Source organism: Poeciliopsis prolifica, unplaced genomic scaffold, assembly GCF_027474105.1.
Source record: "Poeciliopsis prolifica strain line A6 unplaced genomic scaffold, Auburn_PproV2 SCAFFOLD037, whole genome shotgun sequence".
Lineage (NCBI taxonomy): Eukaryota > Metazoa > Chordata > Actinopteri > Cyprinodontiformes > Poeciliidae > Poeciliopsis > Poeciliopsis prolifica.
In genome coordinates, this window is record NW_026562412.1 from 3,287,701 (window position 1) to 3,512,457 (window position 224,757).

Here is a 224,757-nt window from a genome sequence, read left to right on the forward strand (position 1 = left end):
CTGTCTCTGTGTTGCTGGCGACCTGTCCAGGGTGAACTCCGCCTCTCGCTGGAGCAAGATACCTCCCAGATCTCCCATTTTTGGTTTGAAGGTTTCCTAAATAAATCTGTTAGCATTCGTAGCGGGAGCTGAACTCCAGTATTACGCCAAGCCCTATAGCCAATGCAAAATATTAAGTTTAGGAGATAGAGAGATAGAGAGATTTAGGAGCGTGAGGACAGGACAGGCGAGAAAGAGGAGGATTTCCCCTATGTGGGAACATTTTGATTTGATAAGCCCTAACAAGGTACGGTGAACTGAACATTTGCAGATGCATTAGGTTTGCTTATGAGGAACTGTATTCTTCACTGTTTCTTATTTTCTTTAAAGGTAGGTAGCAGACTTTGGCAAAGATTGGACACTAGTGTCCTGGAGGCAAAGAGGAGGCAAAATGTGTCAGCAGATGCCACCTTAGAGGTGTTACCAAGTATTTTTAGGCTAGTTTAACATGCAAGTATATCAGTACACCTTTAATACAATGAAATATGATTTTTTGTGTGTGTGTGGATGTGGCCATTCATGCTGCTAAATGATGCAATCACAATAAAACTTGTGGTTTACGACACCAGCGCAGAAGAAGAGCGGCGACGTCAAACAGCAACGCATTATTTGCAGAAGTAATAATTACAGGAGCCGTTTACGGATCAGTTTCAAAGTTATTCAGCAATAGGAATCAACAATATTGTCACAAAGATCATAAACTAATAAAAATAAAGCTGTTAGTACACTTGTACTAACAGCAACAGCCTTCTGTAGAGAAGTCTGTTTGGATGCGCAGACAGAACCAGAAGTGGAGAGACTGTGATGTGAAACGCTTCAGTGACGCAGATTTGTCACTTAATTTAATAGTAATAATTTTCAGCCATTGTTTACGTTCACATTTATCATGTCTGGTTTCTTCCTGTGCAGAATTATGATCCAAATATGATAAAATGCAGCATGACCGTTCAGACTGCAGATGATATAAAATCTCCCATTAAGTATGGAGATATGGAAGTGCCAAAAATCTGATTTTTTTTTTTAGCAGTTGAAAAGATTGGAATCAGGCCGTTCAGACTGAAATGACAAAGTTAGATACGAGTTAAAAAGGGGGGAAAACAGATTTTGGTCTCATTAGGCTGCTGTATGAATAAAAATTTCATCCACCACTACGCTGAAAAGACAAAAGTAATCGGTTTTGCTCCAAAAAGAAAGGTTATAGAACGTTCAATTATCTTCAATAAAGATAAAAATAAGAGAATGAAAGAAACAACCACAGTGTTGTTTCTTTCATTCTCAGATCTAATGAATAAATGGTTTCCTTTTCAAATGGTACAAAGAATCATTCAGACTCATCCCGAAAGTGTTGACTCCTCTCAATAAAGACTAAAACAAAAAACAATACTATTTAGCTTTCCAACAATGTTTCTGGTCAGAAAGTCTCCATCAAGCATTGACACCCAACAAAACTCAATCAATTCAAATCCTAAGCAATTATACGGCCACAAATCATAAAAAGCACAAAAACAACACGTGGAGTTTAGCATCTCTGCTAACTTTATCACTTCAAGCTAACCGCACGAGGAAGCTGGAGGCCAGCCTGCTGACTGACCCACAGAAACTGGAACATTAAGCCAAAAAACTCAGTCATGCAGCATGTTTTAACGCTGCTGTTTTGTGGTTAAGATTCAGACTCTAAATCGAGATCTATTTCAGCTTTTCCACTATGAATGGCATATTTTCTTTTATTTTTTTGTAGAAATAGCTAACATCTCTGCAGACCACACACATGCTGGACACAAACTGTTCCAATGTTTACCTTTGCGTTGGAGCTATCGAGTGAAAACCAGCAGTTGGAGACAGTTTCTTCCCCCAGGCTGTCCCTCTGATCAACATTATGAACATTAACTGCCTAATGTCCCTCGACTGGGAAACAAATAAAAACACACAAAAAAAATCTACCTTCTGTTTTTTTCTTTATTACTAAACATGCAAGCACACTGGTATCCTTTAATTTAGAAACCAGGCACAAAGTGAAACTGAAAAGTGCCATTTAGGACGGAAATAGTTTAGAAATTAAGCAAAACTGCCCGAGATGCATGTTATAAACCACTAAATATTAAAAACACTGCAAAAACTCAAAATACATGCATGAGTAACTGTCAGGGAGCAAAACTGACTTACTTTATTGGGAAAAGTGTTGCTTATTTACATTTTCTCATGTTTTCTTTATGTGACTGGAGGCTGCTAGTCTGTTTTTTCTTTTTGAGTTTGTTTCAGAAAGTTGCACAGTTCGTTCACGATACGACAACAGGCTGTACAATTAGTTAAAAACCCAATAAAGTTTAGAAAAAAAGTCTATTAAATAATATGACAATTAAATTCTCATTTTATCACATAAAATTGTCGTTTTATATGATAAAATGTTTAATCCTATTGTTCTGTTACTTAATTTACTAAATACAATTTAGTGAATTAAAATCAAAATGCAGCCATAATTTTACTCAAGTCAGAGGAGCGATACTTCTTAATAACATTACAGAAGTAAAAGCAGCAACTCTGAAAATTAGAGCAGGATTAGAATAATATCTAAACCTCAGGAAAACTTTGGGGATAATCCCTCACATTTTAATTATAAAGTGGGATTAAGACCTTCTGTCTCTGTGAAATTACTAACCTGGCTGTGTTCGTTCCTCTTAGCGTTGCCATTCCAGGCATGTTCTCCTAATCTGCACAATTACTGCTTATGGGTTTCACTATATCTGGATTCCTCCATGCAGCTCTCACTTCTCACTTATTCTGAAACAGATAATTGGTCCCTCTGCGACCAAAACCCAGTCATCTTCTCTCTATATATGCACAGAACGGCTCCGCGTGGCCATGGAAACCCCGGCTACGTTTGGGCGCACATCCATACATGCATCAGTAAAACCATAAATCCCTCAATCCGAATCCCTCTGAGTGCAAATGCGGCTCGTTTCAGAGCTCATCTTTGAGTTGGTTCCTATTTTTTAAATGAAACATTTCTCTGTTCACCTCGGGTCCAGCAGGTTCTCTGAAATTACGCTAATAAAACAGGAAACCAAGTATAACAGCTATATGTTAAATAAAATGACCCTAAACAAACTGAACTCCCAATAGCAGTTAGCTAACAGTTAGCTAACTGTTAGCTAACTGTTAGCTAACTGTACTATTAGTAGCTAACAGTTAACTAACAGTTAGCTAACGGTTAACGGTTAACAGTTAGCTAACTAACTGTTAGCTAACTGTTGACTAACCGTTCGCTAACAGTTAACTAACAGTTAACTAACAGTTAGCTAACGATTAACAGTTAGCTAACTAAGTGTTAGCTAACTGTTAACTAACCGTTCGCTAACAGTTAACTAACAGTTAACTAACAGTTAGCTAACGGTTAACCGTTAGCTAACTAACTGTTAGCTAACTGTTAACTAACCGTTCGCTAACAGTTAACTAACAGTTAACTAACAGTTAGCTAACGGTTAACAGTTAGCTAACTAACTGTTAGCTAACTGTTAACTAACCGTTCGCTAACAGTTAACTAACAGTTAACTAACAGTTAGCTAACGGTTAACAGTTAGCTAACTAACCGTTAGCTAACGGTTAGTAAACTAACCGTTCGCTAACAGTTAACTAACAGTTAGTTAACTAGCTAACTGTTAGTTAACTAACTGTACTATTAGTAGCTAACAGTTAACTAACAGTTAGCTAACTGTTAACTAACCGTTAGCTAACGGTTAGTTAACTGTACTATTAGTAGCTAACAGTTAACTAACAGTTAGCTAACTGTTAACTAACCGTTAGCTAACTGTTAGTTAACTGTACTATTAGTAGCTAACAGTTAGCAGATGTAAAATAGCTAAAATGCACAACATCAACAATAACAACAGTAAAAGGTGTAAACAAAAATAGCAGTTACTCATGAAATGCTGCATATGAATAAATATAAATATAAATATGAGAAAAGGATCCTGATACGCGGTTACCAACGGCAACAGACAAAAGGGGGAGGAGCTATAGGTTGCTGGTTGCTATGGTGACACCATTTAATATGTTAATTAAAGTCTGAAGAAGCAACTTCTTAATTAAACATAAATGAGTTAAAAGTTACAAACTTCATGTTGATAATATTAGAATAAAACCTGGTTGCATCAACAGCCGAGTGTTTGATGGCCTGTAGGAAAAAAGCTGAAACATGTTAGTGGTTTGACTTTAATTAAAGATAATATTCCTTAATTATTGGATCATTAATTCATTTTTTTACACCATCAAATCGCAGCTTCCACCCGGCGCTGCGTTACATTTACAAAACAAAAAAAAAGATCATTTAAAACGCCGTTGTTTGTTTTTTGGCACGATTGTTCGTTCGTCAGCGAGAAACAATGAGCTCCAGTCTGATCTTTTGTCATGATGAATATTGACTTTATTGTGCAGCTGCAGAAAAGATTGGAGGTGTGAGTCCATAAAGAGAGGCACCTTGAGCAGCAGCTACAGGAAGCTCTGCTCTGGCATACAGATGTCTCCACAAACACAACAGAAATATCAACGCTCTGTCAGGGGAAATCACTGATTTATTTTCTAGATTTATGCACTTTTTGGACTTCCTTCATCATTTAGTGCACTGCAAAAACACAACATATCACCAAGTAATTTGAGTTCAGTTTCTAGAGCAAATACCTGATTTAGTATTGATGCAAAGGTGCATAAAAAAAGTTTTTTTTGGCAGATTATTTCACTTGCAAGATATTTTTCCCATGTTATAAATGAAATAATCTGTATTTTTCATCAACATTAAGAAATTATTTCCTAAAACAAGCTCCTATACCTTTGCTTAAAAGCTAGACATGAGTTAGTTTTGTCTTATTTCAAATATTTACACGAGAAACTAAACCAAAAACACTGGGTTAGATTTTGAGTTTTTGCAGCGTTGAAATAGTTTATGCAAATCTCGACAGTTCTGGATAATTAAAGGTCAAAACTGAAATGGTTTAGCAATTAAAACAGCATCAGTAGTAAAATGAAATTAGTAAAACAAACCAAAAAATAAAATATAAAATGAAATCCTATATGTTGCAGAAAAGTTACTTGTAAGTTAGTTTTGTGTTATTTAAGATTTTTACCCAAGAAACTAGACTAAAAATATTCAATTAGATTTTGGGGTTTTTTTTGCAGTGCAACATCAGAAAATGACTAGCTGGATATTTTTGCTTCGTTTAATCTGGCGTCAGTGTAAAATAAACACTACCAGCTTCTGATAATTATAACATTATTATGCAAAAATGTTATAAAATACTGTTTGCATTAACATTTAAAGAGCAACGTTGACATATCTTTGCACATTTTTAAATAAATGTGTCTTACCAGAATACTTTATCGTTTTTTTTCTCTATCTATTAAAATATTCCTGCCTGTGACAGAACGCTGCTTTTCTTCCTCTTCACTCGGCCACTGGCAGAATATTTATAATTAAAGCCTGTTTTATAAGACTTTTTAGCTTCATTGAAGCACAAATTAAATCTTTGCTGCTAAAAGCACGAAGCAAGCTGAAAGAAATTACCATTATAGTTCAGAAATGGAGGAAATTTATGGCAAATTCTCCATCTGAAAGACAAACGTTAGATCTTGTTCAACCGCATTTTGCACAATTTGTTGCTACGATTTAGATTTATGTAACTAAAGTGGCTCTCAGACCAAAAATCAAAATAAAGAATCAGTAATTAATTATTGGACTGTGGAGTTCCTTTGTTTCTAATGGAAACTGTTGATGAGCGATGCACCGAAAGATAATTTTAGTAATGGATTATTCTGAGGATCAAGCTTATTTTGTACAAAATTAGAAGGTCTTTCTTTAAAATAAACATTTTTTTCCACCTAAAACGCAACAATGTAGCATTCTTTGATTTAATGTTTGGTCATATGTAGCAAGGGATGCATCTGCAGATAAAAAATAAATAAATTTATATAAATAACTTAGATTAATCGTGATTAAACTGATCAATCGTTTCAATTGGAGGTCCAGCTCCTCAAATTCAAATTTAAAAATGATTTATTGATCCAAAAAGGGAATAAATAAATATTAATAATAAATAAAAAACAGTTTTTGTCTTTGCACACTATGATAAATGAGACAACCATTTAATGTGTTGCAACAATAAAATCAGTTTTCTCATCTAGAAGCTAAAGAGAATATTAGCCTTGGAAAATTGTTGTGAACTTTTAGGAAAGAAAATAAATCACCTTTCAACTCAACCTTTTAGTTTGTGATAAAAAAAAAAAGTTAAATTACAGATAAAATCAAACGTTTTTCAGCTAAAACCAAACATGTTGTGGAAATGTATGAGAGCTTGAATTCTCCAGAGAATCTCATGGTCATCATTTCCACTCCTGCCTTTCCTGTTTGTTTTCTGTGAAAATGCGGCGCGTTATTAACTCGGCGATATTCATGACTCCTGCCCAGGCATATAAACTGATCATTAGCGACGGCGCTAAACGCTCAGGACAGCTCCATTTTCCCATTTAAATCTCCATTTCCCTGCAGGCACCACAGAAACCGCTGGGCTCTTCTCATCTCGCCTCCGTTTCCTTCAGGTTTCATTCGGTTTTGTTGTTGACACAAAACAATCACTAAACGTGATGATAATTAATGCTGCTTAAGAAGCAAAGCAGGGATATTATGCTGGAAAAATAATAATAATAAGAAGAATATTCATTCATTTATCCCAATAGCGTCTGAAAGATATAAACTCCCCAAAAAAGAGATTTTACATAAATACAAATGGGATAAAACATAACATTTTTCAAAAAGATATGGCTAAAAGGTTTTGGGAAATTTTTCATATCTTAAAGTTTTTCCCCAAAAAATGTTAAACTAAAATGAAAATGTCAGTTTAGACCAATTATTAATTTACTCTGTAGATAAAAACATAAATATAAAGCATAAATTTGTTGAAAAAAGGGCAACATGTGAAATTCTTAGAATTTATACAAGGTGAAATCGTACAATGGAAAAAAAAGTAAATTTAAAAGAGTCAGAAATTATTTCTGCAATTTTCAAGAAAAGACAAGAAAAATTTCTGAGGATCAAAAATCTAAAATTTGCGAGAAAATGAAAACATTTTGAGTTTGATCTCAGAATTTTCAAAAGTTGAAAATGTTCAAATTTTGTCAATTTTCTGAGTTGCGAAAGTATAAAATTTTCAACAGTTGAGCTAAAAAATGTCCATGCTTTTTCTAGAATTTTCTTTTAGATGATCAAATTTTCTTTGTTTTTTTTTCTCATAATTATTTTTTAACTCTTGAGTCTCAGAAATGAGATTAATCTGAAAGTTTTAGTTTTTTTCTAGAAAATTTTTACACTTTTGGATCTTGTTTTTTTTTCTGTTTTTTGTAAAGATTTCTGAGATCAATCCTGATTTTTTATTTTTTTTTACTTTTGAAGCTAAAACTTACCAAGTATTTCCTAGGAAGTTTCCTAGATGAATTCCAAGATTTCTCCTGTTTTTGGCAGAAAATGATTCTCCATTTTTTCCCTATCTTTATGAATGTCCATTCCTAAAATGTTGTTGTATCACCATGGCTCTGAGAATAATCAGTAAAACCACAAAATGCTAAAATAAAAATAAAAAAGTATGGAGAAAATGTGAATTCATGCATCCAATGCTAAAAAAAATAATAATCTTGACTATGTATAGATTTCCTCATTTAGAAACAGTAATAATTTTCTTATTCATATGATAAAGCAAAAGACAGCAGTAGTGTCTAATTATCATTAGAATAAGAGGGAAAACTATGAAACTATTTCCTTTAACATATTTGCTTTTTGACTCTGCAATGTAAAGGTCCCACATATTTTATGTGCAGAAAATAAAATGAAAAATCAAAAAAATCCTCACATAATATATTAGGAGATGCAACATCCTTCAGCTTAACATCTGTAATCCATTTTCAGCTTTCTAGCTGAGCTGAAACATTTTTATTCGTCATAAATTTAGTTTGGACACAAACCATCTCTGCTTCAAAAATGACATTTCAAAATCGGTTCATCGCATGTTTGACGTTTTAATGCCTAAATTATTCAAACGTCTGAACGAAAAGGCTTTGAAAAGCATAAAAACAGATGGAGTTATGCATGATGGAATAAAATGATGTCAGTTTGTCATTTAGAGAAGGAAACAATGAAAATGTGTTGTTTCCGGGTTCGCCACATGAGGGCGCTGTTACACAAACATACATAAACACGTAATTGCGTCAATAAATCAGAGAAAACCTGCGCCGTTTCAATGACGCAGCGCTGATACATACAAAGCTTTCACAAAGCACAAGCATTCATTTCGGTTCGAGCCGCCTGGAGCCTTTCAGCCGCTTAAATAAACACATTTTTTCCTTTTCTTGCCGCTGAAGTGAGAAATGCGGCTCACATCAGGTTCCATCTCCGGATCTGACATTTCCTCTTTGTATGGCTCTGACATTTGAAAAATAAATAAATAATAAAACATGATACTGATTGCTCAAGCACACAGATAAGACGGAGGAGCTGATCCAGATCGCAGGCCGCTGTTTCCATGGCATCGTCAGTGTTGACAACACAGAGGGGAGTTTGTTGTTGTTGTTGTTGTTGTTGTTGTTGTTGTTTTACGGCTCTTTATTCTGAATTTTCATAAGAGAAAGACATTTAAATGAAACAATCTTGTCTTTTTAGCTTTTATTTTTAAATCAGAGAAAATCATGTTATTCTCAGCCGGGTTGTTTAAATGCCATTTTTATTAATTTATTCAAATCTTGAACAACATTCTGAAAATTTTATCTAGGAACAAATGAGACATCAGATTTGTTTTCTGCTGAACACTGTAGAAAATCTATCACAAACAGTTTTTAAGTATTTAAAAAGAAATTGATTTTAATATTGATCCAGATTTCCAACTAAATACAGCAAATAATTTTTAAAGTTACTTTTTACGTATGGCTTTCTGCTCCCTACCGATGGCAGGGATAAACAGTTTTCCTGTAACGGTAAGCTATTTCTCTGGTGTCAGCATGTTGAGCAGTGAGTACATGAGAGTGATTGACAGCGCTAAGTCCCGCCTCCTGGCTCTGATTGGTTGCTTTTGGCCCATTTCTTCCGATGGCAATAGTATTTCAGAGAGGAAGTGGATAAGATGGATCTTTTCACAGATTATCTCATATTATTCTGTCACAACATGGTGATAAATTTAACATATGTAAAAAATAAATATTTTTATAAAAGTTACAAACTGCAGCTTTAAACTCGTCAAACAAATATTTCTGAACAATATGGGAGAAAATATCAAAAATAATAATATCGAATAAAATACAAAACACTTTTTTTCTCTCTTTCTTGGAAGTTTTTTATTGAAAGAAAGAAAAATTTTATTTTGTTATTTTTCATAACTTATAATCATTTCCATCTGTAGAATACCAAAATGTCCACTCACCTTTACATTTTGCTCTGTGTGATTGTGTAATATTTTCATATTAAATGATAATTTGATCAGTTATTTTACTTTTTTACCAAATACTTATTTAGCGTAATTTATTGGTTGGCGACTTTATACATACTTTATACCTGAGTACAACTTTTAAAAACACATAATTGGGGAAATGATGGGATTTATTTTTGTCTTTTAAAGTAAAACCTCCTTGGACAAACTGGAGCTTAAGTTGTGGCTCGTATAATTGGTGGTAAGATTGATGACAGAGTAACAGTTCATCTGCATGTGGTTAACAGAAGAGTCGCCCTCGGCTCTAAAGCTGTAATTAACGGTTCCACTGGTTGAATCTAAAATATGATTAGTGTGAAACAACGGCTCCTGAGAGGCAGCAGCACTTTCTCCAAGGGTTCATTTTGTCCTCTCTAATCTCGCTCTCCATCATCTGATTTCACCTTTTAGGATTTTATTCAGCAGATTTACTCAGGGATACTTTTTGAAATATGCTATAAACTTTCAGAAAAGGCTTGGCTGAATCCTCTGCTTCAGCTCAGACCTGAGAAATAAAGTTTTGTGCCCAATAAATCAAGCAATAAAATACAGACATACAAAATAAATACGTAGATTTGTAGCTCACTTTCACATTTAGTCAGGTTGGTTTAGTTTTTTCCTCTTAGTTCATAAAATCATAATTTGGAAACTGGTTGTAATCTAAATATCTAGATCCAAACTAAATATTAATTTTCCAAGATTGCTAAGTAAATATTAAGTTTGAAGATAAATATTTAACAGTTTGGTAATTATTTTTGTAAGTATGCTAATTTGTTTTTCTTCTATGAAAGGCTAAATAACCCAAGTTATTGTAGAAAATTAAAACAGACTAATATTATTTTGAGGCTGTTTGAGAAACTTTAAAATCATATATTTAGTCTTGAACTGTTTCACATTTTCTGTGCATATGTTTCCTTGAAAATGAAAAACTCAAGACATTGTTGCATATGAATAAACCCATGAAAAGCTATTTGATCTTGTGCATAATTAGTTGTATTTTTAAGTTCCCAGCAACTTTCTTTTTCCTGTGAGCTTCAGATCACAGCTGGCATCTGGACACACAAACATCTGCTTGAGGTTCTCCTTTGCATCCAATCAACAGGGCACAGATGCTGCTCGTCAACCGCATCACTCTCACAGAAGGTTTCTCTTCAAATGTACATTTTCTGCTTCGTGATAAGCTTGTTAAACCTCATTGTTCCAAAGCGTTTCTGGCAGAACGACTGGCAATAAAAACGACCATGTGGGACCAATCGATGCTTGGCTACTTTGATTCCTTTCTGCAAACAAACCAGATTTCACGTGGTTTGCTTTCGTCAATATTCCTGACCTGAATACCGTGCTGTACTTCCACACCACCCATGTCAATACACAGATTCATTACAGACGGTGAACAGCTGCTAATCTATAATGCTATTTTCAGAAAGAAGAGTGCAGAACTGAATGAGAGAGGCAATGAGCTGTTTAACTATCAGATGCTGACCTCTTTGTGATTTCATTGCGCGCCGTGTTGAGGCAGCAAAAGTGTGTCACCCTGCAACAGCTTGGGCGCACAGTCGGACGCCAGGGCAACTGGGGCGGACAATTAAAGTTGGGCAAAGCCAGAGGACAGGAAACCATTGGTCGGGGTCTGGCATGGTTAAATTGCTTGTGTCTATTTCAGACGATGGTCTCAGGCTTGAGTCTGTGCAGAAAGGATCACAAAAGGTTTTTCAAAGTAAGAGAAGGAAGGTGATAAACATGGCCACCTTGAGGCGACAACCGAGATCCAGAACAGGTTCGACTCGACAGGATCGGGGATCGTGCTCTTCAACTGCGTCTTGTCCAGTCTTCTCTGGAGCCTACAGCGACCAGGAGGACGAGTGTCCACTGCGCCGTCTGTCCTCCCCGGTCCTAAAGGGCTCTCTCTCCAGTCTTCGTAGCGCATCTAGTCCAAGTTCAAAAGGCTCCTTCTCTAGCCTTCAAGGATCCGTTCAATGTCTACAAGGGTCTTTGCCAAGTCTTCAAGGATCATTGCCTAGCCTCCAAAGCTCGCTACCCAACCTTAGGAAATCGATTTCTCAGCTAAAGAGGCGGTCGCTGGGCAGTCTGGAGAACTCCAGCCCCAGTGAGTGGACTGCAAGTCTCCAAAGTTGCAATAGTAGTTCAAGTGACGAAGATGGCAGCTGGGATACTAACAGCTGGAGCTCAGGGGCCACCTGCCTCTTACGGACACCCATCAGTCAAGAAAGCAGCCAAGTTTCCAGGGAATCAGATGGTAAAAGTTGCCCTGCTGACCAGACGTCCTTTAGCGCCAAATCTGAGGATGAAATAATTTACCAGAACATTGTTTTTTCACGTAAAGCCGAAAGCAAACCAGAGTCCACTACGGCAAGGGTTGTGCAACAAAAAGACACCTCTTCATGCCCAAATAAGAACGCCTCGACAGTTTCGCCACCTAGGCAAGATGAAAAGGCAGCGGACAGGCGTAAATTCTCCCAGTTTTTGAACGAAGTGACCTGCAGGGTGTTGAAAACTAACGGCGAGTCTCCTCAACAACTGCCCACGCCTCTTCATCCTGACAAACTTCTGCCAACGCCAGCAGTAACTCGGCTGCCCCTTTATCCCGACCCAATGAATCCTCCGCCACCATCTACATTGGCCACAAACTTGTGGTACAGTCCTACCAGCTGTAATCTTCACACCATCAGGGAATACGACTCCAAAGACCTGAAAAACTCCATCCACCAGTGGAGCAAGACACTTCCTAGCTGCAAAATCTTGGAGCCTGAGGAAGTGCTAAGGAAATTAAAGAGTGAAGGTCTCTCCAAACCAGAGCACCACGTAAAGATATGTACCAAGATCCAGACGCAGCCGACCACTGGGAGGTTTTATCTGGAGACAGACATTGACAGAGTGAGGCGGCTGGATGAGCTTGTCGCTAATGGCACCCTGGGGAGAGAAAAGAGCCCAAACAGTTTAGAGAAAGGAAAGGAGAGGGGAAACCGGATTCCATGGGAGAGAAACGGAGGATTGGGATCAGAGAAAGACAGGAAGGAAAGAGAGAAGAGAAAAGATTACTCCTGGGAGCGGGATCGAGGAGGAGAGAAAGGCAGACAAAGTGATAAAGAGAGAGAAAAACCTTCCTGGGAGCAAAACCAAAAGGCGGAAAAAGGCAGAGAAAAGGACAAGAAAGCGGGATTTCCAAGTTATGAGCAGCGATCGTGTCGGCCATGTCCGGTTTTCAGCTGGCCAGAAGGATTTCCTAGAGTCTCCTACAGGTCTGCGTCACTGCCCAGGCCTGTGAATATCTCTGTGAGTACGTCCGGATAACCGATCGATTGGTTTAAGATATCAGCGACTTCTGCCTGAAGTCGACACGTTTTAGTCAAGTTCAATCAAGTTTATTGGCACAGCACACATTGGCAAAAAGGTAATTCGAAATGTTTTACACCATGAAAATGTCAGAGGTGGGCTGAATACCCCAAATTGTACTCAAGAATAGCAATACTTCAAAATAAAATTACTCAGAACAAGTAAAACGTACAGAATAGTAAACATAATCCTAAAGGTAAAGTTACAAAGTAAGTAATTGAGTAGATTTAACCTCCAACTCTGGTCACCATTACAATTAGTCCAAATCATCAATACACATCAGATGCATTGATCAATATTACTAAGTTTTTTGGTCTGGATTTAAAGGAGCTCAGTGTTTCAGCTGTTTTGCAGTAGAGTTGGGGGCGTGGCTAGCAGCAATTTATTTGGATTTAAAGTGACAGAGGCCCTAAAAACGCTCATTCTGAAAGAAGCTCAGGAGTAAAATCTAATCACTTTGAGCAAAAACAATTAAATTAACATGTTTATTATCACTTATAGACCTTCAAACCATCAGGGAATACGACTCCAAAGGCCTGAAAGTGTTCAAGAAAGCTGAACACAAAATTTAGGGTCTGTTTTTAGTTTGTAATTAGGGTAAAATTATTAAAATGATTAACTCATACAGGAAAATATAAAATACAACGCAAAGTATTTGTATTTTTATAAACAACAGACTTTTATTGAAAGCCAACTTTGCTTTTCATTAAAATTAGCTTGTATTCTTTATTAAACTTGTCTAAATACAGCAAACATTTTGAAACAAAATGACCCAAAACATGTTCTTATTACTGAAAATAAATTTATTCCATTGAGCCCAAAAGAAACTCAAAATTATTTTTTTTTCAATCCAGCAAACATGCAGAATTAGGGCAGTAAAAAGTAGTTAATTTCTGCCAAACATTTCCAAAATTTCGAGAGTAATCTAAAAAGTTTTACATAAAAAAAAAAAAAAAAAAAAGGGAAATTTGGTGGGAAAGAAAACCAACTAATTTTTAGAACAATATCAGAAATGTTCTAAAAAAAAAAATACAAAATTCGAATGTAGAAAATTCCTGAAATTAATAAAATTTCAGAGTTTTTGGTGGAAATTTACTCCCATCTACAATTACCGTAATACACCGTCGTAAAAATCCCTTTCAAATTTTGGATCTAAAATAAATATTCTTCTTTATTAGATTCATTTAAGGTTGATTTTTTTTGGGAGTCAGCTACTTTGGCCCTTCTTGCAAACATTTGGACACCCCTGTTAAAAGCAAATAAAACATTCAGAGGTGATGAATGAGTTTTCTTCCACAGCTCGTTGCCTCCATTTTTCCAGGCTTGCCCCTGCAGAGGGAGGCTGGATGGAGGGATGGATGGAGGGGGGATGGAGGGTGGATGGAGGGGGGATGGAGGGGGGATTACTCTGCTGTCTCATTCAGTGGCTGTATGAGTCATCCTGCTGTATCATTCACTATGTTTGTAACACCCACACAGCAGCTCGGCTACACACGCTCTCCCCGCTCCCATAAACTGTATGTTCCCGCTGCGTACCTGTGACATTTATTAATACACCTTCCTGATTCCTCCACATTAAACCCCAGAGGCTGGCTGGACCCGTGCCTGCACACAAACACCTGCAACATTCTCCAAAAACACACAGAAGTGTGGTTTTATCATTCATATGTTGATTCTGCTCCAGAAATACCAAATATTTTAGCCTATACGCATCTTTGAGTCTTTCTTTTATGCATAATGGCCACAAACAAAACTTGCGTTCCTGTTTTTCTTGCTTTTATGAAATGTTGTATTCATGCAGGGTGTCACTTATAAGTCTTTACAATAGATGGCTGATAAATATCTGATTCATTCATTTACAAACACTTCATAAATCATCAATGACTGTTTATTATGCATTAATTAAGGAGACAAAATCTATCGGCTTCTTGAGCCAAATCTACCGCTATGCTAAACATTTAGCATTTCAAATATTGTGACTATAATATGTCACAATATGCATATAAAATATGCTAATTTAGCATATAATCTCCTTCCTTCTCATCTTTATTTAATGCAGTGCTTCTCAAATAGTGGGCGGGCCCCCTTTGGGGGGCGCGGTGCGATACCTGGGGGGGCGCGTGTGATCCTGGGGAACAGGCTTTTTTTTTGGCCGTACTAGTATAAAGTGTAATTGCGCACAGTAGGCGGCAGTGGCGCTCTCATTGTTACTTCTGTCACGTTTGCGACAGTGCAACATTTTACGACTTACAAGACAACAGGTTTGCCTTGGTTAGCAGTGTTACGTCAACAAAAAGCTCCGACTGCGTTCAGTCTATGGCGTCCGTTATTCAACAACCCCCAACATGAAAAAGTTTTTCACAGGGATGAAAAGAAAAGCGGAGAGAGACAAAGATAATGAGACAACAGAAAGTCAACCGAAAGCTAAGAAGAGGAAATACGACGAATCTTATTTAGCGCTTGGCTTCACTGTGACTACAGTTGGAGAAGAGGAAAGACCGGTGTGTTTGCTGTGTCTAAAAATGCTCGCAGCGGACAGCATGAAGCCAAATAAATTAGCGCGTCACTTAAATACGTTACATCCCAATCACGCCGATAAGCCGCTAGAGTTTTTTCAGCGAAAACGTGCTGAATATTGCCAACAGTCATCCCGCTTTGTGAAGGCTACTTCAGTAAACCATCGAGCGCTGCTAGCATCATATAAGGTGGCGTACCAAATTGCGCAGTGCAAAAAGCCCACACCATAGCAGAGGAGCTGATACTGCCTGCAGCAGTAGACATGGATTTATTTATTTTTAATTTCAGGCATTGATGCACTTAAAATCTTTTCTGTTGCAGACTTAAAACACGATTTAATAAAGTTATTCTTTGTAAGTTTGACCATATGTCTTTCTTTTTTTCTTTAATGTTAATGAAAAAATGTTATGCAGAGATGGATAGTCACGGTGGGGAGTGGGGGGCGCGAATAGTTTTCTTCTTGCTAGGGGGGGCATAACGGAAAATAATTGAGAAGCACTGATTTAATGTATGATAAACAGTTATTAGTAGGGATGGATGGTATATCGGTACTAACATCGGTATCGGCCGATATTTCTCATATTTTAAAATATCGGTTTGGTAAATAAAACCGGATTATTTTTATCTTCTTGCCTTCAGTTATGTATCAAAATTGGTGAAATATGTAAAATATTGGTAAATATTGGTAATTGGCTATAACAGCAATATTAAAATGGTATATCGGCCCAAATTTTCAGATCAGTTCATCTTCAGTTATTAATGATTTATAAAGCATTCATAGGTTAATTAATTACAGTTCTTTATTTATTAGCTATAGGGTTTTAGATACAACCTTGGATCAGTGTTGTTTACCGTTTCACTTATTTTCCTTTAATTATTTTTTTTTTCTGCGTTTCTGATAAGTAAATAAACCGTAATCGATCACCTTTGGGTACTTTCTCTGCATCTGCAGTACAGCATAAACATATCGTTTCTTCTGCTCTGTTCCCTCCCTCTTCTGTAAAATAATGGATATATTTGTTTGGTGAGGCGCAGAGACCCTTTAAACAGCAGATAAGAGGTGCAGCAGCAGATAAATCTGCCTGATAAATGCACGCAATCATTTCATCCCGTTTTCTCCTCCTCCTCCTCCCAGGAATCTGATGGAGAGATGCGGCACGACAAGAGGTAAGCCACTTCCACTTCTACCTCCGCCCTCCTCCCTCCATCACTCCCACAACTCCTCCTCCTCCATTCAATTCGCGGCTCTGCCCCTCTCTCCGTTTTCTCCTCTCCCTCTCCGCCGAGTCTCCAGTCAGAATTGGAGGAGTCCTTTTTTTTTCTGAATGCAATAAGCTCCGAGGAGGGATCCACAGACACATGATTTTTGTGATCTTATCTTTCCAAAAATGAGGCGAAAAGCTGCTAAGCGGTAAGGCTGAGATCCGGACATGACTGAGTGTAGTTGCTGTGTCACATAATGATGGTTTGGAGCGCGGTTCTTCTGCTGTCCATGTGTTGCATAGTCACAGAGCGCCTGCAGAGACGCAAGCGGTGCTACGATGACGGGAGGATGGGGAGTAAATTGAATTTAACTGCTTGTCAGTCACTGCAGCAAAAACAGCTGACAGTTAGTTTCACTTGCAGCAAATTTGCGCTTATTTATTCAATTATTCAATTATTTATCATCTGTTGTCATTGGGATTTTATTAGCGAGTGAATGATGAGGCGCCAAGTGTATCTCACAGCCCTCAATTAGCTGCTGTATTGACGGGGAAGGTGATATCAGAGGGCCAATTACAGCTGAACAAGCAGATCATGAGGAAGAAAAAAACTACAAAAGTTCCTCTCATTATGACCAACTCCTCACCTGCTGCAGACTAAATAAATATTTAGTTCAAAACTGTGGCATTTGGGTGTGAATGAGAGCTAAATATCTAGTTTTCAAAGCTTGTAAGTTTGTAAGAGAAATATATAACTTGGTAAAATATTTAGTCTGCATCTAAATATTTAGAATGTGAAACTTGCTAACTAAATATTTAGTTTGAAATTGTGGCATTTGTGATTAGTTTGGAGATAAATATCTAGTTTTTAAACTGAAAACAGCTTGTAAGTTTGTAAACTAAAAAATTAGTTTAAATTGTGAGAAAAATATTTACCTTGGTAAATAAATGTTTAGTTTAAAATTGTGGTAGTTATCTATGGATAAGAACTAAATATTTAGTAACTAGATATTTAGTTTGTAAGAGAAATATTTAACTTGATAACTAAATATTTGGTTTCCGTCTAAATATTTAGATTGTAAACAAAATCTTAAGCTTGCTAATTAAATATCTAGTTTGAAACTGTGGCTAAATGTTTAGTTTGGTAAGGAGATATTTAATTTTTAAGCAAAATATTTAGTTTGTAGGTGAAATTTTAGCTTGCTAATTAAATATTGTTTGAAATTGTGGTAGTTTATATTAATTCATGTTTTTTTGTGATATTTTCTTTCAAACTTCAAAAACGTAAAAAGTTACTAAATATTGTTGTCTAGTTTCTAGTGCAATTATCTTAGTTCACTTGAAATAAAGCAAAACTAAATTACTCAGCAAGATACAGTAGCTTGTTTAAGTCAATAATTATTAAATACCAATTAAAAACAGACTAGCTATGTTGATTTTTTTCCTCTTGTAAAATGGAAAATGTTTTCTATGTATTGTTTTCAAACTGTCCTCCATTTTTAAAATCTCTGATTTGGTGTTTTTAGTTCATTATTGGTCAATAAATGGCAAACAGCTGATCAATTTTAAGGAAGTATTAACATAAAACAATCTCCATTATGTTGATGAAAAGTTAGTTATAACTTAGTTTTGTGTTATTTAAAGTGTACTGAGAAATTGAGACGACTTTGCTTGTTATTTACAAATATGTTGTTTTTATAACCTATTACAAACTCAAATTCTAAAATATATAAAAAAAAAATACTTCACTAATACCAAAGGGAAATTAAATATAAATTATTAGTCAGTTATTGTGGAAAGATTCCTCGCAGCAGTTTGTAGTACAGCGAATCTGAAGAAGCCTCTGACTGAAGACACTCCGTTTTCCTAAAGTTTTCCCGTCACATATAATAGAATGTAAAACAGTTTAAATGGTTTTAAAACTTCTGTAAGACAGTAAACAGGTAAAGGAGCTTATTGAGACATTAAATCTCCATAAAATGTTTTACCTGCTTTATTAAAACACCTGTAAGACGTCACAAACCCAGGGTTTGAGGAACCTGCCTCAGTGTCTCTGTTTATCCGTCTGCAGGCTTTCGCTAAGCCAGGCACGTAGCCCACAGCAGCAGATGCTCTGTGAAGTCTCCCTTCAGGTTCGCCTGGAGCAGTTTACCACCTCCTTGCTCTTTCATTCTCCTGCCTAATTATTTCCAAGACAGGAAGATCAGAGATTTACTTCTGTTGCATCCGAAACGGGTTTCTGAACGACCCGCGTTGGAGAAAACTCCACAGATTTTGGATGTTTTTGTTTCTTCAGCGTGTGAGAGAAAGTGCACCGGTGTTTGAATTTTTTAAAATTATTTTTATTTTGACTTGTCGTTCAGTCGTCAGTCCAGCAGCTGTTCTTGATTATCACTATTGTAAAAGTTACACTGTAAAAATATTAATAATAATTTGGTCTGTTTAGCCTGTCAAAGAAGAAATGTGTCCATTTTCAAATGTAATTGTTTGAGCTCAAAACTAACTAACCAGATTTACGTCTGAAATTTAATTTCATACTAAATATTTAGTTTTAAAATCAAACATTTAGTTTGGAAATTGAACATTTAGTTTGGAGATTAAATATTTAATAAAGAAGTTAATTAGTTCCCAAATAAATATTTAATTTGGAGCTGATATTTAGTTTTCCAACTAAATATTTAGTACCAAAATACTTATTTTCCAACCTAAATATTTTATTCAGACCTAAATATTTAGTTTGTATCTAAATATTTAGCTTTAAGGTAAATTTTATACATATTAAATATTCAGTTTGAAATGAAATATTTACTATCCAAGCTGAGCATTTAATTTCCAAACTAAATATGTAGCTTAATCTGTTATAAACCAGCTAAATCTTAGTCCTGTTTCACTAAATATCACTTCCTGTAAGCTGCCTGCTGAGGTCAAAGGGTCGGGGATTAACTGGAAGGACGCTTCGGGTCAGTTTAGAAACAATCAGAACCAAAACAGTTAAGAACCTTACAATCCTAAAACAACGTGTTGAAAAAATAAGATTAGTGAATTTAGAGTTTTTTTTAAAGCTGCCATGTTTTTATCCATCAAGCAAACTTACTGTAAACTAGAACCACGACCCGGCTCTTTGAACCTCTCCTTCAGGTAATTCAAAAACAGAAACTGATTTGCTCACACTTTGAATTTAAAGCGGAAACATCCAGGAAGAGTCGTTTGTCTCTTCTTTTTCCTGCAGGTTATGAAAAGGCTGAAAAGCTGCTACTGTCTGCAGCAAATGAACAAAATAAAAAATATATGTTTCATTAGTGCTTTCTCTGATTAAACATTTAAAAAAGAGGCTGTTTTTAGGAAAAATTCATCAAGTTTGTTTTGTTGTTCAGATCTTAACTTGACCTGATGAATAAGCATGGTTAGAAATGTTTATTTTGATTTAATTGTGACTTTTGATTGTCTAATTCTGTTAGTTTTAATTGGTTGTTTAGTGGGTTTAAATATGATTTTGTTTCAGCTCTATTTTATTAGTCATAGTGGTTGTTTTAGTTTTACATACTTTGGTTAATTTTTAGGTGGATAATTCAAAGAGGTCAACGTATTGTGATTATCTATTGATCAACAGAAGATACTATTTTTTAAAAATGCATTGAATGATTGTTTAATTGGCTGCTGATTAGTTTAATTAGCTGACTGCTTATAAGGGGGGAAATAATTTAATGAAAGGCTAATAAATAAATCAATGAACACAAAACAAATGTTATTATATCCATAATTTCTGTATGTTTTAGTCAGCTTTATAAAAGCATGACAGTTAGTCTCAGTCTTTCCTTAATTTCATTTTATAAATGTCAGTTTTGTCAATTTTTTTATTTACATTTTCTACATTAAGCTTGTGAATAAATTAGTTCAGTCAGTTTTATTTTGAAGTTTTCGAGGGAAGCTTTAACTTCCTGTCTCAGAAAAGTTTTTCCGAGTATTCTTGGTCTAGTTTCTAGTGCTGATATCTTTGTACACTTGAAATAAGACAAAACTAACAAGTGACTTTTCAGCAAGATATAGGAGCTTCTTTTAAGTCAATATCTAAACATCTATTATGACTTATTGACTTAAAACAAGCTTTTGTTTTTCGCTGAAAAGTTTCAGGTATTTGCACTAAACCAAAAACACTTGGTGAAAGTTTGTGTCTTTGCTGTCTGGTTTCTGAATGACAAAACCACAACAAAGCAAGTCTCTTCCAATATATACAGTGAAAAATAGCAGCTGACCAAACGTGCTGGAGCTCCACTTGGGTTGTTAGGTAACAGTGCAGAGCCCATGTTACAATAAAAATAAAAATCAAACTTTTTCATCAATATTTTTAAGTTATTTCCTTAAAACAAGCTCCTAATTCTTCCTCATAGTTTCTTTATGTACAATCGGTTTAATCACATGGATCTGTTCCTCATGCATGTGGAGAAACATTCATAAAACGTTGTGCTCATACAGTCGGTCGTCTTACTTTGAATTCTCTCTCCACCTTTTTCTGCCAAATACAACAGTGCTAATTATCACCTAATGACTCAAAGAAAATGGAAAAAAAATATCAAAATAATCAAAGAGTTGATAAATTTACTTCTTTGAGCAAAAACCTGCATGAAAAACATCAGAACAAGACAAAGATAAATGCGTAAAGTCAGGAGTTGTCCTGCTGTGACTCCCGCTGTGGCTTCCAGCTGCGCTCTGACCTACTCTAAAACGGCATTAAATAATCTTGCAACAGACGTCAAAAACAACCAAAAACTACTTTTCCACATGTTTGCATGTGTTTGTATGCAGGAGCTAAGATCATTATCAAGTCCAGCTAATTGATACCGATGTTTTATCTTATATGGATGTAAAAGCCACAATTATTTACTGTTATTTGTGCAACTTTTTAAATATTTTGTTTTACCCTCTTTTAGACCCGACTGGCCGGAGCGGAGCAGGGATTATGCAAACCTCTTGATGCTTGTTTAAAAGACATATTTCATAATTTTTACAACTCCAGCCGTGTTCAAGATAATTATATACGATTCCATTTCTAAAATTAGGAATTTTTAAAAACATTTTTATATTTAATATAAATATCTCCATAGAACCACAAAATTTGTGAATTTGATTGCAACAAATTACAAAAACCATTGAAAAATCCAACCTGGATATTCAGAAACTAAAGGCTTTAGTTGTTACAAATAATCGAAATTGAAAAATTCCTAATAAATATTTCAAAATGTGTCATTTTGATTCCAAAAATAAATAAATAAACCACAACACATTTAAAAAGCCCTGGAGGATAATCCATCATCTATATAAAGGGCTCTCCAGAAATGATTTTAAAATCAACTGGAAGGCTTAATTTGAACCTTTTAACATTTTTAGATTCCAAGAAGTTGTGATATTTGAACATAAAGTTTTCCTCTTTGTAGTTTATGAGCCTGAGTTTTTGATCAGCTCTCCTTCCAAAGTCTTGATATTGCACATCAGTTGCAGTAGTTCCCTCAAGGCAGCAAATCTGGTTGATTAATCACCGTTGTTGCTCCAGAGATTTAATCCCTAGCCGTGTTTTTCTGACATGAACGGGAGACAAACGTGTTTCTGGAGGGAAGATGCGTTTTGGTGAGGCGGCTGCAGCTCAGGAGGAAGAGCGGCTTTTCGATCGCTTCCATCCCAAGAGTCCCAAATCTAAATGCCGAAACATTGGTGGGTAAAAAAAACAAACCGTGCGTTGCCTCAGGTGCAAACATCGCTGCTGTGCATGTGCAGTAATTAAAAGGAAACTTTTTTAAAGGTGCTGGGGACAAGGGTGGGCATTTATCATATAGTTCGTCATTTGCCGTGATCAATTTCTTATCAAAATAAGAATTTAGATTTATTATTTCCACAATAAATTCAAATTAAGGCTGTTTAAAAGCTTCCAAAACTGTCTGTATTGTCAATATTTATAGTTTTAGCATTTTCTCCAGTGTGTCTTCAATAAAAACATGAACAATCATCAATAAATTTGAAAATACAAACACTTCATTATGTGGCTGGTGTCCTAAAGAGCATCCAACTTCAACATGTTTTTACTCAAGTAAAAGTAAAAAGTCTCCTGATTGACAGGTTGAATTAATCATTTAATTTTTAAAAATTCACCATAAGAAGGACCAAAATATAAAATTAAGTAATACAAGACCAAAATGAAAATAAATCACATGAGTAACAAAACTGGGCAAAATTATTTTCTTTCGATAAAAATGTAGAAAACTTTAAGAGAAACTGCAGGTGTTTCTTTGTCTGGTGACATTTTGGTTAAAATGTTTGTTTTTCATTCAGTTGGTAAAAATCCAGAAGTTTTACTCAAATAAGATTAGAAATATTTTATAATATAATTATTCTACTAAAAGTAAAATGTACAGCGAAGCAAAAATACTCCTAAATCACTCCCAGTTTACCACAATTCCTACAGCAAACGCACAGATATTATAGCGTAACATGGTAAGCTAGCAGAGTTAGCAATGGCGTCATTTAGCACAGCGTTAGCTTATGCTAACTGACGAATCATGTTCTTGCCGAGCAACAATACCAAACATAGAACATGTAGGGGGCGTTTTCATGATCAAAATGTAGTTTTCTTTAATTACAACCACATAAATGATTGCAGCCAACAAACAGGCAGCTCCAGTTATCCTTCTTGCAGTAATAAGATGCTTAACTATTTACTACAGAAGCTGATGTATGAGTAGAGAGGAGATGGCACTGTGGTCATTAAAGTTTAATGCCCTTACTTGGCCTCTGTGAGCGGCGTACGTTGCAGGAAGCAACTCCCATACTGTAGCTTGTTCCCAGTAAATCAACATGAAAACATACGTTGGCTGTCAGAGATCTTTATGTGTTTTCTCTGGCTCCTCTTCCAGAATTAAGCAGCAGGTGAGGCCATTATTGAGAAAAACAGAGCAAAAGCAAAGGATGTCATTTTAATCGTGTCATTTTAATTGTATCATTTCAACGATGTTGTGTTTTACAGCCTTACAGCCATTTATTGTAGCCCCTGAAGAGTACGCTGTCAAATAACCGAGACAAGTTGGAAGGCATTTCAGATTAATGGGTTTACTCATACTTTCATCTGCACTACAAATTTGTCTGAAATCCTGTGAGGAATGCTGACGAAAGGAAATAGTGATTGATTTTCAAATCTTTTGCTGTCAAAATTTGTTCCATTTGCCAAAACAACACCTCAAACACAATAATCTGTTTGTCTCTTAGAGAGTTGTGTCATTGAAGGTGATCTATTATACTTCTCAGAACAGGTTAGGACGCGTCTATGGACCATAAAAACATTTTCATTACATTTATTGCACAACACCATTCTTGGATGATGAGGCCACGGCAACCCCAACTTAATGTTTACACGCCCTCTTGACTAATAAAAGAAAAGACTCCTCCAATGGGCAAACAGATGCGCAATTATACACTTTAAAAAGCAGAAGTAGAGCCTCCTGCACAACCTACAAGAATGCAGCAAATGGTTTCGGATGATAAGTCAATAACAAACCATTGTACAGCGCATGCGATGGTAAAACCAGCTGACCAAATGTGCTGAAACTCAGCTTCAGTTGCTAGGTGACGGGCGGAACTCAGCTCCGGTTGCTAGGTAACAGGCGGAACTCAGCTCCGGTTGCTAGGTAACAGATGGAACTCAGCTCCGGTTGCTAGGTGACAGGTGGAACTCAGCTCCGGTTGCTAGGTGACAGGTGGAACTCAGCTCCGGTTGCTAGGTAACAGGCGGAACTCAGCTCCGGTTGCTAGGTAACAGGCGGAACTCAGCTCCGGTTGCTAGGTAACAGGCGGAACTCAGCTCCGGTTGCTAGGTGACAGGTGGAACTCAGCTCCGGTTGCTAGGTAACAGGCGGAACTCAGCTCCGGTTGCTAGGTAACAGGCGGAACTCAGCTCCGGTTGCTAGGACAGCCTGGGCTTCATTTGAGTTTCTACATTCTGAAGATTTTTTAACCTTGTTATTTTCCAGAGAGTAAACAACGTTAAGTTATGGTCATAAAACTATCTAGGTGCTCGTTTTTGTATTTTCTTAAATGCTTGGGCTATTTTTAGAAGCAGCAGAAACCCAAATGGACAAACAAAAACATTCAAACTGTGAATTTTGCATAATAGGTCCCCTTTAAGGCCCTCACTGTACCCAGCAGGACAGGAGTAATTGTTTGCATGTGAGCACACAACAATTCAGGAACTACTCCTGTCCCTTTTTTGTGCTTCTTTCCTGCTACTAGTAGATAAGAAAACAACCATAGCAACAATATTAACCACGCTTCCAGAAACAGCCATTGTTCCTTAAGCCAATGCTGAGAGGCAATTAAAAACAGTAAGAGTAGTCCTGGCATTAGAAGTGGCAGCCAGCAACAAAGCATTTATTATGGCCTATTGTTGAACTGCTAGCCTGTCTGCTCTGATAAAACATGCGAAAACATGCATAAAACAATTTCTCGGTCTGTTTTGAAGCTGTACCTCTTTGGCTCTTGAGAACACCGCTTAAATATTAAAAGCCATGGAATGTGTCAAAATGTTCTTGTGAGTGTCCCTTTCCAATCGTCTGCGTTGAGACAGAAAAGAGCATCTAAAAGACGGAGATGTCATCAGCGTATATCTGTTGCATGATGCCTGAGAGAGTGCAGTGATAGAAATGATAAAAAAGAGACAGTGAAATAATGACTTCTGGTTTGATTTTCTAATAAGGATGGCAGATTTATGCATGAATGTTTTATTTAAACATATCAAACGAGATGTTGGCATTTTTGTGTAATAAACTAGAGCCGTACGCTGCAAAAAACTAAATCTTACCAAGTAATTTTGGTGTAGTTTCGAGCGTAAATATCTTAGCACACTTAAAATAAGGCAAAACTAACTTACAAGTGACTTTTCACAAGTTTTAATTTGTTAAAGTTTCACCAACTTTTAACAAATTAAATAAAAGCTGAAGTAACATTTTCTATTATAAGAAAATTACAATACATTTTTAATAATCTTATTTTTCTGATTAAAAATAAGACGTTTCCATCTGCACCTGAGATGGATCGGACGCATTTTTATCATGCTTGAACTGCAGTTGGGGGTCTGCAGAAAAATCACTCCGAGGGCCACAAACGGCCCCTGCGCCGCTCTTTGGACACCCCTGCAATAAAGGGAGACTAAAAACAATAATGAAAGCAGTTCTGGTGTTTTTTCCTTTCGTCTGGTGTCTTCAGCTTTACTTATTACACTTTATAAGCACAACCCTTTGGTAAGCCAACCGTATGCGTCTCACTTTGCAGTAATTAAACTGTCGTTTTCATGACGAACACAGTTTGAGAAATTCTCCTTTAAAATCTTGAATAAATCTGTGTTAGCTACAAGTGTTAGAAATTATTTTAAGCCGCTAAAGCTATGAAATCACGAGTTAGCCTCTCGATGGTTAGATAACCTTCCCTACAACCATCTTCACAGCAGCTTTGAGAAAACATAATTTTAGTTTATCAAACCCTGTTAAATTATAGAAGACATGCGGCCTTCAGTTGGTTCTGAACTGCATTCATTTTTGACAGCCATTGTGGAGCAGAGCTGCTCGCAATCCTCTTAACTAAAGTGGATTTTGTCCATTCGAAAGAGCAGAGTTATTGTTCATTTGGACATTTCATCACAGGGCATTGCTCGGAAATGTGTGTGTTTTTGCACCGATCGCTGCAAGTCTCAGCAAATCTGATTTAATAAAGAGAGATGTGCAGCTCATAATTGCAAGTGACAGGTTATTAAGTTGTTACAGCGTGGGAGATACAAGTTCAAGCCCCAGGAGATTAGCTGTAGTGTGTAAAATAAATGAATGCAACTGCTCAGACTCTTCCAGCACATGTTGATTTTGAACTTTTTTAGATAGAAGTATCTCCAAAATTGCTTAAAAATTAAAGATCTGCCGACACAAAGACATAAGAATTAAGAGCTAGCCTTATGCCAAGTGGTTTTTCACTTCACTCAAGATTCGCCGCTTAGCTTTTAGATATTCTCATGTTTTTTTAGCTCATGTAAATTTAGTTTACTGACCAAATAAATCTGCTCTCCACTGAGTTTGTCTTGTGCATCAACCTCTACTGCTGCTGTGAAAGAGAGCTGCAAGCGATCCACTGAAGAAAGACGATTATTATCAATTTTAAGGAATTTTTTCTTCTTTGTCTTACGTTGCACCACTCAAAAATGCATGTTTGCACTTAACGAGCCTTAATCTGGCCTTAATGAAGAGAAATGTTCACCTCACGCATCAAAATGGCGAGTTATTACGTTTTTACAGTGGAGGAGATCCAAGTTCAAATACCAGCACTGGTTCTGCAAAGCACAAAATAAGCTAATACTATCAGCCAGATGATGACACAGCAACATTATGACCATGAATGTATTTAAAACAAAAATTATTTTTTGGAATTTGGTGAAATTTTGCTTTATTTTCTTTTTCTTTTGGACAGTTATGATGCGTAACCATCTCAACAAAGTGTTTGTCGTTGTTTTTTAACTTTAAACAGCTGAATTAGCATCTCAAAGTCTTAAATAACTCCTGAACTATGACCTCACATTAAGAGCAAGGCTTCATAGGTTCAAAGAGCAGAGAAAGAAGCATGAAGTTCAAACCACCAAGTATCAAATCCTCTACTCCAGCATCTCTCTAAGAACACAAACAGATTTAAAACGTAGCGTCAAAAACAAACGAGGTGGATCAGCAGTGTTTGGCAAAGGCTGCTGGTATCATCCAGGACATGTTACTGTGGAATATCATCATCCCTGGTGCCTGAAAATTTAGCAGTTAGCATGTCGTGTTAGCATCTTCAGTCAGAGGCTTCTTGAGGTTTGTTGCGAGATTGACTGCTACCAGACATCAACATCCACATTGACTCTTTGAATAAACAGTTAAAATAACATTTATCTCCCTTCTGGATGGCATCATTCAATTGAATTGAAGACAAATGCCAAAAACCATCCATCATATTGCAAAAGCCAGAGTCCCCAAAAATTTAGAACTATAATATATTTTCATGTTGGAGCAAGTAAATACTAAAGCAAGAGTAAAAAAAGTATTTAGTAAAAAGTCTAAATGATCAAATTATCAGTCATCTAATATTTAAAAATTACACCAGACGGACCAAAATATAAAGTTAAGAGGAAATTTCGGTATCTTAAAGGAGCAAAATGACAATAAAAACTGCAGCTGTGTGTCTGTCTGGTGAAATTTTGGTTAAAATATGTTTGTTTTTCATTCAGTGAGTAGAAAAACCAGAAAATTACTCCTGTAAAGGTAATTGAGTAAATGTAACCAGTTGCTACATCATCTTATTACACTATATGTTAATTTATTTGCTTAGCATTTAGATTTTCTTTCTATGCGTTTTCAGTTTTTCTCGTTTCTTTTAAAATACCAAAGATGTATATCTTTAAAAATGACGTAAGCAATTCTCTTAACTAAAACAGATGCTCTACATTTGGAGAAGCAATTTCTTTTCTGCCTCTGCTAACATCATGTCATCTTGCAAATGCATGTTTGCACTGATAGCAACAAGTCTCCAGAAATCTGGCTAGATGGAGAGAGGCGTGCTCCTCACGCTCACAAGTGACAGGTTATTAGGTTCCTACGATCCAAGTTCAGGCAGAGGAAGCAGAAACCCACATGCATTAATCATAACTGATTTATTGAGAAATAACCTCAGAGGGCAGCTGGTCAATTTCTCTGTGCCCCACAGCGTACTGTGGTTTGCTGCTGCTGCATTAACATCCTCACAGGAAGACAAATTGTTTACCAATTCATTTTAAAAGTGAACATAAGACAAAAATGTTATATTTAGTTTTCATATCTTTTAAACAGGTGATGAAAGATGTTAGAAAATAAGTTAAAATCTTTAATAGAAAGTGCAAATTTCAACATCATCTATTTTTTCTTTATTTGCTGAATTTATGCAATTGATCCTCCAGCTCCAATCCGTCATACTCTGCAGACTCATGTTCTGAATGCAGATAAAATCAGTTTTTCTCTGCAAAGAATAAAATGTGCTGCTGAGTCTGTGAGACTTCAAAGCTGTTTTTCTCTGCTCTCTTGCCAGGGTCATCACAGATAGCCGGCAACTATCTGGCTCCCCAGGCAAGACTTAAAGCTTTGACTATTGGTATGCGGTTAGAATTCAAACCTCGGTTCAGCATTCAGTCGAGCAGCAACAACAGCAGCAGAAGTAACAGCCGCACACACATGCAAGCTGAGGCAGAGCGAAAACTATGAAAAAGATATATATTGGCAAAACAGCCCTGAAAAGCCAGAGAAATGGATGCAAACATCCAAAACGAAGGTAAGAAAAATCGGCTTTGACCGTCGTTTAAACTTCAAACATTGTTCTCATTGTTCATCTCCACATCTTCTATTATCCACCATCTGCTTCCAGTTAAACAAACCATTAATCTGATCATGGTGCTTTCTCTAACTGAAAAAGTGAGAAATCCAATGAAGTTAGGGTCATATACAGCGGCGCCCCTAAAGGGGGGGATAAGGGGAACCATGACCACAACTGTGAAAAAAAACTGCTATTTTGCTGATTCTGCTTTGTTGTGTTTTCAACTGATTGTTTTGATCTTGTGAAGGTCTGACATAAACCTAAACCAAACAGGCAAAGATAGCATGTGAAGCTAACATGTGATGCTAACATGTGAAGCCAACAGGCAGAGCTAACAGCTATTTTGCTGATTCTGCGTTGTTGTGTTTTCAACTGATTGTGTTGTTTTGCAAACATTTGAAATAAACCTAAACCTAACATGTTAAGCTAACAGGCAAGGCTAGCAGGTGAAGCTAGCTAACAGGTGAATATAAATATTTCGCTGATTCTACTTTGTTGTCTTTCCATTTGTTTTTTGTTTTTTGAAGGTCTGAAATAAACTTCAGCCAATATGAAGAAGTTTAATAATAAGCTAATATGTTTCTTTCAGACCTTTTCTTGCAAAGCTAAGTGCTTTGCAACAAATAGTTGATTTTGCTTAGCTGTTTTTCTATATGATTATTTGTTCTTGTGAAGGTCTAAAATAAACCAAAACCTAATATATATATATTACCATTGACCAGGTTTTACCAGTAAAACCTGGTCAATGGGACGTGACCAGGAAAACATGCCAAACAAAATAATTAAATCATCTTAAAAAACATAAAGCCAACATGTGAAACTAACAGGCAAAGCTAACATGTGATGCTAACAGGTGAAGCTAACAGTTATTTTGCTGACTCTGAATTGTTGTCGTTCCATCTGATTGTTTTATTCTTACAAAGGTCTGACATAAACCTAAAGTTAGCAGGCGAGGCTAACGTGTGAAGCTAACACTTGAAGTTAACAGGTGATGCTAACTGTTGTTTTGCTGATTCTGCATCGTTTTCTTTCCATCTGGCAGTTTTGTTGAAAGTCTGAAATAAAGTTGAAGCACTTTGAATTGCCTTTATGCTGAAAATGTGCTACATAAATAAAATTACCTCACCTTACCGAACAGGTGAAGCTAATGTGAAGCTAACCGAAGCTCTTAGTTGGCTGTGCAGAAACTTTGAGATGTTGTGACTCAAATATCCATCAGTTCAGCTAAAAGTGAAAAATGATGCAACACTGGGTCTTCAGTTAGTGTGTTTCTATTGTAAATTCTTAAATTTTTCTTCCGTTTTACCATCTAGCTAAAAGTAGAAGCACAGAAAGCTTCTGTTCTACACGTTTAGACATCTTTATGACTCACCAATATTGTGTCTGTGGCAAAAATCCGGTCCTCTACATTCTGAGATTGGATTAGGCCGATGTGTAATGAAATTCACTGCTACACCAATGGGAGATTGGGAGATGTTTGTCCTGGTCATGCTGCCTCACTCTGAGTGGAACATTTTTAGTATTCTTCCTCCATCCATCTCCTCCTTCACATCTCTCTAAACCCAAACTGAGTTACATTTCATCTATACTTCACTCCCTCTGCCGTTTTCTCTCTGTTGTGACGATGAGATTCTCCTAACCGGCCCCTAACATCTGTTCAGCTCTTTCCACGACCACAAGGACGACCTCCGCAAGCGTCTGTCGTACACCACACACAAACTAGAGATGGTGGAGACAGAGTTTGACTCCACCCGGCAGTACCTGGAGACGGAGCTGCGGCGCGCCCAGGAGGAGCTGGAGAAATTCACAGAGAAGCTGCGCAGGTGAGTGTATGATAACTAAATCATGTCAAATTACTGCTTGGTAGCACAAACAACATGCTTCTGTTTTAGGCCCTATTTACTGATGAAAATGTGTTTGTTCTCTACATTTACATGAAACCACCGAATGTTTTCTCTGACACAGTTTGAGAACGGGTTCCACAGTGCAATGGTTCTGAAACGTATCAGTGTTTGTTGTCTTGTAAGCAGAATAAATAGATCTTTTCTGTCAGGCAATCCCTAGCTCATGCGTAGTATGATGTACAACATAGCTGCTTCCAACAAACCACAGAAGAAGAAACTACTGACTGCTGGTATGGCCTCACATTCCTGCCAAAATCTGAATGCTTGTTTTTTATTTAGATATTTGTTAAAACTATTTATGTCATAGTTTGCTATGAGATAAAAAAAAAATCTGTGAAAAAAATCTAATTCCTGCAAGTTCTCCCTGAGATACTGAAGAAATGTACTGACTACAAAACAACCAATCAGAGCCAGGAGGAGGGTTTTAGTACTGTCAATCATCCTCGTGTACTCCCTTAACTTAGAGTTACAGGAAAACCGTTTACCACCTGTTGTCAGTGGCTATACTAACTAGTCTGAGAAGTCATAACATGCTACACTAGCTGCAGAAAAGAGAAAGGAAAGAGATTATGAGTGGTGATTGACAGCGCTAAGACCCGCCTCTTGGCTCTGATTGGTTGTTTATAGTTAGCACTGGGAAAAGACAATTTAGACAAATATGTAAAACTTTTCTGTTTAGTTTAAACAGAAAATATGCTCAATATTAATAATAATACACATCTTCAAACAAGTCGTTGTCAATGTTCTTAAGTCTTATTTTAATCATAACATATTTATTTTTACCATTGTTTTACCAGTAAAACCTGGTCAATGGGACGTGACCAGGAAAACATGCCAAACAAAATAATTAAATCATCATAAAAAACATAAATGCAATAATTTGAAAAGAGGTTTTAAAAACACCAGTTATGATTTTGATTTAAACTATTTCTAGGAAGAGTTTTAAATCAGTTTCAATGACTTTTGCTAATTATTCCATAACCAAGGAGCAAGAAAAAGCTTTTATATTTTTTATTTCACTCCTGACTGGAGACATGTTTCCCAAGGCAGCCTCTTAAATAAATCATGATTTTTGCCACAAGAGCAAAGCAAAATGTTCAGCTTGAAATCAGAATAAAAATAAAATCTGAGAGGAGACCGTTACACCTTTACAGGACATGATGTAGCATAATGTAGCTTATTAAATTAGATTAAAGTTATTAATACTCCTCTCAATCTTATGATCTCTAATCACTCTGCAGGATTAAATCTTGACCTTTGCATTAAGCAAATTAGCACTAAAAATGTACTTTAGTTAATGATTTTATCAAAAATCTGGTAAATCAGTTTAATTTTATTATTAATCACATTAAGAGCTGGAGCGCAGCGAAGCATTTTCTGTCTCTTTAGAAATTTCTTTTGTGTTTGCCCTGGGTGTTATTACAATCAAGGACTTAAACATGTAATAATTACACAAAAGATTTGACTGATTACTGTTTTTAAAGTTTTCACAAAATAAGCTTCTTCATACAGGAGAAGTTTTGACAGATTATTTGTTAAAATTCTTTGATTTCTAATTTGAAGTATTAGAAAAAGCAGCTAAATTAGGTGACAGGTAAAACTTTAGAGTTAATAGATGATAAAAAATGAAAAGGTATTTTTCCACCAATGTGTTAGGAAGCAATTTAAATTTTTTGTCCAGGTTGTGGAATTTTAATGCCTTTAAAAGATTTATGTGACGTTGAAAAGAGTGCCAATTACGCAAAATTCACATTTTTTATTTTTTTGTACTTTCATCTTAGTGATGAGTTAACAGAAAATGAGTTGTTTCAAAAACTTCCAGAATAAGCAGGTATTCCTAAAACAGACAGGCAGAACTGAACAGACTAAAATCTTGTTATCCAAGATTAATTTTGTACAAAAAAAGTAAAAACAACGTTTTGTCTCGCCCATAGATCTGTCCTAACCTGTTCAAGGAAGCCTAATAGATCACCTGTAAGCTTTGAGTTCATTTCCCAGCTTGGTAAATAAACTTTGGAGCAACAAGATTAAAAGCACCAGGATAGTGAAACAGTTTAATGTTTTCTGCAGCCAGTGAAAATCAAAAACCTGCTCTCTCAACAAACGTTCCCATTTTGGCAAAAACAAGGGAGAACGCAGATAAAAACTGTATGAAAAATGTTCAGTCCCTATTTATTATTGACTTTTAAACTCTAGAACAGTTCTAGTTAGCTGATCTCTTGTGCCGCCCTCAGCATTAACTCTGAAGATGACAGATTTTATTTCTCCTGGCTTTACTTTGTTATGTCCAATTATAATCTTTATTCTGCCTCTAACACTCCTGAGTTTTATGGCTTGTTTTGTTTATGGTCTCCTGCGCCCACACTCTCCAGAACTGCCCGCTTAATGGAGCCATAAACGGCAGTTTATATAAAACACATGAGTTAATATTATAATATGTGCTGAATAAAAAGGCGAGGTAGTAAAAGAAATGCTTCATCTGTAACTATTGTTTAATAGGAATATTGAAGCCAAGCCAGGGAGAAAAAAGGCAGCACACAAGCAGAAAACAAAACCTTTTACTTACTTAAATGTGGTTGTAACTGGGCAGAAAGAATCTCCTGTAGCTGTCTGTGTTACAGCAGATCAATAAAAGCCTCTGATTTGTAGCAATCAAGTCTCAAAAAGCCAAAATTTGGGTTGAATATCTTGAACTTTTGCACAATAATCTCCAGAGGTTTAAAACAGTTTCTATTATATTAAAGTGATGCATGGATGACATTAAAAAGCTTTAAAAACAACAACTATATCACATAGAAGCTGTGTTTCCATTGACCATATAGTTGTGCAATTTGGAATTTAGAAAATAAATATTCTTAATGGAAACACGCAAATTTAGAAAAAAAATGTTTTTGCGCTTTATGAACTCAAAATTAGTTCATGTCGCAAAACGGAAACAGATTTTTTGCATCACATTGATCATGTGATCAACGACCGGATGTTACTACTGGCAGAAACACCAAAAAAGACGACAGGACGCAGCTGGAGGATTATGGCGCAGCTCGTTTTTTAATGTAGAAGTCCAGAAATTTGATGACCACATTTTTACTCACTGGTTCTGATTTGTCATCAGCAGTTTAGAAACTAAAAATATATATTTTTTCCTATCTGTGAATGCACCATACCTATCAAGTGGCACTAACGACGCTTCTTTTTCCAGCGGAAGAAAACTCAATGTTAGATATTTTCTGTATCAGAGGAAGAACAGCATAGACAGGGACATATATATCTTTCTTTTGTTGAGAGAAAATGTTGAAATTTGAGATTCCAAATCACCCAAAAAAATCTCACAGATAATTATTATTTTATACAAATCTTTTTATGAATGTTTTAGTTCAGATTTTTCTTTTTCTTTATCGATTTCTCTGTTTTCTTTGGGGTTTTTCAGGATCCAAAGTAGTTACTCGTCTCTTCAGAGGATCAACCAGGATTTAGAGGACAAGATGTGCAGGACGGTAGGAAAACCTGATATTTTATAACGTAGATCTCAACTTATTTAACTTTAGAAAACATTTCTGTCCAAAGGTGCAATCAAAATCTATTGATTATATATTTAATAGATTGGTTTTGACACAGTTTTCATATCTGAAATGTTCATCTTCAAAAATAATATACATTATTTTGATATCATGTGCTGAATTTTATTCAAATGGAATATAAATTTAAATTTGTAAACATAAGTTCATTGGAAATTCATGTGTTTTCTTGAGAAAATACCTCAATATTACGCCATTTTGAATGTGTGTTGTGTTGTTTTTCTGGTATTTTCAGTGAAAAAAGTTTTTTTAGAATAATTTTGAAAGGCACATCAAACATATCCGTCTATGTTGGGCTGGAATTACTTCAGTCAAAAACATTAAATTGTCCAGTTACCAGGAAACCAGGAAAGTGTTCAGGTTACAGTTGCCTTGGCTGCTTTTCTTTCCTGATGTTTTATGATTATTACGCTCACAGATTTAGCATATCTGCAGCTACATCACCACATTTTGTCTCTAAACTGTCTGAAAATCCCAGTAAATCATCAGTTTATAATGACTCACATTTAGAGGCCCAACTCTGCCAAGTGATTGGCTGATTAGTCATTGTGTAGAAATTTGGGGCAATAAATACAAAACTACAAAAAAGAGCAACAGGTTGGTAGAAGTTGCTATCTGCTGGTCTAATTGAACATAATTGGGAATTAGAACATTTTTATCAAATTTTCAGGTGTTTTGGTTCGATTGGGGATCAAAATTGCAACATTTGTTACATTTCCAGCTGCTGCAGTTCACCGTAAGTCAAACCAACCAAACCAATTGAAAAAGCTGTTCTCCTCCTCGACTGTGGGGGCGCTGCACCAAAAACTACTGAAGGAAATGACACAAAAACCTCTGACGAAAACATGATCACAACTTCCTTCTTTACAAAATATGAAGAAAAATTTTGTAATTTCTAATTTTAGTGGTTGTAGGATTTCTCTTTTGGCTTTGGTAAAATAAAATAAAAAAATCTTACTACACTTGAAATGAGACAAAACCAACTTAGTAACTTTTCAGCAATATACAGGAGCTTATTTTGAGAAAAATTCCTTAATATTAACAAAAGTTATGTCTTATTTCAGATATGCTAAGGTATTTGCAGTAGAAACTAGACCAGAATTAACTTGGCCAGAGTTTGTTTTTGCAGCTAACAGTAGACTATATGTTCATCATCTCTGGGAGGAAAACTGGAGAAAATCCATGTCTGCATATGGAGAAAATGTGAAATAAAAGCCCCAACTAAGATTTGCTTAAACTGCCAGCTTTTGTTGCTGAATCCATTGAAGTGGGCAGAGTACCCAAAACTTGGACTCAAGTCAGAGCAGAACTACTTCAGCTTAGTTTTACTCAAGTAAAAGTAAAAAATAGGCAAGAAAGTACTCAATTATGAGTTAAAAAGTATTTGGTAAAACTTCTACTGCAGTGCTGAGTAACAGGTCTCATCATTAATCATTTAATATTTAAAAATTACATTATTATTATCAGATGGACCAAAGTAGAAAGTTAAGTGGAAGTTTTGGTATTCTAAGTGTGAGAGAGACCAAATTTATTAGTTTATTTATTAGTTTATTCTTTAGGTACCGAATGCGACAGGCTGAGATTTTGTGTTAAGGTAAATGCTTCAAAAAGACACATATGCTTCATAAAGCTTCATAAAGACACATCCGGATGTCATCTGTGCCTGATCCCAGCAACATATGGACGGAAATGACAATAATTCATATAAATGTTATAGAAATAACAATAACATTTTTCAAATCAACAAAAACTGCAGGTGAATATTTGATTAAAACATGTTTGTTTTTCATTCAGTGGGTAGAAAATCCATAAATTTTACTTTAGTAAAAAAGTAAAGACATTTTTTACTTTTATTGTTACTCAGGTAATTGAATAAATGTAACCAGTTATTAGCCCCGTATCTCCCATAACTGTTACTCTTCTTTAATTCAATAAGAAACCTCCCAGTCATATTTCTATGAAGGTGCAACTTCACATTAAAAAAAAATCAATCTCCCAGTTTTCAGATTTGCTCAGTAAAGAAAAAGAATCTTATATTTGTCTAGCCCTGTATAATATGCTGTTGTTCTCACACTTTAATCAATGACCCTATTAAATCTTTTCATCTGCGACTCTTTAGAAAAACCTAAAATGCCAACCAGGATTTAAAAACCTGCTAAGGTAGAAATAAAAACCTAATGAGGATAAATACAAACACTTCCTATTCTGATGCCATACAGAAATTACAATAAATGATATACTCTCACAATAAATTAACACCTTTTCTGGATAACAACTGCTCTCCGCTGCATCTAAGAGATTAGAAAATCAATTCAGCTCACCTGTCCAGCCGCAGAAACACACTCACCTCTCTCACAGCAATTACACGATCAGAGGTGAAATCGATGTGTGGAGTAATTGGTCTCAGCTGCTGCGCAACCTCGTCAGGAAACTGTGAGAGTTAACCGTTCAGCTCTCTGATCAGAGCAGGTGAGGTATTTTCAGCCGTTTTCCTCGCAGTTTTAAGCTTTGGACTCCCTGCATGTTATTGTTTACAACTGGAAGTTTCGCGCATGCGTACAATGCTGCAGGGCAACGTCCATTATAACCGCGCAGGCGCAGTAGAACGAGTAGCTAAATAAAACCTGGAGATGTAGGAAGTAGTAATTTAGTCCACTGCGCCACAGCATTAGGAAAGATAACCTAGAAAATCACTATAGAACAACTAAAATCCACTATTTTCTCGCTTTCTGTGTCGGCTAAGCTACATACATACTCGTTGTCATAGCATCAAATAACGCCATTTTATGTATCGAGACTCAACACCAAAAAAATAAAATCCCTCAAACATTTCCCACACAAATAACAGATCATTCAGTCCGTTGCAGTTATATGTTTTTAGGCCCGGTGTTTATTTTTGCGAATATCAAAAAGTGATCACTGTGTTAGCTTAGCTGCTAGCGGAAGCTAAACTATTAGCTTAGCTTCCGCTGCTAGCAGCTAAGCTAATACAGGCTCTTTATTAGCCAGTTTAAACATCTGCTCTACTGATGATCGGTCAGAGTTCATAGGTCGCCTGTTTTCATTTTTTAACTGAACTGAAACACTGAATTTCTCATCATATTTACATGTTACGGTCTTCGTAGACAAGCTAGCATAACCGCTACCTGCCTCACCCTCGCATGTCTTTTCTTAATTAAAAGTTTTTCCTGATGTTGCTATCTAGTTTTCATAGAGTAGCAAATTACTGCGTCCCCTTTTCTTTTATATATCAGGCATACTTTTAAAATTTAGCGTGTAATATTGATATCCGAACAGAAAAAAACGATGGTACATGAAGCAAGCAGTCACTTGTACAAAAATTAAATCTGTTAGAAAAAAAAGAGAGGAAAAAAATACTTTAATAAGAAAGTGAAAACTGATTTCCACAAAAATAATTACATCAAGGCATAAATTTATGCAATCAATCTACCAGATTGAGGTCTGGGCTTAAACTAGGCCACTCCAGAACCTCCACATTGCTGTTTTCAAGCCATTTTGTTCCAACTATTTCTCAAAGTGCAGCTGTGTGATATTTCTTGCTTTGTTTTATATGAATAGACTGAAATCTTACATAATTTTCCTTTAATTTTTTTTATCACAACACTCCTCATGGATCAGTGTGTTCTGGTGATGTGAAGATGATTTTGACTTTTCAAACAGATTATGTGCTGAGCTGAAGTCCTTCATACCAGGAGACAGTAGCCTGTGAAATTTATTTCTATTTTTTACAGTCAGGCCTCACTGGGTTTGTCATTTCTTTTGATGTCATATCATGCAATGACATTTTAAGGTTAGGAACATGAGCCTTTTTTAGAAAACAGCATCAGAAACCAAATCAAATCTGACATTTAATCAAAAGATCTGATGGGTCAGAACTGCAGAGGTCAATTGAAAATAATAGCAAAGAATGTATTTTAATCATAAAGAGCAAAGTGAGAAATGAGAAGAAGTGACAAAATGTCTGCAGGAATGACTTTGAGAAAATCATCCCTGCTTTGATTGGGATGTGAGGAAAATGCATAAATTAGCATTTCTACAAATAATCACCAAGCTTAAAAAATCTAGTTTTACTAATGCTCGGTGATTTGTTGTTGTAACATTTAGAAATTTGGAACCTCTCTTTTCAGACACTGAATATTTATGAATAAATTTACATTCCGGTTCCGCTTTTATCTGCTGTGTCCAAAATATATTCAGCTTTCACTTAAGAAAATGTAAAAATAAACAGAACACAGACTGTATAAACAAGGAAATATGAAAAGCAAAACTTTAATGTTGAATTTTGCACAAACAATTTATAATTAAAACAATGTTGGAGCTGAAAATATTTTTTTTCTCCTATTCATTGCAATCTGTCGCAGTGTTGGTCAAAATGTGTGCAAATCATGGTGAGTGAGCAAAATCTATTCAAAAACTAACATTGTGAAACCCATAACTTGGTGACAGAATAATACATAAACTTCACAAAAAAGCAGCACAAAAATGACTGAAACTCTTTTAAAACAACAAAAAATCTGATACTCAATTTTTATTCTACATTTAAAATACTAAATTATATTTATTTTGAATTTATTGTGAAGTATTTATAAAATATATAACTTGAACCATTTTTTTGATTACTAGTTCATTTAATTTGACCCAAAATGATTTTTTTGTTTTATTTTATTTTTATTGCACTCAGACACAAACCTTTTGCACTGGAAACAGATTTAAAGTTTGAAAGTAACAAAGTATTCTGCTGCTGCATGCATGTTTGCAATTTCCTTTAAAGCCAACTTAAAATTACACTTTTCTTATGAGTTCGGAGGAAATTGAAGCCTGTTTAGATTGTAATTGCGATAAAAAGTTATAAAACATGGCTGCAGAACAATAGGTTATAATCACAATCAGAACTTCAGATGTAGAAGTCTGCATCCATGAAGATTAAAATTACACCTCTGCAGGGTTTGGAGAGATGTCAGAATAAAGTTGCTGTAAAAGAATCATCAGTCTGATTTACTGCTAAACATGGCAGATTTTTAAGCTGGCAACCAGAGATATTTTTCCTCTTTCTGCTTTAAATGCTTGGCAGGTTTTTTCAGCAAACGTTTGGCTGATGAGGAGCAAAGGGGAGCAATCCTCCCAGCGTCAGCAAACTTACTTACATAAACAGCGCAGGGAGTCAAACGATCCCACTGGGAAGGTTTGGAAGTGTTTGGGATGAGCCTAATTAAATTTAAGGGCATAAGTGGGCAGCTAAAGATACAAAATATGTTGGGAAAATGGTAAAAGCTTTAACATTTGCTAAAAAGAAATGTTACAACCATTTTGATTAAGAAAAACAAAACCAAAGCAACATAAAATAGGAGTAGAAAATGAAAATATGTCTACTAACTTGACTATTCACAATAAAAGAAAATGCGAAACATTTTTTTTTTTGTTGTCGTTGAGTATAGCTGTTTTTCTGCTGACAATATAAAATTGCGCAATTTCACTGCAATAACAATTATTTTTATTAAATCACATAGATGTAGCAATCCAGATGCAAAGATCATCAATACTCCGGTCTAAAAAACTAAACAGATTCTACAAAAAGAAACATAATGTGGAAAAGAAAAAACTGAAAATCTGACCAAAGAATTTAAATTGTAACATTTTGAGTCACTGTGCCGTTTCCTAGCAACCCCAGCTGAGCCTGGAGTGTTACCTAGCAACCCACGCGGTGCTCCAGCACCTTTGGTCAGCTGACATCTTTCACTGTTTTGCTTTGTTGTTGACTTACTATTCAAAAGCCACCATCAAAAAACATATTTTTGTTCTGTTGCAAATATTTTGGCACACATGAGGCAAAACAAAACTAACATACAAATAACTTTTCAGCTTGTATTTAGTGAATAATTCCTTAAAACTGCTGAAAAAGTACTTGCTCCTTTGGCAGATTATTTCACTTATAACAAGACATTTTTCCTATATTATAAATTAAAGTGTAATAAGATAGTTGCACTAGAAACCAGACTAATAGTAAGATTTCCTGTTTTGCAGTGCATTTTTTTGGAAGCTGAGTCTAAATCTAACGTTTTTTCAGTAAAATCCAACGCTACATAAATGTAATTTTACACGTTTTCTCCCTCCTCCTCCATCTTGTCCGTTGACTTGAGCTTTTGTTCTCCTCGCTGCTGTTTGCAAATCTGGTTTCTCCAGGCCACTCCAGGGTATTGTTGGTGTTTTGATTTGAAAATCCTCTTTAACAAGGTCAGATTTCTGCTTTGTTCCTTTTTCCTCTAAAATAAGAGCATGTTTAAAATGGAGTAGCGAGTTGTGCTCTCCTCTCTGAACTGGCTTGCTCTGTAATTGCCCCTCTTGGGACTCAGGCTTCATTTATTGCCCAGTGAGGAGGCAGAATCTGCTGCAGAATAAGTGAAACAATTGAAGGTATCTTAGAAAACAAACTTCTTCTTTTGTTTTTCGTCCTGTTACATCCACAAATCTGTCCAAACCGCCACTAAAACAAAGTTCTTCAAGTTGGTTACATAAAGATTTTAATCCACTACGTTTCAATGTAATTGCAAGAAGTTACAATCAAAAGAATGAAGCCAGGCTTTGATTCATTAAAGCGCCATGTGGTGATTAAACAAATCCCTTTTCACCCACTGGGTCAATTGCTTGTCCAGATTTGCATATTCGTTTTCATAGATTGCTTCGTCTTTCATGTTTGAAGCCAGCTGATAAGGATGTTTTGGTGATCACATGTTTCAGGAAGAAATATTTAAACAAACCCCCACCCATCACACAGTACAGTACAAGATAATATTCATAATTTTTGTTCCTTCCTGGAGTCAGTATGCTGTTTCTCTGGGATTATGCACAGTAGGATCTTCAACAAGATATATTCAAATATATACTTAAAGGTGCAGTATCATGTATTTTTAATGCACATAATTCCATTTTGTAGCACATTTAAGTAAATATTTTACCTTCAAATATACCTGTAATTGGGCCGCTGTCTCTTTAAGAAACTCCTGCTCTTTCTGAAACTCCGCCTTCAGGAAGTCATCACAACATGGCTCCTCTATCAACCCTCTATTATGTGGTTCTGTGAGGCTGTTTTATTTTCCAAACATTTAAAAACAAAAATTTATGAACTCTACCAGAAAACTAAAAATTATTCATCGTTTGGGGATTTTGCAGGACAGAGATCTAAAAAAAAATAACCAAACCAACAAAGAAATGGCTCAACAAACATAAAACCATCTTCCACAGAAATCTCAGTCCCCACACCAACATGCAATAGAAAACCTTTACAGTAATTTGTTTTTTGTTTATTTCTGCCACAAACCTTTTTGGCATTTCAAGCATTCCATACAGAAAAGCTGGTTTCCTACATGTGCAAGTGCAAATTTTCTCCACAAAAAAAAAAAAAAAATCTAATCACAAATCCTAACTTGATTGGCTTTATTAAATAAAGATTGGATTCATGGTTAAGTGGGCGGCCCACATTGATGTAATAATAACCTGCGTTTGTCTGACCTTCAAGTTTGACCTTCAGCTGCTGGGATTATTTCTGTCTCTCTTCAAATCACCTTTGCTGTGATTGGAAGACAAGAGATAATAAGTCAGGATGCAGAATTTTCTCGGAAATTTTTTAGAAAATTTCAAGAAAACTTCTGAGATTACGCTCAAAATTTCAGTTTTTTTTTGAGGGGGACGATATTTACCACTTATTACTACTTTAATTTTGCATGTTTGCTGTTTTGTGATGTCTAGTTTTAAGTTTCTTTTGGCTTCAATTGAATAAATTTATCTTCAGTAATTAGAACAGGATTTGGGTTGTTTCTTTCAAAAAGCTTCCTGACAAGTTTAATGAAGAATAAAAGCTGATTGGATGCTGCAAAATTGACGTTTCAGTAAAAGTTTCTTCATTTTACCTTTTGTTAAAACATGAATACTTTGTGCTGTACTTTACTTTTTCCTGTACAAAAAAAATGATAAAATTTTTACCCTGATTACAAAACAAAAGTCTCCATCTGCATCTAATTGGGCCAAAATTAGTTTCATGTCTGAATTGCAGGTGGCCGCTCTTTGGGCACCTCGGATTTAATCCGTCTTAATCCTCTGAATCACAGTTTAGCTCAATGAAACGGCTGCAGATGAAGCTGTGGCGCGCTGCACAAAGAAACGCTCGGCAGCAAACCGCCACTATTAGCAGCTAAACAGAGATAAACAGAGATTTCCCTCAGCAGCAGGAAAAAGCAGAGTAAATATTGAACCTTCAGCAGCTGGAGACATCAGGATGCTAATGCTAATGTTTATTGACTTAGTACTAAATAAGCTACCAGATGCTAGCAGGTTGTTTACAACTAGAAACACTAAAGGTCGGTAGAAAAACATTGTACTAAAGTAGAAGTAAAACGTTGCCAAGAAATTATTAAAGAAAGAATAAAAAGTATTTATGAAAAATCTATTCCAGTAACTGATCAATTTATCAATCATCTAATATTTGAAAATTGCATAATCAGATGGACCAAAATATAAACTTAAGTGGAAATTTGGGTATTTTAAGGACCAAAATGGGAATATGTAAAATAAATAACAATGAAATGTTTCTAAATCAATAAAAAAAACTTGTTAAACTTTTAACAAAAACTGCAGGTGTTTGTCTGATGTTTGTTTTTCATTCAGTGGGTAGAAAATCCAGAGTTTTATTCAAAGAACAGTGGAAATACTTTATAATTATTCAAGTAAAAGTAAGAAGTACAAAACTGATCTACAAGTAGGTTTTCAGCTAGAAATAGGAGCTTAATTTAAGTAAATAACAAAATAATTTAAGTAAATAAAAAAAGTAAATAATAATAATAATAATCTGCAAGACATTTTAATGTATGAGAAAAAACTGGCAGATTATTTCACTTATAACTAAACCCTTCTCCTCAATTTTTATTTCATTTTTTAATTATTTTATCTACTTGAAACAAGCTCCTATATCTTTCTAAAAAGTTTCTTGTAAGTTAAGTTTTGTCTTTTAGTTTATTTATAGCATATTATTAAACACTTAATCAAACCAAATTGAACTGGGAATGAAGCTGTTAATATGTAAATAAGGATTTTTATAATAAAATGTACCAAAACATTAAAAATTTAGAAAAAAATGCTTTATTTCAGTGTTTCAATGAGTTTCAGGTGCAAAATAAAGAGCAAATAATTGCCACGATCAGTTTTTGGAGATTGCTGCAGTTAATCTTAAATGCTCTCCAACTGTAACGGCTGAAAACCCAGGAAGTGTTTCATTTGTCGTTTTGTCTTCCTGGTTTTATTTTCGCCTGCTCCCGCTGCGTCCTGTTCTTGTTCTCCCAGAGTAATTGATATGATACGAGCTCTGCCAAATGTAATCTTCTTTTAATTAAGTCGTGCTGGAAACGTCACTTCTAGACACTTTCTTGTTCTCATTTTTCTTTTGCTTCTTATCATTTTCAACATGATTAGGCATCAATGTTTTCATTATCTCAACTCTTTCCTTTAATTTTTAGCAACTTTCACCTATAATCTAGTGCAGGGTTGTCCAAAGTGCAGCCTGAGGGCCATTCGTGGCCCTCTGACTGGTTTTGTATGGCCCCCAACTGCAAATCAAAAATGATACAAATTTGGCCTGTTAATGCAGATGAAGATTTTTAATTTGTAATCAGGGTAAAAATTCTTACTAGCATAATTTTTTTTTAAAGAAAAATGAAAAGTACAACAAAAACTATTTCTGTTTTTTGGCATTTACTCCTTTTTTTTGTCAACATTCACCCTAAAACAGAGCCGTAAAAATCGCAATAAGTGTTTAATTTGTTATTTTCTGTCCCTTTCTTGCATCACATATGCTAGAAAGGGACATATGGTAATCTTTCAATGAAGACGTGCTGAAAATGTCACTTTAATTGACGTCACACTTTAGTTTTTCTTGCCCTCTTATCGTTTTCAACATGACTTCGCCGTCATTGTTTTTATTATCTCAACTCTTTCCTTTAAATCTTCCCAACTTCCATCTACAATCTACTGACTCATTCTTGTTTTTTTTCTGCTTTTGTCCCCAATTTCTCCTCTGCTGTGCTTCGTCTGTCCTTTCCCTGCAGTCTCAGCACCATGAGGAGGAAAAGCGAGCGCTCAGCCGGGAAATCATTGTTCTCAACAATCACCTCATGGAGGCAAAGATCACCATCAACAAACTCAGAGAGGACAACGTGAGTAAGCGCCTTCCAGGAACTGATTTCCACAGATGTGAGTTTTCTGAATGAAACATTTCCCACATTAAAAAAGCAATTTTTAGGGGGGGACAAATCTGCATTTTCTTTGCTTGGTCAGTAATTTTTTTGAAAGCAGAAATGACAACTCTTCAAAAATCTGCTTTCTCCCTCTAACTATTGATGCTTCCAGTCGTCGCCGCTGTATTTCTGCAGCATCCTGGATATTTGCGCTTCAAGGTGCCACAGCAGATAGAGGAATTAACTCTAAGCCACTGGGTGTTTTATAGTGATTATACAGAAATCAATGAGCTTCCTGAGGGTGGGGAGAAGTCGGAGTCTGATTCTCAGCTCAAGGGCACATGGCAATCTAGTGCCTTGCTTTCTTTGAAGTGATTTTACTGGCTTTCTGTGTGCAGCCTCTAAGTTCGGTTGGGTCTTTTTTCCTTCCTCTTTCTCCTCGATGGCCCTTATTAGCACTTCTGAGGTACATAGCACTTTGCCAATTTCCCTCGATCCATCTGAGCCAGCAGTTTGGCAGACATTTCCTCCAGAGAGAGAGCACAGAGAGGGAGTCGTGCAATGCTTTGACTCCTCGTAGATTGCTTCTGGTTTATTTTTTTGTCAAACTCGATGCTTTAAATGGGACCTTTTATGTAAAATTCACATTTTGGATGTTTTTATTCTTCCATTTGGGTCTTAACAGCTTCTAAAAAACATACTAAGTGTTTAATAAAATCACCCGATTAGCTAATGGCTTTTTGGTGTCTGGAAAACGAGCGGTTTCACAAACTTCCTGATAGATAGGTCATGCTTTGTCGCTACCTAGCAACCGAACCGGAGCTTCAGCACGATTGGTCAGCTGGTTTTTAACACTTCAAAAACACAAAATCTGACAAAGCGTTTTTGGTCTACTTTCAAGTGCGAATGTTTGAAATAAGACTAAACTAACTCATATTTCAAGAATATATAGGAGCTTATTTTGAGCAACTAATTCTTAATATTGATGAAAAAGTTGTAGTTTCACTGGCAGATGATTTCAAATTGTTTTGCTATAAGTGAAATAATCTGCCAATGGAATAACAAGGCAGTTTTGCGAAATAAACCGATTTCAGTTCTCCTGAAAAACCTCCGTATCCTAGTGGAAGAATAAAATTTAGGAGTTTTACCAAGATCCTATATCGTGTTGAAAAGTTACTTGTGAGTTAGTTTTGTTTTATTTTCAATATTTGCACAAGAAATTATAATAAACTTACTTTGTGAGACTTTTGCAGTGCATGCGCTGGTTAATATTGTTGCTGTGGTTGTTTTCTTATCTTCTAGCAGCAGGAAAGCAGCACAAAAATGACAGGAATGGATTTTTATATCCTCAAAAGCAAACCAAAGTCCCTTTAAAAGGGAACTATTTTGCAAAATTCACATTTAATTTTTTTTTTCAAATCCATTAGGTCTCTGCTGCTTCTTAAAGCAACCCAGGTGCTTAAAAAAAACCCAACCAAAATTTTTAAAATGTCACAAATCAGCAGGCAATGGCCGTTACCTAGCAACTCCAGCTAAGCTAAAACCTGTTGCCTGTTTTGTCAGCTGGCTTCACCGCCGTGCAATGGCTGCTGGAAAAGACAAGTGTTTTTTAAACTCTACAGTTTAAAAACCCTTTTCAGACACTGAGGGGAAAAGCTTGTATTGTTCAAAACTCCCTTATTTAGTTGGCACAAAGTAGTTTATTAAAAAAAACAAACAAACCCTGTGCCTATGTGTGTTAAAATACTCGCCACCCACAAGCCACTTGCTACATTCTTGTTGATTTTGCAGGAGGCTGCACTTCTGCTTTTCAAAGATGCATGTTTGTGAAATTGTGCATCTGTTTGCATGAGTGTAAACATTGAGTTGGTGAATCAGTAAATTTAAACTATTATTCCAACTATCATTGACATTAAATGATTTTAATGCTGATAATCCAACAAATGACACAGATTACTGGAAGAAAACAGTTATAATCCAAGATAATTCATCTATTTATTGAAAGAATCAACATGTAAAACCGAACTGTGTGAGGATTGTGAAGAAAAAAAATCCTGCCTTACATTAATTAAGCAATGCAAAATGCAACTGTTGGTTCATGCAAATATTTGTTTAAAAATGTAAAGTTTGCTTTTGAATAGTGGCTGGTTGGTAAACATCGTCTGAAACTGAAGCTCTCGGGAGGCGACAGTGTTACAAGAACTGACCGTTTTAAAACAAACAGGACCGAAAAAAGCCGTGAAAACACACACGCATGAACAAAGCCAGAGGAAAACACTAAACCTTCATTATCGTTTGGGAAATATTAATTAAAAACCAAAAACAAAATCAAGATTTCATGAGACGGAGCGCAGAAGGAGGAATAGTTTTCTCTTGCTCTCTGTTCTGGAGGGCGCTGATAAGTGGAAGTGCTGCTTTAAATGCTTTAACAAGATTAGCAAAGTCTGCTCTGCATAGATAGGAGACGTTCATATTAAAAACTGGTGATCGTTTCAACAGCCTGCAAACCGCTAATGGCAGACGAGCTGAGAAATATGACAACATAACAATAAATCCTCCATTTTCAGCTGGATTTTATTTCATTTTTCAGAAATGAAAGAACTAGTTTGGCTTTAATGCACATAATAAATATTTAAATGTTTTAAAATCTGGTTGATTCCAGCAGCTTAATGCTGGTCAGTTTTATCCTTTACCAAGGATAAAACTTGGTAAAGTTTTATCCTTGGTAAAGGATAAAACTTTACCAAACCTAATTAAATGTGTTTGAGTCACTTTTCTGCTCCCTGCTGTTGATTTGAAGTGAGATGATCCCTCAGCATGATGCTGCCACCACTGCACTGCAAAAACACTAAATCCTACCAATTATTTTTGGTCTAGTTTCTAATGCAAATATCTCAGTACACTTAAAATAAAACAAAACTAACTTACAAGTAACTTTTCAGCAAGATATTGGAGCTTGATTTTCTTTTCCATTGTGCTAGTTCCTTGGTAGAATATTTTCTTATATTAAGACATTTTCCCCATGTTATAAATTAAATAATCTGCCCATAGAATCAGAAATCTTTCATCAATATTAAGGAATTATTTACTTTAAGTCAGTTTGTCTTATTGCAAGTGTAATAAAATATATGCACTATAAACTCAGTCATAAATATTTAGTAAGATTTTGTATTTTTGCAGTGTACTTTGTTCCAGCAACAAACTAAAAATAATTATTTGGATTTTAAAATGCAGAGTAGCAACAAAGTGCCATATTATTTGGACAGTTTGAAAATGACAGCAGCTGAGAAACAGCAGCAGTGAACAGGTTGGTATTATATATTTCCTCTGCAACACCAAGAAATGAACCATTCTTTGTTCATATGTTCCATGTTTGATAACATTTAGTTTGTATTACTTAATGTTATTTATTTATGTTTTTGTAGCTGAAAATGCCAGTAAGTAAAACAGATTTAGAAAAATAACATTATGGTTTTGAAGATTGGAAACAACGGAAAAAAGTCTTAAATTTCTGACTTTCTTCTGAAGATTAAAGTCAGAATTATTTTATTTCCTTTCTTATAAAAATCAGACTAAAATGTGGCAAAATGTGTCTTATTATTGAGCAAAACATCTTCATAAGTTCGTTGCAGAAGAAAATACGATGGAGGAATGTAAACTTCTGATTTGCACTGATGAAGAAGTTATTTTGTAGATTTCTAACCATTCAATGCTTGAGGCTGTCTAGGCCAATTTGAATGCGTGTGCTTATATTCAAATTTCCATCAGAAAGGGTTTTCCCAGTAGTTCCAGAGATCTTTCGTCTCTTACAGGACCTGTACAGGAAAGACTGCAACCTGGCCGCCCAGCTGCTGCAATGCTCCAAGTCTCACTACAGAGCTCACAAGTCATCTGAGGTGAGCAAATATGCATCCAAACAAGGCAGTAGGACTTGAAAAACCTGTAAAACATACAAAATGTTCTCCATGTCGATTAGCAGCTTCTAATTAGTGCTTGAATCAGTCTGGAGAGAGCTGCGGTGCCAGATTGAAACCTTGATGAGTGGATTTCACAAAGAGACGGAGCAACGGCGCTCTTGGCCTCTTCAGTCAGACTGATGGAGGTCTGCTGTCTGACGAGGCGTCTGCATAATGAATCGGCAAATAAAGGGCTGTTTACAGGCAGCAGCTGATGACCAGGACATTAAAACAGAAGCAAAGAGGAAGGTTGACAACTGTCTGCCTTTGCATGCAACATGATTTGACTGATTATGCAACATAAAATATATTAAATGAGATTATTTCACTTATTTCATGTTGAAAGTGAAATAATCAGTTTTTGTTCATATAAAGAAATGTTTTTCTAAAACATAAGATCCTATATCTTGCTGAAAAGTTACTTGTTCAGTAACTGCTTTGGAAAAATTTACTTTAAGGGGTATTTTAATGGAAGACATCCACAATAAATAAAACAACAGAATGAACAAAATTATGAAGTCTCTGTAAAGAAAGAGCGAGTTGAGACCAAAACTCCAGACTGAAGAGTTTTATAAGCCAGTTTTTGGTAGAGAGGAAAAGGATAAATCGTGCAAATGAAAATTATTGAGCTTGTTTTAATTTATCATGCAATTAACTGATTTATTTTTTATTGCAACAGACTTAACAAACAGAAATGTGGAGTGAAAGAGAAACTTCACACTGTTTTCATTGTTTTAAAGCTACAGATCTGACAAAGTGAGTCAGGCGTTTGTCCTTAGACTCCCTGGATCAAAACCTTTCGGCTGCAATTAAAGCTGCAAACTTTTGGAGTTTGTCTCATCTGTAGACTGAAATGTTTGCCTAATTTTCTTTAGAAAAATCTCTCAATCTGGATGGAAATGATCTGTAAACATCAAACTTTCCAGATCCTAAAATCCAATGACCCACTTTTTACCTCTGTGTCTGATCTCTGGTTTTTGACATGGAAAGATCCAGATTTTCGGTGGAACTAATGACGAATCAGTTTTCTTTAAAAATAACTAAATGGATCAATCAGTTTATGGCTTCCTGTTCCATTCCGGTTGGAATAACACTGCAATACTTTGTGATTGTTAATTAAGATGTGATTTAGATCGGACACAATGCTGATTTAACTCCCTTGCAGAGCAAACTCCACATTATCATACGCTGCTCGTTCAAAGGCTCACCTACTTTCCATCTCTGCTCCCTGTGGGAGAGTCAATAGCTACTAAAAATAGCTCCAACTTTAAAAATGCAGCTTATTTCATGCAAGCACAAGCATCTATTTCTTAACAAAGCCAAAAAAGACAGTTTTTTTAAAGCCCAGCTGGAGACTTAGACCACCAGTTTAATTTAAATATGACTTGGTCCCTGAGGAACTGATATCAGAGGTTTTTTTGATGGTAGACAGAAGAAAGAGACACTGAGAAAATACAAAGGGAGGGGAAGTGAGGGTGTCTCGGCTGAGAAGGCAACGAAGCTACAGAGAAAAGATGAAAGGATAAAAAAGAGGGGAAGAAGAAAGAGGTTGGTGTGGCAGCAAAAGTTTCTGATCAATTTATTGGCTACAAAGAACCAGTAGGTTTTTTCTAATGAGCACAAACTGAGAGAGAAAACGAAAGTTTGAAGAAACAATTTAAAAAGATTTGGCCTGTTAGGCTGAACTACTTTTTAATTGAAACATTGTTCGACGTGATTCCATTAACACAAATTGGAGTTACAAAAATAAATTTGCTAAATGAAAACAAAAAGTCAAGTGGAAAACGGCAAGAAGTTGTAGGAGGACGATTATAAGATAAATCTTATTGCCAGAACCAACTGTGCAGGGAGGGGCGGGGCAATGGGCGAGGAACCCGTAATAACCGCTTGTTCTGGTTTTATTCTCTTCCTTATATGTATATTTTTTTTACATATTTGTTGAAACTGTCACTATATGGTGACAGTTTGGTATGAGACAAATAATCTGTGAAAAATTCAAGTTGCTTTACCTCCACCCTGTACTCCCAGTGCTGACTAGAAATGAGCAATCAGAGCCCAGAGGCAGGTCTTAGCGATGTCAATCACAATCTTGTACGGCGCTGCCCACATTTCCCCATCAACTGAGCCTGTTGTGAATGCTCATGCTAGTTAGCGTAGCCACAGATGACAGGATATGAATGTTTTCCTGTAAGAGTAAGTTGTTTCTCCACTATAGCACATGTAGCAGCATGAACATGAGGGTGAGTGACAGCACAGAGACACTCCTCCTGGTTCTGATTGGTTGTTTTTGGGCGGGAACGGTGCATTTCTTTAAATGGCAGTAATAGCACATGGAGACGGTGGAGATCGATCTTTTCAGATTATCTGACTCAAACTATCATGACATGGTGACGTTTGAACAAATACGTAAAACAACATATTCTTTATAAAACTTACAGCAGTTTTAATGGAAACACTGCAATTGTGAATTTGTGTTTTTTTTCAAATATCAGTGGAACATCAACAAAGTTTTTTTCATATTTGTAATGGGAACGCAGCTAATAATACAACAAATACAAGAAAAAAGTGAAGATACAAGTTTGTGGAAAAGAAGACAAACCTCAGGAGTTACAACTATATCGAAACACTGATGTGAATCTAAATTTGAAACCCAAATTTCTTTGGCTTCTCTTCCTTAGCTGCCGCTAGACTTCCAGGAACGCATCAGCTCTTACATGGAGAAACATAGCCGGAGTAGAGGAGCCACCATAGCAATGTGTCACCCTAACTACCCTGAAGAAGTGCCCACAGCCATAATTGCCAAGGTCCTGGAAAAGCCTGAACCTGGAAGAGATTCCCCTGTAACATGCCCCACAAGCGCCCACGTTCAGGATGGAGACTTTCTAATTGGAACAGGAAGCAGCGATCACCTGAACCGCCGCCTTTCGTACAAGACATCGGACCTGTACTGCAGCGACACGGCCCTGTATTGTCCTGAGCGATGGCAAGACACAGAACGCAGGCAAAGCGTTGACCTCCATGGCACCGCCCTGCTTCAGCTGCACGCCCAGACCTCCTTAGAGAGTAACCCAGACGATGATCCTTTCCAGTCCGACAGCTTCTCCCACCATGACCCGCCAACGTCTTTCCACCACCATGATGAGTTTGGCACTGGCAGCTTCCCGGCCTCGAGTTCATACTCCAGCTTCAGCCTCGCATCGGATGAGAAGGGAGCAGTTAGCGGTGGCTGTGGGCGCACTGCCAGCAGCACCTTATCCTCGTCCCACCAGGGCCTGTACATAGACTGGCGAGATGGTGGCAGTGGGGACTATGAACGCAAGAGCTTGTCTTCGTATGACAAAGAAGTTCCCGGGTTCTCCAAGTCGCACAGCATTCAGCATATGGTGACCACTAGGAGTCCCCAGAAGGGTACGTCACCATCGTACACAAGGACAGCTTCGTGCTTCAGTGAACCATACCACTCGAGCTCCCCTCGCCTCGCCTCATCCCACAGCATGGGGTCTACAACTGGACTGGGCCAGGCTCAAGGTGGAGCTTTGGAGAGCCAAAATGACGTACCTGAGGACGACTTGAGTGTCCGCTGGAAACAGCTCAGCGTGGAAGACATCCACACTTTCTCGTCTTATCGCAACATTGCAGGGCGGATCTCGCCTTACAGCTTCTCTGAGCGACAGTTTGCAATTGGCCCTTCCAGTAAACTCAAAGAGTCTCTCTACAGCAGCTTCCAAGAAGGAGACAATGTCTTCCACAGCCACGTGCTTGACCAGTGTTTTTCTATGGGTTCACCCAGCCACAATCCGAAACCCAAGGAGCATCGCAAGTCAGAGAAAACATCTCTGCTGTACCGAGCCAAGAATGACAGTCAAGACTCCGAGGGAAGTCTGTTCCTCTCAGGAAGCTCTAAAGACAAGAAAAGCAGTGGGGCTGCAACAACTGCGAACAGTGCAAAGAAGGACTACGTGAACCTGAGCGTGGACAGCTCGGCTGAGTCCTTACACCACAGCTCCCTGGAAGCCTCGAGTCTTCAGCACTACCCAGCGCCAAGGCCAACGATCCGTCCTCGCCCAAGTTCCAGTTCCGCTCTCAGTGTAGGCCCCGCGCTCCCAAAGAAAACTTCTCCAAGGTACCAAAAGTTTGGGAGCACAGGATTGACAAGGAAAGACAGCTTGACCAAGGCACAGCTCTATGGTACGCTCTTGAACTGAGTGTGGAAGAGAAGCTTCAGTTTATGCATGCCAATGACGAAGAGTCCATACTGTACTGCACTGTATGTCTCCCCTAAAGCAAACACATTCATGTGATAAGGTGTTAAGCTGTTGTCCCTTTTTGTATCTTAGCCAAGGCACGCTTCATGCAGTCTGTAACATGTTTTCTATTGTGCATCTTGATACACTGTAGCAACCAGATATACCAGCTGTAAAGAAAGTTTTATTCGTAATTTCTTTTCCAGGAATGGCCACCAGTATGCTGCTAGATCAGTGAGAAGCTAAACACCAACTCCCGTTTAGAGGGCATATATCACCAACGATATCATCAAAAACTCTCATTCAAAACACTAAAACTGGCACAAATTAGAGAGGAACTGTAACTTCTGCTTCCTTGATGTGCAGAGGCATGTGTCTGCATGCTATAATTGTACAAGCCTCACTTTTCTCCACATAATTAATGTTTGGCTGGGGAGAGGTTACCTACTGCAGAAGTAATGCTTTCATACCTACAATGTTGAGGTCTTTGAGTTTTTAAGATAATGCGGCACTTATGGAAGTTAAAATACTTGTAAACAACCAAACAGCAGCTTCAGATTTTCTCCTCCCTCTTTCATTTGGCTCAGATATGAAGAAAAGTACAAACACAAAGAAAGTGATCTGCAGACATCAGCAAATATTTTGAAATGAAGAATGACAGAAAATTGATGTAAAAAGAAAGTATTTTCTTACTTGAGTAACATTATGCTCACAAACGACACGCAGAGTTGTTTGTGAGCATAATGTGTCAGAGACAGTGATCTGTTTGGTCATTGGTTGTATTCCAACAGAGGAGTCTGTTTTAAAGGCTGAGAAGCAGTACGTTGATTTATTTATGTTTCATACTTAATGCCTTTTATGATGTTTTACGGAGTGTCTTATTTACTCATGTTAGCAAGAGATCTATGGTGTGTTGTACACTGTGCTGACTGTAAGCTGTTAAAAATATTTATTTTGTCATAACCAAATAATGCATGTTTAATTAAACAAAAAGAAAAGCTGAAGTAGTTTGCACAGGCAAATTATCAGAAAGTAAAATACTTGTACTTTCTGATAACTTTCTGATTTATTTGGCATTTAATTTTTATACATAACAAAACATTTATTCTCCTTCAAGCTACATTTAAAACTTGAATACTGAGATAGTGAATTAATTGTTTTATGTGTGAGTAAATAGATGATAGGATAAAAATAAAGTTAAAAATACACTAGTGAAACAATTTATCGATTCATTAGAAATAAAGTGCAGTAGAAACAAGAAATGTAGGTACACTGAAGAAAAAAAATTATATCTTTTTAATCACAATGTGACATTAAGTCAGGCTAAAGCGTTCCTGTTTCGTGTCAGAAATATTAGTGATTTCTAAAGTAATAGATTTTTCTTCAAATTTAGCAGCTTACTCATGTTTCCTAGAATAGTGGAAAGTACACTTCTGTTAATTTGCTAAGAGCAGAGCTGATTTTTTGTTCAGCTCTTTAGCATGTTAGCTAACGTTGAAGACATTTAGAGCGATTAGCTTTCCCTACTTGGACTTAATTGAATTTATAAAGTGCTAATTTGTTGCAACACATGATGTGTTATGAACACATGATTGAGTTTAGCGTTTTAGCATTAGCTTCTGATATATATTTGTTTGGCTAGCAGCTTTAGCATTTGTGAAACTTGTAGAAATACCACTGATTTTACTTAATAAAAACACTTTTTCTTAGAATTTTCTCCCAATTCAGAAGGTTACTTACATTTCCTGGGACGATGATAATCACACTTCTGTTAATTTGCTAAGAGCAGAGCTAATTTTTGATTTAGCTCTGTAGCATTTTCGCTAACTTTCGAGGCATTTACCACACATAGCTTCCCCTACATGGATTTGATTGAGATTCTAAAGTGGAATTTGTTGTAAAACATGTTACAAAAAATAACATGCATTGAGTTTAGCACTTTAGCATGAATGCTGAATACTTTTAGCATTCATGGAACTTGTTTTTATAATTAGCGCTTTAGAGTAGCGCGCCTAATTTTTTCATTATCAGTACATCTGTCCTGGAATTTAGGAACAAATAAATGATTTTTGATTTTCTGTTAAGACCTAAAACAGGGAAAGTTTAGTCTGATTTGAAGCCAGAAAGTGAGAATAAAATGGTTTTGTTATGCAGTGTGTATTAATTTTTTCTGTCAGCTGCAAACAAAACAAATAATAGCACAGTAGGAGTATAAATATAAGCTGCAGGAGTCTGATTTTATACGCCTGGAGTTTTTCATATTTTTATATCAAAATTAAATGTGGAATTTGTTGGCTGACCGGCACAGTAGTTAAACCAGGACACTTTGCCTTAACCTCTTTCACTAGACAAGCAGAATGGTTTCCTATACAGACTCCAATATGCTGTGTACATACTGTATAACTGAGCTTCTGTCTCTGTATGTAAACATCTTTCCTGCATTTCTACTTCCTGTCTGCAAGAACACAAGGTGGATTTTTCAAGGATCCCACCCGTTTCAAACAGAAGACGTGTTTATCTGAAATGCTTCTTTTGTAACATCCAACGCTGTAGCCCACTGTAAGCCAAAGTAAAAGTGCAGCTACATTAACGTTTCAGCCGATTCCTGTACTGATAGTTTTGCCCAGATTTTTCCTGAAAAACCAGTAAAAAGATGAACTGAGAAAGAACTGGTTAAGTCTTCAACCGTAGAGTCACTGTGTTGCTTTAAACCAGCATGCCCAGTTAGGCTAAACACTGTGAGAAAAAAACAAAAAAGAAAACAGATGCAGTATAAACATAAACAGAAAGGCATGTTGTCCTGTTGGTAGGTGCAAAAAAACAAGTAAAATAAATAAGAAGAAGCTAAATATAATATGGTTCATTTAAAAAGACGGATTCTTTTGCTGTTCAGTTTCATATTAAAGTTTGCAAAATGACCAGGGTGCAACATCAGTTTTCTTCCTCCGTTGATGTGAGGACCGCCGACGGACGCGCTGCTACTAGCAGGCACTCAGCTTCGCCCTTCATGTGATGGACGGATTTTATTTTGGATGCCTCTACCTCCTTAATTCACAGAGATCTGAGAACTGATTCAAACCATCAGAGGTGTTTTAAAGATTTTGTACGACACTGAAACACAGAAATCCTTCCAAACTAGAGTAATATATAAATAGCAAGATGGTGAAAAATATGAATGACTGCAAAGCGGGGATGATATTTTTGTTGTTGACACAATGTACAAAAGCAGATATTACATATATATAATAACTGTTACACTTATATGACTATTTTTATCTCGTTTTAGTTGATGTTATATTTATTGAGCATTTTGACCCTGAATGATGATAAGACTGAAGCGGTTCTGTTCTATCCGACCTCCAGCTCGGTTCTGGGCCCGTCGTCTAAATGTCAACACGTCTGTTTGTCTGATGCATGGTTATATATTTTTTCTGTATGTTTATTTACTTAATAAAGATGAGTGTTTGGAAAAAGGTCATTATTTCACATAATTTATTCTTTAATGTAGATTTCCTTTACAAGAAAAAGTTAATTTCCCCCCAAAAAAACATTAAATGAAGTTTACAGTGTGAAAGGAGAATGTCAGATGAAAATAATAAGATTAATGAGGAAAACATTTCTCTTTATATTTTATTTTACAAAAAACACAGAAAATGCATGAGGTTCAGTTCGACCAATGGTCTGCATCCATTTTACAACATACAAATTATTTTAGGAGGTAGTAATCCACAGTAACTTAAATACGCCAACAATCTTTCTGTATGATGGCGTATTCGTGCCATCATGGCCAGAAAAAGATAAAAAAAAGGAGTAAATTTATGCCAAAAAGCTGAAAATTTTTTTACATGACATCAAAAAGTTTCTAGAAAAACTTGGACATATTTAAATTTCAAAAGCCAAATATGTCCAAATAAACCAAATTATTTTGAAACACTTTTTAAAATCTTTTTAGCATTTTTTTTTACTTTTTAAACTTAGAAATTATTTTTTTCTAAATAATTTCTTAGATTAATCTCAAAATCTCAGGGTTTTTTCTCACATATTTTTGACTTTCGGAGCTCAGAAATGTCCATGTTTTTTTTTCTGGAAAATGTAGTAGATTAATATGAAACTTAATCTAATGCATCTCAGTTTTTTTTTTTTGTTTTAGCAGATTTTCATGTTTTCAAACTCAGAAATTTCCCAGTTTCATTCTGATATTAATCCTAAAATTTCTGAGGTTTGTTTCTCTCAAATTTTTGACTTTTGGAGCTCAGAAATGTCCTTGTTTTTTCCAGAAAATTTCTTAGATTAATCTTACAATTTCTGAGGTTTTTGACGTAAATTTACTCCTCCTTCTATCGGCCTAAATACGACGCTGTGTTTTTTTGTCTTTGCACACATTTTAGAGGGAATCTGTGGGTATTTTTCCAGTTCAGTGCCAGATCTTGATTTCACCTGCCCAGTCACAAGTGGCCGCCGTCGCAGGAAGCACAGGATGCGGTGAAACGCAGATGCATGGCTGACTGTGCGCCTGGATGGCGTGCAAAGCGCGAGTGCTTTGATATTCGTAGAAGTGGGCCGAACCGGTGGAGCTCCCCGAGGCCAAGATGGCTCCATCCAGGGAAAAGCCACAGCGGACGGCATAACCCTCCACCTACAACCACATTCATGTTGCAAAGCATCAAACTTCCATCCAAAGCTGGTTTTAAAATCAGCAAGTTAGAAAAATTATCTTTTTTTAAAAATTATCACAAATATCTTGAGGTAGATTAAATCAGCTTTAAAGTCTGAGCTTCTTTCTGTGATTTGAAGCTTTAGAAGATGGAAATATTTACAATTTAAATAGATCCAACCTACTTATTATATTTCAGCGTTACTGCTTGTTTTAAACTTTTGTGTTTTAACAATGAAAAATATGAAAAGTTTAGCAAGCATTTGTTCTGAAGGACGGAGTATTACGCTAAAATAAAAATGATAAAAATAAAAAAAGTACAAGAAAAAAGTCATAAAATTAGAAGAAGAAAGACAATATTTCAAGAATAAAGTCACAATATTACTTATTCTCATTGTATTATGGCTTTCTTCTTGAAATATTTTGATTATTCTCAAAATATTACTTTATTCTTATAATAATTTTTTTTATAAAGCTAGTATGGCCCTGGATTTTATTTAATGAAAACACAGTAAACGAGGATCGACATGCCACACTTTTCAGAATGCCGCTAGCCTCACAGTCATGCGTTACTTTATGCAGAGCTGTCACCAGGAATCCAACCTGAGGTATTTCCTGACCTTATGTCCATCGAATCGTCGCTTCTTGTTCATTTTGAAGGGCGTCTGTGAGGAGAACAGCGCCACGTAGTTCCCGTTGGTTTGGGCCACAAACGTCTCCTCCACCGGGTGGAGAGCCAAGCTTGGACACGTGTATCGCTCCTGTTGGGAAACATGAGTTCCTCCAGCAGAAATTCAACCCCGAAAACAAACAACTGAAATCCATTTACTCTACAATTCGAAACAATTTGTTCAGATTCAGTAAGTTTAAGCCTGAAACTGCCAGATGAGGCCAAATGTCATTTCATTTTTAGTTCTGCTTACGTGGTAGATCTGGTTAGAGATGTTGGCTGTGCTGCGGTAATCCCAGGCGATCAGCGTCCGGTCGGCGGAGTCCCGGCTGACGCAGTCAGAGCTCGTTATGAAATCCATCCCACTGCGAAGAAACAGGATGTCCAGGGTCTGCTGGACGGCCGCTTTGTAGGTTTTAACCACCTTCAGGTGAAAACACGTGATTAAAATCATGACTAACTAAAAGTATTACTGAAAAATCTTCAGGTATAAAAGCTTAGAGGTGATATTTAAATCAAATCTTTCTGGTGTTTTATTATTGCATAGGTGGGCGGAGTACCAAAAACTGAACTCAGTTAGTAAAGGTAGCAACACTTCAACTTATTTTGACTCCAGTAAAAGTATAAAGGAGCTGTCCAAGAAATTATTCAACGGGAGTAAAAACATATTCGGCAAAATGTTCGGGGTAACTGACCAAATTATCAATCATTTAATATTTAAAAATTATGTCATCAGATGACTCAAAATAAAAAGTTAAGTGGAACTTTTGGTATTTTATGGACCAAAATGACAATAATTTGCATAAGTAACATAAAATAACAATAAAATGTTTCCAAATCAGTTAATTTAAATTAAAAACTTATAAAACTTTAACAAAAACTGCAGCTATGTGTCTGTTTATGGTGAGTTATTGGTGTTTTTGGTTTATGGTGAGTAAATGTAACTAGTAATTTTATAAATATTTAAAATGGTAAATGTTCTAAATGTTCATTAGAATTTAAAGTTTAAATAATATGGGCAAAATGTCTTGTTATAAGTGAAACTATTTGCCAATGAAATGATCGTTTTGTCTTATTTCAAGTGTTCTAAGATGTACTGGAGACTAGATTAACCATTTTTTGTAAGATTTTGTATTTGTGCGGTGTAACATGACCACACACTTCTTCAGTCAGAGCACCAAGTGTTGATCACACAAAGATAGAGTCAAATCTGAGGCCATCTGTCAGACAGCTGAGGCAAAAATTGGGACAAAAGTCACAAACAAAACACTTTGGAGAGACTTAAACTTTTCTGCGTGGTACAACACATATTTAGAACTAATTTAAAAGGGAAATCAGTTCTTCTGGGTGAAAGTTTAGAGATGTTTGTGTCAAATAGATACATGGTAATACAATCATACATCTTCGAAAAACAAAATTGGAGCCTCCCGCACAACCAATAAGAATTCAGTAAGAGGTTTCTGGATGGAAAGTTAACAACAAAACACTTTTGTCTTTTCCAGTAGCCATTGTACACTGACCATCGTCCTCATGAGACTGTTGAGAAAATAGACTATCTTCAGTCAGAGGCTTCTTCAGATTCGCTGCAATATAGACGGCTACAAGAGATCACAATCTTCAATAACTATTCGAAGAATCTGAATTAATGAGCTACAACAACATTTAACTTCCCTTTATCCTTGAGTTTGAATTTGAATACAGCGGTAAAACCAGCTGACCAACAGTGCTGGAGCTCAGCGTGGGTTGCTAGGTAACGGGACGGTGACTTAACATTTTGGAGGTTTTCAAAACAGCTCATTTTCCAGACACTCAGAAAACATGAACTTATTGCCAAGCGATGTGTTTGAGGAAAAATTTCCAAGAGTTGGAAAGAATGAGCAGAAACCCAAAAGAATATCCAAAATGTGAATTTTGCATAATAGGTCCACAAATTTGATCCAAATCAGTTAAACAAAAACAGCAGGGGGGCCTTTTCCTTACTGTGGAAGAATCCTTAATGATTCTGGTTTAACAGATCTTATCTGTCGGAGGCGGCTGCTCTCACTCTACCTGCGCCAGGCTCCTCTTTTGCTCCAGTCAGAGAGGCTTGACGTAACGCAGGAGGACCTCTGGAGTCCAGCCGCCTTCAGACTAAAGGTTGCCTGGCTGAGCCTCTGGGCGGACTGGATTTGATCCGTCGGGGAAGCTTTACTCCACAGAACAGCAGCTGAAGCCTGAAAGCGAGCCGCACCCCGGGCTCTGCAGCTTTACCGTTTTCAGAGAGGACTGCGCCACGCTCTGTTTGCAGCTCATATTGACGCCCGCTGGCAGCAGCATTTCCGCTGGGTTGAACCTAAAATCCCTGCTAAGGGCCGAGTCGGGCTGCTCAAGGAAGAAATTACATGCAAACATGTAGATTCAGAGGAAGTGAGCAGGATTATCATATAAAATAACCCATTAGATTTAATAGAAATGTCAGGTTGCAGCTTCACATGAACAATTTATGGGGATTAAAACGGTTAGTTATACACAGAGTAGCACGACTTCAACGAGGGATGCACCGATACGATAATCTGGACTGATATCTATATTAATATTTCTGTTATGGTTGAAAACTTATATTTACCAATATTATATTTACTATCGTTTCAACACATATGGAAAAGCCCAACTACAAACAAACAAAAATAAATATTAGTTGTTCATTTTAGCCCAGTTTTATTTTTTCAAACCAATGTTATGTTAAAAAATGACTCGTATCGGCTGATACCGATGTTGATTGTTACGATATATCGTACATTAATAACTCACATTTACTTCAGTAACTTTTTTGAAAACATTTGCTTTTAGGAGTATTTTCTCTATGCTGTACTTTGTACTTTTAATTGATTAATTATATTATGAAGTATTTCTACTCTTACTGGAGTAAAATTTATGGATTTTCTATCCACTCAATGAAAAATAAAAATATTTTAACCAGAAATTCACCAGCAGTTGTTGTTAAAGTTTAATACATTTTATGATGAAAGAAACTGATTTGGGGGAAAAAAAACATTCTGCCTGATTTTGTTATTTTATATTCTAGGAATTATCATTTTCATAATTAAAATACCAAAATTCTTATTTAACTTCACATTTTGGTTTGTCTGATGATTTTTAGATATTAAATGGCTGATAATTTGATCAGTTACTTAGTTAAGTAGACTTTTTACAAAGTACTTTTCTACTCTTAACCAGTTCAGTAAAAAATAATTATTTCTTTTATTTTATCTTTTCAAAATTACACTGATCTACAGTACATACAAATCCAACACTACTTTTCTAAAGTGAGACATATTCCAGGCAACAACAAATATGTTATCTTCTGAAATCCAAATAAAATGTGTGCGCTGGTACGATTGTGATAAGAATATGGAAAATTTAAGCGTTGTGAAAACTTTTGCTATGCCTGACGAAGACAAAGGGAGATGAAGGTTTGACCTTGCAGCAGCGGGAGTCCCAGGCTTTCACCGCCGGGCTGTGACCTCCACACAGGAAGACGTCCGAGCTGCCGGGGTGAAGAACCACACACGTCACCTTAAACTGGTTGTCCACTTTCACTGTCAGCTGCCCTGCAAACAATAAAAACCACATTTAAAACCAATTTCTACAACTCAAAATCATAAAATTGAACAAATTAATAGGTAACATAATAGATTTAAAGAGTGGAAACAGTTTGACCCTGATATATATTTATGGCAAGGAAATGCAAGATATGACTGACAAGTTTCGTTTTGAGTTGCAGATTTTAAAAAAAGGTGACCACTGGCAATGTGTTATTTTATTAATTGGTGCTTAAAACTTATTCATTTAGACCAATAAAGTACAGCCGGTGTTTCCATAAGAGGTAGAATATTTAAAAATATGTGTAATGTAATTCTAAAAATGATATTAAGTGGGTTTTCTGAAACAAATGCACTATTTTCTGAATGGTACATTTGAATTGGGATCGAGAGTGTGGAACTCGCTAGAGCTGGATACTAACTACTACTTTTAATCAATTAAGTAAGTATTTTCAAAGTATTTTTATTATGCCGTGAGTAAAATTTCTGGATTGTCTGCCCATCGAATGAAAAACAAACACATTTAACCAAAATATTCACCAGACAAAGACACAATAATTACTTAATGTTGATGAAAAAGCGATAAGTAAGCTCCTATATCTTCCTGAAACATTACTGTTGAGTTAATTTTCTGAAATTTCAAGTGTAACATGATATTTGCATTAGAAACTAGACAAAGATTGATAAGATTTTGTGTTTTTGCAGTGAAGGCAAACGATGTTGGTGTTTTCTCTGTCCAAGTTGATGAAGAAGTTTATTATTTTGAAGAGAAAACCACATGAAAGAAAAAACCTGTTTTGGCTGGAGGCTGTTTTATCTATGTTGACTTAGAAATGTCATGTATAAAATTAAAACAGGAGCACAGAGGAGCTTAAGGATAATTAGTTGTGACAGGGTGGACCAAAAGTGAGTTTTTGTGGAAAACATGAGGCCAGAGTATGAGAATGAACTCAAAATGTTGCTAAGGGCTCAGCGGCTCTTCATTAATTCATCGAACAAGCGAAATAGACCCATTTTAAGCCCTCAACACTCACACACAAAAACACTTTATTATGAAATTCTCCCCACCAAGAGTCTCTCAGTTCATTGTGAACTAGTTTGGTCCAAAATGGGACTCAGCGGATCTGAACCAAAGTTTTAACAGGCTCTTTCATCAGCTCCACACGTCACGCTTAATTGGCTTTCCCGCAGCAAAGATCCCTAACAAAGATTTGAAACTCATGTTTGGAGCGTTTACCTCGTAATAAATGGGGCATCCTCATGTTTTAATTAGGCTAAATTAATTAGCTGTCTCAGGATGACGGATAAGCTAACGCGGCGATCCATTTGGGATAGTCTGTATGTTCAGCTGACATGGCTTTATATGTCCTGACATATGGAGTGACTGCAAGGCCCTCAGGGCAGAGTCACATTAATCCACTGAAGCTCTCGTTGTCAAGCTGTGGCCCCATGGGGACGTTTAATTGCCGGGACATGAGCTCGACGTGTGGCGTGTAAAGTTAGCATACCAAAGGATTATGTAGTCCAGTGGACTCGGTTCGATTGGGGGCCAAAGTTGCAACATTTGTTACATTTTCAGCTGCAGTTTGCTTTCACACTGCAATCTGTCAAACGATCCAAACTAATTGAAAAAGCTGTTCCCCTCCTCGCCTGTGGGGGCGCTTGAGAAAACAAAACAAAAATCTCTGAAGAGGACCAGCGCAACTTTCTTTTTCAGAAAAAGTAAACAAATTCGGATCAAAGGATTTCTCCATTGATGTACATTATTGGTTGGGACATTTCCCATTAGCCGCTAAAGCTAGCGATAATCCTGCAGGCGACCATTACTGTAAGTCTCTGAGTCATGAACCAGATTGTTCTAATGTGGAATGAGCAGGAAACTGTCACAAAAATGGCTGTAGCGTCATTTCTGACTCACTTTCTATAAAATCTGGTTTAAATTAAAGCTCAGAAAATGGTTGATGTTTTAACAGGTGAAACATGTATTTTCTCTGGATATAAATCTACAAATAATTTGGTTTCTGTCAAGACGCAAGAACGCACTAAGCAAATTTCACTTTTATATCGGTCAATAATTGCATTTTACATATTTCCAGCTGTTAAAATTAATTGTTAAAATTTAACAAACCGTGTCTCCTATCCTTTATGAAAGATTTCATCCCAGTTGATGATAACTAATCTAGTTTTTGTCTTTAATGAAGGTTTAAAAATTACACAGTGCCAAAGCAAAGAGAAAATAAACTTATAAAGAGGATAAAAACAACTTTAAACCCTTTATAACCTGCTTTTTCTCGCTCTCTGTGTCGGCTGTACTCTACAAGCGGACCTGTTGCCATGGCTACCCACTACACCTACAATTACCTGCAGAGCAAAAACACATTTTTCTTGATGACAAAATGCCCCAGAAGTTACTGCAATAAACGACAATATTGTTGTTTTGAGACCATTTCTAAGTAATCAAATGGTAATGGCATCATCATTTATCAATACATTTTACATTCTAAAACATTTTAAATATCCAAAATAAATAAACCAAACAACAGAAACAACTAATAAAAGGAATCAGGAAGTCCGTAAACAAAATTGCCCTTCAAAATAAGAGTTAGTGGAGACCAAAGCACCAAACTGAAGACTTTTGTCATCCAGTTTTCGGTAGAAAAAGAGACAGAAAAGAGAAAAAAACGATAAATCATGCAGATGGAAATGATTATGTTTGTTTTACTTTATCATACAATTAATTGATTTATTGCTTATTTTGACTGGCTTGTTTTATTTTAAACCTAGAAATGTTCTTCATGTGACTTATAGCGTTTCTCTTCACTGTTCAAAATGGGAAAGACTCGCCGAATCATGGCTACAACAAAACTTGCCCACATCTGCGTCCAGAGCAATAATTGATAAGAGAACCATAGCAATCATTTAATATAAAGATTATCTCAATGCTTGCAGCAAACATGCCAATAATTGTGGCGGGAAAGACTCCAAAAGACACGAAGCATCTAAAACACACGAAGGGATTTTAAGGATGTTGCTCATTTTCCGTGTTTTCGATTACGATGAAGTTTGAAGTGTCAGCGACTTCATTTCAGCCCTTTCACATTAAAATGCCATGAAGGAACCGGGCTGCGTTCCCAACTCCCACATTAATATGCAACGAAATTGAATTCCCTTCATCTGGCGCTGCCATAGGAACGCGGCCTTATTGCCCTTTCCAGGAAGCACTCGCTTCTCTCGCTCCTGGAAACAATAGACTTATAATTAATTTCTAATATGAATGAATAATAGTAGTAGTGGGAGGAATGAAAAAATGCTATAAGAGAAAAAGGCTTTCATAGGATTCTGCATGAGAGGTTTTTGGACGTGTGGCATTCCTTTAGCTGTTCCTTTTGAAGCCGCTTTGACAGCGGCGATCAAATAAGCATTTGTCTGTTTATGGTTGTGAATAGTGACGTCCCAGTGTAAGGTCATGGTCGCTGCCCCCGTGGTGATGTATCCATTATTGATTCCCTTCCTGGAGCTGCCTGCGTGTTTAATGGGCTGGCCGAGCTATTATCCGTAGGCTTTATTGACAGAATCGACAGACGCTGGGAGAGAGGAAGTGCAGCCATGTGCTGACCCTAAAGATGCAGACATTATGGTGGCTTTATTTTTTATTTTTTGTTTCCTCTGTAAGCTTGAAAAATAAATCACAGTTTGTAAAAGTTTGATCTCTGATTGATTTGGAGAGAAGTGGACTGTTTATTTTTTTAGCTGCTGAACTGATGTTACCCACCATCATCATGTCCTCTGTTGTTAGAATAAATACAGTGAACTTGAGTGATGTAAACCTACTGAACAAAGAAAGATTACACATTAAAACTCAAGAAATATCTACAAAAATTAAAAACTGCATGGATTTTCTGCCGTTCTCCTGAACAAAACATTTCACCAGTTCTCATTCATTCTTTTATTCCTACAGATTAAACAGTGAGAGAAATAAAGGAGGCATAAAATGGATGAATACTCACATGTTCTTAATGCAGAAAGTGCCGACCTTTGTCGGCCTTTGTGTGGAGCCCAGCACACGTTTAATCGTGTGCTGGGCTCCACACGATTAAACGAAAGAGACTTAAAGGCACTTAAAACGAATGGAGGGCACAAATTGGAGCCAATTGATTTCTTGTACGGTTCTGCAGCTTTAGCAGAGCTGCATTTTAAGAGAAGTACGCCACATTTCTTTCACTGCACTTAAAAAAGCCTTTAACATTTGACAATGTACCCCAACTTCAAATGATTTTCTCAGATTTTCTTTCAGCATGGGCTTCAGAGCCAGAGTGAGAGAAGCTGTTCTGCAACTCAAGAGAATGATATTCACGTCCCATGCAAATTACAAGACAAACTGTTGAGAAGCAACACAAGGACTGCAGGAGGTACAGCTGCCAATGTGCTTTGTTGTCCCAAAACGCCAGCAGTGTGGTTGGAAAGTGTTTAATAAAAGCCGCCAAGAAACAGGATTTTTGTTAAGTCAAAACAAACTGGAGAAATATACACAGGGCTGTGAAAACATGGCTTTACTCACTGACAGGTTTTTCTTTCTTTTTCCTGTTTATGTCGAAGCTAATTGTTTCACGACACAAAACACAAAATGCTAAAATCTGACGGTGTCGTGACATGGTGGACTTATTTTATGATGTAGTTAAGTTTGTTGCATGTAGAGTTGCAGCCGCTCGCTTCTGAGTTTCTCATTTGTAGTTTCTGTTTTGTTTTGGTCAGTATGTTTGGAGTTTCAGTCTCCTTCCTGCTGATATTCCAACACAAAAATAATGCAACACAAAGCAGTTTTCAAATGGTAATTTAAACATTTTGCTCATAATGTAGTTTGTGAAGTGCAGCTGGAAAGCTGCAATACTTGGTCACAATGTTAGGACATCCTATTGGTTGGCATTTGCAAAGCAGCCAATCCAAGAGCACCATTCATTTATTTTCTTTACTGACGACTGGCTCCAGTGTTGGTACCAAATGCATATGAAGGTATATTTTGTGTTTAATAGGCAGCTATAAACAATTTTAGAGGCTGTGTCAAACGTTTTTATTTTAGCTATTACAAAGTGTTTATGATGACATAATCTGTGCATCCCCAGATTGGGATTATACCACTTTAGAAGAAGAAAGTAAACTCTCTCTTATTATTCTGGTATTTAGAAAATATTTATATACCAGTGGTGAGCTCATGTCTCCTCATCAGCTAAAAGCTGAGAGTTATTTTTCGGTGTTGTTGTTAAGGGATTTTGCTAACTTTGAAGACATTTATGACACTTTGCATCCACAAAATTACAGATAAGTCCTAAAGCATTAGTTTACTTGGCTGTTTTGCAAACGTTCAGTTGAATAAAGTTCAACATCTGTGTTGAAGTTTTGGTTATCGACCATTAAAAAGTCTTCCAGCAGTTAGGCGGTTATATTCATGCTCTTATTTTGAAGACTATTTACAATGCAGCAGTTCCATTTCCTGTCTTCATGTTCCAAAAACTTTATTTAAAACAAAAAATACAGAGGAACAAAACATGAATACACTATCTAAGGGAATCGTGGATCATTTTGACATAATTATAATGTCAAAGTTAAATTGGTGCTCGGGGGTTGTAGTCTTTATAATCAATACCTGTTGACATTTTTCAAAGCCTAATAAAGACCCAAAAATAAATCCAGTGTTTCATTTAAAGCGAGAAGTGGTGCGACTCACCTGTCTCCACATCAGTGATCACAGCCGTGTTGTCGAATGAGCCGGTGAGGAGCTGTCGCCCACAGGGGGTCCAGCAGGCGTCACGCACGGCTCCCGAGTGGCAGGTGTAAAGCCTGAGGCATCGTCCACTTTCTGCTCCATCCCACACCTGTCAGACATGGACACGGGCCAAAGTCACAAATAAACCCACACTCCTCCAGCAAAATCCACTGGAGGAGTGTTTCTACTTTCTACTTTAAAAATGATGGAAAACGTCACGTTATCTGCGCTTGAGAAAAAACATTCACCTTTCAAAAATCAGCAGGCACTTATTAAAGAAAAGAAAATCCAATTTCTTTAGCTAATTTGATTTTCAAAGCAGAACTCATCAAAGGGAGATATATCCTCCAAACTTTGAATGAACTGTAACAAACATGGTTCACATAGACGTGAAGCAGAATTAAAACAGCACATTTGATATTTAATTTGTGCTTTGTTGCAAACTTCAGTAAAAAATGAGCCGGTAACCAGTCCTCAATCCAACATTTTATATCATAAATATGCATAACACAGCTACTAACATCAAGGTATGCCACAGCTAAATTTACATTTTTGACAGGAGGTTTCACTTGGTGGTTGCCTGCACCAGGAGCGCCAAGTTTCCATTTTTGGCCATATATCAATATCAGAAATGTTCTTAAAGGGCAGATTGTCCTTGAATGTACTGATAAAACCCATTTAGAAACAGTAAAAATATTAATAAAGAGCTGTCTGTGAATTAAATAAGTACTTTTTTTTACATTAATGGGATTGTTTTGTGATTTTTTTTTTTTTTTTTTTGCAAAATGACAGATTTTGTGAAGCTAATCTACAAATATTTTCCAGGTATTTCACAATATCTAATTTTTGTTACTTTCCTTATTGATCACGGACTATAATTTGACATGAAGTAAGACTGAAGCAGCATTTTAGTAGAAGTAAGAAATACTGCCACCTGCAGGTGGAAGTTAGCATCACTTGAACCCAATGTTTTTGCAAATTTTCTGCAAAAATTGTCAAACTCACAGTTAGTGTGTTTTGCTTTTGGGTGAATACAAACCAAAAATCTAAAAATCTGGATCAACTGATTGACGTCATTTGGCATCTGGAGACGAGGGGCCGCATAAAAAGCTGTAGCGGCCAGATTTGGCCCCTGGGCCTTGAGTTTGACACACGTAATCTGCCATGTATCCGACATGAACCTACTTTTTTGGTTTAAAATTAAAAAAGTTTCTTTTAATATTTACAATGAACTAAATTTTGTATTTATAATATTCTAAATTTACAGGATGAAATGTATGAATGTGTACAATGAAACTGTTCATTATTACTGAGTTACATAATGAAATAAACATTTTGATGATATTCAAACATATTTCTTACAGAAATCAGATCTAAATGTAATTTTGCTAATTATCAAACCAAATTAATTTACTCAGGGAAATGAATAAGTATAATCTTTATACCTGAGGTTTCTTATTTAGGTTTTAAAAAAGAAACACTTTCCTAATTAATTTCCTAATTAATCCCATTAAATTCTTTTGAGTGGTTGTAAAATCAGGTGTAATGGATTCCTGTTGTTTCTCTGAAAACAGGAGAGAAAAGCAAGCAGCTGCTTTCTGTAGTTATAGCAGTAAAACCTGAAGCTTTGCTGCTTCGAAAGATGAAAATAACACACATCAATAAGGCTGCGTTCACACTGCAGCCCAAACTGACCCAATTCCGATTTTTTGTCAAATCAGATTTTTGGGGCATTTCCAAATGTGCGACTTGTATGCGAACATCTCCCATATGCGCAGTAGGGGGCGCAATAACGTCACACACAGAGAGCATGCTCAGTGAGGAAGTAAACATGAATGCTAACGATGGAGCATCGCTAACAATTTTGGGGGACATTAACAACTAAATCCTCATTACGCCATTATTGCGGTTTTTCTTCACTATCGCGCGTATCAGGGACGTTTGTCGAGTATAGATGACGTTCAGGTCAGATGATGCGACCAGATTTATATCAAATAGATCAGATATGTATCAGATTTCCAAGTGGTCTGGGTCCGATTGCAAAAATAATCCAACTTTTGTTGTTCAGACTGTCATGAGGAGATAAGATACAGTTTGCATTACCACTAAAGTAAATAACTGAATAAGAAATCGGGGTCACTTGGGGCTGCAGTGTGAACGCAGCATCAATACAGGAGGTGTTAATCATTTGCTGTCACTTTTGAAATGGGTCATCTGGTGAACATGTGTTTTGAAATCCAACGGGTGGTCCAGTCCGGAGGTGAGGCTCTGAGTTAATGACGGGAATATTTTTTACCAGCCAGCAGAGAAACTTTGAACATCCGCCTGAGATGGCTGATCACTCTCTGCCTCGCTCCGCGCTTCATTATTTAGCAGCATATGAAACACTGGGAGAAGAGCTGCACCACTGCTGCTCCCACAGGAGACAGGAGAGACGGGTGGATCAGGGAGACGGACATTTTAATCCAGCAAGTGAAACAAGCAGAATCCCAGAAAGTAACAGAGATGGGAGGAGAGTTGTACTTTTAAATCCAGCGTGTTAGATCTGGGAGTGATCCGACTATTAGGGAAGCTGCTGTTCATTCAGCGGTTCTCTCTCTCTGTGTGTGTGTGTGTGTGTGTGTGTGTGTGTGGGTGTGTGTGTGTGTGTGTGTGATGTTTGGCTTAGAGAAACACTGCCATCTCTAGGCAGCAGGTGAAGCTGAGAAGATATAGAGCATGTTTTTCATATGGGGGAATCTGAACGTTTCTGTCAGATGAGATAAGAAAGTAAAATTATATCCAAGTCAAGTAGATAAAGTTACGATGCAGAATTAGTGATTCCTAAGAAAATAAAAATAATTAAATTACAAGAAAGAAGTCGTACGAGAATAAAGTATTACTGGAATAAACTCAAGAGAATTACAACTTTACTCTCAAAATTATGAGCATTTTCATCTTGTTTTGACTTTTTTCTCATGTTGTTTCGTTTTTATTCTCATGACTACTTTATTCTCATTGTATTATGACATTTTTCTTGTATTCTTTCAATTTTATGTGTGTAATTTTATGACTATATTCTTATATTATTTCAACTTTATTCTCATATCATGATTTTATCACGTTATGACATTTTTCCGATTATTATTTAACTTCATTCTCATAATATTATTCTCAAATTATTACAGCTTTTTATTCTCATAATGTTATGACCTTCTAATATTCTGATTTTATTCTTGTAAAATCAGAATATTTATTTTTATTATATTATATATATATTTTTTTAGTATTGCCTAATACTCCAGTGTGTAAAGTAGTTACACATTGAATTAGTTTTACGTCAGACTATGCATGATCTGGGACTCCCTGACAGAAAAGATCCATTTATTCTGTTTACAAGACAACGGACACTTGAACGTTTCAGAACCCGTTCTCAAACGGTGCCAGAGAAAACATTCGGTGGTTTCATGTAAATGTGGAGTATAAACACAACAAAACTCTTCCAATTTCACCAGAAATTGTAGTTGTATAAACAGGGTCTAAGAGAGAGCGGGAGGAGAAGTTTTGAGTACAAGCGTTACAAGTTTTGAGAAGAAAGACATGAAGTCCTGCTTTCAAAATGAAAACAAAAGTATTAAAAATTTTGAGAACAAAAGGCATAAAATCTTATTTTCAGACTGAAAATGTGTGCTCTTGGATTATGGCAGGAAAATTCCTCCATACGCAAAAGGCTCCCGAGCCGAACACTGGACACCAAAATAGCATAACAAAAGTTTGCGGTGAAAATTTGATCAATAACCAAAAACAATCAGAGACTCATCCGGTTTGTTTAATTGGCTCCTTGGGGCTTCCTTCCTTAACGACCCCCTGATAATTAAAACTAAATTGGTAATGCAGTTATCAGCCTACACCTGCAGTAGCCATGGCAACAACAGATGAGAATAAAAAATAAAACTGACAGAGAGGAGGGAGGAAGCATGAAGGATGTCAGCAGCACAGAGAGGACAGTGAAGATTTTATTGATTACATCCCGGCGCTCTATTCTCTTCCCGAAGAATGGAAAACAAAGGCTGGAGTCGGAGCGGTAATAGAGAGAGCGCATCCCGGATGTCAATGAGGGAACAATAATGCGTGACATGATGGCATAAATCAGCAGAATAAACACTCCTGCATAAGAAGTTTGAATTTATCATGATTACCTGCAATTTTCAGCCTTATTGTGGAGAGCTGCTAAATAACTGTCAACCCTGAAAACATTCTTCAGCCCTGAATGCTGAATTAGTGTTTTAAAAGGAAATTTAAATGAGCCTATTCTGTAAAAATTACTAAAAATAAAAACACTTGCTAATGAATGACTACAGAAATGTTTTGATTCAATCAAATCAGCTCCCAAGATGTGACTTTTGTTGGTATTCTTTGAACTTTATTGTGTTTAAGGCTTCTTTATTATTATTACTCTTTATTCTTGCACTTATTAAAAAAAATTAAGGATCATCACAAAATATTTTATGTTTTTACTCTTTAAACCAAACTCTTTGTCACATGAGCCCAACACATATGATTTTTAAAAACTAAACATCACACGAAAAAAATGATGGTTTTTCAACTCTCTTCATTTTAGAAGTGAATGTATTTCACAAAATTGTCATGGAAGAACTTTTTCTCACATGACATCACCAACAGGATGTTACTACTGGTGGAAACGACAAAGAAGATGACAGGAAGTGGCTGGAGGAAGATGGAGCCGGATGTTTTCAATGACTAGCAGCATAAATAAGCTAATTCACATAAAATGTTAATTGAGTTTCTTTTTTATTGGAAACACTGAAATAGCAAAATTGTGTTTTTGGGAACATTTTTTAGAAATAATGTTTTGCGATCATCTGCAATGGAGACGCCAATTTTGGTTAGATTTTGTGTTTTTGCAGATAACACTGCAAAAACACAAAATCTAACCAAGTAATTTTGATGTAGTTTCTAGTGCAATTATATTAGTACACTTAAAGTAAGGTGAAACTAACTTACAAGTAACTTTTCAGCAAAATAAAGGAGCTTGTTTTCAGTCAATAATTCCTTAATATTGGTGATTATTCACATATAATTTCACTAATAAAAAGCTTTTTCCTCATGATAGGGATGCACTGATATGCACATTTGGACCTTTTATTGATATTCAACGTTAACATTGCTGTTGTTACAGATATTTACCAATATTATATATATTTCACTACCATTTCAACACATTTAGCGAAAAAAATACCTGAAAACAAACAGCAACAAGCTAACAATAAATATTGGTTGTTCATATGGGCCCAGTTTTATACTAATATGTGTGAACATCCTCAATATTTCAGCAAAAAACAGGAACCACAAGAGATTTCTGGAAAAAATAAGCATGCTAACCTCCTATTTTAGTCTTCATTCAGTACATTCATAATGCAATAGAGAAGAGCAGCTAATTATTGCACAGAAACGAGTGTTTCCCTCCATCCATCCTCTGCCAGTCTCCACCATCTGCTGCAAGCGGCTCCCTCTCCAGGTGCCAGGCTCGGTGCTAGTGCCATATCTCCTCCACTTGTATGATTATGCAAATTGAATCATTCATATTTAAATTATTAATTAGTCGGAGTTCTCAGAGGATGTTAGCGCGGCGCGTGATTTCACAGACACTGGCAGAGAAATGTTTGGGCGCTGGCAGGCAGATAGATGCATTGCTTGACCTTTACAATTGTGCGAAGAGGGATTGTTTTCCAGGTGTGAAATAATGAAAAGGAGAGGGGGGGAGACGGAGAGACAAAGAAGAAACGAAAAGGGGGAGAGAGGCAGGAAAATCTCGTGGGTTCTGACACACATTCAGCTGACAGTGACGGAGATAATTCTGAAACGACGGGTTGTTGGGGTGAATGGATGCAGCAGAGCAGGTATCGGGTTTCAGGCTGAGCATGCTCTGATAGGTGAGTCTTTTAACCAAGTAAATAATAACCGACATTACTCTGACAAGAAAGGACTTCAGGATGCACTTATTAAATATTTTAGTCTAATTTCTAATGTAAACATGTCTCTACACTTAAAATAAGACAAGTAACTTTTCAACAAGGAATTGTTTGCACAGCCATTGTTTGAAAATGGCTGTGCAAACAAGCTTTTACATGATGGATGTAAAAGCTTGTTTTACATCAATAATTTCTTGATGTTAATAAAAAATACTAGTTCTATTGGTAGATTATTTTACATAAAACATTTTGTGTTTCCTGCCTCCCAGCAGTCAATGCGGAGCCTATTCTTTTATTATGTCTGTGGGTTGAGCGTTTAAAGCCGCTTCTCAGCCTACATTTCCCAGAATGCAGTGTGGTTCTGGATCAGAGTTCAGTGAATATTCTTTAATACAGTGGACCAACCCTGGTCCTCAGGAACCGCTGTCCTGCATGTTTTTGATGAGTCTGGACTCCAACACAACTGAATCATATGACTGCATTTCCTTCTTTGCATTCCTGCAATTTCAGCAAAAGCTGATTAATCACCTGTTCATTTAACCCAGGTGTGCAGCAGCTGGGAAACACCTAAAATATACAGGACAATGGGCCCTGAGGACCAGGGTTGGGGACTACAGCTTTAATATATTGAATATTGAATATTCTATATATTGTTATATATATAGCAATATATTATAGTCGACATAATCATGGTTAAATCTGCTGACTCACTGATTTTAAGCCACAAACAAAACAAAATAAACATTATAAAAGAAGCAAAACAAATTATTGTAAAATTGAGTGGAAAGAAAAACTGCAGTAGAACCCAGGATAACAGCAGCCTTGAGAAGATTGTGAGTTGTGGACAGATTCTAATCTGTTACTCAATATATGTTACTCAAGTTCAGAGATGAAAGTAATGTGTGTATTTCAAGAAAAGGATGAGAGACACAAGAACCAACTACCCAGAAGAGCAGAAGGTCCTTTTTAAGGTGACTCAGTGTAATTCCTTATAATAAAAAACAAATTAGGATAGATCTGTGGGCTATGCAAAACATTTTTATTTTATTTTTTGCACAAAAACATAAATAATGAGATTGTAGTTCTACCTCTTTTCAGCTAGTTTAGTGCCTCTGTCACTTTAAATCCAAATAAGCTGCTGCTGGCCACGCCCCCAACTCATCATTTAAACTCACAAGTGAAAATGGCTGTGCAAACATACAACCGTAGATCTTTGAAAAGCAGAAATGGAGCCTCCTGCACAACCAACAAGAATGCAGCAACTGGTTTCTGGTTGGTAAGTCAACAACTAAACACTTTCTGTCTTTTCCAGCAGCCACTCTGCAGCGCATGCAGCAGAAAAACCAGCTGACCAAATGTGCAGGAGGTCTGCCTGGGTTGCTAGGTAACACACTCTGACTGGGTTGCTAGGGGTTACTTAGCAGCTGGGGTTGCTAAGTAACGGTGCAGTGGACTGTGACCAAACCTTCAGGAGGTTTTTGAAATTTTTCAGACACCAAAAAACATTAATTTATTGCCAAAACACAGCAGGCTGTTTGTTTTAATAGCCTGGACTTGCATTAACAATCCTGTAATATTAAAGTTTTGTAATAAACTGAATTTTGGGTTTTCTTTACCTGTAAGTCATGGTTAAAATAAATATATAATTCTGTGTTTAATAAATGGTTTTTATTTCCAATTTTTCTCAACTAAGACTAATGATACTTAATAATAAAATTACTGAGTTAAAGTAACAATTCTAGCATTATAAAAGTTAATTTGTCACTCCCCAAAAAATGGAAATAAATACAAAGTGTGGAAAATAAAAATGTTGCTCAGGCTGAAGCAGGCCTACAAAATGCATCATAATTTAAATTCCAGTAAATAACATTCAGCTTTGAAGGCTGTTTAAATAACAGAGGCCCGTCCGGTGGGTTCTGGTTAAAGGTTTGGTTTTTCATGGCCATCCATCCTAAATGTCATCAATTCAGCAGTATGTGGGGGCTGGTATTACCTTAAAGGTCTTGTCCATGGAGGCGGACAGCAGCAGGTGGCTAATGTGAGGCACGGGGCACCACTGCGCCGTGTTGACTGCCCCCTGGTGGCCTTCCAGGCTCATCAAAAGCTTCCTGGGCGTCCCGGATGATTTGAGTTTTTCACTAAGGTAAGGCTTCACTTTCGGTGAAACATCTGAGAGAACTGGACCTTTTCTGGTTGGATTCTCTAAACTTTGTTGTGGGTGATTCTCAGGGCGTTTTGTTTCCTCTGATTGTCTCTGTCTCTTTGGGATGTACGGTCTGACACCAGGGAGGGAAGATGGCCGCCTTTTAGCGGGATTTGAACCATCACTTTTTGAGAAAGTGAGACAAGCAGATCTGTCTTTAAAATGTTTCCCTTCGTTTCCACTACGGTATTCCCTGTCCCAGTGCTGCATCTTTGGGTTAACATACAACAAAGAAGAGCTACTTTGTCCTAAAACTGTTTCTGAAGCTGCAGGTCTGGGCTTTAAACGAACACTATTAAATCCGGACGGGTCTGATCGTTCTTCCTCCTTCTGATCGCAGGACTCATCCTCATCCTCTGAATCATCATAGGCCACCAATGAAGACATCTTCACCTGACACTGAAAATAAGGAAACAAATAGAAGTGTCATTAATTCACCTATGGTCCAAATGCGGCATCTAGTGGCCAATTCAATACATACAATTACAGCAACAAACAGATAAAATCAGAAAAAGAAACAAGAAAATGTTTAATTTATTAATTTAAACATACAGAGGTTTTAGTATTTTGAGGTATTTTTTAATTATAACATATATACTAAAGTGGACGGCTTTGTTGCCAACGAATAAAGATAAAAAATAAATAAAATAAATGACCTTCAATGCAGCAGCATAATCTCACACTAAAGTCAAAATTTTTTATTTCATAAATTTATTCAGCAGGCGTGTCATAATAACAAATTTAACTGGACAATATATTGCCCCAGAAGTTACTGGGATAATATTGTTGTTTTGAGACAATGTTCAAGTAACATAATGCTAGTGGCATAATAATGCAAGAACACATTATTAAATATCAATAAACTTTAAATTCCATTGAAAATTTAACCCTCTAACCAGAAGACATTTAAAATTTTCAAAATAAACAAACAAAACGACAAATAAAATGAATTATGAAGTGTTTGTAAACAAAACTATCCTTAAAATAAAAGAGTAGATGTAACCAAAGCGCCAGACTAAGGAGTTTTGTCATCCAGTTTTGGGTAGAAAGAAATCACGCATATGAAAATTATTGTGTTTGTTTTAAATTATCATGCAATTCATTGAATTATTGTTTACAGCAGCAGGCCTGGGAATAATCAGCTTTAGCAAAAACCAATTTTGACCCAATTTTTGGTGCAGTTAAAAATCTCTACAACAATAAATGTAACTGAGGAATTTACTTTAAATATGCCTGATTTTTCTACATCAAAGGTTTGGTTTTTCATGGCCATCCATCCTAAATGTCATCAATTCAGCAGTAAGTGGGGGCTGTTATAAACCTTTCACAATGAATCCAGTACTTACTGTTTCTAAATTTTATTAGATTTCCTTAAAATATTACATGATGCAACAGTTCAAGTATAACAATACAAGAATTTCACAAAACTTACAGATAATATTTATATTAAATTTATATTTGTTGACACCCCACCTAACTATGATGCTCCAAAATAAAATAAAGTTCAGCCACTTTACGGTTGTTTTTCCACTTCAGTATACATTTGAAAAGCTGGAGTCAGATTTAAAGGGACATGGGTGAAGCTCAGAACGGATGCACGCCACACTTCTCAGATTTTTATTTTTATTTTTATTGTAAGATAAATGTTTAAAAACCCGTTTCATTTCATGTTGCAGTTGATGATCAAATATTTTCTCACTGCTAATAACAACCAAACCAGTTTTTTTGCTGTATGTGTGGTCATTTTCCCCCAGACATGTTTGCTAATAATCAATGAAAATATCACATTTGCTTGTAGGTGCATATTTCTGTTGGTTTGTGCCATAAATCCCAATAAAATTAAATTAATTTAAGTTGGCAGCTGAAAGGTGACATATACATACATTTAGTATAAATAGATTTGGAACTGTGTGTATGTTATATACAACAGCAATGTCTGTCTCAACGCTTTTCATGTTTATTAGCCAGCAGCTAGCAGATATAGCTAACGTTCATGGTTGTCCTTTCTGGTTTATGAGCTAAAGATTACAAAATAAAAACAGATTAATAATTAATGACTTCATTGTTGTACCTGAACTTTGGAGAAGTCCTTGATTTCTCTCCGTAGTGTTTACGTTAGTTTGTTTTGTTCCACATCCCGCAAAATAATGTCAGTGAGAGCATTTCAGAATAAAAGCATCGCTTAATTTTGTTCCAATAGGGAAAGCGCTGTTATACGTTTAAAAGCTTTTATTTTGAAACCAGTGGATAGGAACCAGATACAGGCACTTCCTGCTCATTAAAGTCATAATTTCTGAAATATCTTCAGTATTTTTTGTTATGAACGAAATGGCGTGGATCTTTTATGTTCTCCTGATAACATTTATAGGAATTAGACTGAATTTCTTGACTGCGCGGATCCGTGATGATCGGAACCTTTCGAACACGGCGTGTTTGAACGGGGAAGAAATAGATCCGGACACCGGGCTCTTTACAGGCTGATGCAAGTTGAATGAGGGAGCTGTCAGCTTAACGGTATGATAGAAAAACAGAGACAATAACCGGATATTTCTCTTATACGTCTTTAAGCTAAATAGTTTTTTTTTTAAATTATTGAACACACCACCTGTTTTTTCTGTTTTAATAGCGAATATTAGCAACTGTTAGCCAGATTTACCAACCTAGCTCTGATAAATGCTCACATATGGGAGAGCCTTCTGTGCTACGGAAGGAGGAAATATAGAGACGTCAGAGCTTTAAATTTGTTTTATTTTCCCGTTTAAAGACTGGTGGTTCTATTTGTTTAATTTTTTTTTTACACCATATCAGTGTGAAGAAGATGACAGACTGCCAAGGAGACGAGGGAGGAGCCAGGACTCCCATGGAGCTTTATGAGAAACTCACCGAACAAGGGGAAAAAGTGAGATCCCTGAAGTCAGCCAAAGCTGATAAAGTAAGGCACATTTCCAACAAAAAGAAAAGGATACAACTGATTATATTTCTACTTTGGGAAGTTAATCAACAACCTTAAATAATTATTTCCAAAAAGGGGATCAAGTCTGTCTCATCATTTAATATATGGACATGGTGTTTATATAGTGTTTCTATATAAAACATATTTGGGAGTGAATCATCAGTCTGGTCCATGATTTATGCAACTTTCATGTTTAAAGCTGGATTTATCCACCTTAAATTTATGGTGCACTAATATCTTTGTACTATAAACATGAACTGAAAAGAACTGAAAATTTAACTCTGTAAAAATGTAAAATTTGGACATGAACTGTAGGATAACTAGATTATTTTTTATCAGTAACAGAAGTTTTAAAAGTGAATCAGATTTTAAATGATCTCTTGCCTTGTTTCTAGACATGGAAGGAAACAGGCCATTTAAAAAATGTTTTTTTATAATTACCATCTTATCTTTAAGACATGAACAAATGTCCATCCTTTCATCATAATATAAAAAATAATAAAATTTTATACACGTTTCTAATCTGAAGACAGTAAAAGTTAAGGGGAAAAAAGTTTTATTTTTATTTTTTTCCTGATAGATCATATTGTTGTTGTTTTTTACCCCTGTTTTATTTATTTTTCTGCAGGCTGAGGTTGATGCTGCTGTCCAGCTGCTACTGAAGCTGAAAATGGACTACAAACAGATGACTGGTCAGGACTACAAAGCAGGATGTCCACCGTCAGTAAACGATGCTGCGCCCAACAACGGCCCGGCAGCAGAAGGCGCCGGTGAGGACGACACAGTGGATCCATGGACCGTTTCAACCACCAACGCTAAGGGAGTCGATTATGACAAATTAATAGGTGAGAGTCCAGTTAGCTTTAAGTCTAAAGGAAGGGATAATCCATAATGACGTATTGATAAACATTGCTTTCTCTTATTTTAAAATTTTTTTAGTGAGGTTTGGGAGCAGTAAAATCGACCAGGAGCTGGTGGATAGAGTAGAGAAAGTTTGTGGACAGAAGCCCCATCGCTTTCTACGAAGACGAGTTTTCTTCTCACACAGGTGTTTGCTCTTCCAATTAATAAATTACATATTAATCATAGTACACTTAAGATAAAACAAAACTAACTTCTGAGTAACTTTTCAGGAATATATAGAAGCTTGTTTTAAGTCAGTGAGTCCTTAATATTGATGAAAAAACACTTGTTCCATTGGCACATTATTTCACTTATAACTGGGGAAAAATGTTTTGTTTTAAGTATCATATTCTGTCAATGGAACTAAAAAATTTTCAGCAATTTTAAGGAATTATTGACTTAAAACAAGCTCCGAAATTGTGTTTAAAAGTTAACACGATTCAGTGTACTGACAATAAGACAATAAGATATTTGCGCAATAAAGTAGACCAAAAATACTTGGTCTGGTTTTTTGTATATTCACCAACTTTCACTGCAGATGCAGCTGGTAGAAGAAATGTATCACAATAAATGATAAACGATATAATAAACACAATTTTTGTGTCCCCTTTTGTCTTGTAACCAACTGAAACAGGACTATTTCTTTTTCTTGGTCTTCATGTTGTTTTCTGATGTTCCTAACATTTTTTTACTGTAAAAAAAGATTTATTACGATAAAATCAGACACAATTAGACTTTATTGCTGCGGATTTTATGCAGTGAAACCAATCAAGGAAGGTTCAACACAAATGCACGACACACTTTTTATGTTTTGTGTTTTGCAAATCATTTAATTTCCCTCTTTGTACTACTTTGTGTTGATAAAATAAAATCACAATGAAATATTATTGGATACAGAGGAATGAACGTAATTTTTCTCCCTTTTTTTGCAGAGATATGCATCAGGTGCTGGATGCATACGAGAAGCACAAGTCGTTCTACCTGTACACTGGCAGGGGGCCGTCCTCAGAGGCCATGCATGTTGGTCACCTCATCCCTTTTATCTTCACTAAGTGAGTTTGTTTCCCTGCATAAATACGTCACTACTACACCATAGATATAAACCAAAAGGTGCAATTCTGACTATCAAAATGAAGCAAATTGCACTGAACTCCTGTCTCCAGATGGCTCCAGGACGTGTTCGACATCCCGCTGGTGATCCAGCTGACGGATGATGAGAAGTACCTGTGGAAGGACCTGACTGTTGAAGAATGCCACCGCTTTGCCATAGAAAATGCCAAGGACATAATCGCCTGTGGCTTTGACATCAACAAGACCTTTATCTTCTCTGACCTCGACTACATGGGGTAAAACAAAACTGGAGACTAAAGAGAGAACACTGTCAGATTAGAGTGTTTTATAGTGTTGTTGGTTTTTTACCTCAGTTCCTCCCCTGAGTTCTACCGAAATGTGGTGAAGATCCAGAAGCATGTGACGTTTAACCAGGTTAAAGGCATCTTTGGCTTCACGGACAGTGACTGCATCGGTAAGCGGCTGAAAACAGTGAAACGAGTGACTGCACAGATTTAAAGTCTTAAATAGACACATCTAAAATTAAGGCCTTAAAATTTCTTGAATTAATTCAAAAGAAGGTAAATTGGCTTCAAATACTTTGATTACGGGTTTTAAATAAGTCTTAAATGCAGTTGTGACCCAAACAGAAGTACAAAAAGTAAATTTTGCATAATAAGTCTCCTTTGAGGTCCAATCATTCATTTAGGATTTAGTTACTCTGTAGTTCAGTCTGTTTAGATTAACATAAGAACATATTTCAGTTTCCACATAAGGAAATCTGTTAAGAGTTTCACATTTTCCAAGTGTACGTTTGAACAGTTATTGTGTTTTGTTCTCCAACCAGGAAAGATCAGCTTCCCAGCCATCCAGGCTGCGCCATCCTTCAGTAACTCCTTCCCTCATGTTTTCGGAAGCAGAAAAGACATACAGTGCCTCATCCCCTGTGCCATTGATCAGGTCAGAAACACAAGATGGAGGAAGGAATGCAAAGGTATGTTTATTGTACAAAATAATTAGTTTTTTGTCTGTCACACAGGACCCCTACTTCAGGATGACCCGCGATGTTGCACCGAGGATCGGATACCCGAAACCAGCCCTGCTGCACTCCACCTTCTTCCCTGCCCTGCAGGGGGCGCAAACGAAGATGAGCGCCAGCGACGCTAACTCCTCCATATTCCTCACTGACACGCCGAAGCAGATCAAGAACAAGGTCATTTAGGCCGTTTTCATCTGATCGTCTGGTATCAGTGGAACATTTGTTACATTTTTAGCTGCTGCGGTTTGATTTCACACTGCATCAAACGAACCAAACTAATTGAAAAATCTGCATCCCCTCCTGGCCTGTGGGGGCGCTGTATCAAGAAGCACTGAAGAAGACACTGAGCGCAACTTCCTTTCTTTCAAAATCTAAACAAAAATGGAGTGGTGTCAGATTTTAGTGGTTGTAGGATTTCTTTTTTGTTTTAGGTAAAAGACATCAAAAAATTTCTCCTGCTAGCGCTAAGCTAGCATGTTTGTTTTGGTTGTATTTACCCAGAATTCCCTGCGTTTTAGTCCACTTCCTGCTTTTGGAGCGTTCTCCTATGTGCTTGCATTTAAACCGCACCAGAGTTCACTGTGACAATGATACAAATTTATTAAACTTTTTATTTTAAGTCAGGGTAAAAATATTACTGACATAATTTTCTCGCAATGGAAAATGTTAAGTACAACCCAAAGTACTAACATTTTTACAGCAAAACTTTTAGAATAAGTAGAACCACGTTAATCCAGACTTGTACGGTTTTGCTGCACCCATATCAGCTTTTATTTCATTTATTAAACTTTTCTAATTATAGTAATAATTTTGAAAGAAAGTGACTCAATCTGAGCCTAAAATAACTGGGTCAGCGATTGGAAAAATAGACAAAAATCTGCCTACTTTATTTGCTTAATCTTAGTTTGTTTTCTTTATTTTCTTGGCCTGCTAGAAGTAGAACCACTTCACTTTTTTCAGAGTTTGATTGCACATTCTCACTTCCCTGAACGAATCAGACTTTCTAAACTGGAGTTTGATTAAAGCAGACTAAACAGGGCTGGTGTGAATGTGTGCTTAATCAGATTAGATTTACGTTGCAAACTTCGCTCACCTCTGATTATTCCCTACAGATTAACAAGCATGCGTTTTCCGGAGGGAAAGACACGGTGGAGGAACACAGGAAGTACGGCGGGAACGCAGACGTAGACGTCTCCTTCATGTATTTGACTTTCTTCCTTGAGGATGATGAGCAGTTGGAGAAAATCAGACAGGTGAGGAAGAAAACAAACTTGTTCTTTCTTTGTTCCTTTGGATTATTCTTCCAGATAATCCCTCTGACCGCCGTCTCTCCCCAGGACTACACGAGCGGCGCTCTGCTAACAGGCGAACTGAAGAAGATATTGATTGAGACTCTGCAGCCCATGATTGCACAGCATCAAGAGAGACGCAAACAAGTCACAGATGAATTAGTGAAGCAGTTCATGACACCCAGGCCTTTAAATTTTAACTTGTAGCTCACAGATCTGTGTTTGTTGTGCTCTGCTTTTCTTTTTTCCATTTCAAGTCGTCTGTGACGGGAAGAACAGGAAAAACTGCTCAGGCTGCAGTAAATGCACATGTTGTTGTTCGGGAGTGAAAGTGAAAGGCATGTTTCCTGAATCTGCTTAAACACAAACAAAAATCATCCGCTTCAGAAGTCTTCTGTGGAAATTTAACTTCTCACATCAGTGAACGCAACCCTGTAAACGGGACGACTTTATCACACTAACACTTTGTTATTGTTCGCTATGTTCTAAAAACAAAACCACGTTATTGTGATAACATTTTGGGATTTTAATGATCCATTTTTTTATGCATTTTCAGAGTTAAACATCGTGCAGCAATAATTGAAACTAGAAAATTCCTGAATAAATTTAACCGGGTCCTGCCAAAGTGCCCATTGGTTTGAACCCAGCGTTCTGATGCTAAAAAGTTGTATCAATACAAAGCTTGGCCAAATGCTAGTCAACAGCCTGTGGAGAGTCACAAGCATGTTTACTAACATGGACTTGCACCACTCAGTATGTTAAATTTAGTCTGTAAGCTAAAATTAGCCAAAATGCTAATGTAAGCCTAAATGCTGTCAGAAACATATGGGGTATCTTTAGAATATTGTCTTACATTCAGTAAGTCATTTAGGATACTGAATGACTTGCTACATTCAGTATCCTAAACATTACTAATAAGTAACAAAAATAGCTAAATGCTAAAAGCTGCGCAAGGCAGAGCCCTAACCTGAGAGAAAAGATAATGCTGGCTAGTCTTAATGCACCGCCTGTGGCAGTGCACTTGCCAGAGTGGGATCTTCAGGCTTTTATTTTGAAATGTTCAGTAAGCTTCATTTTAAATGTCCACTGTCACTAACAGTGATAGAGTTAATAATAAAATGCCCCAAACAGCAATAACTTGATGTAAAAATTGTCAAGGCTTTAATTTAGAAATTTTCAGTAAGCTTCATTTTAAATTGCCAAACTGATCCTGTGTGGAACAACGGTTGGTTTAAATCAGTTATAAAATGCCCAAAACACAAGTATTTATAAAGACCAGCTCAGTCCTCAGAGTTAAAACTACAGTGATGCGTTTTTGTAGTCCGAATCAGCTGCAAAAGTGATACCACTTTTGTTGGGGTGCCCGCAGTGGTACGAGTCGCATTAATGGTGACGGAAGAAAAATAAATAAATATGTAAAGATATAAATAAAGAGACATTCTATTAGGTGAAGAACAATAGGTGCCTGCCATGCAATGCATAGGGAGAGCAGCCAGTCACTGATCCACTCATAAAAGTTGGATGATTGGAAGTTTGCTCAGAAAGGTGTAAATAAACTCATAAAATGAAAACCAAAAATAGTTATCACATATCCAGCCAGAATGATGATTGTGGGAAAACAAGGAAGTTTTTCTGCATTGATGAGTCTTATGTATATTTTAACCTGTGTTGATTAGAGAATTAAAACATGTGCAGCTAATTCTTGTTTTTAAAAATTTCAGTTTTTTTGTTGCATGATCGTCCAATCCTGGAGAAAAATATTCAGGTGGATCATTAAAAAGCCCAAACATATGAACTTCAGACACTGTATGTCAGTGCCATGCTTTCACAAAATAAAGACCTGATGATGTCCAGATCCAAAACTGATGAATGTTAGAAAAAAAAAAAAAACTAAATAAATTATTACATAAAACAGATTTGTTTTTTAACATCCAGTAAAATGAGTGAAATTAACCCGCATACACAATTTTTATAATCCAAATAAAATCATTCTACATAATGTACAGACCTGGTCAGAAAATGCTCTTTTAACATACAGGTTACCTTTTGCTGCGGTTGCTAGCAAAAGGTAACCTGCTAGGTAACGGGCAGTGACTGCTTATGTTTATTGAAATGGCTCATTTTCAAAACACCAAAAAACAACTTAGTGGGTTTTGTTTTTAATTTTTTAAGGATTTAAGACCCAAGTGAAAGAATAAAAACATGCAGAAAGTGAATTGTGGATAATCGGTGAGGCATCTTAGTCTTGACACTGACCATCCTGGCCCCTAGCCTCTGAATCGAACCCCTGATTTGTATAATTTATTTTTGTATCCGTTTTTAAATTGGTCTCTAAATTCTCCCTAGGTGTGAGAGTGTGCATGGTTGTTTGTCCTGTCTGTCTCTGTGTTGCCCTGTGATGGACTGGCGACCTGTCCAGGGTGACCCCCCCTCTCGCCCGAAATGTTCGCTGGAGATAGGCACCAGCACTCCTCCCGAATACCCTGGACACGTTGCCGGCAACACAGGCAGGTGAAAAACAACCATGCATGCACACATCCACACTTAGTTTAGAGAAGTCAATTAACCTAACAGTCATGCTTTTGGACTTTGGGAGGAAGCCGGAGTACCCGGAGAGAACCCACAAATGCATGGGGAGAACATGCAGAAACCCCTCCCAGAGGACCTGGGCCTGGCTGGGAGGTTGATGGGACCTGCGACAGTGGCAGCGGAGCAACTACCTGCTGGCGGCAGAGCAGGAACCGGGAGGTGCAGGTTCCTCTGCCGGGAGAAACCAGCAGAGGAACCTGCATTGAAGCAGAATGCATCATCCTGCATCGACACAGGATGCATCATCAAGCATCCTGGATCGATGGAGGAATATGATGTCTGCAGCTTTGTGATGCCGGATAGAGAACTTGGCGCTGGCGGCACTGCTTGCCCCAAGCTCCTCATCCTACACCAAGTGTCAAGCTCCCCGGACTCAAGCTTTAATGCCACCGATAATCAAGCATAACGTTGGAGCCATCATGACCCTTCTTATTTTAGAAGTACCATCTTTCAATCCAGTACCTGAGATTGTCTCTTCGGTACATTTTCCAAAGTGTATTGGAGACGCTTCCGACCACACGTCTGATTATTGTTGGGTGCTCCTGCAGCTCTTCTGAAACCGACTGGCTGTCTTCCTGGGTTTCCTCGTCAGATGGCAGTTGGTTCTGTTGCATCTCTTTGGCCCTCAGCCTTCTCTTCAGTTGCTCCACTGCATGCTTCAGGTTGGTGTTTTCCTGCTCAAAGGCGGCATTTATATGCTCCAGAGCATCGCTTCTGAGCTTCAGGGCGGTGTTTTCCTTCTCATAGGCCGCGTTTATATGCTCCAGAGCATTGCTTTTGTGCTCCAGAGCAGTGCTTTTCAGCTTTAGGCTAGTGTTTTCCTGCTCAAAAGCGGTGTTTATTTGCTCCAGAGCGGTGCTTTTCTGCTCCAGGGCGGTACTTTTGAGCTGCAGGGCGGTGTTTTCCTGCTCCAGAGCAGAGCTTATCTGCTCCAAGACGGTGCTTTTCTCCTCCAGGGCAGAGCTTTTATCCTTCAGGGCAGCGTTCTCCTGCTCCAGGGCATGGTTTATCTGCTCCAAGAAGTTGCTTTTCTGCTCCAACATAGTGTTTTGCTGCTCCACGGCAGTGCTTTTCATCTTCAGGGCAGTGATTTCTTCCTTCAAGACAGTGCTTACCTGGTCGATGACGGCGTTGTTGTCCTCCTGCTGGGCGGTGCTTTTCTGCTCCATATCGGCCTTTTTCTTCTTCAGGATGTTGTTTTGCTTCTCCAAAGAGTTGTTTTCCGTCTTCAGGACATCGTTTTTCTCCTCCAGAGCAGCGTTTTCCTTCTTCAGCACGTTGTTAAACTGCACCAAAGAGTTGTTTTCCTTCCTCAGGACGCTGTTTTTCTGCTCCAACTCTTTGGAGCCACCAGCTGGAGCTCTTTCGAGCTCCAGCTTGGTGTTTTTCTCTTCCAGAGCAGCCTTTTCCTTCTTCAGGACGTCGTTTTTCCGCTCCATATCGGCCTTTACCTTCTCCATACCATTGCTTTTCTCCTCCAGAGCAGCCTTTTCCTTCTTCAGGACTTCGTTTTTCTGTTCCAGAGCAGACTTTTCCTTCTTCAGGTCATTGTTTTTCTGCATCAAAGAGTTGTTTTCCTTCTTCAGGACGTCGTTTTTCTCTTCCAGAGCAGACTTTTCCTTCTTCAGGATGTTGCTTTCCTGTTCCAACTCTTTGGAGCTACCAACTGGAGCTCTTTGGAGCTCCAGGGTGGTGCTTTTTTCCTCCAGAGCAGCTTTTACCTTCTTCAGGACGTCGTTTTTCTTCACCATATCGGCCTTTTCCCTCTCCAGGACGTTGTTTTTCTCCTGCAGAGCAGCCTTTTCCTTCTTCAGGATGTTGTTTTTCTCCTGCAGAGCAGCCTTTTCCTTCTCCAGACCATTGCTTTTCTGCTCCAAAGCAGCTTTTTCCTTCTTCAGGGTGTCATTTTTCTTCACTATATCGGCCCTTTCCTTCTCCAAGACTTTGCTTTTCTGCTCCAGAGCAGCCTTTTCCTTCTTCAGGACGTTGTTTTTCTCCTCCAGAGCAGCCTTGTCCTTCTTCAGGATGTTGTTTTCCTGCTCCAACGCTTTGGAGCATGAAGCTCTTTGGAGCTCCATGGAGGTGTTTTTCTCCTCCAGAGCAGCCCTTTCCTTCTCCAGGACGTTGTTTTTCTGCTCCAGAGCCGCCTTTTCCTTCTCCAGGACGTTGCTTTTCTGCTCCAGAGCAGCCTTTTCCTTCTCCAGGACGTTGCTTTTATGCTGCAGAGCAGCCTTTTCCTTCTCCAGGACATTGCTTTTTTGCTCCAGAGCAGCCTTTTCCTGCTCCAGGACGTTGCTTTTCTGCTCCAAAGCAGCTTTTGCCTTCTTCAGGCTGTCGTTTTTCTTCTCCATATTGGCCTTTTCCTTCTCCAGGACGTTGTTTCTTTCCTCCAGATCACTGTTTTTGTGCTTCAGTGTGCTCACCTCCTCATTTGCCTTATTCAGAGCATCTCTTTCAGTGGACATCATGCTAACTTCTTTCAAGATGCCTTGTAGCTTCTCGGTCTCTCTCGCTACAATCTGTTGAAATTTCCCCCTCTCGCAACCAGAAGTTGATGGCTTACTGCTCCTACTCATTTTTAAGACTTTCTCTGGACAAATCAAAAAATGTATCAGTGTTTTCCTTTATTCGCCTGTTAGTACAATTAGTACAATCCTTATCCTTCCTCTCCAGCTTCTGCAATGGTTATGAATTCACAAGTGCAGATTTGTGATGCATTCTCACTCCACAAAGGGTGCATCACTCTTTGTGTGATGTCACAAATTGATGTCACTATCTCAGAAGGACAACTAGAAAACTGCTGAAGTTTGAATAAAAACAAACTTTACAGCTGCAGCTGATGGCCACTGGAGACAGTTGAGCTGGTAATACATCACCAAGGCTGAAATACACACTTGGGAGACAGCGGCTCTTGAGGACAATGGACTGGCACAGCAGGGTTCCAGGACCAACGGTCACATGGTGCCCGAAAACAGAAAAAGGGGAAACCCAGCTGATGTTGGAAGCCACCATTTCCGACCGTCTTTCTGGCCGGTGTCCATTCATGGATAAGAAAGTGGATTTGTTGCATCTGAGGCTGAGGGTTTCTGCAGAGATGAAGGTCTGCGCCGTTCTTTTCCAAACGTAAACCCGACTTAACAGCAACAAGCTGGTATTCAGTTATTGTTACCTAGCAACTCACTCATTCTTTGGTTACCTAGCAACAGACCGTTGAGTCACTTGCGCAGCAGCAGTTTCAGGTTTCGCCTCCATTCCTCATAATTGCTTAGAAATGAAAAAAATAAATAAATAAATAAATGTGGTGTGAAAACTATGGATAAAACAGGAAATTATTCCAAATATTTAAAACAGAAAAACTAATAAAAAAATTATTGATATATATATAAGACACATATTTCATGATATTGTAATATTGTTCAGCCTTTCCATAATTAAGACTATTTCTGTGTTTAAAATTTATTTTGAATCAGTTATTATTTAGTATTTTTTTCTGAGAAATTGAGTTTGATTAGTTTGAATGTAATTACTGAAATTCATGGTTTGGGTAACGTTATCATTAACCAAATCTATATGAGTTACATCAACATTTAAGGTGAAGTTGAATTTTGAAAGTAAACTTTTACCAAGTGTTTTCTTTGTCTAGTTTCTAGTGAAAATATCTTAGTACACTTAAAATAAGACAAAACTGACTAATAAGCAAATTTTAAGCAAGATATAGGAGCTTGTTTAAGTCAATAATTCCTTAATATTGGTTAAAATAACTACTATGTGAAATAATCTACCAATAGAACTAGTATTTTTTGTCAACATTAAGAAATTATTGATGTAAAACAAGCTTTTATATCTTGCTGAAAAGTTACTTGTCTTATTTTAAGTGTAGAGACATATTTACATTAGAAACGAGACTAATATATTTAATAAGTGCATAATAAGTGAAGTCCTTTCTTGTCAGAGTAAAGTCAGTTATTATTTACTTGGGTAAAAGACTCACCTATCAGAGCATGCTCAGCCTGAAACCCAATACCTGCTCTGCTGCATCCATTCACCCCAACAACTTGAGATTTTCCTGCCTCTCTCCCACTTTTTGTTTCATCTGGGTTGTTGGTTCTCATGTCTCTCATCCTCTTCTTGAAATGCAAACATTACTTTCATCTCAAATTAGTTGATGTTATTTCTGTTTAAGGATGGCTGAACATGAGTAACATATTTTAGTTTTGTCTTTGTGTTGGGTCTTCACCTTGTGAATCTGTCCAAAACTCTTGCATGGTCTTTCCCTCACCATCTTCTCAAGGCTGCTGTTATCCTTGTTTCTACTGCATTTTTTCTTTCCACTCAATTTTACAATAATTTGTTTTGCTTCTTTTTTTGTGCTTTTTTTGGCTTATAATCAGTCAGCAGTTTTTACCAATGATTGTTGACCATAATTTAGGGCTAACAATATGTATCGTGATAGAAACTTGATCAATATCAATCGATAATAATACATGTGAGAAAATATTAAATGAACAGGTGATTAATTGCAGGAATGCAAAGAAGGAAATGCAGCCATATGAATTAGTTGTGTGGCCTCCTTTATTTTTTAATAGTTAAACTTTTCAAGAATATTGAGGATGGTTTTACTGTGCATCCTTTTTGCTCAAGTGGCTAAATACTGATGTGTTGCCTCAGTATCCTGCAGCTCACGTTGCTCAGGGGTCACGCAGTTTGCAGCAGACCATTCTTTTCGCAAACCCACGCAAGCTGCAGAGGACCACGGCGATAACACTGTTGATTTTGACGCTGTGGCATCAGCCGCGACAATTTTAACCCTCATTTAAGCCGCAGCAGCCAATGGATCCGGGGGGTGGATAGGGCTCGCTAGGGGAGTTGTCTGCAAGCAAGTAAGCCGATTGGGCTGCCTTAAAAAGGGCACACCTCCGCCTTCTGCCGCCGTACAGAAATAGAAAGGTCTGGCAGGGAGAACAGCTCTAGTAAGAGGGACAAATTAAGAGTATTTCCTCGGAGTGAGAGCCGGTTTCATTAGCGATACTAGCTGTTTACCTTCTCCAGCCGGGCTGACCACCGAGCCGGAGGGTAAATCTGCTGCTTCTATCAGACCCAAAAACAGATATATTCTTTTATAATTCATTCTGAATTACATCTCAAGTCCCAGTGAAGGCTTCCAACTTGTTAATTTTCTAAAGGAATGGCCCTCGACTTCGCCGCTGGATGTGTGGGAGGTGAGTGCGTGTTATTTTCCTGTCTGTGAGTTAGCATCGCTGTTAGCATTAGCTTTAGCCGCGCCGGTGATTTTCCATAAGGGGAAGCTCATTCAGGTGGAAAACCAAAGGAAAAGCTGCGAGTTTTAAACCTCCTCCGGGTCGACATCATCTTTTATAACAACATAGAGTGATGGTGATAAAGTGGAGGCTGTGAATTAGCAAGTATTTGTTAATGAATGTATTTTTCTGGGCTGGTAGTAACCCGGATGGAACTTTTGGGATCTGCAGCTGGGTGTTGGTGATTCCCAGCGTGTTTCCCAACATTCCAGCAGCTGCATTAGGAAACACCAGCACTCTGATCTTTCTCCAGCTGACACAGAGTTTAATAAACTTAACACTCCCATTTCTTTCTGTCCTGGATTGACTCACCATTAATCATCTTCATTATTACACATTGGGGAGTTGCACAATAAAAGGACAACGGGTTGGGTTCAGAAGTATGCGACCAGTTTATGCACATATATATTGGAGAAATAAGAAAGAAAATTAACTGGAAACGTTTACTTTATTCATTTCAAATGGTTAAAAATAAAAAAAACAAAAAAACAAAATTACTGTTCTGTTTGAAAATAAATGGGAAGAAGTGAACATTTCTTATGTTTTAGCTTCCAGATGATTTCTTATGATCCCAAAGATTGAAATCTTAGATTTTAGTGAAAATTTTGTATTTTAATTTTAAAGTTTGGGAACTTTTGTTCAATAAATTAATTTGAAGCAGGTAAGCATAAACGAGAACAAAATAATTAGATTACCATTTCTTTTTTGTTTGCGGTGAAGACTCTTAGTATGTCTTAGCTTCTAGATTATTTCTTATGATTCAAAAGATTAGAGTCTTGAGTTTTCAGTCAAAATAATGTAAAAGTTGTCTTAACTTTAAAGTTGGGCAATTTTTTACATTTACTTTTTCAAACAAAGAAAACAAGGAACCAGTAAATCAAGAGAAAATGAAATAATTAGCTTACCATAGAAAATCACAAGGAAGTGTTGAACACTTATGTTTTAGCTTCCAGATTATTTATGTTTCAGTCAAACATTAAAATTCCTGTAAAGATTGTCTTTTAACTTTAAAGTTGGACAACTTTAGTTCGATACATAAATGTTTTTGTGTGTGTTTAAGTAACTCAGACAAATGCACACTTAAAAAATACAACATTTTTGTTTTTTTCCTGTCATGTCGCAACATTACAGGCGTAGTGTACAGAGAAAATGGTTGCCAACATGTTGCTGGGTTAAATTTGCTATACAAAACTGAAGTATTAAGAAAGTCTAGTTGCTTTTTTAAACATTTTTATCAAGACTGCTCCTACTATCAAAGCAGACAGATTATATTGTATCTCTTTTTTTAGAAAATTTGTGCTTTTTTTGGGCTTTCGAGGATCTTAAAACAGCATTTAAAAATGTGCTGTTCTCATACTGGATTTCGCTTAAAGCCCAAAGAAAGTCTTTGGTTTTGCATTCTTGCTCACAAATTGTGCCTCAAATAACTTTGGATAATTAATTCGTAGATGTTGAATTATAGATGATCAGAGTGGATTCAGATGTCGACACTGTTGAATGAGAAGCCGAGAAACAGCTCAGCGTTTCAGGATTCATGAAACGGATACGAAGTAGATGTTTTTTGCTCAATGTTATCGTAAAAGTTGCCATCTGGGAAGTTTGTGGGAGTCCTGAGTTCATTCATTCTTGGAAAACTTGTTTCCACTGAAAAGCAGCAACAAAAACGTTTGGGAAACTTGTCAGCTGTTTGGTTCTTCACTCAAGGCTGTGCTGCAAACATCTGGGAAGAGTCTGGAGGGCGGTGCAGGTGGCACCTTATCAAACAAAATCAACAGTTAATAATAAAAATGCAAATATTTCAGAGTCTAGAGATCCGATTCAGACATTATTTTTAATTGAGACGCCAGTTTTTGTATTCAAACCGTTTAGAAATTCAGTTTAAATGATGTGGCAAGAGGAAAAGACTGTGAACAAATAAAACATTTTAAATTCCTCCAGTTTATATTTAAACTGGTATTCTGGAAACTGGTATCTGTTACTTTGGAAAAATGTTTTGTTACAAGTGAAATAATCTGTACTTTTTAAAAAACAATATTATGGATTTATAAAGATGACATTTCTTGCTGAAAGTTACTTGTATGTTAGATTTGTCTTCATTAAAGTGTAATAATATATTTGCAATAGAAACTAGACCAAAAATACTTAGTAAGATTTCGTTTTTGCAGTGCAGCGTCTGTTTTTTCTCCATGTAATAACTCACTTATGATGTTCTATGAATGACCCACTTAGGGTCATATTAACTTTGTCAGAAATGTTTCTCGCCCACAAAGGTCAGCGAGTTAAAACCAGCTGAGAATCGACACTCTGCGTTTCCCTACAAATTTAAACCTTCCTGTCTATCACAAAAAGTTCATTTTTACGCATGTTTTTGTTTTCAAAGTTTGCTTTGGCCTGTAGATGGAGATAATTGGTATAAAATTGAGTTTTGGGATCATTGACACGAGTCAAGGACAGGCTGCGTTACGACTGACGTCACTGCTTAAGGTGCAGCGACCAACTGATAACTCGACAGCTGGCCGGGCCGCAAAGGGAGCCAAAAAACAAAGGCTTCCACAGATGTATAAAAAACACATTTACAGCTGCAGAAATATATGATAAAACTTGATTAAATGCCAAAATGAAAACAGATTTGCTCAAAAATGTTACAATTTGTCATAATTTGCACAAATATTATCTCCAATGCTGAGAAAAATAATTTGCTTTTTACATTTTTTATGTCAGAATATGAGGTAAATATTAATATCACATGAAAAGCTGAAGGATGATTTAAATTAAGGGAAAATATACCAAGAATTGCTGAAAAAGCAACATGAAAACACCAAAATAAAGACAGAATTCAACTTCCTTAGTTAACAAATGTTTGTAGGATTTTTTGGTCGTTTGTAAAAGACTACAAGCCATTTCTCCTGCTAGCACTAAGCTAGCATGTTTTCTGGTTCACCCAGAATGCCTTGCTCTGTGGTCCACTTCCTGTTTTTGGAGTGCTCTGAGTTTTTAGCGGTTTAATTGCGCATTCATACCTTCCCAAATGAACCCAACTTTCTAGAAAAACAAACTACAGTTCGATTAAATGGCGCTGGTGTCGATTCACCGTCAGTCGTTTAAACATTTAAAACCAACTGCAGTTGATTAAAGTGCTTCACAATTTACAGCAACCATCATAGTGCAAAACAAAGATTAAAACCCAGATATTAAACAGGAATCAAGCAGTTATAGTCAAGATTTATTTGCTTTCTGCTTGGACTTGCTGCTATTATATTTAGTGATTCTTCTGATAAAAAATTTAACCAGGAATCAGAAAATTGCAATCGGTGCACAGATATACTGTTGTATATATTAAGTTTTAGTTTTTTGCAGGTGCTGCTGGTGTTTTGGTCGGCCATCCATTCGATACTGTAAAGGTGGGTGTTTCCCAATTCCTTCCTTTGATTTTCTTTCACCTTTGTTAGGCAATAAACATAATTTACTGAATTGACACTTTTTTAACGAACAGAACATAAACATTTTCAACATAAAGATGAAATTTGTAATTATTTTTCCCATGTATGTTTTGTTTTTATAGTAAATTTCACTAAATTGGGGCCAGAAAATCCTCAGAGGGGACAATACTTCCTAATCCAACCCAGTTATTAATTTTCTTAAACTACAAAACCCTAAGAAAACTATACTTCTGGTCAGCTGTCGTTACTTCAGAGAATGTGTGTGAATATTGGCAGCGTTTTGAATGAATCCAGTAACTCATAGGATATGTTCACACTGCAACCTGAAGTGACCCAAAACTGATTTTATTTGTATTGTTTTTATGGTCATTTTTTCCAAATGTGTTTTTTTTAATTTAAATAAATGACAAGTATACAAAATATTTACATAGAGAAATTATTCTGAGGGTATTTTCATTTGTAGATTGTTATTGATTTAATGTATAGTTTCATATCTTTAATAAAATGAGGAAAATTTTGTGCTTTATTGGTAAATTTTCATACATAAATGTAAAATTTAGCAAAGCAAATGTGCAAGTTCGTTATATAAAACATTTTTTAGGATCTTTTCTGGGGAATTTAGAAAAACGGATTAAAACGTTTCCCTAACTTTAGTAAAAACAGGTTAAAATATGGTTATTAATAAACCTCCTTCCGAAGTTTGGTGCCAAAAGATGTGTCACAGTATTTTTACATTTTTCCACAGGGTAAATTTTATGAAGAATTTTAAATGACATTTCCTTCACATTATTTACGATTAAATATAATCCAGGGAGTTTTCCAGTTGATAATCCGTACAGATATGCGATTTATATGGGGAAAAAAAGACCTGAAATGTCCCGCATGCGCAGTCGAGGGTGCAGTAACGTCACACGTAGTGAGCATGCGCAATGCTAAAAAGAAGTGCACAGTTTGCGGAAGTGAACATGGAGGCTAATAACTTACGGTTTTAAAGTTCTCACATTCACAACCTGACGCTCATTATTGTCCGCCATAATGTTGTTTGCTGTTTTTCCATTACGTTTGCGCGTCAGGATGCAGAATAGTCGAGAATCAACGACGTTCCGGTCGGATGAACGTACAACGAATTTAGACCCACATAAAAAATCCAATATGTGCTCTTCAGACTGTCATAAAAAAATCCAATATGTGTTCTTCAGACTGTCATAAAAAAAATCCAATATGTGTTCTTCAGACTGTCATAAAAAATCGGATACGGATTGCTTTAAGGCAAAAGGAAAACAAATATAATCGGATTCTGGTCACTTCCGGGTGCAGTGTGAACGTCATAACGTCAATATGTCCGCGCTGGAAAAGCGTCCGCTGGTGAGGAAGCTTCTTCACATGATGGTGAATGTTAGTGTTGCAGCTTGTTTTAGAGGCTGAATGGATGTTGGTTGTAGTTCTTTTTACACCTTGCTGTTTGATGTCATTTCTCCCTGAGCCGGTGTCTGCTTGGGGCTCGGGGCGGCTGTCTTTAACAGCTACAGTGTCACTGTGTTGTAGATGAGAGAGAGAAATAAACAACCTCTCCACGGAAATGTGACCTAGTAAGTATGGTCCAGGTCTTTCTTTATTTCACCCAATGTCCTGTCTTGAGCTATAGAAGTATAAAAGCCAAGAAGGCATTTTTATTTTCTTTTTTTTCCCTCCTACTTATTTATCTTTCTTTATTTTACTCAACGTTTTACTCGGTAATGCTGCACCCCATAAGCATTTTAACCCCTCAAACGAATGATTGTCTGCTTATTTTCCTGCTTTGTTCACTGGAAAAACACAACTTTACCAAGTATCTTTGGTCTAGTGCAACTTTAGATGACTAAAGCTCTATAAACACTTTCTAAATCATTAATAACTGTTAATAACGTAGTCTGAAACATTTAGTGCAATAAAATCAATAGGTGAGAAAGGAAACTAGTTGGTTTAATCTCTTTCTCTCAATTGACGCATAACAGTTATTAATTATTTAGAAAGTGTTGAGATAAATTAATAACATCTATATGGGGAGTTTTATGAAAACATGGTACCTTAGTACATTTAATATAAAAACTAACTTATAAGCAAGTTGTCAGTAAGATATTGAAGCTTGTTTTAAGTGAATAATTTCTTAATATTGACAGAAAAAGTACTGGTTAAACTGGCAAATTATTTCACTTAAAACATTGAGAAAACTGTATGATGAGTAAAATAATCTGCTAATGTAACAAGTACTTTTTCTGCAATTTTAAAGACTTACTTATTGAAAAGTTAGAATTTATTTCAAGTGTACTGAGATATTTGCACTATAAAAAAAGACCAAATTTGCTTGGTGAGATTTTGTGTTTTTGCAGTGATATTTAGTCACTGTGCTCTTTATTTTGTGTCTTTCAAACGCTCCGCTAACATTAGCACTGTCGTCCCCAGGTGCGGCTTCAGGTACAAAATGTGGACAAACCTCTTTACCGCGGGACTTTGCACTGCTTTCAGTCGATCGTGCGCCAAGAATCGGTAAGTGTTGGCCTCTTCTCTTTTATCCTTCTTGGGTTTTAAGTGTCTAGTTTCAGCTCCATCTGGGATTACATGCATCAGCCCCACCTTACAGAGAGGAGTGTCTTTCAGCTGAGATCAGTGAGCCAAATAAGGCTTTGGACTTTTGTGCTATTCGTGGCGTATGCTTGGTCTCATCACTTTCACACATGGTAGAATTATGATTGTAACATTTCACTTCTTACAAACTTGGTTGCATTTATTTGGAGTCATGATTGTAAGTTAGTGGTTGAATATTTCAGAAAAATCTTTAAAGAACCTAAACTGGCAAAGATGTTCCCAGGAGCTTGTTTGGAAAATTCAGGATGTAAACAAATTTATTTTTGAGCTACATTTGCTAATATTTGCCACAGATGCATATTTTTGGTGTCAAATAAGGCATGATTAGGCTGTTTAAATATTTACTGAGATTTTTTTCTTTTTTCTACATGGTTACACTAAAATACCCAATTAGATGAACGTGTTTGTCATATCATAGCCTACATATGTTGAACCATGAAAACCATATATATTAATGTTTTTTTTCTTCTTTTTTTTCTGGTGGACATACTTCAAAATGGCTTCCATGGTTATAATGGAGAATAAATGTTAGCACAAAAACCAGCAATAGTTTTTGCCATTAGGAAGCTAGCTACCACCAAACATTAGCAAACTCAGTAGTTGGCTACTTCATTGGTGGAAGCTAATGCTAGTATTACAACAAAAAATACTAAAATCTAATGAACTGTCAAACTCAGAAAGTAGCGGAAGCTAATGCTAAGTACAAAAAGCATTGCTATAAACTAAATCCAAACTGCTAAACACACAGCATGATCAGAAAGTAAAGCTAACTGTTAAGGTGTCTTCATCTGTTGCACGTCTTCGTCTCGTTTTATGTTTCTTTTATAAACCCAGGTGAAAGAAAACTTTTGTTTGTCTTTTCTACAGATGCTCGGTCTGTATAAAGGCATCGGTTCTCCAATGATGGGGCTGACGTTCATCAATGCCATTGTCTTCGGCGTCCAAGGCAACGCCATGCGGAAGCTCGGCCGCGACACGCCCCTCAACCAGTTCCTGGCGGGCGCCGCCGCCGGAGCCATCCAGTGCGTCATCTGCTGCCCGATGGAGCTGGCAAAGACACGCATGCAGATGCAGGGAACCGGCGAGAAGAAGTCCAAGAGGAAGTTGTACAAGAACTCCCTGGACTGCCTGGTGAGAATCTACAGGAAGGAAGGGTTCCGGGGCATCAACCGCGGCATGGTGACCACGCTGCTGCGAGAGACGCCCGGCTTCGGCGTGTACTTCCTGGCGTACGACGTGCTGACGCGTTCGCTGGGCTGCGAGCCAGAGGACCCGTACATGATCCCGAAGCTGCTGTTCGCCGGTGGGATGTCGGGCATCGCCTCCTGGCTCTCCACGTACCCGGTGGACGTCATCAAGTCGCGGCTGCAGGCCGACGGCGTCGGCGGCGTCAACAAGTACGGCGGGATCGCGGACTGCGTCAGGCAGAGCTTACAGAAGGAGGGGTACCGGGTGTTCACGCGCGGACTCACGTCCACGCTGCTGCGCGCGTTCCCGGTCAACGCCACCACCTTCGCCACTGTGACTCTGTTTTTAATGTACATGCGACGGGAGGAGGAATGCAGCATGCAGAACTCTGAGCCCGCCGTGCAGCTGCAGCCGCAGCCAACCAGCATGTAAGGCACAGGTTAGCCGATGCGCTCCTCTCCATCAGTCTGTGGTATTTAAAAACTTTTTTTTTAAACTAAAAGCTGAAATTGTGTGTATATATGGCTTTGTTTCTCACCCATGCTTTTGCACAATAGTTCTATTGTGCACCGATTGCAGTTTTTAGGCCGATTTCAGATCTTTAAATAAGAAACACACATTGATTCTGCAGTCATGTTCATGGTTAGCGTTGCTTTCCGCTTATTTTATATGTTTAGCAGTTTGGAGTTAGCTTCTGGTAATGCTTCTGTATCTTTAAAAAAACACCGATTCTGATTTTGGACGATACTGTTTGTTTTTTTGTCTGAAATGTTGGTAAATGTAGCAGTTTGTAACAGTGGGGTGACTGTTGTTAACTGCAAATGTGCAGTTGAAATAAGATCGGCTTTACATGCAAGTATCAACCGATCAACCAAGATAAATCGGTGCACCCATACTATATCGTTACTGTAGTTGTTACAAACAAGTTTAAAAACAATAATGCTGTTTAGTAAGAATGCATAAATATGAGCCAATAGCCGTATTTGATATTTACAGTTACCTTTTACGACGCATTTGGGGGGTTAAATGAATATAGATAGTTCATATCTGACTAATTTTGTCCGCTACCGATGTTGGTTCTGATATTTATCGTGCATCCCCACTATCTAGGTCAGATAGTGACTGCATGCATGTAAGTCGGTGCAGTTATTCTGTTTGTTTTCTATGACATTAACTTATCAAAACTATCATGATTATCTGGCATCTTGCAATAAGGGAGAATAGTTTACAAAAACATTCCCAAAGTATTTTTAATAGGTCGGCTTGCTTTGTGTGACTTTAACCTCCTTTCAGTGTTACATAAATACATTTTTGGATATTTTCTCAGATAAACTCAAATGTAAGTCTGCATTTTAAAGAAGCACCTTATAATAACCACATTAATGGTTGAAGAAACTAAGGCGAAATGTTTCCTTTTTTTTTCTTTTTTTTTTGCAGTAACTATTAAAAACACTGAATGCTGTGTTGAGTTGGGTTGGAAGAAATGAAAACTGTTATCAGAAGTCACTTTGTCCACCAGGGGGCAGCAGCAGACCAGCTAGTTCGCCCATTTGCACCAATAGCTGCTCTTTTTACATGCCTGCATATTTTACTGAATAACATGGATTATACTGGATGAATGTTGAGACTCAAGAGCTTAAATGTGGGTTAAATTTCCCAGTAATTATGCAGAAACATGTAATATCCCTGTATGTAGACGGTGAGTGTTGTGCTGGACATGATGTACATTAATGTGAAGGTGCTGCTGATTGTTGTGTAGACTTTAGAATGACTTGTAAATCTTTTTTGTAATTTTTTTTTTGAGTTGGAAGGACTGCTTTAGCCGAATGCTGCTTTGTATTCTGTACGATACTTTGCACCAAAGTAGCCATCCAAATGTAGATCTTTAAAAAGATAAATAAAGATTTGTTTTCTATGACAATTTGCACAATTGTTAATTGTGGAAAATGAAAGCAGTTTGACGTCAGAAGATGCTGACCTCTGGCGGTGAAAAACAATATTACGAGTAAAACAAAAAGCAAATCGGTACAAATAAAAATTTTATTTTATTTATTGAACATTATTTGACAAAAGTGTGCTTCAGATTTCTTGATCAGGATCTTAGTGTTAAGAAATTGGTTGAAAAGATGAGAATTAAAAATAAACATTTCATCAACTTTAATGTTGAGGTTTGTTCCTTTTTAACTCTGGGGTGTCCAAAGTAAGGCCCAGGGGCCATTTGTTGCCTTTGAAATTATTTTGTCTGGCCATGACTGCAAGACAAGAATTAAAAAAAATATATTTTTCTATGTATGATCCAACAATCCGGAGTCCATGTACAGATTTCATACAATTTTGACTATTTTGTAAGCAAAACTTTTTATTCAATACATTTTGAGGCCGGCCTGTAGTTCATATAAACTACAGGCCGGCCTCAGCTGGTATTAAACTCCCCTGGTTTACTTAACTTGTGCAAAAGACGAGGCGTTTCTCTCACTGAGGAATTTCAACAAAGTTACACAGTAACTGGAATCAGCAAATCGGGAACTAAAGTGCAATAATTCAATAATATATAATCAGCAGACTTTTAAATGTAGATGAAATTGAACATCTTAATGTGTTTAAAATTTAATGGATGTATTCCCATTTTTTGTTTTCAATATCCCATGCAGGTTTTCACTTTCAGAATATTTATTGAATTGTTGCACTTTTGAGCCTCGATATTTTTGCCAAAGCAGCTTAATTGTCTGCCGGGTTACGCGTCTCCTTCGGGGCTCTAGCCAGTTTTTCCAGGTTTGGGTGTTTTGATGAAGAGGGTGGAGTCAGAGGAACGGCGCAGGAAGCGGTAGATCTCCTCGGCTCTGGATCGGCTCATGCACCCGCCTTTCTGGATGGACTCAACAGAGCTGGAAGTAAAAAACGAGGAGAAAATACACAATTACGACGCATTTGAGTTGTCCAGATTCTCTACTGACTCAATTACAGAATAAATTAAATGATTCATTCACAGACTGACGAATAAATGGATGGATGAGGGATAAACTGTTGCATGGATAGAAGGATGAATGACGGGACGAACGGAGGAATAACTGAACCGACGGATGGATGTCGGAACAAACAAACGGTCAAACAGACAGATGGACAAATGGTTGGATAGATGAAGGGATGAACAGATGTATGAGTGAACAGAGATGAACAGTTGACTGGATGGATGAACAGATGGACCCGTCACGGTTCCGTCAGAACTTTTACCTGTTCATCAGCTGTGCGACGCAGCGGAAGTTGTGCAGCAGGTTGAGAGCGTGAACATGGCTGACCGAAGGCAGGCTCAGGTACATCTGCAGCGCCTGCTCCCTGCGCTGACCTTCGACCTTCAGGGGCACCGCGATGCCCTGACCTTTACGGTGCTCCAGCTTGGCCAGGTCCGCCAACAACCCGGCGGTCTCCTCGGCGCCGTCGCTCCACAGCAGGCGAACGCCGGCCCGGACCAGGGCCACTAAAGTGTTGTCATAGTAACGGGTTCGCTGGAAAGGGCGGGAAACTTCACCTGCGTCGTAAACAGAAGTGGTCAGGCTTGTTTGTCACTTTTATTAAAAAATATTTTTGACATGTCGTTTGCAGTCAGAAACAACCAATCAGAGCCAGGGGGAGGGGCTTAGCGCTGTCAATAAACCTCATGTATGCTGCAGCTGGTTCAGCACAACTTACCGTGCCACAGATGCTAATGCTATTTAGCATAGCAGCAGACGATGGTGGAAAAACAGTTTGCCTGTAACTGCAAGTTGTTTCTCTGCCATTTGGTCATTGAGCAGCGCATATACAAGCCTGATTGACAGTGTTAATACTTTCCACCTAGCTCTGATTAGTTTTGATCGAGAAGAGGTACAGAAAATCAATTTTCTTCACAATTATCTGTCTCCATACCGTACATGCCATTTGGTGAAAATTTTAACAAATATGGAAAAAACATATTTTTGTAAATATAACTTTACAGCTTTTCAGTAGCAACTTTAACAAAGATCTGTCTTCCATATATTTGTTAAAACTGTTGCAGTATGTGAAAAAAAAACTGGAGCTCCTCTCCCTTCTCTCTCTAATACCGAGAAATAACCAATCAGAACCAGGGGGCGGATCCTAGCGCTGTCAATCACAAGCTGGTGTGGCTTTCCATCTTTCTCCTCCGTCCCCATTTGCTCTCTGCTACACTGCAGCCAGTGCAGAATGTCATGAATGCTAAGGATAGTTAGCAAAGCTAATGATGATACTGGATAAAGGATTTTCCAGTAATTTCTTTGCCTTTAACATTTAGCAGTGCTAAGAACCGCCTCCTGGCTCTGATTGGTTGTTTCTGACTGGGAGCGGTTCATTTGTTCAGACAGGAGATTTAATTTTTCACAGATTTGTCTTACACCATATTGTCACAACATGGTGGAAAAACCAACACATTTTTATAAAAGTTACACAGTGCAGCTCTAAATCAGGCCGTAAATCTTGAAACCCACCCTGCTTGGATCGATCTTTCTCCACTATCACACACACTCGCTCAAACAACCCCTGCATGTTGCTCAATCTCTCCGCCAGTCGCTTCCGGTTCTGCATCGCGGCCAAATCCGATTGGCTCTGTCTCATCGCCGCCATGCGGTTGCTCACGATGAAGTAGTTGCCGTCCAGCGAGCAGACGTGGACGTCGGCCCCGTGGCGCTGACGCAGACTCATCACCAGCTCCACCATGCCGCCGGTGCAGCGGCTGTCCACCAGGATGCTGACCGACCCGGGGAGAGGCGGCGGTACCGGATCCTGAGGAGCGGATCCCCGAGCCGCTGAGGACGCGGAAGGGAGACCCTGCAAAGTTAGGGTGAGAGGTTACACACTGAGCTTCTGTTACAAGTGTGTAAAAATAATAATAATAATAAAAAAACAAGAGTATGTCGCATTAATACTGAAATTAAGCTCATAATTAGGAGTCAGAGAAGATGTTAAGTCACGTCAAACACGTTATATTTGGGAGCGCTACATATGTGGCATTTGGGAAGTTATTGAATATTTGTTAATTTTACAGAAAAGAAATACATTCAACATATTTAAATGGCACACAACTCGGAAACAAACACTGAATCCATCATCCTCTTACTACTTCCTGTCATCTTCTTTGTTTTTTCCCCCAGTAGTAACATCCGGTTGTTGATCACGTGACTCAAAGCTTTTTATTATTATTTTCAACATCTACAATCAACCTCAAAAAGATACCATACGTTATGTTTTCACAACACATACACAAAAAAAACTAAACAAATAAGCAACACAAACAACCCAAAATGAATTGAGAATTTATCAAAGCAACCTTTAATATACAACATAAAAAATTTAAATATATATACATAAATAAAAAATCAAATTAAAGGTGTAAAGTTAAAGTGCGAATGTTTTCAAAATAGAAGTTGGTGTAAAAATACGCGGTTTTGCAAAGTAAATCTGTCGATACGGCTGCAGTTTTTCCGAAACTGTTCTTTCTACTGAGCAAATTTGTTTTCACAGAGTTATAGTGAATGGAAACACAGCTATTCTCTCTTAATAACCGAAGAATTTCTTTACCGTTATTGAAGTCGGCTCTGGCTCTGCGAAGTCGAGCTCATCCGAGAGCAGATGCTGATTCTCTAACCTCCGACGACACCTGCAGGAAAAACAGGAAATGACCAGGGCTGGGAAAGAAATCAGTAACATGAATCGCATTAGACCCATGATATCATTAGAAAACGACTTGGATCATTTAAGTGATCTAAAATAGGCAAAGGAAGGGCTGCTCAACTGTTGACAAACTTTCTAGAAACTTTCTTGTTGTTCTTCTTGTTTTGTGCTTGTATCTCCATAAGCCTGTTACAATAACAAATTTTGCTGGACTTTAAATCGTCGCAGACGTTTTTGCGAAGGAGTTAAATAAGATCAAAGCAACAGAATAAAGATTTTTCTCAACCAGTTTTTGGTAGAAAGGGAAAAAAAACAATAAATAATGCAAGTGGAAATGATTGAGTTTGTTTTAATTTGTTGTGTAACTGATTTATTGCTTATTGTGACAGGCCATACGTTTAGATGGCTGCTACAGATCTCTGTAGCAGTCTGTATTACTGTAACTCTGAAGAAGACTCTGACTGAAGACAGTCACTATGTATTGCACCTACTTACCTTTCATTTTGCTGCTCTTCACTCTGTTCTTTACTCATCAATGAGGCTTTAGATGCTACGCTAGCATAAGCAGAGGACAATGTCTTCTGCCCGATGGGAGCTGGATTCTGATTTTTGCCCACTTCCTCCGTCTCCTCTTCGCTGGACTCGCTCAGGCAGACGACCCGCGAGCGTTTGGTTCTGGTGCTTTGCTCTGCAGCAGGCTGGGCTCTGGCTTTGTGCAGGAAAATGCGGCGCCTGGTTGCGTACTGCCGTCTCCCATCAATGAGCGACACGTCGGGCAGAAGTTCGACGTCTTCAGGCTCTTCCTCGTTACTCCCCTCCTCTTCTTCATCACTGCCAACCACAAAGCTGTCCTCTGCGTACGTCTCATCCAGCTCAGGCACCTGCCAGCAAAAGGTCATTTTGGGTTTTGTATTTTCCAGGCATATAATGGCATTTTGTAGAACCATTAAGTAATCAGCTGTTATAAAACTCAAATACACTGCAAAAAATACATAATCTTACCAAGTATTTTTAGTCTGGGTGCAAATATTTTACTAAACTTAAATTAAGACAAAACTAACTTAAAAGTACCTTGTCAGGAAGGTATAATAGGTTGTTTTAAGTAGATAATTCTTTAATATTGATGAAAAAGTACTTGTTCCATCAGCAAATTATTCTACTTATAACAATGGAAAATGTTCTTATAAGTAAATTTATCTGCCAAAAGAATTTGGACTTTTTCATCAATATTAAGGAGTCATTTACTTAAACAAGTTATTATACCTTGTTGAAAAGATTAGTTTTGTCTTTTTTATGCATTATAGGATATTTGGATTAGAAACAAGACTAACAATACTTGGTGAGATTTGGTGTTTTTGCAGCGTGTGGCTTTAAAAGAAATTTGACTGTAATTTGATACCTTGAAATTGGGCTTCTATCTCTTTAAGAACTCCTGCTTCTTTCTGAAACTGCCTTCAGGAAGTAATCACATCATGGCTCCTTTATTAACCCTTTAACAACATTTTTAACAGCATTGCACTGAGAAGTAGTTCGTTTAACGAGTTCAGCAGATGTTTGCTAATTGCTGCTGGCTAGTCTGAAGGATCTGAGTAGGGGAGTCACAGGGAACGGCTGCTCTGGCGGGCGGGAAGCTTGGAAACTGTAGCTCTGAGGAGGAGCATGGTTGCCATTGCAATATAGGATTTCTCAGACATGTATGAAAGAACCAAAGAAACACTAACGGTATGTTTTTGATGAAGGAATAACATTATAACATGACGTAAAGCTCAAAAAAGTAAGTTTTACATATCAGTGCCTTTTTAAAATAAAAGTAGAGAGTAAAGAATGAAATACCTGAGAAAAAATCTTCATGTCCTTTTGGTTTTGATAAGACATTTTGAATCTTCCCCGGCCTGCAGGGCTTCTCACAGACTTCAGGTAAACTCCATGCATCTCTGAGTCTGATGTGGAGCAGAACAGAACTTGGGTGAGTTTAACAAAACCTAATGAGATCTGAGCAACACGCTAAAGACCGAGCAGGTTACCCACCGTTCAGGCCCTGGGAAAGGTGCATGTTGTCCACAACGAAGCCTTCCAGGGACCGATTCAGATCTGCGCCGTCCTCTTCGTCAGACGAAACATCCGCTCCCTCTTCATCGTCTGACAGCTCTGCCTCTTCATCCAGAAACTGACGCGCTTTCTGACCTCTGGGCTTCTGATGCAGGGCAAAAAAAGCTAAATCTGAATTTAATGTAACTGTGCAGCAGACGTAAAGAAAACAAACATGTTAAAGCTAATTAAGAAGACCAGTACACACCTGTACCTGTGCTGGTGTCACCAGGTGGGGGTAAAGTACCCAAACATTGTACTCAGGTAAGAGTAGCACAGCTTCAACATAATGTTAATATTTAACAGTTACATAATCAGACCAACCGAAGTATAAAGCTAAATGGAAATTTCAGTATTTTAAGAACAAAAATGACAATAATTAATGTTAGTAACAAAACATGACAATAAAAATCATTTTCTTTGAATAAAAGACTTTACCAAAAACTGCAGGTGTCTGTCAGGTGAATTTTTGATTAACTCATGTTTCTTTGTCATTCAGTGGGTAGAAAATTAAGAGATTTTACTCAAGTAAAATTAGAAATACTTCAATTACTCAAGTAAAAATGAAAAGTACAGCGTAATACAAATACTCCTAAAAGTATTTTTTTCAAAAAGATTACTCAAGTAAAAGTAACAAAGTAAATGTAAGCCGACTCTGGGTGCCACTGAGCTCCTTAACATGGAAATCTAGAAGCTAATCAGTTAGCCATCTAGAAGCTAATCAGTTAGCCATCTAGAAGCTATTCAGTTAGCCATCTAAAGGCTAATCAGTTAGCCATCTAAAAGCTAATCAGTTAGCCATCTAGAAGATATTAGTTAGCCATCTAGAAGCTATCAGTTAGCCATCTAGAAGCTATCAGTTAGCCATCTAGAAGCTAATCAGTTAGCCATCTAGAAGCTAATCAGTTAGCTTCACCCCACTGCAATGCAGACCCATCTGTTGCTGTACTGACCTTGTTGCTGGGCTGCTGGATTTGTTGCCTCTTGTCTCCAGTTGTTTTTCTCTGCATGATGATGGAGCAGTTCTGGAAATCATCATCTGAAAAATCTCCGGCTTGAGTTTCGTCAGTCTGGATGACAGAAGATTAGACGTTATTAATGTCTCATTTACAGAAATGATACTTGAACATGTTCCCCTCCTCCCTTTTATGTGTTATTGATTTTGGCCTGCTCTCCATGCCAGAACCAAAGCAGCATTTAGGGTTTCTTCCAGTGTAATATAAGCCTGGCGGGCCACCAGGCTTTACTTGTGCCTGCACCAGGCTTAGCATTACTTATTTATTTAAATTATTTTACTCAAGTAAGAGTAGATATGCTTCACAATATAATTACTGAAGTAAAAGTATAAAGCTCAGCAGAGTAAAAATACTCCCAAAAGTAACTTTTTTCAAAATTGAGTAAAGGTAACTAATTACTGCTAATGTTGCTATTCTTACCGTATCCAGTACAGAAGAACGTTTCTTTTTCGCAACCACTGGTGAATCCACATCACTTGGGATCTTAGGCTGGCAGAAAAGAATAAACATGTTATGTAGCATGCTAATGCTAATGCTAATGCATCCTCGTTGTCGTAGCAACCAGAGCTGCCTTGAAAATGACACATCTTGTGATGGCACCTTTATTTTTTTATTTTTTTTGGTTCCACAGCAGCCAAATTAAACGTTGTTGTGCTTCAGTTTGTTTTCAGTTTGATATTTTTTGCCACTTGTTTCAGAAAGTGAAACTTTTAATTACACAAACCATAAATAACCCAAAACACCAGTCGGCCACAATCATTGACGCCTTCCAAAAACAATATGGGTTATGCTGTTCTTGTAGCTAAAATTGGTATCAACTGGTCAAAATGTTTTTTTTATATACAATTCCTGCCTTTTATGAAAATAAAATGTTGGGTTGAGCTTTGCTCACCACTTCTGGGGAGGACAAGGGGTTGATCTTGCGATGTCTTCTTTTGAGAAGCACGACTTCCTCTTCACTGTCGCTGCAGCACTCTGCTAATGAGCAAACAGAAAAAAACACATTTACAGCTACAGAATCAATCGGATTTACAGGTAAATCTAAATAAAAGCAGAACATCAACAAAAAGTTTTCTTATTTCATTAATTAAATTCAAAAAGCGAAACTTGAATATAGATTCACGATCGTTATCAAACCATCATTTTATCGGGTAAAATGTTTGAGAACTAGTTATCATTTAAAAGCAACCCTTAGAAAAATTTATAAAATCTAAAAGTAAATAGATTATATATCCAATATAAAATGACAGGGGTGAAAGAACAACATATATTACACATGTTTTCAGTGAAATAATTTGCCAACGGAGCTTTTATTTTTTAATCAATATTAAGAAATTATTGACTTAAAACAAGCTCTCATGTCTTGGCTAAAAGTTCATTAGAAGTTAGTTTTGTCTCATTTAAGTCCATTAAAATATTTTCACTAGAAACTTGATAAAAATAGTTGCTAAGTTTTTGTGTTTCAACAGTTAAGTATTTTATTTCTGTTCATTTTGATCAATACACCTCACAGTTATTATATTAAAACAAAATTATGTTTTCAGAAAATTGCAATATTATAAAAAGTAAACATAATCATTGTGCTTTTCCAACACATTTATACCCTTTCACTCAACTTTCCACTAATATTAAAGAACACGATATTCTTCTTTAGTAAGAAATGAGCTTTTGATAGCACCCCATTTTGATTGCACATCTCCGTATTACAAATCTATTTCCAATTTATTTTTATTCAGAGGAAAGTAATTAGCTGTAAACCGTAATTGCTGCAGTGTATTGAAATAAACTCTTGCAATCTGTCGATCTTTTTGAATGAAATTGTTGGTATTCTAATTTATTTAGGGGTCTGTGTTCATCTTACGACACAAATGAAGACAAATTGTTATTTTATGAACAAACCTGGCTGTGGAGAAGACTCTCCCATATGGATCAGTTCCTGCAGTGAATCACCTTCAGCTTGTTTTTGCTTCGCTCTAGAAGAGTCCGCTTCTGCAATCCCAGACCGAAGCATCCGTCTGGGTCCCAGAAACGTAACTGGAGATGGGTGTTCCTCAGTTTTAGACTTCCAACAATCCGCTTTAATTTGTGAAGATGACTTGGACTCTTTGAAGAGTCCGGCGAAGCTGCGACGAGGAGTAGAGGAATAAGAAACAGCTGACTCGGTTTGTTTTTCAGGTGACAGAGATGTAACTTCTGTTTCACCCTCAGAGTCATCCAGCGAATAACCGAGATCAAAATTAACAGAGAACAGATCATGAGAGGAATCTAGTGGCTCAGGATTTGCTTTCACTAAAAGCGAAACTTTGCTGAAGTGATCTTCTGTTGAGTTGTGGCTGGCTTGAATGTTTAGCCTTGTGTCTGAGGAAGGCTTTTCATTTGCAGCGTTTAATATTTCTGTGCAATCTTTGTCTTCATCATTGATGGTTGCCTTGGCTGTAATGCTTTCCTCAGGCGTAGGAATATCTGGAATTGTCATTTGCATGAAGACCTGATCGTCTTCAAACAGGTCCATGCTCTCATCCATCTGGACATTAACTCTGTCTTCAGTCACACAATCAGCACCCATGGAAACTTCTGCATCATCAACACTTCTTAAGTCCATTTCCTTTTTGTCGTATCTGATATTTTCATCCTCGAAAACCTCATCCCAAGTGGGACTATCAGGCTCGCCGTCCTTAATGCCACCCTCTACATCGTCGTCGTCTTCGTCCACCTCCAAGCTGAACCTGATGGGGAAAGGTTGAGCGTCCAGCTTGGGTGAAGGTGGAAGACACGTCAAAGTCCTTCCTGCTTCTAAAATGTTCTCCGGCGAAGGTGGAGATCGAGAGAGAAGCTCAGCTACGTTGACAAGAATGTCGTTCAGGTTCTTGAGTTTTTTTGGCGACGGCAGCGTGGGATATGTTTTAGGAAGGTAGAACATCTCTTGAAGATCGTCATCTTCATTATTTTCTGTATTAACTTTTGTATTTGCAGGATCTCGGAGGGTTTGGTTAACGGTGACGCAGTCGTCATCAGAGTTGTGGGATGGAGAATCAGCTCGATCAGGTTTTAAGTCGCCAGTCAAATGTTCATCTGGGAGCCTTTCTTTCTCTGGGATCAATCGTGATGACGCATCCTCCATCCCTTCTTCCTCGTCGATAAATTCCAGTTCGGACCGGGATGAGCGAGACGGTTTGATCTTATTATTTTTAGAGAAATTCTTCGGGGCTTTTGGTTTCTTCTGCCTCTTTTCATCAGCATCATCACCCTGGAGGTAAGGTAGAAGCTGCTGTTCGTAAAGACACTCCCCCTGAAGATAAATACAAACAGTTGCAGAAGTTTAATTTGGTACAATTATACTATTGACCCTTTGTTCCTTAATCATGATGGACATTGGAAGTGAGAGACAGAACTATTGAATAGAGCAACTGAAATTGTTTTCCCAAGTTGCTTTTGCCAGTTTATTTATGCTTCTACTTTGGTGAGTTGAGTTTTTTCCCTTTTGTTTTCAATTCAAACAGTTACCACAGACTAACACTCAGTTTAAGGGAACCTAAAAAGTTCAAACTGATTGGGTCACTTCACCAATCAGAACCGCTTTTCTGCTCATGTTCATAACTTAATCCAATCAGGAAGTCCCTCATCATTTTGCAACCACATGCAGAGAAGCAAAAGTCTGACATAACATTTGTTATTCTCAGCTTTTATGACACAGTAAAGGCATTTATAATTTGGTCCAAGATGCTAATTTCATAAAGAAATAAACTTAAACATGTTCCCAAACTTTTATTGGTGAAACATCTATTTATTGTGAGATTTCCGGTGTAAATATATTTGGCTGCCTGGCACCTGTCAAACCTTTGACCTGGAAGTGATTCGGCTAAAGTGGGAACCCCACAAGCACCGGCGGGGAGCCGTCGGACTCGGAGCAGGAGGTGGGAGAAGCTCAGTGAACCCCGAGGAGAAAGGAAAAATAAACACGTCCCTTTTCTAAACGAAGCAGAAGACTTTTATCCACCCTTCAAAACTAAAATCGACCCACTTTTACCTGCAGCTGATCTGGAGAAAGTTACTCTTATCCTAATTAGTTAATTTTCACCACAACATAAACAAGATAACATATTAACTCAGTTCTTCCACTATATAAATCAAAAGTTTTAATCACTTATTAGTCACCGAATGGTTTAAATCTGAGCCACTTCTAACTCCATTACAATAATAAGGGGACATGCTAATGTTTTTCAAATTGTCATTATTAAGACACATTTTAATTTTAATGTTGTTCTGCCTCAAATATTAAGAACACTGTTTGTACATTTGCTCAGTTATCTTTACTTGAGTAACTTTTTTTAAAAGTTCTTTTAAGAATGCTATAAAACATATCACTACAGAACAATTCAAAATTAAGCCGACAAAAATCAAAGTTCCAAAAAAAGTAGGTGTATTATTAGCATTGATAATGGTTTACTTTTAACGCATGGTACAATAAAATATGAAATGTAGTTGTAACATGATGGTGTTCAACAGAAAGTGGAGCTTTTAGACTTCCAGAATCAATATTTTTCAGTTATGAAATCAAATTCACGGTGGATTAAACTGAACTCTGGCCCAATTAATTGATGATCACATTATGTCTAAAAATACCCAAAACCAAAAAAAACCTGGTGATGAAAATAGAAGCAACAGAGACTCAGTGTTGCCATCATTTTATGTTGCATATTGATGAAAACCACAAAGTGGAAACCGCTCTCTGCAGATTATCTCATCACATTACAATAATTACATGAATTTGATGCACAAAGAAAGCAGCATCTGTTTTAATCAAGCTGCATTTTCCAAACAAAAAACTGTTTCTCTGCTAACAGAGAAACAGTTAGCAGCTGTTGCAATTAATGAATTAATTGCAACAGTTGCAATTAATTCTTTAATTGCAACTGTTTTTACAAATTAATTTTACAAATTAAAATTTATTCAATTTGTAAAATGGATAAAATTTACAGATTTAAAAATCTGCTAGTGAAAAGTAACTTTTAGGTTAGTGTTCAAGAGTGCAAAGATATCTGAACTAGAAACCAGACAAAAAATATTTTTAAGTTTTTGCAATGTAAATCACATTATTTTGACCACTAAAGCATAAAGAAAAAAATAAGTGCTTTGCTCTAGTTTTCTATTTTACTTGTGTTAAAAAGTAAATCTTTTTGGAATCAGTTTTCTGATCTCCCTGTGCATGTAGGTCGTCCTGGCCTGACCTACTTCCATCTTCCTGGGTTTATGTAACGGTTCAAAGAACCGTTACATAATCATATGAGACGGGGGTCTGTGTGCAAACCCGGCGTCTGTTTGCTGTAAAGAGGCAGCGCGATTCAAAACAAACAAACAAACAAAAATCACTGTCTGGCAGAAACCAGGTCAAAAGGACGAAAAGAGCAAGAATCAAACCAAAAGAAAATTTACCTTTTTAAATCATTTTTTCCCCTGAAATATCGCTAAACACAGCAAGAAAGTCGCTAAGTTGGTAATTAATACTGGGATGTAGACCTGTCGCAATAAGTAAAAGAAAATAAATCAATAAATCAATTTGACGTTCAATAATTTCCATTTGTCTGATTTATTTATTTTTCTTTCTAATGAAAACTGGATGACTAAAGTCTTCAGTTTGGTGATTTGGTCTCAACTAGCTCTTATTTATTATTTACAAAAACTTTATGATTCATTTTATTTGTTGGTTTGTTTATTTAATTTGGATATTTAAAATATCTTCCAGTTCCAGTGTTACAGTTGAAAATTACAATGTATATAAATGCCCCTTTAATGGAAAAGTAAATTAAATTTCAAATCAACTTTTGTTCAAAACGATATTTGTTCTTTCTTTTGTGAGAAGCAGATCAGCTGCTGACCCAGAAACTTCAATCGGTTTATATTTTATTTCACATTAATAGTTACATAATAAATATAATATATATCTTTTGTGTCCTCTATATTTTACTGGATTAAGGAGCAACAGGTCGGTGACACAGAAAGTTTAGAAAAGACTGAAAAACAAAGAGATTTTTAATGAGGATTTTAATCTTCAAATGAAGGAAAGGTCAAGTAATTTCTGTACAATCATCATCAGTAGGACTTTAATTGGTGTTAATGAGGTGCTTTTCTCAATCCAGGTAATTTAGGAACATTTTCTAAGAAGCAAACTCTTCTTGCGTTTGGAAAAGTGTTTTCCAGTGAAACATAATTTGGCTCAGTTCCCTTTTTAACAATAACAGAAGCAAAGATAAAGGTCGAAAGCAGTGGGGTCTACTCAAAGGTTAAAGTTTGTAATTAGCTGCAAAATTATGATTAATTGTGAGCAACAATGAAAAGAAAAATATAACTTAATACAACTCTTCAGTTTAACATTTGGGAACATGACTCGTTTCTGTTTTTTTCTCATTTTATTATAAAATGTTTCTCCTCTTACTTGAGAAAAATGTCTAATTTTCTACCCACTAAATGAAATTGTTATTTGTATGAATTATTATCATTTTAGTCCTTAAAATTCCTAAATTAAGCATTAAATTATTGATGATTTGATCAGTTACTCTGTACTCGAGGAGACTTTTTACGAAATACTTCAGATTTTTACTTGAGTAAAAATATGCTTAAGTAGTCCTACTTTATTTGAGTACAATTACTCAAGTATTAATCATTTAAATTTTATTTACTGTGGTTTACTTGAAATAAAAAGGTAATTTTCTTTAGTTCTGCACCAAACAGATCAAATAACAGTAAACATTTAGATTCAGCAAAGTCCACAAATTTATAAAATAAATATTTGGTCCTTAATTTTCACTGTAGTTTTAATATTTACTTAATCATTGATGGTCCCATGAATCCTTAAATTAAGTGTATTTGCACAGTTTGCAGGTTATATGATTATGTGAAGCTTTTTATCTGCATTATTCTTCTTGGGTCCAGACAGGTGGGATTGTTTCTCTTTTATTATTCAATAAAGAAAAGAGGTAACAGGAGCCCACCTTGCTATATAATCTCTGACCCACTTACAGGGATTTGGACAAATTCAGGGTCTCATCTGAGATATGTTCTGCCAAAGAACAGATGGTGAGACAAGGCCAATCTGGGGCCCATCTTTTCCAGAAGCAAAACCAGATATTTGATGATTGATTGTATAACAGCAGCGTTCCAGGTAAATGTAACTCTGACTGATGTTACTGGGTTTCCAATGTCATCAAAACAAATTACTCATTTCTGTTCCAAATGCTTTCAAGGTTTATATCATGGACGATGTGCAGTGCCTTGAAGAAATACCAGAAAAGTCAGACTCCCGCATTAAAAAAGTAGAAAATATTCGACCCTTTTATTTATTTTTTTTCCTTTTATGAAGGAAATGTCTGGGACCCTTTTTAGAGATATTTTTTCTCTAGTTGTATAATAAAATAGGTTCCCCAGAGTTTGTACTTTGGTGCGTTTGGCTAGTAATGGAAGTGCCTGAAAGTAAAAAATACAACAGTAGAAACAATTTGACCCACTTTTCTTTTAAATATTTGGGACTCTTTTAAAACCCAGAAAAATATTTTTTTCTCTAATTTGTATAAAATAAAATATTAAAATATTTTATTTTGTGCTGAGCAGATAAAAGAAAAGCATTTACAATGAAATTATTTTGCATTTTGTTAAAAAGAGGGAGAAAATCCAAAAGATTTGCTGAGTTTGGCCCAAAAACTTTGAACAAAAGTTGCACTAACTGCAGCATTGGGTCCAATCTTTAAAAAGCCGGTTCCGGGTCGATTACAGATTACTGCTGCTGACCGCATTCATTCTTCATGATTCACTTAAAGTTTGTCATTTGGGTTTAAGTTACAAATGTGATAAAGTTCAAGAACTTTTGCAAGGCTCTGCAGTTGCTGTCAAAATAAGAAATAATATTTGAAAAGCCATCAAGTATTTTTTTCATCTCATTCTTTCAGCTCCATCGTCAAGTTGCAGGAAGGTTGGCCTAATTACTTTTGTGTAATTCCTCTCCTAAGCCGTCACTAATCATATGCCTTTGCCATGAGGAAACACAAAAAAAACAGGAAAAATGTGATTCTGAAATTAGATTTGAGTTCACAGAAAGGTTAAAATAGATTTCGAAGAAAGCAGCTGTTGTATTTTTAGTGCCTCCCCTTAATAAAAAGATGGCTCAGGGTTTTTTTTTGTTGATGTAACTGAATGGAGATTTGACGTTACAGACTGGAAACAGACTTTTTTTTTTAAACCAAATCCACAATAAAGCTTGTTTATCATTCAAGGAATTTGGCTCGAACGTCACAACACCAAATATAGCAACTCCAGACAAACCACAGTTGTATGTTCATCAGCAAAGCAGCTGACTCCTCTCATTCATGTGAGTTTATAACATTTGGGTTTCCTTTGGCTAAATGCTCGCTACTGTCTCTCTATTATGAAACCAAGCAGGATTTACGCAAGCTGCTTGGGACCATTTATGAAACCATTTTCCCATCACCAGGCACCTGATCTTTGTGCACTCTGAATTACAGGATTGTAGATAGAAACAAAATTAAATTCATAATAATTAAACTGCAACAAAATGAGTAAAATGTGTAAACCGCCCCCAAACTGTAAAGCTTTAACACCAAATGTATAATTTTTGATAGATTCCATGAAAAACCTGCTGCACTTGATAAATAAGTTGTAAATATGTTATAAATATTTATAAAAATACACATTTAATGAGCAAAATAGTTTTTAAAATACTAAAAGTGATGTAAGAATGCATTTTTAATGCATGTCCATTTAAAAAATATATTTAACTCAGTTGAACATTCTTTGAATTATAGTATGCTATTTTTGTTAACAGAACACTACTTTCTGTTGTAAATTCGCCATTACCGTGCAAAATATTATTCAATTTGTGTTTTTAATATAATTTATCACTTTCTCCCATCTCTTTTGAAAATTACTCATCATTTAAGAAATATAAATATGCATTTATGTTCAAATAAGATTAATAGAAAAAGGAAAACATCTGTTAATGTCACATTTTTTTTACTGAATCAAATAGGAAGTGCTTTTATTTTGAAAAGAGAGCAAGTCAGCATAGCTTATTTCATTCTGAGCTCTTTTTGGAGGCTTAACTGTGAGTCTAAACTTCAACCTCGTTCCAAGGCCATGGTTGTATTGAAGAATGTCGTTTGTTTGCATTTATACAGTTCATCCTGCTAACATCCCCCCAAGCTAAATGCTAATGCTACAGGCGGCCATTGTGACTCTCCAATGAGACGCTGAATGAAATCTTCTGAGATGCAATTGTTTTACTACTAGACTGTAAACAAAGCCACCATTTGAGAAATGATTACAACTGCAGCTAATGATTATTTTAGTAAACTGATTATTTTGATGATTAATTGGATAGAAAAAATTGGTGTATTCTGGAAATTTTTTTTTAACCATGTAAGCGTCTTTTTTTTTACAATACTAGAAATACATAAAAAATGCAAACAAATAGCAATAGGAAGCAGTTATAATGGATTCCCCTCATTCCTCACCACGTGAACCTCCACAAGCGCTTCCTGTCAGACATTTTTTTATGTTTTCCACTGAATACTTATTTAGTTCAGATTTTTTATGATCTTAGGGTTTTTATTCATCTTCAAATTGGTGTTTACTCACCTCACTTTTGTCTCTCATGTCGTCTATGAGCTGCATCACCGCAGAGAAGTGGCGGCAGCGGAGGGAATGATCAACGGCGTGGACAGGAAGCGGTTTGTGCTGCCAGTGTCTCCATTCCCACAAAGACAGCTCTCTGGACAGCGGTTTGTCCCTGGAAGTCTCCTCCTTTTGCACAAAAATAGAAATTATTTTCAAGTTTTTTATCTCTATTTTTAAACTTCTTGGACACATTTGGAAAGAAATGCTATCTGTAAAATTAGCACAGAGTTGAGAGATGCACCAGTCCTCTTATTAATATCTGTCCCAGTGCTGATATTGACAAAAATTCTTTATCGGGCATCGGTGACGATGTGCCTGATCCATAAAGACAGATCTATTCAGTCTAATTCTATGCTTTGAGCTCGGAGCGACATCCAGCTTCATATATTTTAAATTCAATTCAGCAGGTTTAGTATCAGATCAGTACTAAACCCCAGATATCCATATTGGTATTAGAAGTGAAAACAGTGGATCGGTGCGTCCCTGGATGAGATATCAGAATGAAACCTGAGGTGTTGAGTCACTGGGGATGGACATGAAGCGGGACAGCTTCAGAGTCGGATGAGCCTCGTGTTCTTCCAGCCTCATGCTGGACGACCACAGAGAATATTCTGCTCTGCTCAGAAAGCCGTCTGATGTGGGACTCTCCTGTCGAACTGCACACATACAAATTTCAGGAAGTCGCATTCAGGGTGGAGTTTCCTGCCGTCGAGTCACTCACTCAGGTTCTGAGGGTGGATGAGTGAAGCCCGTCCCTCAGTGTGGGACCTTCGACCTCTGCCGGACCTCCTGCTGCTCTCTTTGTGGTCGAACTGGCCTGTGGTGATGTGCATTTTATGCAGCTGGGGATTCACGCCCTCAGGCAGCATGCGGGGGCTGCTGGGATACATGCGGAACTCGTTTCTGTTGCCGGTGATGGACTTGTACACGCTGCGCTTGTTGCTCTGACTCTGATTGTAGGTCTGCGGAAAACGACAACTTTCAACTTGCCATCACTTCACAAGCCAACCTGAATGAAGTTTGCCTCCCAGGAGTCAAGGGTTTATGCTATGTTTGTGCCGCAATTTTTTTTTTGTTCGTGCTGCTTTTGTTTTGAAAATATTACTGAAAGTTCAATGGTCAAAAGGTCAACCAGCTCCCCCAGCCTATGACCTTTCATGACCTCTGAAAATTATATTAACAGCTTCAAAATGATAGCGGCACAAATGAAAATATTGCCGCACAGACACAACACAAACGTTTAACACCAATTTTGTTTGACTCAGGTGAAGCAGGGGGACGGCTGTCCTTTAGATTTTTAAACTTTCATTAATATCTTCAAAGCAAAAGCAGCACAAACATAACACAAATATCTGACACCAATTTTGTTAGATTTTAATAAAGTTGGGGAGGTTAACTTCCCTCAGACCAGTTACAAACTACAGATGCCGATCAGAGATGGAGGCCCACCCTCTCCTCCCGTCCTTCTGTCAGGATGACGACGATCCGTCCCTGTCGCTTGCGGCCGGTACGTCCCATTCGCTGCACCAGGCGGATGGGATTCTTCTGAGCATCGAAGCACACGATGAGGTCCACCTCACCGATATCCAGCCCTTCTTCCCCCACACAGGTAGAAACCAGAGTGTTTAAAGCCCCCTGCCGGAACCTGTGGACCACCTGTCACATAATTCACCAGGGATTTAATGTCCTGTCTCTCAGGGCCAGACAATAAATTAATAACAATATATATCGCAATCCAGACATGATCAACATCAATGGACGATAAGCTGATGGAATATTGATAAAACAGGAAAGGTTATGCCAGCATTTAATCCAATTTTTGTGGCATCCATACATTTATTTGAGCTTCAAAGTATAATTTTGACTGGCATTAATAAAATCCACCCCTGATTAAATCTTCTTTTATCACCAAGGTTGATGAAATAATTGCTCAACAGCATCAACAAAAGGCCAACATAATGTTGTACAGATAAAAACAGGAAAACCAGTTTTGACCTCCAGTTGCTCCTTTTGGGTGAAGCCTTTCACGCCCTTCCCAGCAGAGGCTTGGCCCATAAAGGTCATGACCCTTATCAGTGGCGTGTGCCGGTTTAGCATGCTAGCGATCTCCTGGACGCTTTCCCGAAAAGAGGAGAAGATCATCACACGTGTGCTTACTCCGTCTGCAGCAGAAATAAGAAAATGGGACAGAAAATACTTAATAAGTCAGAATTTCTTCATATTTATTCAGCATTGTAGTGGAATAAACATGTCTAAGCCAGAAGAATCATTCAGTTTATGAGTCACGGCTTCATAGTGCTATATAAAGGAGGTTACCATTTGCCTCTGCTGAGCTCTGAGCCCACACGTTAAAGTGCTGCAACACCACCTCCTCCAGTTTTTCCAGTTTGGGATGGCTGTAAATGAACGGACCTGGAAGAAGTTGTAAAGAACAGCAAATGTCTTAGGCACGTTTATTTGTGTAGCAATAATTTCTTGAAAATGCACAATGTTTTCAACCTAAAGACATGAAAAATAGATGAAAAAAATATTAGTTGCATTTAGTATCATTCTGTGGTGTCTATTCAATGTGATTCTATTAAAAAAAGCTGCATTTGTTAAATATATTTTAAAAAACATAAGTTGGCACTTTCTTGCATTTGAGAGGCTATGATTGCATTATCTAAAAAAAATATGTCTTCTTATTACAAAAACTTTAAGTTCATATCGTCCACCCGCAACTATAAGTAATAAAAACTAAACTAAAACCAAGCTATATTTAACTATTTTGAAGTAAGTGTACTGAGTGGTCCATGTACCATCTGGTGGCGTCAGGAACATCGTCTCCATCTCCTGGTACAGATCCATGAACGTCGGAGTTCTCTGTAACTCATTCTTAGCTCTGGACATTTCTGAGCAAAACAAAGCAGAACAGAGACTCACATTACACACAAACCAACAAAATAGAGCTGAAACATGTGGAAAAATGTTCTTATCATGACATAAAAAAAAAAGGATCAGACCTCTGGATCCGTCCATGATTCCCTGGAGGTAGAAGAAAAGCGACCGGAGCCCCATCTGCATCAGCAGCTCGTAGCCGTGGTACAGGCTGATGCAAAGGGCAAAGTCGCCCTCCAGCACTCCCTGGTGAAAACCCTGCAAGGAGCAACACGCCATGAATCAGCGAGGAAAAACCCAGACCAGCTGGAGGATGACAATACGTCATATCATCATCAAATGCATCAGTAAAAACAAACAAGACAATATTCAGTGGAACCCAACATCTAGTGTTCAAATAGTTTAATCAGTAAAAAAAAAGTGAAATAAACTGAGAAATCTTAAAAAAGGGTCCAGATTTGTCCTGCCACTAAAAATACTTGGTAACATAAAATATAACCAAGTATTTTTAGTCTTGTTGAAATGAGACTAAACTAACTTACAAGTAACTTTTCAGAAAGATATAGAAGCTTTTAGTGTCAAAACTTCCTTAATATTGATTTAAAAAGTACTTGTTCCCATGTTACAAGTGAAATAATCCTATTGAAACTAGCACTTTTTAAAATAAATATCAAGGATTATTGACTTAAAACACGCTGTTATAACTCACACAATATTTGCACTAGAAACTAAACAAAAATACTTGGTAACATTTTGTGTTTTTGCAGTTTGAGCAGTGGATAGAAAGTACTAACACAATTTCACTTATAACAAGACATTTTCCTTTGTAATAAGTGAAATAATCTGCCAATGGAACTAGAACTTTTCATTAAATATTAAGAATTAAAAAAAGCTTCTCTATACTGCAGAAAAGAAACTTGGAGGTTCCATTTTTTAAAGTGTACTGAGATATTTCCACTGGAAAGCAGACAAAAATACTTGTTAGGAATTTGTGTTTTTGCAGTGCAGTTTGAAAACCAGGAGTTATAATGTGACAAAATGTGGAAAATGCAGGAACACTTTTCCTTTTTGTTTCTTTTGAGCAGTGAGAATTATTCAGATGATGCAGATGACTAGTTACAAGTTAACAGAACTTGAAAACACAAAGGTTTCTAAAAGAGCGCATGCCTTGACGTGCGGCGGCGGGTTCTTGCGGAACTGATCCCTGGCGAGAATCAGCTGGTACTTGCTGAGCGTCCGCAGGTCCTTGTGGCCCATCACTCGGTTCTGAATCAAACGGGACATGAACTTTTCCAGAATCTAGAAGGTGCAGGGAGAAAAAAAAGTATAATTTAGTGATACTTCCTGTGAAGAGAGGAAATAAATCACCCCAACAACAGCAGCATGTCCACTGAGCACAGGCTTGGCACAGTCATTACCACTACTGCCACAAAGCAGACCTGCTGAGAGGTTTTATTCTTGATAAAAAATAAGAGATATTGAATTCTTTGTTCCTTTTGCCTGTCCTCATTTCCAACTAATGGGAAAGCATCCATTCAATTTCACAAAGGCTTTTTATCCGCATAACTGCAGATAATGAGAGACGGGGTCATTACGACTTCAATTCAGTCTGGGTGAAATTTCTGCTCTACAAATTGAACAAAAAAAAAAAAAAAAGAATGAAAGAAGTAGGTTATTCACTTAATTTCTGTGTACATCAAATAATAAATCCAGTTTTGTAACACGTGAAAGGCAACATGACTTGCTTTGTGACCATTACAGCATCACAATCTACAGGAGAAGAAAATAAGCAGGAAGCATCCGTCGAATTAAAACCGTTGACTAAGCAGAGCCCAGTTATTCCTGCTGTCATGAAACGCTTTCCCTCGAAATCTAAACGCATCCTTACATCTGCCCCACTTTCCTGAACAATGGGTTGAATAATCTGAGCTACAGATTGAACGATAACCTGAAAACCTGCTGAGATTTCAGAAAACACCAACAGGCAGTCCAGTGCATTTAATCAAGCAAACACGGAGAGAACAGACCATCTGGTTGGAGCTGTGCTTCGTAACAACACTCAATATCTGCTGTGCTTTAAGAATCACCTGATGGGAGAGGAAAAAGAAAAGGAGCAGAAAATAATAAAAAAGCTCATTTTTAAATCTTCCAACTCCAGTTTTTGAGTTAAACATAATTGTCGGCTATCATTAAACAGCCAAAATGATTAAACTGCTCCATGTTATAAACTAAAATGAATAAATGACAGACACAGCTTTAGGGTAATGCAACCAGATGGAGATTAATTAAACTTAATAATTTGACATAAAGACAACAAAACTTTCCTCTGCAGGAGGCAAGTTTCATGTAAAGTGATGTCAAGTTTTCTATTAATGACATTTCCACATTTTTCATTTCATCGCAAAAATAAAGAATAAATGAAAAGAAAATTCTAAGTTTGCTACTTACTCTGATAATGTGAATAAGTGCCACACGTGTAATGTTTTTATTAACTGGAATATTTAAATGCATTGCTTTCCTTCCACTTCACAAATTTGCACCTCCTTCAAAAACTCACTGAAATTTGCTGTTGATAAAATGTGAAAAAATTCATGAAAACTTTTGCCCTGTAAATACCTAGAATCACGGCTTTCTATTTAATGCATCTTCAGCCATTATTCATGAATATTTTATTTACTCTTTTCTCATTTAATCTAATTTGAAATTTTACTCAGAATTTCTTTTCTTTTTTTTATTTAATAAAACTAAGCAGCAAACCATAGGTGGGGTTGTTGCAGTAAGTTCAGGGGAGATGTGGACAGACAGGAAATCCAGGTTTTAGAAATGAATTTCTTGGCTTCAAACCACAGAAAGTGGTTTCTGGCTGCTGAAGGAATGAAAGGAATGTGAACACAAAAGAAAATTCAAACCTCTGTTTATATTTCGAAATCCAGCATCAATTAATTTCGGTGAGTAAGACAAATGTTTGAAGGTGACTTATTATGCTTCCCTGAACAGGCTAGTAAAGGTCTACACAAAACATGTTCATTATAGATTTTTGCACAGAAATCATTCTTAGATAATGAGATTTTAGTCCGAACAGTTCCCTTTACGGCTGCTGCTGGCCACACCCCCGAACTCAACATTTATACTCACACGTTAAAATGGCTGCAAACAGAGCTGCAATTATACGACCGAACATTTTTAAAAAGCATTAGTAGAGCCTCCCGCACAATCAACAAGAATTCAGCAAGTGGCTTCTGGATGAAAAGACAACAACAAAACACTTATCCTTTCCAGCAGCCATTGTACAGTAATAAAAGCAGCTGACCAAACATGCTGGAGCTCTGCTTGGATTGCAAGGTGATGTGTTGGGGTTGCTAGGTTGCTAAGCTTTGCATAAAATGTCATATTATTTTTGCCATTAAATCTTTATACAGAAAAGAAGGATCGATATAATTTAAAAAAATTGCAAAATATAAAATGTCCCTGTCTGTTTTAACGTACAAATATAACCTTTGGAAATATAAAATGAAGTTTTCCAATAATAACTTTATTTATTAAAACATCCCTATAAACCTGACAGAAAACAGGATTTAGCTTTTTGTTGAATCATGAATAGACCAAAGTGCTTTGAGAGGAAAACACTGTTTGAAATTTTTTTATTTACTATGTATTACGTTTATATTTTATTGATTTTCAATCGGTTGGGAGCAATTTAGAGTAACTAAAATATGTTTTGTTCTGGAAATCAGTTCATATTATTGTCATAGAATAACAATGTGAAGCCAAGGATACATTGATTTCGTATATTTTATAATTTAATAAAAATAATGATACTCATTCCTCCAGCTACATTTACATTTCTCTTCCTGAAAATGTTGGGAATTTTAAATAAACACAGATTTAACCAGAATGAAGTGATATATCCAATAATTTAAGCCCAAACTGTGACTTATTTTCATATTCCTTACAGAAAACAGCCCCATTGCTTTCCACAGTCGGCTGACAGACAGGTGGAGCTCAAGTGTGGAAATGCGTACACAACGGTCAAGTCCAGATTATGAGATTACACAGAACCAGATTACAGAGGTCTCCATTTTTGCCTGTACTGGTTGGAACAACAGGGAAAGTTCAGAAGGGAAAACTGCAAGTTGTTTTATACTGTAAATATAATTTTTAGCTAATTTCTTAAATGTTGTTCTGTTTTGTTCTTCAACTGCTGTAAATACTTTATGTTAAAGTCAAAGTCAGAGAGTTTGATTCTGTCAATGTGGCATATTAATATAAACAGGAGGGGTTTTTTTATGAGCGGTGACTCATTAACTATTAATTTATTGAAAAGATTAAGTGTTTGAGAGCAAAAGGCACTCAAGCACACTGTTACCAGCTATTAAAATCAAACAGACCATTTTCCTTAAGAAGACATCCAGACTGAACAAGCTCAGTGTGAACTTCCTGCTGCCTGGCTAAAAGGCACGGAGTTAAGAGTAAAAAAGCGTCGTCTAAAATTAGCACAAGCTGACCTAAGCTGACATGCATCTCGACACCAGGATGGACTTAATGCGACGGCCAATTAGGTTTGTTGGAAATTCCAACATTCATCTAATTAATGTTATTGTTGCTGAGCACTGCCAGTCAGCAGGCTGAAAGAAAGCTATTCTCATCAACAAACTGCTGAAGCATTGGTAAATAGTTGTCTCTGCATTTGACAAGTACTTCTTAAAGTTAAATAATTTGAACATCTTTTGATTTGATGGTATACAGATAATAAAAACTGCTTTGAATTAAATTATACAAATGTTTTTTTCTATTTATTTTTCTATCTAGAGGTTTGAGGGCCACATAAAAAGCTGTTGTGGACCGCATTTGGCCCCCACACCTTAAGTTTGACTCATGTGAACTAAATAGTATCAACTTATCAGAGCATAAAAGTAAAAATAAATCACAAAGAAAGAGACAAATGATATTAACATTAGATACAATATAGATATCAGACAAGCTGATCAAATAAATAACTTTTTAGAATTTCTAAAATAAATTAGACATAATCAACTTTTAATATGTGGATTAATCTGTAAAGACTGAGGAGAAAAAGAATAATATTTTGTCTGACAATAATGAAAAAACTCCAGCTAATCTTAGCGAGTGTTTATCCTTTATTTTTTTATACATTTTTATAACAGGGAAATAAAGGAAGAGACAAAAAGTAAGCGTATATATTCACTATATTAATGCAATGCTTTATTTACAAACTTTTTATGTAAATACTGTTGCTGTAAAGCAGTGAGGGCCCAGCAGACGGGGCCATGCAGTGAGTCTGCCAGGTTCCGCCTCCTTGTGGAGGATTGTTAGTGTGCATATCAGTCTCAGTTTGGACTCACACAGACACTCCCCGCCCCAGAACATAGTGGATTATATAATGTCCTCACTACGTGCATGTTGAAGGGTACAACATGGTGGTTAGCTGTTGCAGTGGCGACACAGATCTGAGAAAATCCTGTCTGGGCTGTCCCCTAGTGCTCATTTTCAGTTTTGTTTATAATAATCCTCTGTTTTTCAAACAAATTCCATCTTAAAATAAATAAACTTGCTCTTCAAGTCAATGCAAATTAACTTCTTTACCATCACAAATACCTCCAAAAGAGACATGAAATTATTAAAGGATTTATAAAAACACAAATAATATCACATCATGTTTTTTTTTTTTTACATATAAATATGCGGTTTCAGGGTGAAACAGGAAGTGTGTGAAGTACTGGATGTACTCACACGGACACAAGGAGTCAGAGGTGCTTAAGACCTCGGACAGCCCGGAGGGGCGGGGACTGTGAGAGCCCGCAGCGTCACGTGACCCCGCGGCCCGCCTTCATAAACACCACAAACGCCTCAGCTCCGGAGCGTCACGCTCCTCTGCACGGGAGACGGTGGCGGCTGCTCGGCTCGGTTCGGATTTTTAGGGATATTTTCTTTTCCCTCTGTCAGCTGAGGAACATGTTTCATTCGCCTCGGATGTAAATCAGGGATTGAAAATATGGCCGAGAGCGTCGGGTTTAGATTAGGAGCGCCTAATTTGTCGACTAGAAAGTACCGGTTGTTCTAATCCGGGCGACGCGGACGCGAAGTAAAAAAAACAACAACAGTTACTTCGACTAAAACATTAGGCAGACTCGACTTGTTCTAGCTGTCATTCGAGGTCTGTTTCTCTCAGTAGACGGTTAAAACCCCAGAAATGGACCGAGGAGGCTGTCAGATGAGCGGCGGAGGAGGAGGCGGCGGTAACGACGCCATCGACCAACCCGGGATGATCACCCTGGAGGACCTGGAGTCCTTCTCCGAGGACCAGCTGTCAGATTCGGGCAACGGCAGCTTGGAGGAGGAGGGAGAAACCATGGAGGCGGAGGACGGTTCAGACCGACTGCTACGTTACTGGCAGGAAGTGGCGAGAGGCCACCAAGTTGAAGTTTCTCCAGGTAAAAATCCACAGCTTTACTCTGACTAATGGTTTTAAGCCTCTTTAGGACCCTTTACTTTTGAAGTGTGAACCTCAATTTGAGTGTCGGATAAGTTAAAAAGGCCAGGATGAAGTTTAGAAAACAAACGGTCTCGGGTCTTTCCACAGCGCAGTGACCCAGTTTCCTGACAAACCAGTTCCAGACAGGACAGTCCCAGCGCTTCAGGCAACCCTCTGCTGCATAGTTTTAACTACTGAATGCAATAATTACACTCGGGATTATGATAATTAAGCGGTTTTCCTCACGCAAAGGGTTAGTGTGCCTAACATAGACATTTGTAGAATAGTTTCCCAAAGTTTTGAGTCACAAATCAACAAGGTAAACAAGAAATTGTGGTGGAAAATGACTATTTAAGTTATAAATGTCATAACAAACTAGGCTAGGGTTCAAATTCTCACAACATAGCAGCATGGTTTTTGTACACAAACACAAAATTTTTGTATAAAATTTATAAAGTCAAAGATCTGAATAACACGTTAATTATTTTGTTTTTAGCGTGCAGTGCAGTTATTGCAGCTTTGTGCAGCAATAGGTGTGGGAGGGCAGGGCAGGTCAGGGCAGAGGACATTTCTGTCTCTGTCTTCATTAAATGCACATTTAAGAGACAAGAAAAAAACTTTGCAGTTTTGAAAGCGTAACTTTTTAAAGGCTTGGTACAGCTTTGATAGCAGTCCATGTTTACAACTAATCAGTATTACAAATTGATATAAACTATGTAATGCTGTGCTTATACATCCATTTCACACTAGCACTTCTTCTGTTTGGTGTTATTTAATAAACCACTTTATACCCGCATACTTAAACTACTGCATAGTTTGTTTTTCATTAAAGTAAATTGTGCTCACACATCACATCAGTTGATTTTTGATATTCAGGTACTTGAAAACATTGAGTTAAAGATAATTTTGTTAATTTAAAACAATTCTGTTCATCTTTTGTTAATTAAACAAGTAAAACTTGCAGTGCAATTCAACATAAAAAGCTCTACACTAAATGTAACAAAATTGTTGTAGTCTGGAAAATAAAGTGAATGCAGGCAGCACTGAGTGTGACATGTCTTCAAACTAGATTTATTTTCGTAAGGGAACAAATTAAAAAAGTAGAGAATAATGGTATAAAGTTATATTTATGCTATATTAACTAGAAGAGAATAAAAATAAGCAGTGTATTAACTGACTGGATAGTATAACCAACCTACAGAATCATGCATCTCTTCTTTCTCCCTGATTTAAACTTGTGAGATTGAGTTATAAACAAAAAATGACTGAAATTATTATTTTTTTTTAAATATTATTTTAATGTATTCCCGTTTCTAGATTTCCACAAACACATGAAATAAACAAATTATAATATGATGCAGTTGGTGATTTCAAACAGTTGTCATCCCACAAATATTAAATCTTTCATCCTGTCAAATGTATACCTAAACCTTTCTAAATTCCCTTTATTTTAATGTTTTGTTTAGCGATTTATGAGACAGACTTTTGTGTTGCGAAGCCAAGAAATAACAATAGTCTTAAACTGCTAATCACTGATTAGACATGCAGAATGAAACAATGTACCTATTGAGACTTGCTAGACTTTATCATCTTAATTCCTGCTTTAATTATAAAACACTGTTTTCAAAACAAAAGTTTGCTTTGTGTACGTCAAATAAAATTAAGCCTTTGCAGTTTGGCTTTCTTTTGGTCTGTAAGTGAATGTTTAGGGGATACAGACGAAATGTTTCTGAGATTCTAACCTAAATTTAAATGTGAGTTTTATATTTCTTGTTTATTATTACCTCACTTTACAAATGGAGTAAAGTGAGGTAAAACGAGGATTTTCCCAGAATGTTTGTAACGGATTCATTGGTTGTAAAAAGAAAGGAATTGGCACTATTTTAGTTTTTCCACCATATCTTACCTCTGCTGGTGCAATAGCACAGAACAGACATCATGGTTGAAAAATTTTTGATGTGTTTATCAGTTTATTTTCCTTAAAGTAGCTTGTTGTATTTTTGAACTAGTGGCCAGAATCATGATAAAATTAAGGTCACTACAGGGCAGGAAGACTAATGTGTGGGACTAATATTGAGGGCTAAACCACTGACTGACCACAATTTTTCCATGTATGTAATTAGTAATTAACATTTTAATATTTTTAATTTTCATCTGGCAACAGCAGCATTGAGGCACTGTAAACTATTTACTCAACAATTATCTACTGCAAAAACAATCGTCCAACTCTAGGATTTACTTTTACATGCATGTTTCCTCTCATAACTAAAGTTGTAATTCAACAACTTCTCCAATAAATTTATGGGTTAACTTCCTGTTTATCGGTTCAGCTTACAGCTGCTTTGTAGCAACAGAAATTCAGAAAGAGGAGGCTGCCCTCAAAAGGCAGTCAGTTCTTTGGTGTTTTTTTTTTCAGGAGAAAAGTTAGATCTCCCTGAAAAATGACCATTTATAGATATTTGATTTCAAATTTTAAAGCAAGCTGCTCTACAGAAAAATCTCTCTACTTGATCCAGTAATTTTACCTGTTAAACATTTACAGATTCTAAAATTGGAGTTATGTGCCACAATTTCCTTCTTTAGCCATCAGTTTTGCATATACACAACATAGTAAGACAACCCACAGAAGTAGAACATTAAAATTCAAACAGCTGATTTCAGATGTCTTTACAAGTTTAAAAACAAATCTTAGCTCTCGTCAGTTTTGTGTGAAAAGTAATATTGTACACACAGGATCGGTTTCAGAAAAGTTTTCATTCACATAAGCCAGCACAAATCCACCGGTGTGTGTTGTTTTAAACATGCCAACACAGTGCAGAGCAAAGCCGAAACCTGGCTCAGCCAATCAGCTCGCATCAAAACAACAATGACTTCCTGTCAAGAATTAAACATGTAGTTTTTAAAGGTTGAACAATTTTTAAATATAAAGTTAAAAAGCTTAAGACGATGTGGATTGGGATGCAGGTGAAAAAAAGTAGGTGGTTAGATTGGCGCATTATTTGTAGCAGTCCGGAATGCAACAAATGTTCACATGCAAACATTTTCTCAATCTCCACTTTGGTCTGAGTTTTTATAATCATTTTTAGTGATATTAAACCGAGTTTTTGTGTGAATAAAAGGCCAAAGCATATAAAAATGTGTATTTGCTGTATTTATCTGTGGACCGAGTCTGAAGCGTAACACAAATCAAAACATGGCGCCCACTCTTGCTTTATTAACCTGTTTGTAAATGCAGTTCGTGAGTCCACTGGGTTCCAGTAGAAGTGTCTGTAACATAATTCTCCCTTTACCCTCAGACCTTCATCATCAACTGAGTACAAAACCACTTGCAGGGATTTTCTAACTCTGAGAAGATCGATGTCATAAAAGTTGATGACAGAGTTAACACCATCCAAATAAACGTTAAGATGGAGCCGGTGGTTCCCCATGAGAGTGAGTTCTGATATTGTATCGCACTGACATGATCACAGAGCTCCAAACCAAACAAAAAATACATAGATTTCTGAAGTAATGCAAAAATAACTTAAATAAGTTACAACAAAATATTGCATCCTAGCAGCTCTTTGCATTCTCTGACATGCAATTAACTACAAAAATACAAAATCTTTCCAAAGATTTTTAGTGTAGTTTCTAGCGCGAACATATTAATACACTTGAAATAAAACAAACCTAATTCATAAGTAACAGGCTGCAAAATATTTGACTAAGGCCAATGTTTACCTTCCCTAAATAGCTAGAGATCGAAGCATGACCTAGTCAAAGTCTAGACCTACATTCAACTTTAGAATGTGTAGCAAAACCTGAATGTTAAAATTTACGCCATTAGACTTTTTAGGAAGGAAGCTGAATAAGTAAACATACATCACTTTCAAATTTAGTAAAAATGGAAAATTAAATCCATGTTATTTTCTGTCACTTCATGCAAGTCCAAACTCTGTCACAATAACTAATAAACCAGTAAATCAATTAATTGCATAAAGTAGTCAAATGAGCTCAATAATTTCCTTTTGCATGATTTATTGTTTTTCTCTTAAAAGCTGAATGACAAAGTCTTCAGTCTGGTGCTTTGGTCTCAACACAATTTTGAGACTTACAGAAACTTCAAAATTAATTTTGTTTATTTCGTATATGTCAGTTCCAGTGATAAATGTTAATTAGAATTTAAAGATTATTTCTATTTGAGAATGTATTCTTGCATTATTATGCCATTACTTCAAAATGGTCTCAAAACAACAACATTATCATTTATCGCAATAACATCTGGGACATTTCATCTTCTGGCAAAATTCATTATTGTGACAGGGCCTAGTAAAACCTGGATTTAAATAAGGTATATTTTATTTTGTGGTGGGAGGGTGGAAAAATATGGAAAAGTACAAGCAGTACAAATACTTAATCAGATAAAACAATATTTTAAAATGCATCAGTCCTCAGTTAATGACTCTCTACTGCAGCTTAGGTTGCTGTCGAATCATTGATCCTCTAAACACGACGGGTCGCTTTGACCCGGTTGCCCTTCACGGCATTGACCGACAAAACCCGATTAAACTATGACTGAAAAACTGAGCCAAGTTTAAACTCCTGTGGCTGAATTCAAGTTTGTCCAGTTGGAATCAGACGCTGACTTGTGCTGCTAATGCCGGTGTGTTCCTGTTCCTGGCATTGGGCCGGGTCAGCTCTCATGAATGCTACTCCCAGCAGCGCCCTGGCATGCGCTCCGGCACTACTGGCAGAACCTCACTCAAAACCCAAACACTACCAGCCAACAAGCTGCAGGGGGCGAAGGCATTGCATGCAGATTACAAACAGGAGGACCACATGTGCTGCGCTGGATGCAAAACATAAAAATCTGAGAATTAGTTCATGGATTAAACTGAATTTAATTGACCAGGTTTGATTGCTTAGGCCTTAAAATTGATCAATTTCTGTTTTCTCTGCTCAACAGATATGGCAGAACCAATTCAGCAGCTAAGTAGCGACAACCAAGGACGTAGTCAAAGAGAGCACATCCCATTCACTCTTCTACTGCGAAAAGAGAAGGTACCCATCTTTTTTTAATCTTCTTTAATTATGTAACCCATTCTTTTTATGCTGTTATTCTAGTAATTATTTCGGTGACCTCGTTTGAAGTACCTAAGTGCAAGAGGAACAGGACCTAGAAAATTAGTGTTCAATCTTTTGAGGATTTTACATGTAAGTGCCAGGGCCGGGCCAAGACTTTCTGTGACCTGGAGCAGATGTTCACTTGGAGCCCCCATACTAACATGTAAAGCTGATATCATTAGCATACTACTTTTGTTGTTGTGGCTATTGATTTTACAACAGTAACAAACTAAGCAATTAATTATTTGGATTGTAAAATTAAGTGTTTCATATTATTTTATGATATATTTGAATACAACAACAGCAGACAAACACTGAATTTACAGTAAAAAGTTAAGTTTTAAATCTTTTTTCCCAAATGTGGCACTATAACTATACAAATAGTAGAGCTTTTCCAGGTGTAATAGCATTTAGTTTGTATTATTCAATGTTATTAAAAAATTATCATGCTAGCTTTTTTCTTGTCATTTATCGTGATGGATAAATTTGTTGTCATAATAAATTCCAGTTACTGTTGGAATTATAAACTGCACTGTTTGTTCAATGACAATATCAATAAATTTGACAATATGATTAAATGCAGTTGCTGTGTGCAGTTTAATGACGCAAATCCCACTTATTTATGTGACTGCAGTCGTAAAAGAAATGTATTACAAATGAGAATATTTTTCAAGAGTGTTTTTGTTTGTTATACCGAAAAGAGAAGTAATGTCACTTTTATCATTACCAAATACCACAAATATATTGATAAAACTTTAACTCCATATTGCCCACCCTTATTTACATGCAACTCAGTGTAGCTATTAAACTAATAATGGAAAGAAAATATACATTTTACTGGAATTGTAGTTTAATTATAATAGAGCAAATATTTTAAAATTTTGTTTCTTTTATTTCATGTTCATAACATGCACATATTTACACTCGGGACATAAAAATGCTCTGCCCCAGTCATGTGCAGACATTTTGAGTCGCCCAAGCTCTTTAAACTCCTTAGGGAAGTGTATAAATAAAAAAGGGCTAATTGGCTGGAGACTCCGGTTGAACAAAGGCCAAGCGTGGCAAACTATTCTTAGAGCGTTTTTTAAAACCTTTGTAATGTGGTAGCAACAATTCCTGGGTTAGTCAAACAGCCAATCAGTTTCAAGACAAAGTGAATTTTAAATGAATTAAAATAAAAAAAATGCACAGATGCGTCCCAATAACTTAGAATAACATCAAAGAGTTGTGTATTTCTGAAATGAAAAGCTTTTATTTCTGTTAATTTTACTGTATGTATTAAAAAACTAATTAAATGGGAGATTTTGAAATCAGTAAATGTAATAAAATCACAGAAAAGACTTGGACAAATATCCAGTCACAGCTGATGGTACCCTCGAATTGTATCCAAGTATCTTAATGGGAATTTGAGTGGAAGGAAAAACTGCGGTCCTGAGAACAAAGTCACATTGCCAAATCTAGAAAATGGGCTAAACTTATTGAACTGTGTATAGAGATAGCATCAAGAGCGTTTCACTAGGGCTTGAGTAAATGATCAAGAGTAAACATCTGAAAATATTTCTCACTGTCTGAATCTGAGTTTAACTTTTTGATGATATTCTACTTTACTGAGATGCAGCTGCCATTAAGGCAGTAACTCAATGCACATAGATTCTCAAAGTAAAGAAATGTATCAATAATAACAAATAAAACATTAAAATGTTGAAATTTCTCACACATTATATTTAATTTTATTTGTAAAATATTTGCTTGGATCTTGTTTACATTTCTGCCATTTCCCTCTCAGTGTGGGGAGCAGCTCTATGAGAAACGGCACTATGAAAAGGGCCACTGGGCTTGCATAACTATGCATGAGGACACATACGAACAGAGCATCTGCTACGGTTTCATGAGATTAATGAGATACATCTGTCAGCAGAACTCCTTAGGTGAGTCCAAAAGCAACGGTGCATCTTAAAATTATTTACCATAATTTATTAGGAAGCACAAGATGACAGATATGACAGTATTTAGCTTTCTAATGACCAATCAGAGTGGATCATGGAAAGAAAAGCGCCTTGTTCCAATGTCTGTCTGATTTAGGAGACTACCTTGGTATGACGTTGCCCATCGTTACAATAGTGCGGACAGATGAGACCCACTCAGTAATCTCCCAGGATGTCACTGTGGCGTACTACCTTCCTATTGAGCATCAGGCCCAGCCGCCACAACCGTACGATAACGAGATCGTCATCGAAGTCTGGCCAGCCGCTACTGTATACACCAGGTTAGTAGCGAATAGAAGCAAGTCAAACTTAAAGTGTCACCTGCAATTAAATTTAAGGCTAAAAAACTGTATGGGATGCATATGGTTTGAAGAAGGCAACAGAAGTGCGCAATTGGCAAACACAAATAAATAAAGTTGTGCTTAAGGTTTGCGACAATTGCTTGCCCTCTTCCAGCTAACCGACCAATGACATGTGAAATTGTTAGCTCGTACACGTAGCTGTGCACGACACCAGAAAGTTGAAAAATGTTCAACTTTCGTCACCATAACATGCCATGTGTTGGGACTCTCCAAGTGTGGGGAAAATGTATTAACAGGCAAAGTTTTTCACCTTGAATATAAACTTTTGTACATATCTGGCTTAATCACGTCTTATTTTCTCAGCCAAGAGGCTTTTTTCAGTCTTTTTAGCGATTAATCGATTATTAATTTAGTTGACTATTATAACAATAATTGATTAATCGTTTCAGATATAAACTTTCGCCTGACAGAAAAGATTAAATAGACCTGTCACAACAAAATGTGAGATTCATGATTACGGTATTAAAGGCCAACTTGCGTTATTTTATTAAATTTAAGACCCTTTTATGGCCTTAATTTCCAATACATGAATGTAAGACTTTTTAAGGATGTGTGGACAGCCTGAGAATAAAAATAAAACCCTGAGATGTTTTCTTTGTCCTTCCACCAGGGGGTTTACTGGTCCCACCAATGAAGTCACCATCATCAACCAGATCAACTCCATGGCGGAGCTGCTGGACTCCCCTGGCGTGTGCGTCAACGACTCGTTCATCGTGGCCGGCTACACCAACCCGGCTCACAGCAACCGTCAGAATGAAATCTGGTTCCTGGAGCGACGCTGACCGGACAGAACCATCCTACCTGTGACCCTCAAGCCTCATGAACTCTTGACACTGCCCCAGCTAGCTCAGCTACAGCTTCAGGTTCCAGAACGTTTTAAGTCACCATCCGTCCCCTGAAACAACCACCAGCCTAGCATACTTCAACAGTTTTGAGTTAAAACAAACAAAAAAGAATCTTTGCGTTTCCTTCGTTTTAGATCGATTTTTATTTCGCCTGATCTTAACCACTGACATACACACATCAACACAAACCAATGCTAAACGAAGCAGTTTGTTCTCCTTTTAGCTGGATGCGCCCTCTTTGGTAAAGTGTGATAGTTTCATCTGTTAGCGCTCGGTGATCCACTGAGGTTAGGTCAGTCAATCCACAGGAAGCAGCTCGCAGTGGACGCACAGTTTGTTCCGTAGCCATAATAACGCTCAGCCATGTTGAGGCTGTTCCTCTGGAATAAAATAAAACACATCTTACAGGTGAACGGGATGCTAACCACACTTTCCCTCAACAGTAAGTGCAATATTTCTTAGATGACTTAAAAGCAACAAGTTGGTTTCTGTAGGTTGGGGAGCGTGAAGCAAGTTCAAGGCCCTGATCAGATCCAGAAGACTTTATCTGGACTGAAGCTAGTGGCCTAAGCTAAGCACAGAAAGAAGGTGACGTGTTTGTAAATGAATGTAGAGCTCCAGAGCATCACACTTCAACAAACCAAATGCCAACAGATCTATCTGCTAAATGACAATCAAAACCGGCACCAGATTCTGTACAGCGTGTTTCAGCTAGTGATCCAAGATTAATGCATTCCTCCGGTTCCAAGACTTGTTTACATACAAACTCAAGTATTTCTAAGTACCTGTTGTGTATTTCTGCTGGCCACTCTGTGTCGGTGTTAGAGTTCGCTAGTGCATCGCAAACACTACTGCTGCTCAATAGATGATTAAGCCACAGAAATCCTGAGTATATTTGCTGTAATTAGAAAAGCTGATTTTAATGTTTTTAATCTGACGATGTTTCTGATGTTCTGTCTCCGATTAAAGAAAGCGTTTCTGTTTCTGTGTCGAAATCAAACTGGATGTAGACCTGATAAATGATCACTATGTGATGGTTTTTCTCCAGTATGGAGCGTCTATAGCTGCGTTTCTATTAACCATATACAGGTTTCCCCCAGAAAACCTGATAAGGAAGTCGTCCAGCAGCTGAAAAGTGTTTAAAGTTGGCAGGAACTTTGAAAATATCATTAACACCTAAAACACCAACTTTAAAGTCTTTAAAAAAAATACAATTACTTTTTTTTTTTTTTGCACTTCAGCTGTTTCATCCTAATACATTATAAATAAGCATGTCTATTAAGCCTGGTGAACAGCCAGGTTTACAAGACTCTTGGGGAAACTGATATGATTTCACAATTTGACGTTTCCAAAATAAATTTGTTTATTGGAAACATGCCAATTTTGAAAAAAAACAAATAAAAACATTTTTTTGGTGCTAGAATGTTGTGGCATTTTGGCCAAATTGAAATTGGTTTATTTCACAAAACTGCAATGGAAACATATTTTTTTGCATCACACAAGTCACAACCGGATGTCGCTACAGGCACAAACCATGAAGAGGAAGACGACAGAAAGACGTTGGTGGATGATGGCGTGAAATATTTTTTAATTACTTATGTATGATTTCATTTCCATTTCTTATTTAATAGAAACACCGCAATTGCAAATTTGTGTTTTGCAATTGCGGTGCATTAGTGGAAACGCAGCTATTGAAATGCAGCTGAAAACTGTTTCTGAAAAAGAAAGATTCAGGTCTAAGTTTGCTTGTTTAATAACACGTAGAGCTGTACGATATTAGAAAAACATGATGGTGTGGTATTATTGTGGAATATTTCAGTGACGCTACCCTCTTTAATCACAACTCGTCCTGAGCTTCAACTCTAAAAGCTGCTGTGTATTAAATGGAGGCAGTAAAGACATAATGTCCATCCAATGGCAAAACACATCATTGGCCAGCAGAGTTTAAACGCCTGTTATAGTCAGTCCTGCCATTTAATACAATGTGCATTTCTAACAAAATGCAGCAAAAGTTGTGCAAAAATGGCATTTTGTGTTGGCGTGGAGCTGAGACCACAGAGCATCTACATCCAAAGAATTCATTTAAATCAAATGATAGTAGCATTAATGTGCATAAAAGCCATTGAAAATACAGATTTTTGCCCCCTTTTGAGGGTTTAGATATTGCTTTGTTTTCATGCTTCTGTTTTCTTTAGTGTTTTGCAACGGGGTGATAATATGTACCGTGAAAGTTCAAGTGCAACAAATGAGTGCTACTGTGTTCTGTTTGTTCAATAAAATGTGCTGGTGTCCCGTCTTTTGACATGTGCAATCTTAGCATCTAACCGCTACCTCCATGCGATGCAGCTTTGCTCCAGGATTTAGTCGTAGTGTTAAATATAAACAGTTTATGAATTTAAATGAGTTTAACTATGAACCGCATCCACAAACTGCACATAATCACACTGATTAACACAAGATAGATAAAATGGATGTATGTGAATTTTATCACACACAGCTTTTATTAGATTAAATACAGTAAGCAATCAAGCCCTCCTTTGAAATGTAACATCAAATATTAAGACGGTTGGCAAAAAAAGCAGTATCTCTCCAAGAAAGGACTGAAATGGAAATGTTTTTTCTTCTCAAACATGAAGGAAAGGTGAGGAACGCAGTCGCTGAGGCTTCCCAAGGAATAATTTTCCCTAAAGCACTGTGATAAATAAGGAGTAGGATCAAGGAGCAAACTGGTTATAAATTATGTTTTTCCATGACAGCTGGGCATCATGTCATGGAGGCAAAGAGACGAAACCATTAAAACATTTGGTTTATGTCCAGGAAACTATCCAGATCTTAATCCATTTAGAACATGGTGATACTTTGCGTAATGACAAAGTATTTCTCCATAAAAACGCTATTTAATGCTTCTTGCTGACCTTCAGCATCCCATAGAAACATCGTACAAAAGATTTGACAAAACTTAAGCCGGAAAATTTGTGGAAACACAAAACTATAGTGAAAGAGACGTGGAAAACCGATAAAAATGTTTACAGCTTTAAAAAATAAATAAAACATTACTTCTGACCTATATGTTCACTCACAAAAACTCCCTCTGTCTCAAACCCAACTTGGAGAGAAGAGAAGGAGTCAAGATGAACACTGGCCAAACTGCAAAGGACAAAAGCTGGTCAATCAGCAAACTAGTCTAAACTTTAAATTGCAGACGTCATGTTTCAGAAAATCCTGTCTCGCTGCACATTTACAAAAACAACACATGCAGAAACTTAGCCGAGACAAAAGGACCAGCAGCAGGTCGGCTTTTTTGATAACCCGAAACGCAGTCTGGCAGCAGGAACAGCTTGACCAGAATCAAACAGGAAGATGCTTTCAAGAAAAATCAATCCTTTTGATCTCAGCTGACCCAGAAAGAACCACAAAGCCTGGGGAGAGCCATGTGATGCTGAGGTTTTACTACAAATCAAGACAAAACCCCCCAGAAATATCCAGAAGATGGCAGCAAAACACCTAAAACGGATCTACAGTGCATTACACAGCATTACAAATCAAACCTCGAGTTATTTAACCTACAGTCTAATTATAAGAGGTGCAAACCACTTCAGCACATTGAAAGCACAATTACAACATGAAGGAAAACGCTACAACATGAAGGAAAGCGAGGTTGATTAGACCAGTGGATAAGATCAACTTCACTTCTAATTATCAGTCGATCACCAATCTCCCAAAATTATCAGCCGGCTGATAAATTGGTGGACAGCAAGCAAAGAATCTATGCATGAGATTTTATTTTGAATGAAATTACTGAATGAAATTAACTTTTGGGTGATATTCTAATATTTATCCATTGAATTAGAATCAATTAGGCGAGTCCTTCAGGATGAAACTGTTCTGCATGTTCCTACCTGGAGGTAGCGAGCCTGGTGGCCTGAAAGTTTCTCCCCCAGAGGAACCACCACTTTCTCCACACTCCGCTGGTGGGAATGAGCCTGGATGTCCAGGCTCTCTTCTGACCGCAGCTCGATGTGTGAAATCAGCAAATTAGAAATCACGGACTGAACCGACTGGAAAAAGGGCACAAAGCGTCAAGGGGTCAGAGATTGGTTACTGTGGTGATTTAAACTCAAGTCACATTAATTATAGAAAAACAGACGAGGTGAGGTCACCTTTGTGTCTCCTCCTGGAGTGGCACTGAGGGCCAGGATGCGAAACTGCAATGTCTGACTGCTCAGCTGTCTGATCACCTGAGTGAGAGAAAAATGGACTAGAAAATCAAGTGTTTATTTTCAGCCCCATTAACTCTGATACATCCAAATAAAAACAGTAATTAGTTAATTGATTTCACCTGTGTGGGATTTAGTCTGGGCATGAACCCAAAGGATTGAGGACATTAGCATTTGGTGGTTAGTGTATGACACAATTAATCAGATTAATTGATTACTGAAATAATCATTAACTAAGTTATTTATTATTAATTAGAATATATAAATTTAAAATGAAGTCATTTGTAAAGAAAAAAAGTATATAATCATTTGCAATTAACATTTTTCTCTTTCAATACCAATATTGAGGTTTAAAATGTATTTTTATAAACACAATTACAAATGTGCTGAATTACATATTTATTTGATAACGCTGCACCAGTACAGCTCATTTAAATGCACCAACAGCTTTATAAGTTTCATCAAACATGTAATAAAAACACAACTTCAATTTATCCACTCAGAGCAATTAGATATATAACAGCTAATGTAAGATAAATAATAAAAAAATGATCAAAACTATAGATTGACTTTGGTCAAAAGCAAAATTAAACTGCAACAAACCTTTAAAATGGTTATGAAAGACCAAAACCAAATATTCTAAATATAATGTAAAAATTTATAATAAAGCAGGATGTCGCTCAGAATAGCATAGAATTAGATTGAATAGATCTTCCTGTACCGATCAGCGATATTGTCAGATACTCTATCTAGATTTTTTGTCAAAGTTGGGATCAATATAAAAACACTTTTGTCCGTAAACTTACTTTATCCAGAACTTCTCAAGTTGCCTTTTTTATATTCACCTGGTTTAAAATCATTAAGTAAATAACATATTTAGGCAACAGAATGTTTCTTCTTTTATGTTCATGCATTTCTAATGTATAAATAAGGCTTAAGTGGTAAAATAAAAAATATGTAGAATGTGCAATTTTTTTTATTATCTGATTAACTGATTGCTATAATGACAGATGGAAGTAAAGATCTGAAAACTGGTTACCTGACAGTAGGCATGGTTACCCAATGCCTTGTGAGCTTCATCGATCACCACACACTTGATCTCCTTTGCAGGACAGGTATCTCTCGAAAGATCGTTCACCATCACCTGAGGGGTGAGGAAGAAGATGCGTTTGGACTTCCACACCTCCTGCCTCTGCCTCGCTGCCGTGCTGCCTGCAAAAGCCACAAATATCAACCATGTTGGCAAGCAGCGGCTAATTCAGAAATGATGGGCATCATCTGGGAATGCACAGACATTGATATCTGTATCATAACGGTAGACAATATGGACTTAAAGTTTCATCACTGTATTTTTGGGTACTAGTGTGACAACAATAAATGTAGCAACAAAAATTATTTATTACTCCCCTTTTAGGTAAAAACATATCCATCTGTAATATGTTTTCTTTAGGACTCCACTCACATAAAAAAGTGTGATTCTTATAACTAAACTGCAAACAGTAACTGTATTTAATCATATTTTTAAATGTATTGATATTTATTGATACTCTCATAGAATAAGCAGTGGCTAAAAATAACAGTCTGGACAGTTTTGGGGGTTTTAAACATCACTAATAATAGTTTATCACTGCAACAATAAATCAAAATTCTTATCATAATTAGAAATTTATCACAATAAATAACAAAATAAATGCCCAGACATATTACCGTATAGCAGTCCCGGTATTGAAAAGAAATTCTAGATCGGGTAACGTGACAATGTATCCAGTCCATAAGGGCAGATCTAGTCAGTCTAATTCTATCCTTTGTGCTCTGAGTCACTTCATGCTTTATTATTTACGTTATACATAGAATTCCTAATTGTACTTCCTGAACAATTTGAAAGAACATTTATTGTAGTTTATTTCTTAAGTTATTGTTTTGATCAATCATAGTTTATCTATTTTACATGGCTGTTTTCTCCTAATTGCACTGATTGAACAAATAAAATTTTTTTTTCATTAGATGTTACATCAGGCTTGTGAAGCTTTTGGTGTATTTAAGTGTTGTAACGGTGCAGAGTTATCAAACACATTTATGTATGTTATTTAAACACATTTATGTCTGTGTTTAAAGAAAGAAACATTTTAAGTTGTTTTCTGTATCAGATCGGTGTAAGCCGATACTAAACCTCAGATTTCTGTATTCGAAGTTAAAAAAGTGAACTGTGCATCCCCATATTAAATGCAAAATGTATATATATTTTATACAGTTTTGGTTTAATTATTACTCTGAAAAATTTTGTTTTTTCAGTGAGTCTGTATACTCCAGTTAATAATTATTTAAATAACTGATTAAGCTGATTAATATCCATAATCAGGTGTGTTATAAACAAACTATGTGTGTGTGGCTTTTTTTTAAAGGAATGTTTTTTAAGTCAATTCAGCACCGTTTCTTAGTATCGGCCAGTACCTCATTTATCTGCATCGGTATCAGAAGTGAAGAAAGCAGATCGGTGCATCCCTGGTGTGTTTTGGTTGTTACCTGTCAGCTCAGCCATGTGGTCCTGGGGTATTCCCATCACTTTATAACAGGCCTCGATTTGCTGGGCCACCAGAGGTTTGGTGGGAGCCATGAACACAATCTTTCCTGCTGGATACCAGCGGTAGAAGTTGTACATAACCACAGAGGCTATGAAGGTTTTTCCTAAACCAGTAGGGAGACACACCAGTGTGTTCTGGAACAGGGAAGCCTCTGATATCTTCAGCTGATAGTCTCTAATAGGATAGTTGGTGGGATAGATCCACACGTCAGCTGAGGAGCTGTCAAAACCTGGGAGATCTGGATATATCTTCCTACAGGGTGGAATACTAAAAGGAGCAACACTTTGTCCAGTTGCATGGTTATTTTGTATTATGTCACTCTTCTCAAGCTGGAGGGTCCTTTCAGCTTCAGAGACAGCCACCACCATTAAGTCATCGTCATCTTCATCTTCAAGGATGATGTATTCTTGTCTCTCTGCTCTATGCGTGCTATTCTGACCAACTACTGTCCATGGAGATTTTTGCTGATGAGGAGGAGGGTTTGTTGGAGCTACCTGAGCTCTGCTGGAGGATGTCCGGGTCGCCCCAGTCGCCTTTCGGGCATCCTTCCCCGATTGGACCGCTTTGTCCTGGGACACAGAAACCCCCCAAGTCTGGAACAAAGTTCTCTGATTTGAACCACCACTCATTTTTATCAGCTGTGGCACAAAACTTTAAGAAGAAAAGTGCCATGTGACTAGTTGCTACATCTCAACCCGAACACAAACATAAGGTCACTTCCGCCGGCGTGCTTTCCAAAATAAAACTCCCCCGACGATAGCTACAGGTTTAAATTTGTGGTTGTACCTAAGTTGTTTTAACATAATGAACGAAATGTACAATTAGTAATAATTTTAGGATAAGCGGTTGAGAGAAGCATACGGATTTTATACTTTTCATCGAAATGCTTTTAATTTTTAAGCTAGAACCCGGAAGTAGTTAAAAAAGTTTGAGTCAACTCCCGCTCTCCGGTTAACTGCTGTCATGTTACCATAACAATGGACAGAAGCAAATTGGACAAAATAATTACACGTTTCCAGGTGACACATATGTTCCAGTAAAGCGGAAATGTTGGTTATATTCTTTACCTAAATACTGACTGTTGTTATTGCTGTTTTTGTTCGGGCCCTGTAGATGCTACTAGCTGTTAGCACAGCTATAGAACTTACTTAACTCTAATGCTAACCGTGTCGTCTCTGTAGGCGCATGCGCGCGGATACCTCACGAGAACCGAAGTGCGACGCGCGGGTGAGGACTTTGAGGAGATCGTAAGGGAGATAGAAGGAGATCTGACCCATTTAAGGTGGACTGATACGACCTTATCCATCCCACACTTTACAGACACAGTAAGTAACTTCCTGTCAAAGGTTGTCACTTTCCATCTAATTCAAGATATTCCTCTGAAAAACTGGGTATTCCCACAATAAGCAGCTTCATTATCAGTTTGTTTTATGTAAACAAACTTGAATTAATATGCTTGGTCCTTTTTCAAATCAATTACCATACTCTACCTGATGCAGATAGTTAATAATCTAATACTATGATAAAATAAATTTAAGCACACAACTGTTATGTTCAAGTTTTATTTATGTGGTCTTGAGGGCCACATGAATAGTTATGGCGTGCCAGATTTGGCCCGCAGGCCTTGAGTTTGACACATTTGCTCTACAAGTTGAAAATTATGTATAATTATTTTTATGTAATGATTTTGGCTTCTTTATATTGAGAACTTTTTCTGCCACTTTCACATAAACATACAATTTTATTTTATCACATAATTTTTGTCCTGTATTTTCTTGCTTTTCCTTATATCTAGTGTTTTTCTTTTTATGTATATTTGTCTTAATATAATTTGATTTCTCTGTTCCTTCATTTACCTGTAAAATACATCAGTTGTTGCGTGAATGACTAGCGCTAACCAAACAAACATATTGCCAAATAAATCAATCAATTGTATGCTAAATTAAAATGATTAATGATTAACAATTAATATGCTTTAAAGGCTCGTTTTGTTTACAGAGACTTCATAATCAATTTTATTTATGGTTTCAGGTCCTTTAATGCCTTTTTATTTATTGCTTTTGGTTGTGTTTTATTTTGGCTATTTAAAATGTCTTTCAGTTCCAGTGTACAAAATTAAAGTTCATTAGTCTTTGAGATGGCAAGCTTTAAATATTTTTTCAATTATATTTATATTAGCTGAAAATAGTTTCAAAACTACAATATTATCATTTATTGCAGTGATTTCTGGGATAATTTGTTGTCCAGCAAAATATGGACAAATGCCAAATGCAAAATAGAATAAATGAGTGCACCAATTTAAACAATAACAATCTTTTGGTCCTAGTTTGAGTTACCTGCACCTATCCAGCATCAAATATCCAAGCAACACTTGAATTAAATTCAAAGAGATATGGAAAATGTAAGCAGATCCAGCCAAAAATCCAATGTTTTCAAGACTTTCATCCATGTACTGACAGGATGGAGAATGTCTTCAACCTGCTAGACGTTTACTGAAGCCACCAGATCCAGAACTGGACGTCAGCACTTCCCTGAGTCCAGATTCCCTGGATGAGGAGGGACAGGAGCTCTGTGTCCAACCAGAGAGGAAAGAAGCTGAAAGGGAGGATTGGTCCAGTATTCCTCTCAGATGTGATGGAGGGATGATGGAGAGCACAAGAAGGTCCTCCATCGTCTGGAGCAGTCCAGAGCCGGACAATAATGTTTACCCTCAGAAAGGTGAAGCATTTTTTACTAGTTCAACATTCTCCGCATTTTATTTCAGCTGTTTCTTAATTTAAGGTTTCAGCATTTAAGAAAATTAAAGAAGAAAAAGGCGAGGGTGGGAATTAATTCCCAGAATGCTTAGCGGCATGTTTCTGTATCCTTCGTTGTGACGTTTAATAAAATTTATTATCAGATCAAACATTTTGTTCATGTGAGAATTTAAATTATTCTAAAGTAAAATAAGTCGTGATATAATAGAGAAATGTGGCTCTTTAACTGGGTGAAGGCAGTTGTTTCTTGCAAATTGTGAAATAATTACTTGGCTTAAATTGCAACATTTAAAATTAAAATTCACAATTCAATATTAATAAAAAACCTGCGTCTTGTTGTTAAGTCAACTTAATGAACTTCAATTTCTGAGTTAAAACCAAAAGCAGGTGGAGTTTCATTCTCAAGTTAAACCACCTTCAAAAGCTTTACAGTGCATAAGTTACACATTTAGATTTGTGTTGAAATAAAACTGAATATTTGAGTTTGTGATCCTTCTTTCAGGTTTTCAGCGGTACTGTCTGGCGCAGGAAGTGCCCCGAACGTCAGACGCGCTGCGTCTCCATAGAAACACTTTGACCATGGAGCTGGTCTGGCTTCAACAAGCTATTGACAGCAGGAAGAAGGTGAGATCCAAAAATCCCTATATGGTGTCAATTTCTGAAGGTTTTTCTAAATTTTATGTTTGGGTATCGTTTGAAATTGCCACACCAGCCTATGACTTATTGTTGACATAAAAAGGTTTCTAAACTAAAGTGATAAAGCTGATACATATCAGGAAACTTTTATTTTAAATTTTTGTGCTTAAATGTGGAAAAGCGTGATGATTAAAAAGACTGTACACGTAGGAAATAAACAAAAGAGGAGAACAACTTCTCTGAAAATCTACTCAACAAAACAATTTTAAAAGATTTAAAAAAATGTCTCATTTGAAGCAAAGTCTGAAAAATAAACCTTTGTTTTTAATTTTGAATTAGATTGTTTAATGTAATTATTACTTAAAGAAACACACAGGAAGTTCAGGGAAAGTAGCAGCTGAGTTTCAAGAAAGCTTTGCAAAAGCATTTTCCATACTTCAGAAAAGCTTAGGCAGTGTTAATATTTTGCGTATTTATAGCCACGCAGCAAGAATGAGCTCATCCTACCGTCTAATTTTAGCTTATAGCTGCACAACAATCACTGTTTTAAAGTGTTTTTCTTATGTTTCTTTACAGTACCTATCACTGAAGGACAGACTTCACAACGCTGAACTTTTGGCTCCTGACCCACTCTAATTATCATCTGGGTTGAAAATTATTTGTATTTATTATTTATGATGTAATATATAATGTAGTGCATTTAAAACATGCATGTAAAAGTAAATAAATTGTATTTTTCTACAAAGACATCTCTGCTTTATCTGATGGACTGTTTGTAATAATATTTTATTATTTTCCATCAGTTAGTCAGCAAAGTCATTCAGCTTAATTCAAAAGTTAATCTCTGGTAAAATCTGTATGTTTAATTTTGATCCAGTGTGAAAAGTTATGGTAGAAATGACCATTTGGGCAGTATGTTGTGAAATTATTCCACCTTAAAAGAACAACGGTTTGCAAATATCTTTAAAACAAGGCCTGAAACAATTAATTGTGTTAATTGTCAACTAATTTAGTAATCAATTAATTGTTAATTGGAGTACGGAGCCTCATGAATATGCCATTTGCTGAAACAAAAGACAACATACTGAGAGCAGTAAGTAAGCCAAAACTGTACGAAAAAATACATACATTTTCTTCTTAATAGAAAAAATATCTGTAAATATGTTCTACCCAAAACTCGTTGTCAGTTTTAGCTTCATCTGGTTCAAATTCTGTAACAAAAATCCTAGTAAGCATCTTTTGCTATTCAATTACTTATCAGCTAATAACAAAAATAATTTTTAAATTAGCCCTTTGCTGTGTTGATGTTAGAAATATGTTTTGCTACAAGCATACTCTAAAGGATGAGTTTATTTTCTTATTTTAGTAAGGTTCTGCACTATTTATTTTCATATTTTAATGTATTTTTATTGTCGCATAAAAAGTGCTTAGTTGGTTGAATGAAAAATCTGCAGGATATTCAAACTTTTTATTCGATTAATCATCAGAATGGTGGATTACTGAAATAGTTGTTAGTTTAAGCCCTAATTAGAACTCCTGATTAAAGAAATTTATACCCATTATAAATGTATTTAGACTTCCTACTGGAGCTGTAGGTCTGAAAACCTGATGTTAGTTTTGTATATTTGAATGTCCTCAGTGTACCAAACTTATTTAATAATCGTTTTTGGAGAACAGATGAACAGGTGTGGAGGTTATCTTATTGATTCAGCCCACAGCGCAGAGACCCACCCACTCTCCCCTCCCCTGTCACTCGTCTTTGTTGTGGTTTCTGTCGATGGTTTGGCCCACAGAGCCAGATGCCATGGCAACCAGGAAATACTCGCCGCCGTCAAAGTAGTAGTGGTGTCCGAGAGGGAGGGGTGCAGAGATCGGAGCAGAACGTGGGGAGCGGGAGTCCAGACGGACCACAGCAGCAGAAGGGATCGAGTTCCACATTCGGCTGTGCTGAACCTCGTCCTCCTGTAGGTTTGTCACTAAACTGTGTTTGCTGCAGTTAAGTCAGAGGGTAAGCTGCATAATGTGTAGCTGCTGAACAATGTTTTGAGAGAGTTCAGTGAGCTGTATTGGGATTTAGAATAGCTGTTTGGTGAGAGTTTATTAATATTTCCCTTTAATAAATGGATGTCGCTCAGAGATGGCTGCCGCGCCGGTCAAAAACGTGGTGGTGTTCAGGAATGGAGACCCCTTCTTCGGCGGACGCAGGTTTGTGGTCAACCAGCGTCAGGTGGCCACCATGGAGGCCTTTCTGAACGAGGTGACACAGACCATTGGCGCCCCGCTGGCCGTCAGGACCCTGTACACCCCAAAGCAGGGCCACAGGGTCTCAGACCTCCAGGACCTCCAGACGGGAGCGCAGTACGTCGCTGCCGGCTTCGAGAGGTTCAAGAAACTGGAGTGAGTACAAAAAATTTTCTATCAGAGAACTTTCTGATTCTTAATCTCCCAGAAAACGTCACTGTCTTCTGTTTTGTTGCAGCTATCTGCATGCAGGGTTAAAAAAGCAACCTGGAGCTCGTAATGAAGCACAGGTAGGCTTCTCATTTCTAATGCGGCCTCCTGCACTGTCTATCATTCATTAACAACACTCTAACTAAAGGGATTGCAGCACAAGGCAAGTAAAGTATTGAACCCATTAACCTTTTCCATCCTGTTGATATGAAGTTAATACAAAGTAGTTCATACAGGTGGTAAAATCACTCAGAAATAAAGTTAAAGGGGACAAAATGCACATGTTGCACATTTTTATTTTGGTTTCTATGTCTTCTAAAACAACCCAAGCTCTTTAAAAACACCTTGCAAAATGTTTGGCAATATGTTCATCTGATTTGGTTTCAAGAAAATGAGCTGTTGTTTCAAAAAGCTCCAGAATGTAACGTCACAAATCAGCAGACACTGCCCTGTTACCTAGCAACCCAAGCTCCAGCACATTTGGTCAGCTAGTTTTCAATGTTTGCTGGAAAAGACAAATATTTTTGTTGTTGATTTTCTGCATTCTTACTGATTGTGCACAAGGTTCCACTTTTGCTTTTCAAAGATGCACGGTTGTATAATTGTGCATCGGTTTGCAGCCATTGTCATGTGCGAGTGTAAATGTTGTGTTGGAGGGGCGAGGCCAACAGCAGATTATTTGGATTTAAAGTGACAAGAGACCAAGTGGTTCACATCGACTGCTTGAGTTGTTACTAACCTCTGCTGCAAAAATGTCTTAACAAAACTCTATAATAAATATGTTGATTGAGAAAAATGTTCATTTCTTCAGCACTTCTGTTGCCTACTGCGTCTAAAAACTAAATGCATCAAATATGAAAGTAACTTTAATGTGTTCAATGACTGAGATAAGCTTTTATTTAAGCCTTTTGTGCTTGCAGTACCACTAATGTCAGCGGTTGTCATGTAAATTGCATTAAAAAGTGGGCTAATCTTTGCCGCTTCTCTCATTTTCTCCATGAATTACTATAGAGTCATTAACTACAGGTGGATAATAGATTAGCCTTGCAGATTAAACCAGTTTTTATCAGAAAAAAAGGTTCAGAGTTACAACTGTGTCCTTTTTTTCCACTAAACTAAAGAGTAAGAAGACAAACTCTTGTGTTTTGTTGATTGTTTGTATTCTGAGCAGCTTCTTTGCTCTTGGTCGTAATCCGTTGGTGTTTTGTGAAAACCATAAAACATTCAGGAATAAACGTGTGACTCTTTCATTTGGATTTTTAACCAGAGTCATTGGGTTTTAAAGTCTTACATGCCAGTGTTGTGGTTACCGTGGAGAAGTGTAATAAACGTGTGTGTGTCCATTTCATCCGCTTCGCACACAATCCTATCAGGGCCATGTGCGAGTCCAGGCAGGCTTGGATTGATGCTCAGCCTGGGTGTAAATTAATAAAACGAGTGCGACCTCACAGAGGATAAAATACAGAACAGCTTCTTTGTTCTGATATCAGACACATATTTGCATCTGATTGCTTTTTTGTGAAGGATCTTTGAGAGGATAACTCAAATCAGACATGGTAAGTAAATAAGCCATCTAAGGACTCTTAGAGCGAGCGTAGTTTCCATGGCTGCCGCACTTGACTTTACACGAGCAGAATATCTAAATAGTCATTATGCGTTTGTGGAAAGTGAGTTTGCTGGGATGAATATGGATCTGGAGGATGGAGGCGGCGTAAATGCGATGAGTGGTGTTTAAATTGATCAGACTGTGATGTTCTGCATTTGATTTTCTAAATATCGCCTCCAGGTAAAAGTCATCCAGAGGCCCAACGTTTCAGCCAAATGGAGGAAGTTTATTCCTGTTCCTTGCATTATACAGTATGTTTCACAAATCTTTCATACTCATTTAACATTTTTCCCATCTTCTTATCCGACAATTGCAAAATTCAAAATAGTTTATTGGGATTTTATGTGAAAGGCACAAAAATAGTTCCTAAATATTTAGTGGCAAAGAAAACAGTATATGTTGTAAAAGTAAAAGTTGTTTGTCCTTTTTTTTTTTCAAATATCTGTAAAATCTGAAAAGTGTGGTGTGCATTATCATTCAGATTCTCTGAGTTAAAACTTTATGTTAAAGGAAAACCTCTGAAATTGTTTTTCAGACGTACAATAACTTCTGTTTTACTTTTAAATATTTCATGTTGAAACTCTGATTCCCCGCACCATAATACTGCCACCACCATATTTCCTCTTTTGGACGATGGATTGAACAGAATGAATTCATATTTTGAAGTTATTGAAACATGAAGGAATTAATTAAAATTAAGATGAAAAAATAAAAATCTTTGTCAACCAGTGATGTTTTTTGTACTTAATCACTGATATAAAACATAATTTGACTGTTATTTTAAAATAAATTGAGTTCATATCTTATTAAATGGCCACATTTTTCACTGGGAACTTTTCAAATTGTATTCCTCTCTTTTAAACGTCTCTGCTCAGTGTATTCCGTAATGGAGATCTTCTGTGTCCACCTTTCCGGTTCATCATTCCTCGGAGTTTGCAGCAGGACTTGGATCAGATCCTGAGTCTGATCACCGAGAAAGTCAGCTTACGGACGGGAGCGGTGCGCAGGTGAGACGGAGCAAAACACGCAGTCCTCCGAATGCAAACATGCAACGTCGTGTTCAGGCCAGAGTGGATAGAAAAGGAGTAAAAAATCTCTGAAATTTTCTAGGACAAAATGGGAATTTCTGAGTTTAAAACGTTTATTGTTTTTTACTTTTGAAATTCAAAAATTTCAGATCTCCAAAATTTGTATTTTTTTTCTAGAATATTTCTGAAATTAATTTCAGAATTTCTCTTTTTGTTTTTTCCAAATCGCAAATTTTAGACTTATAAAACTCAGAAATTTCCGTTTTTTCCACAAAATTTCTGAGGTTACTCATCATTTCTAAGTTTTCTCTGCCAAATTCTCAACTTTCCAAACTCTGAAATTTCCTTGTTTTTTTCCAGAAAATTTAAGAGATTAATCTTTAAAATTTCTGAATTTTTTGTTTCAAATTTTTTACCTTTCATCATCAGAATTTTCCTTGATTTATTTCTATTATATTTCTGAAATCAATCTTACATTTAAAAAAAAAAATTCTAGCATATTCTTACCTTTTCATATTAAAAATATGTTATGTTTTTTTCTGGAAAATTATGAATTTTTTTGCAGAAATCCATTCTTTTTTTTACTACTTATAATGGCCGTAGTGCTCTGGGATTTGGCGGCGTTTCTTTGCAGGCTGTGCTCTCTGGACGGAGTCTCCGTTTCCTCGGCTGGGGAGTTGCAGACCGGCCGCTGCTACGTTGCTGTTGGAACTGAAAGGTTCAAGAAACTTCCCTATGTGGAGCTGCTGGTTTCAAAAGCTGCAGAGAGGTATTTTACATAATCTGTATGTCGAGAGAGGATTTATGCTTGTTTCATTCCACCATAAAGCATCAGAAAACTGGAAAACTAACCAACAATAATGATCAAGTCTTTCTTTTTGTTGTTTTTAGACATTATCCTGAGAAGAGGAAACTACAGAGGAGAACACAGGTTGAAAAAATCACCTTATACGTTTAATTAGTTGCCTTGTTTTATTATTAATGAGCACTTTATAGAAGAGTACAGCCTGTACTGATGTGTGTGAAAAGTCTTGACAGATATTAGTGAATTAAAAGAAAAAAAACGAAAATTTTCTAGAAATAACATAAAAATGTTAGATCTTGAAAAGGCAAACATTTTTAGAGAAAATTGTAGAAATAAAAGTTTTTTCGTTTTTATCAAATTAATAGAAAAAACTGACATTTTTGAGTTTGAAAAGTTTTGTTTTTTTTCCTTCAAACTCAGATATTTTCATTTTCCATTTTTTTTCTAGAAAATTTTTGAGATTAAGCACAACATTTTTATCTTTTGGTAGAAATTTACTCCTATGTTTTTCTGTAAAAACTGTAAGAAAAAAGGGAATTAGTTATAAAACATAAAGCAGAATAGTACATAACATCAAGTTTCTGTAGACATGTGTAGGTGAATTGTGAATATTTGTCAGTCAAATAATTGTTTTTCTCTCAGAACAGAAAAGCAGGAAGCGGTCCTGAAGATCGGTACAGTGACTCAGCTCTCCTCAACTCCCCAGAGGTAACTCAAATTTAGTTGAACTCAAAAACACTACTGATCCAAGAGGAAAATTAAATGTTGCTTCTATTAATTCAAGAAATAAAGTTATAAAATAAGGAGAAGCTCTCCCTGTTTCATTGTGATGTTGTGATGGATTTTTAGTTAGTTAAACAAAAGATCCAGAGAGAAACTTCAGGTGCAAATCTGTATATTTTTAGCGAAATGTATATTGAGCTGTAAGCCGTGACTTTCAGTCCGATGGCCGGAGGGTGAAGTCAACAGGAGATGAAGCTGCAGCTCTTCAGGCGTCGCAGCGGTTGAGCAGGAGAGAGAGAGCAGACGAGGCGTCCGGATACTTCGCCCGGCCCGTCAAAGTTCGCAAGAACAGGACGCAAAGCAAACCGCTGCTCACCGATGGACCAGGTTAGGAACGCTGTTAAATCCGACCCAAACCCCTCGGAACATTTCACCACATTATAGCATTAAAACGTCACATCTTTGTGTTTTTTATTTGGGTTTCATCTGTCAAAGGAAACAAATGTAAGACAAAATTAACATGCAACAGAGCAAAAACACAAAAGTATTTTTGGTCTAGTTTCTATTTCAAATATCTAACTACACTTAAAATGAGACAAAACTAACTTACTAATAACTATTTAGCAAGATGTAGGAGCTTGCTTTAGGTAAATAATTCCTAAATGTTGCTAAAAATATATTTGTTGTAGTGGCAGATTATTTGAAAATAATTTCTAGATTATTTTTAAATACATGAAATTAATCAATCAATCATGTTTACTTGTGTAGCACATTTCAGCAACAAGGCATTTGAAAGTGCTTTACATTATAAAAACACAAAAATATAAAGTCATAAAACACAAGTTAACAATTGAAATGTTGCATTTAATCAAAAATGTTGTTCAGTGTTTCATTTCTTATAGTCTATACAGAATTATTCACTTAAAACAATATGTAAAAATATAGTAAATCCAACCGTTTTCAAGTGGAAAACTAACAGAAACCTTTATTGTGGAATTCTATCATATATGTATATATTTGTTACAGGTAAGCCAGGTGTGCCCAAAGGAGAGGATCGGACAAACAGAGAGGAGGCTCAAGGTGCAGAGGAGGTGCAGGAGGACGAGAATACGGCTACAGAGCTTCCTGTTGATCAGGTTAGCATTTATGTTTCATTACATCAAAATACTGTCAATCACAGTGAAATAAAACTCATGAAACTCTGTTTCTGCTACCTGAAAGGCAGCAAGGCGTTTGATGGCCATTATTGATAAGAAAATATAAGAGGAGCAAATTTCGGCAAAATAAATCTGACATTTTGAGATTAATCTCAGTAATTTTCTAGAAAAAAACAAGGACGTGTCTAAACTTAAACAGTTGAAAAGTTACTTGGAATAAGCTCAGAATTTTTTTAGCTAAATCTAATCACAGTTTTTCTATAAAAAACTTGGAAATTTCTGAGCTTGAAAAGTAAAAAAATTAGCTAGAAAAAATTAGAAATATTCAGCTTTATCTCAGAAATTTTCTCAAAAAAACAAGGATATTTCTGAGCTTGAAAAGTCAAACATTTACTAGAAAAATAGCTGAAATTTTGAGAATAAATTGAGCTTGAAAAGTTGAAAATTTTCTGAAATTTCCAAGATATTCCAGAAAATTTTAGAGATTAATCTTAAAATTTCTCAGTTTTTCTAGCATTTTTTACTCTTCCCACGCAGACATTTTCTAGATTTTTTTTTTCTAGGACATATTTTGGTGTAAATTTACTCCTGTTTCACCTGCAACGACTCTGATACGGCCACAATAAAAGACAATAAGCCAGAGGTTTGGATGAAATTTTAATCCGATTCTCATTGTTTCCCTAAAGAGAGTTGCAGAAATAGTTGAAGATGAAGACATAAGCAACACAGAGGATCCGGTGCAGAACTCTCCACAAGTGAGCAGCGTTTTATCATAATAAATAAAAAGTAAATGGAAATAACTCTGTTCAATGTGACCTAATCCCAGGTTTTCTGGCCAGACTGCATTTATCTATTTACTGTTAAAAGAACAATGCATGAATGTTTCTCTGACTACAAAACGTAAATTTCCCTCAAGAGAAATCCAGAAAATAGTGAGCAGCAAGCATCAACAGGAACCCAATGGAAAGCAGGTAGAGCGAGAGAGTGGGTGTTTATATTAACAAATGAATCCTATTTGACTGGGTCACTGTGATTTTTGTGCTTAAATAATTTATTTCTGCATGAAAAGGAAAAGCATCTGAACAGGAGCAGGAGTCAGCAGATCAGATCCTGGTATAAACACCCACACATCAATCTGTCTGTAACAAGAAAACAGACTCTAAATTAATCTAAAAAGCTCTGAAATTTGGAGAATAATTTCAGAAATCTTCAGGAAATTCAGAATTGTTTTTCTCAATTTCTGAGAAAAACAGAAATTAAGATTAATTTCAAATATTTTAGAAAAAATGTTTTTTTATATATTAGTTTATCTTGAAAAACACAGAAATTGAGATTTCACATAAAATAAAAAACTATAAAGTTTTTTTTGAACATTTGTAAAATTCATCAAAATTTTTTAAAATATATTTTGGAGCTCAAAAATTTTCCAAGTTTCTTTTTTTAAAAAATAATACTATAAAATTTATCTCATTGTTTGAGTTTATAAATTTATAATTCACACATTTTTCTTGAAAATTTCTGGAATTAATCTAAAAATTTCTCACAAATGATCTTTTCAACCTCAAAGAAATTCTGTTTTTTCTTAAATCTTTCTGAAATTAATCTTAAAATTCCTGAGTTTTTTGGCAAATATGTACTCTTACTTGGAAAAAAAAGGATCCACACTGGTCCTAATACAGCTTTGTAGAAAACTGATCACAGGTTTCTGTTTTTGTGTTTAGAAAGAGGCTGAACTGAAGACGAAATCGTCAGAGGGGAAGATCAGGGAAGAGCAGGCAAGACTGCCGACTTCACATCTATAAAATCCTGGAGAAACTTTGCTTTTCTACTGATTTTAATGTTTCCTGTGACAGAAGAGCCTGCAGGACGCTTAATGCCGTCTCTGACGAAATTAGTAGTATCTAAACTGTGATGTTGAGAAAAGTTTTTATATTGTTTGGATTTTTGCCTTTTTTAAATCATAAGAAATAAATGTTACTCAAAATCCAACAAATCTCTGAAAAACCTGCTGAAAGTGAGATTATTTAATCTGTTCATCCTGTTCAAAAAGAGTAACTCTGATGATGACATTAAGTGTTGGAATCTGCAACATTCAGCCCTGCATCTTAATTTAACATAAAATAATCCATGAAGATCTGCTGTGTCAACCGAAAACCCATTAATGCACAAGGAGAACATGCAAACATCAAGTTTTTACATTTTTTTTAATATGTGCCATTGTTGTTCACTTGTCTTTATTCAAAGCAAATATTGAATTTCTAGAATATTCCATCCTTGAAATATCATTTTTTATGAATTAAAGTTTTTATTTTTTTCTGGGTTTTTTGTTTTCATGTTTGGCAGGAAGTAGAGAGCATCATTTCTGATGTAAAGTCAATTTAAAGTCATAGAAAATATATATTTTTTTCCATCCGTTGTTTGCAAATTGTTAGTTCAATACATGAGAAAATATTTTTTTCAAATAAAAATTAGGTGTGCTTGACTGAGGAAGCAGTTTATGTCAGTAGTTCAGGACTAAAATTTGTCATTTACAGTGACAAATTTCTTTAATCCATGAAATCATGTAATAAAAAAGTTTATATTCCTTTGTATGTCAGCTGTCGTTTTAATTTAATGTTTCTTAAAAAATCAACTCAGCAATAAAAAAAAATGTTTATGTATTAAAGTCTGATATTTAATAAAAAATAAATATGAAGTGAAATGTTTTATTTTAATGTGAAATAAATGAGATTTACTAAACTGGAGTCTTAACCCTTCATTTGAAAAAAGGTTATAGAAAATATTTGCAGTAATAAGAACATACTAATTGGTAATTGCACCAAAATATTATAATAATTAATGTCACACAAAATCAGAGCAGCAAACAGGAAATCCACAGAAATTCAGAAGAGACTGAAGGACATTTAGAGCATCATCAGCTGGTTTTATTAGTGTTTCTTCAACCGACTTTGGAAAAGAGGAAATAATTTAGTTAAAGCAGGTATTGACATATAAAAGGTCAATTTCAAACAGTTTTGTCATCTCCCAAGTAAAATCAGAAAATGTGAGCTCCATAAATCCAGTCCAGTTCTGGAGTGAACCTGCCTCCATCTGGAAGAGATTGTTCTTCTGAGACGTTTTCTGCCTCCAGTCCTCCTAAAGATGCAGCTTTGCTTTTCTTTTCTTCAACAAATGATTTAATCTTGATCTCCATCAGAGCTGAGGGTGGCTCTCGTTCTGTCTGTCAGTATCTTTGGCTTCGATGGAGCTTATAACGCACAGAGTGACGCCTGTCATAGTGAGGAACATTCCCACAACGGCCCCTGCAGAATCGAGCGGAGGAAAAACATTTTTACTGACGCATGAAGACAGAAAACGGTGAATAATAGATGCTGCAAAGGATGGAGAAGAACATATGACTCACGTTTGCCTCCAAACTCTTCCCCCAGCAGCTTTCCCGTCAGCAGAGTGCAAAGGAAGGTGAGAGAGTTCGCCACAGGAACAGCAAGAGACAAATCTGGATAGAAGAAGCTCTGAATTTTTTATTTGTATTTGTTTGGCCGCATATTAAAAGAGGACGAAATGTCCACTTAAAATTTCAGAAATTTTTCATTTTAAATTTTTTAAGAAAGAAATGCATTTCTAGTTTGAAAAGTCTAAATTTTACTAGAATTTTTTTTTTCAATTTTATCAATTTTCTATGACGACATGGAAATATAAAAAAAGAGTTTGAAATGTTGAAAATTTGCAAGAAAAAAATCAGAATTTCTCTAGAAAAAGCTTGGAAATTTCTGAGATTGAAAAGTCAAAAATTGGCCAGAAAAGAAAATTATTATGTCAAATTTGGAAAAGTTTAAATTTGGATAGAAAAAAAAATTATATTTTAAGATTAATCTCAGAAATTGTCTAGAAACCTCTGAGGTTCAAAAGTCAAAAATTTGCTTGAAAAAATGTATTTTAAGAATAAAACCATCTCAGAGAAGTTACCGGGAAAAACTTGGAAATTTGAGTTTTTTTCTAAAACATTTTAAACTTTTCGAACTCAGAAATGTCACTTTTTATAGAAGATTTCTGAGATAAATTGAAAATTTTCTGAGTTGTCCTTTTTTTTTTTTTTTTTTTAAAGAAACCTAAAATAGCCCTTATTCTGTTGTAAACATGAGACATCAGTCATATCACCTCTGAATTGTTTCTTACCAGTTGTTGATAGTGTATAAAAATAAACCAGAGATCCACTCTGGTTTATTAGAAATGGGACCAAATACTAGAAAGAAAAAAAAAAGATTCAGCAAATGACAATAAAGACTTCAATTAAACAGGAAATATTTCAAAGTTTTACACATACCTTTATGTTTAGAAGAAGAAACTTGATTTCAGCAAGCAGCTGAAAGACTCGGTTGGTTTCTGTCACATTTTCTATCCCCTCTGAAGCTTTTTTCAGGAAAGGGTTTGTGCAGCCCCACAGCAGCGACACCAACAGCAAACTCAGCACCTCAGCTTCAAACACAAAACACAGTTACATTCAATATCAGGTTCACTTCAGCATCACAAAGCTGCTGCTTCATATCAGAAAATGCACTGAAAATGGAGCTAAAATGAAAGCAGCATCTCCTACTGAAGTCAAACCTGGACAGAATTATATTTCACTATGACAGACTAAGTAAAATACTGTTTTAAGCTTCTTAAATAATAAAAAAGCTAAAAGCAACAAAACTAAAATGACTCTTTTTCCTTTTTTGCAAACTGAAGGAAGTTTTCACAACAATTTCCCTTTTTATATTTTCAAAACCAAAACATTCAACTGTGTATTGAATAAAAACAATTAAATGAAATGAAAAACAATCTGTGTTTTGGAAATTATGTTGTTCGTGTTGAACAAAAACTTCAAAACTAGCTTTTCTGAGTTTTCATAAACTTCTGTAATTTCTGTCGCGATTTCAGAATTACAACATCGGTGATGGCTACGAAGCAATTTAACGCATATTTTAACCTTTAGACATTTTTAAAATAGAGTGAATCAAAGCCAGATTCGTTAGAAATAGTGAAATAGCCTTTTAGTCAAAAACCGACCGGGATGCTAACTTCAGCGTCAGAAACAACAGGAAGTTAGCAACTCGCTACACCTGACACAGCTAAGCTACTTCCGTAGCATCATCTGTGTTTGTTTTCCAGGCAGCTGAAAAGAAAGTTTAACTTTTAAATAAACTCAAATCCAATGTCAACAATAAAGATGGCGAATAGTATTTTAAAACCAATCGAACCGATTCCACTCACCTACGGTCACCATTGTCACGTGAATTGCATCCTAGTCGCCTAAAAGTTGCGTTCAAGATCACTCTGGTTGTTCGTTAATATTTTTAAACCAACCGACATTTATTTATATTTTCGCGTAGCCTGTGAATGGTATTTTCATTTAAAAATATAAAACCAGTTGAAATATACATATCAATTACACGCCGCGTTTATTTTTATTACACTAAATACTATTTCTTTATTTTGTTCACTTGTAAATGTGAATCTAGCATTCGTTCTGGTAATATTTCTACCAGAGGGCGCAGTAACTCCTAAACAATCGTTGGCTGAGTACATTTGTCATCTTCCAGCGCTAATCATTACTTTTTTAAGGGTCAGGTCATCCAAAACTGTTTCTTTGTAGATGGTAGGATAATAAGGGAATTGATTTCTATCCATTTTGTCTAGTTTTTAGTGGCACATTTGGACATTAATGAGTCTTGTTAAATCCAATAATTAAATTGCACAACAGCAATTATTTGTCAACCAACAGAGTTAAAATGAGCCAAATTGTCTCTGCAGATACCAAACAGCATATATATATATATATATATATATATATATTCTTATTTACACATAAATACATCCCTATGAAAGTTGTTTGTCATCTTAAAAGTATGTTTTGAAAGTAACAACCTTTAGGCAGCTACTTTTTTTAAAATATTAAGACCACATTCCTCTTTCAGAAATGTTTATTTTTATTGGTCTGATTGAATATTTATACTTTAAATGCCATGTTTTATTGCTGGGTTTCAGACACGTGACCCAGATGATGCAGACAGAGAAAGTGGATTTCTCCAGTTCAAAACAGCAAAATCGATCACAACTGCCCTAAATGGGCTGGAACAGACAAAGCATCTAAAAAAATACACATATTTAGGACATGATCCATATTATCTCGATAAAAAAGACTTCTCTTATAATATTGAGGCGATCCACATAACGAACTATCTGGTGCTGCAGAGCTCATATTATATGAGCCAGAAGGAAGTTTTTAAAAATCTGCTGAAAACAATCATTTAGTTTCAAGTTAGGTCAAGCATTTAGATGAAAAGAAGCATTAAAGTTGTGCTATTTTAAGTAATTAGTCTATGATAATGATGCTACTGTTAATGACAAACTAAATCAGGTTATTTCTATGAGTTTGGATCTGAGCAACTAAGCAACATTGAAGGGATTCAGCCTTATTCTACTCCATTATTATTTATCTACTCAGTGCTGGATAAATTAAATCCTCAGTTAAAACATAAAACATTGAACTTTTTATTAGTCAAGACTCAAAAAGAAAGACAAACAAAGACAAAGGAGCATAGAAAATAAAGTGCAAAATACTTTAGTGTCAAATTCTTAAAGATTCACATCAATGGGTTTTGCTGACAGATGCTAAACAAAACATCTTCATTGATTCTTCATTGAAATACATATTTACTTTCTGTAAACCTAAAACTACTCTGTGAGGAAAACACAAAGACAGAATGATGGGAATTAAATCTCTTATGCTGTAGTCTACTAAATCCATAACTGCTTTATATGTGATAATTTTGTTTCCAAACTAATGAGCAGCGTACAAATTCACGAATATTTGTAGAAAATGTTGAGAACCATTCCCTTGATGTTTTCTCAGAAAACACTGCATTTCTTCTTCAGATTGTCTTCACATAATGTCCTTCATAATCCACAGTTTGTTCCCTGTAATCTGAGCACTCCAGTTTCCAGGCCGATGAAGATTCCTGCAGGGTTCAGTCAGTGTTGGTTTGAATTCAAACCTCAGCCAGTGGAGCTGCAGCCTGTGCGCTATGTGTTCAGTGGAGAGGGCGTGTTGTGTACGGTGACCACAGTGGACTCGCTGTAGTCGCTGGTGGTGCTGAACTGCTCGGAGTGATTCCCGTCGGCTCTGGGCAACTGGAAGCCGTCCTCTGATACTGGGTTTGAGTTGGTGATGCTGCCCGACACGGAGCTGACCCCCATGCTGTTCAGAGGAACGCTGCCGTTAACCGTGGACTGGGACGTCTTGGGACGAGGTCTGGTGCCGGCCCTGACCCCCAGCAGTCTGGATTCATGAGTCCGTCTGGCCAAGAAGACGAGAAAACTGTTATTTTTCCAACCAGGCTGCAAACATGTCGACATTTTAACAGTAAGAAATCAAATAAGTATGAAGGTGTATTAGGACATTTCTGCCAACAAACTCAAAAATGTTGAGATTGATCCAAAAAAACAAACAAAAAAAAACCTAGAAAAATTTTTAGATTTCTGAAAATTTTTGACTTTTTAAACTTAGGATAAGTTTTGACTTTTGCTATTTTCTTTTCACATATTTTTTAGTTTAAATAGTTGAAAAATTTCTAGAAAAAAATATCAGAATAATCCTAGAAATGTTCTAGAATTTCCTTTTTTAGATATTTCAAAAAAAAAATGCTAGAAATAATCATAATCAGATATTTCAAGCTGGCCCGGATGAAAAGCCTGAACGCTGCAGAAAGCATCCAATTCTACCTGAAGTGATAAAAAATAGATCCAGCTCTGTCTAATCAGGCCAATTCAATATGCAGGAATGTCATCTTACCTGTTGTACGTCTTCAGGATGATGAGAACAACAGCAAGAATGATGATGGTGCCGATGACAATGACAGCAATCATCGCCCCAGAGCCTGAGAACCAGACACAGAAACAGACATGAGTTTGAAGAACGGCTGCTTTTCACCTACATTTACAAAAATCACATTTTATCTTCTGGTTGTTAAAAGCACAAGGGTTCTTCAACCTGCGGCTCTGGAGGTGAAAGTGGCTCTTTTAGACCTTCTGCAATGGCTCTTAATAATTTTAATTAAACGTTATAAAGATTTAACTAATGTTTTTAAATATGCATGCAAGTTTGTGCAAAAATAAAAAGTGTTTTTCCAGTTTTCCTGTCATGTTAGCAATACATTTCTATAGAGAATATCGCTAAAAGTACCATTAATATATTTTTTGATCTGTTTTTTGAAAACTATGGAAACTGGAAGTGTTTTATTTTTTTCCATCCCACAGAAAAAAAAAAATCCATCATTGTTTTTGAAAATTATTATAATAATCCTTATTTTAAGTTATAAAAAATAGAAATAACATGGTGATTCTTTACAAACTGAAAGCTTTCTTCAGCAATTTTTGTATTGAGTTACTATACAAGCAACGCTAAATTACCAGTAATATTTTTTTAATAATAAAAATCTTTCTAACATTTAAGTTTCATTTGACTAGACTGATAGAGAAACTTACTTTTTAGGCTATAAAAGTTGTAGCAACACATAAATAGAACCTTCAATATAGCAGTTTTGTTATTTTATCAATCAAATCTAAGAAGTTTTTGTCTCTATGCTGCCAAATTACACCAACATGAGAAGATATTTAATATTTAAGAAGAACTCATTGAATGCAGAAACAGTGACTTATTCATATTTTATCATTTTGTTTGATCAATACATTCTGCCACAAAAAAAATGAAAATGAGTTTTTACCAAGTGTTGCAATATAGCAACAGTATTACTTACAAGTAAACAAAACAGAGCAAATATTTTCTATTGCATGAATGACAGACTTTCCAGTTCACCAGACATAAACTGACATGGCAAAGAACCAAAAACATGAACAGAATGTAAACTTGCTTCTTACTCTGGATCAGAATTTGTTCTCTAGATTTTGTCACTGAGGTTGTGTTTGAAGGAACTGTAGGTGAAGCAGATGAACTCATTTTCAGCAAAACCCTGCAAGAAAAAGAAAAACTTTCAGATTTTTTCAACATATTAGAGATATTGAAGAACATCTGCATTAGTTTTCACTTAGATGAAGATGAGAAAATATATTTGCAATAAATAAAGAAAGAAAGGAAGAAAGAAAGAAGCATGTGGCACAGCCAGTTTATTTGTACAGCTCTGTTTTGGCACATTCAAAGTGCTTTCATCAGATAAAATGGAAAGCAACGTCAGACTTTCCTCCTCAGAGTGGATTCCAGATCTCCATCTAATCTAGTGTTGTGCAGAGATCCGCTGTTGTTTTGGAGGATCCCTCACTCCATTCAGGAAATGAGCTGCACACAGCCGTGGGTCCCTGCAAACCGTCTCTTCCCGGTGGAAACAAAGGTTCGCTCAGAGATAGCAACTCATGCAAACTTCCTTTTTGTGAAAACATTACACTAGCTGTCACTCACTGGTTACATTTACTGAGACTTATGTCGTTATGAGACAGATAATGTGTGAAAAGGTCAAACTCTTCCACCTCCTGCCTGTGTTGCTTTGCTAATGCACTGCTCCCTGCCGGAGGCAGGTCTTAGCGCTGTCAGTCAACGCTGCAGAAGGCAGAGGACCTCAAACCTTTTTGTTTTTCTTTATTAAAGTTAGAGCTAAAACTTTTTCCCATTTTTGTTTAAACTGTCACTTTGTCATAATAGTAAAATATGAGACAGATAATCTGTGAAAAAAATCTAGCTCCATTGTCTTTTCCCAGTGCTAACTAGAAACAACCAATCAGAACCAGGAGGCGGGTCTTAGCGCTATCAATCATTACTCCTTCCCTAATGCTACATGGTAGTTAGCAGATGATCGTTCTTCCATTAGCCCACATAACAGTGTTTTCCTGAGAATGATTGACAGCGCTAAGACCCGCCTCCTGGCTCTGATTGGTTGTTTTCTTCATAGCAGCTCAGGATGGAGATGAAGGAGGTTGATCCTTTCACAGATTATCTGTCTCATCTTATACTTTCATAATATGGTGATAGTTTAAACAAATATGTAAAAAATGTGTTTTTTATCAAAGTTGCACGCTGCAGCTTTAAACAGAATTTAATATGTGCAAATTTTCCCTCATGCAACATGGAAACAAGGCTACACTTCTCAAATTTATCCCTAAAGTATCACATTATATCTTATCACATGATGTGCAGTAAACATTTTAAATTCAGGTAAGTCACAGTAAAGCTGCAAAGCGCCATTTGAGGCATTTAAAGAGGTGGAACTATCTTGTCAAATTTGCATTGACATTAAAAAGCTGAAAACTCTGGCGGACGGAAACTCAGGACATAAAATCAGTCTGCTGCGTCTTTCCTCTCTAAATCTGATCCACCTGTCTGAGTATTCCAGTCAAATGAACTGGAATTTATGCAAAATATTTAAATTCACAAAGATATTGTTCGGCTACATAAAGTTATAAACCACAGAGGTGAATCAAAAGTTGCTACTGACTGCAGTTATTACAGGAAATGTTTTTAAGTTTTAGTAAACTTCACAGAAAAGGCTCAAAGAGAAAACCGAAAGTGGAATTAAATATGAAAATTTGAGAATGTAGCTGGTGTTTTTCTAAAAATTTCTGTAAAATTCCCTTTTCAAACTTAAATGCTGTTTTTTTTTTTTTAATTTTTTAATTTTATTAACACTTACATGCAGACATACATTTACTTTATTCAGGCAGCTGCAAGTTTAATCAGCTCAGCTATTTTGAATTTGCAACTAAATCTTCCCTTTCTGCTTTAGTCAAATACTTTTATTTTTGTGTTTTTAACTTGATTAAATGATAAAAAAGACACATTTATTTTTTGATCAGATCTTTTTTTTAAATTTCATTATTTGCAAGCTTTTGTTTTCCTGTATAAAGTATTCAAGTTATCCATGCAGCTGTACCAGGGATGCACTGATATAAAATTTTGGGCTGATATCAATAACCAATATTAATATTATCGCCGATAACAATATTTGCCGATATTAAATATATTTCACCACCATTTTGACATTCTTTGGAGAAAAAAACCCAACAACAATAAACAGATGGAAATAGGATGAAGATAGATATCGGTTATTTTTAGCAGCTCGGTTTTATTTATCGGACCAAAACCGATACGTAAATAAATGATTAGTATCGTCTGATATCTGTCCTAATCTTTAAATTTAAAATAGTGACTATAATCTTTGTTTTTACGTTCAGCCACATATTTAATCACTTTCACTTTTCTATTCACAATCAACTGCATATATTTTCATAGTCAGCTCTAGATGCATGATATAAAAAAAACTTCTCCTTGATGTCTCCTTCCCACGTTTATGACCAACGTTTTATCCCATAATTTATGGGAAACTGCAGCGGTTTAACAGTCAATGTTTACAAGCTTTGCATGTCCTGGAGACCAATGGGAATTAAAACTGAAGAGGCTATAAAGAAACCTGACTGACATGAAAATGAAGAAACAAAAGTTGAAGGAATTGGTTTATCATGACTTTTATTTTTTATTACCTAGAGATGAAAGTTGTGTTGGATGTTTCTGTGTGCTGAGCGAATTATTCAGTTTCCTGCTCATCAATGAATCTTTAAGTGTCGACATTAAACACAAAGGTTAATAATGACGTCCATCATTCACTGTTTGCAGATCTGACTGCTAAAAATAAGTGATTGGATTGTACGCCGAAAAGGTTGGCAACGCGACTGCTTTGGCATCATAAAGATGGATATTATGCAGCAAACGATGGAAAAGATTTGTGTGAGGAACATTGAACAGAAAAGGACAGATTTGCTCCAAAATATTTACAACTTTATTCTCATAATATTATGACTTTATTCTTGTGATGTTATGACTTTTTTCTCAAAAGATAAATTCTTTTCTTGTAATACAATGACTTTATTCAACTGAAACAACTTTTATTCTCACAGTATAATAACATTATTCACATAGTTTTGTGACTTTATGCTCATAAATTTATTTTATTCTGTTTCTTCTTAGCACTAATACTCAGTCGTTCTGTTAAAGTCTTGGATCAAGTGAATCAGAGGTTGAGTTTAGTGGAGGACGGACACGTCTCGGTCTGCTGGTGTGGGAACAATCATCTTATCTTGATTGTGAGCAAGACAAAGGACATGGTTGTAGATTTCAGGAGAAACAGGAATCTGGCAAACAATATTTCCTTCATGCAAGATGAAGAAGATGTAGAAGAGGTGGAGGATTAAAAATTCCCTGATTTCCACCTAGATAACGATCCGGAGGCGCTACAGACAGAAATTTAATTATCACAGAATCTTAGGTTAATCAGTATTTGCAGCATATACTCTATTTTGGATGTCTGAAGCATAAATGTTGAGTTTGTTACTTAGTAAAGAGACGTTATTTAGTTTACTGAACAAGCTTGACGATGAAGGCAGAGAGTCTTTTTAAATCTTTGGTGCTAGAATTTAACTTTTCGTAAATGTATTATAATGTAGATCATAAATCTAGATCAGGTATCGGTGAAAAATCCATAATGGCAGAACTGTTCAGTCTAATTCTATGTTTTCTGCTGTAATCAATGGCATTCTTTACTATTTAGAACATTTTGAAAGAAGGTTTGCTGCAGTTTGCTTTATTTTTTTTACACGTTTTGCTAAGACAGTCAACCGACAAAAGCAATAGCTTTTGTCAGTTTCTGTTAAAGTTGTTTTACATGAGCTTGTGAAGCTTCTGGCGTATTTAAGGGAGTTGAACCGGTTCAGAGTTACCAGATAAATGTGTAATTCAGTACATTTATGTCTATGTTTAAAAAAAATAAATGTTTTAAGTCAGTTCAGCATCGTTTTTCTGTAACAGATCAGTACCAGGTGATTCTAAACTTCAGATATCGGCATCGGTATCAGAAGTTGAAAAAAGTGGATCGGTGCATTCCTAAAACCTGAAACAGTTCATCTCTCTTGCAGTGAATTGTCCTCTATCAAAAGACAAACCAGCTGCATGACAGATATGTTTCCACTGTAGTTTCTGCGTCACATAATGGCCAGATGATGCTGATTGAGATGCTGCAAATTCCTTGGAGAAACACCCACTTTTCACACCTTAAGCTAATCACATGTGGCCACTCCCTTTCCCGATGCCGCTCCATAATAATACATAATGGCTCAACTCGGACTAATAATTACACCCTGTTTCCTCTGAAGAATGCTGGCTGAATGATTCAGGAGAGAGTAGCTGCTTTACTGGAGGCGTGAGGTGAGATAATCTGTCATTACTGCAACTGGAGAGGAACTTTCCAGGTTTTAAATGAATGAATCTCTAAGTGATATCCTAAGCTGCTGGTATTTCTACAATTAGAAGCACCAGGAGTCATAAACATCCTTTTTTAAATCATAAAAACAAAAGAGAAATTAGTTGGTTACAATAAATTCTCAGAACTGAATGACAACAAATGTTAACAAAATACAATTTTGCAATTTAATCAAATAAGAAAAGCAAATAAAAATTGCATTAAATCATCGTTTATTAATGATTTAATGCGATAAATCATTAATAAACAAAATTGGAGTGTTTTCATTCAGCAAATTTATTCTTGTAATTTAAATTTGTGCAGTTTTAAAGTCAGTGGAAATATATCTGTTGTTGTTATTTTTGTCCATTCAATAATAATGAATGGACAAAGAGGAAAATGTGTGACAGACTGAATTTAAGACCATAAACCTCTAAAGCTGGTATACAGAATAATCATTAAACAAATTAATTGTTTTGATTTGTTTCATTTATAAGGTATTTGTAAAACAATTTATTAATTAGGTATTTTTGAATACTTCTCCGAAGGAAATTAAATGTTTTTATAGCTTGTGTCATCATTAAACAATTTTTAAAGATTTGGCATGAACAGTGATGCTGTGGACAGGAAGAATCTCCAGTAGCAGTCAGTCTTGCAGCGAGTCTGACAGGCCTCTGACTGACTCTTTTCAGCTCCATATTTGATGGATATTTGGGGTTGTAGTTCCGGTATTATTTGAGCTTTTGAGATGCTGATCAGCTGCTCCCAGTTGTAAAGACAATGCCTTCTTGTCATGGTTACACAACAAAACAATTACACAATAAGAAAAGTAAGAAAAATAAATCCTTCCAGCTGCACAGTGTCCAAAACAAAAGGTCTGGTTCTCAGAAACCCACTGCAGCCCTTCAGTTCGTTAAAAACCCTTCAGTAATCAAAGTTTGCCTGCAGAAGTGCAGAAATCTCCGTTCTGTTTTCACCAGCAGCAGTGCAGGAATGGATTACATGCCCTCGGTGTCCCGACAACTCCAGTTACAAGCGGACCAGGAAAAACAAAGAAAGAACACACCGAACCCGGAGATTATGGCTCCGTGTTGAAGAAGCGAGCGAAGTCACTGGATAAAGAAACAAAATCCTCCTCCAGAGGCTAACCATGAAGCTAACTAGCATAGCATTTGGCACAGGACTGGGAACGACACTGATTAACATCCTGGACTTCAGTTCAACATGTTTTAGCTTTGATTTATTTTTGATGTTAATGTTTCTTTGGTGCAGAAGCCAATTTGTTAGAGGACTGGATACATTTCTGTTGTTTTCAATCATATTAATAGTTCCTGCAGTAAACAGTATTGAGGTTGATATCTATTCTTTTTAAATGTGTAACTTTATGTTTTATTTAGATTTTTAAAAATGCTTTTTTATTAATTACTATTATTACTATTGTTGTTTTTTTGATGGAAAAAGCTTGTTAACCCATCTGTATGTCAAATATTTACATTATATTTGTAAATGAAACCGAGCTTTACAGCTCACCTTCATGTATTTTCTGTCTCTTTTCAAATAAATAAACAACAATGTAAGAAACATTTTCATGTGGTCTATTTTTAAAAGTTTCTTAGACCAAGTCCTTCATTTGCTCTAATTTTACATCGTGTCTACATGCTAAGTTGCTCAGATTTTTTGGAAAAGTTTTCTAATTACTTGGACAAAAATGTTCTTCATGAACATTTTTAATTGTAAACATGCTTTGTTGTAAATAATCCAGTTGCATTCAAGTGCTGCTGATAAATTCACTTCCCCGTTTGCTGGTCTTGCCTCAGTATTTACTGTTTATTTCTCTTTCTGCTAACTGAAGCTATTCTCAAACGCTACAAATTTAATATCCTCTCTTCTGCCGTGAGTAAACAAATCATGTGCTCCTTTCGTTCAGACAGGAACTCTTCGGTTTCCTCTTTTCTTTCCACCGGGGGAAAGAACAGGCGAAGCTGAAGGGCATTTGGGCTTTGCTCTGCACAGAACGATCTCCAGCGCACATAAACACAATCAGTGTGTGACCTTTGCCAGGTTTCGCCTGCTGTCAATATTTGAGAAGGTTAATGAGGAGAACAGAGCGCCTATTAGCAGCCTCATGTGAGCAGATATGAAATTTGAGTTCTAAGAAGTGGACTTCCCACTTCATTTGTTTTCCAGCTGTCGCATTGATGAGAGATTTAGCTGTGACATTTATTGATCTGGATTAACAGAATGACGTCTCATGTCGTGACACGTCATTGGCCGAGTGATCGGTGGAAACAGCAGCACGACGTTAGTGAAAGGAATAAATATGGGAGGTAAATCTAAAATATTATGACTCTAGGAACAAAAATCTCTCATAAAAAAGAAAATTTTATCTAAGATACTAGCTTCAAAACAGATTGCAATAGCAGAGGTTTCTTTCTGAAGCAGGAGTTTGATACATGCATTCATTGAAAGCGTCTGAAGTGGCCTGTTGAGTGTAAAACAAAAAGAAAGACAGAAATGAAAGAGCAGTTTAGAAAAGACAAACAAAAGGATTGACTTGTCTGTGTAGCTGCTGCTATAAAAGGTTCTGGTGCTCGTGTTTGGGACACCAGATTTGTTAACAAACGAACAAGTTACATTTGTTATCATGTTTAAAAGTGTCTCTATGTCTATTCCCCCCTTAAATGCTCTGGATAATCAAAAACACAGCAGAAACATTTGCTTAGTTTCCAGCACAAATATCTTGCTACACTTGAAATTAATATTATGGGAGACAAAACTAACTTGCTTGTTTTAAATCAATAATTTCTTAATATTTTTGAAAAAAGAGAAAAAAAAATTCATGTTATAAGAGAATAATATGCCAGTGGAGCTAATACTTTTTCATAAATATTAAGAAATTATTGATTTAAATATCATACATCTTGTTGAAAAGTTTATTTTTAGTTAGTTTAATCTTATCTCAAGTGTAGTAACATATTTAAAAAAGAAATTGAACCAAAAATACTTGGTAAGATTTTGTGTTTTTTTGCAGTGTAATTGTTAATAACTAGCAAATTTAAGATGTCTGAATACAAAGCATTGAAGTTATATAGTGATTTAATTTATTGAGGAGAGGAAAAAGCTATCCAAATCAACCTGGCGATAAATCAAAAATCAATCATTATTGACAGCCATGAGATGAGAAACACTCATTAGCATCTATTAGCATAGAAATGTTTACAAAACCTTTGCTAGGGATTTAAAAATGGCCGCCACAGGAGAAAGACCAAAAAGAATAACAACGTCTGTCTGGAAAACATTTCAGTGTTTCCTAAAAGTATCAGGGATTTCAGAAAAAGAACTCCATGCTGACAGGTAAATGTTCACCTGAAAAGGATGAAGATGAAAGTAGGACCAGTATCCGAAACACTCCACTTGTTTTAAATCTACAATCATTTATGAATCAATAAATTATGTGTCTGCTATCATGTTTACTGTCAGGTAAAAATGAAAACAAAAATACTAAAAAGTTTGTGGTCCCTGGAGTTGTTTGGCTTTCTTCTCTTGATAATCAAAATTATCGTTTGATATTTCTGTTGATTATTAATATATGTTGGATAATCAGAAACATTTGTTTATATAACATATTTACAACAACCTCAGCTGATCAACGTAGAAAAAAAGAGAAAAATATTATAAAACTGGCACAAATACCAAAAAGTAAAAACATGAATAAAAACTGAGACATGCTTAATTTCACATGCTGCAATTTCTCCACAAAAAAACCAAAAACTTGAGTTATGTTGAATTTATCTTTTTTTTTTGTTTTCTTCTATGAGTTTAGGTAGACAGGAGCGGTTCCACTGTCAGATTATTTCACTAATAAGACATTTTAAATTTTTACTATGTTATAATTAAAACTTAAAATCTTAAATCAGTGCAGTACGAAAATATGGTTTTTTTTCTTCCCTGAATTTAGATAAAAATAACTAGTTCCACTAGGCACATTATTTAAGATTATTTCACTAATAAGACATTTTATTTTGTTATAGTTGAAAAAAAATAGTTGAAAAGTACTAAAAACAAAACCTTGAATCAGTGAAGTGTTAAAATATGCTTTTTTTTTGTTTTCTTCCCCTTCTGGCAGATTATTTCACTAATAACAAGACATTCTTACGTTGAAGGTGAAATAATTTGCCAGTGGAACTAACATCTTTTCATCTATATTAATGAAATATTGACTGAAAACAAGCTCAGCAGGTATTTATAAGTTAGTTTTGTCTTATTTGCACCACAGAGTGTTTTCTGCAGTGCATTGTTCTCACTCAGGTTCAATCACAGCACACTCACTCACACACACACTCACTCACTCACACATACCTAAACATGGTAGAGGCATCTCAACAAGACAGAAAGAGTTTTGTGACCTACCAGACGGAGTCCTCTGTTCCAGCTCAAGCCCTTCCCAGGTGGGCGCTGAGCAGCGACGGTGCCCCCACTGTCAGCTGGCCGAAGGAGGCATAGTCCACCTGTATGAGCCTGGTGGATCACAGCAGGTCTGCTGAAGATGTCAGACTGGAGAAATGGAAGAAGACGACACAACTTCAGCTGTAATAAAACTAAAATGTGAGACAGGGAGAGGGTTGAAAACCAAGCAGAGGTGTGTCGGTGTGCGGTTTCAGTGAGTATTAAAGGAGGGAGGAGAGAGAAGGGGTAAAAGAGGAGGAGACTCTACGTTTGCTGTGCAGAGAGGAACCATCTGAGGCAGCTGGTTTTTCTGGTCCTTCCGCCCGGCCCTTAGGCGTGCCTGATCAAAATGAGCTGGTCTCTCCATAACCTCTGCCTCTGGAGAGAGTCATGTTTGCATCTCACACATAAAGGTGCAGAGTGCTTGTAGTCACACTCTCTAATAAAAACATAAATCAGTTTGTAAGTCAAGTCAAACTTATTTGCAGAGCACATTGCAAAAGTACTTTGTCATAAAGATGTAATACAGTCACTATTTATGAATCAAGCAATAAACTTTACATCATCAACACAGTAAGCAGAAGTGGGGAGAGTAGCCAAAAAATGTTACTTAATTAATAAACGTAGCACTTCAACATATTTTACTCAAATAGAAGCAAATAGTATTTGGTAAAAAGTCTATTCAAGTATTGATCAAATTATTTCATGTTTAAAGATTACATCGTCAGACGGGCCAATAAATAAAATGGAAATTTTTGTCTTTTAAGGGTAAAACTAATAATTTAAGTAAAAAAAAACAAAATCAAGCAAAAAAAAAAAAGTTTCCAAATCAGTGTCTTTCAATAAAAAACTAATGAAACAAAAACTGCAGGTGTGTGTCTGAGTCTGGACAATTTTTGGTTGAAACATTTTTATTTTTCATTCAGTGGCTAGAAAATCCAGAAATTTTACTCCAGTAAGAAAATAAACACTTCCTAATGAAATTACTCAAGTAAAAGTAAAAAGTAGGGCACTGTAAAAAATAATTTTGTTCAAATAATGTCACTGAAGTAAAAGTATTTGAGTAAATGCTACTACTGAGCAATTAATGTGTTGATTAATTGCTGCATTTCCATTGACCGTATAATTTGACATTTTAAAAATGGAAACATGGCAATTTAAAAAAAACAAAACAAATAATGCTTCTCCATGTACGGTTCTGGGGATGCAGAATAAACCAGGCATCAGAGTAATAAATCTGCTCATATTTGCACCAACACCTTTTGAATGGAGTTGAAAATTAACCAACTTGTTCAAAGGGTATTGGGTGGAGAAAGAAAAAATTAACCACTCCTGTTTTTTTCTCTTATTCTTGTGCAAACAATAATCTCCATTTCTTGGGGCCCAATTAAATTTTTTGTCAGGGGGCCCTAGATTCCTGGCAGAGCCCCTGATCGGCATCCTCAGTCTGCAGCATCACTTTCCCTCCAGGGTTTGGGTGGAGTCCATCATGACAAGCAGCACCATTGCTTTTGTACGAAAAAGTGTAACTAAACTTGTCCTGCATTGTTAGGAATCCCCTAACGTGCCGAGAGTGATGCAGATGACCCACTTGTGCGTGTCCTATTATGTGACTGTTAAGAGCATAAAAGGTGGAGCTCAGGTTTCACAGGGGAGGAAAACCACAATGAAAAAGGGAATCCATCAGCCTCCATCATGTTGTGGTGGTGCTGCAAACATCACCTGGTGCTGCAAAAGTCTGAGAGTTTTCATTCAGACACCTGCAGGAATAACAACGACTGTCAAAATGTGATTTCAGGAAATTCGAGTCTGTTCAGTAGGAATGACAGGAATTATTTGAGAGTCTTCAATTTTAAGCTTTTAAAAAACAGTTTATAAAGTATTTTAGTCTCTTTTCTAGTGCAAATAAGAAATAGTAAAATAAAACAAAACTATCTTACAAGTAACTTTTTAGCAAGATATATCAGAGCTTAAGTCAATAATTTCCTAATGTTGACTAATCTTGTTTCAGTTTATTAGTCACATTTAAAAAACTTTGCTCTTATGAACCAGTTTCTATTGTTCTGCTACATAAAATCCACATTTGAAACACTGAAATGTGTTTCAAATCCCTTAACGTTTGAAACGTTAGGGGAAATGTGTGGTTGTAACGTGAAAAATTGTGAAAAGGTTTGCAGCGCGTGAATACTTTTGCACAACAGCAGCCTTTGAAGCTTCTGGGCCGGTTAGCACCCGCCATGCTAACCCGATCTGGTAGGTTTTCACACGTCAACATGAAACAGTGAGGCTCATTGTGAGGAGGAATTCCCCGACCCCTACCCCACGACGCGCCTCTCCTCCCAGCTGCTGCGCTCTTTGCCTTGCAGCTGCATCACAGGTGCTTCAGACATAAAGTTTGTAGTTGTGCTGATTGCAAAAGCAGCAGTGGAGGGATTGTTGTTTCTTTCAAGAAGAAAGAATCAGGCCTCCCTCCAGCGGGGAGCTCACAGGAGGAAACTACTGCTGTAAAATACAACATGATTTAATCATCTATTATATATTAAATCCGTTAGATAAGCAACAACTTTAAGAAGAATTTTTTTTGTTTTAGTTTTCAGCAGTTTTGTCTGAGAGCATTAATCAGCCCCAAAAGAAGCAAAGCCTTTGATTTATAAAGTAACCTTCTGTTTCATCTAAACCCATTTGATTTCTTTTTAACCTTAACAATCAGAACCGACACAACAAAAGCAGAAAAACACCCAGAAAATGAACGACATAAAGTCATGGCTTTTAAAAATGAGTCTTTATGTATTTCTCTATGTGAAACAAATGGACTTCCTTACTACACAAACAGAAGCAGATAACTGTCAGAGACAGAGAGACCATGTCTGAGAAATAGGTACAGAACATGTAAAATACACATACTGGTATCATACAACTGTAAATTATTGCTTGTTTTTGCTACGTTGTTTTCTGGATTTCTACGATATTCAGACACGATATTCAGATCTCAACAGAAACGTTACAACAATGACAGTATTAACGGTATTATTGAGCTATTTAAGTTCCCCAGAAGTAAATGAAACATTCAAACCGAGTCAATGTCAAACAACAACACCAAGACAGTTGGTTTTGATCGAGCATCTTCAGGATACATGTGGTTTTTTGTTGTTTTTCTTTTTGATGTTTTTTTTTCTCCCCATTACAACAAAGCCAAGGAAAAGCTGTAACAAACTGCACACTGAGACTGACCTCAGCAAGAAAAGAAACAAAACACTTGGCATATGTACATAAATATACATCTTCTCAACTGTGACCAAAGTGCACCAGTTTAAACCTCCATGATTACAGAGTAAAAAAGAAAAAGAAACGTGTTTCCTCATGCGCTGCTGCTGCTGCGTTTTCTTTTAAACCATCGAAACGTATCGGCTCCGGTAAAACGTTCAGCCGCTTGTCAGAAAAACAGATGCTTAAAACAAACAGAAACACAGAGTAGATATATATCTATTTTTTAAATTCCATCTGCTGCGCCGTCCTGCTTTCCGTCAAACCTCAGGTGAACATGCATCCCAGGAGCTCGCTCCTATAGATCCAAAAGGCCTAAAGGGTTCACTGAAGTGTTTCACTCACTGCAATATAATGTGCTGGTGAAAAAGGCTGAGCAGGTGCTGAGCTTGAGATACAAGCTTTGCCTCAAATAAAGAAGGAACTCACACTTGCATTCACACAGACATGTCTTTCTCTTAATGCTTTGCAGCCAAACAAACAGATATAAAGCTGCCAAATGACATAAGATTCAGACATCCGTTACAAGCAGCTAATCATGTTTCTTCATCTGGTTAAACAAGCAGGTGAGAAATGCAAAGAAACACTAAAAATCCATTTGCGAATAAATGCTTTGGTCGGTCCATTCCATGTTTTTTCTTTTCTCCCCCGCATCAGTCGGCTGCAAAAAGAACCAGATAAACCATTTTGACATATTTACAGCACATTTCAGTTCACAGAGAGAGAGAAAGAGATTCTCAGTGCAAAACAAGCAGTTTGTCAGAAAACCTGACATGCAGAAAGCAAAAGAAAGGGATGTGAAAATACAATTTAAAAAAAAGAGAGACAAATATCACAAAAGTCCTTGAAGAAAAGGAGGGATGAATTGTTTTCCAATCCATCAAAGTTTTAGCAAAACTCACCGCCAACACCAATTCCCTGCCAGCATGAACAATAGTGAAAAAACTTCAGCCTCTCAGAAGTAAATAGGCATGCAAAAATTGTTGGATTATCAAATACAGAGTATGAATACACATCTAGTTAGCAAAAAACACCTTTCAAATAAAAAAAGAAGACAAAAGAAGAAGCAGAAATAAAGGAAGTCAAACAACCAGCGCATCTTTGTTAGTCACGTATGGCGCTTCGTGCGGTGTGTGACGTTAAATAGGTTCCTTTTTCTTCGTATGACTTGTTAGTATTTGTGTTTCAGTACATATTTTTCATTACAGAGTATATACATGCAGAGAAGAGCGGCAGCATCACACACTCGGTCCTGATGCAAGACAGCAGATTTGAAAAAGAAAGTCTAATATATCTCGAAAGGAAAGACAAAATGTCCGGGATGATCGCCGTACAAATGAGAGGAGGAGGTGAGGGACGAGCAGCAATGACAGCTGGGAGTGATACGTGACAGGTGCCTGTGTTCGGACAGGTATGTCCGCCCCACCCTTGTTGCTGAAATCTGAGGAGAGGGGGAGTTTGGTGGGTGGGAGGCCAGGCCGCCGCTGCCCACGCTGTCCGCAGAATGTGATGAGTGTTTGTGTGTCATCCATTCCCTTCCGGCCGCCTCATTCCATCGCCGCGCTCCACCAAAAACGCCGTCGTTCGAAGCAATGTTTTTGTTTTTCGCTTGTAGTTGAACTGAAATGAGGGCCGTCGACGCTCTCTGTGAGTGCAGAGACGAGAGAGAGAGAGAGGAGGGAGGGGGGCAGGTGTGTCACGGGTTTTTTGAAGGGTGCGGACGCCGCGCCGCGGTCGGGAGGCCGAGGAGGCGGGGTCGGGGCGGAGGTTCCCCCGCCGTCCCCCCGTTTAGTTGAAGACGGCGGGAGCCCCGTCGGGACGTCTGGTCTGGACGATCTGCTGCTTCGGCCGCACCGCCTCGTCCTCCTCCGTCTCGCTCTCGCACACGTGGACGACCACGCTGGGGGTGGACTCCGTCCCCGCGTGGAGCTCGTACTTTTCACCTGGAGGGGAAATGAGAAGACAATCCATCAATCCATCAAGCTTATCGATACGGCACATGTCAGCACCGAGGCAACTTCCAGTGCTTTACGTCATAAAAAGACAAGAATGTTGACATAATCTAATATTTAACAATTATTTTATTAATTGGTTAATCTGACAATTAACAGTTATAATATTTGATTAATCAGATAAAAAAATGGCATCTTGACTGCAAAAACACAAAATGTTACCAAGCATTTTTTTTATATGTTAGAATACATTATGGATGCAAATATTTAGTTTTTAAAATAAGAAAATAAACATTTTTTTTTTTTTTGCCTAAAATGCAACACAAGATTATTTTATGAATTTGAACTGGATGAAGCTAAAATTATTCCACTTAATGAGCTTTGGGTAAAACATATTTACAAAGGTGTTTTGTATCTTAATCAGTTATTTAAAAAAATAATCTCAGATTAGCCGTACAGAACTAAAATGGGGTGGATTAGATCAAAAGATACCCAGAAGGTCCCAGTCAAAGCCCAGACCTAAATCCAATCTAGAATCTGCTGCAAGACTTAAAAATAAATCTGAGAGAAACTGACATTTTTATTTGGCAAAGAAGAATGAGCAGTTTTTTTTACTCTCTTCAATTTGAAAGAAAAAAATTCTTGAAAGTCGTGCATCATCATTTCCTTCCCGCTTTACAATTATTCACTTAATTGTGTCGGTCTGCTGGAAACTTGGAGAGATTTGTTTCTGCAAATGTAAAACCAGGTGAGAAGGGAGTAACTACTTTAGCAGGGAACTGCATGTACCAGCCAAACTGAACATCAATTCAAGGTGAAACAAAAAGCTCCTTCCAAGAATAATCCAGATGAACTGAAAACACACACTTCGATTGTATGTCGGTCGCCATGTAGATGTGATCAGACAGCTGGCAGGCGGAGGGAAATGGTGTTGAAACACTGATGGGGGGGTGAACGGAGAGCTGCAGTTACAGCAGGCGGCGGACAGAGGGAGCCAGCGAGCTGCGCTGCCCCTGATCTGATTTCAGACGCAGGATAGAGAAACAAAGCCATTTCCTGATGCCTCGTGTTTCTATGGCAACTGCAGAAAGCGGTTGTGTTTGTGTTTGTTTGAGATAATGTTTTTTTTTTTTTTTTGACGGAGATGATAAAAAGTATTCAGCTGAAAGCAGATTTGGAAATATGTTTTTGCTTCGCATAGCTGCTGCAAACCGGATGAAAATCTGCAAAATAATAAGTATTTTCAATATAAATCTATGTCTATATTCTGTTTTCAAATCTATGCCTAATTAATAAAATTAAAATCACATTTGAAGGAATTTTTTGACACGATAAGTCGTTAAAAATCTTGGCGGATTTAAACATTTGTATAAAATAAATTGGGTTTCGGCCGTTAGTGCAAACGGTGAACTTTCTCTTCGTTTTGAAGAATAAGTTTTTCTGAATTGTGCAATGCTGTGAGAATGTACAAAACAAAACAACAAAAACACATCCTCCTCCTACAACTTCCTGTCGTCTTTTCTGTCATTTTCGCCTGCAGTAACATCCGTTTGTTGATCATGTGACTCACGTGACGTCAAAAGATCATCGATTCTGATACTGGAGCAAAAACTTTTTACAGAAAAACATGTGCTTTTTCAAAATGGTTGTTTCCAATTAAGCAAATTCATTTCTGTAATGTCAGTTTGCACATTTTAATAGAAACACAGTTAATGATTGCAAGACGTTGTGCTGCAGAGCAGCTCTATGATGCCGTGTGTTTGACCTCACGTTATTGCTGCAGCACGTGCAAGTCTGCAAGATCAAACTTTAGCAGAAAACTGGGAACCAACTCATTGCTGCATAAGCTTTGCAATCCTCTGCCTGATCAAACACTCCACTGCGAGCTTTCTGTGTTACTTTTGCACCCTGTCAGCAGTCTCATGCTTACAGATGGTTAAGAATCACTGCAGAACCAGGCTTGGCGCAAAATGTAGCAGCAGTCCACATCTGGGCTCAGATAAAAGATGTTTTTATAACAACAACGCATTCAAACCAGCTTCTTAAAGAAACAAATTTATGACAACCTTTCAAAGAGAACACTAGCTTTGAGGAAATTAATTACAAAGGTTTGCAAACATATTAGCAGTATTTTACATTAATTGAAATACAAAGTTCTTTCTTGTTTGTAAACTATGAATCCTTAAGTTCTAATAACCCCTTAAGTTATTTCCCTCTTCTCTTTCAGAAACATGTTCTTTATGTGCTCAGGCAGCAGTTTACTAGATTCCTATAAGAAAAAACAATCACTTAAAATCCAAAAATAGGCATGGGAGATTTTATTTTTAAGTCGTATTGCCCAGCCCTAATTTCAACACTACTGCAAAAAACTAATTTCATCCTTTTATCAGAGTAACAGAACAATTAAAAAGCAGAACTGACCAGGTCCTAGCTTAGCCACAGCACACAGCAGGTCATAGTTGATGACGGGCGTGGCGTCTTCGCTCTGACTCCAGCCGACAGGCGGAGAGGCGGGTGGAGAGATCAGGAACTGTTTGACCGGCTGGGGAGGAGCCAGATACGACTTGTCGATGTCTTCATCGCCGTTCTGGATCTGTTTTAACGAAAACAAACACATGACGCGTGTTGTTCCTCTACGGAAAAGGTGAATCAGCAAGAAAACATATCACATCTGCAAAAAATAAAAAGATCAAAATAAGAGCCACGAATCTGAGGAAGTCATTAGACTCCTGAGTTCTTCCTGTGCAATTTTCTAACAAAAGGCCGCAGTTCTTACGTTTAATAGCAAGCTTGTTCCGATAAAGGGATTTTGGCATTTTGATAGCTTGCAATTGCTGTAATTACAATACCTACACAAGGCCTTTATCGGAGCTCTAACATCCATAATCCTCTTACGTCAAAGTACAAGAAGGTGCTGGAGGGTCATAGTGGGCGAAGCTTTTTGGAAAAATAATAAAAAATTTGACTCAAACTGACACGATGCAAAACTCTGAGAAGCTCAACCTGAACTGTCCTGATACACTGCAAAAACACAAAATCTCAAATATTTTAGGTCTAGTTTCTAACAAAATATCTTAAAATACTTGAAATGAGACAAACTAAATTGCAAGTAACTTTTCAGCAAAATACAGGAGCTTGTTTTCAGCAAATAATCCCATAATATTGATTAAAAAAGTGCTTGTTTGATTGATTCACTTATAACAACCAATTTTTCCCATGTTATAAGTGAAATAATTAGCTAGGAGTAAGGGATTCTTTTCTTTAAACAAGTCTGTACATCTTGATGAAAGGTTAGTTTTGCCTCATTTCAAGGGAAGTAAGATATTTGCTTTAGAGACTTGGTAAGATTTTGTGCTTTTGCGCTGTACTTGTATTTATATTTAGATGGAAGCTAAGTGGAACATAAGCAGATGCAAGGGAGATAAATCACAGTAATGCAATGAATTCAGCAGCTCTCCTGGGCATTTCCTCCTCACACACGCACTCACCTGAGCGAAGTAGAGTTTTAGCTTCTTGCCGTTGAACTCGGACTCGTGCAGCTCGATTCGGGCGCGGGCCGCCGCCTCGGGGGTGCTGAAGTTGATCCGGACTCTCCTGAAGCTTTTGAACAACTGGAAAGTGACCTGGTCATCGTAGATCCTGAAGAGCGCTTCAAACCTCTCCTGCAGAAAATAAAATAATGAAAATAATCAAATCTTGAACTTTTACCAAGCAACTCTGCTTTCCTGCCCGTTTCAAGTGGCAAGGTAGATTATATTAGAGAAAATAGAGCATCTTTCTCAAAATATTACACTGATTTTGCTAGAAACCGTGAAGCTGTTTGACATTAAAACATCATTTTATTGTTTTGCTAATATAAAGCCACCTCTTAATTAAAATAATCTGCATTTTATCACAAGTAATTCAATGCTAAATGGCCTTAATGTCCAACTTATCGCCCTGTTTTATCTACACCTTCGTCTTTCTGGGGTTCGAGTTATAATCGAGTTTCACTCATTGCTTTAATCGTGCAACTTTTCTAAGCCGACATGCTTAAACAATTTCAAAAATCTTTTGACTTTTTCCAAGAATGTCGCTGTGAATTTAGTTGATTTGTAACTAATTGTTCATCTTGGGTATTGAGTATTTTTTCAGTTATTTAATCTGGATTTTATCTATTAAGAAAAATATAGACAATTTTATATTCAATATTTCTCCTTTTAATCATCAGTCGACTGTCCCTCTTAATTTTAATACAACTGCTAAAAAGTCATGAGATTTTTTCATATTTTTTGATAAGCAGTGAGATTTGTCAACATTATTTTCTGACTAATCACCAGAGGAAAGACTAATTCAAATTTCACTTGTTTCAGTGAAGGTCTGACTTCTTTCCCTGCTCTTTTCCTTCTGCCTCAGGCATCAACCTTTAGTTTTTCTTTTTTGTAAAACTAATTTGTCTCCTTGGGCACCAGATTGCCCTCCTCAGCTGTGAACTCAATCAAGCAGCTCAGCAGGAGGGCAAAAGGGAAGAAGGCCACCAGAAGAGCTGATTTCTGAGTAATCAGTGGTGCTATTTGTCGTTTCCTTGTCGACCGTCTCCCAGCCGCTCCAGTGGCTCAGATTCAGTGGAAAACAAAAAGGTTGATGGGCAGGTGGCAAACTTGTAACAACCTTTTCACTGCCACAAATACAGTGATGATAATTTACACTTTGTGATTAAAAATAGAATCATTTTGTGTTTCAATTTTTTTTGTCACTTTCAGATCACAAGACAAATTGTAATATTAGAAAAAGATAAACATGTAAAAAGAAGGTTTTTAAAATGCTAATTGGAAATGTATTAATTGGAAACAAAGCTAGACAGATCAACCAGCCCCAGTGTGAAGACGCAATCAGTCTCCCCTGGTTAAATAATGAATTGACTGAGTTCAATTTCGTTAACGACACCCACCCCTGATTACTGCCAAATTGGTAAAAATCAGAAATAACCTAACCTTAACCTGCCTGATAACAGGATGCAGGCTAAAAGATTTCAAAAGAAACACATTGCACTCAACAAAAGAAATTCAAAAACATTTAGAAATAAAGATTTTTGATATCTTTCATTGTCAAAAGGTCTATGAAGCTCAGCAAACCACCTTATAGTCCCGTAGATTCGGTTTGATTTGGTAGCATTTAATACATTTTCAGCTGTGTGGTTCGTTCACACTGCACTGTGTAAAATGACCCAAACAATTTAAATAACCTATTCCCCTCCTCACCTGTGGGGGCGCTGCACTAAGAACCACCAATGGAAACAACACAAAAACCTCTGAAGAAACAATGAGTTCAGATTCCTTCTTCACAAAAAGTTCAACAAAAATGGAGCAGCTTCAGATTTTAGCGGCTGAAGGATTTCTCTTTCTCCTGCTAGCTCAACGCTAGCATGTTTGTTTTGGCTGCATTTACCCAGAATGCCTAGCGCTGTAGTCCGCTTCCTACTTTTGCAGCGGTCCACTTGGTGAACCAAGACCGAGGTTTTTCTGCAGACCAGAGTTTGCTTTTTTGGTCTTCATCAGAGTTTGGTTGCACATTCACAACTCTGCAAACGAACCGGACTTTTTAGGGAAAAACTAATTGGAGTTTGATTAAAATGGCAGGTCTATGAATGCACCTCTACAGGGCATCAACAACCCACCAAGAAACCCCCCCAAAAACGCTGGACTTTGACCAATTTATGATGCTGCTCCCATAAATAAAGTTCTGGCTGGATATTTGACTAATCATTTTGTCAGAATGGGTAAAATGCATTGAAATTGTTGAGGTTAGAGATTTTGACTTTTATTCCTCCAAATATTGTAACATTTTCTACAACAGTAACAGTTAAATCTCTGACTCATCTGACCATGAAACTCTTCTCTTCACAAACAGCAGCTTAAGACTCAGAAAGCAAACTTTCCTGAAGTTCCACATGAAATGAAAGCCACATGTTTGCAACGTGAGGCATTAGCGTAAATTGGTGTCCACCGCTCTTCAATCAGCTCCTAACTCTGTTACTGCATGGCTGATCTCAACTGAAAGGTACTCTATTTTCGCCAAATGTTGACAGAATTTAAAATTCTCACTCTTTTAAATCTTTTCAAATAAGCTCTGGCCACGGTTCTTTCTTCTGGCTTACGATCATGTGTGTTTGTGTAAAACCTGGCAAATCTCTATCAAAATGGATTCAAGATTTATTGTTTTTCACATAAAAAAGAGCTCTGACCAGAACTGTAACTGAAGTGCATTTAAACACAGTGAGTCTGCTGTGAAATGACAGCTTTCTCTCTCTAAGGACTTCACATCATCAGTGTCTCTGACGCACTGAGCGGCAGATGATTCAGCAGGCTGAAGCAGAACTACAGCACAAATAATCAGGACATCAGAAATATGCACAGGCCCTTTTCCTTTAGCTCTCTTTCCTTCCCTTATTGCTTTTGTCAGTTTTTCTCCCCTTGTAAGAACATCTGATCCTCCCTTTTCAATGCAGCTGGCTCTACTTCACAGCAGACGTGACCTCCATCATGCTTCATGCCATTTTTAGGCAGATTTCTGGTGAGTCCTGGAGTTGAGGAAACGGAGTCAAGTCAGGAAAAATGTGAAACATTTCCTGCCTTAAGGGTAATCAGGAGGGATTGGAAACAACTTTGAAAAATGTGGTTAACAAGAAATGAATTATATTTGCTTACATCTTTTATTCCATCCATTCATTATTTGTGTTAATTCATTTGAAAACGTGCAAGATGTTCAAAAAACAGGAAAAGTTCTGTCCTAATTATTATCGAGTTTGAGATTGACCCACTCCTGAAAGTTAATGTTACCCAATCGGTCTGTTGTAATAAGAAATAAATCAATTAATTGCATGATAAATTAAAATGAGCTTAAAAATGTTCATTTGCATGATTTATTGTTTTTCGTCTTCTTGTCTTTCTACCAAAAACTGGATGATAAAAGTGATTTGGTCTTAACTAAACCTTTTATTGAAAGAATTTTGTTTGCAGAGACTTCATAATTAATTTATTTTTGTTTTGTTTATTTATTTTGGACATTTAAAATGTCTTCCAGTTCCAGTGCTAAAGGTTCATTAGAAATTAGTTTATTGATCTTTGAGAATGAGTTCCTGCATTATTATTACCATTATTTTATATAAAATTGTCTCAAAACAATATTATAATTTATTTCAATAACTTCTGGGACAATTTATTGTCCAGCAAAATTAGTTTTTATTACAGGATGAGGAATTTAGCCAAATATTAGTGAGGATGAACGTATGCATTTGAAATTTATTTTACTTCCTGTTGTATAATTATTCCACCGCAGGTCAAATGCATCATTAAAGCTGTCAAAACTGTCATGTGTATGTAAACAAGACTTAATACAAAACTATCAGCTCTTCTCAGCTCTACAAAAACAAGAGAAGTCACAAAGTTTCACATCAGAAATGGCACCTTTTTTATGTAGATGTCAACAAACTGATTATCCTACCTGACAAAGTCTATTAGAATAAAGTGAAGATGTTGCAGAGGTGGGGGATTATTTTGAGCACAAACATGCAAACGTTGCAAGACTTTGTCTTACATTTCATAGCAGTGAAGTTTATTTTGCAGGCCCATCCTTCCGGCGATACAATCATGGTTTTCTTGAGAATGACAACACGGCGCTTGTTTGGCCTTTCAACACTTAAGCCCTTATTTAAGCTGTGAATTTTCCATGAGCCATGCCAGCTACTATGACTCACATGTCAGACGCCATGAGTAAAACCGATAAGGTTTGCAGTCGCCCACGCAGGCGCTTCGCCGTGGCTACTTCCTTGAGCTAAATTGGTGTTTTGGCCTGAGCGGAGATGTGGGAAAGCGCAGAGATTGAGTTGCATAGAAGCGCACTGCGCTGCGCCGATGTTTGATAAACCCACAGCTGATTGGTGCGTAACAAGTGAGCAGGCTGATCACTAATTTATGGGCTCTTTAAGAGCGAACATCCTGAATTCATCCTGAGAGGAGGGAGGTGAGGGGCAACAGGAGAGGGGTGTCGAGTTACGCCTGTCCTGCTCATCTGCCGCCGCAACAACCTGCGCTGTTTGTGCGAGTACAAGTCAAACAGCAACAAAGTTTGGGATGAATAATACTTGGACAAAAATATTTGTTTTATTAGTGTTGGATATTGAAAGGATCCCCAATTTCTTCCCAGTCCCGTCTTCCCCAAAACGACCCGATTCCAAACTTTTCACCTCCAAAAGAATCAGATCTGTGTGACTTCAGATACGTACAGAGAAACTGTACTCAACTAAAATTAGAGCTACTTCAACATATTTTTACTCAAGTAAAAGTAAAAAGTAGCAAAGAAAAACTCAAGTAAGAGTAAAACGTAATTGGTAGCATCTATTCTAGTACTGATCAAATGATCAATCATTTAAAAATAACCATCAGATGGATCAAAATATAAAGCTAACAGAAAAATTTGAGTTAATTCATATAAGTGATAAAAAAATAATTTAATTCCAATTTCTTTCAATAAAAAACTATTATTAGTTGTGCTTTCTTTTTATTTATTCCTTGTTATGAACTTGTGACGATACTGTCGGCTCTCGCTGCTGAATAAACTTTAAAATTAATTCATAAATGACTCCATCCATTACTACTTTTGTAAACAATGTGCTGCTGTACGACATCTACGTTCGTCTTCTGAGCAAGCGGGTCGCAAACAGTTCACCCAGCAGTCCGATTTAATTAGTAGCCTGGACATCCATGCTAAAAAATAAAACAAACAAAAAAACCTAACATTTCAGCAAAACAAATTCAGAACTGAGCATCAAGAAATGCCAAGTCACTAAAATCTTTTTCAGTGCAGGGAACAAAAGTCTTAATATATTAGCTACCAAATATTGCTATTTATATTTGCAGTATGGCACACATAGGTACTGTAATGATGACTCCGTCTCATATAGAATATTCATTTAAAGAACAATGGCAGTTTACAACATTTTTAAATAAAATAATCTGAGCGCAGCGTAAAATCGTTTTCAGCCTCCCTGAGCAAATATTCTGCAGAACCAGCTCACATCCCAGTTTGAGTTCAGTGTTTTCAAGTGTTCCAAAAGTAGATGCATTTTAAGATTAATCAAGGAAAATATCATGAGAAAATTAGTCTGTTTTGTTCACAGCTTTTGCTTATGCAACAAGAGAAACTTTACACATTCAGGATGGGAGAGGAAGGAAAGGAGGCGTGAAGTCGCAGCTCTCATGTATCTCCCAGTTTGGCTAAAGTGGAAACTGTGGTCATCATCACTGACCACAGGGTTCAGTAAGTTACCGTTACGCAACACGCAGGGTGCGTCTCCTTCTTCCTACCTGAGCTCTGCTACAAAAGGAGTCACGCTGAAGCAACGTGCATCATGTTATTTTTGTCATGATGAACAAATTCACTCAACTGAGACTCAAATTCAAAGTCAGACCTCTTGGCAATCTTAATTCAAATCACCGGCAGATAATTAGAGAGAGCAAAGAAGAGCTTCTTTCCCTCATATTTCACGTCTCATTGCCCTTTAGAGCAACAGAAAAACTTCTGACCTTTTTACAAATCAACAACTGAAATTTGGCATTCTCCCTTTAGATTGAAAACATTTGCCAGAGGAATGATTCATATCTGCTTTAAAATTAGTGAATAAAATTATTTTTGCTCAGTGTTCTTGTTGGCTTGGGTTGCAATTTTAATATTTCATGACTAAACAGGAATCTGAACCAAAATACATGGAAATGTAGAGTAAGAAAATGTCAAGATGGTTAAACTACACGTAGAAAATGAGGACTTTATGAATATTTACCATAATTCCTGAAAAATACTAAGAGAAGTGAAATACTCAAATTGTGAAAGTAACAAAATGGAACAAATGGAAGTAGAAAGTTATTTTTAGGTATAAAAAATGAGTGAGGAGGCCAATTATCCAGACAGTAAATGTATTAATATGTTCTCAAATCAATTTAAATAAAATAGTATGCATTTTAGTGGCAGTTTGGCTTTTTTTCTTTAAGTAAAACCAGAATAACAGGTTAGCTAGTCAGGCTGTCTGCTGAGGTAGTCTGGTTGCAGCTTCCTAATAGTAGTTCTGCTACCTTATGAATAGCGAGTGGTTCTGGTTTAACTTCCAAACCAAGACTGCTTGAGTTATGAAATATTTCCAAAACATTTTCCAAACAGCCAGTGAACCAATATGCAGCAGCAAGTGGGGGAGGGGCAGCTCCGCTTTACTGTATTCTCCTTGCAATTGGAGAAAAGTCCAGAATCTTTTCTTTGTATGGCATGAAGACTTCAGACAACAGAAACAGCAAACTGGATAAATTAAGGAGATTAAAAACAAAAAAACTGAAGCAAACGAGGGCAGCAAATGGCCGGTGATGAGATTAACCCCGCAGAACCGCAGACATCGGTCTCTTTGGTGATGAGGCAGTTTTGTTCCTGAGGCTCATGGAAAAGCTGTCATCACAGTCGCTACATGGCTGTGGGCATGAGTCACAGCGTAGCAAGCATGGAGTCGGCTGCTGCTGCTGCTGCTGCTGCTGACACACAATCATTTGAGCCACAGTGAGGTTTATCAGGTAATGTCAACACGGCGCGTTCAGAGGGGAGTTCAGGTGGCAGAACAGTAAACGGCAGCGATTGGCCGGATCACCGCCTGAGAAAACTGGAACATGAAAAACTTTCCACTTTGTTGATGCTCACAGTGATGTAGCTCTCAAAATATACCTTATCTGGATGTCTTAATATCGAACAACAACAAATCTATCTCCCTTTTTTCAACATGTGTTAGTTTTAATAAGCAAATAACTTGTTTACTGCACTGGACAAATAACAGGTTGATTATTCAAGATGATCTCCATTTGGAGGAACAGGAAAACTGAGTACATTTGGCACCATTTGAATGAATGAATGGGATTCCTCAGGGCTCTATCCTTGAGTCATTGTTGTTTCTTATTAATGGAATTATGGGATATTATAACATCTCTTACCATCTCTTGGCAATGTATTTGTTTATAATTACTTATTTAAAGCTTCTTATGATTATTTTTTTGATTCATTTAATTATTTTTCAATGGAATTTTTTCACCTTTGACCCTTCAATTCTGTCGAAATGAGGAAGAATTACAATGATGCTACTGCCTTCGAATAAATTAGGACTTTGGCGTTACGCGGTTACAAATACAGTCATTTTCTCCGACTTTTTGACCTATAATTATGTTTTATGAAAGTGCAAAGACCACCGACTGCAGACTTTTAGATCCCTGTTGATGTGATGCAGTAAACACAACAGCAAATGCACTCTAATCTACACAAACTGTGTTCACTAGAGTCTCTGCTAAGCTGTTGTGTTTTCACCTTGATGGTCTTTTGTTTCAACTATCTTCTCTATGTGGATCATTTGAGTCACATTCATTCAAATTCAACCCCCAAAAGAAAACAAACGGCAGCAAAATTAAAAATCTTTTTAGATTTGTGACGAGGGTTACCAGCAAAGGTTCCACATAATTACAACATCAGTTGGAATGATCAATTTACAATTCTCTATTTTTGTCAATTAAGCCGGTATCCTGAGTTCAACACAATACGATTAACTGAGCCCAGCTGAGACGTAAAGAAGGTTTATTCTTTTCTCTTTCTCCCTCTGTAAATTACTCTGCATTAAAGCCAAACACGTCTTTATCTCAGTCTAATCCAGATCCTCAGCACTTGGTTAGGATTTGGGTGAAAACCACAAAAACTGGGTCACCAAGTAACAATACTATACCCAAATAGCCTCTGTTGGAATTATTAAGAAATTAATTTCTGAACCATTTGGAGCGTCGGGTTTAATTACTGATCTCCTTAAAAAGGGAGGACTGGTAATAAACTGGAGGACTGGTAATAAACTGGTGGGAGCAGCAGGGAGGCAGACTGCTGAGGCGGTAAAATATCACGCTGCGATCTCTTCCTCATCACATTTTGAGATTTTTCCATGACTGTTGAAAGTTAAATGCAAATTTTCCATTGGAGTGAGTTACGACTGACTTTCTGCTGAAACGCAGCCAAAGTTAAACAGACAAACGTTTACAGCAACAAAGCATGAGGGTGTTTCTGATGGTTTTTATCAACCTGTGGGGCAGCAGCAATAATTGTAATCGAATTATCACCCACCGTTAAAATGCAACAAAAACAAAACTATCTTCCCTGTTTTTAAAGACATTTATATTTTTAGTAAATATAGCACCCGAAACAAAACCCAATATAAAAAAAATTACAATAAATATATAAAAAAAGGTAAAGAGTAGAATTAACACAACATATAAAATGTTTACTACAAATATTAAGCTCTTCATAACTGATCATTTTAATAATTATCATTTTATTTTACTAACTGTAGAATAAAATAACTTCACATAAATAAAAAAATGATAAAAAATGAAGGTTTTATTCAGATGTTTTAAAATATGTTCTGCAGAATTTGGCTCTCCACTTGCATTAAATTAAAAAAGAGAAAAAAAATGCTAACTTGCTAGCCCAAAATAATTAAAAATACAGTACATATACACATGATATAAAATAAGATAAAACAAAACTACAACAAACAGAACAAATATTTAAGATAAATGATCAAATCAATTCTTATTTTTAATGTTATAATAGATTTTTAATTTTACTGTCTACATTGCATAGTGCAGCTCTCTACATTTAATTTCTGTTCATTTAGCTCTCCACCTATGTTGAATTTTTAATGAAAATTAAATCAACTCCTCTAAGCAAAGCAAACCTGCTAGAATAACCTTTACACGATTGATACCTGCATCCCTGGCTTACTATTTAGAAATAAATATTCACACAACTCTGGGAATGACAAAACAACAAAAAAACGTTAGTCTGCCTCTAAAGAGTGCAGGTGTTATTACAGTGGAATCAATACGTTGAATAAGGAGCCGACACGCCGGCGCTGCTGCCGTTCCCTCCAGGCCTTCAGCTCCACATTAGGGAGCTTCAGATCAGTTTATGGCATTTGGGGACACATTAATCCTCTTAACACCAATTTGGTCATTATGGATTTTATTGAGGCAGGAGCTTTTCCTCCTCTGCAGCACTTAGGCGTGGGGTTGAACGGACACATGCTCGCAAACCTTCTCCTTTGACACGCTTAACATACAAGTATGAAAGCAGGCTCCCACGCAGAACCATGCACTTCAGAGGGACGCTAATGCAAAGTGTTACGCAACACCACATGACGAGGCAAGAGCATGCCACAGGAACAGGTTTCACCCAAGAACACAGGGATACGCACTGCCTAATCTCCTCCTTTTCAAGACGTTTCTGCCTGACTACTGGTTTTAATGTAATTTGAGTCGTAGTATAACGTTAATATAATGAGTCATAGTTTACTAATTTTCTATCAGGGGAGAAAAATGGCTCCAACTAAGTGTTGGAAGTCCAAGGAGTTTCTTCATGTGTTTTTGAAGTGGGATTTCGTTCAGTTTTGATGCATTTAATGAACATGAAAAACATCTCCCAGAATGGTGTGTGGTTCGAGATCATAGTTCAAGATCACATATTGCAATGGATATTGTTATTGATTTATTGTCCAGCCCTAATCGATCATGATTGATCGAGATAAAACTGATTGATTTATTGATGGATCCCTACTTAAAATGGCAGTAGTGATCTTTACTTTACAGTTTGCTTCATTACAAACATGTTTGTGCAGAATAAGACCAGTAAACTCCAGTTACCATGTGACGAAATTTCCTCCTTCCACATTTTTTTGTTGAGTTACAAACAGAACTATCTTCCATTGCAAGACCTTCTAGAGTTGTCTGATTACTGCGCAGGCCTTTTTGTCACATGGTAACTGGACCCCCCATCCAGGAGACGGTCCTTTTGTTCTACGTCACCCTAACGGACGCGGATCCAACCCTTTGTCTGACACATGAGTCCCACGCTTCTCTAGGGTTTCAGGTCAACATGAACTCCCCGTCTCCACCTGCCCGGCGGCCGGACCGAGAGGAGAGGGCACACCTGAGCCTCCGAGCTCAGAGTCAGGATCGCTCAACCCTGCCAAGACCCGGATCTGGTTTCCTTCCAGCGCCGAACACGACACCGTCAACCGTCTGTACGCATCGGCTCTGTCCTGCTAAACGCCAAACAGCTAGTCAGGGTCCGACAAAATACTGCTTTAAAGGCTGGTTTGAAATTTTACGAACATTTAAAAAGGCTTTATGATTAATTGATGCACAGCAGTCGATCATTCATCTGGAAATTATTGAGCTCATTTTAATTTATTGTGCAATTAATTGATTTATTGCAGCAGCCCTAACTGCTAGTAATATGCCAGACTGTATCATGGTAACAATTTGAAATCTGTTTTGTTCATATTGTGAATTTTTATCCTTTTTTTTTTTTTTGTTTGTTTTTTTTTGTCGAGCCTCTGATTTTAGATGCTGTGCTGCCGGAAGGATTTCTGCTCTCCCTTTATGTCTTTTACTTTGGTAGAGCAGTCGATGCGAAACAACAACATTTTGTTTTTAAAACTGGGAGCGGCTGATCAGCATCTCAAAAGCTCAATTAGTAGATGAAGTTTCAAAGCCAGAGGAGTTAAACTGGACACTTTACGGATGCAGACGGTCAGCTGGAGATTTAGAAAGAAGCAGCAAAAGCAAATGACGTGGATCAGCTGTCATCCAGGAATGTTAGCTGTTAGCATGTCATACAGCAACAGTGTCTTCAGTCAGAGGCCTTTAAGATACACTCCAAAATTGACTGCTACTGGAGAATCTGTCTGCTTACTGCATCACTCTTTTGAGATAATTTAATGAGTTACAATTATCTTAAATGGGAATTTAATTTCCATTTAGGATAAATTAAGTAGTTTTTAAATTTAATTTTAATTAGATCTGGCTTGTCTTAGCTGAAATCAGATTTCAATCGATGCCAATTGTTTTTTTCATTAGACTGTAAGAATAATATTCCTATTCATGCTTCAAAGTAAACATTGTGCGTCATGATGTTGATATGTTTATAAACTGAAAATGAACAGACTTCTTAGCTTGGATGGATTCCATTAAAAAGGTAAAACATTATAATAAATCAAATAGAGCAACTATCAAAGGACTGACAGCGTCATCTTATATAAAGCTGCACAGACGGGGAAAGAAGCATCAAAAATGTCAGCAGAAATCCCTTCTGTTTGGCTGAACAAACAGCACACAAGTCAATAAATGCCTCCTTCTGTGTCTGAAGTGACATCATTACTGTGAGAACAAGCCAGACATATGAAAGAAGACAGACAGGTTGCAGGACAAACAGAGTGACCCGGGTCGGTCGACGGAAATTTTCTCCCGAGTGAAGAGCTGTGTGTGTGTGTGCGTGTGTGTGTGTGTGAGAGTGTGTGTGTGTGTGTGTGTGTGTGTGTGTGTTTGCTGACAGAGATGTTTCTCGGCCTGTAAGTTCGCTGACTCACTGTTGTGGTTGAGGTGTGTGAGTGTGGAGCATCTGACTGCATCTGTGTTACTACAAAACTTCAGTTTGTGGGAGCTGAAAATGGCTGTGCTGTTTATGCTTGCAGTGGTTTTCAATAAATGAGTTATAAATAAATGATCTGTCAGTAACGGACCCAAAGCCTTACAAACATTGAATGCAAATCAATAAATGGATCTAAAGCAGGGGGAAGCAACTTTTTTTCATTCAAAGAACTGCAAAATAGAAAGATTTAATAAACATGCACTAAATTAAATGTTTTATTTTGAAAATTAAAGATATCAAATTAAATTTAGCACTATTTGGAACCATGTTCTAACTTTCAAAAGAAAAAATACATTATTTTGTGAGTCCTTTCCATAAATATGCAAAACAACCTGCAGCTTATCCACTAAATATACAAAGCACATATTGAAGCCATTTATTTACCAAAGGTTATTTGTAATATTGCAATGCTTCATATAAATGCAGAGAAATGCTAAAATTACTTTATTTTCTTTATAATTAAAAACATTTCATTGTTTTTTTATAGAGCCACACTAAGATATGCAAGTCTGCCCTGAAATATTAAAAAAATCATAAAAGTTAATTTGCTACAAGACAATTCAAAAAGTAACCACAATTTAGATTAATTCACTATTTAAATCATTTATTTTTCTGTTAAAATGATTTTACAACAGAAATATATTATGTTATGGCTTACACAACATGGGGAAGTCTGCTTGCCTTCGAAACCTTCCAGAAGAATGGGATTTCCAAAAAGGATTGCTGTCCACAAAGTGCCAAACATCTGACTGGAAAGTTGAGTGGAGGGAAGAAATACACCAACAAAAATTCAAGAGCCCTAAAAGGATTGTGAGGCAAAGCCAAGAGTACAATTTGGAGGCGCAAGGTGCAGTCTGCAGAGGAAGTCAGAGCTGCAAGACGTATCCATGATAAAAAGGGCTACAACTGTCGTTTTATTTGTATTAATCTACCTTTTCATGATACGTCAATTTATTTAGATTTAACCATAACCATAACGACATGCATGTGGCCTGTGCTCCATCACAGATCCAGCGCCTGCCAAGATGCAGTGACCTTCACAGTTTGTCCTGCGCCGTCATCTGCTGACACCAGCACATTTTCCAGGTGACATTAGTGTTGTGACAAACATGACGGCCTCCGTCGTCAGAACCCGTCTCACTCAACACGACAACAAACTGAGCCGCCGCTATGATTTCACTAAAGCAGAAAGAAAAAAAGCTCTTCTGATTGGTGCCACCGGCTCTGGAGTCACTGCATAAAAACAACCTGTTCAGTCCAGAATCGCTCCGTTCGACTCGTTGGTGATGTAACCAGCAGGGACTGAGCCACGCCGCTTCACCGGTGTCAAAACAATGGCTCCACAGAACCGTGGCCACTCACAAGGCATCTCTGCTAATTTTAAACCCAGCTCTTTGTTTTCCTTCCATTCAGCAAACAAAGTCCTAATTTTTCCCTGGAAGATCTAAATATAGCAGACCGGGTCGGATTGTCCATCCTCAGCCATCACATTGATGAACACAGGAACAGAGCTGATTAATCGAATTAATTGCGATCAATCAACTAATTAAGTAATTGACTAATCGTTAACTGGAATATCTGGACTCCAAAAAGGCAAATTTTCTGAAAAGAGTCCAATTTGTAGTAACAGTAATTAAGCCAGAACTATACAGTTTTAGCTTCACCTGGTTCAAATTAGCTAAAGGTCTTAATTAGGGCTGTAGCAAATAAATCTATTAATCACATAATAAATTGAAAACTAACTCAATAATTTCCATTTGTACGATTTAATATTTTTATAGCTTTTCTCTTCCTCCCAAAGACTAGACGGTAAAAGTCTTCAGTCTGGTGTTTTGGTCTCAACTAGCTTCTTTTTTGATGGACAATGCTGTTTACAGAAACTGCATAATTTATTTTATTTATTGTTTCTGTTTTCTTTATTTATTTTGGATATTTAAATGCTAGTTGCAGAGTTAGATATTCATTAGAATCATTTCATTATTATCATTATATCACTTAAAAATAGTTTCAAAACAGCTAAATTTGCTTTAACAGGCCTAGTTTTAGTTGATATGTAATCTACTAATCACCTTTTGCGAATCAATTAATCAGATTAAACAGATTATCCCTTTAATATATTCATGTTAAGTAGAAAGAGCTGAGCTTTTCACATGTTGGTGTTACAAGTATATTCTTCTTTGCTTCAAATAAGTATTTACTAAAAACTTTTTTCTATTACAGCATTTAGGCTCTAGAAGTGTTTATGTTCATATTTAAAAGTAGATTTGAACTATTTGTTTATTTGCATCTTTTTATAAATTTATATAAAATTCATTGCAATTAACCTGCAGAATCTTCCCATTTTGTTTTTCGATTAGTCAATTAGTCATCCAATATAATCAATGTGTATCAATAATTGTTAGCTGTAGCCCAAACAGGAGCATCAAATAGGTTGACATCATGAGAAAATACAGCAGGTTGACGGCGAGGTGAGCTCAATCATCCCAGTGTGCACCGTTTTAATCCGTCCTCTTCCAAAGATCTCTCCATCGCCAACTGTGTGGCAGAAACCAGGATTAGTGGTGTTCTTTACGCCTTTTGGAAAGTCAGCCCTCTGTCTGCTCTTTTAATTGTGCACAGGCTTCGACTTTTTGGGCTAAATCAGAAACAGGTGGATGAGCAGGAGGTTTAGTGACGATAATAATAACACTGGAACTTGAGTTAACTTCATTTTCTTTAATTCTCGCTCTCCTCTCAGGCCAATCCTGACTACAATGACTCAGATCAGTCTTAAAAAAGAAAAAACAAAAACATGCACGCTGTCTCATTGGTGCCTTTCACGTCGGCCTCTCTGCAGAGGACTGGAGCTGTAATGAGAGTTGGGAATGAAACGCAGCAGCTGCCGGGCTCAACGGGAGAACGCACAGTGAGCGGTCAGCACCCATTGTTTGTGCACTCCAGATAATTTCAGTCCCATCGAACAACAAGCTCGTGACATTCTGAACAGAAGAAGCGAACGTGTCCAACTGGAGAAGCACATGCAAGCTGCCAGAAAAGTGACAAACAAGGCGGCCGAGGTCTGAATTTGAATTGGAGCACTGACGTAATCTACAGCGAGTAATATGTTGCATTAAAAAGCTATAAAGTGGAATGTTGCAGAGGTTAAAACATTCACATAGAATCAGCTTCACTTGCAGCTGCTTCTCTAATCTTCCATTTATGATTAGAGACAATGGGAAAACATGCAACTGCTGTATTTTTTATCAAGACATTGATTGCAATTAAACCACATTTTCCTTTTTCTCCATCTGTATCATAATCATGCTCCTTCGGTTTCCATGACACCACAATCTGCAGGGGCATCAAGGGCAGAGAGACTCATTCTAAATGCTTAAATATATTATTATTTGGTTAATATGAATGCAAAATGTATTTGCACGAAAGCAATTCTCTGCGATTTAAATATTATAGCTGCAGCTAAAGCTGTTCAGGTTTAGATAATCCTCACAACAAATCAATTCATAAAGATGAATATGGATTATATTAATGCTAGTGAAATAATACAGCAGTTCGCACAATCTCTCTTTTAAATGCCACTTTTTTGGTGGTGCACCTGCAATGCTGCTGTGATGGGAGGGCAGAGACAGGAGGGGGGAGGAAATGAGTGTGTGTGTGTTTCTGTCTTCTACTGCGTCTAAAACCGGCCCCACTGAATGCGTATTTCATAAATCCCACTATCCATATCATATCCATCCAGTTCCCAGCGCTGACCCCCGTCCCGCAAAGCCACGTCGGCTCCCGCATTCAGAGAATTGAACCAAACTCTCTCCGTATTCTCGTTTCATTCATCGCCGTGCAGGGGGCGCGGCGTCGGTGCGTCTTGGAGAGCTGCGGATCCCATTGATAAAAATCCTCGTCTGGAGGGGGGGTAGGTGGGGGGTAAGAGCTGCATTCAACGTCACCAAGACATGCATGCATCTATAGGGCAGCATGCAGCAGCAGCAGCTGGTGCACAGCCGCAAAGCAAGGGCAAACTCAGCAATTTAATGTGTAGGACGCGGAGCGTACCTGCATTTTGTCTGACGTAAACACCTCGGTGTCTACCTCGCAGGCGATGATGGTCACCATCTCCAGTTTCATATTTATGGATGGCATTCCCCTGGGTGGTTGGTAGGAAAAACGCAACGGAGCCAAAACTCTGCTCGGTCCTGTCAGCGGGTCGCAGAGAAAGCGCTCTCCTCCGGGAGGAGCTGAGGTAGCGTCCAGAGACACGGAGAGCTGCAGCAGCCGGACTCCTCACTGCACTGAAGCGCCGCTCTGAGTGATGCTGCAGCAGCCGGACAGATCTCACTCCCTCTCCGGCCCTCCCCTCTCCCCCCGGTTCTGGCTCCACATTGACGTCATCACCAGCCTCACGTTAGTCCGGGTTTACGCCACGATACCGAGCTTGTTTGCTGCTCGACGATCCGAGCAGGGCGCACTGCAGAACCCACCGTCCGGTTTTTTCCGCTTCAACTTGTTATCATTGCCGTTTTATGCCGCGCGCAGAAATGTGGCGCAAACATTTGAGGGAATAAATCAAGAAATGGCGCAGCTTCAAAATAAAACGGCTGAGAGGCTGCTGCCTTCAATCAGCTTTCAATCTGCCAAAAACATAAAAATAAAAAAACATTTTGGACTCTGAAGCAGGAAACTGAAAGAAAATATGTAAATATCTGAGTATTATGCCACAATATTTTGAGAATATTAAAATAAAAATTGAATACGAATTTATTTCAGTAATACTACTTTATACTTGCAATTTTATTTAAACCTTTCTTAGTGTTACCGTAATACTCATAGTACTGAAAATAAAGTATTCACACTCTTTGAAATGTGTCCAATTTGCCATGTTGCAACCATAAACCAATTTTTTACACTTTCGGGATTTTATGCAAAAATAAACACAAAATGTCTTTAGAAATAAAAAAAATCTGAAAAGTGTGGTGTGCAATTGTTTCCAGAGTACTCAGGCACAAAGTAATTCTTCAGGTAGAAGATTTACATTAATGCTCTTATTTTGAAGGGGGCAAAAAACGTTTACACAGCAGATCGATTTCCTTTCTGCAAGTTGTCTGTTTTCCTCCTAACAAGAAAACAATAAACATGCAGGAACAAATAAAACACAAACAATAAAGAGCAAGATACACAATATCTAAGAAAATTATAGATCATGTAAATTATAATGTCAAAATTAAACAGGTGTTTGAGGTTTGTCTTTCAAATATCATTTGAATTGAAGTTAGCGTTTAACTTTAACTTCCTCTAATTTCCTTGGTATAGTGTTTTAGAGTCATTTCACATGTTTATCCAGTAAAGCAAACAGAATAAAAATGAAACGTTGCGTTTGAACATAACCAAACATTAAAAGGACACAAAGGAATTCAACTTTTCTCTATAAGATTTGCACCTTTCTACATAAAGAAACTTTAAGTTTCAGTTACTTTTTTGTCTTACGTCATCATATTGAACCACAGCTTTAGCTACGTTGTCAAAACTGCTGAGCCTCATGAATGTTTTTTTCCCCTGTAAAGGCACAATTGCATAACAACGCATGTGACACTTTATAACTGCAGTTGACACAGCTTGAGGTTTCAGAAAAACAAAATAATCAGCAGTCGTGTAAATGTGCTGCATGCTAAAAGTGGCTGATGACACCAAAACCCAAATTACAGGCGTGTGAATTTTCTCTCTGTCATAATTCAGAGGTGGAATCTTTGAAAGAACATCTTTCAAGCTCTTCTGTAGCTGGATTGTTGATTTTAGATAAACTGCGTTCCCTTCATTATCCTGTTAATCTGAGTTTCCAATACAGCGGAGGAACAATCATTCCACAAATTCCCAAACCCATTACAGAGCTGCATAACAATCCATGTCTCCTCTGCATCACTGAGATCATCTCTCTTACCAGCCCTTCATTTCATAACGATAATAATAATTGCTCAAGCATCTGAGACAGCTAAGTCTCCATGAGCCATTAATATTGAGGCCCTAAGCGGTTAGAGTTATTTATGTCTCTGTGTGTGTTAGGCAGCGTCCAAACTGAGCAGACGCAGAACATGAGGAAGATATGTGCAAATGACCGTGACACGCCTCCAGCAGACGATCCGTCAGTCACTCCGGTTTGGAAAAATCTGCCTGTAAACAGCAAAACTGGCCACACACATCAGGAAGTGCGACACGTCTCCCCACAAGCAGAGCGCCATCAGATTCTTCCTCTCCTGAGAGGAAATCTTTTCATTTCTTCAATTCTCTGCGCTGTGAAAAGGCAGCACGGTGGATGTAACGCGACAGGTTTAGACATTCTTTCCAAAGTCCTCTCACAGCTCATTAATCACGCGCTCAGAGGTAACAAAGCAGCGAGAAGGCGTCATCTTTACTTTCAAATCCTCTCTGTTCTTTGGAGGATAATAAAACCTCCAGCTCGTCAAAGGTTCTGATCATTTATTTAAGTCATATAGGGACAAAGTTTTATAAAGGTTAGGGACAAACATTCAAAGTCTGGAGAAACTTAAGTGAAAGAAAAGCTTCCTGGTGCATAAAAACTGTGAGATTGCTGCTTTTATATCAGCTATCTTTAGTCCAGTTTAATCAAATCCTATTTGTTTGGGGAGATCTCGGATCGGTTGAAGTTGAACTCCAGTGCGGTTCGAGTCCATATGTGAACGTCAAGCAAACTGGAGGTCGTTCCCAATACATTAAGCGGACTATAGCACAGTGCATTCTGGGTAAATACAACCAGAACAATCGCTAGCGTGTCAAGTGCTAGCGGGAGAAATGACTCCATTTCTGTTTACATTTTGCAGAGGAGGAAGTTGCACTTGTTCTCTGGCTATTTTTTTTTAGGTTTTTGTGTCATTTTTCTGCAACAGTTCTTGGTTTAGCGCCCCCACAGGCAAGGAGGGGAACATGTTTTCAAATGGTTTGGATGGTTTGCACAGAGGAGCGTGACAGCAAACTGCAGCAGCTAAAAATGTAATAAATGTTGCAATTTTGGTCCTCAATCTGAGTAAACACCCTCAGTTATCCTGTTTATTTGTATCCAGTGCAGTCCAGCTTAGCCTGTGGCACAAAGAGCAGTTATGTTTCAAATGAGCTTCATTATCATATAGCAATAACCTGAGTAAACACAAAAAGCAGTTTTGAGTAATTTATTTATAAAAAAAAAATCTTAAAAATGCAACAATTGCCATAGAGTCTTAAATCACAGGAGGAAATTTTTGCCACACAATCTTTATTAGAGCCACATTGGTGGAGGGTTTGAGCATCAGCTGTCTGTTTTATTTATTGTCACATCGTCCCAAGCAGATTTAAAGTTGGACATTGACCAGGCAACTCTAAAATGATTCTTTTGTTTTTGTTTTTTGTGCCATTCAGAGGCGAACTCCTGGTGAATAAGTTGAACTGCAGTATAAAGGTGCAGAAACCCGGGAACTGACAGATTCATTTATATCTGCTGGACACCAGCAGGGCTGAACAGCTCTGTTGCTTCATGAAAACAAAGTGCCCTGCTCGGGTTTTCTCCACAGTCTGACTTCTTCTTACATTGGCTAAAAAAATGCAAAACACCAGATCTATTGGACTGACTATGGTTTCAAACAGTGGGATTTTTCACAGGCTTTTCTTCAATTTTATTTAGTTTTTTTTTTTTTGGAGAAACAAGAACAACATGACCTGATTTTCTAGCTTAACACAGCTTGTAACAGTTCAGCAGACAGGAGGCATGAAGTGTTCTTTTGTTTGTGCAAAGAATTGTGAATGAAGAAGAGGAGAACCAGCAGGACTTTGAGAATGACGCCAGACAGAAAGAAAAGTGCTTCATCATCCTGGGTGATCCGTTGTTCTTATCAGGTGCGACAAAACGGATCAGAGGAATGTAAAGTAGAATGCAATGCCTTGTGTGGCGCATGGATGGTGTTTGTCATTTTGAAATATCCTGGCTCATTTTATTTCATGTAAAATTCATGATAGCTATAGATGCATTTTCATTCTGAGGACGTTATCTAATAGTTTGTGTCACTAAAAGCATGCTGAGGAGGTAATGTTGAGCTGGGAACAATCACATTTCATTTAGTTTATTGTGATTGTTTCATGTCTTTGAAATAAAGCTTAAATGGTTGTCGAACCAGAGACAAGACTTATGACTTCTTAGGACATTCTGCAGCATTTCAAGTAGAGTATGCATGCCGTTAATGCTTGAATGAGATTCTTATATCAACAAATGTAGGAACACGGACTGAATTCTGACCACAAAATTAAGTTTAAGACTCCAGGATAGACCCAGAACTGACTGAAGGAAATACACAGTGAAGCTCCACTTATTCCCAGTTAAGTGTTTTTGCTGATTTGTCTATTCCTGATGGATTTTTCTGTGCAACAAAACCTCAGATTATTCATGGAAAATTAGCCTATTTGCTGATTTTTTCATAGAGCAAATCTAAAATATAAAAAGTATCATCTAGATGCAGTGCTGTTGAGTTTCCAGTACAAACGTGTGCTAAACCTTTTCCTTATTCTGTGACTGTAAAAAAAAAAAAAAAAATTATATATATATATATATATATGAAAATGTATTTGCAACTGCAGTGTTTCCATTGCATAAGAAATTAAAATCACACTGAATAAGTTTGTTTACATAGCCACAGTGGACATTATTCATGTATTGAAGCAACAAGCCCTTTATAAACTCAGCTGTTGACAAGCTGAGGGATGATGTGAGATCTCTGGAAGTCAGTGTCTACAAATAAGTAATTTGCTGTTGTGTACAAACCAGCGTGATGCAAAAAAGTGCTGCCATTACAGTTTTTGATTTGGCTGAAAAACAACCTCATCCTAGCACAAAAACTTCTTGGCAACTTTTTCTAACTTGGTGTTTCCCTTAAACAAATTTATGTTAATTTTATGAGCTGGTGTTTGCACAGCAGCCAAAGCAGGAGCACATTTCCTTTTGCATGGAGCTAATTGACTGTAACCCATTGAACAAAAATAAGGAAGATTGTATTATAGATTGTATGAGTTTGAATTATCAAAATAGAGAGTTATAAATGTTTTTATAAATGTCTCCTTTGTGTACAGGAAGTTGTGGCTCCTAAATCCCACAAATACCAGGAGTCCTCTGTAGATCACTGCTGCTCTGGGATCCCCCAGAATTAATAACATCTTGTTATCTAAACCTGCATCATTATGATCCAGGAAACAATGAATGCATACAATAAAAGTAAAACTAAAGCAAGAACCTACAGAACCATTTTCTTTATGTTTGAAGACTGTTTACATTTTATTGTAAACAAAATTTAGCAGTTATCTTTCAAATTTGCATTACCTACAAGATGGCACCAATACTTCATTTACAATGAGCTTCTGCCCAAGGGAAATCAAAACTGACCAGCAGCACCCCTAAAGTGCATTTTCTAAAATAGAACCATTCCTTTAAGTATAATCCATTTGCCTAAGCTGTAGCTAACCCACAAGTGAAGCCGTTAAAGCAAGAGTCTTTTTACTAAATTCACTACAGATTCACACCACAGATATGTTGTATTCATCAAAATCTTTGGTCAGCGTGAGTTTATGCTCTTTAGATAAAGAATGCATCTTTAAAAATGGTAGAAATGTGTGTATTACAGCATGCATGACTCGCACAAAGAGAGAATAAGAAAGCAGGAATGCAGCAGAGACGCTCAAAGGATGAGATGCAAGCAGAATTTGTATTCTGTAGCGAGGTTCTGCAGAGGAGGGGGGAAAAATAATCAGGGCAGTGGATCATCATGCTGCTCTGATTTATGCAACATCATGGTGCTCACACACATGCATATTCACGCAAAGTCGAATGAAGCATCAGGGGAAACAATGAAGCATTTTTTTATTCAACAGAGAAAATCAACAACAAAAAAAACCCAAGTAAGCCAAATATGCAAATGTTTCTGTAAAAACGAGCAGAAAACAAACACAATAACCTTTAAAACCAAATTCAGAGTCAGAGAGCTGCATAAAGGCAGAGACTCTCTGCAGGTATGCGCTTCCTGTGGTCTTTAAGAGGCTGAACCCAAACACACCTAAACACAGGAAACTGCGCTTTCTGATACCAGCCTCTTCTTACCTCACTTGGCCCAGCCAAACCAACTCTCGGTGCCAGCGCCAATGCAGCTGCTGTAATCTAGGCCAAGCTATTTATAAAGCAAGCAGCCAAGTAAAGGCACAGGGAGCCAGGGGGAGACAGAGGGATGGGAGGATAAAAGAATGTCTACGGGGCAGAGAGACGCATCTACAGAGCGTAGGTGAGTAAGTGCGGGGTTGATGAGCTGCGCAGCCATAGAAGGACTAAAAAGTAGAGAAAAACAGAACAGAAAGAGACAAAAACAAGGCGTCAGTGTTCTTCTGTTGAGCGCAAGAGTCAGCGTGAACACTTCCAGCTTCATTCACCAGCCGAAAACGACAAACGAAGAGAGATAATCTCTGCTGTAAAGCCTCAAGCATTTCTCAGCAGACGGCTGGAGGATGGGACGTCAAAAATGTTGATGTAGTTTTTTTTAGCATCATGTAGCAACCACATCTAAACACAGAAACGCTCTGTGTCCAGCTGCACAAAAACACCTGGTTAATTATTAGTTTTGTCATGTATATTATTTATCATGTACATGCCATTATTTGGATTCAGGGTAAATAAATAAGAAGTTCACAGACACTTTCCCTCAAACTCTCCTGGTTAATTCATATTTAAGGGCCTAAAAATGAATCTAATTTCAGAAAAAGTCACCTTCCTGAAGTAATGGCCCGAGTCATTTTTTTCGGTTCAAGCAAAAAGAGAAAAGAAAGATCAGTTTTGGAGAAATATAGGACTGATTACATCAAAGCATAATAATACACTAAAATGCTTTAAAATGTTAAGAAGTAGATTTAACTAAAAATCTTTGGCAAAAGCTCAAAATTTGATGTTCACAGACACTTTCCATCCAATCTGACCGAGGCTGAGGAAACAAATAAAAGTGAACAAAAATCTTACATCTTACATCAAAAGCATCCAGAAAAAATATGCAGCATGTAAATATTGATTTCTGAGCTCTTCCTGGGTTAAAACATTAGTGTTGCTGTTTCTAAATCAATATAAACTTGTTTTCTTTGCATTATTTGAAGTCTGAAAGCTCTGCACCTTCTTTGTTATTGTGGGCGTTTCTCATTTGCTGCTGGTCAGTAGCTCATAAAATAAAAGAACAATGTCCGTTTATAAGTCTATAAAGCGTAAAAATCAGAGAAACTGGTCATTTAAAGCGGTCTCTGAATTATTCCCAGAGATGAATTGGTGCATCAAACAAAAAAAAAAAAGTAAGTTTATGTAGCAACATGACAGAATAATAAAAAAGTTCAAGCACTTTTAAGGTTTTGGATCAGAACAAACAAATCTGTCATCCATGTTGTCATCACAAACTCGGCTGAAACATGGGAACTGACAGCGTAGCATGTTTCTGGTTCACAGCCCACATCTGGTGGGCCACCAGCAGCTGGTTGCCGTTTTAACTCGGTCCAGCAGCTTAGGAGCTGCAGAGATGAGCTGCCTTATAGCTGTGAGAGCGTTGGGGTGGGCGGATCACAGACTGACACGTGCCGATGGTCCCACTGATTGCTTTGCTTAGAAATCAGGTCAAATCTTTGTACAGGCTGAGGCACACTCTCCGACCCGCATGCAAACATCTCTGCAGCTACAGTAACAAATACCAACAAAGAAGAAATGCAAGTTGGACGTGAAAGGACCTGAGGCCGTCTCTGAGTTTCCAAGACGACACCAAAGCTCGGAGAAATGTGTCCCATTTTCCAAAGGAAGCAAACAAAGAAGAAGAATTTTACCAGAGGATGAGAAAAGTATTAAACATCTACATTTGGAATTGATGAGTTTGGAAAATATAGTCTACAGACTAAGTGAAAACTTTGGCACTAATGAACAGTAAATACCAATTAAGCAGCAACTTCCACATGTAACTGAAACAAATGCAGCTAAAGCTTCACTTATTTAAACTTTGTTCTCTTTGGATTGAACCACAGTGCTAATAAAAACAATTGATATTAATATAATACTCTGAACTTAAACAGCAGGGGTATTTTAACTGAAGTAGATATTTTAGAGCAAATTTAAAAATGTTTTCATGTATAGAGACACAAGTTTGCATCTTGTGTCTCTAAATATAGAAACATTTTTAAATAATAAATATGCAACACCTAAGCGACCAACATATGCAGCCTGCATCCAGTTGTCGTGATTTTAGACATGTAAAATTCCAAATATAGAAAATGTTTTTTCTTACACAAATGAAAATGCATACAAAGCATTCAAAGGAAGGGCAGGACAATCAGATTAGAACAACAGTTGACATCCGGTGAGTCATTGTGGAAAGACGTGACTTAAATGACGGCGAAGGAGGAAAATAACATGAATGAAAGATTTGTAGAGAGACAGAAATGAACAAAAACTGAATCAGCGACACGCATGACTGTTTTTCCATCTCCAAGAAGAGTGACAATGGCAAAAACACAAGAGGGAAGAGAGAGAGAAGGGAAAAAAAATCACTACGCCATCAATAGTTCTTTTCTGTACGAGACAAGTGGCAGAAATTGATTTAAACGCCACTCTCCACACCTCGCTCCTGATAAACATGTCTGGAAAAACAACCTCAGTGACAAAAAGAAAACGGCAACAAGCTGGTGTGACTAAACAAAACCTGAAACTATAATCAAAGTCAACAAACTGGAAGAATATATCCAGATATCTTTGCCTTTAAAGCAAATCTACAGCCAAAACAGAAGGAAGAAAAACAAGCCAACCTGTCGTTCACTGTGGGTTTATTTCAGCTCCTTAATTCTCCTCTTTCATGCCTAAAAGCAATCACCAGCACAACATTTTTCAATTTCATGGACTGGATGATTGCATTTATGTCCCAATTCATTAGAGTCCATTTATTCTTGGCATCTGTTAAATAAGAGCTCATGGTTTCATTGTAGTGCTATTTTTGAGCACGCCCACAGAAGATTTTTCTTTTTTAGGACCGACTGAAACACAAAATAATCTTGATTTAAATAGCATCACAGAGGCATGACAAAGAACAAACATCACAGTTGCTTAGGCAGCATCCTTAATCTTGCTGCTGTATAATCAGCCTCTTGCATGCAGTGGGAGTGTGGGTCCATGAAAGACAAACCATCCTTTTTTTAAACCAAAACAGCCCTGAAGAAAAACAGTCACAACAAAACATCAAAGAGACAGAAATAATATCTTAAAAATAAGTTGCAATATGAAGATTTGAGGGTGGAAAACAGCTGCAGGAAACCAATAAAATGATGTGAAAGAGGAGACATTTCAAAACGGTGATATTTTTATTACGTTCCCATTGTTGCACATCGACCTTGGATTTCAGTTGGGTGGCAACTAGTTACATTTAGTTGAGTAACTTTTTGAAAATAAATTTGCTTTAGGAGTATTTTTTTTACTACATTTTACTTGAGTAACTTTACTACAAAGTCTTTTTACTCTTACTTGAATAAAGTATCTGCCGACTGAAAGAACAAACTTGTTTTAGTCAAAATTTCACTGAACACACACCCGTAGTTTTTGTTAAATTCCTGATTTTGTATCTTTTGCCTGATTTTATTATTCTGTAATTATATTATTTATAGAAATTATTTTCATTTTGATCTTTAAAATACCAACACTTCAACATAACTTTAGATTTTGGTCCATCTCATGGCGTCACTTTTAAAAATCAAATGATAATTTAATCACTTTCTCAGCTCCTTTTTTACTCTGGACTAATTTCTTAGCTACTTTTTACAAATTTTAAATATGTTGAAGTAATGCTACTCTTACTTAAGTATAATTTTGGCTATGCTAACAAAGCTGAAGCTTTCAGTCCCGTCCTGTTTTATGCAGACTTGTGTTTTTCCAATGGAAATAAACAAGCGTGAGACACGGAGTCCAGCTGACATTTAAAATCCATTACATGACGTACTGTTGATGCAGCGCTGAACTTTGCTTTATTCTTCTCTTTTTCCTGAGTCTAATCTATAACGCTGTGGAAAAGATTTTCGCTTACTTACAGGTTTCTTCTGTTTTTGCCGTTTTGTCACAGATTTTAGCTCATCAAAGCAATTTTCATATCAGGCAAAGATTACCTGAGTTGAGAAAAACCAGGAATGCAAGTCATGGATTACTGAGTTAATCTAAAGTTGATTGACATTATTGATCTAATAGCAGTTAATTGATAATAAAACTTGAATTTAATCTTATATCATGAGAGTTGACTGTCTTTTTAAATTCATAATTGCTGAATTTAAAAAAAAAGAAGCACATCATTATATTTCAAGTATTTCATGAGTCAGCTGTATGACATACATAATTTTCTGAATAAACAGAAAATTATGGTTTTCTCAGATTAAACTTTGACATATTTATAAAATATAACATAACAGGAAATGTAGGAAGGACTTCTTTAGGATTTCGCTTATTTAAACAAGTGTGATTTAGTCACATTTTCAAATTAACCGATATCTGTTGATGTAAACATTTCTGTTCATACTTAAATGTTTTTTTTTTAATTTACAATCAATAACTGGTTTTTATCTTGACAATTATAAATGCAAATTCTGTTCACAATATTAGAATTTATTCACCAATAATAATAAACAATGACATGAATTAATTCAAAATGAAAAAAATTATCTTGGTTTTATTTTATCCATGCAAAATTAATTTCGACTCTGTTCTGTAACCTTGTCCTCCAGTTGTGTTTTTTTTTTATGGCCAATGTTCAAGAATTTCCCTTCTACAAACTAAACTCATTAAGCTGGAATAGTTTGATACACATGATTAAGGTGAATATTGTTTCACCTTAATAGACGAAACTAGAGATAACATTTGCTTTAACCACTTTAATTATCTTCAGCAAAACATCTTTAATTAAAAAATGATTCATGCTCCGCAGATAATGACCATTATTAATCGTACTGCTGCAAGCGAGAAAAAAAAAGAAAAGGTTGTCATCTCGGTTTAGACGCATTGTTCCATCTACTGCTGTCAACTTGGCTGAAATTGCTTTCTGCTTTCTTGTATGTAGCAAATAAAGGAAAAATAAGCGCAGTGGGTCGCTCAGCACACCAGAATAATATCCAGGCCGCTGCAGGAGCAGGAGGCCAGGGGCGTTCGCTCACTCTCCACCGCATTATGTCTGACCTTCAGTACGCCAAGCACCCGCTCTCCCCCCACCAAGGACCAACACCCAAAAATAGATTATAGTCTCACACATCCAAACATATCACAACTGCTGTGCACGCACACACACACATACATGCATTTATAAGATGCACACACACACACACACACACACACACACACACACACACACACACACACACACACACACACACACACACACACACACACACACACACACACAGCCACTTTCTCACTGTTCACATCCTTTATCTTTCTATTTTTAGTTCCCAAGGTTTCAGGAACATTCTGTGCCAGAGTTTTTTTTTTTTACTGTGTTGCTCGATAACTGTAAGTACAGCAGGCTGCATCATTGGATATCACAACTTCCACCAGAGCAGTCCAGCTCCTCACATGCATTCAGCAAACATCAGGAGAAAAATCTTTACAGAGCAAACGGTGACTGTGAATTATCCAGCTGTAAAGTGTAAAAGTGAAGTGAAAGGCCAGTTTTGCAAAATAAAAGTCTGAAAAGTGGGCTTTGCAGTTTTTAGAACCAGCACAGTCACAGCTGAGAAGCTTTTAGATGCTTTTACCATCTGCAAATTGAAACTTTTCCCCATCCTTCCTAACAAAATTACAGCTCAGTTCTGGACATTGACTAGGCCATTCCAACACATGAAAATGTTTTGATGTAAAACATTAGTCGTTCTCGCCGTGTCTTTAAATGTTGCTGTCCAGCTGGAAGGTGAACTTCATGGACTATCTGTCGGACATAAAAACAGGTGGTTTTTATGTCCATAGTTTTTACTGCATACTTTGACAGCAGAGTCAAAGTATGCAGTAAGATTGCAGGAGTCCAGATGTTAGACCTGAGCTCCGCTTGGAGGAATAAATTGACTCTGAAACAGCCTGATCACGTTCTTAGGGCTCAGTTTGTGTTAATGACCTTATGGGGGCGCCACTAACCGCCACTCAAACTCCTTTATTCCTTCAGCCATTCAGCTTCTTTTTTCTCCTTTTGCTAGAGTACATATATATGATTTTAAATTGGAAATACTTTGGATTTTCATTGCCTGTTGGATTAAAAAAAACAACACCTTCATGTTGCATAACTCTTGCAGCTGGTTGATTGCTCTGATTGTGGACAAAGCAAAGTTCAGCCAGAGAGCAGCAGGAGCTGCACTGAAAGCTTTGCTCAGCGCTGATTAGGCCTGATATACACCGGCACTGTATGGAACGATTTATAATGGCTTCTCTGACCTTCGTCTCAGCAAACACAGAAACCACCTTGGCTTGTTACTCTGCCCAAACACCTTTTTTTTTCTCTCACGCTTGCTTACTTTTTACTGTGGAAATCCATCATGTCCAAATCAGAATTAACTCCGGCTGCAGCGATACATTACAGGGATGATGCCCTATGTTGGAAACAAGGAACACAGTAAATCCTAAATGTTTAATTATAAAATATAAAGGAAATCAGTAGTTTACATACACTAAATAAATAGACATTCATTTTTCCCCTCGGTTTACATTCATTTCCTCAGTATTTTGTAGCGCTGCCTTTGATTTCTATGAAACCTTTTGGGGTTTTTTTTTCCCACAAACGTCTCGTAATAATTTGCTGAAGTTCTGGTCCATTCCTCCTGACAGAACCAGTGGAACCTGGTCAGGTTTATAGGCCACCATACTGCCTTTTAAGATCTTAAAGACATCAATAAATAAATCACTAAAGAACTCTTTCTCTCATTATCAAATAGAAATCATTTTGGTAATATTATCTGAGCTATAAAAAAAGAGGTTTAGTCTGATTCACCTTCAGACAGTCAGGGAAAAGTTTGCATGTTTTTTTTTTTTTCTAGTATGGGTAAACTTCTGGTTTTTAAAGTTTTGGACAGACAATGAATTTACCTTTTAGTTAAAATACAAATCAGCACAAAAAAACCCCCACATCTATCAACTATAAATTAAAATTATGTCTTTTTGTGAAAGAAACTTTCCAAAAATCTGCAGAGATCCATATATTTGACTCTTTTGAAACATTACAAAACTGAAACCACAACATTTATATAAAATGTTGGAGAGGAAAGAAAAAAAAAAATATCAAGTCCCCGGTCATAATTCAAGTTATCATGTGTAGTGCTCTGTTTTGACCATAAGAGCTCATGGATAAATAAGCAATTGCCCCATGTGTATCACTGGGATGATGCAGGATCTGGAACACAGAGCACTTTAAGGGCGTCTCTGTTTCAGCTTAAGCAGGTCAAGGGAAGAAAAAGCTGGAATAAAGAGTAAAACTGTGCCAGAGCAAAAGGAAGCAGAAAGGCTTTTACACAAAGTGTGCAAAGAATTTCTGATAGAGGCAGGGGCACTTTCTCCTTCCGCCTGTTCCTCCCTTCGCTTCCTCCCTCTAAAAGAGTGTGATTACAGAAACAGGCCGTCCTCCTGCCTGCATGCAGCCTTTTGAGAGTAAACACAGAAGGTAATGTCTGTGTTGGAAGACAGCCAAGAGCCCAAAGACAACAACAACAAAAAACAAACTAAATATGTAGGTTGCAATGTTCTTGCTCATCACAGAAGAAACAGACTAGATGTCATGTTTTAGCAAACAGGAACGCATTGAAGTCTCTGAGAAGGTTTATGTGAAGCCAAAAACATCTTCATTATGTTCTTTTGCACTTTAAACTAGAAATGATAACATTTAAAAAACTTTTTTTTTTTTTTTGCTGTCTGGAGTTAAATCAGACAAAACCTCTCTTGTTTAGGTCAGTTAGACCAAGAGAGAAAATGTCACATATCTATTATTTAACATCTTCAAAATCAAAAGTTTGCACAGGATGATTATTATCTCAGATGATGAGAAAGTTATTTAAGGTTAATAAGCCTTAAATAACCTGGTCACTCCTGGAACTTGTTTTCTTGTTTGACACAACAAAATAAACGAGTCAAGATACCAGTGAGAGATTTGTTCACAGACATGATGGGGATGTCCAGCCGTCAAACCACTCAGGAAGAGGCTCAGGTGATTCTACCTTCCCCAAAAACAAGAAAAACTTGCTCTGATTCACCTTCAGATGAGAGAAAAATAAAGTACATGTGTTTGTTTATACCGTGAAAACGTCTGGTTTTAACTGCAAAAACACTAAGTCTTACCAACTACTGGTTTTGTCTTATTATACTTGAAATAAGACAAAACTAACTGAAAAGTAGCTTGTTTTAAGTCAGTAATCCCTTTATATTGATCTAATGACAGATTATTCCACCCAAAATGTGAAAATGTTCTTTTTATAAGTAAAATAATCTGCCAGTGCAATCGGTTCATTTAGTCTTATTCCAAGATATTTGCACTAGAAGCTAAATATTCTGTAAGATTTTTGCATTTCTCATCCCTGCTTGCTGTCCTGATTTACTAAGTTTGAATAAATGTCTCAAGTCCTATTTTTAGAGCAGCTTGTTTGACTGAAACATACAGAGCATTCTCCATTGACATGTTTCTATCTGAAGTGTGTGTGGGCGTCATTTCCACTTAAAAGCCAGAGCGTGAATCGTAATGAAGTGAGAAGGCAAAACAAGTGGAGGGAACTGGGAGAGAAGGCGCCACGGCTGGGAGCAACAGGCTACAAACAGCAACCTCACAAAGCAGGAGTGATTCAGTTAAAGGGATTCTGTGCAAGAGCCAAAATTAGCCTCTCTGCTTTGTATTTCAACAAAAAGTGGATCAATCAAGGAGAGGAGGAGGAAAGTTAACGAGAGATACTGTCATGCGGGAGGCGAGCTGGAGAGATAGATGGACCTGACGGAAAGAGAAGAGGTTTAAGGATGCCAACTGGAAGGATGATGAATCTCAGGACAGCATAATTAGATTAGAGGGCAGAAAATTACAAGTATTTTCTTTTGCATCCTCCTCCAGAAAACAGGATCCAATGATCCTGAAGCTTCCTGCTTCAGGAGTTTGATCAAGCTATGCCAAATTAAAAAAAAATAAAAACATCCTCGAGAGGCAGAAATCTGTTTGCAACATGCATGTGCGTGGGTTTGTACATGAAGCCTGCAGAGAAATCTACAGCACAGACATAATTGGGGATGAATAACATGCAGCCTGGGCTGATGGTGGAATGATATCCACTGACAGATGGATTAAGCCCTGAATGTGGCTCGTGATTCTGTGCAAGTCAAGTTGTAATCCGCTGACCTGCATTCATGCCTCCTGCTAAATAAATTTCAGCAGCATCAGGTGTGTGTGTGTTGTGTTGTGGTGTGTGTGTGTGTGTGTATGCGATGTGATCAGCAGGGCAGCTTGAGACAGGAGCATAAGCTCTGAGTAACACCACGCACGTGTTGCTGGGATTTTCAATCTTGGATCGACTAAAACAGCAGAAGAGATGACTCAAACATGAATAAATTGATGCACTGACTCAAACAAACGCGCACACACACACACACACACACACACACACACACACACACACACACACACACACACACACACACGTCAGAAATGTGGAGCAGAAGCAGCAGTTCACCCTGTGCACGTCCTCCTCAAACACAGCGTCATGGACGCCACATGCGAAGAGTGCGGTAGGAAGGTCGCTCAGGTCCATCATCTCGTCCGTCACGCCATCCTGGTCGCTCTCGCCGAACACCATGTCCTCTTCCTCCTCCTCATCCTCCTCGGGATCACTGCTGTAAGCCTCCGACCCGTTGCTCCAGGCCTTAAAGTTCTCCCGCAGCATCCTGGATCTTTTCCTTTTTATTTGCTGCTGAAGCTACAAAATAAAACAAGAGATTAAAACGTGTAGAAGTGAGAAGTGGTGGAAAAAAACCAAACTGATTTGTTTGTCATTTAATCTGATTCAGTTGATTTTGCAGTAGATTTTAAACCAAAGTTGTACTTTTTCAGACCTAGACAGAAAATCAGCAAAACACAACAACCTGGTTACCACACAGAGAAAGTATGGATGACTGTGGAGAGGAAGATGAGTCAAGTTGTGCAGCCTGAGCAGAACCACAGGCTGATTAGCTCCATGCTACACTGCATAGATGCAGTAATTCAAGCAAAAGGAGCCCCAACCAAACACTAATGCCTTCACTTTGCACTGGATTTGTATATTTTTCATATGTTTGTGTATAATTTATTATACAGAGACATTACATTGTACAGTTGTCATTAATAATCACCATAGAAAATCCTTGAAATACATGAAAAACAATTCATCTCTAAAGAAAATTTCACTTTCTGAATTGGATTATTGTCATTTTCCGAGATGCATCTGTTTGAGGCCGTAAAGCAAACTGAAGGCTCGAGGGCCGAGTGTGGCCCACTGTAGCTTTTTATGTGGCCCTTTAAACTCCAAATAAGTCCTTACAGTTTTTCAAAAATTTTCAAAATTCACACAAAATCAAAAAAAAAAATTCTGATTTTACTGCAAATTTTTGAAGTGTCTGCTGCCTGACAAGTTACAGCATAACAGCATCATACCGCAAGTGATAAAATTCCTTACAAACAAAATATATATCTATAATTTTGATTGCAAAAAAGCATTAAACCAATCACCAAATCTTGGAAGAACAGCTGTTTACTGATATTGTAACAGATTAATTGGTTTTATTAACACATTCAATTCTATTTAATGACATTCAGATTTAAGATATGGCCCAAAATAAAAAGGAGTTTTACTCTCCTGCCATAAAGGAGAAACGTTGGATGCTCCCTGACCCCATTACTGTCATTAGAACAAAAATGCCAACGTTGGTTTTAGAGTGCAGTGCCATCTAGTGGCACAAACCAACATTTCTCAAAACAACGCTTTTAGGAACTACACTGCACGTCTAAACGCACCAGAAGGACGCGTTTAAAATAAGAACGAAAATCACCGTAACCTTTGAATTAAACCGTTGTTGTAATAAAATACCTAAATTACAGCCAGGAATACAGCGAGGAATCCTGCAAAACCAGAAACTTCTGCACGGAGACAAGCGGAAATGAGGCTGGCAGCTTGTTTCTCGACTCGCTTTTAATTGAAAGAGACGCTTCAGCGGCTCAAAGTTTGCACTGATCCACGTGAAGTTCCCGCCCGGATCTCGTCAGATCCAAATGCTGCCGTCATCATCACCACTCACCGAACCGCCGTCAGTGAACGCGACCAGAACCCCCCATCAGGAAACCAGAATCTCCCCGTCACTTTGCTGAGTCAATCGGATTGGTGATGCTGTTATTTTTGTGGAGGACGTCAGAAGCGTGGGTGTTGGTTGTCCGTGGATTATCATCGGGGGGCGCTGCCAGGCGCAGGTGGAACCAATGAGACGCCGACGGCGGCCCGCAGCGGCCAATCAGGCCGCCGCGAAGGGGACGACGCTCCGCAGCAAGATTGGTGGAGGCCGTGGGGCAGAAAGTGGCTCTGCTGCAAACTGCTTTAAATACCCGGCAAGGACAGACGTCTCAGTGAGTCACAGCAGTGAACTGTTAAATCTGCTCCTCCCGCTGAGTTAAGATGAGCTTAAGTGTTTACAGGCTGATCACACTTTGCAGGATCCACCTGCTCAGTTACCCAGAGGGAAATTCATGTGAAAACTCCACTTTAAGACTTATGCATCTTGCAAGTCCACAAAACAATTATTACAAAAACAAAAATCTTATTTCAATCTTATTTACTTTAAGCGTTTCTCACAATGAACCTTCAATTTTGCCAATAAACCCTGCACACTTCCACATGAGCTTCTCTGAGGCATCAAATCTCACATCTGGACCGGTCCAGATCCAAAAGGCTTAAATCTTTACTCCACAAATGCATTTAAGGATTTTACAAGCAATTTATTTTTATCAACCAAGTGGCGAAACATTCAAACTTGCTGCACAGGTATTCAAACTCACAAGATAAAATATCTTTTAGGTACGTTGGTGGAATTATAAGGAACTAAACACAAAACGTGAAGAAGATAAACCCTAAATAAATAACTTTTCAAACACACCACAAGCGCTATTTAAAATATGCTTAGAAAAGTTTAAACTATGACAAAAATTATGCTTTTTATTTCCCTTATTTGATTAATTTACACGAATTCCTCAAAAAATATTTAAGCTTGATGTTTATTTAAACACCGACAGTTAACAGTCACCATCTTCAAGCACTTACCCTGAATTTATCCGAACGTCACTTTAAAAATGTACATTAAAACCAGACGGAGTTCATAAATACATCACAGTAAATTAAACACAAACTGGTCCCAACAAGAAGAGGCAGTTTAAACTTCATTTAAAACAGAGTCAGAGGCAGTTTTTCAAAGTAAAGACACTTCAACTTCAACTGTACAGCTACAAGTTTACACTGTTTGGTCAAAACCCTGAAGTTTGATAAGCTTGCACATTTACTGGAAGAACAGATGAGTGTGCTGTGTAGCCCTTGGAATAAAAAGGTTTATATACTGTATTTCTCTGCTGATCGAGTTTTTCAAAGATGACAAAACTTTTTTCAAAGATGACAAAACTTCAACATAAAAACAGTAATAAGTGACTTCATTCTGCTGCCAGTCTTTGGTTCCTCTGAGATCAACAAATGTCTTGAAAACGCAGAATTCACAAGTTATTAAAATATGTACAAAGATAAGCCAGCTTTACCAGTTAGTGCTCATCCAGACGCTTCCTCATGTGCTTTGACAGAGACGGAAAACATTGTCAATGGTGCAAAAGAAGCTAATTATTTCCAAGGAAGAAGTGAGCAAGCAGAAATGAGGTGAATCCCAAAGTTTGAGGCAGATTTTCTGTTTACATCTGTTGCACTTAATACAGTAATTAAAAAAGCTTTTTCCTGACTAGCTTTGGTTTAAAACAGGAAGCATGTGTGAGAGTCAAAGGCGAGAAGGTTTGGTGAAAACGCCCGTTTGGGTTGTTTAATGCGAGGCAGCGATAAGTTTCAATCCTTCTTCAGGTCGGGCTGATCGAGAGGCGGATGAGTGCCTCTCACGGTCACAGTTGGGTGCTCCAGGTTGGTCGGTAGAGTAGCCGGCGCCACGCCGTCGTTGTTGACCAGAGCGCCGTAGGAGAAAGAGCCGTTGAAGTCCGGCTGAACGGCAAGGCCGTTGTCATGAATGGTTGGCACGCCTGAGCAGAAAGACGTGCAAATAATAAGATAAAATGTATCCTGACTGACACAAATGCAGAGTTTAAAGTTTCGTTTTAATACAAACCGTTTGCCACATCCATGGTGACGTATGGCTCAAAGATCTTCGCCTGCTTCCTGGATTTGGTGATGAGAAAGACGCCAAGAAAACAGACTGCAGACCTGCTCAAAAATGAAACAAAAATCTTCTTATTTTTATGCAAACACTGATGGAACTTTAACCTGAGCAGCTTCAGGCCTAGTCCACACATAGATGGATAGCTGGGAAAATAAATATAAATATATTTTTTTTATGTTTTGGCCTTTCATCTACACAAAATATCCATTTAATATCACTGAAAACTTTATAAAAACTCCAACCAAAGTGGAGATTTGAAAGAAATACTTCATATTTGTGTTTGCATGTGTGCAGTAAACTTTATGCATTACTGCCCCCTATGGGTTCGGCATGTTTATAACAACATTCAGAGGCATATTTGTGCATTATGTGTTCAGAAGATTAGTTATTTCCCTGTAAATCTGATGCCAAAGTATAACTTCACAAGTCATGAAGTTAAAACATTCCTTGCTTTCATTTTTTATTTTTCATGTTGGTGTAACCCAGTACAAAACTCAAGGTGTTTGTAATGAGTTAAGTTCATAGAAGGAGTGATAATTTAGAAAGTGTTTGCTTAAATATGTTAAAATTCTTATTAATAACTGTTAATTGAAAACTGTACTCAGGTTCTTTAAAAAAAGTAATCTTCACCATATTTTATTTTGAAGGGCTCATATTTGTAAGAGGAAGTGAGGTAGAGAACTTGACTGGTCCATGGTTGGCTGAGAGTCAGGAAGAATAGGAGAAAAAAGAGAAACAGGAAGTAAAAGGGATGAACCAAGCGAAAAGAAAAGACACGTGGCATAGTTTAGAGAACGCGTGTTTTATGCATGTTTAGACTTTCAGTTCGACAGTCGCTGAATGTATATGAACACTGTATTCTGTTTCGCCGCGGTTGTGACATGTCCAGACCGGAGCTCACTGTATCGTAAGTGTAACGCTCGCTGCCGCATCGATGTTCACTAGCACATAGAATAGCTATTGAGGACGGTAAGCTAACCCAGCTAACGAACCCTTTAACTAAGGTTTCCGTGGTGGAAGTTTTAGCCAAGCTGAGCCTGGAGAAGCGGGTGGCTATACTGAAGGACTGGATCTGCGTTGGCCTCCTCTGTTGTTCCTGGATCCTGTGGTCTGCCGGACTGGTTGGGGAGCGGAGGACATCTTGCCGGACTGGAGTTGCGGACATCTTGCCGGACTGGAGCTGCGGACATCTTGGTGGCTGGAACTGAGGACGGGTGAGGTACCGAGGGGGTTTGGGTCTGCACTTGGAGCGGGTGCCAAGTTTCAAGCTTCATCGACACATCAGGCCTGCAACGGGTTTTTTTGTTTGTTTGTTGGGATTACATTTAGTTATTTAATGCCAGGTTTAGCTGACCATCAAAGTGTGGGCCCACATTTATTATTATAGGGTGTGAAACTAACAAAAGTGAAGTATTTGCATTTTGTACATTTGTGTTTAATACATGTTTAACTATCATACAGGTGTGTGTTTGATTATTATTTCTGTTTAATTCTATATTATTTAGTGAGAAGGAAAGAAAAGTACTAGTGCGTCATTACTCTAAGGTGAGTCAATCACAAGAGTGTAATAGTCATTATTGGTCATTTAAAGAGTTTACTGAACTCAGGGGCCCTTACCTACAGTAGAGCAGTATAATTGGACTACATTGGCATTGTTATAAAATTGCTACTATATTCGCCCAATATTCGGACTTTTTTCTGGTAATACTACAACTATATTTTTGCATTTATTTGACTTTATTGTTGTACGAATTTATTCTTGTACTCCTGCTAGTGTTTGATTGTAAAATTCTCAGAATTTAAAAATTGTAGCCAGACCTAGTTTTCCTTAATAAAGTTCATCTGAATTCAAAATTCAAATAAATAGGAGCTATAAAATACCTTATTTAACTATGGAAACACAAACAAAGCTTTGGTAGAATAACACAATTCGATTAATTGATAAAACTAATGTATCACCCTGCATTAATCAGTGAAACACACTGAAGTTTGCAGTTGCCACTCGAAAACGAGAGCAGATTTAAAATGTTTGAATACTGAACACTGCCACTCACCCAAGGAGAAACATGCAGATGTGAAGAACATCTTCCCTCTGAAACTCGAAGTAGAAAACGGCTCCTATGGATGAAAAGAGGAGAAGTTCTGAGACTAAAAGGAGAGCAGCTGAAGCAGATTAGGAGATGTTAAGATTTTATTTCTAGATTCATGTTTCGAGTCCCAAATAAGCTGCAACTCACCAGCTACCACTGCAAAAATGGTGGAGAAGATGTAGTTGACGCAGGCAGCCAGCGAGGGATCATGCAGATTACAAGCCTGGGAAAGAAACCTGGGAAGAGAGCAGCAGGCCCAACAGTTTTCAAATCAACCCTGTAGCAACATGCAATAAATTAATAATCAATTAATCGCAGCATCAATCAAAACAAGCTCAATAATTTCCATTTTTATGATTGATTTTCTCATGTCTCTCTTCCAAAGAATACTTCAGTCTGGTGCATCGATCTCAACTCGCCTCATTTATAGAGATTTCAGGATGTATTCACTGTAAAAACACAAACTGTTGCCAAGTAGTTTGGCCTAAGTTTCTAGTGCAGATATCTCAGTTTTCTTCAACTGAGACAAAACTAATTGAAGTAACTTTTCAGCACAAGATAGGAGCTCGTTTTAAGTCTTAACATAAGCATTAATGTTGGTTAAAAAACTTCTAGTTCCATTTAAAATATATAAAAAAAAAGTTTTGCTATGAGAATAAAAATCTGCTGATGGAACTAGTACTTTTTTTAAATAATAAAAAAAAATATTTACTTAAAACAAGCTCTTCTATCTTGTTGAAAAGTTACTTATAAGTTAGTTTGATTTTATTTCAAGTATAATAAGACTTTATTTCTGAGCTTTATTTCTTCTTTCGGTTGATTTGTTTCTAAAATGTCTCCCAGTTTATTGATCTTTGAGAGTTGTTGAAAATGGTCCCAAAATTGTGAATATTATCATTTATCAGAATAACTTTTAGGACAATTTATTAAGTAAACCTATTGTGACACACCTACAGCCACAAACACAAATTGTAACAAAGACTGGTGGATGTTGATTATTTTGGATGTCTCTGCCTCTCACCTGGCCTGGAAGACGACAGACGCCACCATGCACACAAACATGACGCTGAAGATGGGGTAGTCGAGCTGCATGGAGCCCTCCAGGGTCAGGAGCAGCATGCCAGAAACCGCCTTCACTGTAATGACTGTGACCGAGCCTGTTCCAGAAGACAAACAGAAGATTCAAAATATTAAATAAAAAAAATCAGCATCTGTAGTGGCAATCGTATTCTAATTAAGTGTGATTAAAGCTAGATTTTAAAGACAGGAGGAAACTCACCCAGTAAAGCCACCAGCAGCAGGATAACAACAAGGTAGTTAGCATTGCGCTGTTTGTAGAAGTACAACAACAGGCAGAATGCGATAATCTCCAGAAGCTGTCAGGATGATAACATTAAATTAATACAGAAATACACCAACAATCAACTGTGCCTGACTGAAGATAAAAATCACATCTGTTTACAGAATATTAGCTAATGATTTACAGGAAAGTCTGCAGATATCTCACCATATACAGGAGAACAGGCCATCCAACAAGGTGCTTCACAATGTTCTCCGCTTGGAGTTTCTCGTGAGAGTTTGGACCAAACGACACAAACAGATACGTTCCTCCTATAACGAAGACGTAGCCCAGGAAGGCCAACCCGTGGTTCTCTGAAAACGCAACAAACCAGAAATGACTTGAAACAATCTGTCAAGCCAGACTGGAGAGGAGCTAGAGGCTTAAACTGCTGCAGTATTTGCATTTATCGTATCGTTTATTACTTATTGTGAAAGGTTTCATGATAAATTTCAGTGATTGGTTGTAAATAACAAAAAAAATATTTATTTTTGCTATTTTCACTAATGTTAAAATATTAGTAAATTATCAATAAATATCAGTAAATTTGAAAATAGTGTAGTTGCTTTTTACGGTTTAGAGATATAAATCACACTTTTAAAAAAAGCCTATTTCAGAAAATAATGTTTTTCAAGGATAATATTTGCATATGTGGTGGTATGAATGCAGTGACAGCCACAGGGTTATATCACAATAAAATTCCCTATTGCCCACCCCTATTTGTACTACCACCACTTTCTGGTTTTGCTTTTTGATGCACTTTATTGATGAAACATTATGTCTGGCAAATATCACACGAGAAAATTTCCAAAACAACCTGATCCCATCTGAAAACGTAAGACTTCTTTCTTGCTGGTCTTTGGATGCACAATCAATAAAAAATGACAAAAAATTGACATATTTACCTGCATTTTAAAGTTTACATATTGAACACAAATTAAAAGTCAACTTCTGATGGATTACTGGAAAAGTTTTTCTGATTTTCACAATAATAATAAAAAAAGAGCACCAATATAAGAGGCAATTCAACAATTATTGAAATTTGGGGTCTATAAAAGGTCAGTTGAGTATATTTCCAAAGTGATTTAATAAAATGTTAAGTGTTAAAGGTCAGATTTGAGTTGTTGACATTCACTGAAACTCCACTAAGAAAATTTACACATAACAAAAAAAATACCTTGTCAAAAGAGTAGAAGAGAGGGCAATTAGATTTACATGAAAAAGCAGCAGATCTTTCATATTTGCATGAGTTATCTGTGCAGCTGCATAACCTTTGTTCTACTTACTTGCAAAGTCCTTTGCTTTAGATTTTTCACGCAGAAATAAAAAACCCAAAATTGAGCTTGCTGCAAAACATTAACAAAAAAAGATGTTTTTGGTACAATTTAAGGTATAAGTCTGGATGTTTTTACAGTTGATCTAATGTTTAGAGAGTTATACTCACTCAGGACAGACACTGCATTGAGGGGGGCGACAACAGCAATTGGGGCAAAGGCATAGGACACAAAGTTGGCCCCCTCACCGATGCAGATGAACAAGAAACCAGACCACCAGGTCTTGGTGTTGTAGAAGGTGCGTTGCTCCTTTGTTCCTGCTAGTGTCACGTGGCTGTACTTCTGCAAGAAAATGCACAACAGGAAATTTAAAGCAACACAAATACCTTCCAGGAATCACGTAGAAAGAGCTTAAAGCACCTTGTGAAACAGTTACACCAAAGAAAAGAAATGCAGCTGGGATGGTCAGCAACACAATGAGAGTGACGCATGATGACCACGTGACTGTGTGTTGCATAAATATTCAGCAAACACAGTCTTTCCCTGAGGGTTATGCAGTCAAACATGCATCAGAAACAGAAGAGGGCATGGCACGGTGGAAATGAAAAGCTCCTGTCTGGGTCGTAGTTATGAAACAGGTGATTTATAACGCTTTTCGTGGTGAAGTTTAAACAGAAACTACCTGGATACTGAGAGAGATGCTGACAATCACACTTCCAAAGATGGCTAATAATGTCCCGATGAGATTATCCTGGAAAAACAAAGTGATCAGTTCAGTTAGGAGACAGAAATGCTCACAGAATAACAACAAAACAACAGAAAGTCGCTTCTGAAATCCTGTTTACTGTTTCCATCGTTCAGCAAGCAGTTACACTGTAGCAGTTAGAATAACCGGGTTTCCTTTTAGCACCACTAACAGATAACAAAGCAACTCTTCAGCAACAAATGATGGTTACAATGGGAGCTGCCTCACCGTGTAGGAGTCTCCTTGTTCTGTTTGAGGATCCATATTTGTAACTTTCAGAGGCGCCTTTTCATCAAGGCATCCAATCAGTTGAATATTCCCGCTGTTTCCTGTTTAATATTAAATATCTATTGCTCATTTTTGGCTTTTCTGTCGTGATAATAAAGGAGACACCATCTTCGGGGCGAAAAGCATCTCACTTCCGGGGACTAACTTCACCTGCTTTTGGCTGCGAACTGACGCACCATTCACCAGCCAGAGAGGCAACCGGCGCACCGGGCGGGGCGGTCAACGCACCCTGGTCTACAACTTCTATTATTATTATTATTATTATTACACATTTAGTATTATTTAAAAATGTGTTCTAATTCATAAAACTCGATTTAGAAGTGTGAGCAATCCTTTCATTGTTCCGCAGAGCAGCACACACACTTTAACAAAGGGACTTAAATAATAATAACAATAAAAAAGCCATTTTTTTGGCCTCAGGCTTATTCTAGAAAACATTTATTGCTGTTTACTATTTATTTATCTACTATGAAACTTTGACTTAAAATAAACCACATGAACTCAGATAATTCTGGGTCGTTGCTTATGTGGAAAACCCCGCCCACAGCTTCTCGCCATCGCTTCTGTGCAAGCGATCCACCGGCGTACTGTAAAGATCGTCACGCATCGTCACGCACAAAACACGTCACCATTCACGCTCAGTAATATATTTTTCTTTATTAAAACAACAACAATAAATAAGTGCTACCGTACTGTTATTTTACCTGTTGCGTAAATTACTATTCATAATCATTACTTTTACGATAAGATTTTTATTTTTTGTTAGTACAGCAGACAGCCACTAGGTTGTGCTATTAAGCTAAAATGAGCCAAAACGTTTTATTTTTGATTTTGAATCTTGCCATTGTTGGCCGCATGACAGCAGATCTTTGGATCAGTGCAGATTTTTGGGAATTTCCTGCTTTTCTTCCGGGACCTGATGGGGAAGGTCAAACCCTCCTGTGACCTTGAAATGGAAAAGGTCATTTATTTACTGTAGGTGTTTGGGAGGACATAATTAGGTCACCAGGTGTTTGTTTTTCTGTTTGCCCTCTTTTGCATTTTCTTCCAACAAATTGAGAACATACCCTCATTTCTGTTGTCCAAATTATTTTTCTTTTCATATTTATTTGAGAAACTGAATCCTGGGTGTCATTTGTAAGTGATCAAACTCACGCTCACCTCTGACACGCATCACTTGCACGAATGTCTTATTTTTTCAACCTTGACAATGACTCAGTGATCCTTTCTGCTCTGTAATCCTGACTAAGTCAGATGGCATGTTTTCTGTTATCTCTGTGTGTTTGAGTGAAGGAGGGACGGTACGCGACGTCAGCAGCCGTGTCACTATATCAGGAGCCTTGGAAAAAAACAAAGGTAGCTCAACAGAGGGTGTAGCTACTGTTCTAACACGGATGACTTTTATTTTTTGTCTTTGTATTACAAAAGCAGATGCATGTCATGTGATGAACCAATGAGTCACTGTTTCCATCATTGGCAGAAATTATATCAATACAAGAAAAAAAGATAGTTGAATCTGTATCTGGAAAATTATGTAATTGAAACAGTTTAAATTATCAGTAATTTAAACCCATTGAAACTGTTTTAAACTGGGTGAATCTGTGTGAGTGACTTCAGCACTTGGAAAGTCAGAAAATTTTAACCTTCTAAGCTTAAATCTGCGGGGGTTATGAAGCATTTGGGTTTGACATTTGCACATTTTTATCGATGTTGCCAATTTTTAACTTCACTCAATAAGATGAAAACCAATTTGCATATCAGACGGGTAAAGGATAAGACTTGTTCATAAAAACCAGGATTTTAGGGGATAGAAAATGTAAAATTTGTAGCTAATATTGGAATTTTTAAAAAGAAATGTAGTTGATTCGATGTCTGAAGTTTTATTTATTATTAATTTTACAAACAAAAATGTTAACGTTTTTCCACTCATGTCGGAAATTTGTAAACTTGATCTTAACATTAACTGTGGGAATCAGTCAGTAATAGATGATTAAAACTTTAGTAACTTATTAAAATCTGATCATAAATTCAAAGTTTGGTTTTAAATCTAACCCCCACGTTGACCCCCAACGGCCAGTAGGGGGAGTGAAGAGCTGCTGTTGGGGGAGTCACTAACCTTAACTTGAAGATGCCTTAATCCACGCTGATCAAGGTGACTTTTCATCAGAGTTCAGTGGTTGATTGACACGTCAGCTCAAATGTTTGAGCGTGACTCTAGCATCGTAAATACCTTTTATCACTGAAAGCAATACGAGACACTGAAGAAACATTCTTCTTCTTCTGTTCTGTTGTTGTTTGTGACGGTAAAGGTGCAAGAACTTGTTGCACGTTGATCAGATCCACTGGTAGAGTGCGTGAAAAGGTGCATTTAATTGGTTGCTGCTTCCTGTTAGTGAAACCTTATAAATTCATCATGACTTGGTGACAGCGCTTATCTTTCATCTAAGTTGTGGATTGTTTCTACGTGTCACAGGAGTTCTCAAACATCTCACAGGAGTTCTCAAACATCTCAACTGATGTTTAATGTTCACATTAAACATCAGTTCCAGATCATTGTGTTTCTGCCAGCCTTACAAGTTCTTCTAACCAGCTCCATGATTAAACAACGCTTTCAGGTCCAGCTAGCGTTCGCACAAAACAGCAGTTTTGTGAAAAGTTTTTTTTTTTTTTTTTGAATAACATTTCAAAAAGTTTGGCAAAATAACATCTTGTTTTCCCGAAACTGCAAAGTCTTTCCTTCCCTTCAGACTCCTCACACTTTAACGACCCTGAATTAGATGCAGGAATGAGATGTGGCTTTACAGGCCATGTGTACTAAACACCCCCCACCCCCAACACACACATACACACACACACACACACACACACACACACACACACACACACACACACACACACACACACACACACACACACACACACACACACACACACACACACTGATTAGAGCTTGGAGACAGAAACAGGTGAAAAAAAGCACAGGTGTTTCTTCCTCTAGGTGGGAACAGGTACACACACCTGCAGCTGGGACAAATTCCTCCACTGTCCTGCTTTTTGGGATGCATAAATCAACTTGATTCATTAACAAATATGGAAGAAAAACGCAGCATTAACACATAAAACTCCTTCTCAATGATAACAGAAACACTTAACATTCTAACTCTGTTGTCGGCACTTTTATCACAAGTTCTAAAGAAGGTTCCTGCTGTAAAAAGTCCCACAATTATAAGGTTATTTAAAGATCTTTAAGATCCCAATGCTTAAATGATAAATTACAGTGTTTGGTTTTCAAAAAAATGTACATGTATATAAAGCTGTGTAAGATGAAAGAGATGAAAACCCTGTGGGTTAGAATTCCTTTCCCGTAACCGTTTGTGGCTTTGTGAGGAGAAATGGCATTCGGCACAGCGGAATGACCTGTTTTCTCCCACGGGCCTGGATGACTGAGTGAATGACTGACTGACTGAGTGACTGGTTTTCTTCTGCAGACATCTGGGTGCTTCTGTCTTTCCAGCTTTGGGTATATTTCATGAGGTGTTTTTAAAAAAGAAAAATACATTAGATATGTTGTTTTAACTATAAAAACAGTCATCTAGACTTATTCTTCTTGCTGTTTTCAAATCCTTTCGATTCATGTTGGCAGTTTGTTCAAAAACAAAGAAAAGTGAATGAGCTACCGGACGGATGAAGGATGTGAAATTTAGTAAGCATTTGCATTTTGTAGTTCATTAAAAATGTTTGCACCTATTTTTATGAAAATAGAGCAAGCTCTGTCCTCGTTGCATTTGTTTGTGCCATTTACTCAAATTTAAAATGCATTTATTAATACACATAGAGTATATTTTTGTCATTCCATCAACACATTAAGATAACATTAAGAGTGTGCTTTTTCTATTTACAAAGCCTTAGCTCATGTGGTACAAAAACACTGAAATGGTGGATATTGAAGTTTATGCTGACATTGAGAAAACCAGAATTTAAAAGTGTTTATTGTTCTTATATGGTTACATTTGTATGAAAATCCTGGAAGCAGCTTTCTGTTTTTCTGTTTTTGGTCTTAAAGTTACTCCAGCTTGCATAACAATCATTTCTCCCCAAATTTCTATTTGTATAAAATGAATTAAACTTTTGGCACTGTTCTTGTTCCAGAATTTTTTTCCACCCCCAAAATAAAAAAATCTCGTCTACATTTTGTATGTCTAAGAAATCAGGGTTGACAGAAGAGGTTTTTGTTGTACCTAGAATCTAAAATCGTTACATAAAACATTTTTGTGGTGTGATAAGGTAGAACGTTTTTCGTTTTCCATGTGAAGTCTTAATTTTAAGATGTTCTTTTTTTTATTTATTGCATTAGCTTATTTGCTTTGTGTCAGCACACAGTTTCTCTTTCTGCCTGTCCTTTGCGGTTTGAGGGCGACGTCCTCTGTCCTTCGGTGAGGAATGCAAAAACGTTGCTTGCATTAACTGCCAGGCCTGTTTTAAAAACCAAACAGAACAGCATTCACTTGTGATGAGTAAAGAATGAGAGTACGTTAGTTAGGAAGAGGGAATGAAGGGGACACTTCATTTCAACACCGCAAACTGCAACAGGAAGTTGTTTCTCTTGAGCGATACTCCAGATGAGGAGTTTTGCACGTTATGAAAAAGTGCTGGTGGCAGAGCAGGATTTTCCTAAATCCTGTGCAGGTTCAGGCTTGTTCGCAAACACTTGTCGTTTAGAGTGACAATGACAACCCTGTAAGGAATGCTAGTTTTAATAGCTCAGCTTAATTATGCACAGCTCAGTGACTGTGGGCATAAAGCTCGCCAGAATTAGTTATAGTGACTTTGTGCTTCGTTTTAGAAAAATACTGACACTAAACTGATGTCATATTACATT

General features: G+C 37.0%; 14 protein-coding genes and 1 long non-coding RNA gene across 23 annotated transcripts in view; 7 read left to right on the forward strand and 8 right to left on the reverse strand.

Moving 5' to 3' along the window:
• LOC129374711 (paramyosin-like) overlaps positions 1-602 on the forward strand; it is a 2,511-nt gene extending 1,909 nt beyond the window's left edge. The window contains exons 1-2 of the mRNA XM_055053283.1: positions 1-286; positions 370-602. The exon at positions 1-286 is cut by the window's left edge and continues 1,909 nt beyond it. The gene's annotated coding sequence lies outside the window, so the exon portion shown is untranslated. The remainder of the gene's footprint in view (positions 287-369) is intronic.
• An 11,680-nt stretch (positions 603-12,282) lies between these two features.
• LOC129374709 (brain-enriched guanylate kinase-associated protein) lies at positions 12,283-53,185 on the forward strand. 3 transcript variants are annotated; one of them, XM_055053280.1, is made up of 7 exons: positions 12,283-12,827; positions 16,540-16,571; positions 30,661-30,822; positions 34,331-34,397; positions 44,591-44,698; positions 48,532-48,615; positions 51,354-53,185. In XM_055053280.1, the coding sequence occupies exons 2-7, from the start codon at positions 16,555-16,557 to the stop codon at positions 52,878-52,880; spliced, it is 1,965 nt and encodes a 654-aa protein (XP_054909255.1). In that variant the 5' UTR covers positions 12,283-12,827; positions 16,540-16,554; the 3' UTR covers positions 52,881-53,185. The 3 variants fall into 3 exon arrangements, with proteins under 3 accessions (XP_054909255.1, XP_054909254.1, XP_054909256.1); XM_055053279.1 differs by lacking the exons at positions 12,283-12,827; positions 16,540-16,571 and adding exons at positions 16,743-16,815; positions 28,718-28,957; XM_055053281.1 differs by lacking the exons at positions 12,283-12,827; positions 16,540-16,571; positions 30,661-30,822; positions 34,331-34,397 and adding an exon at positions 36,894-36,947.
• A 3,209-nt stretch (positions 53,186-56,394) lies between these two features.
• On the reverse strand, positions 56,395-77,924 carry wdr25 (WD repeat domain 25). Its single transcript, XM_055053282.1, has 7 exons — positions 77,832-77,924; positions 75,551-76,159; positions 67,547-67,694; positions 61,703-61,833; positions 58,497-58,667; positions 58,194-58,334; positions 56,395-57,555 (listed from the first exon to the last, which is right to left on the reverse strand). Exons 2-7 carry the CDS (start codon positions 76,145-76,147, stop codon positions 57,334-57,336), a joined length of 1,410 nt encoding a protein of 469 aa, XP_054909257.1. The 5' UTR covers positions 76,148-76,159; positions 77,832-77,924; the 3' UTR covers positions 56,395-57,333.
• Positions 77,925-78,195: 271 nt separating this feature from the next.
• On the forward strand, positions 78,196-83,371 carry LOC129374836 (tryptophan--tRNA ligase, cytoplasmic). Its single transcript, XM_055053486.1, has 11 exons — positions 78,196-78,274; positions 78,569-78,692; positions 79,342-79,558; positions 79,653-79,761; positions 80,549-80,668; positions 80,780-80,962; positions 81,041-81,141; positions 81,514-81,626; positions 81,706-81,879; positions 82,818-82,958; positions 83,043-83,371. The coding sequence occupies exons 2-11, from the start codon at positions 78,579-78,581 to the stop codon at positions 83,199-83,201; spliced, it is 1,431 nt and encodes a 476-aa protein (XP_054909461.1). The 5' UTR covers positions 78,196-78,274; positions 78,569-78,578; the 3' UTR covers positions 83,202-83,371.
• Positions 81,759-82,887, reverse strand: LOC129374837 (uncharacterized). The gene is made up of 3 exons (XR_008607554.1): positions 82,799-82,887; positions 82,203-82,284; positions 81,759-82,076 (listed from the first exon to the last, which is right to left on the reverse strand). It is a non-coding gene; the product is annotated as an uncharacterized LOC129374837 (long non-coding RNA).
• Positions 83,372-85,047: 1,676 nt separating the features above from the next.
• Positions 85,048-88,799, reverse strand: LOC129374835 (uncharacterized). The gene has a single exon (XM_055053485.1). The coding sequence runs from the start codon at positions 88,157-88,159 to the stop codon at positions 86,018-86,020; it is 2,142 nt and encodes a 713-aa protein (XP_054909460.1). The 5' UTR covers positions 88,160-88,799; the 3' UTR covers positions 85,048-86,017.
• Positions 88,800-90,288: 1,489 nt separating this feature from the next.
• On the forward strand, positions 90,289-100,075 carry LOC129374642 (mitochondrial basic amino acids transporter). 2 transcript variants are annotated; one of them, XM_055053160.1, is made up of 4 exons: positions 90,289-90,802; positions 94,259-94,302; positions 96,784-96,867; positions 97,834-100,075. In XM_055053160.1, the coding sequence occupies exons 1-4, from the start codon at positions 90,769-90,771 to the stop codon at positions 98,584-98,586; spliced, it is 915 nt and encodes a 304-aa protein (XP_054909135.1). In that variant the 5' UTR covers positions 90,289-90,768; the 3' UTR covers positions 98,587-100,075. The 2 variants fall into 2 exon arrangements, with proteins under 2 accessions (XP_054909135.1, XP_054909136.1); XM_055053161.1 differs by lacking the exons at positions 90,289-90,802; positions 94,259-94,302 and adding an exon at positions 94,355-95,930.
• A 106-nt stretch (positions 100,076-100,181) lies between these two features.
• Positions 100,182-141,925, reverse strand: fancm (FA complementation group M). 3 transcript variants are annotated; one of them, XM_055053158.1, is made up of 24 exons: positions 141,012-141,925; positions 139,528-139,700; positions 138,432-138,509; positions 138,171-138,329; positions 120,651-120,782; positions 119,609-119,741; positions 119,405-119,497; positions 118,923-119,018; positions 118,602-118,768; positions 118,056-118,262; positions 117,328-117,568; positions 117,114-117,262; positions 116,568-116,732; positions 108,822-110,211; positions 107,815-107,897; positions 107,343-107,411; positions 106,860-106,976; positions 105,847-106,012; positions 105,652-105,758; positions 104,314-104,699; positions 103,726-103,804; positions 102,636-102,975; positions 101,386-101,680; positions 100,182-101,039 (listed from the first exon to the last, which is right to left on the reverse strand). In XM_055053158.1, exons 1-24 carry the CDS (start codon positions 141,697-141,699, stop codon positions 100,910-100,912), a joined length of 5,643 nt encoding a protein of 1,880 aa, XP_054909133.1. In that variant the 5' UTR covers positions 141,700-141,925; the 3' UTR covers positions 100,182-100,909. The 3 variants fall into 3 exon arrangements, with proteins under 3 accessions (XP_054909133.1, XP_054909134.1, XP_054909132.1); XM_055053159.1 differs by having other exon boundaries at positions 105,847-106,009; positions 107,815-107,900; XM_055053157.1 differs by having other exon boundaries at positions 107,815-107,900.
• soul3 (heme-binding protein soul3) lies at positions 125,333-136,567 on the forward strand. The gene is made up of 5 exons (XM_055053162.1): positions 125,333-125,935; positions 130,922-131,016; positions 132,866-133,007; positions 133,162-133,345; positions 134,037-136,567. Exons 1-5 carry the CDS (start codon positions 125,695-125,697, stop codon positions 134,206-134,208), a joined length of 834 nt encoding a protein of 277 aa, XP_054909137.1. The 5' UTR covers positions 125,333-125,694; the 3' UTR covers positions 134,209-136,567.
• Positions 141,926-141,979: 54 nt separating the features above from the next.
• iqcc (IQ motif containing C) lies at positions 141,980-145,202 on the forward strand. The gene is made up of 5 exons (XM_055053163.1): positions 141,980-142,089; positions 142,252-142,395; positions 143,530-143,788; positions 144,329-144,450; positions 145,039-145,202. The coding sequence occupies exons 1-5, from the start codon at positions 142,048-142,050 to the stop codon at positions 145,096-145,098; spliced, it is 627 nt and encodes a 208-aa protein (XP_054909138.1). The 5' UTR covers positions 141,980-142,047; the 3' UTR covers positions 145,099-145,202.
• A 941-nt stretch (positions 145,203-146,143) lies between these two features.
• dcdc2b (doublecortin domain containing 2B) lies at positions 146,144-154,875 on the forward strand. Its single transcript, XM_055053424.1, has 14 exons — positions 146,144-146,430; positions 146,598-146,859; positions 146,942-146,993; positions 148,700-148,770; positions 149,395-149,526; positions 150,182-150,316; positions 150,439-150,478; positions 150,995-151,060; positions 151,294-151,462; positions 152,102-152,211; positions 152,919-152,987; positions 153,149-153,203; positions 153,302-153,345; positions 153,954-154,875. Exons 1-14 carry the CDS (start codon positions 146,262-146,264, stop codon positions 154,032-154,034), a joined length of 1,455 nt encoding a protein of 484 aa, XP_054909399.1. The 5' UTR covers positions 146,144-146,261; the 3' UTR covers positions 154,035-154,875.
• Positions 154,876-155,130: 255 nt separating this feature from the next.
• tmem234 (transmembrane protein 234) lies at positions 155,131-157,530 on the reverse strand. The gene is made up of 5 exons (XM_055053432.1): positions 157,486-157,530; positions 156,557-156,708; positions 156,409-156,475; positions 155,636-155,728; positions 155,131-155,534 (listed from the first exon to the last, which is right to left on the reverse strand). Exons 1-5 carry the CDS (start codon positions 157,496-157,498, stop codon positions 155,425-155,427), a joined length of 435 nt encoding a protein of 144 aa, XP_054909407.1. The 5' UTR covers positions 157,499-157,530; the 3' UTR covers positions 155,131-155,424.
• Positions 157,531-158,822: 1,292 nt separating this feature from the next.
• On the reverse strand, positions 158,823-170,157 carry ncmap (non-compact myelin associated protein). Its single transcript, XM_055053433.1, has 4 exons — positions 169,920-170,157; positions 161,152-161,243; positions 160,067-160,151; positions 158,823-159,571 (listed from the first exon to the last, which is right to left on the reverse strand). Exons 2-4 carry the CDS (start codon positions 161,228-161,230, stop codon positions 159,298-159,300), a joined length of 438 nt encoding a protein of 145 aa, XP_054909408.1. The 5' UTR covers positions 161,231-161,243; positions 169,920-170,157; the 3' UTR covers positions 158,823-159,297.
• A 2,561-nt stretch (positions 170,158-172,718) lies between these two features.
• rcan3 (regulator of calcineurin 3) lies at positions 172,719-212,151 on the reverse strand. Of its 3 annotated transcripts, none has more exons than XM_055053435.1 (5): positions 212,028-212,151; positions 210,431-210,673; positions 178,660-178,833; positions 177,593-177,764; positions 172,719-175,162 (listed from the first exon to the last, which is right to left on the reverse strand). In XM_055053435.1, the coding sequence occupies exons 2-5, from the start codon at positions 210,638-210,640 to the stop codon at positions 175,008-175,010; spliced, it is 711 nt and encodes a 236-aa protein (XP_054909410.1). In that variant the 5' UTR covers positions 210,641-210,673; positions 212,028-212,151; the 3' UTR covers positions 172,719-175,007. The 3 variants fall into 3 exon arrangements, with proteins under 3 accessions (XP_054909410.1, XP_054909411.1, XP_054909412.1); XM_055053436.1 differs by lacking the exon at positions 212,028-212,151 and adding an exon at positions 211,820-211,982; XM_055053437.1 differs by lacking the exons at positions 210,431-210,673; positions 212,028-212,151 and adding an exon at positions 194,747-195,198.
• Positions 212,152-213,378: 1,227 nt separating this feature from the next.
• On the reverse strand, positions 213,379-220,017 carry nipal3 (NIPA like domain containing 3). Of its 2 annotated transcripts, XM_055053537.1 has the most exons (11): positions 219,819-220,017; positions 219,528-219,596; positions 219,016-219,187; positions 218,858-218,917; positions 217,740-217,885; positions 217,512-217,608; positions 217,254-217,389; positions 216,380-216,468; positions 216,197-216,260; positions 214,092-214,186; positions 213,379-214,005 (listed from the first exon to the last, which is right to left on the reverse strand). In XM_055053537.1, exons 1-11 carry the CDS (start codon positions 219,852-219,854, stop codon positions 213,818-213,820), a joined length of 1,152 nt encoding a protein of 383 aa, XP_054909512.1. In that variant the 5' UTR covers positions 219,855-220,017; the 3' UTR covers positions 213,379-213,817. The 2 variants fall into 2 exon arrangements, with proteins under 2 accessions (XP_054909512.1, XP_054909513.1); XM_055053538.1 differs by lacking the exon at positions 219,528-219,596.
• Positions 220,018-224,757: the final 4,740 nt, after the last annotated feature.

Coding starts and splice junctions, on each gene's coding strand:
- tmem234 (XM_055053432.1), bottom strand. Junction 156,476..156,556: donor TTCTTCTTCTAAACATAAAG/GTATGTGTAAAA, acceptor TTTTCTTTCTAG/TATTTGGTCCCATTTCTAAT. Junction 155,535..155,635: donor GGAAGAGTTTGGAGGCAAAC/GTGAGTCATATG, acceptor TCGATTCTGCAG/GGGCCGTTGTGGGAATGTTC.
- ncmap (XM_055053433.1), bottom strand. CDS start 161,230: ATGAGTTCATCTGCTTCACCTACAGTTCCTTCAAACACAACCTCAGTG. Junction 160,152..161,151: donor AGAACAAATTCTGATCCAGA/GTAAGAAGCAAG, acceptor TCTGGTTCTCAG/GCTCTGGGGCGATGATTGCT. Junction 159,572..160,066: donor ATCCTGAAGACGTACAACAG/GTAAGATGACAT, acceptor CTTCTTGGCCAG/ACGGACTCATGAATCCAGAC.
- soul3 (XM_055053162.1), top strand. CDS start 125,695: ATGGACCGAGGAGGCTGTCAGATGAGCGGCGGAGGAGGAGGCGGCGGT. Junction 131,017..132,865: donor TTCTACTGCGAAAAGAGAAG/GTACCCATCTTT, acceptor TTTCCCTCTCAG/TGTGGGGAGCAGCTCTATGA. Junction 133,008..133,161: donor CTGTCAGCAGAACTCCTTAG/GTGAGTCCAAAA, acceptor TGTCTGATTTAG/GAGACTACCTTGGTATGACG.
- LOC129374835 (XM_055053485.1), bottom strand. CDS start 88,159: ATGAGTAGGAGCAGTAAGCCATCAACTTCTGGTTGCGAGAGGGGGAAA.
- LOC129374642 (XM_055053160.1), top strand. CDS start 90,769: ATGGCCCTCGACTTCGCCGCTGGATGTGTGGGAG. Junction 90,803..94,258: donor CGCCGCTGGATGTGTGGGAG/GTGAGTGCGTGT, acceptor AGTTTTTTGCAG/GTGCTGCTGGTGTTTTGGTC. Junction 94,303..96,783: donor ATCCATTCGATACTGTAAAG/GTGGGTGTTTCC, acceptor TGTCGTCCCCAG/GTGCGGCTTCAGGTACAAAA.
- fancm (XM_055053157.1), bottom strand. CDS start 141,699: ATGAGTGGTGGTTCAAATCAGAGAACTTTGTTCCAGACTTGGGGGGTT. Junction 119,019..119,404: donor GTTCCTGACGCCACCAGATG/GTACATGGACCA, acceptor AACTTCTTCCAG/GTCCGTTCATTTACAGCCAT. Junction 107,412..107,814: donor CCTTGTCCTCCCCAGAAGTG/GTGAGCAAAGCT, acceptor CTTTTCTGCCAG/CCTAAGATCCCAAGTGATGT.
- dcdc2b (XM_055053424.1), top strand. CDS start 146,262: ATGCCATGGCAACCAGGAAATACTCGCCGCCGTCAAAGTAGTAGTGGT. Junction 149,527..150,181: donor CGGACGGGAGCGGTGCGCAG/GTGAGACGGAGC, acceptor GTTTCTTTGCAG/GCTGTGCTCTCTGGACGGAG. Junction 152,212..152,918: donor CAGAGCTTCCTGTTGATCAG/GTTAGCATTTAT, acceptor GTTTCCCTAAAG/AGAGTTGCAGAAATAGTTGA.
- nipal3 (XM_055053537.1), bottom strand. CDS start 219,854: ATGGATCCTCAAACAGAACAAGGAGACTCCTACACG. Junction 217,609..217,739: donor GGCCTGTTCTCCTGTATATG/GTGAGATATCTG, acceptor TCATCCTGACAG/CTTCTGGAGATTATCGCATT. Junction 216,261..216,379: donor CATTTTTGCAGTGGTAGCTG/GTGAGTTGCAGC, acceptor TTTCATCCATAG/GAGCCGTTTTCTACTTCGAG.
- iqcc (XM_055053163.1), top strand. CDS start 142,048: ATGGACAGAAGCAAATTGGACAAAATAATTACACGTTTCCAG. Junction 143,789..144,328: donor TAATGTTTACCCTCAGAAAG/GTGAAGCATTTT, acceptor TCCTTCTTTCAG/GTTTTCAGCGGTACTGTCTG. Junction 144,451..145,038: donor CTATTGACAGCAGGAAGAAG/GTGAGATCCAAA, acceptor GTTTCTTTACAG/TACCTATCACTGAAGGACAG.
- rcan3 (XM_055053435.1), bottom strand. CDS start 210,640: ATGCTGCGGGAGAACTTTAAGGCCTGGAGCAACGGGTCGGAGGCTTAC. Junction 178,834..210,430: donor TTGAGGAGGACGTGCACAGG/GTGAACTGCTGC, acceptor TATTTTCTGCAG/GAGAGGTTTGAAGCGCTCTT. Junction 177,765..178,659: donor TAAAACTCTACTTCGCTCAG/GTGAGTGCGTGT, acceptor TCGTTAAAACAG/ATCCAGAACGGCGATGAAGA.
- wdr25 (XM_055053282.1), bottom strand. CDS start 76,147: ATGTCTTCATTGGTGGCCTATGATGATTCAGAGGATGAGGATGAGTCC. Junction 58,335..58,496: donor TCTCTAACCAGATCTACCAC/GTAAGCAGAACT, acceptor GTTTCCCAACAG/GAGCGATACACGTGTCCAAG. Junction 57,556..58,193: donor GACGATTCGATGGACATAAG/GTCAGGAAATAC, acceptor ATGTGGTTGTAG/GTGGAGGGTTATGCCGTCCG.
- LOC129374836 (XM_055053486.1), top strand. CDS start 78,579: ATGACAGACTGCCAAGGAGACGAGGGAGGAGCCAGGACTCCCATGGAG. Junction 81,627..81,705: donor TCCCCTGTGCCATTGATCAG/GTCAGAAACACA, acceptor TCTGTCACACAG/GACCCCTACTTCAGGATGAC. Junction 82,959..83,042: donor AGTTGGAGAAAATCAGACAG/GTGAGGAAGAAA, acceptor GTCTCTCCCCAG/GACTACACGAGCGGCGCTCT.
- LOC129374709 (XM_055053279.1), top strand. CDS start 28,887: ATGAAAAAGATATATATTGGCAAAACAGCCCTGAAAAGCCAGAGAAAT. Junction 44,699..48,531: donor ACAAACTCAGAGAGGACAAC/GTGAGTAAGCGC, acceptor CGTCTCTTACAG/GACCTGTACAGGAAAGACTG. Junction 48,616..51,353: donor GAGCTCACAAGTCATCTGAG/GTGAGCAAATAT, acceptor TCTCTTCCTTAG/CTGCCGCTAGACTTCCAGGA.